The sequence below is a fragment of the Silurus meridionalis genome, chromosome 14 (assembly GCF_014805685.1).
Source record: "Silurus meridionalis isolate SWU-2019-XX chromosome 14, ASM1480568v1, whole genome shotgun sequence".
NCBI classification, from domain to species: Eukaryota; Metazoa; Chordata; class Actinopteri; order Siluriformes; family Siluridae; genus Silurus; species Silurus meridionalis.
The window spans coordinates 18,009,774-18,285,247 of NC_060897.1; the positions used below are offsets into that span (position 1 = coordinate 18,009,774).

Below are 275,474 nucleotides of genomic sequence, written 5' to 3' on the forward strand. Positions count from 1 at the left end.
TTCTCGCCACTTCATTAAGCCGAGACTGTGTTTCTTCTTACCTGAGATCAGATACTGGGATTGCAGAAGAAGATTCTTCCTTAGGTGACAGATCAGGGCAGTGTAGAACTTAATATTGGGTGCACATAATTTGGTACCCGATACCTGCAATGTCATAAACTACCTGAGAAATCATTTGTGCTTTATTGCTAATCTGTTACCTGCAAATTTGGAGGCACACAATTGCACAAGACTTATTGGGGTGGCATGGAAGTGGCTTGGAGGTTTTGTGTTTCTTATAGTTTTTAGGCAGAATTTACACTGACCGGTAATTTTAATAGACATATTTTGGGCCATGTACAGATCGTTTTGTTCGAAAATTCTGTTCACTATTTGAATCCTCCCGCGTGCCCAGAATCTCAGTGACATATACACACCCAATTGAGCTGTGCAGAGGCAAATATGGCAAAAATTTATATAATTTTTTTTTAACATGGCATTCGTCTGTTTGTAAGAAAGGGATTTTATATAACTAGTCCTTATCTAATTTTTTACCTGAATCCCCATGTACTGTAATGTCAGTGTCATGCTGTAACTATGCTAAGAATATTTCAACAGCCTTCAATCTTAGCATAGAGTGTATTTCTGTGAGAAAGGTCTTCAATGAGTTATGTTAAGATGTACCGTATTTTCCAGACTATAAGCCGCTACTTTTTTTCCACACTTTGAACCGGCTTATACAACGAAGCGGCTAATTTATGGATTTTTCCTTGTTTTTTTCCTGGTTTCACAAGCTTCAAGCCAAAAAACTGAGCCCCATAACATTAAACCAATAAAATTGCAGAACGGGTTCAGGTGAACCAATGAAACTCTTTATATTAAATCAGATGCGCTCCCACTGAATCGGGCCGCACCACATCATAAATATGGATGATGTTCCCCTGACATTTGACCGGCCGCTCACTCAGAAATGCAGGAAATGCGAATCATTCGTCACGCTGAAAACAACCGGTCATGAAAAAACACTTCACCTGTGTTCTGAGCTGCACGGCATCGGGAGAAAAGCTTCACCGGTGGTGATTTTTAAACACACAACGATGCCAAAAGAAAAACTCTCGAGAGAAATAGTTGTGAAAGGAAGGAGGAAGATGGTGAACAATTACTTTCTTGGTAGGCTACTGTTTAGATACAAGCCGATACAAGATACAAGATTTCAGTGTGGACTTATAGACAGGTGCGGCTTATTTATGTTCAAAATAAAAATCTTTGTCAAATTCAGTGGGTGTGGCTTATATATGGGTGCGCTTAATAGTCCGGAAATTATGGTATGTATCTGAAAGTAGTTTCTGACCAGTTTTTCCAAATAAAACAAGCGCAAGGGTCAAAGATTCCAAAGATTCATTTTCTCACAAGACAAACGGATAAACAGCATTATGTTTCACCACAATAAATATTTCAGAAACGTCCTCTTAGGCCATTATACATCAAATTATTTGACCATACAGGACATGTCCACAGGTCTCAATCAGGAACTGTTCACATTACCAAATGTTCTGTTGTGTACTGCTCTCTTCTCCTTCACCTGCTACCCTCCCCCATCTATTCTTCTCCCTCAATCACCAGTGCCTTCAAGGACTCCTGGTGCAGTCTTTCGTTTCTCTCGGTCTCCTGTACCGTAGGCGGGGCTGTGGCCAGCAGGACAGGCGGAAGATACTTGAACTCCTCCTCATTTATATCATAGTTCTCCATTTTTTTTTTCAACACCCACCAACGGCCTGCAAAGCCTACGTCCAGCACCCGCTCTCGCAACTGTGCCCAGGGTACGTAAAGCGCAGAGCACCTTGCCTCGTACAGGCTGGACTCAGGGTCGTAGTCGGCCTCGTATGCCAATGAGATGATACCCAGGCTGATGTGTCGCAAACGGCCCTCGTTGCGCAGCTTGGCCAAGCTCTGCACGTGCCCGTCAGACGTGCCGCTACGGATCCACGGAGAGAGGAGGGCGAGCTGGTTGGAGGTCTCTAGTATCCGTGCCTGGAAGGAAGTTTCATCCGGGTTGGTGTAGCAACAGGCGTAGGTGCCTCCGAGCAAAGCCGCGTAAAGGCTGGCTTTCAAAGGGCGCTCATATGCTCCAACAAATATTTCACGGCACGCCTCCTTGTAATCATTCAGAAGACTGCGGCACCACACACCTGCCAAACAGACAAGAATTTAGCTTACACCTTCGTCTGGCATATTGAGTTTTGGAAAAGGCCACCAGATTCTCACTTTATAGATTGGTTTACACAATAGTGTTTAACATGTCACACCCCCAGCCACCACTGATCGGCCCAAAACAATTAAATAAAAAAAGCCCTCCTAACCACCACACATCACCCTCATCCACACAAATTAAAACCAACTATTTATTTTCAACCAGGAAAAAGCTGGAAAAACAAAGTTGTGGAAAAGTCACGTGTGCTGCAACTGAGCTGTTACTGTAGAGTAAAAGCTGACCTGGGGGCGGGGCTTATTGTTTCTAGAGGGTATCCGATTGGCTGAAAACTAGTTAAACTGTCAAATTGTATAAGCTATAAAATATAGATTTTTATTACTTTTTTTCTTCCAAGTTTTTATCGTATTATTGCCCCAAACAATACGGGACGGGAAAACGCCTTGCACATGACAGAGACAGACAGGACGACAGGAGGAAAAACCGATGTGAATATCGATCAAATAAATAAATCAATATATTTTAAAATAAATCTTGTTATAACCCTAGATATAAAGTCACCTGCACGGCTGTCCCACAGTCTCTCCCATCTCGTCCCCTTGCTCTTGACAGCAGCAGCAGCTACACTGGAGCAGCACCTCCTCAAGGCCGCCATGTTAGCGTCTCAGTCACAGCGTGCGTCCGGGACGGAAGCCAAATCGCCATCTAGTGGACATACTGGGCGCTACGTAGGGTGCAGGTCCCATTCATCTTTTTGAATATCTAGTGCACATAGGAAGTTAATATACAGGCGTTTGAGATTCAACCATTAGTCGGGTCATCGATCCGGAAGAACACGTAAAACGCACGTTATAATATTTTGGTTTTAATTTTTAACGTTGTAGTTTGCACTTTAAAATGTAATTATTTTAATACAAAACTTGTGTTTTTTACTATACTATTTAAATAAAGATTAGTGTTAACTAAAAACCTGGACGTGGAGTGGATACCATTTGGTTCTACGGTGTTTAAATAATGATATGTAAATGAAACAGAAGAAAGTGCGTATAAAATAATATTGTAGTTTTACATTATGTGCTGGTGTCCTAAACAGAAATAAATAAATAAGCAAAAAACAAAAAAAACATGCTGGGATCGGTCACGTGTTCACGTCACGTCGTCACCCCGGAAGTGTACGTGCTGGTAGATGACGTGGAGCAGATCAGATGTGAAGCCCATGTTATTAGACTGATGGCGTTGTTTGCTTCACCTTCTAAAGTGATGAGTGTTTGGATCTAGCTGAGAGTTTTGAGAGACACCCAGCTGAAGGTCGGGTGAGAAGACCGGCTTTACTGCTGCTCAGGTGAGGGACTGATCATGTAGAAGTGAGGTGTATAGATCTGATGGATCAAAGCAGATCCTTTGCTGAAAAACCTCATCATGATGTTTCATTATTTGTATTGATATTGATATTTCCGGGTGTCAACTTATCTATTTACTTGATTCCATCACTGACTTGACCATGTTCTGCTCACAGTCACTGCTGATCACCCTGTCCTGATCTCACACCATGGCTGATGAGTTGAAGTTTCAAGGTGGGTTTTGGATTAGTCATAGTGGCCAGAGGCCTGCTCTTGGCCATACACACAACAGGATGCATTGAACGTTTGTGGACACCTGACAATCACACCCATATGTCAGCCTGATTCCTGATGGCGAGATGTTCCTGTGCACAAAGCGAGGATGCCACATGGTAGAACTCGTCCTCAAACGAGATCTGACCTCAACCCCATTGGGATGAACTTGATTCGTAGCAGATTTGAGTGGTGTCCAGAAGAAAGGGTGAATATTGTAGTGGGAAATAGGAAGTAAATCAGGAAAAGTGCACGTATGAGTAATATAGTCAGGTGTCCATGAGCGTATATTGGGTACGGTCGGCATTAATGAGTGAATAGCAAGGAATCTGTCCATCCGGTCACGTTTTCAATTCATAGAACGCGCCATAGACTCAGTGTCTCTATTCTTCTAAAAGAGAACTAGTATAAAATGGGGAAAAAGCAAGAAAAAGCCCTGTATGTGTGATCATGTAGCTTTAAATGTCTGCTTTCCTCTACTGACTGTACCAGAGTTCGAGGAGGCTGCAGATCTTCTGTTTGCCGACCCGGGAGCCTCCACAATCAGCCTGTCCACTCCCGGCACCGCTGCAGCAGCTGCATCTGCCTCAGATGTCCGTCTGAACCTGTCTGACGAAGAGGAGAACCAGCAGGAGAGCTCTGGGGTGACGAACCTAATACACACACTCCATAGTCATGAAGAGTTTCTAAAAGAGTCGTCATTTTGAACGAGTCTTTAATGTGACTCTGATGAACGAGTCGACTCGAAGAGTGATTCGTTCATTTTCCACTTGGCACATCGCAAAATCTCTGTAGGTTATGCACAGGAAACAGAATTGAGTAGTTCTTGAGTAGTCCAAAGTCAAGTTATCACTTGAATCCCATAGACACTATGCAGTGCATTACTCAATTGAGTTGTTCATCTCATGAGTCCTCTGGTCCGAGTTGTTGGATAATTTTTCACGTGACTCGGATATGCGCTATGCAGGTATATACACACATCAATTTTTGGAACTGTAGTCAAAGGTCTTGCATGTAGACGTGTTGGTGGTTCTGCTTATTGAAAATGTAACATTTTATTTGATTTCCAATCAAAGGAACGAAATGAACTAAACGATTCAAAGAAAGATTCGTTCGTTTTGATGAACAAAATTCTAAGAACCAAGTCACTAAAACAATCTGATCTTCACATCACTAACACCCAGTGCGAAGGACCGGATGGTGATCACTTATCCTGTGGTTTATTTGCAGTTACTCAAAGGCGAGAAGCAAACTGGTGGCTTCTGGACATTTGAATATTATCAGTCTTTTTTCAATGTGGACACCTTCCAGGTATGGAACGCTGGGACACTCTGAAGTGTTTTCAGTCTGAAGTTAATGCATAAATCCACCAGATTCCTTATTTTCCCCTCTTTGGTTTAGGTCTTGAACAGGATCAAAGGGTCATTACTACCTTTCCCGGGACGGAATTTTGTCAAACATCACATTCGGAGTAACCCGGATTTGTACGGTAAAAAACAACAAAGGGGGAAAAAAAAGTGTCGGCTTTTTCTTTTCAAGCATTTCAAATGATTCGCAGCCAAAAATAAATCAGCTGAAATATCCACCTGAATTATTAATGAATCTGCAACACTTTCTTTACTCACAGGGCCATTTTGGATATGCGTGTCCCTTGTCTTCTCGGTGGCCATTAGTGGGAACTTGTCGAACTTTCTGTGGAACCATGGAGACCCTCAATATCACTACAGACCACAGTTTCACAAAGGTATGACGGATATTCGCTAAAAAAAAAAAAAGATTCCGGTATAAAATAATGCCATCAGGGGTTTGTTCACATCACACCTTCAAAAAATTTCTTCTAATACATTTAAACATTTATCATTTTGTTTCACGTTCAACAGCCTCTCACTATGTGGGCACAAGATGTATGCGTTTTTTTTAACACCTCATTCCATATTTAGTTCCCATTTGCAGTTCTAATAACCTCCACTCTTCTGTGAAGATGTTCCACTAGATTTTCCAGCCACAAGGGTGTTAGTAAAGTCATTTACTGATGGAGGTGAGGAGAACGTCAGCATTCCAGTTTATTTCTCAGGTGTTCAATAGGGTTTAGAGTTCTTTCGAAGGGGATCTTCCACTCCAATGCATGTGAAGCATATCTTCATTGGGTTGGCTTTGTGAACAGGGGGATCGTCATGCTGGAACAGGTTTGGGTTTCCTAGTTCAAATCAAGAAAAGATTTCAGGCTTCAGACGTTTGTATACACTTTGCCGATATAGTGAAACAGGGGTCACCAACATGTCGCCTGCGAGGACCACATGAGACGCCCGTGGGCCTTTTTTTTAAAAATAGCTCACTATAGTGCCACTTACCAGTGAGCTGCATCTAATGTTTTTTGTTGGTGTGAATTTGAAAATGACACTATTAAATTATAGATGAATATCATTAATTATTAATAACATATTGAAGGTAAATTGAGCAAATTTGTTATTTCAGAACGTGTGTGTTATTTTGACTTCTGTGTATCAAACTGGTAGCCCTTCACATTAATTGGTACCCAAGAAGCAAGAAGTAGCTTTCAGTTTTAAAAGGTTGGTGACCCCCTTGTGTGAAAAAGTAATAAAACCATAAAACCTAAATCTACTGTTAGTGACTAAATACTGACACTGGAGACTCCTTTCTACAAATATTAAATAATTGAAACAATTAAATGGACATGTACATACTCAATCTCATCATTTTTTTTTTTTTTTTAAAAGTACGTAACACTGTTTATGATGAGTCCTGGACTAAGAGCATACGACTTAGATTAGATCGTGCACATGCATATCATTTCTATAGTAATTCATTTAAAGCTGTGATTCACCTCACATTTAGAAGTTTAAGTTTATTTAGCAGATAATCCTTGGCTATAATAAACATTTTCTCTGGTGGCTGAAATCTGATAAGGAACAGCAGAAGGGTACTGGAGGAACTCCTATAGACCCGCCCACTCCAGAGTCAATGTCCCTTTGCCTGACATTAATTACTAAGATTGAAATTGTTACGTTGTACTGTACTGTACTCGCCTTATTTCTGTATAACAGTGACGATCGCTGCACTTGCGGTGTTCCTGTATGCGTGGCTCGTACCTCTGCTGGTGTGGGGCTTCATGACTTGGCGCCAGAACACTTCCCGCCAGACGAGCGCTTACTCTTTTCTGGAGACGGTGTGTGTGTACGGCTACTCTCTCTTCGTTTACATTCCTACTTCGGTAAGTTCGACCGTTTTGGCCTTTTTTTTTGTTTGGGAAAGACCCTTGGACAGTGTCCATCATGTAAAATGAATGTATAGAGTTTCCCAAACTGGATTTCAGTTCCACAGGAGGCTCGTTTCATTGTAAACCCGATGAAATGACCCTCATTTTTTTTTCTATTTTAAGATATTATGGATCATTCCATACGAATCGCTGCGGTGGTTCTTTATTCTGATTGCCATGGTGGTCTCCGGCTCGGTGCTGGTCATCACCTTTTGGCCAGCGGTCCGAGACGACACCAGAACGACGGCTCTTTCAGTTATGGTGGCCATCATGTTGCTCCACGCTCTGCTGGCGATTGGCTGCAAGGTGATTATGCTCATATATAATAAACTAACTCCTGCTTCATGAGTTTCTAACCCTAACCCTTGCATAGAGTTTAGTGTTAAAACCAAACCCAGCTCGGTTAGATTACACATTAAGAGTCTGGAAGATTTTTGACTTGTACTTGACTTCTAGGGAACCCAAAAACTGCATTCTGGCTCAAATTTCAGCATCTAAAATCTGTTTTTGTCTTGTTGCATGAACCCTCACAGACACCCATCATCACTGTAACTTTTTTGATCTTTGTTGCAGTTGTACTTCTTCAATAGTGTGATGCCACCTCCATCGAGCTCTCCAACGAATTCCCCTAGCGTCAATCAAACCAGCCAAATGAGCAAGTCTTAGGGGGAAAACACGCTGACCCTCTCCCCTTTATTTTTATAAATGCACTACTGAAACAATATGGAGATGGCTACAACTCCTAGACTTGAGTTTTTCTTTGGACAAAATGGAAGGATTAATTTACTCAGAGTATCATGTATTCCACATAAACAGGTGAGACTTGTGTACAGCTCTATGCTTAGGTGATACTCATACTCACCTCAGTATGTCCTGTTAATATACAATGTAAATTCATGTGAATTTTCAGTTCTTTATAAAGGATATGGACATTTTCTGCTCAGTTATAAAAGCTTGGTGAATGAACTGTGGAAGAAATGATATCTTGGTCGCCCTTCACCTTAACCTGACCCTGATTTGGTCCTCTATAATCTGCTGGTGAACAGAGGTGAACTACTTACAGGCATTCGTGATTTATATTGGTGTTTGTTCATTTTTGTGAAAGGAAATTCGGGAAGGGGAAAAAATGGTTTGAACACTGTTCAGCAAAAATATTCTGTTCATACGTGAAAAGGCATCAGGGAGGCTGCATTATTGCAGAAAATACGTTATTTTTTTTTAGTTTGGCTTAGTCTTAAATAAAGTCTCTAACATGTGATTCCGTGTGGCCTGTCAGTGCTGTACACCAGAGCAGTCAGATCGATATCTTACTACTATGCTAATACACTAATTACTAATTCTGGAACAGGCTTACTGAAGAAAAAAAATGCAGACGACTATTTTTCCACATACAGTAAAACATACCAATTCTAACGCAACTTTCATTGATAATCCTATCCAAATGTCTTGAACTTTCTGTGGTTAGTAGGAGAGAAGTGGTGGATGGGGAATGATTGTTAACGCACTCTGGTTACAGAAATATAAAAACCCCAAATGTGGAGTGTTGGGCCTCTTTTACACAAGAAGCTACACTTTATAGGGAAGTCTCCAACATTTAATTTTCTTTTTTTTTTTCTTTTTTTTGTGTCGGTTGCTTTTCTTGTGAAATGAGAAAAAGAAAAAAAAAAAAAAAAAAAAGGATCAAACCAAAAAGGGGTTCATTCTACAAACTAACAGGACATCAACAAAAGTTTCTAAATCAAATCGAAGGCGAAAGAAAAAGGGAAAATCTATATATAAATGGGTCACTGGAAGCAATGCATACCTTCTCAAAAGTCTTTCTCTAGGCAATGCCCAGCATGGGGAGGTAGGAGATGTAGAGACAGGAAAAGGGGGCAGAGAAGTTTGATGGGTGACCTTTGAATACATTAAAGGGGGAAATAAAAATCATGACACAGGTCAAACAGAAAGGTTTGGGGGATGTAAACTAGGATCCTGCCGATCCAAACAATTGTCCTGCTCCAGTAACCGATGGATGGGTATGTGTGAAGAGCCTGATGTCCGGTTCCATTCCCCTACTATGACTGATGCCTCGTGGGATCCGATCCTAGAATTCTAGCATCGTGCCTGGAAGGCTGGAGAGTGTATGAATGCAGATTTCTGGTACAGTAGAGTCCTCAAATGGTTATTAGCTCAATACATCGTTCGGTTTCAATAGCCTTGCTGTGCCGATCTTGCGGGGAAGCAGCTAGCTGCGCACATCTGGGGCTGCACTGTTTAAACGGGGGCTGGGGGGGTTCTGGTATGGAATGAGCTAAAAATAATATATCCATCTACACTACCTTTTCTACAGGCAGTGATCATTCCTGAATGTTCCTGGACACCAGAGAGGAAATCCAGCTGCACTGCAAATGTTTGGAAAGGTCAAGGTGGCCCAAGACTATATTTATGCCAATACTTGATATTGTTCGACAATTTGACAGGAAGCAGAAAAGCAGGGGAAAACAAACCCCACAAACAAAAAACAAAAAAACGGAAACTAGACAAATCAAACAGCATAACAGCCCTGCGATAAATCTCAAGATTCTTACAAACGGTCCATCATTGACATTTCATTGAGTGTCTCTTGTATGAATGAACATCTGATATGTATTTGCTTTTTTTGTTTTTCTTTTTTTAAAAACTGTTCTGCAAAGAACATTCTGTCAATTCCCCAAAGCTCAAGACAGTCCACTGCCTCCTTGTGGCTAATCCTGGAACTGCACTACTGAGAAGGAGCTGTCCGAGGCAGAGTGAAGGCTGGCGTTGTAGGACGGGGTGGACCAGGGGAACGGAGAAAGAGAGAGAGGTTTATATATTTATATACGAATATACAGCGAGACGAGAGAGGGGGGGGGGTGGGGGTTGACAGTCAGATGCTGCAGCACTGGATTTGGTAATCAGGTTTAGGCTGTGGTCAGTTTGGGAGGCTGGACATGCAAAAGGGAGGGGTAGCAGGCAGGGGCCTTAGCTCCCATAATGCATCGTGTTGCTTGGGATGGCAATGGGCGATGCCATAGAGATGGCAGGACCGCCCATGGTGAATTGGTTAGTGACGGGATAATGTGTGCTGCTGCTGGTAGGACCCTGTTGGGTTGTAGCTCCTAAGAGAAAAAAATAAAAGAGAAAAGAATGTCAATTGAGCAGAAAGTCCTGCTTGCTGGAAACTCTACAGTTTAAAAAAATAAAAAAATAAAACAAAAAAAACAAAGAACAGCTGCCTCATTTAAGGATACTTTATGTAGCAGATGCATTGAGAAAAAGGACATGCATACCCTGGACAATTCCTGTGCTCATGATCGAGCCCATTCTGGAGTGAGTGTGATTCACAATCCCTGTATTCACTGTGAAAAGAGATGAAACATTTAGGACCTTCTGTAAGTTTCTACAAAGGTTTTGAATAAATAATGGCCTATTCTAAGCCATATTCGCAAATATCAATAAATAATAATTGCATAAATCACTGCACATTATAAAACTTAGTAGTAAAATTATAATTGCTTCCCAGAGGCACCCCACAAATAAAAATTATTTCTGCATGTTGCTTGGATGAGATTTTAAATACCACTAGTTTAGCATTTCTTCCATTTATTTCATTAGATATTTATTGATTTTTTTAAAAAGCAAAAAGACCCTATTCCTGCCCCCTCGTTTTTTTTTGGCTTATGAGAGGTTTTCCCTGTAACCAAACACAGTTGCCATCCTATGGCATAGATGTTAGAATGTCATAGATGGTATAGAATGTCTGTGTGATTTGATGGTGTGTGAGATGTGTGCATATCCGTACGTGCATGCGTGTCTGTACCAAGGGGGATGAGGTTGTTGTGGGAAATTGTAGAGCCACTGCCACCTATGACAGTGCTGAGGTCATAAGCTGTTGGCATTCCTGAGGGGGGAGGGGAGGGGGGTGGAGATATGAATAAGATCATAAGATCTGGGGTATAAAAATACTACACAATTTTTTTTTAATTCTTTCACACAGTCCAGTATTCACTATTAAAAGGTGTGTGTGTGTGTCTGTTACCTGACACAGCCATGCCTTGACTTATGCTATAGGCCCCCCCAGTGTTCCACATGTTCTCAGAAGGGGAGGTGTAGTGTGAGCCTGGGGGAGGGTTAGGGGTGCTGCCTGTGTATCTATACAAAACCACATGGAACACAAATATGAGACCGTGTATCCTGTTTTGAGGTCTGTTTAAACTGGCTTTTAAACAAACGAGTGAATTTTCCTCAAACTAATGCACATCCAAGAGAAATGCACCATCTCACCTGAAAAAGGGGTTCTTCAGATCCAGGAGGTTGCTGGACTTTGAGCCGGTCTGATCAACTTGAGCAACAATACTGATGTCATAGCTTTGCCTAGACCAAGGAAATAATGTTCATGAATCTCTAAAATAAAACTATGTCCTGAGAAACAGGGAACTAGAAATAACCGTAAATAGCGTTGCAACCTCTTGTTGGCGATGAGCACGGCCGTGCCCGACATGGTGTCTCCAGCTTTGGCGAAGAGCGGCGACTGCAGCAGGCAGCGCACCTGATACCAGTGAGTCAGTGGCTCGGTGGGCGCTGTGGAGAGCCACACAGTCATCCTGTATGGAGATAGAATTTTATTTGTTGTTTTCCTGAGGCTCATTCCAATTTTAAAACCATGATTTTTCTTCCTGTACTGAAATTGTCACGCAATAATGAGAAATATCACGGAACTTACACAGATCCAATAAATGCAACGTCGAACCAGAAAGCCAGGCCGTGCACCAACCCTGAGTGCATCATGTGAAACTTGAAGGGGATCTCTATCCTGAATGGAGAAAAGCAAAATACCATTCAAGTACCAGGTCATGAAACTAAATAATGGCTGAATGATAGAACGAATACAAACCAACAATTATGAAACAGCATACTTATAAAGGTCTTCCTCTTTTGCATCTAAAAAGTTAACTGTGTATTTCACTGATTTGGCCATCAAGATTCGGATGTCGAACGTATCCTAAAAAGAAAAAAAAAGGAGAAAAAAAAAAGCATTATTTAGAACATATGGACCAAGGAGAAATGCAAAGTGCACGTTACAGCTCACATTCTCATTTTTATCTCCAACAAGAGAAATGTTTGCTTCAGTTCCATGGTATTTAGTGTGCTTACAAAAATATTTTAAGTTTTTCTTTTAACAACTGACACCACCACAAAGCAAATTTAAAGAAATTCAAAAATACTGATTATATAGACAACAACCTGACTATGTGGTTCTTCTCCAAACCTTTATTACAAAGTTAAAAGGCTCACAATTATATAGAATGCAATTGGAAACAGTAGCATTACATTTTCCCTCAACATGAACTAGGAGGCCCAAACCTGTTCCAGCATGACCATGCCCCTGTGCACGTCAACCCCAGGCCTCCTCACCTACATTAGTACCTGATTTGTGCCCCTTCAGCCTAAATCATGGTCTAAATGAGCTCAAATCTTCACAAAATCTACCAGAACTTCATCTTAGAAGAGGTTGTTATAGCAAATGGGGACTAAATGTGGAATGGTATGTTCATGTTTAAAAAGCAAAGACCAATTCTATGTTCACGTGTCCACAAACTTTTGACCAATGTTTTAACTCAATGAGCAACCCAAAGTCAAAAAATAATAATCCACACAACTCCAAAATAGCATGGAGAATTATCTGCTCTAAGTATGAAAGTCTCATAATTGGAGACTAAATTCTAAACATGTTTGCCATTTAATGTTACTCCACTCACATTTATACATGAAAATAATACAAAATTATGAAATGCGAATCTGGGCAAAATAAAAAATGCTTGTTATAACCTACACCCCACACCCTAATTCCCACCCTGTTCACAAATCTTCATCTAAAAACTATGGTGGCCCAGTGTGTGTCTGTTAAATAGCGAGGATCCATCCAAACACAAACAAGCATTTCTGACAGGAAGTCCGTTTTCCAAATGGGTTTTTTTTTTATAGCCGCATAATAGTTCTGTTCTGCAGTCATAAACAAACCATTATTAATACAATAAGCTTCACATTTCACAGGTTATTATAGCTAAATTCATCTAAACTTATGTTCTTATACAAGTCTTATGTCTTATGCTTTTTGTCTAATGCGTGCTTTTCTGTCTAAAGTCGTTTTTATATACACGAGTTAAATTATATTGGGTTAAACTCATTTTTCAATAAGCCCTCTTAAATTCTTAGAGTCAAAATATCAGGCTCCCAAATACGTCGCCCCATTAATTGTGACAACTCAGCAGCTGCCCCTCCAGCAACACTGCTGAGAACGAGCATATGCCTGCACCCACACATACCCAAGCATACACTCCCTGTTCCCACTCTGCCTCCACCTACCATTTGTATAATGCACACGCTCACACAGCCTCCATGATTTATAATACTCTGTTTACCACAATCGGCTGTCTGAAGTACTCGTCTACAGCAGCTCCCCTCAGTGCAGACAGATCCACCCCATGGAAAGATGGCTGGTACCTAAAACACAGAGGGTGAATTTTTAGGACATGAAACTGTATCCATTAAATGCATCCTCTCCTCTTGCACCACAACCAACTTTGCCTTTGCTGCGCTTTTCTGCCCAGAGCACGTTGTGCCCTTTGTAGCCTATAATCTGCTGCCTCGTTGATCCTGCATGCACTCTTCTGCAAATGTGCCAGTTTACTTCATACATTGCTTGTATTGTGCAACCTTGCACTTTATGCGGTCAGAATTTCTGACGCTATTAATATATATAAAGCAACAGAACATATGGCATTTCTGCAGCACTGCAGCTCTGACATTTAACTATTTGTGCCTCACAGCTCAGTTTAGCAGTTCACACCTACAAAAAATGTGACCCGCAAACCATGCACAGCATGTTTGGATCACATCTGGCAGTTGGGTCAATTCAGAGTCAGATCGGTTCCTTTTAGAGCAGGCATGACACTACCTCACTGGCTGTTTTGTTCCATTATTAAATTGGATTTAACAAAGGAAGGACACACCAGGGACTTTTTGACTTTTTTTTTTTTTTTTTAATCAATTAGTGGTAGCTCAGGCAGCAAGCACAAACCATAATGAAGAAATGAGTGCCAATCTCAGACTCATTAATGAGCATGAAAATACAGTATTATACTGTATAAATACAGAAAGTTGCAATGTACAGTGAATAATGTTACACTGATAACTTTAGGACATTCACTGGTATCCAAGGTCAGTCACAGTTTATGAGTGAGTGTGGAAGTGGTAGCTCAGTGGTCAAGATGTTGGAAGAGAAACAACAGATTTCCACTGAAGGTGCTCACCAGAAGTTAGCTTTGGTGAACTGCTCCATGTACAGCTGCTCATCTGTGAAAGGGGCAAGATGGACATCGCCGATGGTGGGGAACATTTTACCTGAAATCCAAAGCAAAAACAAGTCAGCAATTTACAGGAAACTATACAACACCCTACACACACAAACTCTCTCTACTAACCATTTGGTTTAAGAAATTTCTTGGCATGTAAGTAGCTCTCGAGCATCCGCTCATTAAACAGCATATAGCCCATGGGCTCTGAGATGATGATGTCCACCTGCTCAGGCAGTGTGACCTCCTCCACCTTTCCTGGGATTACAATCACACGCTCCGTCAGCCTGTTACTGTTCACCAGAACCTGCAGGACGCACACAAAACAAACACGTCCAAACCATTTGTTACTTTGCTCGGATGATTATGCAGAGATATTTGGTTACAATAACATGGACTGAACAGAAGTGCGTGTAAAGAGGTGCACCTCTGCGTGCTGAGCCATGGTGCTGGCCTCCACAGCATACACCTTACGTGCACCAGCCTGAGCTGCAAAAAATGACAGGATCCCTGAGCCACATCCCACATCCAACACAACCTACAAGCAGAGGATCAGAGAAGAGGAAAAAAAACAGGAGTGTAAAATAACTGCATCCAAACCACGAGATTGATCCAGTATTAATCTTTAATTCCTCGTGCAGAAATAAGCACTGATTTCAGAACACAAGGACTTTTGTGGACATCTTTAAAACTGAAAAAGATAACGTGTTTTTGATAGATCAAAGTCTGCAAGTCTACTGCTATTTTTGAGCATGGGCAGCAGATCTGCGGCAATGCAGAACAAATGCACTACACAGACACGAATTTACAGAAGTAAAATCAGAGTCAAATAGATTTGTACAAGAAAATATCAGCTGGGCGATGTAAGAAAGAAGCACTGTGGCTACCGCAGCTATACAGTACATCTCAAGTGTTCATCTACACGTCAGAGAGAGGAAGCAAAGATTTATTTGCTCAGCAGAAAAAAAACATTTTGTTGATATACTAAACTGGGTCTCTCCATATAATAATACTTTTTTTGTGGGTCAGACTGAAGACTCTTGAAAGAGTCTTATGACTTGGTTGAGATTGGATCAGATATTTGTTTTATTTTGACCTGCACTAACGCCACCTGATTGGCTAGTCCGTAGAAGTGCACAGTGGACAGTGACTATACTTAATATAAACTGAAAAAATACCTTGTCCTTGAAGTCAGTATGGTTTTGGAGAATAGCCCGTTGATAAGTTCCAGTTCGAACATAGTCCTGCATCATGTTCTGCTGCTGAGAGAGGTAGCCATAGAACTGACAGCAAACAGAAAAAGCAGAAAAGGTGACTTTAGTACATTTCCACACACTGACCCACATGGACACAAACAGCATGTGTTATAGAACATCCGTCTACTTAATAAAAATGTAGAAACCACAATCAATCAGGTCCAAATCAATGCTCTGACACTTCAAGCAAAGGTTGAACAAAATATCACACACACTTCACATCTTCTCTGGGGGACCCTTAAAAGAATAGGCATCATAGAGTAAAGCTGTGTTCCTGCACCGAAGTCACAATTGGGTCAGGGTTAAAACTCGAAGAAAGACCGTAATAAGTACAGAAACATTTTACAGTAAGGAGTGATCTCAGGCTCTGTTATGTACAGAGAAAACTTGGTGATGGTTGTCAGCGAAAGCAGGCTGCAGTAAATAGTAAATGCCAATCAAGGTTTAGCTCAAAATATCTTTTAGAGAAGGCGTTTTTTAATAAACTCCTTTAAATTTATGGGTAGTGTTTCAGTGTAAATAACAAAGGCATTTTTCCAGCCCATCCTCCAGTCAAGCACACTGTAAAGCACAATCGCAAACCCACAGTCTCCTCATTACCAGGCGTGAACACACCTGAAAGTACTGAACAGCAGATGACTCTTCCGTCCTCTCGCTGAACACCGAGTGCTCGTTCACATGGCCACGACAGTTCTTCAACAGATTGTAGAATGACGAGAAATCTGAAAAGCAGAAATAGGTCAAGAGTTGATGCAGACTATGGCATTACGTAGCTGAATAAACGCTTTTTGGTCATATGATGTGTAATTTTTAGTCAATAAACTTTAGTTAGAACCAAGTTACAGAGCTTCATGTTAAAGCTACTCAGCTCAAATATGCAGAAGTGTAATAACTCCAACAATAGCTGACTGCATTGCTCTTCTAACTCTAATTACACTGTTCTAGCAGGTTTCTCTTTTCCAAAGAAAGATCCAGGAACGCATTTTATTTTCACTGTGTGTAGGCCAGCAGATGGAGAGAGGTTACCTGTGGGGGAGGCAAATTGAAGAAGCACACTGTTACAGCCCAGTGTGATGATGAAGGACTGCTTCCCCACACGGCTGCACTCTGTCTCCCGTGACACCGAACACTTAAACATGCTCGCCTCGTCATCTGCAGAAAGATCACACGTTAGAGGGTTTGCCATTATATTAAACCAGGGGCCAAACTTCCCCTGCCAACCACCAATCCATCACACACTTTAAAGAAACACTCGGTTTCACACCCTTTACAATTGGAAAGGAAATAAAGGTAAAGCATTTCGAGCATTTAAGACAGTTGATCCGAGATAAAACCTGATGCCATACGAGATTACTTAACGCTATTGATAGCTCACATCAACATACTGAACCAGGTCCTGTGCTTTAAAAAGCATGGGTGAAAACTCTACACTGAGAGGTTTATTAAAATAAATAAATAAATAAAACCCACACACACACACAATACCAAACTTTACTTCTGCCACAGAGATTTCCACTTCTGCATTCACCAGGGTTAAAGCTCACCATGCGGATCCATTTCTCCATTTTAACCTCAATCTCCTAACACCTGCAGCCCTCAGCAAAACAAAATCAAATAAAAGCCCTGAGAGTTGTTTTATTTGGTGCCAGTTCTTACCTACAAAGCACACATGGATACAGATGAATCACAAGCTCACCTTCAGGTCTGGCTCTCATACATAATGCTCTTGTACTGTAAGTCACTAACCAGACAGAATATCATCTTTTATGATCTTGCATTTGCACGTAACACCACAGGCACAACATTAGCTAACATTTCTTTATGTGTATCAATCTTACACTAAATGGACAAAAGTTTGTGGACAACTGAGCAAAAGTTTGGCATGTGATTTTTGAACCTCCCGTTCCACATTTGGTCCTAATTTGCTGTTGTTATAAACTCCACTCTTCTGGGAAGATGTTCCACTAGATTTTCCAGAGATTCACTCAGCCACAAGGGTGTTAATAAAGTCAGGTACTGTAAAGGTGAGGAAGCTTGAGGTGCAGCCAGCATTCTAAGTAATCCCAAAAGTGTTCAGGAGATCTTCCACTCCAACCCATGTATGAAATATCTTCATGGAGCTGGCTTTGTACACAGGGGCAGTGTCACGCTGAAACAGGTTTAGGTATCCTATTTCAAGTGAGGGGAAAATATGAGTGCCTTCAACTTTCTAACAGCTTGATGAAAAGACCACATATGGTTGGAAATGTCCAGTATCTCAATACCTTTGTATATATAGTGTATGTGATGTGGTACAACTTTGCTATCAACAAAGAGTAAAATAAATAACGCATTAAAACTGTTCTTAAAAAAAAAAAAAAGAAAATTAAGTTGAAAACTGGCTGCAACTTTATTCACACAGAACTGTGTGTTACTGAACTGTTACAACCTGAACTCAACACAATCAATATTAATTTCATTTTACATTGTACACATCCATGTCCTCAGCACCACCTATATTATATTAATCATATTATACTGTTTACATGCTGTTTTGCACCTCCTGATTGCTGCTATTGTTTTTGCACAACATTACATTTATGTTTACAAGTACACTCATTTTTACCTTGTACTGTATCTTATACAATAGGTTTACTGGTCGCTGCTATTTTGTGTTGTGTATTTGTCCCACACTGTCTTGTGTTGTTTGTTTGCACTGTATTTGTCTTGCACTGTTTGCACTCGGATGCTTTTATGTGACTAGGACAACTTACTTTAATCCTTAGAGCTACATAACCAAACACAGAGCTATGTTGTGTGATGTCGCTCTGTTGACGTATGTAGCGCCGGGTTTCTGGAGGAACGTTGTCTCATTTCACTGTGTACTGCGTCAGATATATAGGGTTGAAATGACTTGACACACACAATACATCATGAACTTAATGTTTAAAAACCTACTCAGCAACAATTTGAAAATAGTATGAAGAAATATCCAAAGTACAAAGAAGTGTGGATGTTTTTTTTTCCACCCATGACCTGGAAGTGTTCACTGATACAAGCACTACAAGGAGCGTGATCACGTGTGCATGAAAACGATCTGAAAACCAACGCCGAAAAACAAAGTGACCTGGCCTCCTGAAATTTTCCCAGGGGTTCACAAAGAAACGTGGCATTATGACCAATTAAAGGGTAGAATTGAAAATCAGATAGGAGCTCTGAAACAGAAACTGGCGTTAAAATTTCCTCCATGTTTAGACAGGAAACCCATTGTTTAGTAAAGCTAAGAATCAGAGAGTTAAATATGAGCAATGTCTAAAAAATATTATTACAGATGTAAATCATTTACTAGGGTTCAATAGGACCACTGATGCTCCTGAGAAATTAAATTAATTTGGGGGGCGGGGAGGTTTTGGGAAGATTTTGTGGTGTAGATGTAGAGGTTCGAGTTTACAGCTTGGTTACGGCACCATTTTCTCAGGAGCATCAGTTGGTGTGAACAAAAGCGGCCGGAGGGGAGGCGGGGGAGAGATGCTATTGTTCCGGAAGGAACAAAGCTGAATGCCTGAGCGCTGCAGGCACCTCCGACCTCAACACCGAGCTTACGGGGGATCCCTCGGCCGCTTTCTTCTCGGAGTTTTCTTCCAACCTCCACCCCCGCCGCCCGTCGCGCACGCGGGTGCGCTCCGATCCTCGACCAGTCGACCAAGAGCTCCAGGAAAACACAAGGCGCGTGCAGCGACCTTCCGCGCCGCGCGCGCAAGATCAACCTGTTCGCTCAGTGTGAACGATCACAGATCTATCACGTTAAAAAAAAGGAAAGAAAAATATAGGATTACTTTCTACCCAGGATCTAATCGATACCAAACATCAAGCTATTTATACATATATCTTATTTTATCAGCTCTACCCGTATCCAGATCACCCCCATTGCGGGCTCATCTGATCCTGTGCGCTGATTGGCTCGGACAATAAACTCCGCAGATTTTTTGACCAATCCCAGAGCGAAAGGCGTGATTTGTCGGAAAGCAGGTAGAAAGAAAATAGCCACGGCTAGCTAGCAGCTTCAAGAGTGCTGGAATCCAAAAAAAAGTGACCACTGAGAGGCGGTTCGGGTCAGCATTAGTGTAAATACATGGCGTAAGACGTGATTTAGTAGATAAAGTCAACTTTTAGGACTTTGAGAGCAGACATGAGCTAGCTAACTCCTGAGAGCGAGTCCTGCTAGCGCTGTGCAATACCAAATGAGCCGAAGAAGCGCTGGAGCCGAGTTTAGAGCGGTGTTGAGGGGCTTCATAATCACAATGTGAGCTCGGTGTTGAAGTGTGGATTCGTTAGAGGAAGCACGGAGAGACGGAGTAATGTTACCCGGCGTAAGAGCAGAAGGACAGCGGCTGGGAGCGCGGTTCTCATTTGCCCTAGCACGTTAGGCTAACGTGGCTAGCTCAGGCCGGCCCCCGGACACAAAGGCTAAACGAGAAACCGCAGCAGCAACCGCATATTATTTACTCACTGTTCGAAAGGTTTAGAAGCGCCGCGTCCGGCGTGGTCTTCACCTCGAGCCGCAGGGGCTGCTGCTCCGAGTGCCGCTGGATGTCTCCGTTGGCGTCCCCGATAGAGAGGAGCCGCACGCCGGGGAACACGGACACCGCCATCTTCGAGCTCGCGCAGAGAGACAGCCGCTGGCGGCAGCACGCCACATCCGAGCGCGCGCACAACACAAAAAGAGCGCGACTCACCACTGCCCCCTATCAGTTATGCCTCGCATCGCCATTTACACCCCCAAACACACACACACACACACACACACGAGCTGGTGCGTCGCATACAACTACACAATAACTTGTATATCATATCATTATCACACATATTCTTTGATTTCATTATTAATTAATTCAAATTTAACTCAAATCACCGTAATGCAAAATCGGTGTACTCGATGGGAAAAAAAAACTGCGACTGTAACAAGTGGCCTAGACGGAGGTCATTTTCACAGTCATTAAAACACCTTGCAGATAGTCATTGAAATGTAAATAAAATGTAAATTAGACTTATAATTTTTCAATAATTATTTATTTTCTGGGTACCGTGGGTTGGGGACCCCCTCGTGTAGCAGACATGACATGATGTTGTTGGGAATGAATCCAGTTCGCCACTTTTCCACACTACCTTCATATTTATTCTGTATGGGATACATTTCTACAAGCCAACATAAGCCCCAAATTTACATCCGTAAAATGCACACGTTGGCATAAGTAACTGAAAAGTAATATAATATTCTCTGCTGGAAAGCCGGTCAAATCAAGTCAAGTGGCCGTATTGTCATTTCAGCTTATACAGTAGGCCACACCATGTTATTTACACCCAAACACACAGGGGCAACGTGTACTGGACATGGTGTATCCTCCATGTTTTTTTTATTGGGATTGAATCCACTTTTTCATTCTCTACTGTTCATACTGTTCATTCTCTACTCATACTCATTCTTTATGGGACTTCCAACAAGCCAACATCAGAGCCCCAATCCGCCTAAATCTTTCACACATTTTGGTCAAACAATCCCCTAATGGATGTTACTTTTGCCAGCGGGCTTGATAACTGCAGGTTTAAGGACTACTGGAGCATTTGAACACTTTAATACATCAGTAAAAAGAGCATGTGTTGACGTGAATGACTAAAATACTTCATAATAATCTCTTTTGAAGAGCCAGTCAAATCAACACACACACACACACACACACACACGAAAAAGCTTCATGTAGTGGACATGGTGTAATATTTTTATTGGGATTAAATCCAGTCATTCAGTATGGGATAAATTTCTACAAGCAGACATCAGAGCCATAAATCCGCCATTTTGGGCAAACGATATGGACAACTGGGGCATTTTAACACTTTATTATATTAGTAAAATGCACACATGGTGTAAGTGACTGAAAAGCAATATAATATTCTATCCTGACAAGCCAGTCAAATTAAGTCAAGTGGCTGTATTGTCATTTCATCTTATCCACAACGTTCCTCCAGGATTACTGTGCTACGACAAACAATGCAGAACAACATGAGACTACACGGAACTAACCAGTCCAGCCGGACGTGTTGTGTTGTTATATGAAAATACTCTTCACAGTTGGGGGAAATATACTGTATCTTCCCCAATCTACCTACAGGATGTTTTTTAGGAAGTAACAACCTAAAACAAACCCATGTGTATGCAGGGAAAACATGCAAATGATCAGACATATTGTAACATCAGACTGGTTGGACTGGTGATTTAATGTATGAGCCCTCGAAGCTGCATGATAGACCTGGTCTGTAGGCTTTATGAATTGTCATAGATTCTATAGTGTACCTGGTTTATATGTATATTACATGGCCAAAAGTATTGGAACATCGTTCTTTTTAGCAATATGTACTTCTTTTCCAAAGTTTTACCACAAAGTTGGAAGCACACACGTGTATAGGGTGCATTTGGATGCGGCAGATTGAAATTTTTACTTCAGAGACCCAAACCTGGTCAAGCATGACAATCCCACTGTGTGAATGCCCAGCTCCATGTACATATGCTTTACATGGTTTAAAGTGGACGATCTCCTGCTTTAGAGCTCTCACTCTCAAACTTATAGAACATGCTGAATTAGAAAGCTGAATGCATCCCAGGCTTCCTCACCTCACCTACATCGGTACCGGACTTTACTTGTTATGTTAATGAATTGTATTACAGATGAGAAAGTAGCTTGGATTAATGGTATATTTGATTTATTGTGTGGTCTGGGTACATAAAATGTTTTGAGGCCTTGAGATGTACAAAAATTAATGTAATCTAAACAAAAGAGGTGTTTTCATTATTTCAACATATTCACGCAATGTATACAGACATTTACTCTCTATTGGATTTCAGTGTGTTTTTATTCATTACACAGTTACACCAATGAAAGATTTTTACCAACAACATTTTGCTCAATGTTCAGTATAAACAACCGGTTTCACAGGTCTGTTCAATATACCGATTCGATCTCATAAAATACACCACAGTGTCTGTTGCCATTTTAAAACAATCACTGTAAGCACACTCATTAGTCTCCTGATATCAAATACAAATGTTTCTTAAACAACATACACTTCAAAATCAAAATACTTTATATATGCTTCTTTATATGATCTGGAAGACTCGTTATATTTCATGCTGGACTTTTACCTGACTCTGTATATATCACAACCAAACTGCAATAAACTAAATTAAAGCATTTTTTACTTGTTAAAAGTAAATGTAATACAAAAACGTAAAAAAAAGAACAAAAAGAGATGATATTTAGTGTTGTAAATACATGCGCCTGAGAATGGTTTGATCCTCTGCGTGTTATTTTTTTTTACCGTAATGAAATAATACATAAAGTCCTCTCTTTTAGGGTTAAATTACAGGACGCATGAAAGCAAGAGGATTTAAAACTATGGGTTCTTGCAATAAAAATGAACGAGGTTAGGTTTAGGGTTAAAAAGCAGTGCTGATCCGGCTGCAGAGTTCACTTAGGAAGTGAATGAAGATCGACTGGTAAGACATGTTTTTCAAGCCTCGTCCTTTGCATCTATTGTGCAGAGAGAGAAAAGATGAAAAGATGATTAAGATACAAATCATTAAGCAGGAACAGATCGCGATTTAATATGCATGTGCTGTATGGCCAAAAGTGTTGGGACCCCTGCCTTTTCCAGTCGTATGTGCTTCTTTCTCAGCACAAAATTGGCTGCACAAAACTGTATAGGATTTCTTTAGATGTAGTAGACAGAAATTTAGGAGACCCAAACATGTTCCAACACAACAACGCGCCTGAGCATCACGAAGCCAGATATGCATCTTATATGCATTTACATAGGTTAGAGTGGAAGATCTTGAGTGTCCTGCTATAAAACTCTGACCCTCAACCCCACTCAACACATTTGGGATGAATTGGAATTTTGACAGCACTCAAGGCCTCCACATTATTTTCATCAGTTCCTGACTTTACTAACACCCTTGTTGCTAAATGAGCAAAAATCTCCATAACTACACTCTAAACTCTAGTGGAACATCATCCCAGAAGAGTGGAGGTTATTATAATAAGTCTTATTCTTCAACCTTCATAATGTTTGGTCATAATGTGTGTCAATAATTTATAACTTGAATAATATGAAAACAAAGGGTTGGATGTACCTTAGAAGAGTGCACAGGATTTGGGCGGCCGGAATGGATTGTCACTGGATGGAACCCCCACAAGTAAAGGGTCCCTATGAGCATTTTGCAAGCAGAACGTCTTCAGTTCAAGAGCAGCTTGGGAGACCTGATGTAATCAGAGAGGAACAGGAAAAACACTGTTACACTCTTTTGGTTTCGGATTAAAAAATACACAAAATGCACTCAATTTCACAATCTATCTAAAAAAAAGGATGCATTTAATTGAGGTGCATCCTGCATGAACCTTATGTGCCTGAGCATGTTTTCCAAGATTACACATTTTTATTATTATGTAATGAATGATTTTTTTTTATACTGAACTTTAATAAGGATCATCTATATGACAAGTCAGTTCCTGATTAAAACAGCAATAAAACAGCTCCAAAACTGTTATAAAACCATCATTCCCACACCAGCTTCTCTTTTTCCCCTTTATCATGGAGTTCACAAGCTGATCACCGTGTTAAAGAACTAACTGTCCATTACAAACCTGTACACCTAGAAAAAAATAACATTATATAAGCATGTTTCCTTTCCTATAACAAATAACACATATGGACAAAAGTTTGTGGACACTTGACCATAAGAGTATGCGCTTTGAACATTCCGTTCCCTATTTTGTCCCTGTTTGCTGTTACCTCCACTCTTCTGGGAAGATGTTCCAATAGATTTTGACTCACTGTCACTTGTGTTGATGTTGTCCGTCATATCCCATGGTGCCATTCAAATCTTCATGAAACTGGATTTTGGTCCACATTACAATTGTGTGCCTCCAAATGTGTGGTCACAGTTTGGAGAAGAACCACATATGACTGCAAAAGTTAGGTGTCCCAACACTTTTGTCCATATATCCTGTAGATTATTATTATTTTTGCTTTTCCCTTCACAGGGTTGTTGAGGAATGTTCTCCTGAATCGTCTATGTTGTTCTCCAGACACAGGTATCACGCTTTATGGAGACATGTGGTTGTGCTGCTGAAGCCCCCAGAGATCATCTCATGATCACAAACTCACAATCAACAAAGAGCGTCTCTGTTCCCAGGCAGGAAATACCCGGATGTTCGCTTTCCCCGCTTTCTATACTAACATAAATAAAAAATTACAACCTCGTTCATTTGACAATCTATATGAAATAAGACTTGCTATATATTTTATATTATTTGTTAGGATTTTAATGCTAGTTAGTAACTTATCGGTGTGTAGAAAAAGGCCAGTTGAGTAGTTGATATGAAGTTAGATAGAATGCGGTTATGGGAATGGAGCTGGACAGGTGGATGTGACTGTAATCAGAATCAGATCATATAACAGCATGTGAAGTCCAATCAAACAGACACGAAGACTAAATGAATCGCTCATTTATCGATCCCAGATGCTATTTTGAAGGCATAGAGAGCTGAAAGTGAAGTTTGATCAGCGTTGAAACTAGTTAATTCAGTCCCACTGTGAGCCTCAGCCTCACCCACACGTCTTCCCGGGCAGGATTATGGACCTACCTTGATTCTCCGGACGCTTGCTTCAAGCCGCAGCTGTTTCACAGCTTTCTGGGCAAGAACCAGGTTACTGCTGCTGGCGCTGTTGTTGGACATTTCATTCAGAAGACTGCTCCGAATCAAACAGGGATTGGGAACAGAGACGGACTTCGGGACTCTGAGCGACTCCACAGCGCCCCCTCGCCTTCCGTACAACAGCACACCTCTCATCACCCTGTTCACTCTGAGGGATAAACAATCTTCGATATGATACCGGTATTCCGGTATCGTCAATATCGTTCAAAATGCTCATGTGAAACCAGTGACCAGCGATCCTGTCTATTTCTTTTCTTTGTATCCGCCTGGTCCATTCTGACACCCTACTTCAGACCACTCTGTGCACATAAACAGCCCAAAGAGCCATGTGTGTGTGTGTGTGTGTGTGTGTGTGTGTCAGTCCAGACCCTACAGTTTTGCAGTGTTATTGTGTTGCACTCAATGTTTGTACTTTATGTATTGTCCTGTGTACAGGTGTGTTTGTTCTGGTTAGTTTCTGAGGAATGTTGTATTAGGTTGTATAGGTGTGTTAAATTGTATTGTATATTGCTGTAAGGTGTAAATAAAGCCACTTGACTTGATGTACTGGACTTCTGATTGGATTCATTGATCTGATCGTGACATCGTGTTTCTATATTCCTTCCAACTAGGTGAAGAAATAAGAGCATTGTGACGCTTACTGATGTACTGATGTTGGTGAGGAGGCCTGAGGTGCAGAGGTTGTTCCAAATCCATCCCAAAGGTTTGCTCAGTGGGGTGGAGGGGTTGAGGTTGAGGTAATCCAGGGGTCTGTGCAGGCCATTTGAGTTCCTTCACTTCCACTTGTTGACCATGTTTTGTGCATTGTTGATGTTGAAACAAGTTTTCCACCTAAAGGAAATTCTTCAAGCCACAATATAGTTATTGTAGACAATTGTTTGCGTTTGATTTTTGGCAAAAAGTTTGAGGAAGGATCACAAAAGGTGAAAGAATCACAAAAGATGGTCAGCCGTCCACATCTTTTTTTAGCCATAGTGTGCACATTATAACAGCTATAGGTATAATCAGAATCATGAAGAGCTTTACTGCCAAGTATGTTTGCACTTACAACAAACTTATTTTGGTCACAGAAGCTTTCAGTAGACAGAGACAACATCAACAACACAGAGTTGTCCTGGTGTTTGGTGCTCTGAAGGGAAGCAAAAGTAAAAAAAAGAGATCACTTTAGGGATCTAAAGTGATTTTCATAGCCCATTTTTACACTCTGGGTGTATAAAGTTCTCAAAGGGTGGGCAGGGGAGCACCAACAATCCTTTTAGCAGTCCAAACCCTCCTCCAATATCTGAATTTGTGGCTTTTGAAGTAAATTTTTACATATTCCAGCTTGTCAGGAAGCAGGGTATGGTCTGCCATGGTATGGTGTCCCTGGAACAGATAGAATTAAGTACTTCACTAAAGGGCCCATCAGTGGCAGCTCGGTAGGGGCTGGGGCGTGAACCCACCACCTTACGATCAATAACCCAAAGCCTCAACCACTGAACCACCCTCCACTTCCATCAAGCTATTCCATCACCAGTGTTCTTTTTTTACTTTCCTAAAGTGTGTTAGTTGTTAAAGTTTCCATGATAGTGTATTAGACACTGCACATCCATCATATAATAATCCTGTCATCAATCAATCAACACCTGATCACTGAATAGCACCATGATATATGACAGACCACATGAACACAAGTGACAGCACTCAAAAGTGCATCAGGAATATTAATTATTGAGTCAGTTTATTGATGGACACCGTGTCCTCACCCTTGTGTCCTTTATTGTATTTTACGTTGGGAAGCAGCAGGGTACGAGGGGGGTGGTGGCTGTTATGCGCATGCGCAAACCGACACACTTTCATCTAGCGGCCATAGTGAGCGTGTGTTGTCACGTGACCAGCCCAACAGCATTACATCCGGGGCAGGAAGTGTGGGTCAAACGAACAGCGTTTAAGCACTGTACAAGCGTCATGTTATTACGAGTAAGTAAAATGTAGAAGCATTTACACACGTAATAATAGTTATCTATGGAAGCGTGATGCCTGTTATGCGTTATGATCATGCGAACATCCGAAACGAAATCTAACTATTGCAGGTCCCATAAAACAACAAAAAACACGTGTTTTGAATGTCCCTGTGTGTTTTATGTGTTCTTTCAGAGGGTGTTACAGTGCGGTGCATCTTCACTGAGGAGCAGGCGGTCATTTCACCGCAGTGCTTCATGGAGGAACCCTCTCATCCCCATCGTTGTAGAACAGACAGTAAGCTGCTTTATTCTCACCACTCACATGGGCTGTGCTTCACATGTCTGCTCAGATATTCTCCACTGCTACTGTAGGATTTAGTATGTCTAGATATATTAAAGGCGTATCCAGTTGAATTTTTAGCTCAGTGTGAAATTGGACCCCCATTATTTCTCTCACCCCACAATGCACCGAGACAACATCAACAACACAGAGTTGTCCTGGTGTATGGTGCTCCATCTGAGCTTCTACAACTGCTCCCATCCTCTTGTCAGAGAACTAGGAAGACACACATCAACAGACAGTGTTCTGACACAGAGGCGGTTAAAGACATTCCACTTAAACAGCTGAGTCTCTATTAGTCTTCACACAACATCTAAACGCCATTGTCTCCTTAAAAACCCTTGTTTAATTGATCTCTGAATTCCTCTAATTCTGCTTTTTGTAACATATCCACTGATCTGAAACTTTAGATCATTCATTTAAAATTTTCCATCTCTTATCTATTGCCAGGGCCGAGGAGAACGTGCCTACGATATCTACTCACGCCTCCTGAGGGAGAGAATAATCTGTTTAATGGGTCCAGTAAGTATCTCCAAAAATTCTTCTCCTTTTTTTTTTTTTTTTTTTTTTTTTTTAACTTTTAAATTACTCTTTTGATCAGATTTGTTTACCGTCCTCTTCGTCTCTGCCTTTTAGATTGATGACTCTGTGGCAAGTCTGGTGATCGCACAACTGCTTTTCCTTCAATCCGAGAGCAACAACAAGCCGATTCACATGTACATCAACAGCCCTGGTGAGAGACAGCCCGTGTACAGGAGCATGCAAAAGTCTGAATAACCTACTCATAATGTGAAGATCGATTCATTTATACAGTCACTAATGAATAATTCAAATAGTGGGGAGGAAAAAAAAATTCGAATTGTGGAAAAGTTCCCACTGATAGACACCAGCACACTTTTTTTTCCCAAATTTAATTGCTTTCATGTATCATTTCATGTAACATTAGCCCTGTAACCCAAAATCCATATGTAATATATGGGACTATTTACTTTACCAAAAATACACACTATATGGACAAAAGTTTGAGGACATCTGACCAAAAGATGGGTATCTGAATATTTTTGAATGTCCCTTTTCACATTTAGTCCCCATTTGCTCTTATAATAACCGCCAATCTTCTGGAAAGATGGTCCACTAGATTTTGTGGAGATTTGACTATAAAGCTTGGTTGTCCCAATACTTTTGGCACATCATGTAAGCTTGTAGAAACAAGTTAAATCGTTTTGAGCATCAGAATCATCCACATCAGTCTATTTAGTCCCAAGGTTTTTTCCTTCAAAAAAAAAAAAAAGAAACCCTTGGGGATGCCAACGATAGATTTCTGGAATTGAGTGAAACAGAGTGGCAGCCACAAAAAGTTCACATTAGTAATCCTATATCTCTGATGTACATCCAGGTGGCGTGGTCACTGCAGGGCTGGCCATCTACGACACTATGCAGTACATCCTTAACCCAATCTCGACGTGGTGTGTAGGCCAGGCTGCTAGCATGGGCAGCTTACTGCTGGCTGCAGGCACTGCAGGAATGAGGCACTCGCTGCCCAACGCTCGCATAATGGTGCACCAACCTTCTGGAGGTGCCAGGGTAAGAACAATAGAATCGCTTGTGCTGTGTTTTTCCAGTTTGTTTTTGGGCAGCATAATAAACATCTCTGATTATTGATTGCAAGGGTCAAGCGACAGACATCGCCATCCAGGCTGAGGAGATTCTCAAGCTGAAGAGACAGATCAACAACATCTACTGCAAACATACAGGACAACCTCTGGAACTGATAGGTACTGTTTTTTTTTTTTTATTTATATTTGTAATACTTGATGCTAAAATATTTTTATTGCAACACAAAAGTAGAATGAACCCAAATCCCCAATGATGCTTTTCTACTCCCCACTCCTCCACAGTCTATATATTATAGGCATCAATATTTATTTAGTTAATAGCTGGAACTTTTGGCAAAAATCCATACCGATAGTTTTTCCGGGTTGCGTCTGCTCTGGAGCAACTGAGCAGCTCCGCTATCATTAAACAGTACGCGAGCAGCCTCTAGAGACGAATCACCGATGCCATATGCTGTATGTTTTGACGTGAGATGGCACCTTATTCGTGTTAGTGCATTAAGAAAAATTAACAGATCAAATAAAAATTTACTTTGTAACTTTGCTTAATTTTACAAATGAAATCTTACTTTATAAATTCAGTCACCCTTAAAATGGCCATCTTTAAATCACATTACATTTATTTGTATATTTTAATAAAGTTCACGGCTATTTTACATGGAGTGTTAGGTTTTTTGTTTTTAATCTAGATTCCATTTTAAAAACCATCAGTTGATTAATCGTTTATCGACAATTACGATCCAACCTAGCTATCGGCCTCTATCTATCTATCTATCTATCTATCTATCTATCTATCTATCTATCTATCTATCTATCTATCTATCTAATATATATATATATATAGATATACAAACAATACCTTATTTACAAAGAGATAAGTTCCAGGTTGTAAAGTGGGAAAAAAAAATCCAAGGGGGTAAATACTATTGCAATGCTCTACAATGTTGTTTATTCAGTTGTAAGCTGAACAGTGTCCTAACCTGAGGCACATTCTTCAAAATCCATTAAGTTTAATCAGTTCTGTGAAAGAAGTCTTGTTTCCATCATGTACTCATACTAGTCATTTAATAACATCCTGAAGGTTTGTGAACTTTGACACATTTACCTGATAGCTTTGCCTTGATTGTTCTACAGAAAGCGTGATGGAGAGAGACAGATACATGAGTCCCATGGAGGCACAAGACTTTGGGATTATTGACAAGGTCCTGGTTCACCCTCCCCAGGCTGGGCAGGATGAGCCAGAGCTGGTCCAGAAGGAACCCACCACTTCAGCCACCCCCTCCACCCCCCCAGCCTCAGATCTGGCTCAGTCTGGGGCCAGTCCACCTTCTTTGTTCAAACCTGAACCGTAATGTGATTGGGCTCAGCCACTGGGCTCTTACAAGAAGATGGGATATGAGACTGTGGGAGCCTGTGTTGTGTGTATTACACTGTACTGAGGATGCCTCATTGTGGAACAGTAAAGACTGACAGCATTGTGTCCAAAAAACAAATGTATAAGAATATGGGACTTTATATTACATGTGTCGTAAAAAAAAAAAACTTGTGATTTTTAACCTGATTACTAATAAACACACAATCAGTTTATCGTTTATAAATAGTGTTTTTTCAATTGAACAGTATAATAAACCCGGCACAAACTCTCAATTTTTTATTTAATTACCCACCGCTTTATCTTTCCCAATTAAAGAACAGTTATACAGATAACGGGATACAAATACACTGTGGTTCATTAGATATAAAACAGCAATGCGATGTACCTAACGAATTTTATCTTGCAGAAAGTAGTGTTTAAGAAAAGAAATGAAAATTTTAAGGGTGCAGCTACATTTGTAAACACTTCATACGTGTGCTTGGTTTTTATCTCCATTATCCAAGCAAGTACAAGAATTTCTGGTAAAATCCATGTCTCCAGCAAACAGGACGAAAGTCATATGATACTGCACACCCCCCAGTTTTTCTTCTTGGCTCGCGCGGCCCAGCGCAACCAGCCCAGGTTTGACTCCTGATACGGTGGATAACGCAAGACGCTGAGTCGTTCCAGTCCCCAACCTCGCAGCATACACGCCCGTCTGTGGCTGAACGTCTCGAAACCCCAGCGGCCGTGATAACTCCCCATCCCACTTGCACCTGAAAAACCCACATGGAATCCATTTTAGAAGAAAGATCTTCACTATGTTCTGCATGCATATGGAACCTGTCTGACCTGACCTACAGTGCTGTGAAAAAAGTATTTCCCAAGTCCTCATATATATCAAGCATTTTTTTTTATATTACACAAATCCAGAGTAAATACAAAATGCAGTTTTTAAATGATGATTTCATTTAATAAATAAAAAGGCTCTTCTAACCTGCTTAGCTCTATGTGGAAAAAGAAACTAGGACAACGTAAGAAGGACAATGATCTGAAACAAGCCAGAAGGTCCACCACTAAATGGCTCAGATTTCCCTTAATGAATGAACTCACCATATTAAAATGAGCTTGACTTGAATCAAGTGTGTGGAAAAAAAACTAATACTTTATCAAAGCACTGCAGTTTCACTTTTTAAAAGTGAACAAATGCACAAAACAACAACAAGAGAAACAGATATGCTAAATACACAAAAAAGACAAAAGCTTGTGGACACCTGACCAGTCGTTTTAGTTGTGCTTTTTTTTTTTAAACATCCAATTCCACATTTAAACCCCATTTGTAACTGGGGTACTGATGTAGGTATGGTGAGGACACCTGGGGTGCAGTCAGATCTTCCACTCCAACCCATGTAAAGCATATCTTCATGGAGCGGTATTTGTGCGCAGGGGCAGTGTCATGCTGGAGCAGGTTCGAGTCTCCTACTTGAAGTGAAGGTAAAAAAAATTCACGCTTCCGCATCCAAAGACATTCTATGTCTTAGCAGTGTGTCCATCTTTGTGGTAACAATTTGGGAAAGAACCATAAATGGCTGGAAAAGTCAGGTGTCCCAATACTTTTGCATAGTGTATTTTAATACCAATCTAAAGAAATGGTTTGAATGTGATAAAAATCCGAAACAAGATATAGGAACAGAAAATAACAATACAGTGTTCGATGACACATGTACACACTCACCCACTCCTCCGAAAGGCAATTCGGGAAGTGTCATGTGAACTATTCCGTCATTTGAACAAAACCCTCCACTGCTGGTTTGCTCTAATACTGTATTCACAACCTGGGAAATAATAGAGAAATAATGTTCAATCCGAGTATTTACAAGTAACATCACGCTTCATGCTTTTCTGCAGGGAAAAATACTAAACTTCTTTTTATAACACAATAATTTGGAGTTACAGTTAAGGTTGGTTCTGTTTCTGAGAAACTGCTGACACTGGAGACTCCTTCCATGTATATTAAATAAATGTTTAAATCTCTAAGAACATTTTACAAGATCAACAATTTTACACTTTTTCTTGTCTCAGTAGCCTCAATTGCCTTGCCAAAAGAAATCTAATAAATATGGAGAAACTCAGACTGTATTTGCTCAGGGCATGTCAACCTTTCACCGCAAATCTATACAGCTTCACGTTTATTCATGTGGCTTTTACCGTCTGGGTGAATATCTGTGTAAAAATTTGCTCTTGTATTCAACTAAAAAGTCGTCATGTTTACAGGCTTTTTACCGGAGCCTGATCAGAAAACACATAGAGCGCCAATGGCTTCTCTCTCTCGTTGATGAAACGGATGCCTTCCTCTAGAGACTCCACAGTGAGGATGGGAAGGATGGGGCCAAAAATTTCCTCTTGCATCAAAGCGTCCGATTCGGTCACGTCCACAATCACTGTGGGAGCTGGAGACAGGAAGACGGGAGGAAGCAGGAATAAAATCGTAAAAATAAAAATAAATAAATAAAAAATTGCATGATTCCATTCCATTTCCTGAGATTCATATAAACAAAAATAAATAAGAGAAATTGCTGTTTCTTCATATTTTCTCACCAATGTATTTGTCCTCCTTCACACCTTCTCCTCCTATAACCACCTTTCCTTGAGACTTTCCTAGGAGCTCCATGAGCCTGTTCCAGTGTCTGTCTGTGACAATTCGGCCGTAGTCGGCGCTTTCGTTAATCCGAGGCCCGTAGAATGCCTCCAAAGCTTCTACGATCAAGGGAATTAGTTTGTCTCGCATTTCGGCTGTGCACAGGACATAGTCCGGCGCCACACAGCTCTGCCCCACGTTGAAAAACTTAGCCCATACAAGCCTGTTTGCAGCAGCCTTGAGGTCCAAGTGGCCATAAACGAGGCATGGGCATTTTCCACCCAGCTCCAGAGTGACCGGGGTGAGGTGTACTGCGGCTGCCTGCAGGATGCTCCGTGCCACCGCCTGAGAGCCTGATGAAATGTAGAGGGGATTACAAAAAAAAGAGTCTGACAATGATACAGTCTAACAGGTATATATTAAAAAAAAAAAACAGCGATTCACACTCACCTGTGTAGAAAATGTGATCAAATCGGTTTTGCAACAGTGATTTGGTTTCCTCGGCTCCTCCACATATAACAGCGTAGCACTCCTGACCACGTCCCAAACAGAAAAAGTGCGGTCAGAAAGTTCAAGCGTGTAAAACGTAAATAAAAAAAAAAGAATGCAATGATTTCACCGTTGTGAGAGACTCATATTTTTGCCTATCATCTTACTGACCTGATGTTAATTAACCTAATTAGTTGCAAAATGGTTTTTACCAACTGCTCAATTTGAAGACCTTTTTTTGTCCCTGTTCCTTAATTGGTACATATTTTCAGTTTAAACAATTAAGATGTTATCACAAAGTTTTTTTAATTGGAATTTAGTACTAAGGTTGTACTAAATTGTGCCTTTTTATGGCGATTTCATCAATCTTATAAGATCATAAGTCAAACTGTGAGCCATGGATCTAATCATTTAAGGTATGACATGAGACCAACTTGGGATGCCATTTTCCCAATGGAGCTGGACGTTGCATACACAAACGTGCATAAAACGTTTTAGTTTTAGATCAATGCGGCATTTGTGTTGCATTTTTATTGGCTAGTCAGTAGACGTAGGTCGAAGCCTACCCCTAATCCCAACGCAGCCTGCAATTTCGCAGTCCATCTTTGGTTGCAAGGCTGCGACATGAAACCACGAGCAAAAAGGAAACGATTGGTTCAACATTACTCATCTTTTCTCTGGGACGACCCAAAATTATGCAACGTATACCAGGCATTAAGTGTCAGCGAAAGCAAAGTCTTGAGTTACTGCAAATCTTGCAGTATAAATAAATCTTTTTGAATGAGAAATAATTAAAAAGAATCACTCAACCTCTGGTAGTGAAGTGCATATATGTCAATATCTTAGTAAAATTGTATTAGTATACAAAAAAAAAAATGAGTCCAGCATTACCTGAGACAGGTACTTTGGTATTAGCTCTGAAAGGAGTTGCTCAGTTGCTTGACTGATTTCCGAGGGCTTCAGTACAGCACAGTTGCCTACACGATAAAATATGGGTATAAAATGCATTAGAAATGGTGGAGGTCACTCTCTATACAAGAATCTGCTATTAAGAAATGTAAATGTAATTGAGTGCAAAGATTTTCCCATAAAATTATATACAATTATTATTATTATAATATTTTTATTGGTTTTTATACGTCATGAGAACCAAGGTCATGAGAGTGTTTCAGTGTATTACCGGCAGCAATAGCACCGACCAGTGGTGCTAAAATGAGCTGTAGAGGGTAGTTCCACGCGCCAATGATCAAAACAACCCCTAACGGTTCTCTGCGTACGAAGCAGTCGTCTAGTTTGGTTGGCTAAAACACGAGGTAAATAAAAATGAGAGAGAGAAACACAAAGGTGTCACTAAAGCACTTCATGGCGTGTTACAGCACCTGGAATATATCCAGCTGGGTCATGAGAGGAAACGTTTTTCAATTTTGCTTGGATCGGTAGTTTTAGCTGATGTTGAAATCAAACGAAAAAAAACAAAAAAAGAGAAAAGCAGAAGCAAAATCTGTTACCAAAAATAGTTACGGCTTTGCACATCACTTACCAAGTTTTTGTTCACATAGGTTGGCTTCAACCAGGCTTCCAAGTTACAGATGGTATATCGAAGCTCGTTGGCCACCAGTTCGATATCTGACACCACTGCCTCAAATTTGGGCTGCAGAGACATCAGCAGTGATTATGGTGGACCAGGGAAACCATTAGAAGGTGTCTATTTGTGGTGTTCAAATACCTTGTTGAGGTCTTTATGCAGTGCCTCCAAGATCTGTGCCTCATTATCCTCTAGTAAAGACAGCAAAGCCTCCAGCTGAGTGAGACGGAAATGAAGAGGAACGGTCATGTTGGACCGGAACGCAATCCTCAGTCTCTCGATCACCTTCTTCTGACTTTCCATTTTGACGCACTCTTTGGAAAGAGAAGACCAGTCAAGATCAAACATGTTGAACTTTCTGAATAATCTTGCATTATAGGAAGATCTATTTTTTTCTACATAACACCAAGGACTTCCTGCCACACCATGGCTTTCATTTGATTAACGTGATGTTAGCTTGCACTGCCTAAACAATATGGCCAAAAGATTGCAGACACATGACCACCACACCCATAAAGCACCCAATTCTACAAGATGTCTTTGAATGCTGTTGCGTTACACTTTCTCCTTAGTGGATCCAAGAGGCCCAAACCTGTTCCAGCATGACAATGCACTATGAAGACAAGGCTGTCACGGTTGGAGCGGAAGAACTTGAGTGACCTGAACAGAACCCTGAACTATAACCCAACTATAAGCCAAACCACAATGTGCTGTTCCTTCAGCCTTCTGCCTACTGCTAGAGCCAGGCAACACTGCTGGCATTCACTTAAAAATGTCAAAGAACAAGATCTCTTTTTTGCGAGGTTCTAGAGCTCTATCATTTCAAGCCAAAATTTGAAAAGAACTCCAGAGGCTTGATGAAGAGAAAGAGCTGTGCAAGACAAAAGAAAGTAAACGGTGTCTATATTGCCACGATTGGTTGAAGACAATTTACGACAAAATAGACCCAAACTCCATCTTGCTGTCTTTCAGCTCTAATGATATTTGGCCTAGTTGAACACCGATCTGATGTTTCCGGTCCAACCTGTTCACATTATATCACTGCCATAATACGCCAAATTAAAAGTTGTTCTTCAGCGTCATCGGGTTGCCAATGGAGCAAAGTCTATCTGTACTCTTGCCTGCGAAACCCCAAGTAATAATAATGACCACATCGGCAATCGTCCAACCCAAACCAGCCATAACCCAAAAGAGACTGACTACACAATTTATTGACACTCCTTTATTTCTGTGAAGACTTTTTTTCTTGAATTGTCAAACAAGATGAAGTAATTTGAGTAGAATGATCAGATACACAGTGGTGAACAGCAACAAAGTAAATGTACATCATGACTGTACTTAAGAATCTTTTTCACGTCTGTACTTTACTGAAGTACTTTCATGTGTGGAGATTTAAACTTCACTACAAGTCAAATGTCTTACTTTTCACTCATTTAATCAACTACATTTCGCAAAATCAGTCGTTGCTTTTTATTTATGAGTGGATGAAGACAAGTCGAGCACACAGCAAGCCACCAATCAGTGAAGCGCACGCGCTCTGTTTGGAACTTGTTTTGATTAGCACTTGGTGGTATCTAATTAGCACAAACATACAATTTGGCATCGGTTCAACAGCAAGCAAAACATTTTGACAGGAATTAAGGATTCTGACTAATCCTGATTAACTTGTCACAACAACCGTGGCCTCATTCGTACGATTATTTTGTAGCAGTTGAAAAGGTTTTGGGCTGATAATAATTTAAATAGATAATCAGTGTGTGACTCATTAATAATGTTTTATCAATAGATTGTTGTGCTAAGAGCAACAAAGTCTTTTCACATTAAATGAGTGACAAAAATGACAATAGGAACATTATAGCCAGTATAAATCATATTACTTTTGATACTAAAGTGCATTTGAAGGCAAATTATTTTGATCTTTTACACAAGTGAAAGTGTAAAGGGAACACTTTTACTTTAACTGGAGTAATATTTCATCTATTGTATCTATTTAACTCAAGTACATGGTTTGTGTACTTCGTCCACCACTGCAGATACCAGATAGGTCCAGGTACTCGGTCAGGAAAACAGCCACAAAACTTTAAATCCACATCAATATTTTACCTACGCATGAAGTACTTTTCAATATGGCTACCTCTTTGTATGCCCCAAATCCCTTGCCAAAAATTTCACCAAAGAACCCAATCTTATTCAAAATTCTAGTATCTTCTACAGTAAACAGAGATGTTTTGGATAAGTGTAGAAGCTTTTTTTTTATATTGAAACCCTTTCAAACATCTTGCGGTGACGTAGGTAAAGTCAGATTGTAGTTTTGGACACTTCCTGACCCCAAGACACAACTAGCTTCTGCAGTTCCTCCAGTAGTGTCTTGAGATTCTCTTCCAGTTTGAGTTACAGCATTTCCAGTTGACTGGCACATCCTAATTAGTGGTCTGATGGTGGACATGGACATTCATAATGTCACTTCCCATTTTGTGAAGTCTTCCATTGTCTTAAACAGTGCAATGAATGTTTAAGAGAATTCGGCTTATATGTTATGTTTATGTTTATACCCCTTGTGAAACAGGAAGTCATGATTAAACAATTTCCTGTTTCTAATCAACCAGGTGTACTAAAAATAGAAAGTTTCAATAGAAATATATGCCAAATAAATATTAAATTATACATTTATATAAATTATAACTGTGTTGTGCAGTTGTTTGACATCCATGTGGGTATTTTATAAGATTTTGTTGATCTAACAATCAGTACATTTTTACCCTAAATGGTCCAGCAGATTTTAGACAAGACACATTTGCCTTCACAAACTTTTGCCTTCTCCAGTGCCACCACCATGTTACACAACCTGCAGCACTGAAACTGGTTTTAAATCCTGAACCATGCTTTTAAAAACCACCCTTAAAGGAAATAAATCGTATTCGTACTCACACTCGGTGTTATTTTCGGTCTAAAATCTTACCAGGGCCTCGTTTAGGGACTCGTTTCTTTAAATCAGTGCGCTGCTGCTCCTGCTCCTGTGCCTCCTGCTGCTGCTGCCACACTGCCGCGACGCGGTTCTCACCGGCTTCCAGCTGTCCCACAGAACACGTTCATCAGGTTTTTCATCCGAGCACAAGAATGCAGGCTTCTGTCTCCAGAAACACAACCATACAACCAGAAACACGCCACAACAGCCAACATGTCCCATGTACTTTCAAACATTCGCTCCAACAAACCGGAAATCACAATTCCGTGTCTCTGTGGCGTCTATAGTCGAGTCCACGGTGTGTCTTCTTCCTGAATGTTGATTCTACACTAAATTGTACAGTAATACTGAAGACACCCAAACTCTGAAAGGAGTTATGCAGTTATGAAGTCAGCAAAAGCTGTCAAACAATTTAGTTTTATATTGAAAACTCTTATTTTTGATTCAATAAGGTAGCCCCCTTTTGCTTTGATAGACATTTGCACATTTGACCAGTCGGCCTCACAAGGTCATTACCTGGAATGGTTTTCTAACAATCTTGATGGTTTTGAGTGCTTGTTGGTTGATTTTCCTTCACTCTCTTGGTTCTGAGGATCGCAGAGGCCGTTTATCTAATGCAGCAATCCATCACGTTACTTCTTTAACAAATCGTTCTTACATAACCTTCGAGTGTGTTTAGGGTCACCGTCCCATGTCTCTGTAAAATGCTGTGGTAGCCATGTGCTCAATTTTGACTAAATCCCAACAGCGTCACCTGCAAAGCACCTGCATGTTTAGGAACCACATGTTCATCCTCTGTATGTCTAACAGACCTGATGGTTAGAACCAAAATTCGCAAATATTTTTTAAAAAGTTTAACATAACTGATTTCTTACACAACAATAACCTCCAATCTTCTGGGAAAGTTTGAGATCATTCAGCTAAAAGGGCATTAGTAAAATCAGGCACTGATGTAGGTGAGGTGAGGAGGCCTGGGGTGCAGTCAGCATTACATTCTTCCCAAAGGTGTTCAGCAGGGTTAAGGTCAGAGCTCCAGAGCAGGACACACAAATCCCATCTTCATGAAAGAGGTTAGGGCTGCTTAGAACCAGTAAAAAGAAAATGTAGGGTTACATACTATATATGTATGCTATATTTGATACAGTTGTGTGCAACAAACTTTGTGGTATCAGTTTGAGGAAGGTCTAAATGTGGGTGTCCACAAACACAAGATCTAAGAAATCAAGTAATTACATAAGGAACATTTTATTTTGCCTATACAACAATGATTCCTACAGCATTCTTGGGCAAAAACAAAATATTTTTTATTTACAATCTTTTTTAAGTTTCCTGATGTAGCATAATCACATATATATATATATATATATATATATATACAGTGAAGAAAATAAGTATTTGAACACCCTGCTATTTTGCAAGTTCTCCCACTTAGAAATCATGGAGAGGTCTGAAATTGTCATCGTAGGTGCATGTCCACTGTGAAAGACATAATAATAAAAAATAAAAAAAAAACCACAATATATGATTTTTAAACAATTTATTTGTATGATACAGCTGCAAATAAGTATTTGAACACCTGTCTATCAGCTAGAATTCTAACCCTCAAAGACCTGTTAGTCTGCCTTTAAAATGTCCACCTCCACTACATTTATTATCCTAAATTAGATGCACCTGTTAGAGGTCGTTAGCTGCATAAAGACACCTGTCCACCCCATACAATCAGTAAGAATCAAACTACTAACATGGCCAAGACCAAAGAGCTGTCCAAAGACACTAGAGACAAAATTGTACACCTCCACAAGGCTGGAAAGGGTTACAGGGAAATTGCCAAGCAGCTTGGTGAAAAAAGGTCCAATGTTGGAGCAATCATTAGAAAATGGAAAAAGCTAAACATGACTGTCAATCTCCCTCAGACTGGGGCTCCATGCAAGATCTCACCTCGTGGAGTCTCAATGATCCTAAGGAAGGTGAGAAATTAGCCCAGAACTACACGGGAGGAGCTGGTCAATGACCTGAAAAGAGCTGGGACCACCGTTTCCAAGGTTACTGTTGGTAATACACTAAGACGTCATGGTTTGGAATCATGCATGGCACGGAAGGCTCCCCTGCTTAAACCAGCACATGTCCAGGCACATCTTAAGTTTGACAATGACCATTTGGATGATCCAGAGGAGTCATGGGAGAAAGTCATGTGGTCAGATGAGACCAAAATAGAACTTTTGGGTCATAATTTGGAGGAAGAAGAATGATGAGTACCATCCCAAGAACACCATCCCTACTGTGAAGCATGGGGGTGGTAGCATCATGCTTTGGGGGTGTTTTTCTGCACATGGGACATGGCAACTGCACTGTATTAAGGAGAGGATGACTCCTTCCCTCAGTTAGAGCATTGAAGATGGGTCAAGGCTGGGTCTTCCAACATGACAATCACCCTCCCCAAGCAATCACCCTCACTAACAACTGACCATAATTATATTCCCTGCTCACATCTATGAGTACTGCACAGAACTGTCAGTCATCACATTATCTGTATATGTTGCACACACTATTGCTTCTATATACTATTGCTTCTATATACTGTATAAAGTTTTATAGTAAACTCTCTCATCATACCTGGCACACAATACTGTCATTTGCACTACCATGCACTCCTACACTTTATGTACATTACTGGTCTGTATCCCTATTTATTACCCACACTGTCTATACTGTCTCATATTGTCTGTATTGTCTTGTATAGTCCGTTTTTCTCTTGTCGTGTCTGTTTTGTCTTGTATAGGTTTTTATTTATGTCTGTAATTTTGAGAGTAACAAACAGCTGGAACCAAATTCCTTGTGTGTGTCAACACACTTGGCCAATAAACCTGATTCTGATGACAATGACCCAAAGCACACAGCCAGGATAAACAAGGAGTGGCTCTGTAAGAAGCATATCAAGGTTCTGGCATGGCCTAGCCAGTCTCCAGACCTAAACCCAATAGAGAATCTTTGGAGGGAGCTCAAACTCCGTGTTTCTCAGCGACAGGCCAGAAACCTGACTGATCTAGAGAAGATCTGTGTGGAGGAGTGGGCCAAAATCCCTCCTGCAGTGTGTGCAAACCTGGTGAAAAACTACAGGAAACGTTTGACCTCTGTAATTGCAAACAAAGGCTACTGTACCAAATATTAACATTGACTTTCTCAGGTGTTCAAATACATGATTTCTAAGTGGGAGAACTTGCAAAATAGCAGGGTGTTCAAATACTTATTTTCCTCACTGTATATTATATATATATATATATATATATATATATATATATATATATATATATATATATATATATATATATAAAAAATTTAGCCATTTCACACCGACATGGTATCAAGGGAGGGTTTAGCTCTTTCTGCAATGGTGTAATTAACAGTGACTGCTAGTTAGAATGATCAATAAAAATTACTGTAACAAAAAAAACAAAGAAAATATATGTATATTTAAAAAAAAAAAATTATATATATATATATTTTGTTACAGTAATTTTTATTGATCATTCTAACTAGCAGTCACCGTTCATTACACCATTGCAGAAAAGCTAAACCCTCCCTTGACACCATGTCGGTGTGAAAATGCCTTAATTATAAACATCATAAACGCGATAATCCTTAGACCAGTTAGGAGCATTTAAACCAAACAAGAATTAGTATCAAATGGCATTAACGTGATCTAAAAGCAGAAGCAATTCCTCTCTAACTCAGAAACAAAATGAAAGCATGAGACCACATAACTCATGTTGGGATGTAGTTTATTGACATACTGAAAAAGAGTGAGGAAGCAGATATTATTAAACTGTACATGGAGCGCAGGTTCACCGCTCTGTAGGTCAGAACGTGTTTAGTAGGATTACAGAAACAAGAGTCGAAAATTATAACGTTTAAAACATCTACATACAAAATTACAAAAAAAAAGGCACTAAATTAGATTTAGTCTTTTGTGCAGGTTGCAGAATTCTACATAAACATCCGGGATTCTTCTGGGATTAGTCCTTTCTTCTTTTTTTTCACCCCTCTACAAAAACAAAAGCCCCTTTTGTTGGGAAGATCTTTGCACACTGCAGCACGTTTGCATAATAACCGTGATGTTAAGACCTCAGTGAAAACAGTTAAACACCTAAACACACACACACACACACACACACACACTCAGGCACAGAAGTTTACAGTAGGGTGTGTGCGTTGGATACAGCATTAGCCTCCAGACCCAGTGTCATGACACTCGGTATAACACACACATCGCCACTAGGTTTGTGTATGCACGGAACTAATTTGGACGGGGACGTCATCGGTGATGAAACCAAAGAAGGCGCTTCGCAGATAACGAACACATCGGAGGCATCTTCAGTTTAGCAGCAAACTCACTTTCCTTACGAAAAACAAACAAAAACAAAACTGCGCGAGTTTAACCCGAGGCTCTGTGCTAGACATTTACCTGTAAGGACATCTGTTTTTTGTTTGCTTTTAAGGAACTAATAATAAAAACTCATACTAAAGGCTTTATTTGGAGTTCTCAAACAGTCTTTACACCAAACAAAACCTGACGATGCACACACTATGGAAAAGATTGGCACGTGCTCGCTTTAAAAAAACAAACAAAAGCAATGTTTTGCGCTTTAGACTGGGAGAAGCGTTCCTTTGCGTTATTGCGGTGGCGTGGAAGACTCGTCTGCGTCTTACATGTCAGGATGTTCACCGCGACGACGAATGAGGAGGTTATTGCGACGTGTGCCACAAGGTCGCTCGTATAGTTAATTGGTTTGCCAGTGTCACTGACTATGGTCTGATCTCGCACCTCGAGAGATGTTTCACTAGAAACAATAAGCTTGTCCTACTTTAACTCTGAGCAAGAATGCAGCATTGCTGCTTCATCTCCTGTATTCTGCATCTTACATGACACTTCTAAAGCTCAAATTGAGTGGGTTTGTTCAGTCAAAAGTTCGAACACTTCAAAACATTTGTCTACAGTCGAAAGAACTGATCGTTTTTCTCTCTTTCTCTTTCACTGGACGGGCCAAGGAGAGGGTTGAAAAACATGACTTGCAGAAGCTTCTGTGCCACCTGGGATGATCACCAGAGATAAATCGATCATGACCTCATCCATCCTAATGCAAACTGGAATTCAGATGGCACTAGGGGACAAATGTAGCTTTGATATGCCCTCGCAATCTGTAATTTGATTCCTGTATTTTCCCCCCCTGCGTTTGGGAGGAGGGCGCATGTGTACGCAAGCAGTGAAAGGCTGCTTTCATTCATTCCTCATTACCAAATACTCTGCAATCATGCTTTTATGGGAATATAACACTGCCATAAGTCTGAGCCGAGACGTGATGATGCACTCGTCTCTTAAATCTTTACGCTGTTGTGTGTGTGCGCGCGCGGTGCGGAGATGAACAAAAGCAATCAAGTAATTTTTAAATGAGAACTTCAAAAGAAGAACAGTAATTAATGAACAACCGAGCAAACACATTAATGAGAGATCAGATATCAGGTGATGTAGAGAAGCGTCCCGGACAAAAGGAAATCTGAACCAGTGATTCGATCGCATGCGGTAACTGGTTTTGCTTAAAAAGCGTTCAGCAGGAGGTTCGACAGGGTCTTGACATCAGGATGAGGCGGTTATTGTGAGCAGGATGAATGATGATGATATGAAGTGTAATACTGGCACGTGCCTAAGCTAAGCAGAGTTTCAAAAGGGAACGTCTTGATCGCCCGGGACTCTTTTGGCATTTCTTGAAAAACAATAACATTAATAGGTGGTACCTTTTTTGATCATGGCACTTCAGGAATCAAGAGTTTGATTGTTAAAAAATATTACATTAATTTCATTTAAAAAAAAAAAAAAAAAAAAAAACCATACTGGAAATCACACGTGAGCCGAAGAGCTGGGCAATTTATATCGACCTGATCATTACGAGACACGTTGGATATCAGCAGTACTGCTCATAACACTGGACATCTCCAGCATGAACACAATGAGAGGATTAGATATCACTGTCTACCAGATGTACATTTTATCCTAGCGCCCAGCCATAGTGTCAAAAAAATAAAAATAATAATAAGCTTTACATCCACTCAGATTATTGAAGGTTTCTCTCTCACACACACACACACTCATTCGGTCCCCATGCACACAAGTGGTTAACATTATTCAGCCCTGAGTTTTTCTCGCACACAGCGTCACCTTCTACAGTTTGAGTGGTCTAAACACACATTTGGTGAGATCCCGAGCTTCTCTCTCTGATCACGGTTAACCGTATCTCTCTCTCTCTCTCTCTCTCTCTCTCTCTCCCTCTCACTCACACACCGCAAATCAGTTACGATCATATTTAGTATGTGCATCAGTATTGTTACGGGTTTTACCTACAGGCTAGATATTATTTTGTGTTATTAGAACAGGTCAGCTAAGTTAAGGTTAAAGCAAACTAAAAAGAACTCAAAGTTCAACGTGGTGGAGGTTGTTCGTAAATCAAAGATTTAAACGAAATTTTTAAAAAATTAAACGTTGTGGATCGTTTCTTCTATAAGTATAGTTTTAAAACCGGCGTGATGATAACAGTAATAACAGCACATTCTGATGACGTGGAATCCGTCGGCAGAGGTGACGAGTGTAAACCTTTGAAATAAAACTTACAGCTAAATTGAACACACGATATCCACTTATAAAACAACAGAATTAAAAAGAAAAAAAGAAAAGAAAAAAAAACCCGCATCACTGAGTATTAACGACAGAATAAAAAAAGGCAGAGGCTCAGAAACACGGCTTCCTATTTTAACGTTAGTACAATCGAATGGGTTTAGTAAGGCAAAGCTGGGAAACGGAGAAGGTTCTACAACCACCCCCCTCCCTCCACACACACACTTTACCAGTCTCTTACATACACACAATATGCTGCTCTGATTTGTAACAGCATTATATGACAGCCAGACACTCTACAGACAAGCGGCACTTGCTCGAGTGGCTGAAGGCATATAAGGGCACGTCTCTCACACACTCACACGACAGTGAGGCCATTTTCCTTGAGGCTTCGCACACACCAGGTAAAAATAAGAGATCAGAGCACTGACAGACACACACACACACACACACACACTTACACTTACACTCCGGAGACTTGCGTTAAGAATGAAGCTCAAAAAGCTTCTCATGGTGGGTGAAAATCAGGCAGTGTATGACCAACCACCCACCTACACGCGCACACCCACACCCTGATTTTTTTGACAAGCGTCAGGCATCCCTGGGTTCATCTCCATCTGCCAATCAAAAAGCATTACATAACCCCTAGCAAACCTGGATGCTACTTCACAGACGCCGCTAATATTAGCTCAGTGCTACAGAGATGCATAGCATAAGGTTAGCTTAGCAAAAAAAAAAAAAAAAAAAAGGATTATACTGAATACTGAGGGGAAAAAAAGCAGGCTGTGATGCTAAGTGGCGTAGACTTGCACTCCGGCTGTGCTTACTCAAAATCAGGACCTGCTTAAGAGTCATATTTCAGACATACTGCTTATAATAAAAGTTAGAAAAGGTGCGTACACACACATACAGAGCTGCTGTTCAGTTGAAGGCAGTTAGAGGCACAGGCTTGAGGTTTAACCTGTGTGAATGCTCTCTCTCTCTCACACACACACACACACACACACACACACACTCGAACATGAATTAAGACTTGCTCTGTGACCCCCCCCCTCCCCGAAGTCAGGTTTAGTGGTCCTGGACGCGAGCGTTTGGAAGCTGAGGGACAAGTTCGGATCACTGCAGCATGAGCTGTTTGAGATTGTCGTGTAAGATGGTGTCCTTGACGTCCCGGAAGACGAGGCGAATGTTTTCAGTGTTGATGGCTGTGGTGAAGTGGTGGTAGAGCGGCTTGTTCTGCTGCTCGCGGCGCTGGTTGCGGAAGCACGTCACGAGGAACTTCTGCACGTCCTCCAAGCTGTGTGGGTCACCCTCGTACTCGGGAAAGAAGTCCTTGATGGCCACGGTCTTGACTTTCTCCTCCAGCAGGTCAGTCTTGTTCAGGAACAGGATGATGGAGACGTTGCTGAACACGCGGTTGTTGACGATGGTGCCGAAGATGTTGAGCGACTCTGTGAGCCGGTTGGTCTGGCGGTCCTCCATGAGCACCTGGTCGAACTCGCTGGATGAAACCAGGAACAGGATGGAGGTGACGCTGTCAAAGCACTCAAACCAGCGGCGCCGCTCTGAGCGCTGGCCTCCTACGTCCACCATCTTGAACGGGACGTTCTTGATCTCAAAGTCATACTCGTGGATGCCTTTGGTGGGTCTGCGCGCCAGTAGGATATCCTGCTGACTCGGCAGATAGTCCTGTGGAGATAAAAGTGAGAAAGATATTGTTAACGCAGTTTTTTTCCCCCCTGAAGTCACATAATGACACATTCAACTCCACTTAATGCAGCAGCCATTTTTACTATTCACAATCCTAACATTGAGTGTTATCCAGGGTTTTTTTATATCCTGTTTTAAAATCTTTAATGGCATTTAGAGCTTTTAGATAATAGCAATTTCAGCTTCATCATAACTTATTTTTATAGTTCTATTCTATTCACATTTCATCAGTTGTCCCACTAGATGGCGTATAACCACAACCCCAACATGACTCTGCATTCCATCAATCACCTTTACAACCATAGATAATGCAAATCAAACATTATGATCAGGTACTCCTTTCATCCAGACACACACTGTTTAACCTCCTTCCATCCAGATGATGACAAAGTAACATTCGCACCAGAACCAGCAAGTTCAAGACCAAGATTTTTTTCCTACATCCACCACCATCACTCTACTGAACTGCTGCTGTACATTCAGTAATATAACTGTACATTTATAAAAGCATGTAATTATTTCTCTCTCCCTCATTCATATACATATATATTATATCTATCTATATATACACATATACAAACACACTGTTTGTAATAGAGTTTATGCACATTTCCACTGCCCACAGCCTGTGTATTTATCAACCCAGGAGTGTAAACCCCCAAAATAATGAGAGGTCAGGCATTAGATAAGTGTTTGTTTTGTGCACGTCTACAGTGCGTAGGAGAACATAGAGCGCTGCGTCGGTACTGTATGAGGTAATGCACCACTAGTCTCTATTCGAGAAATATATCCACATTGGACAGGAAATCCTGAACACACACACGCACGCTTTCAGTTTCTGAATGCAATGGGTAGGAATGAGTTTTGATAAACAATTCCTGTTACACTGTTTGTGGTTAACAGGTAAGCTATTTGTTGTAAAGAAGTCTGTTCCAGCTAGTGAAGAAACGAGTGCAGATGTGAGTCACCTCGCCAACTCAGCTGAAGAGCAGCGCAGAAAAAGCCTCGATTTATATGTAGCTCAATAAAAAAAATGATGAATAATGATCGTATAGGAGGGAAACGGTGTATCCAGAGTCATTATTCTCGCTTACTTTCTCAAACACGCACACAGGACAAATAACTAGAACAGGTGCAGTAACTAGAGATAATATCCCTTATGCAGAGGCTCAAATAAAAACGATGTGCTTGCACACACATGCGATCAAACAAACAATGTGATGTACTGTGTGTGTTTCCATTGTGCCCATCTGAAACACACATCACTGCCTAATGAGCAGAAAGAGTGATTTACTCCGAGTAGGCTTTAAGGAAAAAGTGTGTGTGTGAGAGGGGGAGAGAAAGAGAGATAGACTCTTGGAAATTTTGTGCATGCAGTGTGCTCACAATGGAAACACACATACAGACTGCACACAGTCATCTGATGAACATTTCCACTAGAGATGGGCTCATTACACAGACATACGCCGACACAGGCACATACACACACAGACAGGAAGGCAGACACGCACACGCCAGGGCCGCACGATTTGGGAAAATGTCATGTTGCGATTATTGTGGTCTATATTGCGATATGCGATTGCGATATAATAAATGTTATCATGAGTCCACTTGATTGGTTATCAAGGAAATTGCACACAGATAAGTGATATGATGAAATGTGCATTTGTCAAACTATAAAGTTAAAAACGAAAAATAAATAAAATAAATAATAAACAGGAGGTAGTGATTTTTTGGCTACCAGTTTAGTGTCTGCTACATCCACCATCACCCGGTCTCCATTAGGGGTGGGAGAAAAAAAACGATTCACCAAACTATCGCGATTCTTTTTAAAACGATTTTGAGATCGATTTGTCTACCTCAGAATCGATATATATTTAATTATTTAACTTTTCCAGAGAGGTGGCGGGAAGATGTTACCGCTTTTATTCCAACAGAGGGCGAAACCCGCCCTGTAGTAGATGACGTCGTATCCGTTTTAAGCTGGTGCGAGAAAGCAAAACTATTGCAAAGTCAGTGAAGCAAACCTCTTTGAGAATTGTTTAACGGATAAAGATCCTGCTTTAGTCACAGACAATGTGTCTAATATGGTTATCGCTGCCCAATTAACCGGCTTTCTCCATATTAAGTGCTACGCCCACACTCATAATCTGGCCTCACCGCGCCCACTGAAGCTGCCCGCTGTCGCGAAGTTACTCGGATGATTACGACGCATCACTGGATATTTCCATAGAAGTGCTGCAGGACCTCATGTGTTGCAGGAAAAACAAAAGTTACTCGAGCTCCCTGTGCACAAACTTATAACAGACGTTTCAACGAGATGCTATAATAGCTCTCACCTGAGGTGAGGAAGAGAGAGAAGTATATTAGCACCTTGACTGAGTTGGACATTGGAACAGTTTAACGGCACTTTTATTTTATTTTAGAGAGTATTGTTTTTAGTTATTTGTTGCACATTTAAATATTATATTAAAGTTTTTGGTACTTGAAAAGTTTTATGCTTCAAGGTTCTTTATGCACTATGTATGTGTGTGCTCCTGAAATAAAAATTCAGAAAGATGTGATGCATTATTTTTGTTAATATAATTCATATACAGTCTTTTTAACAGTATGATCAAGTATTTGCCATTGTCTAATCTTTATTAAGCAAACAAAAATCACAATTTAAACAATGAATCGCAATAGCTACAGAATCGCAATATGTATTGAATCGGCACAAAAGTATCGGGATAGTATTGAATCGCCAGATTAGTGAATCGTCCCAGCCCTAGTCTCCATGCTGCATACCGGGAAAGTCATGTGACCACGCACTGCCTAAACTGAGACTATCTGCTCTTTTTTCTCCGTTTTGTTAGCGGTGTGGAAAATCGGCAAACTGTTCTTAAAAAATTCTTGTCCCTACATGAACTTATTTATTTAATTAAATCGTAACATTTGCCGTCATAAAGCTGACATTGCAATACAATTAATCGTGCAGCACACACGCAGGCAGGCAGACAGAGAAATTATGTCTTCATACCCATGTGTCTGCACAGACAGACAGACATACACAGACAGACATAAGGAAGATAGACTGACACACACTAACTTGTCCGAGGGGCAATTTTTAAAATGTTATTTATTTATTTTATTTTTTAAATAAACAGGGGCTTCACCAGTGTGGTGTGGAAGACACCGAAAATCTCGATACACAGGGAAAACCCTGACAAACTACACAAGAAACCAAATAAACGCAGTTCACCTTTTTCCATTACTGTTTCCCCTCACACATTACAAAGGGACACCCCGTACAATCTACAGCTAATTATGGGCTAAACAACAAATCAATTAAATAAAAAGTGATAGAAACACTCGCACACACAAACATCAACTCAAGGTCTGATCCTAATCATGTGAACCTGTGATACTTTCAGTACAGTACAGCATCGACACTGATGTGGTGATCAATAGCAGTACAGATCCACTGAGAAGTAGCACAGCTAGACATTACACAACTCCCGACTGTGTGTGCGCATCACTATGACGCTCATCTTCGGCTCAACGGCTGTTTCAGCTCAAACTCAGGAACCGCACACTTCCTCTCAGAGCGAGATCGCACACGGTGATATGACGACAAAGCGACCGATATGGAGCCCCGTGTCGACGCTAATGACGACAGAGCAGGCACAAGGGGAAGTCTCCTGAACTGGAGCGCTAATAACCGAGTGGATGCTCTGACCATTGAACAGAGACCATTTTCCATTCATGCCGAGTTGTGCAGATCCTCTGAACGGTACACGAGGAAACTATTTTTTGTACCACATGCAGATCAGATAATTGCAAAGAGAACAACGCTCATAACCTTAGGGCAGATATTTGATCACATAGCCATTGTTTCAAGGGCACACACACAAAACGCAGTGCATTTGAAAACCTGACGTGAAGAATAAGCACATGAGTGTAAAACTAAAAGCTCTATTGGAATAAAAAAAGACTGAGGCTCTTGGACACATTCATTAACACACTGTGACATTAAAGTGTAGACAGAATCACATCACCAAGAAGAGGATGGGGTCCCTCCTGGGTCTAACTTCCTCTTCAGGTTTTATTCCTCATGTAGTCTCAGGCTTGCAAATGAGGAATCTAGAAGCGGTAGTTGAGTTTCTGTACCAATGTACCATGGATACATATATGGATAGATCAACCCAACTGATGAATACATTTAATGGAAGGATAGATAGAGAAGCCTTTTTGTCCCCTGTAGAAGAATTCCAACAAACCTGTGTGTGTGTGTGTTTGGTGGGGACATTTAATAAACAGCATTTTCACTTCCCTCCGTGTGTCTGTCTGTGTGTGTGACTTGACTCAGACTGTTAAGTGTGTATGACCTGTGCCTCTCAGTGCTATAGGAAACATGCTTCTTACCGGCATTCCAAGCTTTTCCAAATTATCCAGGAAATATTTCACCGATTCCCCCTGCGAAAGAAAAGGAAAGAGACACACATCAGTTACAGGAAGTTGATCTTATCTAGGTGTCTTCGAAATGCAAACAGTACAATAAACCATACTTTTAATTTATTTTCAAACAACACGTTTCTGAGTAGGCGCTACACTGATCATATACAGTCTACATACGCCATCGTGTATAAGTTGAACTGAACTAATCTGAGAAGACAGACAAGAGCAAAGTTATCATCAGAGAAACCACAGGCCAAGGCAGCAAGTTTGCACTGTGTAGTTTGTCGAGCAACAGGTCATTAATGGTGAGCTGGGCTGCAGAAATAATAATTAAGAGATTTGAAGACAATCAGTGGACTGAGAAAAACAAAATAAGTCAACAAAGAAATAAACACAACGAATCACAGGTACAGGAAAATACTACAGATATAGCCGGGTCCAAACACGAATTCACACATGCGTTTGCTGTAATACGTCTAAGGTTATAACGGCTACAAACTAATGAACTTAAAAATAATGTTTGGAATGAAAAAAAAAATGCATTTAAATTGCATTATAATAGTGACCCTGAATGTGGAGTAAGCACTAGGTGAACCAGACTTGAACATTTAGGAACCTGCTGATCTCCTAGGATTTTCATTCACAACAGGAGATGGAGAATAGCAAGTAAGACAAAAAAACACCCAATCAGTGTGAGGAGTGTGTTTTTGGCACCACTTCATGTATAGCTCCTGTCCACTTATACTGGAAACAACCTGCACTATAATGTTCCACACGGAGTTGAACAGATCTGCAATAAACAGAGCAACTATTGTACAGTTTTCAGCAATTCTGAAATGCAATCATGCCGGCATGGTCCAGAATGGTGTCAGCACCTGGTGAAACATGCCGTTGAGTGCATTTAAAATAGTTGAAATCACAACCAGTACAAACGTACTCAGGGCTGTGGCCTCTGCACTAGAAAGCTGCTGTTACCGCAGATAGCAAAAACAAGCTAGAGCTCACGTGCCTTGTGCATTTCCTTCTAAGCGTGCTTAAAGACACAGTGTTATAAACAGGTCACTGTAGTGTGGCTGCACTCTCAGTCGGCACTTCCTCTGAGCTGTAATCTCACGGTGCTCGTGCTTACTGTGCACACATGCTCGTCGTTAAGCTTGTAGTAGCTATGAATTGTAGCTTTAAAAACAACATTCAAGTGTTTCACAGTCTTGGTACAAGCTGTACTGTACCAAACGCACTGTAAATAAAAATAACACTACATAATAAAGAACTGCACACAGGCCTTTTCAGACTGGTGTAAGAAGAGGTAAACGTCTCAGAGGATGGGCGTACATAAACAAGATCCGAATGCGCCGCAGTGTTTTTTTTTGGCCGGCAGCGGAAAGAGATTTTTCTGATGAGAGATGAGTGCAGTGCTAATGTGGTCTGCACTTCCGCTTAGATATAAACATCTCTGAAAGCTCTTTCTGACATGACTCAAGGGAGAAAGGAAAGAGAACGAGAGAGGATGAGAAGAGAGAGAGGGGAAGTAACTGTGCTTGCTTTGCTAGAACTAAATACGGGTGTTTATTATAAAAAATAAAAAAACTATCAATTAAAATACTATTATACCCATTATATAATATACAATACACAATAATAGTATATCTATTAAAATGGCAGCTGAGAAATGACAAAGCCTTAAAATCTAATTGCTGTGTGTGTGTGTGTGTGTGTGTGTGTGTGTGCATGTGTGTGTGCGAGTCTCACCAACTGGAACTCGCGGCGGCGGTCGTAAGCATGCTGGATGCCACTGTCGGCCCAGAGCGAACGCACGGCTGGCAGGTACTGCAGGAACACTTTGGATTCGACAATGCCCTGAGTCGAGCGAGTGTCGAAGTTCATCATTGCTTCACCGTGTGTCTGGTTTGAGGCGTCGCCCCATGGGATGTGCAGCTTTTCCCGGGCGTCCACCAAAACACGAATACCTGAGGATGAACAAACACTCATTTATTATTATTTAAAAATATATATACACATTTTAACTCGTTATAAAAATTCATTCACATGCGTGTCATTAAATAATTATATCCATAACATACTATTGTGTTTCGGGACACCTGACCTTCCCAGCAATATGTGCTTCTACACAAAAGTTGGAGGCACACAGTTACAGGATCTTGGAAGGTGGTAGCATGAAAATCTTCCCTTAACTTATACTATGATAACCAAACCTGTTCCAGCATGATAATGCCCGTATACAAAGCCAGATCCATAAAGATAAGCTGTAAATGGATTAGAGTGGAAAATCTCTAGCAAGAGCTCTGACCCTGCAATCCTTAAAAACACGTTTGGGATGAATTGGAACGCTGACTGCACCCCAGGCCTTCTCACCTCACCTACATCAGTGCTGGACTTTCCTAATGAGCACAAATCTCCAGAAACACACTCCAGAATTTAGTGGAATATCACATCGAACACACACACACACACACACACACACACACACACACACACACACACACACACAAAGCACTTCTCATACAGACAGTAATGCTGATTATGATCTTTTGAATTCCTTGCGGCACACAAGTGCATCTAAAAGCACAGGTTACCGTTATATATTTATTTGAATCTGCTGCTTCCATAAAGAAACAATATTAAATGTTTAAAAAAAAATAATATCGCAGTACGTAAACAAACTTAAACTATGATGTTATTCATCATGATATTATATTGTTCTCACTAGGGGTTGAAACAATTCACAGTTCGGTTCAATTTCGGTACAGTTGGGTGGGTGCAAATCAACTTTTTTTATTAACGCAGTTTATTATTATTATTATTATTATTATTATTACGATTGGCGATCAACATTTAAACTCTATTCATTTCTTAAACAATTTAAAATAAAATGCCTGCTTGGTTGAATAATATCTAATATTTTTTAATTCAATGTAATAAATCAAATTAAAGCAACACACTATTATATTGAATAAATTGAGTAATTAAATTGGCGCAAACAAATTTGATTAAATAAAAGGAAAATTTAAATTAAATAAAACCCATTTGGGTAATACAGATGTGTGTGTGTGTGTGTGTGTGTGTGTGTGTACACATTTCATTTTCTAAAAGATCTTTTCTACTTACTTCAGCATACTTCAACAAATGTTTTCATTCTTACCATCCTTCAAATCATTCACTACCACCAAATGCTGTATTTTCTGCTTTTAAGAGAAATTCTTGACGCTGGACATAAAACGCTAAAGAATCCATAGTGCTAGCGTTAGCCACTAGCCACTTTCTAGTTAGCAAACACACACACACCAAAGTCCTGCATGTGCAGGCCTACATGCCCTCAGGAACATTCCCAAATGCCCAGAAATCTCAAACACACACTTTATTCAAGTGCAAAATCGTCAGTGTGAGGACGAGTCTGTGCATGTTTACCCTGTGTGCAAACAAACACTTCAACATCCTGTTTAAGAGCAAAATGACCGCTTTGTCAAAACTCTGGAGCGAAACAGAAGGCACTCAAATATGCGAGGAAAAAAAAAAAAACTTTATTGGAATGCATAGAAAAACACCACAATGGATAATTAAACCACGCTATTGTGATGACCTGCGGACTTTACGCCAGAGAAGTGTTACCTGAACGCACAAACACTATCCCATTGTACCAAACTGAAACTGCGTTTCTGTGGGGTGGTAGCTTTCAGTGTCAGCATGAGCATAAAATCATGATATAATGGGGATGTTCCATTTCTATTTCTGGTATTTAGCAGATGCTCTTGTCCAGAGCGACATACAAAAGGATTTTTTTTTTTGGTAAAAGAGACAAAAAAACCCTGGGAAACTGCTAGTTTAAGTGTTTCAGAAAGAGGTAGGTCTTCAGGTTCCTTCAACATAATGACCATATGTACCCCATTTTCTGCAAATTCAGTCAAATTTCCAGGCTTCTCCCAGTGACATCCAACCAACGACACCCTTTCAAACAGCTTCTCATGCTACCTCACGCTGCACACTGAACACACAGAGGAAAGCTCTTTCTTGCTACACGTGATTAGGTGTCAACTGACAGGACAGAGGGTAAACAATTCTGGTGCGCATCCTTAGAAAAGCACAAGGTGCATTGTTAAAGTTTTCTGGTCTATTTGAGTTGGTACTCAGGGCCAGAATTGTACATAAGTGTGCCGTATGGGACAAGTTGTAATAAAACACTGCATATTCGCTGTTACATTTTGCGTTAGATCTGTTTCGTCAGGATTTTCTAGATTAGTAAATATTTTTAAATATATAAGTAGGGATTTTTCCACGTCCACAGCAGCAGTAATGGAGAAACGGAGCTAATAAGTGTGTTTAACACTGCTGTGCACGAAACCATTGAACACTACAGGTCAAGTGCGAAACTCGACAGACAAGTGTTTTGGTTGTGATGTGCTCGGCAGATGCCGCTTTTAATCCCCTAGATGTAGGTAAGATACACAGGCGAGTATGCAAACAATGCGCCTCGGGTAGCTGCTCCTGTGTGTGTTTAAAGTGTTCAAAGAAAGTAAACTATATTGCACCTTTATTTGTATTTGCTTGTTGTACGTGTTGAACATTCAGCTAAAATTCAAAATGTTCACAGAACAATCTCACAGTAGATGTTTTCCACATCTGATGACTAATAGGAAGCCATATCCTTAACCTTGGGTTAGAGGGCTCCAACCAGGAAACGTTGGAGCAGGAAGCGTTGGCATTTCAATAAACAAACACATACTGACATGCATGCGCTGTGGAGAGACAGTACAAATACAGCTGAAGGATATGCTGAAAAGACTTCACTTCTTTCCAAAAGTGCATCCTGGTGCCATCTCTTCTCCAGTTCACCCAGACGGGAAAAAATATAAATGATCTGTAGCTATGCAGCTCCATACACGACAAGCTGTGATGCACTGTGTGCTCGACACCTTTGTGCTACATTAACGAGCTTTGGATGCCCTGATCCCCATGGTGCAAGTTCATCTCTTGTCATCCTTTGGACCACTTTTGGTAGATAATGACTAGTAACACACCCTAGGCCTGCCGATTTAGAGACACTCTGTCCTAGTTGTCTAGCTACTCTAATTTGGAGCTTGTCAAAGTCATTTAGATCCTTACATTTGCCCATTTCTCACACACATTCAAGAACTGACTGTTCACCTGCGGAATAAATGCCCCATACGATGACAGGTGTCACTGTAAGGAGCGTTGTTCCTTTACCCTGTCAGTTACAGCTGTTCGGTGTAGATGGGACCAGGGCCTTTTTGCATGAGGTTCAGATTTGAATAATGCTTGTCATTATCACTGTAATCATTGCTCTGGGTAACAAACGTACACCAAAGAACAGTTACCAATAACTTTGCAGCTATAAGTAAGCAAGCTCAAGAAGGAGAAAGGTTGCCAGACTATCACTGAAAAAGCCATGGTGCACGCCTGAGAAGTTTCAGGCACATGGACATCTGTGAGAACTGCAATGCAGAGTCTTGGACCAGAATAACAGCATCATTGCTTCATACAGCACATGCAAAGCTTGTTCTGAATTCATGTCAACTTGAAAAAGCTGACGTCTCTGTATTGGATTTGATAGGAAGCTTGTCAGAACGTTCCACATGGCACCTGGTTAGGAAGCTGATTAAAGTGACGGATATTTAAGCACTAAACCGATCCGGATGCAGACAATGTCTGAGCACCCTCAGGTTTGACACCAACAGACATCAGCATAGAGGTGTGATCTGGGGCGTAGCAGAGTGGTTTGGGTTTTCAAAGGGCTGGTTAATGTGTGTGCACAGATCAAAACTCAAAGAATCTTTTATGCTCCATTACTTTTTTGTGCCCTGTTTTATGACTTTTCATCGAGGGTGCACACCATACATCATTTACACGTTCTTTTTCTTTAGTCTGTGTTACGTTAGCCACTACTTTAAAGCCAATGGACTTGGAACTGTGTTTCAACAACCCTCTGGACACATGCTGGCTCAAGACACAGAGATTGTTGGGTAAAAAAAATAAAAAGGTACATTTATCATCAGTGCGGCGGTAGCTCAGACTTTGGATCGGAAGATCACAGGTTCAAATCCCACCAACAACTGAGCTGCCACTGCTGGGTCCTTGAGCAAGGCCCTTAACCCTCCTCAATCTCAGCAAGAAAAATCATTACAGTAAAAAGATTGGGAATCCCCTTGACGAGTGGCAGCCACAACTACTCATACGCTTTGTGCAATTTAATAATCACCACCACTGACTCTTCATCACATCCGTTTTGCAAAGAAACTAATGAGTAAACATGCATGAATGTAAATCACACACACACCCTGCTAGTTAACACCAGCTGTACTTTGAAAAGAAAATCTCTCAGCTCAGCAAATAAACCGCCCTCCGACAGCAACATTCTCGCTCTTTCCACCAAGCGAGCCGTGCCGATCCGTGCCACATTGTCCCAGAGTACCCGTGCTCAACTTAATTACCCTTCCTTCCCAGGGATCACGTGATCCGATTTGAAAGATAAACTTGCCAGTGCTCGACCATGGCAATCACAGAACACTAGCCAACACTGGGCTTCTATGTGCTCATGCATGCAGAAAAAGATAGAAAGCACTTTCCTCTATGATTTTTTGCGTTTATCACTACAGCCATCAGTTACACAGAACTTGTTCTACTTTCACAGGAAACCAGTATTCAATAAAAGCGCTACAGGTCACCAGCCCTCTCTAGATACTTGCTGTGCTACCAATACCCGTTTCTACACATCATGCACAGTTGTGAAAATGTAAGCAACACAAAGAATAGCACAGACAATAACTGATGTTTTGCAGCTCAAACATACAGGAATAGGAATCAAACTATAATACAAATTCATTTTTAGAGACAACGGCAGCTTTGGTGTCGGTAGGGTTCAGCTCCGTTCACTGAGATTTCTCTAATAATTTTAAGATGAAGTATTTATTCTTTCGCAGCCATTTTTTGAGCCAACGTATCCTTGGACTTCATTCATGATGTCAATGAAGTGCCCTTTTGCCGCCCGTAGACCTTCATCACTTAACACGCTGACAGGACTAATGTTTGATTGCAGTCTTGTCTGTGTATATTGTTATAATAACAATATTATTAATAATAATATAAATAATAATAAATACATATATATATATAACATATATATATATATATATATATATATATATACATATATATATATATATATATATATATATATATATATATATATATATATATATATATATATATATATATATATATACATATACACACACACACACACACACACACACATACACACATATATATATACACATACATATACACACACACACACACACACACACACACACACACACACACACACACACACACAAGAGCACGATCAGGCCAGGTTCCCTGGTGGTTAGGATGCGGCGCTCTCACTGCTGCGGCCTGGGTTCGATCCCTGGTCAGGGAACCAACTATTAGGCACTCCCAGAGCCAGCCATTAGGGTACCAACCCCAGTCATTAGGGTTTGCACAAGCCTTAGTGCCGGTCCCAAGCCCGGATAAATGGGGAGGGTTGCGTTAGGAAGGGCATCCAGCGTAAAAACGTGCCAAACCGCTGTGGCGACCCCTAACGGGAGAAGCCGAAAGAAAGTTTATATATAGCAATCAGGCAAAACAATATGACCACATGCCTGATATTGTGTTGGTGCCCTTTTGCTGCCAAAACAGTCCTGACCAGTCAAGGCATTAAAAGGATTAACTTCTTCAGCAATTTGAGCTACAGCAGCTCACCTGTTGGATCGGATCACACAGATCAGCCTTCACGTCCTTCATTGGACCACTTATGATAGATACTGACCACTGGGAACAACCCACAAAAACTGCAGTTTTGGAGAAGCTCTGACCCAGTCATCTAGACATCACAATTTGACCCTTGTCGAACTCACTCAAATCCTTACGCTTGCCCATTTTTCCTGCTTCGAACAAATCGACTTTGAGGACAAAATGTTCACTTGTTGCCTAATATATCCCACTCACTAACAGGGGACACGATGAAGAGATAATCGAATTTTATACCAGGTCAAAGTATAGATATATAGATGTGGTTTTCAGAGCATGCCAAAACTTATTAATACAAATAATTTAAAACAGGGTATTGTTTGTACAGACCTGGATCTAGCTGTTTATATTCCCTATGAATGCAGCAACTGCAAGGCATATCAACTGAACAATATATGCAACATATGAGGGAATTAAATTATTTCCACACTGGGTATTGCACTATAGGTCCAACGGGGAATTATTTGAGATCCGTATCCCTGCTCCATCAGCATCATAACAGAACAGAACAGATTTTACAGTCTATGCAGTCAACGATATGGCTATTAGGAAGTCATTCGTAATGAACAGCTTCAGTAGCCTACAGAGTGCACAATGTTTAAGGGAACTGTCTGGACTGTAAATACTCCTTATGATCAGTCACAGCCTCTGTGGTACACAATACGTCCAACAGAAAGCCATTTGTTGTGACTAAGATCCACACTCTATACACATACATCATCTTTAATGTACACCATAATGGCTTTAGCAACATATACAGCACGGAATAAGTCTAAATATCAAAATGCAAAAGAACCTGTGTCTAAAAATTTTTTCCATGTAACCTTACTGAATATAACTGAAAACCTGTGGTGTGTTTCCATTACTAATACGTAAACCGGGTAAAGAAACATCAGACTCACGGCGTCTTTATTAACGAGCTGACGCTAAAAGAATATTTAAATAAGAGTATTACAGTCGATTCTGACTGGCTGTCGTTCACGAGCCTGATCAGTGTGATATCGCTCAGCATTAGAAAACGAAACAGGTCCAGAGATTGGATCAAAAAATATAACAAATAGATCGTTGACTAAAGTCTAACAGTAAAGTAAAGCTTTTCAAAAGAAAACCAAAGCACACAAAGTATCACATGACCATGATGATGATGAGTCGCTGGGAAAAATAACATGTATGACCCAATACGTACATTTTTTTTCCGTTTATATTAATGCACCCGGTCAAATCTGTTACATTTTACATGGCCTGGACAATCTGAAGGGTAGAGGAACAATGATTTCCAGGAGTTATAGCATAAGCAGTAAGAGGAACTAACTTCTTACAAAGACGTTCCAAATGTAACTATACTGTACGACTTTTTATTTATTTATTGGAGGGGAAAGTGCAGGGGTTTGGAAACAGTCAAATTACAGGAAGATTAAATCACACCACATGGTCGCTATTTTCCTACAGCAGTACAAAAACAACCGCTTGTGTGCTGAACGCCCTGTATAATCTAACCCCAATAATAAACCAATTATTGTGCTACTGAACAAACAAATGGTGTGTAAACAGGCACATTGCTGTAGTATACAGCGTCTATAAAAAGTGTGGAAGCCTCTAGTTTAGTTTAGTTGTTAAGACACGCATGTTCCTGGAAGTTCTCAGGAGTCCAAAATGACATTTTCACATCCAACAGAAGAACTTCTGAAAACAGGAGAGATGAGGTTAGCAGACTGCCTCACCCCCAGAGTCAAACATGTAGGTGGAGGCTTAATGGTTTTGGGTTGTGTTGGAGCAGGGAAGGTTATTCCGAGTGAAAAGCACCAAAACGAATCCCATTCCGTATTTCGACACCATGCATTTCCGCCTGGACTGCTGATAACCGGAACAGACTTCACCAAACAACAAGGCGATAAGCTGAAAAACCAATCCAAGCTCTGTGAGCATTATTTAGAGAGCAAACATTGGGCTGGAGTGTTATCTATCGCAGAATGGTCTGTCCAGTCACCGCACCTACATCCCATTAAACTGCTCGGTGATGAACTGGATCACAAGGTGAGAAATCTTTCACCTTTGCCAAGTTTACAAGTTTTTCAGGTGAATGTTTGAAGAAACAAACTCAATGAAATAAAGCTTTTACATGTCTATATTTGTTTGGTCAAAGGAAATATTCATGCAGTTACATGCCCTAGTTTGTTGCATAGAAACCAAGAGACTATTAGATATGATATGAAATATAATTAGGGATATGTTTTGATATATAATTCTAAGCCTGATTCTCTACAATCAATATTTCTTTCCAAATTAACTCTTCAGGTGATAACTAACACTTCACATGCACACTCACAGCCATGCAGGAATACATTACAGAAGTGAAACTGCGCTAAAAAAAAGCGAATTAACTGTCCAATACATACAATAATTGCTTTCTGGCTGTAAATAAAACTTAATTCTGTATGTTAGCATTTCACAGACCCAGGATGCTAACGCTAGCATAACCGCCCCTCAGACTCCACTCGGATTTCTGCTACTTCTCCAAAAAAAGTACCGTTTTCTTTTCAGTGCTTCTTTCGACTTAAGTATGTATACCTGATAATGTAAAAGAATAATCATTTTTTATCTCTTCTTTGTTGTTTTTTTTAGTCTCGACGGCTTCAAATAAACATGGGCGTTTCTTCCCACTTTTGGTTTTCGAGACCCAGCAGAATTTAGCCAGTTAGCTGAGCGCGAGCGCCATCTCCAAACCAGCACGCTCAGACAGCGAGAGCGCTACGTAGGGCGCGCGCGAGTCGCTCTGTCACGGCGCACGAAAGAACACCTAGGTAGGAAGCAGGGCGGCGGATTGGAATACGGCCCTCAGCGCCGCTTCCACGCCGCTAAGGCACTTAGTCGAGGAGGTTAAAGCGCAACAAAAGGCGGATTGGGACGGCGAGACCTCCCCTCCCCGCGCTCCCACCTTTGATAACGTTACTGTAGATGGTCGGTCGGAACTCCTCGCGGGCCAGCTGGTCGAAGTCCTGGCCGTGGATGATGCGCATCTGCTTGAGGAAAGTGGACTTGCCGCTCTCGCCGGCGCCGAGCAAAAGAATCTTCACCAGCCGCTTCACGTAGGTTTTGTCGCGCGAAATACATCGGTCGATCTCTTTGGATATCCTCAGCTGCTCGGCCTCAGTGGTGTTGAGCAGACATTTGGGGAAACAGACGGATAGAAAGGACCGGGACGGCAGGAAATCCGCCATCTTTGTAACACAAACTTTCATCGAGACAAGTAGGGAGGGGTTAAAGCCGAGCCGCGCTGAGCCAGGCTCCCGCGGGGACGCGCACGCAGCACGCAGTGTTCCCCCTGGCGCGTGGGTGGGGCCTCTGAGCGCGCCGTGATATGCGCGTGCACGTCAAGGCGCTGTGCTGCTCACTTTCTCTCAGTGCTTTTCTACGGGAAAAAATTGCAATGACTTACGTTTTAATATTATTTGTCAATAAATATGTCCTAAATTATCCCAGATCCTCTATTCTCTCCATTTTATAGTGGGTGTGTTGCAGGAGTGTATTTTTACGTCTAACCAATCAGATTTCAGCCGTCATATCACGTGTTGCAGGGGTCAACGAAATCTGCCATGAGGCCTTCATAGTCATGAGTGCAGGTGCCTGTATTTCAGAGTAAATGTTGTCAGATTGCGAGTTTGTGATATCGGGGCCGTCTAGCAGGCATACAATAACATCATCATTTTTATGCCCTTCAATTGGATGATCAGAGATCTCATTAGTCAGAGCCTGGAAACTGCATCTGTAGCATAATGCAGTACATTTATATTACATTGTTACATTCTGATATCTATATAATATTGATGATTTCTATACCTGTGGCATCATAATTATGGCATTAAAAGGTGGATTGATTCATGCAGGACACCACTGAAGCCCCAGGTGTGAAATGCATGAGAGGCCACTTTATAGTGCTAGCGGAAAAGTTTGGACACAACTTCTCCTTCAGTGGTCTTTCTTTCTTTCTTTCTTTCTTTCTTTCTTTCTTTCTTTCTTTCTTTCTTTCTTTTCCTCTACATTGTACATCAATATGGGTGACATCCAAACTATAAAATAACGTCTGAAATTATGTAGTCAAGTAAAAAAAGCGATGGCGTGCCTGCTGAAAATAATGCAGAAAATGAAGTCGAAGATGGAAAAAACATTGCCTGATCTGATCACTATTTAGCATGCGAGGGTTAGAATTTGGCTTCAAAAGTATCAATTCATGGATCGAGCCTGTCTAATGTGAACAGTTGAAAGGTGGTAGTATAATGATGGTGGTATAATGATTGGGGGGGTACAAATTAGCATCCTGTAAATGCCACAGACTTTATCAGTATTGCTGACCACATTGATTCCCTTTTTTCTAATTCATATACACAAATCTGAAACTGTCTACTTTCAGCATGAAAGTCAAAAATCACAAGATGCCTCAATCTAGTTTCACAAACATGACAATATCACTCAGCAGGAAGCATGACTACAGACTCAATAGATAGTTTTCTTCTACTACCTACTGAGAGAACATGATCAGCTATTGAAGAACAAGGCTTGAAAATGTTGACACCTCTTTCTCATTCACAAAAACCCATAAGAAGGATGTTAGGTAGTTTTTTGGAACAATTATGTTATATATATAATTAATCATTGGACATGTAACAAAAATGTGACGTTCTTTTTGTCTATTTAATATTAATAATGATTTAATGAATTTAAAAAATACAGGTACGGATATTGATGTCAATGATACTGCTCTTGAAAGTACTTGGTATCTAAAAGAAAAGAAAACAAGTAGTCTTTAAGTTCTACACCTTGAAGAACCTGTGCTAGTATAATGTTCCTGATAAAGTGGTATATCACATAAGGTTCAGCTCTAGGATCTAGAGTCCTCTAGTGGACGGTGGAAGCATTGACATTAGGCATATTTATTTCTTTTTTTTAAGAGGGGAAAACAGTTTATTAAAACGATAGACTAAAACATCTGAACAAGATACTGGATACCGACAGGATACTGGACAGCCTCATTTTTGCGAATCACTTACAAGTGTGTTATATTTCCATTTATTTTTCATTATTTACCACATTAAGTGGACTCCCGCCATTAACAGGTATAAACCTGAAATCTGTTCAGCAGTATTCTATTACTTTTTGGATTTTTTGTTCCATGAATAAAGTACTGTAATCTGATTTTTCTTTTTCTTAAATTTTTTTAATTTTTAATTTTTTTATTTTTTTTAGTTACATGCCACACGAGCAAGAGTTTTACATAATCATGTCAAATTAACACTTCTTCTTTTGGCTTCTCCCATTAGGGAGATGATTAGGGAATCATTAGGGATGATTCCCACAGCGAATCATCCGTCTCCATACACCCCTGTTCTCTACATCTGCCTCTTTCAAATTAACTACCTGCATGTCTTCCTTCACCACATCCATAAAACTCCTCCTTGACCTTCCTCTTTTCCTTCATCCTGGCGGCTCCATCCTCAGCATTCTCCTACCGATATACCCCATGTCCCTCCTCTGCACATGTCCAAACCATCTTAATCTCGCCTCCCTCACCTTGTCTCCAAAATGTCGTACATGCGCTGTGCCTCTAATAAACTTGTTTCTAATCCTGTTCATCCTCGTCACTCCCAATGAAAACCTTAACATCTTCATCTCTGCTACCTCCAGCTCCGCCTCCTGTCTTTTACTCAATGCCACTGTCTCTAATCCATACAACATCACAGGCTCACCACAGTCCTATAAACTTTCCCTTTCATTGTTGCATACACTCTTCTATAACAAATCACTCCTGCCACTCTTCTCCAATCACTCCCCCCTGCCTGCATTTTTTTTTTCACTTCTCTAACACACTCTACATTACTTTGCACTGTTGACCCCAGGTACCTAAACTCCACCACCTTCTCCACCTCTTCCCCCTGCAACCGCACCTCTCCACTGCCCTCCCTCTCATTTACGCACATGTACTCTGTCTTACTCCTACTGACTTTCATTCCCCTTCTCTCCAGCACATACCTTCACCTCTACAGGCTCTTCTCAACCTGCTTCCTACTCTCACCACAAATCACAATATCACCTGCAAACATCATGGTCCATGGAGACTCCTGTCTGACCTCATCTGTCAACCTGTCCATCACCACTGCAAACAGGAAAGGGCTCAGAGCTGATCCTTGATGCAGTCCAACCTCCACCCTGAACCAGTCTGTCATTCCTACTGCACACTTTACTGCTGTCACACTGTCCTCATACATGTCCTGCACCACCCTCACATACTTCTCTGACACAGCTGACTTCCTCATACAATACCACAACTCCTCTCTCGGCACTCTGTCGTACGCTTTCTCCAAATCCACAAACACACAATGACCTGCTCTATACTTCTCCATCAACATTCTCAGAGCAAATAATGTGTCTGTGACACTCTTCCTCGGCATGAAACCATACTGTTGCTCACAGATGGTCACCTCTTCTGTCAGCCTGGCTTCTACTACTCTTTCTCACACTTCATGTGTGTGACTGATCAACTTTATTCCCCTGAAGTAACTTGCAGCACATCCTTCCCAGCTCGGTCCCTCTGCCTGGCCAATCGGTACAAATCCAACTTCTCATACAGCTCCTAATATGCCTTTTCCTTGGCTTTCACCACATCCCTCTTTACCTGCTGCCGCATCTCCTTGTACTCCTGTCTACTTTTCTCATCACTCTGTCTATCTCACTTCTGTTTTGCCAACCTCTTTCTCCTTATGCTTTCCTGCACTTCCTCATTCCACCACCACGTCTCTCTTCGTCTTTCTTTCTATTTTCAGATGACACACAAAGTGTCTTTCTACCTGTCTCCCTCATTACTTCTGCAGTAGTTGTCAGAAAGTTAGGGTTATAGGATCCAAGGCAGATGCAAAAGGAGCAGGGGAGAAAGGCTGTGCAGAGCTGAATCGGGAAGCCGATTCAGGGAGTCGATTCAGGGAGTCGATTCCGGGAGCCGATTCCGGGAGCCGATTCAGAGAGCCGATTCAGAGAGCCGATTCAGAGAGCCGATGTGCGCGAAGGGTGAGGATTCCGAGCCGAAACCAGAGCGCGTTCAGCGCGAGCCGAACCGAAACGCTGCTCAGCGCGAGCAGAGCAGAGCCGAGCCGAACCGGAAACCGGAGCGCGTTCAGCGCGAGCAGAGCAGAGCAGAGCCGAGCCGAACCGGAAACCGGAGCGCGTTCAGCGCGAGCAGAGCAGAGCAGAGCCGAGCCGAACCGGAAACCGGAGCGCGTTCAGCGAGCCGGAAACCAAGGACAGAATGTTCAGGTCAGAGACAACGAAACAAACAAAAGAACAAACAAACAAAACAGAATACGCTGGAGAGTGCTCAGGGCAAGCCTAAAGACAATCTGGCACTGACTGGAGGATTCAGGCGCCCTTATAAGTGCCAGAAAATCATACACCAAATCCGTGCAGCTGGTTGGGAGTGGGCGTTTCCTCTGTGGTTGAGGCGGTAATACCTGAAGTGCTCAAGCGGGCTGACAGTACCCCCCCGCCCAGGGCGGCCCCGGACGCCCCAACAGGCTGCCCCGGGTGGGCCCGATGAAAGCCAGCAATCAGGTCAGGGTCCAGGATAAAGCGGGAGGGGACCCAGGAGCGCTCCTCAGGACCATAGCCCTCCCAATCCACAAGGTACTGAAGGCCCCGCCACGACGACGGGAGTGGAGCAGGCGGCGACGGTGTAGGCAGGACCCCCAGCAATGACCCGGGCGGGCGGAGGGGGCCTGGCGGAGGGCACCAGGGAGCAGGCCTGAACGGGTCGAACCCTAGACACATGAAACGTAGGGTGGACCCGGAGCGCCCTGGGCGAGCTTCCGACAGGTGGCCTTAAGGGGAAGGTCCCGAGTAGAGAGCCACACACGTTGCCCGGCACGGTAGCGGGGGGCTAGGCACCGCCTACGGTTGGCCCCCTGGCAAAGCCTTATGCCATTCTTGAGCAGGGCTGCTCGGGCCGTCCTCCAGCCTCGACGGCAGCGACGAAAGAAAAGGGCGGCAGAAGGAATGGCGGACCGGGGTTCCTGGTTGGAGAAACCGCGGCAGAAAACCGTGGACCACCTGGAAGGGCGCAAGTCCTGTGGCAGCAGTGGGAAGAGTGTTATGGGCATACTCAATCCATAAAAGTTTGTCCGACCAGGAGGAGGGTTCCCGACTGCAAAGGAGACGGAGACCGGTCTCAAGATCCTGGTTGAGCCTCTCGGTCTGTCCGTTCGTCTGGGGGTGAAACCCAGATGAGAGGCTGGTCGAGATGCCCAGGAGGCGGCAGAACTCCCTCCAAAACTGCGCCGAGAATTGGGGTCCGCGGTCCGAGACGATATCTCTGGGGAAACCATGGAGGCGGAATATGTGCTGGAGGGCCAGCTTGGCGGTTTCCTTGGCAGACGGCAGCTTGGGCAGAGCGATGAAGTGGCCCATCTTAGAAAATCGATCAATGACCGTCATGACAACCGTGTTGCCACTGGAAATGGGCAGCCCGGTAGCGAAGTCCATGGCGATGTGCGACCACGGGCGTTTCGGGATAGGAAGGGCGAAGAAGACCATGGGGCGGCCACGAGGTTCTTGTGTTGGGCACAGTCGGGCAGGCCGCGACAAAGTCCCGGTGTCCTTTACTACAGAAGGCCACCAGAAGCGTGCCTTGACCAGAGACAAGGTGCGAGGCTGACCGGGTGACAGAAGAACAGGGAGTTGTGACACCACTGAAGAACTCCAGGGCGGAGACCCTCGGGACGAACAGGAGACCAGTAGGGCAACCCTCAGGGACAGGGCCCCTGTCTTGGGCATTCTTGACCCGCTCCTCCAAAGCGAGACTAAGGGTGTGGACCGACACAGACTTGGCAAGGATGGTCTCTGGGCATGGCTCCTCCTCCTCCAGGGCATGAACCCTAGAGAGCGCATCAGGCTTGACATTCCGGCTCCCAGGCCGGTACGAAGAGAGAACCGAAGCGGCCAAAGAAAAGGCCCCATCTAGCCTGTCGGGGTTGAGTCGTTTAGCCGATTGGAGGTACTCAAGGTTGCGATGATCCGTCCAGACCAGAAAGGGGACCTCCGCACCTCCAACCAATGGCGCCATTCCTCCAAGGCCAGTTTGACAGCCAGGAGCTCCCTCTCACCCACCGGTAGTTACGCTCAGAGGAGCTAAGGCGCCTGGAAAAAAGCGCAAGGATGCAGGCGGTTATCCTCAGGGCAGACCTGGGAGAGCACTGCCCCACCCCACACGGGCGTCAACTTCAACCACGAACTGCCGAGCCGGGTCAGGAAAGATGAGGATGGGCGCCTCCGTGAATCGCCGCTAAGCTCCAGAAAAGCCTCCTCAGCCTCAGGGCCCCAGAAGAACGAGCGGAGGGAAGACGTCAGGAGGTGGAGGCGCCGCCACGAACTATAGCCCTTACGAAGCGGCGATAAAAATTGGCGAAGCCCAAGAACCTTTGTAAATGGCGGCGGAGGTGGGGTCGGCCAGTCCCGGATAGCCTCGACCCTGGCAGGGTCCATCCGGATATTACCGGCGGAAAGCAGGTATCCCAGGAACGAGGTTTGTGAGGTGTGGAACTCACATTTCTCAGGTTTAACATAAAGCCCGTTCTTGAGAAGTCTCTCCAAGACCTGACGCACCTGCCGGATGTGTTCGTCCATGGAACGGGAGAAGATCAGGATATCGTCCAGGTAGACAAACACAAACGTATTAAGCATGTCACGGAGGTACTCGTAATGACCAGCTGGGGTATTGAAGGCGGTCTTCCATTCATCCCCTCCTGATACGCACCAGGTGGTATGCGTTGCGTAGATCCAGCTTAGTGAAGATCGTGGCACCATGCAGGAGTTTGAACGCAGAGGCCATAAGCGGCAAGGGGTAACGGTTCCGGATAGTGATCGCATTAAGACCCCGGTAGTCAATACATGGGCGTAGGGACTTATCCTTCTTTTCGACAAAGAAGAAACCCGCACCAGCCGGGGAGGAGGATGGTCGGATGATCCCTGCTGCCAGAGACTCCTGGATATACTGGTTCATGCTAGTCCTCTCCGGGGCCGATAACTGATACAGGCGCCTAGGGGACTGGCCCGGATGCAGGTCGATGGCACAGTCGGTGCCGGTGGGGAGGCAGGGAGGTAGCCAAGGCCTTACTGAACACGCGCGCAAGGCCATGATAGACCTCAGGAACCGACGCCATATCGGAGTGCTCGGGAGTGACAGCCGGCAGTGGCTTGGGTGGAGGAAGAGCAAGACAGTGGCCGAAGCAATGCACACCCCAATCAAGAATACGCCTGTCATCCAATCAACACGTGGGTTGTGTTTCCGGCCAAGGGAACCCGAGCATAATGGGGGCTTGGGGAGAGGAGATGACCAGGAAGGAAAGCCACTCCCGATGTTGTTCCCCCACTGACATGAGCAGAGGCCTAGTGCGGTCGTGGCCCGGCCCAAAAGGCTGCCGTCCAGGGCTCTGATCAGCAGAGCTTCAGGCAGGGGCTCCATGGGAACCAGCAGCTGCTGGGCAAGCTTGAGGTCGATGAACTCGGCATCAGCCCCAGAGTCGACGAAGGCAGCCAACTCCGTGCCATCGGGGCCAACCTGGAGGTGGACCAAGATAGTGGGTTTGAGGAGCGGGAAGCGCGGCTCGTGGGTGCTCCTCCATTACCGACGAGCCTTGCCTTTTACTGGGCAGGATGCGGCCATGTGCCCTTTACCTCCGCAGTAGAGGCAAAGACCCAGAGACCGACGCTTTTCCTTCTCAGCGGGGTCAGGTGGTGGCGCCCTATCTCCATGGCCTGTGGCGGAGAGAAAGAACGGTGCCAGAACCCAAACACGAGGAGGGAACCGCCGCAGTTAAAGGACTGTGAGGACCTAGGCTCTGAGTTGGGTAACCACGCTCCCGGCGGCATTCCCTTATGCGCCGATCGATGCGTGTAGCCAGGGAGATCAGCGAATCCAGATCCCGGGGTGGATCACGGCGGCAAGTTCGTCCTTAATAGCAGAGGAGAGGCCCTGGAGGAAAGTGTCATAAAGCGCGATGCGATCCCATCCGCTGTCAGTGGCCTGGGTCCGGAACTCAGCCGCGTACTCCGCAACAGAGCGTTGCCCCTGTGCGGCATCTTGGCGTGGCGTAGACGTGCCGAAGACCTTCCGGAGTTCCGCAGAAAAGCCGGCGAACGATCCGCAGTTGGGTGATCGGCTTTCCCACTCCGCAGTGGCCCACCTTAGGGCTCGGCCTGACAGGAGGGAAATGACGTAGGCCACCTTGGAGCGCTCTGTACCGAATTGAGAGGGTTGCATGCTAAAAATCAGGTCGCACTGCATAATAAATGAACGGCAGGAGTCAGGGTCGCCCGAAAACCGGGCTGGCTGCGCGAGCTGAGGCTCACGCATGGCTGAAGGGGCGATAGGAGGAGCAGGGGCCTGCCGGGCCGGAGCAGCAGATGATGATGGCGGCAAAGCACCTGTGGTGAGCCGGTCGCCAAAACGTGTGCGCAAAATCCCATGATTTCCTGCACGCCAGTAGAGAGGTTCTGGATTTGTTGCTCCTGCGCCGCTTGTTGGCGAGCCAAGGCCGTTAAAGCGGCGCTAGAGGCAGGTACATCCACGGGATCCATGTTGGCCAGATTGTTCTGTCAGAAAGTTAGGGTTATAGGATCCAAGGCAGATGCAAAAGGAGCAGGGAGAAAGGCTGTGCAGAGCTGAATCGGAAGCCGATTCAGGAGTCGATTCCGGGAGCCGATTCGGGAGCCGATTCGGGAGCCGATTCAGAGAGCCGATTCAGAGAGCCGATTCAGAGAGCCGATTCAGAGCCGATTCAGAGAGCCGATGTGCGCGAAGGGTGAGGATTCGAGCGGAAACCAGAGCGCGTTCAGCGAGCAGAGCAGAGCCGAGCCGAACCGGAAACCGGAGCGCGTTCAGCGAGCAGAGCAGAGCCGAGCCGGAAACCGGAACACGCCCAGCGCGAGCAGAGCAGAGCAGAGCAGAGCAGAGCAGAGCCGAGCCGAACCGGAAACCGGAGCGCGTTCAGCGCGAGCAGAGCAGAGCAGAGCCGAGCCGAACCGGAAACCGGAGCGCGTTCAGCGCGAGCCGGAAACCGAAGGACAGAATGTTCAGGTCAGAGACAACGAAACAAACAAAAGAACAAACAAACAAAACAGAATACGCTGGAGAGTGCTCAGGGCAAGCCTAAAGACAATCTGGCACTGACTGGAGGATTCAGGCGTCCTTATAAGTGCCAGAAAATCATACACCAAATCCGTGCAGCTGGTTGGGAGTGGGCGTTTCCTCTGTGGTTGAGGCGGTAATACCTGAAGTGCTCAAGCGGGCTGACAGTAGTTGCCCAATCATCCAGCACCTCTTCACCACCACCTAGCCCCTGTCTGACCTCTTCCCTGAATCTCTTACTACAGTCTTCCTCCTTTCAGTTTACACCATTTTATTCTTTTTTCAGTCCTTACTCTCCTCTTCCTCTTCACCTCCAAAACCATCCTACAGACCACCATTCAATGCTGTCTAGCTACACTGTCCCCTGCCAACACCTTACAGTCTCCAATCTCCTTCAGGTGGCATCTCCTGCATAGAACATAGTCCACCTGTGTGCACCTTCCTCCACTCTTATACATCACCCTATGATCCTCCTTTTTCTTAAAATAAGTCTTCACCACTGCCATTTCCATCCTTTTAGCAAAATCTACCACTATCTGCCCTTCCACATTCCTCTACTTAAGGCCATTCTACCTATCACCTCCTCATCACCTCCTCATCACCTCTGTTCCCTTCACCTACATACCCCAATTACGAATCGTGCATTCCCAGGTACACCTTCTACCACTCCATCTAACTCACTCCAGAATTTTTCCTTCTCCTCCATCTCACAAACCACTTGTGGAGCATAAGCACTCCTACAACTTCCAGCTTTATGTTCATCACCTTATCAGAAACTCTCTTCACCTCCACTACACTGTTACTGTACTCTTCCTTCAGAATCACCCCTACACCATTTCTCTTTCCATCGACACCATAATAAAACAGTTTAAACCCACCTCCAATGTTCCTGGTCTTACTCCCTTTCCACTTGGTCTCCTGAACACACAACATGTCTACTTTCCTCCTCTCCATCATATCAGCTACCTCTCTCCCTTTACCAGTCATAGTACCAACATTTAAAGTACCAACACTAACCTCCACTCTGCTACACTTCTCCTTTTCCTGCTGTCTCTGTAGACGTCTTCCTCCGCTCCTTCTCCTCCTTTGGCCAACAGTAGCCCAATTTTCACTGGTACCCTGTTGGCCAACGATACCTGTGGGGTCTTTGGTACCCCGGGCCTCGACCGATCCGGTATGAAATTCTCTTTCGTGATCTGCATATTCGATTTGGCACGTTTTTACACTGGATGCCCACAACCCTCCTCATATTATTTTTGCACTGGCTTGTGCAACCCTAATGGCTGGAAAAATGACTACTACATTGAGCCCACTTTTTCCTATGAATATGGAATTTTCCTAATAAAATAAACAAATGTATAATATGTTGTTGTTTACAATTAAAATGTTCATGTTCTGTATAAAAAAGCACATCAAATATACATACTTCTATTACACATTTCATTTTTCTATTAATATAGAATTCCATATTCTTCCAAAATGATCTTGAGAAAATACAATGAAAAAAAAGATGCTTGACCACAAAATTCACTGATATATGAAATATTCAGCTTAGCAGAATAACTTCTATGGACAATTGTAAGACACTTCCCTAATATTGTTATTGATATAAAATATTTATTTGGCTGTTTCCATACTTTAACCCAAAAAATATTACTAAATAAAAAAAGACCAAAAGATTTTTGCTGCATTTAAAGATACTGATGAAAAGCATTCCTTGTTATCTTATTACTACACTGTTGTTTTAAAACATTAACATCAGAATCAGAATCTGGTTTATTGGTCAAGTGTGTTGACACACACAAGGAATTTGGTTCCAGCTGTTAGTGACTCTCGATGTACAGACATAAATATAACTATACTTTCAGTGTGAAATATACAAGAAATACAGACAATGTGAGACAATATAGACAATATGAGTATTAAATAAGGATACAGATTATATGACAGGTCAGTAATGTACATAAAGTGTGAGAGTGCATGGTAGTGCAAATGACAGTATTGTGCATCAGGTTTGATAAAGAGTTACTTTAGAACTTTGTACAATATACAGCTGCCATAGTGTGTGTAATATATGGATAACGTGATGACTGACAGTTCTGATAGATATGATATGAAGCAGGAAATATATTTATGGTCAGTTGTTAATTAAGCTGATTGCCTGGGGAAAGAAACTGTTCCTGTGTCTGGCAGGTTTCAATTTTCAATGAAAATGTTTTTACAAGGATTAACCATGTTGATTCCTTCTGAATCTTAAAAGTATCATCACACTCTTTGGAATTGCATCAATAACAACAGCAAACTCTCTTGGTTTAATTGGTAATAAAATTTTCACACTAGTGGTGGAAACGTTTTAACACGTCTCAACACGATTAAAAGAAAAAGTATTATTATCAATAGCATTTCAATAAATCATGCATTAATTACATGCATATATATATATATATATATATATATATATATATATATATATATATATATATATATATATATATATATATGCATGTAATTAATTCATGATTTATTGATATATATATATATATATATATATATATATATATATATATATATATATATATATATATACATAATTTTTTAATTTTTAAAACAAATAAATAACAAAAAAAAAACCCAGAACACTGATTAAATTAAATGCCAGGTTTTACAGGTTATCTGTGGAGATTAAAATGCAGTGCTGTGATTGGCAGACAAATCTGTCCTCGCTCTCTGCTTTTCATGGGCAGCAGCTCAGCTTCTCTGCAGCACGTTGTCTGAGAGCCTCAGTTCTGCTTATACAAGTTTATTCTGCAAATAAAAAATGACCTTTAAATTAATCCGTGACCATGGACAGCATTATAGACCTCGAATGGCCTGTCTCACCAAGGTAGGTGTGCATTCTCTCATACACAGTTTCCCTTGGTTTTATTTATATTATTTATTAAAATGTAGATTTATTTAAGCATCATGCATTAGGATTAGATCTGTCTCTATGCATGTCCAATGCTGTGGACATCAGGTACATCAGATCCTCTCATCAAATGTAGCTTTAAAACATGGTTTCTCCACAATAATGGACATTATAGTTATTCTCCCTCTGCATCCAACATATTAGCAGCTCTTCCTAACTTTTCAGAAATAATCTTGATGTGTTTATAGATGACTTGATACCGTGTGCTGTCATGTTAACCCTCTTTCAGCTTGAGGCTTTGGTGCTGGCAATGCAGGACGCAAAATCTGGGGTAAAGAAATCAGAGCAGAAACTGAACACCACTTCCATTCCACATGTGATAGCAGGTGAGCTGGTTAAAAAGATATACACATCCCTTCACTACTGTACATTGGAATCTTTCATTATCTCAGCTCAGAGTTAGTTGGATTCCTGGAACTGACAGTACTACTTAAACGTATAATTTCCACTTTATTTGCATCATTAAATCTAATTTATGTTCACATTCTGTTTACCAGGGTTGCTTTTCTTTGCCTTTCCTCATACACCACATACACAAAATGAATAAATACATTTTTAATTTAAACTACTTTTAGGTTCACGTGAAAAGCAGTGAATAATTTGAAGCTCCCATGTGGTGCAAAAGAAAAGCCATATAATTGCAAACTTACAGCAGTTTTGCAGATGCTGTTGTTGCTAACAATTATTCCATTATACAAGTGAGCATTTAAGGGTTAAGCACCTTGTTCAAGGGCCCAACAGGGGCAGCTGGGGTGTGAACTAAGGACCAATCGATTAAAAGCCCAATAATGTTATCGCTTTCAATACACCTAGAGTGCAGGTTGTACCTCTTAAATTTGTAGCCCAACAAAGCCACATGCATCCATATATGGGAGCATTAGGAGCATTGGGAGCAACACTGTCCATGCTCTGTAAATCTATCAGCTGCATGGAAAATAAAGTTTATAATAGGCACAGGTAATCAGGGTTGGCTAAATAAAGCAGCTCTTAGTCGGATGCAGTTTGTCTTCTGATTTGTGGCCTAAATTTGTGCTTTAATCCACGTTCAGAGTACAAATAATCGCCATGGTTGAACCTTCAGCACATGCCTTGCAGCCATATTACTAATTTATATTCTACAGTTTAATTTAGCTTTGAGGCAAGTTGTATATGTCTATTGTATATTATTCAGGCTATAACTAATAATTATTATTGAATTTTTATACAACAAATAAAAATGAATTGAATTGTTTGCATTGAATTCATTAAGACTAGTGACTACTGCTGTTTTTTTACTGAAGTTATTTTGTAATATCCTCTGTATCCCAGTTTACAATATTGGATTTATACAATTGCGAATAATATTTCTTATAACCAGGACGTTTCATATACACACATATATGTCTGTGTCACAGGACAGGACATTCTTGCATGGATTGCCGGTTATATAAAGGTGGATAATCAAGGTAACTGATTTTCCATTGCGTATTGATATATTGTAGTTGCATCAGTATGTTCATCACATGGTGCATTCTAATATTGTTTGTTAGAGGCTCGGGCAATCTGCACAATGTTAGTTGCTTTCGGTTTCATCTACCCACTGCAAGATCACAAGCGACTCATCCTCAAGCCAGATGGCAGCCTTTATCGCTTTCAGGTAAAAAGAAATTTGACTCTAATATGAGTTCTTTCAATTCTGCTAGTTTACAGATAAAGCTGTGCAGATTAATGTAGCTGATATTTGTAGTTTCCTGAAATGTTCTGAATGTTGGTACTGGCATTGCAGTGCATTTTACATTCCTACCTGAATCAATACCCCTATTAATACCGTCATTATGAGGCCATGGAAATAAAAGCCATCAATTGATTGAATAGCTTTTATTTGTCACATATACATTACAGCACAGTGAAATTATTTCTTCACATATCCCAGCTTACTTGGAAGCTAGGGTCAGACATGATGCAGTGCCCCTGGAGCACAGAGGGTTAAGGGCCTTGCTCAAGGGCCCAAGAGTGGCAGATTGGCAATACCAGGGCTTGAACCCCCAACCTTCCAATCGGTAACCTAGCACCTTAACCACTGAGCCCCCACTGATTTACCACCCCAATATTATTGAGAAAGGCAGTATAACAGAGTGCTGCATCACAGACAAGTATCTCATGCAGTGAAAAATAATTGCATTACTAAAGCAAGAAACTAGTGTTTATTTATTTATTTATTTGTTCATTTGTTTATTTATTTATTTATAGCATTTAATTAATAGTGAATAGTGCACCTACCCAGACTGGTTTGATACATGTGGTAGTTTAGCGTACAGACATATGATATGTTCTGATTTCATGTTCTGTAGTTGAAATGTCAGCTAGATTGTCTTGTTCTGGTCCTGAACTGTTGTATAAACCTATTAATTATCTTAATAGACTCCATACTTCTGGCCGGTGCAAAAACTCAAGGCAGAAGACACTGATTATGGTACTTTTATTTGTATGATATTACTGATCCAGCTCCCTATGTGGACCTAAACATTCTTTATTTATTAAAGAATGGCACATTTTTCCTTGTTAAAAGAAACATTAAATGTTATGGAATGTCTGCAAAACAAGTTCCTGTTACCTTTAAAAATGTATCTCTCACCAGCCCCTCTATTTGTACACTTTTTTGAGGTTTCTTAAGAATTAGTAAAGAAGAATTTCAAAGACTTCCCTCTCGGACACATTCCAGTGTCAAGGAAATCTCCTTGAATACCATTACTGTCTGATCTATTGTAAAAAATAAAATTCACCAGTGCTTTTTCACCAAGTGGATACGACATTTCAACAGCACTGTGGCGTACGTGACACTAAAGGCTGCTTTCTATAGAAATAAAAAATGTAAAGAATGTAAATCACCATTCACTGGTGGTAGCGAAGGTGTAATAGAGCTGAGGGTTGTAAGCTGGTTATCTTAACACAAATCTTTCAAGCTAAACATGCCCTGAGTTATGGATAACACTCAAGTAGAACACTGTATTCATGTCATTTTTAACTAAACTTTACCTACATAGATAATTGAAAAAAACCCAAAAGTGTATGTTCTCACTATATGTTCCTATGCTTTGGTGCTGTTTGCAGTGTGTGTAGTTGTATGCCATATTTTGTATATGTGTAGAAGGAATGATAGAAACCAACTCGATATACGATCTATGGACAAAAGTATATGGACACCTGACTTTTCCAGCCATATGTAGTTTACATACATTGGACATAAAAGATCCTTATTGAACACCATTGGAATGATGTACCTAACTTCAGTAATGTCCTTGTGGCTGAATGAACATGAATCTCTATAAAGCACACTCCAAAATCTAGTGTCAATAGCTTTCCAGAAGAATGAAGGTTATTATAACAGCAAAACGAGGAATAAATGTGGAGCACATAGCAATCTAATGCTCAGCTATCCACAAACTTTTGCCCATATAGTGTAGGAGTTTGCACACCATGTAACCCCTCTGTGTTTGTTTTACCTAAAAGCGATTTATCTGGCAAAGAGAAACATTCGAAAGAAGGGGACACTTGATGACTATGAGCAGGTTCGGTTTTCTCAATACAAAGCACCAACAGTGTCACATAATATCCTTTTTTAATAGAAAACAATGACATTAGTATGTTAATGGACTACAACAGGAGAACTACAACCGCCTTCATAACTGGCTGAACCACAAATGGGATTTTATTGTGATGCAAGCCAGTGAGCAGTACAGGTCAGTCTTTACTGATTGTTAGCATTGTTCTTACTAAATTTCATTTGCTAGGATGCTCAGATTCAAATAATAGATCATATTTTTGTGGTCAGATGGCCGGCAGTCAAACATTTGTCAATTTGTCAGAATTAATGTTGATATTTACAAATAATGTAAACACTGTACTTCATTTACTCGTCACAAACCCAACCTAAATACCTAAAAGCAGACATGTATTTAGCTTGCCAGTAAAGGTTTGTTACAGGTCTGTTTACTGTGTGCAGAGCGGGAAAGGAGAGGAACAAATCCGACCGGGTTGTGTATGATTGTCAGGAAAGGGCCTACTGGATAGTACACAGGCCTCCAGTGAGTACATTTGTGTGCGTGTGTGTATGTTTGTGTGTGTGTGTGTGTGTGTGTGTGTGTGTGTGTGTGTGTGTGGGGTGGGGGATATATATTTTTGGCTGCTTTTGGTTATCTACTGTATATAATTTTAGTCACCCTTCAAAATACTAGGCACAAATAATTATATAGTATATGTAGCATATATAACTTTATGAGACTGTTTGTTTGGGTGTGTTCTCTACCAAATTATTAGGCCTTCCAGGAACTGGTGTATTTATATTGTGATCATGTGACACTTGAACAAAACCCAACCCGAATCTGGTCAATGAATAATGTGATGATAGTTGCAGTAGAACCAACATGTGCAGAGGAGGGACATGGGGTATATCGGTAGAAGAATGCTGAGGATGGAGCCACCAGTAAGAAGGAAAAGAGGAAGACTAAGAAGGAGTTTTATGGATGTGGTGAGGGAAGACATGTAGGTAGTTGGTTTGAAAGAGGCAGATGTGGAGGACAGGGGGGTGTGGAGACGAATGATCCGCTGTGGCAACCCCTAACGGGAGAAGCTGAAAGAAGAAGAAAAAAATGCATTGAAATAATTTAGGCATTTTACACCAATGGGAGGAATTACTTATGCCCTTACATCTTTGTTAATGTTTAATTTGCTAATTACATTGATTTATTTGTCTCTAGTTCAAAAATCTGTGCAATTTTATGTAGCAGTGTGTAGGCAGTGTATGATTTGATAAAAACAGTGTTCTGTAAAGGCTAAAAATGAATTGCATATATACATAAATACATACTATATAAAGTTCGTGGACACCTGAGCATTAGATTGGCATGTGCTTTTTGAACATTTGCTGTTATAATAACCTCAACCTGTCTGGAAAGAGGATTCACTAGATTTTGAAATGTGTAGGATGTTAGTAAAGTCATGTAGTGATGGAGGTGAGGTGAGGAGGTCTGGGGTGCAGTTAGTGTTCCACTTCATCCAAAAAAATATGTTCAATATGGTTGAGTGAGCCAAGGAAACTAGCTATAGGAGGAGACCTTTCACTCCAACCTATATACAGCATATCTTTATTGTGCTTGCTTTGAGCATAAGTGCATTGTCATGCTGGAACAGGTTTGGGTATTTAAGTGAAGGGAAAATTTTATGCTACCGCATCCAAAGGCATCCTATACAATTGTGTGCCTCCAACAGGAGAAGAATCACATATGGCTGGGAAAGTCAGGTGCCCCAATATATTTGTCCTTTAAGTGTATATTGATGTTTTATGTAGGGTTAATATTATATGTCTCTGTCTGACTTCACAGCCTCAAACTCACAGTGCCATGGACTACGGATTGGATCGGCTCATAGATCCTAACAGAGAAGAGGTGAAAGGTAAGGATGCACAAGCAGATTAATTCACTCCTACCTGCTTCTGTATTTAATGCACCCTCATCCACTCCATGTCTCTGTTTTCTTCATTAACACAGTGTCACCTTTAGAAAGAACTGTTCAAAAACACTATTAGCCAGAATTTAGCTCAGTCAGATGCCTCATCTGGACAGAAGAGCTGATCGAACCTTGTTAATGTATATGGTCAAGTTAGTGTAGCTACAAGATAGCACTTCTTATAGTGGCATCCCAATGTAGACCATAATGCTAAGAAGGTTAAGAACATTAGAATGGCTTAGCAGTGTTTCTTTGGCTTTAGCACCGCAACGGACAAGTGGTCCATCTGGCCTCTTGATCCCCTCATTCATTCTCTATATCAAACGTCATATACTGTATGCCAGGCGATTGTGTCATACACTCTTATGCATAGAAAAATGAAGAATCCCCTTTTAACTCCAACTGCCTGTCTGATGACTGAAAAAGCATCAAAGGTTTATGTTTTAGTTTATCCAGCAGCAAAAGCAAGCTCCACTAACCAACACAACTTTCCTGCCCTTAATACTAGTTGCCCCAAATAACCTTAGCCAGTGCCCCATTTACAATAATCAGTCTCTGGACAGATTAAATAGATTATTGAACTCTGCTAGAAGCTTAAAAGAAAAAAGAAAAAAACCTAAGGTCCAGTTTGTGTTTGTAATATTTGAATGTTTTCTATGTTTGTGGGTTTGACCTGGTTCCATGAAACTCTTTGTGTTCTCTCTGTTCTTTCCAGGCATTTTATGTTTCTCTCCATGGGTTTGCAAGAACAAGTCTGGCTACTGATCCAGGAATAGAAACTAAGCATTTCTGTTCTTCCAATATTCATGAATATTTCATACACTGCCTATATACTGTACATAACCCCCTGCTATTACATAGATGTTCACTCGTACTATCTGTAATTCTGTTTCTTCCAAATACACATAAGATATTTGCGTTTGAGTTCAACAGATGGATAATTAGTAAGAATTTCAGTTAAGTATAGGAGCAAAGCTCAAATAGCTTAGGGTCAGTTTAAAATGAGTTAACTTTTTTCAATGATTTAGTCCTTTGTAGTGGTGACAGTTTTTGGGCGTTGTCTTGCTACATAATTAGGTTCCTCCTAAATAGACTGGATGTATTTATCTGCACACTGCCTGAGAGAACATTTCTGTGAACTGACTTTATTTTCCTCCTATAATCACGAGTTACATCATCAAAATAGATTATTTATGTACATGTATTCTTTGGATCGTAAGCTGATCCTTTCATTATGCACACTTTGGTCTTCAAATCACTTGAACAAAGGTAACTCTATGGTTTCAAAAATGTTGTGGACGATCGTTGTACTTCTTTGTAAATTTGTAAAGCTTTCTCATTCTAATGGCTGATGTGTAGCTTGCGTCTTGGGACTGGCATCTGCTTTTCTGTTCTTAGTGTTTTCTTCTTCTTTGCGTTTTGAGTCATTAATAGCTCTCTGGTTGTCATGTTGGTTTCGCCTAAACATTTAGAGCTACACGGCAGCAATAATCACTAGTCAGTCACATGCTGTAAGTTGTGTAACATGTCTAGGACATAATAACCTAAATGGAAATTAAACATCAGGAGCTAAAACTATGATCTATCATCTAACATTTATCTATTGGTCTCTAATTCCTTTTGGATATAGCAAAAAACACTAAATTGGCCTTATTATTCCTATATTTTCAGAAAACTGTTTAGAAAACTAGTTAGAAAATGTCTAAAATTTTTACATATAGGAAAATATAAGTCTCCTGTATTAAATGGTGACTGTAACTGTGTTAAGTTTATCTGATGTCTGTTAGTAATATGTATGTTGGTTGTGTTTGCACAAAAAACCCTGTTGCAATACATAATACTAATACTGGAATCTGTTTTCCTTTCATAGAAAAAAACCATTGACTACTATAGAAGAATTGTAAGTGGAATTTGTATGAGTGTGCTTTGTGTTTTAAGCAGGTTTGGCTTGTTTTCTTCTTCTCTAACCGCTCTTACCTTTTAGATCATCTACATGCAGCAGGTAATCATGAGGCCAAGGGTCAAATCCTCAGTGTCCCTGGGAGCGTAAGTACAACAGAGATATATAATTACACAATGTTTATTAAGTCCAAATTAAGTCCATATACAATTGTAAGAGGTTGTTCTGGAACACATGGTATGGTATACAGTTTTTTGAACACATTTTGATGGATACAGTCTTATTTTAGTAACTACATACTTCCTGTCAGCTCAAACTACTAGTCTGGCCATTTTTCTCTCAGGAAAATCATGCTGTTCTAATGCGTTAAGCACTTTTTAAAGGCTACATGAGCTCTTTTATTCCAAACTTGGAACTGCATGGGTGCTTAGTGCAGTAGTCAGGGTACTGATCAGGAAGTCGGCCATTGCCTTCTAGTGCACTCTGAAATATCCCACAGTCCACCATAAAAAAACAAGACACATCGGTGCTGCCTATGTTCCTTAATTGTTTTTTTTTTTTTTTTTTTTTAAGGCCTCTCAAACATGTAATAAGTTTTGGAACTGGTCTTGTAGCTGGCAAATTAGCGATTTTTTTATGGACTTTGAAATGTTGAATGATTTTTTTTATTAAAAATCCATTCGAGTCTTTGATCCTGCTTTAATTACCATGACAGAAATGCATGTCATTAAGGTAACAGGTTATATGATTTAAAAAAAAAACATATTTTGTATGTTTGGGTTTTTACAGTGACCGATAATGAAACGAGAAGGTTCCTCCTGCCTGCTCTTGATAAATGCCAGTGGTAGCATTTTACAATGTGAGAACATTAGTCATATCCCAATGTGTAATGAGCAAGAGTCCTTACCAGTGCCTGATTAATGAGCTAGGAAGCCTAGTGTTTGTGGGCTAGCTTTGTGTGCAGGAGCGTATTAATGCTCTAACATGTCTAGGTGAAGAAAAATCTTAATGCTACAGCATACATAGACAGCTTCCAGAACAGTGTGGGGAAGGCCCACATATGGGCGTGGAGGTCAGGTGTCCATACTGTTAGCGGTTAATTGTTAGCGGGTTCTATTTTGGTTGTTACATGTTATAATCCCTAGTGCATTTATTGTATAAGAACACACAGTACTTGGCTTTAAAAGGGAAGAGTTATTGACATCACTGAAGACTGGTGTAGTAGTAGAAATATTGTTTAAGGGAAATATTTTTAATAAACTGGTGGATATTTAGGACCTGACTTTAAATCTGTCTGTTGGGTTTTGTTTTACAAAAATGTATGTTCTTGTACTTATGTCTTTCCATTTAGCCTTGTGAAACACATGACAACTTATCAGGACCATGACCCGTTTCTCAAGCCATGTGTTCCCAGCAACCCCTGGCAGACTGATGATGTTACATACTGGGATCTGAACATGAGGAAGTGAGTTTTTGACCCCTCCTCCTCTCTCTTCTTCTCCTCCTCCTCCTCCTACTAATTATTATGTGAATCCATTATTATGCTAACTGACATGACATGATCTTGGAAATGAACACGCCATGAATGGTGTTACTTGGCGCCAATATCTTGCAAGAAACCGACTTTATTACTTTGAGCATAGATCTGGTTTGGGTATTGAAACATATTCAAAGCTTTGATATTGCCATTCTGTGTCGAAAATGTGAGAAAGGAGAGAAAGCTGTATTTAGATTTTATATTTTTTTAACAGCACATTATAGAGCTTAGCAGCTGGAAAATATAAACATCACTGTCACCATATGGACAAAACAATCAGGAAACCTGACCTTTCCAGACATATTTTCCACAAAAGGAATGAGGCTTTGACCTCAATCCTACTGAACACCTTTGAGATGAATTGGAACCCTGACTGCACCCAAAGTCAAGTTAAAAGATTGTTGAAAGATTTATGTTCAAACTCTTGATGTCACCCAAATGAGGATGGGTTTCCCTTTTGAGTCTGGTTCCTCTCAAGGTTTCTTCCTCATAACATCTAAGGGAGTTTTTCCTTGCCACAGTCCTTGCCACAGCTGTTTATCAGGGATAAATGCACACCATTCACCTTAACTGTTGATTTCTGTAAAGCTGCTTTGAGACAATGTCTGTTGTGAAAAGCGCTATAGAAATAAACTTGACTTGACTTGACTTGACTTGACTAAAAGTCCTCGTCACATAAAGTGCATCGTGTGCAACCTGGTGCAAACAGTGCAAGACAGGCCCAAAGCCTCCTTACCTACATCAGAACATGACTTTACTAACACCCTTGTGGATAAATGAGCACAAACCTCCACAAAATCTACTGGAACAACTTTCCAGAAGAGTCGAGGTAATTATATCAGCAAAGAGGGACTAAATGTGGAATGGGATGCTCATAAAGCACATACCAATCTTATGCTCGGGTGTCCACAAACGTTTGTCCATACAGTGTATGTTTGTCCGCTTGTGAAATCACTTGTTTTAAATCCTTCCCTTTAAAAATCACATTATTATCACATTAAATCTGGTCCATATCATGCTTTAGATACAATCTCATTACAAAGGTGTAGTTTTAAAAGGCTAATTAAGGATGACCGTTATTTCTAAAACGTTGTTGTTGTTTTTTTTACGTGATTTTTGTTGCAGTGTTGAAATCCCTACAAGGATGAGAGTCGAACGCTGGTCCTTCAGCTTTTACGAGTTGCTCAACGATCCACGCGGCCGTGCCGACTTCAAACTCTTCCTGAAGAAGGAATTCAGTGGTATTTAGAGACTCTTATAAGTGCTCCTAAACTATAGACCTGTGTTTTTCGATGAGAGCTTATTGATTGTATGATGCTTCACAGGTGAGAATTTGGCTTTTTGGGAGGCTGCTGAGGAGATGAAGTGGGGAGCTGCAGCATCCATGTCTGAGAAAGCTGAGACTATTTTCAAGTGATTACTTTTATTAGTAAAATCTGATGGAATTTCCTCATTTTGACCAGAAATGAGCATTTACTTTTGGAAAAAGTGTACATTTATTCTTTTAACAACTCATCAGACAATTCATATACTAGATCAGTAAACAGTTAAGCAGTGCTTAGAGACATTTTAGCTTTATATAGACTGATCCCTGCCAAAACAGTCCTGACCTGTTGAGCATTAACAGCATTAACTTCTTCAGCAATTTGAGCTACAGAAGCTCATCTGTTGGATCGGATCACACAGGCCAGAAATCGCTCACCATGTGCATCAGTGAGCCTTGACCCATGACCCTGTCGCCGATATACCACTGTTCCTACCTTGGACCTTTTTTTAAGGAGACAGAGCACTGCAGACTGGGAAGACAGCAGCCTATAAGACCTGCAGTTTTGGAGATGCTCTGACCCAGTCGTCTAGCCATCACAATTTGGCCCTTGTCAAACTAGCTTAAATCCTTACGCTCACCCATTATTTCTGCTTCTAACACATCGACTTTGAAGACATAATGTTAATATATCCCACACACTAACAGGTGCAATGATGAAGAGATAATCAGTGTTATTCACGCATTCATAATATTCCCATTATTTGTTATACTATGCAGAGGAATATATGAAATGATAGAAATTAACTCGGAATATGAATATGGCTAAAAGTATATGGACCACCGACTTTTCCAGCCATATATGTTTCTTCTGTTAGCTGTTAGCACAAAATTGGAGGTACACAATTGGATAGAATGTCTTTGGATCCGGTAGAATGAGATTTTCCCTTCACTTGAAATAGGAGAGCCAAATCTGTTCCAGCATGACAATTCAGCTGTGCACACAGCCAGCTCCATTAAGATTTACACAAATCTCTACAAGTGCACATCTTCTGGGAAGTAATACATCTTCCCAGTAAAGTGGAGGATCTTGAAAGAGCAAATGGAGATTAATTGTGGAATGGGATGTTCAAAATGCACATACTAGTCTTATGGCCAATTTAGGAAAGAACTCCATACATGGAAAAGTCAAGTGTCCCAGTACTGTAGTTCATATAGTGTATGTATGACTTTTACATAGGCTGAAACAAAACAAAACAAACAGAAAAAAACAAAGAAGAAACATGAGGGGTGTACCTGATGGAAATTAAGAAAATATGTCATGTGTGTGTGTGTGTACAGAACATTTTTAGCTCCAGGAGCTCCACGATGGATTAACATCGATGGTCGGACGATGGGACTTACAGTGAAGGGTTTACAACATCCACACCGCTACGTCCTGGATGCAGCCCAAACACACATTTTCATGCTGATGAAAAAGGTTTGGAATGTCACTCACCATTGCAAACTGTACATTTCTCAATTAAATATATTAAATTAGGTTTGGGAAAGAAACCTTATGGCTATTGTTTAATTAAGATTTGGGAAAGAATGATTATTGCTATAATGATATAGCATATGAATATAATTGCTCCTGTCTTTCTGCAGGACACATTTTACCGCTATCTAAAGTCACCTGTTTACAAGGACATTCAGAAAAAGGCGATCTCGCCCGTGCCACACAACTTCACGTAAGTGTCAAGGCATGTGGATGACATTGTGTTATGAAGTCATGTAGGAGATTGAAATCTGGAGGTGTCAACATCAAATGTTTTGTTGTAGCATTTATGAGAAATTTGTGTCCAGTCGTCAGGACAAAAATGAGTGAATACATTGAGCAGCCGTAACATTAAGACCACTGATTTTCAGTGTACTGTCAGTAATTATATGGGTAACCCATCAGAGCATGGAATGCATTAGGCAACAAGTGAACATTGTTTTTTGTGGTGTTGGAAGCAAGAAAAATGGGCAAGTGGAAGGATCTGAACAGCCAGATCGTGATGACTAGATTCCGGTATGCAGTCTGTACCTACCGAATGTGATCCAGTGAAGGATAACTGAGTCATGGACATTCAAAGTTCATTTTTGTGAAGCAAAGGATAGTCTGTCTGGTGGAATCCCACAGAAGAGCTACCGTACTTATAACAGAGAAGCAACCGCTGCAGACTTTAGCCTTCTTCCATTGTTCTGGGAAACATGTTCCACTAAATTTTGGAGTTTGCTTGTATTGATTTGTGCTCATTCAACCACAAGGGTGTTAGTAAAGTATGAGGAGACCTGGGGTGTGGTTCAAATTCATCCCAAAGGTGTTCAATAGGGTTTAGAGCTCTACAGCAGGCCACTCGATATCTTTCTCCAGCTGGCTTTGTGCACAGCTGCATTGTCATGCTGGAACAGGTTTGGGTCTCTTAGTTCAAGTGAAGAGAAAATTCCATCCAAAGACATCCCATAGAATTGTATGCTTCCGAATTTGTGCTAACAGTTTGGGGAAGAACCACATATGGCTGTAAAAGTCAGTTGTCCCGATACCTTTAACCAGATAGTGTACATGCTAGGATTTTTGTGGTAACTTTTTTCTTGTAAGATTTCCTTGTAATGAACATCTGCACCTAAAATAAGTAAAGCTTATTATCCATGTGGTTCTGATTGGTCACATGATGTACTGTGGTATTAACCATGGATAATGTTGATGCTAGTTATTCACACTTCTCACCTCTCCAACTGCAGTGACGCTCAACTGGAGCAAAACGCCCGAAACCGTAAGCCTGCTATCAACCCAATCATCCTGTGGCAGCAGGAACAGGAGAAAAAAGCCAAAGCGGCTGCTGCAGCCGGACCAATCGATATCAAAAAACTAATGGCCAGCAAACTGGACCGCAAGTGATGGAGTTAAACAGAGCTGAGTTTGCCATTAAATAAGAATCCCATTGTACATATGGTGTGTATTTATTTTATTATTACAATGAAACCAGTAAAACTTCGATGTTTAGAGAGAATACAGAATGATTTATCCTGACTGCAGTTCATTTTCTTTATATAATTGACCTGGTAGGCATGTGCTCCTATTTGGTTTTATAATATTCAGATTGCAACCTGAGCAACATTTTCTTCATCCATGGTTCATCCTTTTTATTTATTTTATTTTTTTAGAAGCTTGTGACCCTTGTATCCTTGAATACAAACTTTCTACATTGCATTAATAATGACACTTGAGAGAGAAGAGAAATGTTATTTTGATTACTCTGTATGTATGCATATATGGTGGCATTGACAAATTAAAAACCTTGAAATTCAAATGTATATTTAAATCTCTTTATTTCTGTAAAGCTGCTTTTGTTTTAAAAGCACTATACAAATAAAATTGAAGAGATAGAATTACATCCAGAGAAGAGGTAAATGATTTATGAATTGAGTGAGTTAACCAAGAAATAGGATTAAAGAAGAATACACCCTGATCTAAGGGTCCCCTAATTGACCCTGGTAGTTAATTGAGCACAGGTGATTATATGCAATCCGTTTTACACATACAAAAAATTGTGCAGGTCAATAATCATCTGTTTCTATCTTTCTATTTCATCTGTTTATTATCCACAATGAAGGATGGATTCCTGCTGAAAAAACAAAACTAAATATGTAATGGTTCTGACAGTTATAATGTGAATTGTACTGGGTTTACTGAAAGCTCTAATGTTGTGTTCTAATTGGTGGCATGTTATGTCTAGTGAATGTCTATAGGAGCCAACAAATCAACTTGTAGATCACATGGTTTTTACTGGACACCAATAGGAACCATTAGGACATCATTAAGCTTCCAGTTTCTACAGTGGCCTGTTTTGTTTGATGTTAATGTTTGAATCACACACACACACACACCCACCCACACACACACCATTTAAAAGAAACCATTTGGGACCCAATGGAACCCAAATGTACTTAATAGTAGTCTTAGACATTGACCTAGGAAATTAGCATTGGATTGTGTTTTTGATGGAGACGCCAAAGCACTTTATATGTTGCTCTGGATAAATCGTCTGCTGTACATGTAATAAAAATAAATAAATAAAATTCATAATCCAGATAGAAAAGTGTGTTCAAATGGAGGTTAAATTAAATATTGGTTAGTCTCATTAAATGTACATTTATAGGGTCTTCTTCTTCTTTCGGCTGCTCCCATTAGGGGGCGCCACAGCGGATCATCCGCTCCATACCACCTTGTCCTCTACATCTGCCTCTTTCAAACCAACTACCTGCATGTCTTTCCTCACCACATCCATAAACCTCCTCCTTGGTCTTCCTCTTTTCCTTCTTCCTGGTGGCTCCATCCTCAGCATTCTCCTACCGATATACCCCATGTCCCTCCTCTGCACATGTCCAAACCATCTCACTTGGGCCTCTCTCACTTTGTCCCCAAAACATCCTACATTGCGTGGGCCGTCTAATATACTGGTATACTAATCCTGTCCATCGTCGTCACTCCCAATGAAAATCTCAACATCTTCAGCTCTGCTACCTCCAGCTCCACCTCCTGTCTTTTACTCACTGCCACTGTCTCTAAACCATACAACATAATTATAGCCACTAGGATACCAACGTTTTTCTTTTTAATGATGGGATTTTCATTAATACACAAATATTGGTTGTACAAACAGTATCATGGTATAAAACTGTTCTCGTTCAGCTTGATGAAATAAAACCCCACCCACACGCTTATTTCTAGTTTAAGAAATGCAAGCACACCATTTTATCTCAAACCACATTTTTATAATGCATATATTAATTTATACAGGCTACGAAGGAAGATTATTTAAAAAACCCTTTACATTTCACCCGAAAATAAATTATTTCGCCATGCCAGAAAGCCAGCCTAATTTAAAGAGGGAGGGGCCAGCAGGTTCCTCTTCCTGACTGGCCAACTGCCTGAAGAGGTTCCCTGGCCGGAAGCTGTCTTCTGGAATGTGACTGGATGAAGGAGCACTCTGGAGGAAAAAAATAAAAGAAAGAAAGAACAAGAACGAGGTGAATAAAAACTCCTGAATTCACAGATATGGTACAGGCAAACTGATTATACACTTCAAACATGCGATTTCAATTTTTCTGCTCAAACTGGGCCATGGGGACTCGACCGATTTGATTTCAAGTGGCCCAGGGTTGCAACCAGACACTTTTACATTTATGACGGTCCTGAAAAAGGAAATGAACATTCAAAAGGCACCCATTAAACATTTTTAAGCCCACCCCATTACTAACTGAGGGGAGGTGGTAGCTCAGTGGCTAAGATGCTGGACTTCTGATCAGAAGTCCAGAAATACTTCTAAACTAGCATTTCACACAGGTTTCCTCACTGTTGTGTTTCATACATGTGAGTCAGTCATGAATCGAGTATGTCGAGTGTCTTATCACCAGCAGGCTGACGATCATGCAGCAACAGTTTCCTTAAATTCTAACTAAAAACCAGATCTCAGCATCTTGCAAACACACTGCAGGCAAACACTGCACCATCACACGTTATTACTTCACCGAGTGCCTCGAGATCTGGAAATCCATCTTTCTAGAACAATGTAGGATAAGACTGAAAGTGTAAAGCAAACAAAATTGCTCATTAATAATAATTTTAAAAAACAACAACAACAACAACAACAACCACCAAACAGACAAAATAAATCTTCAATGCTGAACTTTACACGGTGAAAAAAAAAAACACCAGTTAGGGTACACTCACGAGGGGTCTGGTGATGTCTGGCGCCCGAGTAGATGACTTGGCTTTCCGGGAATTTGTCATGCTCAGCGGCAGCAAACCAAACCTGATGAAAAAATAAAATTCACAATCACATCAAGTTTACCCTGCTTCTATTAGAACAGCAACAAGAAAATAAGTATTTGCAGTGAACCATACCGGATCTGACTGCTGGCCAGCGGAAGGATGTTGTACGGCTCCTGTGAGCTCACATTGCTGCTTCTGGGTGTGTACTGCTTCTCTGCACCAGTTAAGAGACCTAAGAGCACCTGGGAATGATAAAAATGGTCATTACGGCAAAACGGAAGACCAGGCGTGAAGATTATAACCAGGCTTCGAGTTATTAACCCAGTTCTGTCTAATATTAGACTTAATACAGACTTTTTTTTTTTAAACCAATGAGACACTATATCGCCAAAAGTATTAGGAAACATGGCTTTGTAGTATGAGAGTCATGTAGTATGTGCTTCTTCTCTCAATTGTTTAACCCAGTGTGTGGCGCCCCTCTAGTGGAAAATAAAGACATGACAGGCAATGTACTATTTGTGTTCTTCATTAATCTTCATTTATGATTTTCTTTATTAAAAAACAAGTTCATACAATCAAAGCAACCACAAACAAAAAATGCAAGTAAATTAAAACATCAGTATTTTAACATCTCTATTTTTTAACCTTAATGCTATTTAATGTTATTGATGTAGAACTTAATATTTTGTATATTTCTTGATGGGGGCTTAAAAATTCTCCCCACTCTAAAGTGTGGAATAGCAGAAAAAGTTTAGTTTGGCATGCTGTGCTTACCGACGTCCTCTGTGTCAGCCGGTTCAGGTTGCTGTTCAGATGAGGAGTGAAAACATCCAGGTCGAACGGATCGATGTGGCTCTCCAGAGCGTCACAGATTTGCTGGATCCTGTGACAAGTGTTAAATCCTGTAAGGCATCTGTTGTGCGCCGCAAATTAACGCCTATAAGCCTTCATGTACGATCCGTTACCTGGGCTGCACTTGCGAGCGCGAGCTTCTGGTGTCCTCTAGCCGAGCTGTTAAAGCGGCACTGAGGTAGCGCACGTCAAACAGCAGCTGCAGGGCTCGGTTCTGAGTGACGGGGAGCGCTGCACCCTACACAGCAGACAGAACGAGAGAGAGAGTGAGAGAGAGAGAAGACATCCCGGAAATCGTAGATTGAATAAAAAAGGGACACTGGGAGAAAGGAGAGAAGACCACACCTTGTTCTGCGTGAGCTTATCGTATTCTGCGAGCACCTGATCCAGGCAGGTGCGCAGCAACTCGGTCAGCGTGATCCTCGGCATGGCGTGACCTCCGACCTTATTCACCTCCAGGCACAGGTGAAATAGCAGAGACTGAACGTACCACGAGGGCTGTCGAGACAAACGCACACTGCATGTTTACTCACATAAAAAAATATTCCCAGGAGGATAAACTTTAAAGCAAGATCCCTGAAGCCTCATCGCTCTGACCTGAAGGCCATGTGACTACAGATTCATCACTCAAATGAGTGTCCCAGAAAAACGAACACTGGATTAATGCGGCTTAAGTTTTCACCTGGACTGGAAGATAGATTTTGGAAACAACTGTGTTTCCTGACTCTGCCTCTTCCTGGATTTCCAGCTCCTCCCAGGTTGTGGCAGTGCTTAGGACCGAGCCGGCTGTTGCAGCGTGCAAAGAACTGGCGAAGTGCTTCACTAAAGTCTAACACACACACACACGCACGATACACAAAACAATATTTTTGCTTTTATTTTGGTTTCATTAGTTGTTTGCTTTGTGCTAAGTAATAATTAAATGTAATTCTAACCCTTAAGTGTGTGTGTGTGCGCGCGCGTGAATGCGTGTTTTACCTGGGAAACGGCAGAACTCCAGATGCCATAAGCCTCCATGCAGCAGGCAAGCAGTTCTTCCTTCATTCGGGCCCACGTGACCCGAGCTGGACTGAGGTCCACACCTTTACTCACAACCGCCTTCCCCAACTTCCTGATTTGTACACGAGGACTTCCTGTGTTCCTGCTCTCCCCCTGCTGGCCCAGAATGCACTGCTTTAAACTGGGGCAGAGCTCGCTCATAGACTGGCACAGCCGGGCTAGGAAAAGGACTGAGCTCATTCGACCTGATGAAGCTGCAAGTTCGGTGTGGATGCTGCTCACGATGTCCATAACACAGGCGGTGCAGCGCTCGCTCAGCGCCTGCTCCACGGCCGGCCCGTCTTTGTAGCGATTCGGACATGAAGCAGGAGGGTCCGAAGGCAGGAAGTGCCCCAGATCCTCCAGCTGAGCTTTAAGTTTGGAGTCAAGCGCGGCGCAAAAGGTTTGGACACGTGGTGTGAGGGCATGAGTTTTCATGGAAAGGCCGCTCTCGGGCCGTGAGCTGCGTTGGGAAACGCTCACCCATGCGGCGTCGTTCGGCAGGTCCGCCGGCGACTCGCACCATAGAAACGATGACACGTCGCTTTCGAATCGAGAACTGCGGCTCAGCGCCTCGCCTTCTAGTTCCTGCAGCGTGCAGGACAAAAGCTGTTTGCAGCTGCTGGAGATCGATTCCATGCCCTCCTGAGTGATCACCTGCACACGCACACGGATATTATGGATGATTTGATTCGCTCGTTAAGATGAGGAGATAACTGGCTGATTATATACGACATTAGGAAAACTGACCTGCAGTCTATGGAGAAATAGTGGCTGCAGCAGGTCATGCCACAGGTCGAGCGGTTTATCCAACAGGCGCTCACACACTCCGCTCCAGTGCTGGCTGATGGACTCGCTGCTCAGCAGGTCACACACTGCATCCCTGATAGAGGCCAAACCCTTCACGCTCTTCACGTATATGAGCAGGCTGCTCACGCTGCTGCGAATGTCCTCTTTACACCTGACACACAGGAAAGTATCCGATGAATTTCGAGTTGGATTTAAGCACATTTCTGTTGATAGTTCTGGCGTTGATGCATCTCAACTAGCCCACATTAGACGTTCTTTATACACAACATTCACAAACAGCACCTTAGGAGCACCTTTATATCCGTTGTCTGTTTCTATACAGCTATTTAATACAATATATAAGTATAAAGTTCAGTAGTGTGTGAAAAAAAACTCACGTGTCGTTCCAGCGCTGCAGCGTATCCCGGAGCTGTTCGGTCTGTATGGGTTGCGCCAGGGTTCGCAGCACGGGCTGGAAATCAGTAACCGACGACGGCAGATGCTTAAACCAGGTTCCTTCGCTCACCTCGCCGTGCAGCACCTTCTTGCCTTTACCTACAACAACAAGATAAAATGAAAGTGCAACACTAGCTGTAGCCAGACGATATGTGGGATTCACTTGGATAAAGAGGAAACGATAGGAGTGAAGAAAAGGATGTTCTTTATTCTATTATTTATCAACTATTACTCAAAATGATCATCTACATTGAAAAATGGCAGTAAGGCAGCTACCGGATGTGACGTTCTCCAGCGTAGTGAAGAGTAAACCGTAGCCGAGTCCCAGTTCCGCCGCATGGCCTTCAGGTGGCAGGTAGAACACAGCGTGGGCCTGATAAAGCGTGGTGACTAAAAGCTCCACCAGAGAGCAGACCTGAGCTTTAATCCCGGCTCCTGAAGCAACACGACCGAGTTTCAACACAAAGTGACAGAAAGACGTGTTACAAAAAAAAACATGACCCTGTAAAACCCTTTAAATCAGTAGAGCGCGTACCGTGTTGAGGCTGCTTGAGAAGCTGCTGTATGGACGCCGTTCTGGCGAGCAGGAAGTCGGCAAGGGCCTGACGAGGTGAACTGTCTTCCAGCAGCATGGTGGACACCAGGGCTTCAGCGATAGCCTGATCTGAGACGGCTCGTCCACGCAACACGGACTTACTGTCCAACAGAATAGTCGACCTGAGAAGAAGGGACGAAGACTTAAAAAAAGCAAAAAACAAACATGGCGTGAATTTGGTTTTTTTTACGTGTCATTGATGCTGAGCAGTAAAAGAGAGAGAGAGAGAGAGAGAGAATGAGGCTTGGCCGTACCTGAAGTGTCCCGCTGCGGCCACTTGCTGTATGAGGATGGGGAAGCGACTCAGAACAGGGCTGTAGGAAGTGGTGGACGCATCCAGGTGGAGCAACCGGTGCAGCTGAGCACACAGGAGGTGGAGCTGCGTAGCCTGCAGGTACTGAGCTCCCTCTAACGCACTCCACATCCTCTCAGGCATCTCCAGCAGCAGTTTGATCTGAGCCGCCATGGTGTAGAACTTTTCCTGTGAATGCTTCTCTACCTTACACACACAAAACACACACACACACACCAGTTTGCACTCTCGTTCACACAGGCCCATTACTGAAAGTAGTAGATATCTGACATCATAAGGTGATGACCTCATTCCGCATGTCAGATTTTCCATCCAATCTAGTGCTCTCCTGACAGGTATAGCTCAGTCCAGGCTGGGAGGTAAACCCAACTATATTGGCTATTAAAAATTAGAAGGATCTACTCTATAAATCCTGCCTTGTTTACCTTCTTTTTCAAGGCACTTGACAGTCAAACGGCTTACTTGGAGATGTAGAAAAGAGTTCACCAAAGAAAAAATTAAAGTTTTTTATGTAAGCTATTCAGGGTGGAGTTTATCTCAGTTGCTTATTGTGGATGAACCCCTCTGACATCTCCACTAGTCTTTTTCCCCCTCCTGTCATAAGAGCAGCATGAGTGCTACCACCACCAGGTATCACACCAGCTTCTACTCCATATCTTGGGCTAATAAAACCGATCCAACAGCTTTAAATATGATTTTGTTTTTACTAGTATGGTTCTTTATTAGTCAGTAGTTTGGAGACAGTACAATGTTGGGAGAGAGAGAGAGAGAGAGAGAGAGAGAGAGAGAGAGAGAGAGAGTGATAAGAACATTGTGGTGACTCCTACGTACCTCTTTTCTGCTGTTTGGAGGAGTGTGTTTGTTGTGTTTCAGTGTGTGACAATAGTTCTGCATGTCCTGGATGGACTGTACCACTTTCTCTGCGCACTCCCTCATCTCTCCGATGGTGTCTGCAGCCTCGATCAGGTCCCTGTACCGCTCCCCGACCATCTGCCGCAGCTCCTCTTTCTTCTGCTCGATCTCCCCTCGTACTTTCCGCTCCACCGCGCGGATTTCATCCGTGCTGTATCGCTCGAACAATATCGTCGGCTCCTTAATATCCGACACCCGAAGCGCCTGAACCGGAACCGCGGCCATCGTTGCTTCCCGGAGCTGCCAGCTGGAGAAACCGGAAGTACGAACATCATCCCACTGTGTTCTATTTCCTCCTCCGCCCTTTCGGCGAAAAGCCCCGCCCCCTTGTCTGCTCCTAGCTTCAGCTCATTCATACATACTATATGTACAGTATATAATTTTTCATTCTTTTAAACACTTTAATTCATCTAATTAATAAGGCAATTTTTATCTTCAAGAAATATGAGTGTTACTTTCTTATTAACCAGAAACATATAAATGCGCCATTTCAGCCTAAATTAATTTATTTCTTTGCAAACTTATTACAGACTTTCGACTTTCACTGAAGTATATCCTAAATTTCTAAAAGAATCGATTCGAATCGACTCCCACTCCAGCTAGTACAAACAGAAGAATCGAAACTATCGATTCTGTTATATTTGACTCAAGCTCACGGGCTGACGATGTAAATAAAATATTTAATGCATTTAATATTATTTTAATTTAATTTCAGAAAAAAAGTAAAGACATTGTGTCTGTTGTATTTAGTAAACGTTATGATGTTTTATCCCGGAGTCGACTTCACCGTTTCGAAACACTTTCAACAGACTCCTCTATGTGTTGCTTAGCGGTATCGTGAACGACATGTGGGCTATCCAATCAGCAGCTTTTTCATCAATGTGAACACGAGCCAATCATATTGCAGAGGGCGGGATATTTAACTAATACGTGTAACTAGGAATTTCCGAAGTTTTTACAATTTTGTACTATGTAACTGTCGTTTCTTTTTTATATTTTTTATACACTTGGAATTGATGTGTATGTTTTCTAGATAAATTTAAAATAATAATAATACTACTACTAATAATAGTAATAATAATAATAAAACAAAAAACCCACAAAAAGTAAGGGTCAGAGGTAAGGTCTGGAAGAAAAGGCGACTCGTAATCGGAGACAGCGTCACCTGGTGTTCAAGGTAAGTAGCTACACATTAAACACTTGTTTGATATGTATCTGTTAAATGTATCAAGATTTGAGTGATTTATGTCTGTAATGACTCATTTAGACACATATAAATAAAATAGTCTGTGTTTGGTTGAGTTTATGTTGTATCAAGTACTAATCCTCTAGTTAAACATTACCTCTCTAAAAAAGATCCTTTTACCTTTCTACTCGGGTAACAGCACAAAAGTACACATTCCTTTTAATGTATTTAAGGGGTGAAGTTAACATTTTAATACTTGATGTAATTCAGAGTTGTTTATTGCTACACAGTGAGAGTCCCGTCATTCCTCACAAACTCTCATATGAATAGCAGAAAACTGATGCTTCACTGCTCATTTTCTAACATTTACAGATTTCAATTTACTACATTATTAATGGTTAATGTGTGTTTGTGACTGTTGGAAAATACATAATCATCACAATAATGATTATGATGGTGATGATTATTATTATGATATAATGATGGTGAAAGATACATTATGCAGATGCAGATTATGTGTGTTTCGAGTCTTTTAACATCAGACACCATCGTCCAGGCGACCAGACCCCGGCTTGTGTCCCAGCAGCAACTGCCCATGCTTTACATTTACTATAGACTTACAACTGAGCAGTTGAGGGTTAAGGGCCTTGCTCAAGGGCCCAAAAGTGTCAACTTTGTGGTGCTGGGATCTGAACTTGTGACTTTCCAATCCAATGCCTTAACCACTGAGTTCCCACCCCTCGGTTCTGTCCTATTTGTCTGTGGTTTTCTCCATAATAATGATTATGACAATGATGATGATGAATTAAGTAATAATAATGATGATGAATAAAATAAGTATTATATGAGGATTTTTTGTCCAATAATACTTTTTATTTATTGATTTATTTATTTTAAATGTGCAATACCACTTTTTATAGTATCTTTTTTCTTTTTCTTTTATTTGTCGTTTATAAAAATGTGCAAGTGGAAGCTTCCGTCACCAAAACAAATTCCTTGTAAGTGGAAATATACTTTAAAAAGTTATTTCTGATTCTGATGATGATTATGATATTCAAATAAACATTTTATCTGTCACATACAGTCATACAGAGAATGACATGTAGTGTAATGCTTTTTACGACTGTCCAACATCTAAACATGAAAATAGACAAAAATTAAAATATATGTATACACACACACACACACACACACACACACACACACACACACACACACATATATATATATATATATATCAACACACTTTAATCTCCATCCTTTATTGCTCTAACTTGCAGCATACTTTAGTGTCCAACTTCTCATACAGCTCTTCATAGGCCTTTTCCTTGGCTTTTGCCACATCCCTATTCACCTGCTGCAGCATCTTCTTGTACTCCTGCCTTTTCTCATCACTCTGTCGATCACAATTCTGTTTCTCCAACCTCTTTCTCTTAGTACCTTTCTAGGTGTCCCGCTGATCACTTCTGCAGTAGTTGCCCAATCATCCAGCACCTCTTCACCATCACCGAGCCCCTGTCTGACCTCTTCCCTGAATCTGACTGATGTTGAATTATGATTCTTTATGTGGTGATTTAGAGCCCCCTAGCGGCCAAGTGTTTACATTTCTCCAGCATAGACTCTGTACCAACACCTTTAATCGGCGGCTCTGACTCTAAGAAAATGTGGTGTTTTAACACACGAGACTGCTTCCGGTTTGAAAAGAGCGCGAGGACTCGCTATCTCCTGTCCGTGTGGTTAATGTGAGAGATAATCACTACAGTAAAATACGCCATCAAAGTATTGCGCGCATGCGCAGTGTGCTCAAAACTCCAGGCAGGCAGGTGATCAAACAGGTGTATCCCGGAAACTATACAAAGAAATCAACAAAATCCCAGGTGAGTTCGAAGCTTTTTAAGTGTTTCTCCAGGAACTGTTTTAAGTCTAATCATGTAAAAGAAGACTGAAACACGCAGTATTAAGGTGTTAGTGAGAGTTTATATAGTGTATTTTCTGTATCATTAATTTGGGTTGAACTGAGATGACGCTGAATGATGATAATAACAGGCCTGAACAGTAAACCAAGGCAGGGGATTTTATTATTATATTATTCAAACTTTTATAACATCATTTATCTTTATTTATAAACATATGAACTGTGGTCAAAGTGTTAGAATGGTCATGTGACATGACTTAAATATGTTTTTATTAATAAAACTCTTTATAACCTAAAACATAACCTGGTTCTGTATTCTGTTGAAACTCAGTTTTGGGCTTCACATTTAAACAATAAAAGAAAATAAATCACTTTTTAATGGGAAATGAGAGTTAGGAGACATGAGGCAGGTCTTACGCCTGTTTGAACCAATACATTTGACTTCTTCCTTGTTCCTTGTTAATGTTTTCCCTAAAGACAGAGTTCTGAAATAGTCCAGATCCCAAGGATTACACTGTGTAGAACATGCAGAATGTGTAGAAAAGTAAGAGGAAATTTGTTTATTTTAAACCATCCCACTCCACTTTTAGTCCTCATTTACTGTTATAGAAACCTCCACTCTTCTGAGAAGATGTTACAGTAGATTTTGTGGAGATTTGTGCTCATTTATCCATTATTGCATTAGTAAAGTCAGGTCCTAAAGTCCTGTAAAGGTCCTAGTAAAGTCAGGTCTTGATGTGGGTGAGGTGAGGAAGCCTGGAGTGCAATCAGCATTCATATTCATCCCAAAGGGGTTCAATAAGGTTTCTAGCTATAGCGGGAGATCCTCCACTCGAACCTGGCTTTGTGCAAAGACGTATTATCGTAGTGGAACAAGTTTGAGTCTCTTAGTTTGAGTGAAAGGAAAATATCATGCTACTGCCTACAAGATGTGATAGTCAGGTGTCCACAAACTTTATTATCTCTGACCCAGTTGTCTTTTTTTTTCTGAACACAGCTACGATGTCTCAGGACAACCTGCAGCAGGAGTTTCAGAACCAGGTCAATGATGTTTTTAGCCGGCTGCAGAACAAGGAGATGTTTCAGTCGGACTGGGACATCGCCTCCTTCGCCATTTTCTTCATCTTCATCGGTGAGTCAGTGTGACTGCGAGCAGCTTCAGGTATCGGCTTAGCAGGGACAACTATAGACCTCTTTGAAACAGGTCTATAGAAGAACATCTAAGTCCAATGTAGAACAAACACTAGTCTATGTGAAGAATAAGTCAGTTGTATACTGACAGCTAATGGAGGGTCTAATACATCAGTTATTCAGTGTACAGTGTCCTCAAGATGACTTGTATATAAATGTCATATATATATATCCCACAAAAGTGAGTGCACCCCTCACATTTCAGCAACCATTGCAGTAGATCTTCTCAAGGGACAATACTATAGAAATGAAACGTGGATATATTTTAAAGTAGTCAAAGTGCAGCTTGTGTAACAGTATAAATTTACTGGCCTCTGAAAATAATTCAACATACAGCCATTATTGTCAAAATAACTGGCAACAAAAGTGAGTACACCCTAAGTGATAACAGCTGTACATCATTTAACCATGCAAAGCCACATGTCCTATTTGAGAATTAGAATTGTTGCTCTCTCTAAAGATGGCCGAGGCTGTAAGATCATCGGTAACACCCTGAAACTGAGTTACAGTACAGTGGCCAGGGTCATACAGAGGTTTTCCAAAACGGGTTCCACTCAGACCCTCGGGAGGGTCCATCAAAGAAGTCGAGTCCTCGTGCTGTGCGTCAGGTGCAGAAGCTGCTTAAAAAAACAGACGTATGAGTGCTGCAGCATTGCTTTAGAGGTTCGCTTGGCCGTCATTCCAGAAGGAAGCCTCTTCTGAAGCTGCCTCACAAGTCTGCACACAGTTTGCTGAAGACAACCTGTCATCATGGTCTGGGACTGCATGAGTGCTGCTGGTACTGGGGAGCTGTGGTTCATGTGACATTTGTCTAACATCCAGCAGCTCTGTGATTTATTATGGAGGAGTGGAAGAGGATCCCAGCAACAACCTGTGCAGCTCTGGTAAATTTCATGCCCATTAGGATTGAAGCAGTGCTAGATAACAATGATGCTCTTACAAAATATAGACACTTTGGACACAGTTTGGACAGTTTGGTTGTGTGGTGGTGTTATTTAGACAATAATGGCTGTAGGTTTAGTTATTTTTTAGAGGACAGTAAATCTGTACTGCTATACAAACTGCACATTGACACTCTAAAGTATATCCAAGTTATATTTCTATAGTATTGAGAAGATGTGAGGGTTGTAGATGATGTATATGAAATCTGCCGAATACTCAATTCTGATTGGTGTAAAGTAGTTTGTAGTAATAGATAATTCACATGGACTTGTACATTATTTAGGGCAATAACAAATCATTTAACAAAGAAAAACAAAATACATATCACTGAGGGGTTTCTACAAAAAGTTGTTTGCTGTGGGTCTTTTGGGAAACATGACACAGCTGTGCATTGGGAGTTACGCTTTTTAACTCTAAAAGATATAAAAATGGAGGCTGGTGAAGGACTCATTTGCTAACAACTGCTATAAAGTCTGTATAAATTGTTACCCAAAAAGACAAACTAGGCGAAAGAGGAATAAAGTATTTCCAGGGGTATGATTAAAGTAAACAGTGACACATGTTGAACTGATGTTGAACTGTAGCACTGTGTGTAATAAAGGCTGATTCATTGGTAAACATGTGCTTTTGTTTCCTCAGGCATGGTTGTGCTGCTCATCATCCTGGTTCTGATCCGCTGCTGTTGCTGTTGCTGCTTCTGCGACGAAAAGGTACCGCAGCACTTAGTTTTTTTCTTGTACTGGAAATCAAAATGTCAGTGTTTTTTTGGCTAACAGGAATGATCTGTTTTGTTTTTACTTATTTACAGCCCAAAAGACATAAAATAGGCATCGACAACATGGCACTGGAGCCCTAAAGCTCAAGATGAGAGTCCGGCCTGTTAGCACTTCTTTTCAAAACACTTTCTAATGTTTTTACTGCTGTATTTGCCACATTAATGCTAACGAGTATATTGTGTAAGAGAATGTAGAAGATGAGGAACTTATCGGGGGTTTTAAAAAGTTGACAGTGACGCTGTAATAATTACTGTAGCTGAATTTAACTTATTGTTTTGAGGCTTTGTTAAAAAAAAAAAAGAAGTAATTCTTCACTTTCGAATGTAATTGCACTCTGCTTCCTGCTGCTGTTACGACATGCTTATGATTCTCTGTAAAAGAATAAAAGTACAATATAGTTTACTGTACATTGTGGTACATTTGATTTATTTGAGAACAGCATTGTGATGTTTTAACCCCATTATGTACACGATGTGACCTTAACAACCTCCACTCTTCTGGGAAGATGTTCCACTAGAGTTTGCAGTTGTGCTTGTGGAGATTGTTTGGGTGTTAATAAGGTCAGGTACTGATGTAGGTGAGGTGAGGAGGCCTGGGGTGCAGTCAGCATGAAAAATTCATCCTAAAGGTCTTTAATCAGGTTGAGGTCAGAGCGCTAAAGCAGGAGATCTTCCACTCCATCTCATGTAAAGCATATATTTATAGAGCTGGATTTGTGCACATGGGTATTATCATGCTGGAACAGGATTGGATATCGTAGTTCAAGTGAAGGGAAAATTTTAGTCCACTCTGAGTCCACCTGAAGAACATGGATCTCACCTGTAATTTCAGCATCCAATCCGTAGAATCTGACGCATCCACCATTCAAGTTTCTGGACTTCCATAAACAGGTTTCAGACCAGGAAGCATCATTTTGAGGGATTACAGTGGTAAAGTGGTGAATAAGCTCCTCTTCCTGTGAAAGTCAGTGGTTCATGGTCAAGTCACCAGGCGACACTGGCTAATGAGGCTACCATGTACATAAAATCATTATTTCAATAAGAGCACACGGACATGATCGACTTCAATATGTTTATTGCACAGTTATTAGAGTGGACGGAAAACAAATGTAGAGGGGGAAAATATATCCTTTAACACAAAGATACATGTTCTGAGTTGGAAAAGTCAAACAATTATAATACCACGTTGAATAAATAAAACATAGGAATAATTTAACACAGACAGCACGGCTTGTATCATAGTAGGAAGAGAAACAGAGTCAATACAGGAATAGAAGGAATGTATAAGTGTACAATATACACAATGTAGGCAAAAGTATTGGGACGATTGGGATTGATTTCCCCAGTCATGTGGTTCTTCCCCAAACTGTGAGCAAAATGCTGTAGGTATACAATTTTATAGAATGTTTTTAGATGCAGTAGAGTGAAATTTTCTCCTCACGTCAACTAGGAGAACACCTTTGGGATGAATTGGAATGCTGACTGCACCCCAGGTCTCCTCACCTCACCTACATCAGTGCCTGGAACATCTTCCCAGAAGAGTGGAGGTTATTATAACAGCAAACCAGCACTAAACGTGGAATAGGATGCTCAAAAAGCACTGTCATATGGTCAAGTGTCCTCAAACTTTTGGCCATATAGTGTAGCTAATATGGTCATGTAGTGCGCGATTACACCACCATGGCCAAATGTTTGTGGACGCCTAATGAATCACACCAATATGTTCTAAATCAAACTATGCTGTTATAATAACCTTTACTCGGATGTTTGGTGAGCTGATGTTTGGTCAGTTAATATTCCTGTTCAGTAAAAAACCCACAGTGTCATGGAGCACCGAAGCATCGTCATGCTGGAACAGATTTTGGCCTCCTATTACCACTGAAGGGAATTTGTAACGTTTGACATTCTATACCATTATTGCAGCAACAGCTTGAACATGAACCACATACGGGTGTGACGGACACTTTTGGCCATACGAGTGTACATTAATGCAAAAATATAATCAGCAAAAGTTGCCCAAGGTAAAATGTGTATAATTTCACCTTAATGCAAAATTATCACTTTCGGACAAACTGAAGAAAAAAAAAGTGCCTATGATTCACTGAAATGTGTCATGGACCATAAAACAAGCATAAGGAATGATAACGTTATAATAGTGTCATTAGAAAAACACTGCTAACCACGTTTTGATCATAGCTCGGATACTTTTAACATTTCACAGTTTTTCAAAAAAAAAAAAAGAACGGAATAACAGGATTTTACTTCCATATTGAATATTAAATCCAAGTTAATTATCATCCTCGTTTCATTTCCATGAACTCATTCTATCCAGTTCTAATGCTTGAAGATAAATGAACAGTTGGTCCAAAAGCGGATATGTGGATTCAATACGTGGTGTGTTTTCTTTTGCGCATTTAAAGTTTGGTTTTATATTGAATTTTGCACTTTTTGCACAAATTGACATTTTTGACATAACAGGTCATTAAAAGGGCCTGTAGTTCCAGAAGCTGGAGAACACAGAAATCTGCAAAAAAAACAACAACAACTTAAAATAATAATACAAAATGTTACTACGATTTGTAAGTTGTGATTAAATGCTACCCATTATCTCAAAACTCGGTTAGACTGCCACCATCCTAACTGCCAAGGGTGATGAGAATCATGTGGAAATTTTCGAGATCGTCCACAAGGCCGTGCTGGTCTATGACAAATACCCCTGGTGATCTTTTCCTTTCTGCTTTGTGCCTCCTGCAGATGGTGGACCTCATTTACATAATATATAACACATGCCTTTCAACGGAACCGTCATATAGTGCCACGAATAGCAGCATGTCTACAGCTGCAACCAGGGGATTTTTCCAGCAGTTAATGCTGCCATGTTCGTCTACAGACATCTGGATAAGTCTGAGTTAGTCCCTGCTGGCTCCCAGATTCCTCTGACATGGCCATGATTTCTGTGGAAGCCCCTCTTGAAATGATCCTGACAGACATTTTATTGAGAGGTTGAAAGGAAGATATGGACACTTGAGCAATTATGGTCATGAGCAGGCACCACCTGATGAAGCGTGAATGAATGTAGATGCACCCTGTCATGTTTTTAGCTGTCAGCTATCTGACAGAAGTTGTTTCATGTAAAGGAAGTTAAATAAATAAAAATAAGTTTAGTAGAATACCTAGAACAGGATACAGCTCTACAGGTATGTGCTTTGCTGCACATATACTGTTTTGGACTCACCATGTACGCACTGTTGTCCAGGTAACTCTGTGGTAAACTTGTAGAACATTAGAACATTCTAGAAGTGCTATCTCAGTGGTTGAGGCATTGGACTTTGGATCCGAAGGTCAAGAATGCAAATCACAGCTACACCAAGCTGCCATTTCTGGGCCTCTAAACAGGGCCCTTAATCCCATAACTGCTTTGTTGTATGAATGAGATAAATGTAGGTCACTCTGAATGAGGGCGTCTGCCAAATGCCATTAATGCAAAATGTCAATTATATGAACACGATCCTATTTAGCCCCATACTATTTAGGTTCCACCTTAGCTTAGCTTAGGTAGTTAACCGTCACAGGGATAAAAAACAACACGAGGGCTGTCCTCGTTTAAGCCGAGGGTCAGCTGGTTGACATTATCACCATGACCAATAGAAGCCCAGCGCTTTCTGCGGCATGTTATTCTTTAAAGACTCTTTCTTCTATAGGGATTCTATAGGGATTTTTTACAGTATATCTATTTTTGGTTAAAGTAAACCTAATCCCAACGGTCACACCTCAAACATGAAGAGTCAAATATAGACTCACTCACCTTATCTTTCAGCTGCTGGCAGAGCTGCAGTGAGATGGTGAAAAACACCAGCGTGTCGTTCAACCACGGCACCACACACTCCACTTTGTGCACGTGGCTCACCTCGAACTTAGTGTTGTTTAGTTCACTGTGGGGGGAAAAAACTGTTTTTAATCATTCATAAAGACACCTTTCATTTATGTTTTATATATATTTTTTTATTATTTTACACAGTTTTGGTTTGAATTGTTCGTCCTGACTACAAAAACGATTCGTTTTTTTTAATTATTATTATTATAATCAAATAAATGATGATTTCATTATTATTACTATTCTAAAGGCTATGACTATTGTTTCTATCATTACTATTATTTAAATCAATCTCTTGAACAAAGTTCAAAGTAAAAAAAAGAAAATAAGAAAAAAAAAGAAAAAAAAAAAGGATGACTTACAACATCGATCCAGGATTATGTGTAACTGAACTTCCTGCTGGTTTGAAGTTCTACGGAAAAAAAAACCATGTGTAAATAAAATGTCAAATACACACAAGTACTGGAACACCTGACTTTTCCAGCCCTATGTGATTCTTCCCCAAACTTTATGAACATCCCATTCCACATGTAGTCTCCTTTTGCTGTTATAGTAACCTCCATTCTTCTGGGAAGATGTTCCACCAGATTCTGTGGAGATTTGTGCTCATTCAGCCACAAGGATGTTAGTAAAGTCAGGTACTGATGTTGGAGAGGTGAAAAGGCCTGAGGTGCAGTCAGTGTTCAAATTCATCCCAAAGGTGTTTAATAGGGTCAGAGTACTATAGCACTGTACCAGCCCATGTAAAGTATCTCTTTAGGGATGTTTGTCATGCTGGAACAGGTTTGGGTGTCATAGTTCAAGTGAAGGAAAAATTTCATACTACAGCATCCAGAGACATCCTGTACAATTGCCTTTAACTTTGTCAAGAAGTCAAGAAGCTTTTATTGTCATTTTAACCTTATATAGCTGCCACAGTACACAGTGAAATGAAACAATGTTCCTCCAGAACCCTGGTGCTACATTTAACAATATAGAGCTACATTACAGAAAACACAGGACTAAGGACTAGAAAGTATCCTCACCACATAAAGTGCATCGTGTGCAAACAGTGCATGACAACACAAGACAGTGTTGGACAAATACACAAAACCCAAACTTTGTGGTAACAGTTTGGGGAAGAACCACATATGGCTGGAAAAGTCAGGTGTCCCAATACTTTTGTCCAAAAAATACTGCAACCCTTCATACCTTAGTAGTGTTGGGCTGAAGCACGTGCAGTTGATAGACGGTCAGGCAGAGCTTACTGAGGTTTATGTACAAATTCACCATCAAGTCGCCGGGCATTGGGGGCGTAAACATCCTCTGAGGAGAGAAAAGTACGTCACGGAGGAAGCGACGCAGTGGCAAAAACAAATCCGATGACGTTTGTTTTGCAAATGATGTTTATGCAAGGGACGATAGCGCATTAGCAGAAACACGCTTATCTTACTGCACACACATGCACAAAGTGAGTCAAAACTACTCTGACTGTGGGCAAAGGTCAACATTCCTGGCTAAACAATCTGAAAAAAAAAAAAAAAATTATTTAAAAAACAGAGCAGAGTAGAAAATTTCAAATCACACTAAAGAATATGTGACTCCTGTCGTTCTATTAACGGTATAATATGACATTTCATATTCAGCATATAAAATCAGTCAAATTGGGTATCTTGTGTGAGAAAACAATGAGAAGAATTATCTAGAACTCTGAATTGAACAAATCTGAATTGTTGGGATCATCCATCAGTCTGGGTTTATATGGTTTTACATGTAATAATTAACCTAGCATGTAATGATTAGCCTACTTTTTGTGTTTTCACTGCGCAGTCACGTAAACCTGAAGAAGCAAACTACATTTGTTTAGACAGCTGTCATAAAATGGTGGAGTGTCTATTTTTTTTGTACATTATATAACCAAAAGTTTGTGGACACCCGACCATTGTGTGCCTCCAATTGTTTTGGGACGCATTTGGCTAAAAAAAAAATAAAAATAAAAATCAGGTGTCCCAATACTTTTGTCCATAAAGCGTATATATTTACCATTAATCCGGTGGAGGCGAGTTCAGGCAGAGTCATGGTAGCCGGTGTGGTAAGACGATTGCGTGCTCGGGTCAACTGCATCATTACGGCATCCATCAGCTATAAGAGAACGTCAGATTCGATTACACTTTAATCTTCACTCATTCATTGATTTGGGTACTACTGTGTTTAAATGACTTTAATAGGATTTTATAAAAGACCTTTAAACACTTTAAAACTGCACCAAGACAAGCTTGTGGACTTCCCCTTTGCTAAATGTTTTAAATCACTGTTACCTCCATGAAGTGAAATAGAGAAATCTTCCTGATGGTATACAGGAAAAACCTGTACAATAACACTCCGGGCAAAACATGATACAGCAGTTGGTTGAGCTGAAAGATTTTTGTTGACAGGACGTCAACACCGTGACTGACTGCTTCAGTGAAGCATGTTAGATGAGGATTCAACATTTTTGTAAATGTTAATAGTGTGAATCACGATCAACTCACTCAGCTATTGCTCAACGTACGCTCAACATACACTCATCCCACGCTCAACTTATTCAACTAGTGCTCAATGTACGCTCAACATACACTCATCCCACGCTTAACTCACTCAACTACTGCTCAACGTACGCTCAACATACACTCATCCCACTCTTAACTCACTCAACTACTGCTCAACGTACGCTCAACATACACTCATCCCACGCTCAACTTATTCAACTAGTGCTCAACGTACGCTCAACATACACTCATCCCATGCTCAACTTATTCAACTAGTGCTCAACGTACGCTCAACATACACTCATCCCACGCTCAACTTACTCAACTAGTGCTCAACGTAAGCTCAACGTACACTCATACCACGCTTAACTTATTCAACTAGTGATCAACGTACGCTCAACATACACTCATCCCACGCTCAACTTACTCAACTAGTGCTCAATGTACGCTCAACATACACTCATCCCACGCTCAACTTATTCAACTAGTGCTCAACGTACGCTCAACATACACTCATCTCACTTTTAACTTACTTTCAACTAGTGCTCAACATTACAGCTATTGATTATTTTACCAATTGAGTATTCTACCGATCAGTCCATCGATTAATCGAGTAATAGGATAAGAAGTATTGTTTCTTTTTTAAAGAGCAAAAATAATTATACAAAAGAAAAGAAAACGTGTCTTTTAAAATGAGAAATTGCAATCTGTGCAAAAAAACATTTAGTGCATTTGATTGCCATATCGCATCAAAATGCAAATACAAATATATAAATACAAATCATAAGTAAGAATATAAAAATTAATTTGTTAATTGATGCTAAGAAAGGGTAAACGCACTGTACAGAGTTTTCTTTGTCTTTTAATTTGAACTGATCCCAAACTTTAGAAACTTTCTGTTGTGTTCTTTGGCCTGAATCTTCTCCTCGTCCTCGCTGTTTTCTCACTGTTTCTCCATTTTTCATTCTGCAGTGTCTTCAGTGTTACCTGATTAGGGGTCTCATTTATAAACGTGGCATAGGCACAAGACCAGGCTGAAAACATACGTACGCCACCTTCAAAGCAAAGGTTGTGGTTTATAAATAGAACAAACTTGTTGGGAGAAAGTGCGCACCTGTAAGTAAACCCTAAACCCTGCGTGTGCACAACGTGGAAACATAGAAGGCGAAAAGGAGATTCGACGACATAGACGGCGCACATATCCTTTGTGTGGATTCAACACTTTCCACGCAAAGGATATGCATGCTGTCTGTCGGTAAATCCCCTTCATCCGTTTATAAATGAGACCCCAGAGCGGTCAGGTGTTCTTGGCGGGTGGTGCATCAGTAATAATGGTCTGTGGGGAAACACAGTGCTCCGTCTGTAGTTAAATGGACTGAATGAAATGGACAAAATGATTTGCCTTGATGCTTTTTTGTAATCTAATTACTCAAGGAATAATTTCAATAATACTCAACACTCATCTTATCAACTTACTTTCAAATAATGCTCAACGCGCACTTATCATACACTCATCTCATGCTCAACTTCTTCAAATAATGCTTAATGTACACTCAACATACAGTACACTCATCCCATGCTCAACTCACTTTCAACTAGTGCTCAACATATGCTAATGTCGTGTTAAAGTCACTCAATTTTGGTTGTGCTTTTGAGAATGATATTTGTTTAACTTACTTTTATGCTGATTCAATAGTGTGACTCTACGGTCTGGGCGAGGAAGAAATCAGACCCAGCCTCATAAGGCCTTATGTATTTTTCCTAAAGAAAAGCGCTTAAACCTGCTTTTCCTTTGTATACCAGCCATCCCAAAATCACATCTATGAAGTCATTGTTCAAAGTGTGCTGCAGTGGACGAACCTTATTGACCTCGGCGCCAGTTTTAAAGTGATAGCTCTCGTCACGGCTGCTGAGCAGCTGAAGTGCCTGGTTCACATGATTCCTCGCATCCTGGATCTGCGAGCAAACACACAGGAGAAGGTTTAACCATGAAGACATGAGAATTAAACCATGATTACATGGTGCTGGTGGATGGAGTTATGAGGAGACATTAAGCTTTTAAGTAAAAAAGATAGATGTACACATGTATATTGTATTTAATGTACAGTGGAACCCGCTTATCTCGACCTCGGTGATCTCGACAACCCTATTAAGTCGACGTTTTTGAAGTGGAACCGCCAAATTCTCGCTTTGTCTTAGCATTTTTTATCGGTTATGTCGATTCTTTTATGTCGCCGAACCCTGATATCTCGAGCACAAGGGGGGAAAAATTTGCCATTTAACGTTGGTTATCTCGGTGCAGTCGCAGAAGAACTTGCGAAAGTGGCGTAAAAATCAAGTCTTACAGCTGCTACAGGTGTTGTATTGTATACTGGTGAATCTCTGCTGTTAGTTAGTGCACATATGCCTTTTGTTGTTAAATGTTATGCGACGGGAGGCGAAAAAGCGGAACGTGGGATGAGCAGCGAAAGCATAGAATGAACACCGGCAGGATCGGGGGGAATCCGTGGTGCGCTTTGGGAAGAAAAGAGCAGCCGTTGAGAGAGTGCCGGTGGGAAGGCACATACCGGGATACACATGAGCGATAACAACGACCGCCGTGAACCAACATATACCAACAATAACGGGCAGTGAGAGTGTGGAAGTTTAAATAGGAGCTGGTGATGATGATAAACGAGCACCATATGTGCGCGATTGAAGCAGAGAGCTTCAGAGAAAGCGGGCGAGAAAGCACCTGACACGCTGAAGGGGGCCGAAGGGGGCGTGGCAGGTGGATTCCTGACAGATAAACATGTACTGTATGTATTTTTATAGCATGCCTTCATCAAACAAATCGCGGCAACGCTGTTGTGTAAAAACCCTTCAAAACACGCATGCACATTCTCATTTATTAACGCACATCATGTACATAAAGAAATTTCAAGCACGTTAATATATTGCCGCCATTTTGATTTGCGTTTATCTCGATCATCGGTTACCTCGATGCTTTTTGGCGACCCCCTAGGACATCGACATAACCGGGTTCCACTGTATTGTATATTGTATACGTTGCTTATTTGAGAAATTGCTGTCCCCAATTTCTTTATCTATCTGGGGAGAGTTTACATTTTAAGTATTTTATATATCGATTTTAAAAATATTTTATATTCCTAAAAATATTTCTTGACATATCTGCCAATGTCAGTAACTATAGAAACCATACTGATCTAGGAAATAGTATTTTTACATAGCAGACACTTGTATTTATTATATTAAATGTAATAAATGCGAGCGATCTTACAATTTGCTCGAAAATTAGTAAACAGCAACTGCCTGTTGTATAATAAAGCATTTCATGTGTTTGTGTTCAGGTTTATTTATATGTATTTTTAATTGGGCCGTGGTATACGTGACTGTTGCATGATATGAGCCCACCTGTTGTAATTTCCACTGTTTATCTTCCCGGAATGTGAAGTGCATCACCTGAGTGCTTTTAGCCATCTTAATATTGATGTCCTGCAAAACAACATGACGATACAGCCAATGACCTCGAATCACGCTTAAAACAAAAGTCATACAGTATATAGACAAAAGTATTGGGACCCATGACTTTTTCAGCCATATGTGTACTTGAACTGTGTGACCCAAACCCGTTCCAGCATGACAATGCTCCTGTGTACAAAGTCAGCTCCATGAACATATGCTTTACATGAGTTGGAATGGAAGATTTCCTGCTGTAGAGCTCTGATCCTCAACCCTATTGAACACCTTTGGGATGAATTGGAACGCTGACTGAACCCCAGGCATCTTCACCTCACCTACATCAGAACCTGACTTTACTAACATTGTGGCTGAATGATTTCCACAGATCTGCAAAGTTTTTTTTACTGGAACATCTTTCCCGAAAGGTGGAGGTTATTAATAAATCTTATGCTTATCTTATGCTTAGGTGTCCACAAAGTTTTGTTCATATAATGTATAATCAAGAATGAGACAAATACAGGTGTTTAAAAAAACAAAAGGCATCCCATGCGTTTACTATAAACAGCAAATTTCTTAAAACACCTTTACTTGCTGAGCAGAATATTTAACTACTTACAAACGCAAACGCTTTCCACTCTCACACACACACACACACACACACACACACACACACACACACACACACACACACGTTAAATCAATTCGCCTAAATAATAATAAAAAAACCTCCAAACATGTAAAATAATATGACCTTGCCTGATTGCTTTAATATTTTCCTTTTAGCTTGTTCACTATTAAAGCTACTTCCTTCTGCTAGCCTGATTATGCTATAATGCTTATAATGTTATAATGCTAATGCTAATTGGTGTAATAGAATATCAAATATTAAGTTAGTTTGTAAACTAGCCTTAAAAATGTAATTATATATGTATATATAATTTTATATATATATATATATATATATATATATATATATATATATATATATATATATATATATATAATATATTATATATATATATATATATATATATCACACACACACACACGTTTTCTTTTTAAAAATGTAATTATTTATATATAGAAGAAATAAATATATATATATACATACATACACATAGGCGATCAAAATTAGAGAACAATTTATAAACAATTGAACAATTCTGAAATAATGTCATCTTCACTGCTCAACAGTTGAAGGAGTTTTTGTCCTGTCTATACCATGCTACCAGAACACCTTTTCCACAAAATAACTAAGGCATTAAAAAAAACAACAATGACTGTAGCATGGAAAAAATTACAAGAAAATTTTCTGAAGGTTACAACAGTCAGCAATTAGTAGGAAGTGTACAGGCCTCTGCTCTGAATGACTTCAGCACATCTGCGGCCACAGGACAGCACTAGTCTCTCACACTGCTCTGGTGTGATTTTGGTCCACTATTCTTCCAGTCTCCTCCACAGTTTGGTGACTGTAGTGGGTCTCTTGGCTATAACTTTGTCGCCAAGGATTTTCCAGAGGTTCTCTATCGGGTTGAGATCAGGACTCTGGGCAGGCCATGTCATTATTTCAATGTTTTCAGTTTCAAGGAACTGCTTTACCTGTTTTGCTGTGTGACATGAGCGTTGTCCTGCATGAACACTGCTGGCTGATTGGGTGATGAACGCAGGGAAGAAACCATATGTTGTTGAAGAAGTTGTTCTGATAAACATTTGCATTCACTCTGCCATGTAGCTCTATAAGAGGCCCAACTCCTGCTGCAGAAAACATGCTCCAAACCATCACACTTCCTCCTCCACTTTTCACTGACTTCTTTACACACTTTGGGTTCAGTCTTTCTCCAGTTTGTGGCGAACATAATGTTTCCCATCGGACCCAAATAAATTAAACTTGCTTTTATCACTGAAGTGAACTTTGGACCAGTTCTCCTCTGTCCACACAACATGCTCCTCAGCAAAGCTTAGTCAAGCCTTTTGATTCTTTCTGCTAATGAGAGGTTTGGTCACTGCAGAGTGGGCTTTCAGTCCAAATGCTCTTAAACGTCGAGACACTGTATGACGAGATCTTTACCCTGTTCAGCGCTGAACTGGTGAGCAATTCTAGCTGCAGTGTGGAAACGATTGCCCATTGAGATCCTCCGCAGTATCCTGTCCTCTCTTGTATTTGTCTTCCGTGGACGACCAGCCTTCTTGGCGGACTTGAATGAGTTTGTGATGTTGTAAAGTCAGTGAAACTGGAAGTTAGGCTGCCAGTTAAATAGGGGTTGACAGATAATCAAGGAAATTAGCACCAGGTACCAGATTAACAACAATAACTGGGAGGTACTCGAAAGTGTTCTCTAATTTTGATCAGTGTGTTTTCTGCAAAATAATTTTTTTTTTATTTTGTGGAAAAGGTGTTCTGGTAGCATGGTATAGACAGGACAAAAACTCCTTCAACTGTTGAGCAGTGAAGATGACATTATTTCAGAATTGTTCAATTGTTTATAAATTGTTCTCTAATTTTGATCGCCAGTGCGTGTGTGTGTGTGTGTGTGTGTGTGTGTGTGTGTGTGTGTGTGTGTGTGTGTGTGTATATATATATATAAAATCCTACTCTGCACATTATCCTGTTTACTGTGACCCAGCTACCAGTAGTTCATAACCCAGTTTTTGTGGTTTTAATGCTAGCTTGTGGGTTAAACCATGAACTATAATCCTATATGTTTGCTTGTCAGTTTAGTTCTAATGCTACTCTGTTTTACTTCCTGTATGATGAGAGATGATGTTAATGTATGAGCTATTGAATGCTGGTCTGAATTATGACACTATTTGTAGTTTTGTTTTTATACTATGCTGCTATTACAGTGTTTCCCCGAAAATAAGACACACCCTAAAAATAAGCCCTAGTTAAGATTGTCAGCCAGCATTTAAGGTAGTATCAAAGGTCTGCTGCAACACACGATGATGTACTGAATTATAAAATATTAATATAATAATTATAGTAATATAATATTAAGATTATACTGGTAATATGAATTATAATTTGAGTCAACACCTATATATCACCCACTTTGTACTGCTCCCATTATCATCATCTTAGTCATCAGCTCCCACTGGGGTTTGTACCATACATAAATAAATGTACATTAGGTAAATTGTTGTACATGAAAATATAAGAAATCCTCCGAAAATAAGCCTTAAGGCATCTTTTGGAGCAAAAATGTATATAAGATTCAGTGTTATTTTCTGGGAAACGCTCTGTGGGCTAATGTGTTAAATATTACACGAGTCTGTGAGCTAGTCATTTTTACTGTTGTGGTTTCTGAGAAGACCTTTTACATTTTTTGCATATATGATATTCTTATAATGAGACTTGTATCATCATGATCAGTGTAAAGTATTGCATACTAGCAGGTTAGGATAATTTGTTGAGTAGTTAGTTGAGGTTTGGGAATTGGTCTTTACTGAATCATCCTCTATGACTGGAAACCACTGCTGGACCTGGACGCCTAATTACCCAAAGGGACAGGAGTGGACGTGATACAGCAACACTTACAGCTTGAGTCAGAGCATCACCCTGCAGAGTCAGGACTCCTTTCACCTGGTCCATGCTAAACACAAAAACACAAAATAGAATAATGTGTTTGTTATGTGGAGGGAACAGGATTGTGCTGCACTGTGCTGTTTACTGGGAATGTCCTGATATTCCTCACTACCTTTATATTAAAAGAGGTAGAATTTACAAATTATTAGTTAAAAACAAAAAAAATGTTGGGATATATTTGTTAAGTTGCAAATTTGATTTCTATTCCTGCTTTATTTTATTTGCTTTCAATTCTACTTAATTATATTAAGAGGGATTTTCACATATACGGTGTATCACAGTGGAATTCTTTCTTCGCATATCCCAGCGATGTTAGGAAACTGGAGTCCGAGTGCAAGTGTTTTTATTCTTCCACTTAACATTTTCATTCTATTTGTATATATCGGAGCAGTTGTAAATACACATTGGTTTTTGTTTTTGTTCCCAGTAGGGTCCAAAATGTAAAAATTAAGTTGTTTTTCCTTTAATTTCATTTTAAATTTTACATACGAAATAATCAGAAGGTTTTTGAACTTAAAAATATTTAAAACAAATATAAATGATTAAATAGCTAGAAAAATTAAAATATAATTAAAAATTTTCAAGATTCTGCACACACATTATATATACACACACACGCACACACACACACACACGCACAGTACCAGGTTCTTTGTTTGTTTTTTACATATATTTTAGACACTGTACATTATATTCAATACATCCAAACTACAATAGAACACATAGGGAATTATATAGTAAACTTGTAAAATAATAAAAATGTGTTATTGTCAAATGTTGTTGTTTTTCTGTAAATCAATCTTATTAAGTTGTTTTTGTTTTACAGTTGTGTAGCCATAACTAAAGACACAAAAGATAACATACAGCAGATTAATGAAATCCCACAGTATACTGGAACAGGTGAGTGAATAAACTGTACTTGTGAGAGTACAGAATATCTAAACTTTACATGGATGTCTATAGTTAATAAGAAGCAGAGCATGATTGATCTGGATCACTCCTCAAACTAAACTTTTCTTTCACCCCTCCTTCCTTTCTTTCTTCCCTTGCAGAAATGCAGAACTTTATTTGGGAAGTGCACATCTCGGTTGCCACAGTCACTATAATCCTGCACTAATGCATTTATTAAACCTGCTTACAACCCAGTGATGCTACAGGATTTGAAACGAGTGCAAATCACCAGATCAGATCAGATCACATTTATTTTATCCAATCAGCTGAGGTTGACACGTCGGTCATGAACGAGGGACACAAACTGTTTTAAAGCCTATACAATAAAGAGCTTAACATGCCATCCAATTTCAAACCTCATACAGCAGACACATGTAAAAAGACCCCTTACGTGGAGCTGCCAAGAATGAAGTTCTCTTGTTTTAACTGACCCTCCATCCCTGGAGTAGGCACTGAAAAGCGTCTGGAAGCTTCCTGTGTGATGGAAATAAGAGATTATTTAAAAGGAGAGAGATCCAACTAGACCAGAGCTGATCATAATGTATCTAAAATACCTTCAAAATGTCCTGCAGCTGTTTCAACACGGCGTGTACCTCCTCCTTGAGGAGCCAGCTGAACTCTTCCTCCTGTGTGAGAAAGCTCAAGATGTAAGACTTTGATAGCAAGGGATTGGGAATTATGATAAATGCACTGACATAAGAATTCGGATTTTTGGAGAGGAAAATCGATATACAAATGCATGCCATGTCTGCTGTGGTGGCTGATCTCTTTTTCATAGGTATCTCCCTGTTCTTCATCAGTGCTGATTGAGTAGATATCTATAGAGCTGAGCTGATGAAGCAAACAGAGCAGCTAGCAAAACAAACAAAACAAATATCCTCACCAACACAGCTCTCTCTGCTTGACTCGCAGCCGACATGATTGAGAGTTCAGACACGGCACTCCGATCTGCACCGATCACCACCATTTAACCAGGATTCAGATCAGTAAAGACACCGCAATGACAAACGGGCTTGTTTAGGAGAGCGCTTAGACACGCCCACTTCAACCTTCACTTCCGGTGAACCATGGCCGTGCCCTCTGTATGAAACGCGCTCTGTTTGGAAAGAAGGAAAATGGTTATAGGGGGGACTTTCTTTTCTTTCTTCTTATAAACAAAAGGAAAAATTCATTTGAAAAAATACAAATATTATATATATATATATTACATTGTACATTGATGCTGAAAACGTCCAAACAATGAAAGAACACATGGAATTATGTAGTAAAAATACGTGTTAAACAACCCAGAATATATTTTATATTTTCGATCCTTCACGACCTTCACTTTAATGACAGCTCTGCATAAACTTGTCATTCTCGGTCATGAGGTAGTCATCTGGAATGGTTTTCCAACAATATTCAGGAGTTCCCAGAGGTGTTAATTGCTTGTTGGCTGCTTTTTACTTCACTCTTGTGCCAAATTTATACCGAACCATCTCAAATGGATTTAGATTGGGTGATTGTGGAGACCAGGCTCTCTGATGCACCACTCCATCACTCTCCTTCTTGAACAAATAGCTAAAGTGTGTTTGGGGTCATCGTCCTGCTGGAAGACAAATGTTACCACTAAGTGCAAACCAAGTTTAACACGTTTTTGTTTACTACATAATTTCATACGTGTTCTTTCATAGCTCGGATGTCTTCAGTAGGAATGTACAATATTGAAAATAATGAAAAATAAAACGACTAAAGAGCCGACTCTTTCGCAAACGACACATTATTAATGTAAACTGAATTGGCTCTTGGGTATCTGTTGGAGCTGGGAATGTTAGTTAGGTAAAACTAATAAAATCTAATATTATGAGTCTAGCAAAGCTGGCTAGTGGATCTTGATGGAATATGTAGTTGTTCGTTGTACAAGCAGAGAAAATCTGACATTACTGATAACCTTAGATATATACCATGTAAAATGTTATCTTGTAAAAATCAACATGATGCAAAATTCACTTATAAATAATTATATAACTATTTATATAATTATCTTTAAAACGGTTTATCATTAGCCCTGTTGTTAAACTCAGAAAACCACTTCCGGGATCCGAGTGACGTAGGCACATCTGTACAAGGTTCAGCCAATCAGCGTTAACCCGGAAGCTCCGGTTGACGTTTTTGAAGGCAGAATTGTAATTGAGTTTTTTTCTTTTCCTGCAGAGCTGCGATAAGTTTGATTTAATTATGGAGGGAAATTCGAGTGTGGTGAAGGACAATAATGATAACCGGAGAAGAAAGAGAGAGGACACTGAGGATGTAGAGAGAAAGACTGCTCGGAAGGAAACCGGGTGGGTATTTCTAAATAGATTCCAGCTGTTTTATCTGCTGTGTAATAAGTGCAAACCAGAGTTTGTGAAGTTTCTAATGTGTATGTCCTAAACTTTTAGCAAAAACAAGACAACCAGTACTGTTAACATGCAGTTTGTGCTCTTTTGCCTTGTCTCACTAATAAAAGTCCTACATTCTTAGTATAACAGTTCCTCGTTTCTCTCATTGATAACTTTCCTTTAATCATCTGATTTACAGTGCTGTTTTACTTTCATGCACCATTAACTCGTGCTCTTATCCAATATCAGGTCCAGATTTCTGTAATTGTTTATGTCAACCCTATTTACCAGATCGGAGTCTTGTCTTGATGGGTCAGAGGATCACAGAAGTGTCCACGAACTCATCACCTTCAAGACGTCTCTTCTATCAGGTACTCAGCATGTCAGGAAATAGTTTATTTCTTTGTTTGTTTGTTTTTTTTCCAGTGCGTATGTGTAATGTGTAAAATAATCAACAACAGGGTGTTGGTTTCTATAACCGCATGTTCAAAACCTTTATTTTTTATTTACAGGAATTGTACACTTCCAGTTATGATTTAATTTATGACACATTCATTCTCTCATCAGTCTCCTTTTTTCTATCTTAACATCAGTGAGGCAAAAAAAATGAATCTAGGAATAGTCAACACTTTCTAGGCTTTTTTTTTTTTTTTACAGATCGATATTATGAGCTGAAACTGGAGACTCTTTCAATTGATGTAAAGCATGTAATTATACAAAAGTTTTTCAGTTTTTCTTCATTAATTAACAACATATTTTGAGGCCAAATTATGAGCCTGTGTGAATTTATAATAGGGCCGTTTAAACTGATAAAGTAATAATTTTCATTGCATCATAAACATTGCACGGACTACTTTTATTACTACTAGTACTAGCAATAAGAATTATTTCCTAAATAATGCCTTTCTCATGCTCAGGGCAACTTTACAATTGCAACCACAAACAGGCAAACACAAAAAAAACCCCAAAAGACCAGAGTCCACTAGCATGGATGTAGTATGTGGAAGTCACATTGCTCAGGAAAAGCTTGTCATTGATCCACAATGCAAGCAAAGACATGACACTGCAAAGAACTCTGAGCGTGCCTGAAGCCATTTTGAATGATCATCCAAAGCTCTCTGTTATATTACAGGATTTAGCAATGTCACTAGTCGTCAAATGCATTTTGATTCATGTAGAATTTACATTTACAATCAGACCCCGACCTACGACCCCACGACTTACGAGATTTCGGAGATACAAAGGTCACCTCCGATAAAAAAAACAAACAAACAAAAAACATATATATACAGTGTGTATATATATATATATATATATATATATATATATATATATATATATAGAGAGAGAGAGAGAGAGAGAGAGAGAGAGAGAGAGAGAGAGAAGAGTGACTTATCTTATTTGTTTTTCTGTTTGTTTTTTTTGTTTGTTTTGCCCATGGAGCAGAGCAAGATTACGACCAGGACACAACCGAGCCGATCAGCTCTGCCTTGAAGTCTTTAGATGAACTGCTTTCCTGGGAACGTGACACTGCAAATTCGTTCAACATGGCCACTGTCCCGTTGGAGAAAAGATGGCCTTCGCTGAAGGACACTCCAATGAGGACACTCGTGTGTCATGACATGATGGGAGGATACCTGGAGGACAGGTACGGTTCCCAATTGACTTTATGACTTTACTAACCCTATTATCAGTAGTAGGTGCTCCGAACGCTTTTCATTAATGGTTGGTGATGGAGTCAGATGTTTAGGGTTGATCGTTTAAAGATTGGCTTTTAGGGTTTTCTTGTTGTTGCCTGAGTGGTAATGAGTCCTTTTGGGGACTTTTCCTTCAGCAGCTTTGACCTCTTAAAGATTGGACTCCATTAAAAAACTCATAACGTGTGACATTAGAAACATGTTCGATTGGATTGAGATGCGGAAAATTTCAAAGCCAAGCCAGCTTTTTGCCATATTGCCTTTGACATGGACCACATTCCTAAACATTAACAGTCATATTCGATCAGTGTATTCGGTATTCACGTCCATTGGACTTTTCCACATTCTGTACTGTTACAGCTTGATACTTGAATAGACTTAAACTTGAATAGAATCAAACCTAAATCAGAAGATTCAGTGCCATTAGAGCTCACTATGGATTTGACAAATGGCTGATGGACAAAGCAAGAATACTATAAAAAGAGAGCATCAAATTAACACGAAATAAAGGCATATATTTTGTTTTATAAAACATTTAATTAATTTAATATCATGAGGTCCACACTGATCTTGTGGTTCCATTTAGTTACAAAAGGTTGAGATTATATCACTGTACAAACAATAAAGAAGTGCATAATGTACTTTACAGATAATGTAGTTAGAGATTTACTAACTCAAAGTTGAAGTATGGCTCAAATCACTGTAGTGATTTTATAATGTGCTTTTTCTTTCTAAGGTTTATTCAGGGTACAGAGGTCGACACGCCGTACGTCTTTTATCACTGGAAATATATAGACATCTTCAACTACTTCAGCCACCACATGGTGACCATCCCCCCTGCCATGTGGACAAACGCTGCTCATAAACACGGCGTGCTTTCCCTAGGTCAGTCACAGGTTTTACCAAGTGTTTTCCCCATTCTTTATTTTCACCAGAAACTTTTCCTTTTATCATGAATAGAAATACAGTTCAAATTATTTGCTCTTTCATTCAGCAAATGCACACTATATGATAAACTGTCTGGTAAGTTTGTGGACACCTGAGCATAAAATTGGTGTGGTTTCTGAACATCCTGTTCCGCATAACCTTCTGGGAAGATGTTCCACTAGATATTGTGCTTATTCAGCCAGAAGTGTGTGGAGGAGGTGAGATGAGGAGGCCAGGGGTGCAGTCAGGGTACTCATTCATCGAAAAGGTGCTCACTAGGGTTGAGGTCAGAGGTCTATAGCAGGAGATCTTCCATTCCAACCCAGGTTTGGGTCTCCTAGTTCAAATGAATGGAAAATTTCATGCTACAGAACCCAAAGACATTAATAAAAATTGTGTACCTCAAACTTTGTGCTAACAGTTTACAGAAGAACCACATATGGCTGAAAAAATCAGGTGTCCCAATGCTTTTGTCCACATGATAATTTTCACGGATAATCTTTAAAGTCTAAAACAATGTCTCGGGGTTAACAAACATAGAAATATGCACTCATTTGAAATTCTGCTGATTCCGAAGTATTTTATAATGGCATGACTTATATTTTTACAATTAGTTAAAACCCTCTGTGTGACAGGCACCTTCATCACGGAGTGGGCGGATGGAGGGAAGATGTGTGAGGTGTTCCTGGCCGGAGAGGAGCAGTATCGCTCAGTTGCTGATAAACTGGTGCAGATTGCACGCTGTTACGGCTTTGACGGCTGGCTGGTGAACATCGAGAACGTGCTGAGTGTGGGCGAACTCGAAGTTATTTTACATATTGCAGTATTTTTGAAGTGCAGAAAAATGCATTATGAAAACGAGAATAAGAAAAACATGAAGAGCTGCAGATCTTATAACATTTCCTGTGGTTAATGTTTGGGGTCAGATATAGGATTGGTTGCATTATATCTGTGCATGAAAGATAATGTGTGTGTGTGTGTTTAGGAAGTTTCTGTAAAACACATGGCTCCTTTCCTGCGCTACCTGACTAATCAGATACACCGGAAAGTTCCCGGAGGTTTGGTGATCTGGTACGACAGCGTTCTGGAGGATGGGTCTTTGAAATGGCAAAACCAACTCAACAACAGTAACAGGTGAGACTCAGACATGAGTTTATACACTGTAGTATATAAGCATTAAAGTAGCATTAAAATGTCAACACAAAATCAGGAATTTTAGGCAGGTTATAGCATGAAATAGTGGAATTCTATTTATTGTTAATCTGAATATTGTGACTTTAAATACGTCTGTTACAGCTGCTCTTTCCACGGAGGATGGTATCTAAATGCCATTATGCCATTCAGTGCTGGAGAAAAAAAAAAACACTACTATACAACCAAAATGACTATATTCCGTATACAATGTATTTTGAGTATCTACTGAATTTAAGGTGGAATTGCTGAAAATTACTGTACACACTCGTTTCCAGGCTCATTTACACTTCACCCAACTGGTATGAGTTTTGGAATGCAAAAGGAAACTGGTGAACATAATGAAAGAGCTCAGATGTGGACACCTTTTGCACCAACAGCTATTTCAGATACAGTGCCTTCCGTTAGCATTGGCACTCCTGTTAAATGTAAGAAAAGAAGGTTGAATTCAATTCAACTTTTAATCTTTCTGTTTTAAAACAATCAACATTTTAGCCAGACATTATCTTCAATAATGCCTGATGAGGTCTTCTTTGCTCATATTTACCATGGGTGCCAATACTAGCAAAGACCACTGCATGTCATCAGTATTTTGTCATATTACATGCTTTGTTATAGAAAAATAGAATTCTTGTGGCACATAATCCATAAACCATAATCTGTGATTATGTAAAGTTTGTCATATCTTTCTGCTCTGGACAGGGTGTTTTTTGACGCATGCGACGGCATTTTCACTAACTACAACTGGACAGAAAGCAGTCTGGAGGACATGGCGTCCGATTCAGCAGCACAGGGGCGCCTGGCCGATATCTATGTTGGCATCGATGTGTTTGCGAGAGGAGACGTGATGGGAGGAAAGTTCGAAACGAATAAGGTGATATTTGCTACCTTCTGGAAGATTCTAAATGCTATGTACAAGTCCAAGACAGAGTGCTTTGCTTGCCTGTAGGGATGTAGGAAACTTTACTTATGAAGGAGTGAATGAATGAATAAAGTAAATCGGTCTCAACATGCTTCTTTTAGGCTCTTGAGCTGGTACGTAAACACGGACTTTCTACAGCCATTTTTGCCCCAGGTTGGGTTTACGAGTGCCATGACAAGGAGGACTTCCGCAAGAACCAGGACAAGTGAGTCCAACGATGACTAATAACTGTTTCCTCAGTGTACACTTGCATATGAAACAATAAACACATAGTGGATGTTTGTAGGAACCAAAATAATGCAAAAAAAATACTCCAGATGATTTTGTATAGTGATTTTAGTAATAGAAATTGTCACAAACAGCTTTGCATAACGCCCTGTATTCAGTAATCTGGCTGGCAAGTTGACTCCTGACGAGAATAAGCACTAGCTCCGTTGCTCTGAAATTAATTGATAGCTAACATAAAGTACACTATATGGACAAAAGTTTGTGGACACCTGACCGTAAAAATTCTGTAAGCCATGTAAACATCATTTTCATATAGCTGGCTTTGTGCACTTTTTGAGTACTGTTTATGTAACATTTGAAAAAATAAATGATTTATAACTAAATAGGAAAATTTTAAAAGTAGCGATTTTGCACGTGTGTTGTGTGTCACTTATTCATGAAATATTCGGGGAAACATATTATGGAAAACATGCTGCATCAATTATTACTACAATTTCTCTTTTAGTTACTGATTGTAGCCCTATCACTATGTGTACGTCTAGATTTTGGGGCTTGTTATCGAACTTCCTCTACATTCACCGTCCTGAGTGTCCTCTTCCCTTCATCTCATCTTTCTGTCAAGGTTATGGAAAGAATTTCTACTGGAGAGGAAAGGTATGCTTTTCACTGACACTACAGGGCAATGCAGCTAACAAGGAAACCCTATAGCCTCAATCACCACACCTACAAAACATTGAGCCTTGAGGTTGATATGTTACAACAGTGAAAGTCTGTGCTCTTAGATTCATTTTCTTGATTAACAGAAATAGAACATAATGTGGTCTGTACTTATTGTAGCCCTTACATTACAACAGGGGTGTCAAACTCAGGTGTAATTATATTTGGCCCGCAAGATCATATCAAATGTGTATTAGAGCTAATACTACAAATCCCAGAATGCTTTGTTAGTACATTGGCGCGTCAGTCGAGACCGCTAATAAACTCTGCGTACTCAGCGCTGAATTAATCCGACTTTAAAGCCCAGAAATGCAGATTTGGTTTGCTCAGAAATATGTTTGTGATTGACTTGGAAAGCACACCAACCAACCACCAAATGTAGCTGATTGAACTCCAGTGTAGAGACACGCTCAAGTCAAAGTATGACTCTGTGTGTGCTGCACAGTTTCCATGTTTCCTCCCGGACACACTGCTCCAACTCCGTGCCCAAGCTGCTCAAACGCTCTTTATGATCAGCAGCACATATCTATGTGAAAAACTGTTCTCTTTAATGAAGATGAACAAAACACCACTCAGGAGTCTCACTGATGAATCCTGAGGATTTCCTCAGCTTAGAGCCTAAACCCCAGACATGATGCAGGAATCTGGCTTGAACCAATGTTCAATGCTTGAATGAATGTTGGCATGGACTGTTACTGGTTGAAAGATTGTTTTTTTTTTTTTATTGAAGGAAATTATTATTATTTTTGGTGGTGGTGTTGTTGGCCTGTGAAAGAAGATTTACATTATAAAGGAATTTGAAATGCTACAGAGAGAGAGAGACATAATAAGAAACGAATACCACTGATGTGTGGTTTTTTTTTTTTTCAAATTTAATTTCTAATGTGTTTATAATATAAAACTTTGGTTGTTCCAGATTCAATGTTTATGCAAAACTAAAGTTTGTTTACATATGAAAAGGTTGCAGTCAATTTTTCAATAAATATTGAGTTTGGCCCCCGACTTTATCCCAGTTTTTAATTTTGGCCCACTGTAATTTGAGTTTGACACCCCTGCATTACAAGGTTCAATGTTTCGTAAATGCTGGGATGCTTTTCCGCTCACCCAAGTTGTAAAGAGTGACTATTTGAGTTACAATAGTCTTCTAGGCCCCTCAAACCAGACTGGGCATTGTTCTATGATGTCTCTCATCAACAGAGTGCTTCAGCCCCTCCTCACATAGAGGATGTGTTTTGTTTTTCCACACTCTGTGTAAACTGTAGAGACTAATTTGTGTTAAAAATGTGTTCAGTGTTTCCCTCTATGTTTTTGTTTGGTCGTGTAGATAGAGCAGAACAGATCCTGGATGAATCTGAGTGCTCAGGAGCTCCAGCCTCTTTATGTGATGGAGAATTTGGAGGAAGGAGGCTGGTTTCAGACTCGAGGCTGCTCAGAGGAAGTGTGGACTGGAGGAAGTTCACTATTGTTGGAGGGGACATTGCCCAAATCCCTATCCAAAATCTGTTCAAGGTAAAAATCCCAGTAATAATAAAAGAAAATAATATGTATATGGTCTTTCTAAAGTAACATACATGCACAGGTCACTTTATTAGGAGCACTGGTATACTTGCTCATTCGTATAGTTGAACCTTAAATAATGTTTACATCAAACATCAGAACAGGCAAAAAGTCAGTGACTTTGACTCTGTTATGGCTGATGGTGTCAAACATTGTTGGTTTGGGTAACTCAGGCATTTTTACCCACAATGTCTCTAGAGTGGCACAGAAAACAAAAAAAAAACCCTAATGACTTGACTGGCTTGAAGGTAATGCTAACTCAAATAACAATTTTTTACAACCATGCTGAACAGAACGTGCAACGTGTTCGACTTATGAGATGGATCTGATACAAAAGATCACCTACTGTTCTACTCCAGTTAGCCAAGAATGTGAATTTATGGCTACAGTGGGTAAATGTGTCTAAGCATATCAGGGTGGGGGTGTTATAATGGTGTGGGGAATGCTTTTTTGGCTCATATTGGGCTCCATAATACTAATAGAGCAAAGTTCAAATGCCACACCCTATAATTTAACAATATACTCCTATAAATGTTACTGGCATGTACATCTTTCTATGGCCATCATTTCCCAATTTTAAAACTAGTTTCCAATGAGTTTATTTTACTGTGATGGCTTCCTCAGTCACTATGGTAACCAGAATCTAAAAAAAACTGTTTCTAACACCTTGTGGAATCCATGCCATAAAGAACTATGGCTGTTCTGAGAACAATTGTGGTAGCGATGAGCATTGTTCGATTGTTTGACTGATTTAATGCTCTTATTAACATCTCCTTACATTGCTTCTCTCCTAGGTTATTTTCACTGCACGTGCCATTGGCTTCAAGGACGTTCATTTCCTGTGTTTATCAGCCGTCAGATGGCGTGAATATCTCTTTAGAGTTCAAAACCGCCGACGCCGCTCTGTCCACACACGCTGGGAGTGAGGACGTGCCGAGTGAGCGTTCATTTATTACTGATTTCTTACAATGTTATTTTCTTGTCATTATAACAGTTAAAGCCACGCAATGTGAATCCAGGTGCACATTTCTATTCTAGTTAGTAATATTATTCCGGTGGGGTTGGATGAAGACCATGAGCTGGTGAAGCAGTTCACTCAGAGCTATGGAGAGCAGAAAGCAGATGGATGGATTACTAGGTCAGAATCTCAATTTACCAACGCCTCAATAAAAACTAGAGAGACTTTGTGGTAACACTCCGGTCTCAATACTTTTTTCCATATACTGTAAAAACACACATAAGTAAAGCAAATATGAGGCCTTTTTTTATTATCTTTCCTGAAGTGATATTTGTTCTTTTATAATGATGTGTTTTGTGTGTATGTGTAGGTGTTTCCTGCTGGAGGTGAGCGGTTGTGCTCTGAGAGACTTGTGCGTCAATGTGTCTCGAAAACAAGCCGAATCACACGATCTTCCGTTTAACTGTAGGATCGGCGAGATCATGGTAATGTCTTCATTTTTTATGATTTTATTTCCTCTTCTGTCATAGCAATTTAGTAAAACTCATAACGTCTTATGACACATCATAGATTTATTGTTCTGCAATGTGAGTGAAAATATCTGTCACTTACATGATAATACATAAATGAATTGTGTAATTATCCCCGATGAGCAAGCCTGGGGCAACTGTGGTAGGGGAAAACTCCCAGAGATTGTAAAACCTGAAGAGGAACCAGACTTAAAAGGGGAACCCATCCTTGTAGCATCCGTTGGCATTGATATATGAACAGAGTCTCCATACTCGTGTAAATTTATTCCGGCACGTCTTTGGTTTAGGAGCCGTCAGCTTCAACATAAACTATTATCACCGTGAAACTTCAAATTAGAAAAAGAAAATACACACGTGTAAACAAAATGTAAACAAATAAAATATACTTATTGTTAAGATGTGTTGGACTTAACAGAGTGATGCTACATAAGATTAACAATCGATTGCATTTCACAATTAAAAAAATGTACAATCATACCTTTAACAATGGTGCAAAACTTAATAAACTTCGCTGTCTTGAACAATCCAGTGTTGCCATTAAACAAAGGGTTACAAAATGAGATCCATGCTAATGTTTATAATAACGTGCAGACATGAGGCACACGATTACAACAGCTACCAAAAAAAGCACATGCCATGGATATGCGCATCATCACTTCCCAACTTCCCTCGGCTAAATCTCACCAACAATATAGCTTCCCCAACACACATGCAGCCCTGTAACATAAATAACTTCTACTTCTTCTTTCGGCTGCTCCCATTAGGGGTCACCACAGCGGATCATCCGTCTCCATACCACTCTGTCCTATACATCTGCTTCTTTTAAACCAACTACTGCATGTCTTCCCTCACCACATCCATGAACCTCCTCCTTTGGGTTCCTCTTTTCTTTCTTCCTTTCTTCACTTCTCTAACACACTCTCCATTACTTTGCACTGTTGACCCCAGGTACCTAAACTTCTCCACCTTCTCCACCTCTTCTACCTACACCCACACCACTCCACTGCCCTCCCTCTCATTCACACACATGTACTCTGTCTTACTCCTAGTGACTTGCATGCCCCTTCTCTCCAGCACGTACCTCCACCTCTCCAGGCTCTTCTTCACCTGCTCCCTACTCTCACCACAAATCACAATATCATCAGCAAACATCATAGTCCACAGAGACTCCTGTCTGACCTTGTCTGTCAAACTGTCCATCACAACTGCAAACAGGAAAGGTCTCAGAGCCGATCCTTGATGCAGCCCAACCTCCACCTTAAACCAGTCCTTCCTTCCTACTGCACACTTTACTGCTGTAACACTTTCCTACACAAAATGGTCACCTCTTTTCTCAGCCTGGCTTCCACTACTCTTTCCCATATCTTTATGGTGTGACTTATCAACTTTATTCCCCTGTAGTTACTGCAGGTCTGCACATTTCCCTTATTCTTAAAGATCGGTACCTGAACACTCATTCTCCATTCCTCAGGCATCCTCTAACCTTCTAAAACCTATTAAACAATATTGTTAAAAACTCCACTGCCATCTCTCCTATACATCTCCACGCTTCTACCGGTATGTCATCTGGTCCTACCGACTTTACACTTTTCATCCTCTCAATCGCTGCTCTCACTTCCTCCTTACCTATCCTTTTCTCTTCCTGCTTTACCATCTCCACACTATCCAATCTTCTCTCTCTCATTTTCCTCATTCGTCAGCTGGTCAAAATACTCCCTCCATCTTCTCAACACACTCTCCTCACCAGTCAACACACTTAGATCTCCATCCTTTATTGCTCTAACTTGCAGCACATCCTTCACAGCTCGGTCCCTCTGCCTGGCCAATTTGTACAAATCCTTTTCTCCTTCTTTAGTGTCCAACTTCTCATACAGCTCCTACCTTTTTCTTGGCTTTCGCCACATCCCTTTTTACCTGCTGCCGCATCTCCTCGTACTCCTGCCTACTTTTCACATCACTCTGTTGATCCCAATTCTTATTTGCCAACCTCTTTCTTGTTATGCTGTCCTGCACTTCCTCATTCCACCACCACGTCTCTTTGCATTCCTTTCTATTACCTAGCTGTCTCCCTTATTACTTCTGCAGTAGTTGCCCAATCATCCAGCACCTCTTCACCACCACGAGCCCCTGTCTGACCTCCTCCCTGAACCTCTTACTACAGTCTTCCTCCTTTAGTTTCCACCATCTTATTCTTCTTTCAGTCTTCACTCTCCTCCTCTTCTTCTTTAACTCCAAAACCATCCTACAGACCACCATCCAATGCTGTCTAGCTACACTGTCCCCTGCCACCACCTTACAGTCTCCAATCTCGTTCAGGTTGCATTTTCTACATAGAACATAGTACACCTGTGTGCACCTTCCTCCACTAATATGTCACCCAAATGCTCCTCCTTCTTTTTAAAATAAGTGTTTACCACTGCCATTTCCATCCTTTAAGCAAAATCTAACACCATCTGCCCTTCCACATTCCTGTCCCTAAAGCCATACCTACATCACCTCCTCATCACCTCTGTTCCCTACACCTACATGGCCATTGAAGTCTGCCCCTATCACCAATCTTTTATTCCTAGGTACACCCTCTACCACTTCATCTAACTCACTCCAGAATTTTTCCTTTTCTTTCCCTCTCCTGATGACATTTATCATAACCCTTTTAACTTCCAGCTTCACGTTCATCACCCTATCAGAAACTCTCTTAACCGCCACTACACTCTTATTGAACTCTTCCCTCAGGATCACCCCCATACCATTTCTCTTTCCATCCACACCATGATATAGTAGTTGACACCCCCCTCCAATGTTTTTGGCCTTACTCCCCTTCCATTTGGTCTCCTGAACACACAACATATCTACCTTTCTCCTCTCTATCATATCAGCTACCTCTCACCCTTTACCTGTCATTGTACCAACATTTAAAGTGCCCACCCTAACCTCCACTTTCCTACATTTCCTTTCCCTGCTGTGTCTGTGTTTTCGGCCAACAGTAGCCCAATTTCCGCTGGTACCCTGTTGGCTAACAGTACCTGTGCCGGTCGTTGGTAACCTGGGCCTCGACCAATTCGGTATGAAAGTCTGATTCGTGATCCGCATATTTGATTTGGCACATGTTTTACGCTGGATGCCCTTCCTAACGCAACCCTCCCCATTTATCCAGGCTTTATGCACTGGCTTGCGCAACCCTAATGGCTGGGTTCCCCGTAACATAAATAACAAAGGCTTTAAATGAATGACAGTCTTGTGGTCACTTACAATCCTTATTTGAGTGACACCAAGAGTGTAATTTATAAATAATAAAAACAATACAAACACTGACGAGTGAGAAATATCATGGATGGTATAAGCAATGTCATTTCTACAGTCTTCTACAGTCAGTTGGAGTTGTGGAACCAGGTGCTCCTGAGCAATAAATTACCTCAACATCCATCATCAGCAAATCCGTATAGAAACATTAATCTGTTTCACATTTCCCTTGCAGATGAATGACAGTGATAATGTAATAGAAAATATACTTATTGCTTTCTGAACGATCAGAACTAAGAATTTAGGAGGGCTGAGGTATAATCACTATTAAGCATTAATAGAAAAAAAACTGTGGCCTCAACATCACTGCATGGATTGAAGAAATCACTGAAATGGAAATTGTTTTTGCAGGCATTAGATGCAGAGAGTCTGTTCACTCCCCCGTTGTCCATCCAGAACATGTCTATATATGATGTGGTGTGGCAGAAAGGAGATATTGATATAAATGGGAAAGCTGCAAAATTATTCCTGAATGCCACGCTACGCTGGCACTACGCAGCACAACCTGTACGGTATTTCCGAGTGTTTTGCCGTCACATTCGCGGCCCGGATCCTCGAGTCCGTCCTGGAGCGCCGGTGCTTATCGGCCGTTCATATTCATCACAGTACCGTGTAGTTGGACTTAAGGTGGAACATTCGGCCGGAGTGATGGAGCTGATGGTGGAGCCGGTGACCAGAGAGGGCTTCAGCCTTGTACAGTCACAGTGGGGGAGACAAACACTGAGCTATTCACACTCCTCTAATATATGAGCATACACATACTGTATACTCACAAAAAGATTTGTGCAAATGTGTTTTTTTAATTTAAATATTTACTCAAAAGTCCAAAGCTTTAAGGCTTTAAAAAAAAATAAAAAATACTCTGCCTCTTCAGATTTGTGCCTGTTTATGTTTATCAATATTGACTGGTTTTTGGAAAGGAGTCAGCAAGTAATTTGCTTAAAAGATGAAATCCCAAGACATTCACACTGGTCTGTGTAATCAATGCTGTCCTGAGAGAAATATACAGTTCTATCTGTACACATTGTCATATTTACCTGCTATCATGCTATTTTTATCACCAATCAACCCACTATAATCTAGACCAATGCTGAAATTATGTTGGTTCTGAGGAATGTTTTGTGATGTTTATGAGAATCCTGTAGTTACAACACGAATTATGCATAGAAAGAAAAAGAAAAAAATTAACTGTACAATACATTTTCACAATGACACCCATTCCACCTGTATTCCTCTTGAACTGTGTTATAATAAGCTCCAAAGTCTTGAAAACATGGCTTTGTGCCCATACAGCCCAGAGAGCATTAGATATGTCAGGAGTGCAGCTGACATTTCAGTTCATCGTAAAGGATCTGCGGAATGAGGTTTAAACTTTGCGAAGGACACTTAAACTTTAAAACACAAAAGTTATATAGAGCTGGTTTTGCAATGGAGTATCGCCATGCTGGAACTGTATTTGGCCCTCTTTAGTTTTGATGATGGGAAATTGTAAACCTTCAGAAGACAACAACATCCTAGACAGCCAGGAAGAACCACATAAGGGTGTGATGGGCCAGTGTGGACAACCTGTGTAATAAAGGACTTCCACTTTATGTCTAAACAGATGAATCTCTAGCAGTCTTCAAATGATGTCTAAACCCTTTAGAAGTGTTAAAATTAATACTTGCTTGTCTAACTATATTAATTTCCTAACAATGTTTTTAGACTCCCAAGGCATTTTTGTAATTCGTTCTGGATAAGGGCATCGACCAACTCTCATATATGTCTGTAGATCTGAGATAGGTGTACAGGGAGTGCAGAATTATTAGGCAAGTTGTATTTTTGAGGATTAATTTTATTTGAGGATTTAATTTGAACAACAACCATGTTCTCAATGAACACAAAAAACTCATTAATATCAAAGCTGAATATTTTTGGAAGTAGTTTTTAGTTTTAGCTATTTTAGGGGGATATCTGTGTGTGCAGGTGACTATTACTGTGCATAATTATTAGGCAACTTAACAAAAAACAAATTCATACCCATTTCAATTATTTATTTTTACCAGTGAAACCAATATAACATCTCAACATTCACAAATATACATGTCTGACATTCAAAAACCAAACAAAAACAAATCAGTGACCAATATAGCCACCTTTCTTTGCAAGGACACTCAAAAGCCTGCCATCCATGGATTCTGTCAGTGTTTTGATCTGTTCACCATCAACATTGCGTGCAGCAGCAACCACAGCCTCCCAGACACTGTTCAGAGAGGTGTACTGTTTTCCTCCTTGTAAATCGCACATTTGATGATGGACCACAGGTTCTCAATGGGGTTCAGATCAGGTGAACAAGGAGGCCATATCATTAGATTTTCTTCTTTTATACCCTTTCTTGCCAGCCACGCTGTGGAGTACTTGGACGTGTGTGATGGAGCATTGTCCTGCATGAAAATCATGTTTTTCTTGAAGGATGCAGACTTCTTCCTGTACCACTGCTTGAAGAAGGTGTCTTCCAGAAACTGGCAGTAGGACTGGGAGTTCAGCTTGACTCCATCCTCAACCCGAAAAGGCCCCACAAGCTCATCTTTGATGATACCAGCCCAAACCAGTACTCCACCTCCACCTTGCTGGCGCCTGAGTCGGACTGGAGCTCTCTGCCCTTTACCAATCCAGCCACGGGCCCATCCATCTGGCCCATCAAGACTCACTCTCATTTCATCAGTCCATAAAACCTTAGAAAAATCAGTCTTGAGATATTTCTTGGCCCAGTCTTGACGTTTCAGCTTGTGTGTCTTGTTCAGTGGTGGTCGACTTTCTGCCTTTCTTACCTTGGCCATGTCTCTGAGTATTGCACACCTTGTGCTTTTGGGCACTCCAGTGATGTTGCAGCTCTGAAATATGGCCAAACTGGTGGCAAGTGGCATCTTGGCAGCTGCACGCTTGACTTTTCTCAGTTCACGGGCAGTTATTTTGCGCCTTGGTTTTCCACACGCTTCTTGCGACCCTGTCGACTATTTTGAATGAAACGCTTGATTGTTCGATGATCACGCTCAGAAGCTTGGCTATTTTAAGACTGCTGCATCCTCTGCAATATATCTCACTATTTTTGACTTTTCTGAGCCTGTCAAGTCCTTCTTTTGACCCATTTTGCCAAAGGAAAGGAAGTTGCCTAATAATTATGCACACCTGATATAGGGTGTTGATGTCATTGGACCACACCCCTTCTCATTACAGAGATGCACATCACCTAATATGCTTAATTGGTAGTAGGCTTTCCAGCCTATACAGCTTGGAGTAAGACAACATGCATAACGAGGATGATGTGGTCAAAATACTCATTTGCCTAATAATTCTGCACTCCCTGTATATACATCCCCCACCCCACCCAAACAACTTGCTATGGCCAAATTACCCCATTGTTGTCCTACCGTAATGCAGTATGTTCAGTATTCTAGATGTTGATAAAAACAGATCAGCAGATGAATGCTCGGCCGACTTCCAACAAGTGAACGTTTGCATATTATAAATGAAGGAACAAACAGGGTTTCCTGGTTTTCTTCTTTTTCGTGCTTTCAGTAAATTATTTATTAAAATCAGAGTTTTTATCCTAAGGTGTAGTTTTTAACAGTGTGAATGACATCATTTATTATTAAACTATTATTTACAACCATTTTCCTTTCTATTCTATTTCACTTTGTACTGTATTCTGTTCAGTTTGTACAGTATGTCATTTGTCAGAAGTCAAGTGCATGAGCTGAAAATTCATTAACAAGACTATTAGGTAAAAAAAAGATCCTTTATTTAAGATATTTTCCAGTTAAAACAAAATAAAAGTCAGTTTGATCAAACAAGAGCTTCCTCAGAAACTGAATTTTTGGTGTGAAGCCGGGGTTGGGTAGAAGCCCTGATTTTGGTGGTGTGTGTTGATTGTCTACAATGAATAAGCAGCCTTTTTTCACTCCTGCAGTGTCACCATCTTTAGCATCCTCAGTGCCATCGGGCCCTGATCAGATGGGATCTATAGGTAAGAAAAGAATGAAAGAGAAAAAGGTTTTAATGGTTTTGCTACGGCACAACTCATGTTTATATATTTATACGGACAAAGGTTTGTGGACACCTGCATAAGCTTCGTATATGCTTTTTGAACATCTCATTCGGACAGGTACCAATGTAGGTAAGGTAAGAAGTTCTGGGGTGCAGTCAGTGTTCTAATTCATTCCAAAGGTGTTTAATAGGGTTTATAACTGTACAGCAGGAGATCTTCCACTCTAATAAATGCAGCACATATCTTCATGGAGTTGGCTTTGTACACAGGGGCATTGTCATGCTGGAACTGGTTTGGGCCTTCTAGTTCAAATAAATCCTATCCAGTTGTGTGCCCTTAACTTTGCGAAGAACACATATAGCTGGAAAATGTCAGGTGCCCCAATACCTTTGTCCATATAGTATGTCTATGTACATATGTATAAGAGGAAGTGGAAGAAAACTTACTTCCTCTTTAGGTCATAAGACAATCGCTCACAATCATAAGACATGAATACAGTGACAGTGAATATACACATGTATATACAGTATAACAAGCAAACACTTCCTCCAAGTGCTTCAGCCACACTTTGCTGTTATTGAACTCTACATTCTCTATAAACTATTTCATTACCATGTGTCCAGCTTTGAGGATCCAGTAAAAAGCAAAGTTCTTGTAGGTTTTATAAAAAGCTCCGGTTTGGCCTGCTGATTGCGGGTCTTCCAGTGCCGTCCACTTCATCTGGTTAAACTTGTTGAGTCCGTCCCATTTCAGCTTTTTCACCCAAAGTTCCTGACCTGCAAAAACCACACACACACATTGTTACTCTTTGATACTCTTTATGATTTAAAAATTACATTTAACAATGAAATATATATAATCTGACAAATGTTACACAACGTTAAAACATTAATTGTGCTTAGAATGTGAAATGCAATGTTTGCAATGTTCAGGCTTTAATATTATTCATTTAGTCTTTATGTTTTTAGGTTTTGGGTATTTGCAATGAATACGCTTTGTAATATGAAAAATAAAACATGGCAAAATTGTCTTTACAGCCAAACAATGATTTACAAATGATGTCATATGCCAATGGCCAAAAGTTTGTGGACACCTGAGCACAAGATTGGTGTTTGCCTTTTAAACATCTCATTCCACATTTAGTCCCATTTTGCTGTTAAAGTAACCTCCACTCTTCTGGGAGGATGTTCCACTAGATCTTTTGGAGATTTTGTGCTCATTCAGCCACAAGAGCGTTAGTAAAGTCAGATGCTGATGTAAGTGAAGTGAGGAGCGTTCCAATTCATCATGTCTAATAGGGCAATTCATAGCAGGCCATTCAAGATCTTCTACTTCAACCTATGATAACCATATACTTAAGGATACATGCTCTTTTTTATTTTATTTTCTAATATTGTTTCTGTCTAATATATAAAAAAGATTACAATTTAACTAAGAACTTCTTTTTTAGCTAGATGGAGCTATTGAGCATCTGTTATTCACGGATTTGCTCTGTTTAGCATTTAAAGGTTGTGGGATTACTTACTATTACCGAAAATTCGTTTGGAATCTACATTAATATAGTGACTTTGCAATTTACCCATGGTGTCTACGATCAAGTCCAGCTGGCCGTTGTAGACGGTCACATTCACTCCTGCAGCCAAAAGCTCATCAACAATGTCGATTACAGGCTTCATAAAATCTCCAGACATGCTGGAAAACACCTCTCCAGACTGGCCTAGACTCCCACACACACACACACACACACACACACACACACACATATATAAATACACTGACGGCTGAAAGGGACATGAATTTGCACTTTCAGAGCTTAGTAGAAATCAAACCACACATTTCTATGAATACAGGAGTTTTTCTGCGGTAAAAAAAAAAAACACACGCTTGTGTATCGTGAAAATTTCAGCCGATGTTTACCTCCCCAGGTCACATTATTGGGAATGATGCCAAGCTTCTTCCTGATTGGTCCGTTCATCAGCGCGTCGAGTGACTGGCCCTGCAGAGGTCGAACATGTCGGCGTTTTAAAGCAGCTGTGACAAAGACAAGATAGGAATTAAAACATGTTCCCTTTGTGCCTACATTTCATTATAAGCTGTGTGGCCAAAAGTATTGGGACACCTAACTTTTCCAACTATTTTAGGTTCTTCCCCAAATGGAACAAACTTGGAGACACACAAATGTAGAGTCTTTTGAAGCAGTAGCATTAAATTTTCCCTTCATTTGAACTGTTAGACCAAAGCTGTTCCAGCGTAAAAATGTCCCTGTGCACAAAGCTAGCTCTAAAAAGATTAAATTGACATGGGTTGGAGTAGAAGATTGAAAAACTATTGGGATGAACTGGAACACTGACTCCTCTCCTCGCCTACATCAGTGAGCACATATCTCCACAAAATCTAGTGGAACATCTTCTAGAAGAGTGGAGAATATTATAATAAATATATGAAAACTAAATGTGGAATGGGAAATTAAAAAAAAAGCACATAGCAATCTTATGCTCAGGTGTCCACAAACTTTTAGCCACACAGTGTAAAAAAGCATGTTTTATTATTGACTTAGTCTTACACATATAGCCTTCGTTTTCTGTGGTGAATTTGAGCATGTCACTGCTCTGAGTGAGGATGTTGTAGAAATTCACTCCGTTGGTATTCTGAAACAAACACACAAAAAAAGGAAAATGCTTAATGAATCCGAAACGTAATCTAATCATGATTTAGAATGCTACAAATTCAGTGATCAGATCAGGGAATGGAAAAAAGTAAGCGTGTCCTTATAAAGGGTCATGTCCCCCTCAAAGTTCTCACAGAACCACTGTGAAAAAAAGGCCTTATTTTTCTTCACACATTCTGTTGCGATGACTGCTCTGTCCAGTCATACTGAGATCAACACACACAGCACAGTTTGGAGAAATCTGGTGTAAGTCTCCGACCTGTTCTACGACGTTCTCAGCGACGTTCCATAGCTCGGTGGCGGTGTCATACTGCCCCTCCTCAATAGCCTTTTGTACCTCTTTAGCTGCTCGCATCACCTCACCAAGTCCAAAATCATCTAACAGGGACTGCGCACACACACACACACAAATACCATAATTCCATTTTTTAAAACAATACACATTTATATACTTTATAAATGTTCGCTGTAAATGAAGGTATACAAGGTGAAGGTTACAGGAAATAATTGGAACCTATCAAATGTAAAGAAAAGTACTGTTACCATTGATTTTATAATTGATTTTTATTTTTTTAGGAATACATCCGTGTTATGTTCCTTGTCATTAACAGAAATGCTATGTTTTTACATTCGATTAGATTCATTGTGCAGAGTTCAGTGTGTATGTATAGTGAAAGTGACAGTGTACAAATATAAAAGGTGCTTTATGCAGAGAAAGGAGTTAAAAATGGTTAATGACCATCAGGGGACTAATATTTTCCCCATTAATATTCCCACGCTGCTGCTGCTGATTCTTCACGTAACAGAGCAGTTCCTGTTATCACTTACATTATAGCAATCATTCATACACCAGCCTCTTTTATTAGTTTCTGTCAAAATAAAACAGCTCTTCATGTTACAAAGAAACTGCAAAGCTGATACTGGATAAATATGTAATAACTGCATTCTGACAAAACCTCACCACGTCAACAGATATTCCTCAGATTTCTGAGGTAATTTTAATAAAACGCTAGCTAACATTTAGCTGGCAATGTATGTGGTAACATTTGTAATTATAATTCTACTTACAGTGCTGTACAAATAGGGTCCCCATGTCAGAACGGAGTCTGTAGAAAAAAGGAAAAAAGAAAAAAAAAACATGAGATGTGAAAAGTAAATTTAATAAATCCTATTTATTCTTTTTAAAATCTGAAATCCTAATTACAATAGTTTCTGATTGTATCTGACACTGGGGAAATACTTTGACGATACTTTTTTCATCGTATAACATTTTATAATGTACAATCATCCAGTTAGAATTGCAATGGTTGCTCTTCAAATGGTATTCATTTGTGCACACAATCAACAGTCATGGCTTTTAGGTTTAATACACTTCACTTTTGTGGATAATTTCATCTGTCTGCATTGTCAGCATCTTTTATTCTGGACTTATAGGTTGAAATGATCAAGGCTGGATATTTATTTATGAAAAAAATAGGAATTTTGTTTTCATATTTATATTCCTTTCATATTTATTCAGTTACTCAAATTCCACGACTCATTATATGGTGGAACAGAATTTCACATCCAGTGAGCGTCAAATTGCATATTCTGCGACCTTTACACTCTAAGGACTTTGATCGGTATGCAATGACTCCTTGTCTGCCTCCGATGGTTAACCACATCTACAAATAAACAACATTCTCACCAACAAATGTGGCCACGTGACGTTTCCTAGGTCCCCTCCCACCACCTCACTGCTACGCTCCCTCTACTGTAGCTGCTGCATCCTCTACCAATGTTCGACTGGACTCTTCATCTCATAAGATACTAGGAAGACATGCTATAAGACTTTTCTCTGTTCTGGCACCGAGGTGGTGGAACGAACTTCCACTTGACTGAACCTCTAGCAGTTTTCAGATGATGAAAAAGTGTACTTAAGTAAGTCTTGCTTTTTTGACTATATTCCTTCCAATAGAGTTTTACACTGACAATGTTTTTACTATGTGTAATAGTAAAATAGTAAATAAGACTATGACATAAATGGATATACAATTTCTGGCATTTCTGCAGGATTTTAAAAGAGTAATAACATAAAATATCAGTGACAGAAGGCTTTCTGTTAAAGTTTTGAAACTCTGTAGGAAAAAACACTACACATAGATATAGAAAAGTGTATAACACCCACCAATAGGAGAAATCCATGAGTCTCCAAGTGCCACACCTGCAAAGTTACACTTGATCAAGCCTTTCTTTATGGCCTATAGAGAGACAGAAGGAAACAAAGATGTACTAACACCCCTGAGCACACATTAACACACAGATACAAACCATTACACACATATACACTATATAGACAAAAATTTTAGGACATCTGACTTTTCTGGCTATATGTGGTTCTTACCCCGGACAAAAAAAGTCTATTGTAACAACTTCCCAAAAGAGTGGAGGTTATTATAAGAGCGAATAGGGATTATATGTGGAATGGGATGTTCAAAAAGAAGCATATGCCAATATTATTCTCAGGTGTCCACAAACTTTTGGCTACACAGTGTAGCTTTGAGGAAGCAGTTCTGCAGGCAAAAACTGTCTTATAGATTAGACAAGTTGGAGAAGAATTGGGGCAAAATGTTTCGAGCTGAAAGGATATGAAAACAACCACTCTGCCAGGAAGCAAAACATGTTTCTGTACCTTGTTGAGCTCCAGTGAAATCGCAGCCGCCATCTTTCCTCCATAAGATTCGGAAAATATGTAGAAAGGGATGCTCTGTACAAGAGAGGAGAAACGTAGTGGAGATCAGAACATGCTCGCCCTGTGTTCAGGCTGAGACTTATCAGTAGTACTAGAGGCAGTTCATGCTGACGTTGCACCTTTGTGTGTTTTACCTGAAATTCGGGGGTTTTCGAGAAGAAATGCTTCAGGAGGACCATCATGTCCGACGCCACCATTGCCACGTCTTTAGTGAGAGCGTCATACGAGTCTGTGTAGCTGTAACCAGTACCGACTGGATTATCCACGAATAAAACACTCGCTGCATTCACCTACACACACATATCATTTCAACTATATTGCATATAGCATCTTAAAGCAGTCAATATAAACTCAAAATCATATGCACAATTTGCCCTTCGACTTTAGGCCACATCTTTTGACTAATGTTTAGTGAGTTCAAAAAAGAGGAACTTGTTCTCTTGAAGCAGAATGCCTGCTTTATTTATTTATTTATTTTAGATCTGACACACTTTTTTTTTTATTTATTTAAAAGAACTGTGACAGAAACCACAAAAACCTATTCGTCACTGATCCTAAAGTGCTTTTGTGCGACTGCGGGACGATTTTATACCTGCGGTTTGTACAATGCTAAACTGGTGGTGAAAAACTTTGAAGATTTGCTAGCTACCTTGACATTTTAGCTATAATGTGCAAGGTTCAAGAAGTAATATAGATATGATGGGATAACAACATATGTTGATTATTAAGTTCAATGCTTAGAGTAACTAGTGTTTTATTCCCTCAGTATATAGAAATGACTGAATTTAATAAACAGACCGCAATTCTAAGATCAATAAAATGATCATGTCTCTTGGCTTGGCTGCTGTGGGAAGGGAAAGGGAGTGGGCTTATTATTATAACCCTGAGTTTCTACTTTCATACAAAACATTAACCATTATGGTGGAGAATGACATCACATTCTATGCAAAACACAGGCGCTTACACACATGGTGAGTCTGCGTACAAGCTTTTGTGTTGACAAATCAGAAATCTGTATATTTAGTAGAAGAAAGTCATTTTTGATTAATGATGATAAACACACGCACCCAGGATGTTTCTCTCGGCTGAAGGTCGACGTCAAGAGGGCCGATCTCCGCAAAGTTTCCGAAACCGCAGCTCGATCCTCCGGGACCCCCCTGATAGGAAACAATATGACTGCATGATTAATATAGTCACAAATACTCAAGAGCATATACTTTCCTCAGTCTTAGATGGCTTTCATTATAAAAAAAGATTTTCAGGTGAGTCACACCTGCAGCCACATGACCAGCGGCAGATCTTGAAAGCTTGCTGATGAGCTGTTGGCGTAGTAAAGCCACCAAAACATGTGAGCTCCATCACGCACGTCCACGTAATCCCATGCCTCTTTAGCTGAGACTAGAAGAAAAAAGAGCAGTTCATGTAAAAAAAAAAATAGTATAATCTACACAACACACACCAGATAATTTTTTTAAATTACAGGTTGAAAACATCTAATGACTAATGAATACCAGGTGGGTATTTGCTGGCATTTGTGTAGTAGGAACAGTTTTAAAAGGTAATAAAACTAATATGCATTACAGCAAGCCTTATTTGCTTTCGAACAGTTGCTATCTGACTTTGCTTGCTATAAATCCTGCCAATATTAACTACACTTTTGTTTGTGATGTTGTATGATCAGCTTTGGGAGTCTGTGTGCCTTACGCCCTGTTTGGCTGCGCTGATGTCAGATTTGTTAGGAAACTACATTCTTTTGATAAATTTTGTCTGAGTCGATCCAGGGATGATGTAGATCAGATTTGGTGTTGATTGAACATCATTTGTAGTGAGAGTGCAAAAACAAAACATAGCCCCAAATAAAAAAGTGCATGATAAATATTTGAAGGTGAACAAGGTCAATGTGATTCAGGATGGAATTTCCCCTTTAGGATACTTCCAGGATCTTATTACACCACATCCAGATCCACAGCAGCAGCATTAGAAACTCATCTGCTCTTCTTTCACTTTCACTTTTAATCAAATGAACCAAATACAAAAACGAACCCACCTTAAAGGTGTAGATGCACATTTTAAAGCAATCAGGTTATTACAGTTAAGTGGAAACTGCTCATGCAAATGAAAGAAACTTTCCTGGAACAGAGGAGAAGCTTGTAGTGAATCTCACCTCTGTGGAACCCCGATGTGAAGAGCAGCGTGGCCACAAAAGCACCAATGCAGCACTGCGCCATCTTTCCTGCAGTTTCGGGTCGGGAACGGTTCTGATCGACTCCCGGGACAGACTCTGAATAGCTTCAGCAAAACTGCTGAGAAGCTCAATACAACATCATATGACTCCTGAGTCAGCTGACATGGGTGAAAAAACGAAGTAGTTGGGGGCGGGGTTTCCATTAAAGCATAGACAGATTTATTTAACATTTAGTGGTTGTGTTTTCCATTCCATATTATATATATATGTGTGTGTGTGTGTGTGTGTACATATATATATATATATATATATATATATATATATATATATATATATATATATATATATATAAATACACACACAAACACACACACATTCACTAATACACATGGCATGGATTTGGGCATATATAGAAATCTGAAGAACCCACAGAAAGCCCTGGAACGGCGAATACGATGAGGGCAAACATGCTAAACAGACATATCGACACACCGATTCCTTAATCAATGTAATGGCAAGTTTTTAGGAATAGGGTGAAAACTAGAGAACCCAGAGGAAACCCCTGGAACTCAGGATATGATGAGGATGATGAGGCCATCCTAGATGGGATGCCAGTCCATTGCAGGAAACCATGCACACACACTTCTATGCACTTATTTACCAATCCATGTAATGGCTTGGTTTTAGGAATAGGGAGGAAACTGGAGAACCCAGAGAAAGCCCTGGAATACCGGATTTGATGAGGGAAGACACCCTGCTTGGGATGCCATTCCACTGCAAATCTACACACTTATTCACTAATCCACGTAATGGCATCTTTTTTAGAGATAGAGTAAAAACTAGAGAATCAAGAGGATGAACATGAACTCAGGATATGATGAGGATGATGAGAACATCCTGAATGGGTTGCCAGTCCATTGCAGGAAACCACGCACACACATCTTTTTCTTCTTCTTTCGGCTTCTCCTATTAGGGGTCGCCACAGCACATAATCCATCTTCATTCCCCCCCGTCCTCTACATCTGCCTTTTTCAACCCAACAACCTGCATGTCTTCCCTCACCACATCCATAAACCTCCTCCTTGGCCTTCCACTTTTTCTCCTTCTTAGTGGCTCCATCCTCATTATTCTTCTAACGATATACCCCATGTCCCTCCTCTGCACATGTCCAAACCCTCTCAATCGTGCCTCCCTCACCTTGTCACCAAAATGTCCTACATGGTTTTAGAAAAAGTAAGGAAACTGGAGAACCCAGAGGACATTTTATTTGTTTGTTGATACACTTAAACTTTGTAATGAATAAAAGCCATAAAATTTGTATTATATAACATTATATGCAATATATAATTTCAACAAACAAACAGCAAAAAAATAAACAAATAAATACATACATAAACTGAACACTGAATTGAATAAGAGGGGAGAATTCACTTCCGCGGCCTCGCTGACGTAATCAGCATTGTAAGTTCCCCGGATGTCCCAGCTCTTCCTGCGGCTCACAAGCAACATGGCGGCGTCCAGTGTCAACGCGGTTCGAGTCCGGCTGTATTTTGATTACCCTCCTCCCTGCATGCCCGACTGCCGCATGAGCTGGCTGTTGGTGGATCTGAATAAATGTCGCGTAGTTGCAGATTTGTGCAGCGTGATTCGAGAGAAGTTTGATTACAGCCGTAAAACAGCGTTAGACCTGTTCATTGAGAACTGTTTTCTCCCTCCTGCAGAGAGCATCTATGTGGTCCGGGATAATGACAGTATAAGGTAACGTCGTCGCTAGACAATTACTGACCAAATATTTAAGGTTCTTAGGTAAATTATTTATTTCTATTTGGAAAATTAGATTAATGTCTAATTAGGGTTGTTTCACCATCACCTGTCTCACCTCCTGCTTCACATTTTCTCATTTTCACACAATAATCTTCTTCTTCAGCATCCACCATATGGTTCTTAATCAACCCTTTACTAATTTCCTCTTCTTTATCTCCAAAGTCATCTTACAAACCACCACTGACTCACACCAGTGTTGTCTATCTGATTGCACCTGTGTAATTATTTGATCAGTAGCGACCTTTGCGTAATAATAATAATAAAAACCTACACCCACATGAGCTTTATTTCACGAGTATGTTTGGAAACCAAAAGTCCACACCTCCCAATGCAACCACTTACTTCATATCCTGCAAAAGAACATCGTCCACATTCCTCTACTTTTCTACAAGAAGAATGAGATGATCTTCCATGAGATTTTGTGAAGATTTGTGTTCATTCATCCACAAGCATGCTAATAAATTAGGTACTAATGTAGGTGAGGAGGCCTGGGGTGCAGTCAGTGTTCAAATGTTGCAGGAATATGTAGCAGGAAGATCTTCCACTCTAACCCATGTCTTCATGGAGCTGGCTTTGTGTGCCAAGGCAGCAATACCAATCAAAAGCAATACCAAATCGCGAAATGCCATTGTAATGAAATGTTTTTGCTTTTCATGGTGTTGTACTACAATTTTATTTCATAAGCAGTGTCCAAAACAGTGTTGCTTATCTGCAATGTCTCTCATCAACAGGGTGAAGGTGTCCAGTGTTCCTTGTGAGTATGCAGGGAAAAAAAGACGCAGAGAGGAAGAGGGTTCTTTGCAAGCACCAACGAAGAAGACCAGGGAAGAAGCGGGTGAGGCGAACGGCGTCACCCCACCAGCAGGTGTGAAAAAGAAAAAGCAAAAAGAGAAGAAAAAGAAACCAGACGAGTCTGTAGAAGCCTATAAATCAGAGCTTCCATCTGCAAAATCCCAGACAGACAAGAACAACAAGAAAGCTTCAGCGACTTCTGTGCTCACTAATGGGAATGCGATTTCATCAGACAGCAGCGAGGAGGTTACTCAGAAACCTTCTCAATCCAAATTCAAACACGCGGCATCCAAGCGGCCTGCGTCGAGAAAATCCTCTTCCTCCAAGTCATCCTCCTCGGAAGAAGAAAACGTTCGTGGTCAAAAATCTCCCAAACCAAGTACAAGCTTAAAAACCCGTCCAGGCACTAAGACAACCAAAGAGCAGACGTCTTCTATAACACCAAAATCCACAGCGAATAAAACGCAACCTTCTTCAGATTCGTCCTCGTCAGAAGAAGAAGCTTCGGGAGCAGCGGTGAAGAAAGCAAACGCCCCTCCAAAATCATCATCATCTGGCAAACAAAAATCCTGTACTGTCACCTCGAAAGCGCAACCTCAAACTGTGACCACTTCATCGTCTTCAGAAGATGATGATGATGATGATTCCAGGAAAACGAGCCTCTCAGGGAAAACGTCTTCAGTTCAAAACGGCGGTAAAACGGTGGCTTTACCGCAAACACGACCATCTCCATCCGTTCGCCACAGAAACGAGGGCACAATTCCTACGTCTGAAAAACCTTCCGGGAAGTCGAAAATTTCCAAAACGCAAACGTCTTCGGACTCCTCGTCATCGTCGTCTGAAGACGAGGCCAACAAATCGAACCCTCTTGCCACACCCAAACCTGTAGTAAAGAACGGAGCAACTCAGCCACCATCCACTCCGGTAGGAACCACGCTTCCGGACAACAAGGACAAAGCGGAGAACTCGGACAGCAGCAGTGACACAGAGCTGGTGATAAAGAAACCGAACCCTCAGCTCATGATTGGGTTGACTCCTCGAGGGAGGGGCCGGGGATTTCCAGACAGGCTCAAAGGTCGAGGAGGGGTCCGGGGTGGGTTTGGCCGGGCGAGAGGGACACCTTGGAAGCAGAACTTTCATTATAACTATGACAACGGAGATCAGAGGAAGCAGAAAGAGTTTCAGACTAATAGAAGCTTGGTCCTGCAGGTGAGTGAGAGATGAGAACCGTCTTCCTTCTGCTGAACATCTGAGAACATGGACAAAGACTTATTTTAGTGTGATAATGTTGCAGGTAGTAAATCAGCAGTAGGAAGTCAGAATGTGAATGTAGTCTTTTTATTTGTTTAGTGATTATTAGGATTATAACTTTACACATCTAAACACACCATGCAAACAATTTCTACCACTGCAAGACTTCACTGTAGACTTCAAAGTCCACAATCCAACATTTTAACCTCTTTCTTTATTTACCAAAACCTTATTATGGCTGCCTTTCTTTCTGTCCATCTGTCTTCTTTCTGACTGTCTGTCTCTGTCTTTCTGTTTTTTTCTGTCTGTCTACATTTCTTTTTGTCTGCCTTTCTGTTCAACTGTTTGCTTTTATTTCTGACTGTCTGTCCTTCTTTTTGCCTGTCTTTCTGCCTTTTTTTACTGTCTCTCCTTTATTATGCTTGTCTATCTTTCTTTCTGTCTGTCTCTGTCTCTCATTTTGTGTCTGTATTTAATTATTTATTTGTCTGTTTTTGTTTAGTCTGTCTTCCTGTCTGTCTGTTTTTCTGTTCATCTGTCTGCTTTTATTTCTGACTGTCTGCCTTTATTACTGTCTCCTTTAATTTGCTGTCTGTCTGTCTCTCTGTCTTTTGTTTGTTTATCTTTAGTTTTTTGTCTTACTTTTTGTCTCTGTCCTTCCTTCTGTCTGTCTTTCTTTCACTCTCTTTCTTTCTTTCTGTCTATCTCTCTCTTGTTTAGTCTGTTTGTCTGTTTTTGTTTTGTCTGTCTGCTATTCTTTCTGTCTATCTGTCTGTCTCATTTGGTCTGTATGTCTGTCTATTTGTCTGTCTGTCTGCCTTTCATCTTGTATGTCTATTTTTTTCTGTTTTGTTTTATTTTATTTTTTAATCTGTCTGTATTTGGCAGAATCCTCCAGAGCCGGCTCCCCAGCGAGATTACAGTGCTCTTCCTCTCCTCGCTGCTCCTCCTGCAGTGGGACAGAAGATTGTTTTTAAGGTAAGTGTGTCGTGTTACTGCTGGATGTTTGCATTGTTAATGTAGATGGTGGGCACTTTTTCATTAAATGAATTTTAACGATGTGACATTTTATTCTAAAATTATAGTCATACTGATATATTAATATTATTATAGCTATATTCATACTGATATTATTCCATTGTCAGTCAATGTGTGTGTCTGAGACTTCAGTATGTAAAGCTATTTTTAGAGAAGTATGTATTATTTATTACACTGTTACAGTATGTTGAGCTGCTCCATTTTTTTCCCTCTACAGCTTTTAGAGCTCAACGAGAACTACTCACCTGAAGTGTCTGATTATAAAGTAGGTTTTAGTCACATCCAAGATGGTGTTTTATTTTAAACCACACAAAAATTTCTATTAGAAATACATACAACAACTGTACACCTGAAAATACCTCCTGTTAAATCCCATCGTATTCAGCTCTTGTATCTTTCTTTACAGGAAGCAAAGATCATTGGATTTAATCACAGCACCAATATGGTGGAACTGGAGCTTCTGACACGTAGTCACGGTAAATCATTACAGCTACAATGAAATTCATTGATCTACGTTCACACTTTTCCTTCTTCTTCTTTCGGCTGCTCCCATCAGGGATCGCCACAGCGGATCATCATCTCCATCATCTGCCTCTTTAACCACACCTACCTGCATGTCTTCCCTCCCCACATCTGTAAACCCTCCTCCTTGGCCACCTGTCTATCTATCTGTCTGTCTGTCTGTCTGTCTATACACACTGTAAACAGTATAGAAACCTAGTGCTTTTCTATTTTATTTATTTATTTGTTTATTTTTGTTTGTTTCGCATGTTCCTTTAGTTTCAATGTAACAACCTAGGTCATGTAATGTTATGAAGGTTTACTTTTACTAACTAGTGTCCAGATGTTTAATCCTCTTAATTCTCAATGAAAAATCCTCCCTTAGCATTAATAACAGCTTTACAGACTCTTAGCAGCCAAACAGTTAGCTGAAATATTCACCATGCTTCTTGTAAATCTGGCTGAAGGTGTTCTTCACTAGTTGGAGGTTTCTTTCTGACAATGTGATCCAGTTCATCTCAGAGCAGTTCAAAAGGATTTAGGTGCAGGTGCTGGGCAGGCCATTCCATGATGGGGAACACTCCAGCTGACTATATGCTCTCTCTATAATGATTACAGAGCTTGGATGTAATTCTTTAGCTCATTGCCTTGTTGAACAGTGAAGTCTGTTTCAATTAGCTGCAGTCCAGATGGAATGGTAGCCATGTTGGTTCAGTTTTCCCAAGCTATTAAACTTCCATCTTCCATGTTTGACTGTAGGTGTGAGGCAGTCTGATCACATCTTCTCTCCTGATCCCTGATCCTTCTCTTTCTCACGCTCTTCTGTTGTCACATTTAAACTCGTCTTCACCGTTTGTGTGCTGTCGCTATTTATCGCAACTATTTAACCCTGTAATGTAATGTGCATTGTGTCTAACATGATTTTTCTCGTAGTTCGAACTGAACCCGGGAAGTTTGATCTGGTGTATGAAAATCCAGACGGATCTGAAAGAGTGGAGTACGCCATCACTATGGGTTCTCAGGTAACACACACTCATGTCCTCTCCAAACCACAGACTTCCTATATATTTTTTTTCCTAAGAATTGAGAAGGTATCCTTTAGAACAAAAGTAATCGGACACCTGATATTTACAGCCTTGAATTTTCCCCCTGTTACCACCAAGTTGGAGGCACATAGTTGTATAGGATGTCTTTGGAAAAACCTGTTCCATCTTGACAATACCTCTGTGCATGAAGCCGGCTCCATGAGCATATGCTTTACATGGTCGGAGAGTGGAAGATCTCCTGCTTTAGAGTTCTGACCTCAACCCTATTGATCACGTTAATGAATTGCTGGGGTGGACGAATGAGCACAAATCTCCACAAGCACACTTTTTAAAATCGCATGGAAGATCTTCCTCAGAAGAGTGGAGGTTATTATAACAGAAAATGGGAAGTAAATGTGGAATGGGATGTTTAAAGCCAAATACAAATTGTATGGTCAGGTGTCCATCAATTTTTGCCTATATATTTCTTAGATTTTTTTTTTAAAGTAGGTGAAGTCATATGATGCGGATTAGAACCCCAGGACTTAACAATCTACAGAAATAGAAATATCCTGATTCTGTAATGTTTATGAGGCAGCCATACTGAATTTGCTTAAGCTGCGTTTTCTTGTAAAGATCTCCCAAACATAAGTACTTCTGGTATAATCAGGACGTTATGTACTGTACACATAACGCTCTGACAAACTTTTCAAATTCTCACCAGCATGACTAGCAGGAAGCGCAATCGAAGGTGTAGCAGGCGCCTTTTTTTTGCGGATCAACCTGCTGTGTGAATGTGTGATAACGGTTCTATCTTTGATGTGTGTGTTTAATTATTTTTATATTATTTTTTTTGTAGCTGACAGAGCGTTGGGAGTCGCTGCTGGAGCCCAGGCTTATTGTGCAGAACACAGAGTAAAGATTAAATGAACATAATTTCATCCAGATTTTGGTCATCAAGCATCACTTTTGTATTGCAATGTCTTTTTAAGAGAATGTGAATCTTAATGGAATAAATGTTTTGTTTTTTATATATATATATATATATATATATTCAATGTTTATGTAATTTGTTTTTTTTATAAGTGTGATGTTTTTTATTTTTGCAAAAATGTATGTACAGACAGAAGGTTAAATACTAAGTACTGTACAGTTCTGGTTTGCACTAAAATATAAGTATATAGGGTATAATTCGTCTGGCATTCATCCATTTAAATATATATAATTTTTATTATTTTTTTAACAGAAAATGTATATATAGTGTATGCTGTAGATGACATCCAAACACAAGAAAGCTCCTGTGAAACCCTTAAAAAAAGTGATAACTGGACTCATTGTCTGTAGGCAGCAGTGCCTAAATTAATGTAGATACAGGTAAAATAAATTTGTTTAATGTATACATATGAATAGGAAAATGTGATCTTGGTGAATTTGATTGGATTGAGTATTTCTGTACTTGCTTACGCCCTGGAAATTTATTTAGAGTGGTGTGATAAACAAAAAACATTCAGGGAGTAGCAGTATTAAAGATGGAAACACCATGAGAGTTCATTGAAGCGAATGGGAATTTCCAGACTGGTTTGTACTGGCAGGAAAGGAATTTCAGAATGAACTGAGGAACAGTTATCTGAGGCTTTAAAGGGCACAATCAAACCAAAAATGCATTTTTGGCAAATAAAGACCAAGTAACCCTTTTTTGGGTGGTGTTTTACCAAAACCGATGACTGATAGATACGGTCTCTAGTGTGAAATAAATTCAGGATGAAAAACCTTAAAAAAAATTAAAAAGAAAATAATGTTTACAATACATCATTGTACTACTTAATAATGTCCTTATGGTATCTGTTGGTGTCCAGTAGATACCATCATGTAATCCACAAGTTAGCAAAGGTTTTTTTTTATTAGTCTTTGGTGTCTTAGACCTTACAAGCAACCAATCGAAGGCAGAAGATTACCAGTAGAGACCAAAAGGGACCATTAAAACCAATAAGATTCTCAGTACAACCATTAACAAACCACTTCTCTCAGTTCTATTGTACATTTTTACATAACCACAGATTTCTTCTCACAAAACATTTTTATACTTAAATGAAGAGTTTTATTAACTACTGCAGTATATTTTGATATAGTTTGTAGTATATATTAAAATATTTTGGAGTGTTTGAACGTTCTTTCACTTTAGGTGCAAAGCGGAAACACGTTTCAGTCAGGAAATGTATAGATTTATTACAGAACATTGAAAAAAAATAAAACAGTTTTTATGAATGTAACCCACTCACTGTTTCACCCCAAAAGCAAGTACCTACAAATTTAACTCAGAAAGTGGTTCTGGAAGTGGGCGGGGTTTCGGATTGTCGTCAGCATTATGTTCCTCCCACCGATCATATGGTGCTGATGATGCTGTTGCTGATGACGAAGGTGCTGCTGGTGATGGTAGTGATGATGATGATGAAACTAACAGTAAAGCACAGAGAGAGCAGATGATAGCAGTCACACTGCACTTCTCTCTGGTGTTCGTGTAATAGTGCTTTTTCTGGAGGGGGGATGATACATGATACATGACTGATAAACGATGGAGGGCATTTCCGCTCCCCAGCCTGAGCATCTCATGATGTTAGTGAGGAAGCTGAAGGAAATCTTCGACATGTGTGATGAAGATGAAGACGGATTTATCCGAGTTGAACACTTCGTGCATCTCGGAAGGCAATTCGGCCAAACGGATGAGGAGGTAAAGCTGCGTTTTTCCCCCTGTCCTCTGACCTGTAGATTATATTCTTAATGAGATCTAGACCGTGATATGTTCTGTTACTCTCTGACATCTGGCTGGTTTCATATCATATGTCATATACTCATTGCTGCCATTATTCCAGATGTGTATAATCGGATAGCTCTGTTAAGCTCTGTGCGCGCGCGCGCGCGCGCGTGTGTGTTGTGTGTGTTGTCTCAGTCAAACAGGTTGCCATTACTCATATTTGACATATCAGACTCATAGATTAGACCTCATTAATGCATGTGTGATACAAACAACTGAATAATGTCCTTTTGTTTTGCATCTCTTTCTGTTATGCTGATTATATGCATGAGTCTGATCAGAAGCATATGATGACTAATGTGTGATTGTATGAACGTGTAGTCCTTGTCTTATAAATATATGTATAAGAGAACTTAGCCTATGTGTTACCTAGATTTATACCCCTCTGAAACAGGTAGTACCAGTTCAACATGTTTCATGTTCTTAGTCACCTATGTGCACTAAAATAGTCTAAATACAAACAATTAAATATATCTTACTCATATGAATTAATAAGGGTGCCAATAATTGTGCCACACGCATTTATTTATTTGTTTGTTTATTTATTTTGGCTTCATATCACTCTTCTACATTTGCTTCTTTCAAACCAACCACCTTCATGTGTAACCTCACCACATCCATAAACCTTTGCGGCCTCCCTCTTTTCCTGCCTGGTGCCTCCATCTTCAGAATTCTTCTACCCATGTACCCCTTGTCCCTCCTCTGCACATGTCCAAACCATCTCAATTCTGCCTCTCTTGTCTCCAAAACGTCCTACCTGCATGGTCCCTCTCTCGTCACTCTCACCACTCCGAATGAAAATCGCAACATCTTCAACTGTGGCACCTCCATTTCCGCCTCCTGTCAATGTCATTGTTTAATATCCATGAGAGTGAAGTGAATTTCTTCTTGGAACAAATGATCCAAATGTTAATCAGTAAAGAACATGATTCACAGCCTTCTTTGCTCATATTTGCTAATGGTACCAATAATTGTGTAGAGAACTGTATCTTGTGATTATTATAACACAAACTGCGCTATCTGGAGCACAATATTTGAACAGAGTTGAGGATTTTTGACCAGTAGAGTTCATTACAAGCATTTCCTCTCCAATTAGCATGAGGTGGTCATTATCATGAATTACTCGCTCTCTGGGTTAAAACACTGCAGCTTTCTATGCTGCACGAATCATGGCATCTTTAGTGACACCCTTGACATGAAAGCATGGTTTGTTTTTCTTGTGTGTGTGTGTGCATTATAAACCTGGCTGGTAATTTTTTAGGACAATTAAAATCCTAGCACTGTAACGATCATATCTTATTTGAGTTAGCTCTTTGAGTAATAGTTTTATTATTTATAATAGCTTAATGTTTAATGCATGTAGAGAGACAGATGGGTCTTTAATGATGCTTAAGGGGAAACAGTGCAATGTTCGCACTGCATAACAACACAAAAAAGAAAGAGAGGGTCTGGAAATAAGTGCACTTCTGTATACTAGTGTACAGTCTCACTGTATGTTATGTGAGCCATCTTGGAGTTGTGCTGCGTTTAAGATGTTTGGCTATGAAAGTTTTAATGTGTTTCCTTTATGATGCACCATATGCCCTATAGAAATGCCTCAGCTGATAGAAGATTTCACACAGTACGTTTCACCCTGGTGCCCTGTTTTAATGCTATGCATCACTTTATTAGAAGCAGCACTAAATGTTAAGTGACTGTTCTGGTGTGTCTCAAGCTGTGAAACACCATATGCTCCCTACTGCTCCAGCATATGGCTTCCTAAGAGACATATATATTTTTATGACACATAATGCTTTTTCCAGAGGGTGCATTAGTGAGTGAGAGACGTCTGGTAGGCAGTTTCCCTGAGTGATGTGCTAAGTGTCTTCGATCAAGTTTTTTTCTCCTGTTTTTTATGTCATTTTTTACCTCAATTTAAGATGTTTCTGTAATCCAGCTCTGGATTTTGGTCTTCTCGGTTTGATAACTGATATTTTTTATTGTCAAAGAAGTGATCTTCCTCTTGCTTATTCGTTTAACCGTCCTTTTCTTTTTCATTTCAGATAAAGAAGTTTGCGGAGTGCCTGGACCCGAACGCAAACGGCAAGATCAGCTTTAAAGATTTTTGCCATGGCGTGTTCGCCATTAAAGGTAACACCTTTTATTGTTTGATGTGATTTTTATGACCATGGTCATGATCGTGATTGTGATCACTGCACAGTGTTTTATATCAAATCCTGAAGCCTTGATGGTGCAACATGGAAATGTGGAGTTGTGTAGTTTAATGCGCTTTACTCCCAGGATATTAAATACCAGCAGCTTTGAGCCAGACAAATACCAGACAAATTTCCACTTTTTTTTTCGTGTCACTGAGGACGACTTTCTGTGTAATGCATTCCAATAGTAAGTATATTTGGTGCCTCTGCCAAAGTTTTTTTTACTGCAACTGGATACTGTATTGTTTTTGTTCTTTTTTGTAATTGATTTTTAAATCTTCAAGCACAATTACACCACATTCGAACAGGAGATTTAATCCTTATTTTTATTGCTTTATATTCGGAAAGCTACAGGCTATTATAAACCATCATCAGTGATTCCTTCCAGAAAGGAATTCCATATTTTCCCGGTTAATAAAGGAGACTGCGTTAATTAAAAACACGCCTTATATTTCCTGCCATATTCTCTGATAAAAATGTGGGAAAAGGCTAACTTTGGCATTTCTGTCAGCATTACCCATGATCCTCTACCCATGATTCAGTCGTGGTGAGTGACACGAAAAAAAAATAGGGAAATTTGTGTCCATAAATACGAATCAATATCAATAGATTAAAGTTTGTGACTATATCAAAAAATGGTGTTAAATTGTGTTGGACATTCAGACATGGCCATCGTAGGTTTCACTTCACACACTCTACAACACTCTCAGTCACCCTTGTTTTACTGAGCACATGTTTTCCCAGTTACACACTCAAGCATAGTATAAAAGGACAACCGTGTAAAGTATACTCCCAGTACTCAGTTTGTAATAGTTTTTGACTTGTTCTTGATATATGGTTTAAAATGTTTACCTGTTCTAGTTTGTCCTGTTTGCCAAACACCTGACCAAAAGGCCTAAAAGGCCGAAGAACACTAAAGTGGTTGAATGCAAAATTCAGTTCATGTCTTTAATTCAGTCAAAAGACATCAAGAGAATAAAATACAGAGGGTTTACATCAAGATACAAACCACTGGGAACACTCAAGAAAAGAAATATCTAAAATGTTTTTAAACAAATAAAACCAGGATTAATTAACTAACATAGAATTATAGGAAGAAATGAGCATGGAGAAGGAAAGGAAGGGCTTGTGGTCCAACGAATACCACATGCTATATCAAAACTATTTTAACAAAAGACACACAATTTAACAAAATGAAATAACATTTCTAAGATATTTCTTTTTTTTTTTAAGGTATTTTATTAACATTAAGTTTATTTTTGCTGTTGTAAATGAAACCTCTACAAATGCTGTAGCTCCCCACTGACATGGCTGAGCAACACACTTGAGGAGCTGCTCCAGAGGAGAAACGGTGTGTGTTCGGTTGTGTGGTTTGTCTCCTGGGGCACTAAGCTGCTAATAAGGACCCAGGACACACACACACACACACACACACACACACACACACACACACACACACACACACACATGTTTACATACATGTTATGGGTTTATATAAACTAAAAGCACCCAGGCTCTTACTAATTAATGCTGGAGCGCTTAAGCATGCGGTTTCTTCTCTATAAGTAGGTTTGAATATTTTTGTAGAATTAGACAACTTTCTGTATTGCAAGATACATTATATGGCCAGAAGTTTATGGACACCTGAGCATAAGATTGTTACATTTATTCCCTGATTAGCCCCTATTTGCTATCATAGTAACCTTCACTCTTCTGGGAAGATGACTTTCAACTTGTCATTTTGTTACTTCCCAAAATCTAGTCTTTTTCAAAGGCGCCCAACCAAGAATAGCCTTTATAAATGTAAATACAGAGGGTTTACCTCAAGATGCAAAACATCGGCAACGCTAAAGAACAGAAATTCCAGATTAGACCGCTAAAAAACTGCTCAAAAAAAGTAAAAGCCTGCTTAGTTCTGGAACAAGATTTGGACAGATGACAACCTTTTACCAGAATTGTAGAATGAGAAGAATATGGAAATGGAAATAAAAGCCTCATGATGCAAAAACATATTTTTTGCTTTATTTCAAATCCATTTTAGTGGTATACAGAGGCAAATCTGTGTCACTGTTCAAATATTTATGGACCTGACTATATCTAAAATAGCATATGTACGATACAAATGGTAGGTACAAACTTCCTTCCAGGACTGACCTGACATTGGTACACAATGCTAAACTTTCATTTTTAGAATCAAAAATCATATTTGTGTGTTATATTTTTGATTACAGAAAAAGGTCAGTGTTATACTATCATCAAGTGATTCATATGGTGCACACAGTGGACATTCAGATATGCAGATTTTGCCAGATACTTATCATAAATATACAATAGAATTTTGTATACTTTAAATACTTTTGCAATATTGTCTCATTCTGACATATTTTTTGCCTATATTGTCGATGATTCAGGTTGTGATGAGATCCTGAAAAATATTCTGGATTCACATGGACACATTCTGGACACACATGCATATCAGACAGACAACAGTTTTTATTATCAGGTAGGAGTTTTTTATGAGTCTATGATATGTTTTTGATATGAATTATTGCCCTATTTGTGTACAGAGTCAATAGCTACAAATCCGTATTATTGGTCTTCTTGGTCTTTCCTTTCCTGGGACGACTAAGAGCTACCCTTAGATTATCAGGTGGGCATGGTAAAAGATAAGGTAACAAAAATAAGTAAATATAGTATACATTAACGTACACACACAAAGCAGTGTAACTGTGTACATTACCACTAGGTGTCAGTTTTTAACATAAAAAGTTTATTCAAAATGTATTTTTTTTTTTTTTTACTGAACACTGCCATCTAGGGGTGACAGGCTGCACTTGAAAGACGTTTGCGGAAAAAATAAAAGAAAAATTGCAAAATAATCCTTTGATAATTAATATGTACGTTGTATTGAAAGTGTAAATGTTTACAAAACAAAAATGGTAAGAACAAAACCAAAAAAGATGCAGGATGTAGATTGTTGGATTACAATCAGTAAGTGGAATTTCATTTTCCCAGCTTGTAAGATTTATGTACACTCATAAACATTTATTGGACACCTTCACATATGCAGGTATCTGAAATTGAACTCTACCACTTTATTTCAGTGGTACATCATTTCCAGTACAACAGTGATAATATAATGGTTGTGCCTGTAGTGCTTCTACACTGCTTCCTGTGGTCTTAAACCGACAATGATAAACAGGCCGAGGATGGAAAAAGATAAGCTCTAGCCTTACCCTATTCGCTTACAAAGTGGACTGCCAATAGACGTATGCTTGATAATATGGTCAGTAAATCCATGCTGTTTAAAAACACCACCACTGCTGCACTGTGGAAACATTTACATACCAGTCAAAAGTTTGGACTCAACATTTTTTTCTTTTTTCTTAATGTTTAACATTGTTTGTTAATACTGAATACATCCAAACTATTAAAGAACATGTATGAAATTGTGTAGTAAACAAAAAATGTGTTGAATACCTTTTGTAAATGTGTGGCATCTTGGCAAACTGATGGCATTCTATCATCAGATTCACAAGGTAGTCACATGAAATGTTTTTTTAGTTCACATGTGTGCCTTGTAAAGACTTCATTTGTGACACTTCTTGTATTCTTAATGTTCTTCAGACCATCAGTTGTTTTGTGCAGATGGAAAGGTGATTACAGTGTCAATAGTCCCTTTGGTGCTACTACAACTACTGTACAAATCCATATTACAGCAAGGAAAACTCAGTTAAGTAAAGAAAAAAACACAGTCCAAGAAATGAAGGTCAGTCAATCCTCAAGAATGTATCCCCAGTGTAGTCTCCAAAACCATTAAATGCTATAATGAAACATACTCTCATGAGGACTGTCCCAGGAAAAATGACCAAGAGCTACCTCTGCTGCAGAGGATACATTTATTACAATTACCAGCCTCAGAAAATGAAAATTACCTCTCTGAGTTCTAATAGCAGATGTATTTCAACACTCACTGTTCAGAGGAGACTGTGTGAATCAGGCCTTCATGTTCAAATTGCAGAAAATAATATATTACTTCAAAGGAACATCAAGCAGAAGAAACCTGGGCCATCTTCTTGGGCCAAGAAACAGGAATGGAATGGACATAAGATCAGTGGAAATGTGTCCATTTGTCTGATCTCTCTAAATTTCAGATTTTTGATTCTAACTACCCTGTCTTTGTTAGATGTACAGAAGGTGAATGGGTGGTTACTGAATATATGGTTCCCACTGTGAAATATGGAGGAGGAGGTCTAATGGTATGGGGCTGCATTTGATAATGATTGGTGGTTAATGATTTAGAGAAAATTGAGTGTAACCTTAACCAGCATGGATACCACAGCATTTTACAGCTACATGGCATTCCAGCTGGTTTGCACATAGTGGGATCATCATTGGTTTTCCAACAGGACAATGACCTCAAACACACCTCTAGGTTATGTAAGAGCTATTTGTCCAAGAAGGAGAGTGATGGAGTGCATCAGATAATCTGGCCTCCACAATCATCCAATCTAAATCCAGTTGAGTTGGTTTGAGATAAGTTGGACCAGAGAGTGAAGGAAAAGCATCCAACAAGCACTCAACACCTCTGGGAACTCTAAAGATAACCATTCCAGGTGACAACCTCGTGAGGCTGACTAAGAGACTGGCAAGAGTGTGCAAAGCTGTAATCAAAGTAAAAGGTGGCTACTTTAAATTTTCAAATATATAACATATATTCTGGGTTATTTTACACATTTTTGTTGACTACACAATTCCCTATTTGTTCTGTAATCATATCACTGTCTTCAGTATTAATATACAAAATTTTAAATAATAAAATAATTGGTAGTGTATATCATGTCATGTAATCATAGTAACTAAACAGCATCTTAATCTCATGTTTATTGTGACCATCTTTTTCTTTTTCATATAATATTTGAAAGCAGGAATATTACGTTATTTTCTATCCCAGATTCTTTCGGGATTTTCAAATGCAAGTGCTACAGAGAAACTACTGTAAATCACTCTCTAAGACGCCTCCATCGGAGAACAATCTGGCAACCTTGCAGGCTTTAACCAAGTGCAGGCAATTTGCATAGAAAATCGATAGGAAATCTATTTAAGCAGCTGTGTAATGTGCATCTGAATACACGTAACTTTCCCCTGCATAAATATTGGCCTGTAGTCACCATCTCCCAGTCTGAGGCTTCAATCTTCGGTTGAAATACAGTATTAATGTATCTTGTCTTTAGTGTGTGTGAATCAGCTGTAGAGACTCCAAGATAGCTGAGAAGATACAGATGAATGGATTGTGACCTTCACCAACATACAGCATACTGCAGAGCTCTCTGTGTGTGTGTGTGTGTGTGTGTGTGTGTGTGTGTGTGTGTGTGTGTGTGTGTGTGTGTGTGTGTATGTGTGTCTGTTTATAGAGACATTAAAGCCCTGAGGATCAGCCACCCTACAAGCATCAATCCACACAATACACTAACACACTTATAGTCAAAAATGGCAACGCAGATAAACTGACTGTAGAATTGATACTGTACTTGGTGTGTGTTTATGGGTGTGAAGGTCATACCTTGTGTGTGTGTTTGTGTGCGTGCGTGCGTGCGTGTGTGTGTGTGAGTATGTGTGAGTATGTTTGTGTGTGGTGCATGAAGTTATTTTTGATGTGGACAGTAAGTGTTATCTGTGAACCACACCTGTAATAACACACACCCCTGTGTACAGATGTTTCCTACAATACTCCCGTTTTTCATTTGCCCATCTGTCTGTCTGTCTGTCTGTCTGTCTGTCTGTCTGTCTGTCTGTCTGTCTGTCTGTTTATAAATCTATATATCTGTTTGAATTTCCATCTTTTAAAGAAATCAACTTCTCTTTCAGTCAGTGCTCTAACAGCCCTCTACAGTATGTACAGTGTGTGTGTGTGCATGTGTGTGTGTGTGTGTGTGTGTGTGTGTGTTTGCCTGGGAATTATGGGAAATTGGAAACTGGGGCAGAACTGAGGCAATGTGGGAAGGAAAATGAAAAATGGTTTTCCCTCACTGCTGTTTCAACTGATAACAGCCACAAAGTGTTATGTGTGTTTCCAGGAGTAAGACTCTTCTCTTAAAATATTCACCACCTGAAAGTTTAATTCATTTATTTCTTCATTCTTTGTTTATTTATGTATTTACAAAAAAGTTGAGTTTTGAGTTTCATCATATACTGATATCTAAGTGATGGTATCTATGTGTATTTTTATTACACAATCTGTTACCCATAATTGTTCAACTTATTTCAATTAGATTTGTGTTCTCCTGATTTGCGGCTTAAAGTTGAAGTCAGAATTGTCTTTTTTATGTACCTGGATTGTATAATGTGTTTGAATTTGAGATAAAAGACTTACTGTTTTTATATAGACACAAGTATTGGGACACCTGTCTATTTCAGCCATATGTGGTTCTTCCTCAGACTGTTAACACAAAGTTGGAGCCACACAATTGTTAAGAATGAGACAGTAGCATGCAATATGCTAGCAGGGAACTTGGTGATCCAAACTTGTTCCAGCATGACATTGCCCCTGTGCACAAAGCCAAACACCATGAAGAAATGCTTTGCATGGGTTGGAGTGGAGGGACTCCTGCTATAGAGATTTAACCTCACACTATTGAACACCTTTGGGATGAATTGGAATGCTGACTGCACCCCAGTCCTCCTCACCTATATCAGTATCAGACTTACTAATGTCCTTGTAGGTAAATTAGATAAATTTTCCACAAAATCTAGTGAAAAATAGGAAAGTGGAGGTTATTATAACAGTAAATGTGGGCTAAATGTAGGATGGGATTTTCAAAAGGCACTAACAAATAATATGCTCAGGTGTCCACAAACTATTATCCATATGGTGTGAATTGTACCGTGACTTGTTTCAGGCGTGCCAGATTGGGTTTGGGATTGGACTTTTCCTCTGGCAGACAAAGCAATTATACTTTTTTCCTAATTTTTCTTTCCCAAAATGTTGCGCATTGCAGCTTTGATTGATTGTGTTTTTTTTTTTTTACCTAAAAGGGATTAAGAGTTTAAGCTTTTCTGAATGCCAGGCCAATGCATACTCCTCCCTGTGCGTATAAAGAGGAAGATCACGTGAAGTTTATGTGAATACTCGATATAATGTCAGAAATGGCCAATAATAAAAAAATAATAATAACAGTTAGTAATTTGCATCAAAATAAGTCTATATAATGGGTACTGTGTAAACAGAGAATTAGTTTGGCTCAAAATAAGGCAGATCTTATTGTGGAGAGGGTAAAACAGGAATTATAATGAGTTGGTTTGAATCACATGGCTGGAAAAGTCAGGTGTCCCAATACTTTTGTCCATATCGTGTAGGTCTGCAGAAATCATTTGAAGACTGATAGAGTCTCAGCTGTTCAGACATTAAGTGGAGGTTCGTTCCACCAGTTTGGTGCCAGAACAGAGAAGAGTCTTGGAGCATGTCTTCCTTTAGAGATGGAGAGAACAGTTGAGCAGTGGAAGAGGATGGAGGGAGTGTGGTGCAGTGCTGGGTGGGATAGGTTCTGTGAGGTAGAGGGGTGCTGGTTGTTTTTGGCTTTGTAGGAGCGCATCAGAGGTTTAAATTTGATGCAGCAACTACAGGAAGCCAGTGAAGGGAACATAGCAGTGGGGTGTTGTGGGCGAACAAGTTATTACACATTACTGCATTTTTTTTCTTTCTGGAGCCGAGCCTCTAGTTTCCTCTAGTTTGAGATTAGATTTTTTTTATTCTTTCAATATAAGCTGACAGCAAAACCTAACCATTATTCATTGGGATACAAACCTTTGAAACTTTTATTCCATTATAATTATCTCTTTTTGCACATAGGAATATAAACACAGCATCAATTAACACATCACTAAACACCTTATGAACATTTAAACAGAAATATACTTGTTTCATGGTGATGGTTTCATTTTAAATGGTGTGTTTAAAAGGTTGAAATGCCTGTGTTTGTAAACGAATTAAATGGCAGGATATGTAGAACTAAATACACAACTGAACAAATGCAGTTATTTATACCTTACAGATGTGTGAGGCTCAGCGTGATCACGTCTCACCTCTGTCTAAGTTTAAACGAAGAACCTTGTGTGTGTAAGTGTGTGCAACGGAACGCTCACACGCTCCAGCTGATGTCAGGGGATGGCCCAGCTGAATAGTTGCCTAGCAACAGCAGAGTGTGTGAGATCGAAAGAGAGTGTGTGTGTATGTGTGTGTGTGTGTCTGAGAGAGAGACAGAGAGAGACAGAGAGAGAGAGGAAGGAGTGGCCAGAACTCAACAACTGTTGGCAGATCATTGGCATCCTGTGTGTGTGTGTGTGTGTGTGTGTGTGTGTGTGTAAGTGTGTGCACGCATGTTTGGACGTGCCTGGTAACGGTGTGTGAGCTCAGGAGCAGCGTGTGTGTGGGTGTGTAAGCTGTGAGATGCTTGGAGCCTGTGCATATAGGAGCTAGGCTGCAGAGTGTACACGTGTGCGTGTGTGTGTATGTGTTTGAGAGAGAGTGTGTGTGTTTGTGTGCGCTGCGGATTTTGATCTTTTGCTCTCACCTGTTGGAGTAAGACAAGGACGAGCACTGGATGTCCACGGATGATGGAGTGATGAGAGAGGGAGGGGATGACCAGTCCATCCTGACACCTAGGGTAAGAGAGAGCAAGGGAGAGAGAGTGGGAGAGATAACAGAACGGGTGCGGCATACAAGCAAGCTCTGTTGTTTTAGTACTGTGTGTGTGTGTGTGTGTGTGTGTGTAGAGCAATCTCTTTCATTTGGTTCTTCCATTCAGTATCTAAGCTCTAAATAGCAAATGATATGTCAGTAATAGCCGACCCTTTATATTATAACAGTCTTGGCAGCAGGCCACTCCCACACAGCAGATCAGGGGGGTAAGAGTGCCCGTGAGCTTTTTATTCATGCCCGTGCTGCATGGCACGGTACACCCTTAGTAACTTTTCAGCTCGCTCTTCATTGATTTTTATCATAAAGCCCAGCTTTGGCTTTGCTTTGCATATATATGTTCAGCCCACTGTTTGAAGAGTAAAGTAGCGAGAAATTGTATAAATAAACGCCAGACAATATTGTCTGTCAAACCCCAGACCCATGCTAAGCCACCCACCACCCCATCCTATTACATACCATGTCAATGCCAACTGCCATGCCCTCAGTCTGGCAGTGTTTTCCACAACCCGCATGCTAAATCAGTGGAGTGTTATATTAAAAAGAGGGTGAACTAGCCTCATCTGGTTTGAGAAGAAACATCATCCATCTATAATTCTGGAATCATCACTCTTTGCCACCAACATCACCAGAATACCAGGAACTGCCTATTTCCATTGTAGTCTTCACAGCTTTTCTGACCCCATTGGGTAGCCTCAAATGACCCTGAGCAGCAGGGGAAACTGTGGGAAGTGGTTAAGATGTTGGACTTTTGATCAGAAGGTTCAAATACCAGCACCACCACTGCTGGGCCCTTGAGCAAGGCCCTTAACCCTCAATTGCTCAGCTGTATAACTGAGATAACTGTTAGTTGAAAAGGGCATCTGCCACATGTTGTAAATGTAAAGCTTATACCCAAATTGTGGCAGTTACAAGGAGCTTACGATAGAGCTGCTGCTGCTTTTGCAGGATATAATCCTTGCTCTCCTGTACAGCAAATAATAGTTCACAATGATATTGTGAACATTTTGTTTGGTCCAGAGTACTTCAATTCTTAGCAGTTTGCATCATACAAGGCTCAGGGTATCTTCCAGGAGCCACAAGCACGACCTCATTGGCTGTGTTTCGAGATACTGTGTCGCTCTGTCCATGAAAATGAATACAGAACCATACCTTAGCGCTAAACTGTTAAATGACCTTTTTTTTCCATAGGACATTTCATTGGTAAAAAGAAAAGATAATTTTTATTTTCTATTATGTGTCATAAGAAAACTTTCAGTACAAAACATTGTAATGAAAGGATATAATAGCATAGTTTTATTTTTATGTATTTGGGGCGTACGATGTGACTGAAATGAAGATATAAGACATAATGTACTCCTCTGTCCAAAAGTTTTGGGACACCTGCCTTTTCCAAACACATTCCAGCATGACACTGCCTTTGCATGGGCTGGACTGGAAGATCTCCTGCTGTACAGCTCAACCCTACTGAACACCTTTGAGATGAATGTAAACACTGACTTCACCCCAGACCTCCTAACCTCACCTACATCAGTACCTGACTTTACTAATACCCTTATGGGTGAATGAGCACAGATCTCCACAAATTTTAGTGAAACATCTACCCAGAAGAGCCGAGTTTATTATAACAGTAAATGTGGAATGAGACTCTTAAAGACCACATACCAATGTTATGGTTAGCAATGTAACTCGCCACTTAGGGGTAGTTCTCGGTGTTAATCTACGCACAATGCACTGTATATTAGTCCATTGTTAGTATGTTAACACAGAGAGCTGCCCCTGAGTGGCCAGTGGTAAGAAAAACTCTCCCCCACACACTGGGTATCTTCATCTCTAGTAATTTTTTGGAATATGTTTAAACCACTATGTGTGTGTGGGTGTGTGTGTGTTTGTGTGGGTATGGCACTCCAGTGGAATTTAAGATAAACCCAGTCAGCTCAACTACAATGGATGAACGAGTGTGAGTCTGAACCCTGTGGTAATCTGTGATGGGAACGAGGTCAAACTATTGGCATGCTAATGAGCTTGTGAGTGTGTGTGCGTATGTATGTTAGTCTTTGTGCGTTTGTGTGTGTGTGAGAGAGAGAGCTTATTGTCTAACCTCCATTCTTCAGCTGCTGTTGGTGACCTTATTGTTGGACTTTCTAATTACAGTCATTATTTTGCCAACAAGAAAATTCTGTTTTAGACAAGAAACTTTTTATTACTCTAATAGTTTATCTTTGTCTCTTGATGTTTTGTTTTGAATGTCAGCAAAACTTTTCTTATTTACTCATATATATATACAGTGCATCTGAAAAGTATTCACAGCGCTTAAATTTTTCCACATTTTTGATCCAGCCTTATTTCAAAATGGATTAATTTCATTATTTTCCTTAAAATTCTACAAACAATACCCCATAATGACAACATGACAGAAGTTTGTTTGAAAAATTTGCAAATGTATGAAAAAATAAATAAATTAATAAAAATTTACATAAGTATTCAATACTTTTTATCACTACTTTGTTGAAGCACCTTTGGCACCAATTACAGCCTCAAATCTTTTTGAGTATAAAGCTACAAGCTTGACAAACCAATTTTTTAGGCAGTTTCCGCCATTCTTCTTTGCTAAACCTCTCAAGCTCCATCAGGTTGGATGGGGAACATCGGTGCACAGCCATTTTTAGATCTTTCCAAAGATGTTCAATCAGGTTCAAGTCTGTGCTCTGGCTGGGCCACTCAAGGACAGCCTACAGTACATACCGGATGAGGTGGTATCAGAAAAGTTTCAAAATTTGCACACTACAGATCCAGTCATTTTTGCAAAATTGGTCGTAGTATTTTTTGTATTTTATATCAAAATAAAAAAAGAACGTTGTGAACAAATGTTTGTTGTGTTTAAAGTTTTAATTTTGCTTTTTTATTTGTATTATTTAATATTTTGATAAAAAATGGTCAAACAGAAATGCGTGCTGCGTTAATCACCTGTTGAAAATAATTAGGGAGTTAAAATTTATTTGGGTAAGCACGTTAATTCTGACACGCCAATATATATATATATATATATATATATATATATATATATATATATATATATATATATATATATATATATATTAATTTGGTTTAAGATTTAAATATTGATCATATAAATCAGTTATTAATTGATATTTTGGATTAATAATTGGATACTATCAATCAGTATACTTGCTGTGTATGTGTGAGTGAATACATATGCTAAATGAGTAAAGACTTGGAAGACCTCCTGCTAAGTCTATGAGTGTATGTGTGTGTGTGTGTGTGTGTGTGTGTGTGTGTGTGTGTGTGTGTGTGTGCTTGTCTGTAAAGGTCAGGAAACAATAGCAGGACTTCCATTAAAATTCCTCCTTGTCGCTCCTGCTGAGATTTTTGTGTTCATCTGATAATGAGGGCTATTCGTTGAGCTTTGCTTTTGAGGAGAACAAAAAGTCACACTGCACCCGGATTATAGCACATGCTGTTTCCAGAAAATACGGAAATCCCAATCGGGGAGTAAAAAAACAAAAACAAACCAAGAAACAATTAACAAAAAAAGTCAAACAAAAAAAAATACAACGGAGAGTATTGCATTGCAAATTGCTAAATGTTTATTCTAATAAACTATAAATGAATAAATACTGCGACAAAAAAAGAAATCATCTGCGTGTAGATTATTTTCCTGTCCCGAAATGTTTTATTGTATTCTAATAGCTTTGTAAATACAATAAAACGCTCCAGGACAGGAAAATAATCTACATGCAGCTGAACTTTTTTTGTTGTTGCAGTATTTATCCATTTATAGTTACCTACATAACAGAATGTATAGAGTTTAATGGGTTTAGCTGTGATACATCTATAAGATCCTGCAGCCAGTGGGTTGTGAGATAATGGCTTGTGTTATGGGAAAATCCACATTGTCATCTTCGTTATACTCAGCCAGCAAAGTAACACAGCAGCAGCAGCAGAACCTGTAATTCACTATTACGGCCTCAATAGGAGGTTAATTGCTCTCTGACACAGTCTAAAAAAACATGGTTAACCATCAGCACTTTCCTTTACAATACTTTATGATTAAGACAGTTTTTGCTTCACCTGCTCATGTTGCGTTACTGCTGCTATCAGTATCAGAAGTGGTTTAACTGAGCACTAAATTAAGGATTAAGTTTACTCAGTGGGCACTGCGGCAGGATGATGCACGTTTCTGTTCGAAAAGAAAACCAAGAGGTTTAGAAGTTAAAACGAGATGTTCAGAACATGGGCTTTGTTGTGTGTATGTGTGTGTGTGTGTGTGTGTTTGTGTGTGTGTTTGTGTGTACGGGGGTGTGTGTGTTAATATGTGAGGAGATTTAGCGCCAATATGTGGAAATTATTGTGCGTGCGTGCGTGCGTGCGTGTGTGTGTGTGTGTGTGTGTGTGTGTGTGTGTGTGTGAAATTCAACATTGTAAGATGTGTGTGCAGTGAATTCTGGGAGGACAGTATACAGTGGTCCATAGGAACACTCAGAAGTAGGATCAGGCCTGTGTTCATTCAGTGTTCTATACAGTACAAGGAAGTGCACATATTTGAGCAAGTGCACTTAGTAGTGATGAACTTTTGGAAACAGAGCCATTTTCTCTGCTCCATCACTTCGCATTTTCATTCTCAAGATGAATGAATAATGAATGGCAGAGCTCATTTTCTTTCTCTTTCTCTCTCTTTCTCTCTCTCTCTTTCTCTCTCTCTCTCTCTCTCTCTCTTTCTCTCTTTCACACCCTCTCTCTCTTTGTTCTGCACTTTCCTGCCTTTCATCTGGACTGCACAGTCAAAACATGTCAATAATTGATTTGTCTATTTTGTTGATGTTTCATCTCTCCATCTCTCTCTTTAATGCACACACACACATTCACACACCTACACCCCCCACACACACACACACACTTTCTCTCTTTCTCTCTTTCTTTCTTTCTTTCTTTCTTTCTTTCTTTTCTCTCCAATTGATATATTTATGTAATATCTATCTATCCATTAATGTATTTATGTATTTATCTTTATTTTTTTATTAATCTATTCATTTACATGCGTAACTACTCAACAAGGTTTTCAAGGTTTAGGTTCTACTGCGGTATGTTAAATAGTGTAATATTAATAAAGGTGTGTGAAAGTCAAAGTCTCCTTTTTCAGCCATGTTCTTCCATTTTCCCTCTTTCTTTATCTTTCGTGCTATCTCTATTGAGTATTTAATCTCTTATTCTATCTCTGTGTGTACGGTGCTTAGTTGTGTGTGTCTTCAAATTGAGACGATCTGTCACAGTTTTCAGTGCCTTTTATTAGATTTCAGATTGCCTTCATCTCATGAACCTGGTGACTGCTGGAGTGGGTGTGAGTAGGTGGTTGTGTGTGTGTCTGTGTGTGTGTGTGTGTGTGTGTGTGTGTGTGTGTGTGTGTGTGTGTGTGTGTGTGTGTGTGTGACTGTGTGTGTGACTGTGTGGTGTGTGTAAGTAGGTGGCGATGTGTGTTATGTGTGTGTGTGTGGGTGTGAGTAGGTGGCTGTATGTGTGTGTGTGTGTGTGTGTGTGTGTGTGTGTGTGTGTGTGTGTGTGTGTGTGTGTGTGTGTGACTGTGTGTGTTGTGTTTGTGAGTAGGTGGCACTGTGTGTGTATGTGGTGTGTGTGTGCGTAGGTGTCTGTAGTGGTGCATGATGGCTCAATACCTGAGCCGTACCAAGAAATCCGATATGAAAATTTCCTCGAGGGAAAAAAAGGATTAGTATTATTTTATATTATTCCTTAGATAAATGAACACACTGTATAGCCGAAAGTTTGTGGACACCTGAACATAGAATTGGTACGTGCTTTATAAACATCTCATTCAGATTTGTGCTCATTCAGCCACAAGGGCAATTAGTAAAGTCAGGTACTGGTGTAGGGTGATATGAGGAGGCCTGGGGTGCAGTCAGTGTTCCAATTCATCATGTTCAATAGGGTTGAGGTCAGAGCTCTCTAACAGATCTTCCACTCCACTGGCTTTGTTGCACAGGGGCATCATCATGCTGGGTCTCCTAGTTGAATTAAAAAGAATATTTCATGTGACCGCATCCAAAGTCATCCTATACCAATCCAAATCCAGGAAATGCTTTTTTTTTTTTAAATAACCTTTCTTTCTATTTAGCCATGTGCTGGCTTTGTCCTCCGCCCAGTGAAAGTCTGCATGATTTATTTGTGTGTGTGTGTGTGTGTGTGTGTGTGTGTGTGTGTGTGTGTGTGCGCGTGTGCGTGTGTGTGCGTGTGTGTGTGCTTGTTCAGTAGTGGCCTACTTGGGTGTGAACATTAACAGCCAGCCGTAACTCACAGATCTAATGAAGTCTGCTATAAATATCTCAGTTAGAGGGGTACCCAGAGAGAGAGAAAGAGATAGAGATAGAGAGAGAGAGAGAGAGAGAGAGAGAGAGAGAGAGAGAGAGAGAGAGAGAGAGAGAGAGAGAGAGAGAGAGAAAGTTAGATGGATAATGGTGTATCTAGAAAGACTGAAATGAGATAAAAATATACAGAAGGAGCTGCTGCATATATAATGCAATACCTGCTCATGAATAACACACAAACACATACACACACACACACGCACACACACACACACACGCATACTCGGAGCAGTTTCCTTAGTATAAAGAATTGTTCTAGCCCCCATCTGTGTGATATGAATATTTATGAATATTTATGAATAATCAAATGAGCAGAACAATGTGTGTATGTCCTCTAAGGGTCGCAACACTAACTCACACCTCCACCGGAATGTGCACACACTATTTCATCTGTTATTATACAACTAATGCAGTCAGTCAATTTATAATTACAGACCGAGAGAAAGATTCTGAAACAGAGATCATTAATCTTTAATTCTATTAAACCAGTACAGTGTGTTCTGATTGGCTGACAGCAGGAGAGAAAATTAAACGTGTGTGGTGGGCTGTCAGGGACAGAAACAGAATCTGACTTACATTAAAAATATTTTTGTCTATGAATATGTATTTAATTACTCTCAATAATCTATTCTCTTCATTTCATAGCATTTTTCTCAGATCTGCTGCTGAAGTCAAAGATTATGTTGGAGTTTCTATCCAATCAGTTTTCAGCAGTCACATCACGTGTTGCCGGGGTCAAATGTATCTGCTGTGAGGTCTTCAGAATCAGCACTGCGGGCGCCTGTATCTTAATGTACTGGTTGCTTAAAGCTGTTGCTTTAACCAATCAGATTTTAAGTTGGGCACTTTAGGGCCATCTAGCAGGCATGCAATAATGTCAGGATTTTCACATCCTTTGATTAAATGGTCAGAGTGCACACTAGTCAGAGCTCGCAAACCGCATCCATAGCATACTGCACAATCTCATATAAATTTGTGTGGATTTAATAGCCCTTTTTTCATTCCACAATAACTGGCAGTGGAGAAGGAATAGATTTGTTCTCAGATAGACTTACAATTTACAAGACGGATTTTTTCAAGAAAAGTTGAACATCGTGAGGAAAGGTCAGCCAAAACAATTAAGAAAATGTAAATGTACCATTTTTTTTTTTTTTTTTTTTATTTCCTGTAAAATTTGCATAAAAACACAGAATTTGCCTTCATTTCCAATCCCCAGGAAAACCTTAATGCAGGATCCCAGGATCATTTTATAATAATATGCTAATATAATATTGATGCTTTTGCTAAAGATGATTTATGCGGGTGCTGTGGCTTCAGTAAACGGAGACTGAAAAGAACGTTTCTTGCTTGAGTAACGGAATTCATTTTCACTGTATGAGATACCTGTCTGTGAATGCATGTGAATAACACTGACTATCTCTTCATCATGGCCCCTGTTAGTGTAGGATATACAGTATTAGGCAGCAAGTGAACATTTTTTCCACAAAGTTTATGTGTTTCTTCCTTATGCCATCTCTGGGAGTTTTTCCTTGCCATATTCGCCAGCAGCTTGCTCATCAGGGACAAACTTACAGTTATAAAGAACATCTTATTCATTCTTTATCACCACATTATCTGTGTAAAGCTGCTTTAAGACATGTTCATTGGTATACAAATATAAATTATTGAATTGAAATTGAAAAGGGGACCAACACAAAATATTAGGCAGGTGGTCATAATGTTGTGCATGATCGGTGACTATACAGTTATTCCTGGTTAGTGTATACTTTACATGGTTTGGAGTGGAAGATCTCCTACGATAAAGGTCTGGCCATAACCCTATCAAACACTTTTGGGATTAATTGGAACACTGACTGCAAAGTCGGTATCTGACTTTACTAACACACTCCAAAAATCTACTGGAAGTCGGACTAATGATGAAGCTATTATTGTTAATTCCTTGTACTGTTATTCGTTATAATTTTACATTTTCACATCGTCCTCTCCGGTTCATCAAATTCGTCTTGTGCCTTTATTAAAATGGCTTTATTCTCTATAAAAGCTCTATTTCATTTAGTAAGGTCATTAGGCAAATGTTTACAACAGCCATCTCATTCTGTAGACATTTGTATCAGTGTGAAAATTTGGTTACAACTGTTTATAAGGTAGAGCATTCGTTTAGAACGACTATTTTACTTAACTACGCCTTTCAGCCAATCATAATCGAGTATTTAAACTGACAATGTTAAGTGTCTATCAGTCAATGCTGATAATAATATTCTGTAGATGATTCATGTACTGTGTGTGCAGAGTGGTGATGAGAGTGGTGTTACACAGCCCTGCCTACTGTACCCTCTCGAGTCCGAAATGGACGGCAGCACGGGGTCCGAGTCATCTGACGCTCGCCACGACGACAAAGAGGAAGCCCTTAGTGCACTGTTTCTACCTGGGAATAGGTGAATATCTCAAAAGAAGACAAGATGACAAAGGTGATAGCTAACTAAGGTTCTGCAAATTGTTTTTTTTCCCTGCAGTTCGAATCAGCTAGTCTCGTCAACAGCGGCGTCTGTCATTTCAGCAGAAGAGCAGTTTGAAGATTACGGAGAAGGAGAAGATGTAGATTTTATTCCTAGTAGCCCGTGTGCTGATGATGATACGAGGACAAACGGGTTTTCGGATCTGGGCTCCTCACTGCCTTCCAGGTTAGTGAAACATATCACTCGCACACAAAATTACTTGTCAAGACTGTATATATTGAGGGTAGGGTACCTGATTGATGCAATGCGAGAGGTCAATGTGAGTTAAAAAAAAAACCCAGACTCATTTGTAAGGTGTGTGAGTAAGTTAGTACAACAGTTTCTCTCTGGTAGCTTGCTTGTAACATAAGCCATCAATTTCTCAATCTGGTTTCATGAACATGTCATACCACACTTTAGTTAACAGCCATTTATAGGATGCTTAGTCATCATATTGTTCAGAATCTGAGTCTATCATGGGGTCCAAGCCACACATGATTCTCTGTCCACACCCTCTCTTAGTTTTTCTCCTACTTTATCATTAGATGAGTGTGAGATGTGCATTATAGTCTTTAGGGTTGTAAAATTATTTAAAATAACCTTTGTACATTATATACCAATGTGACATCCGACCAATTTTCTTTTCTTTTGTGTATCTAGTGCTGGACATACGCCTCAGAAAATCAGACACTTTTACAACAGCGAGCTGCTGGATGTTTATTGCTCTCAATGCTGCAAGAAAGTGAACTTGCTCAACGACCTGGAAGCTCGACTCAAGAACCTCAAAGCCAACAGGTGAGTATTTAATCTTTGACAGATCAAACACTAATCTGGTGCATCTGTCTGACTGCAACACCAAATCGTTATATCCACATGGTAATGTTTATAGGCTACAATCCCTAACTGCTCTTATTGGTTTTCAGTCCAAACAGAAAGATCTCCAGCACAGCTTTTGGAAGGTAAGAATGCAATATTTCTTTTTTATTTTGGAAGCCTGTTGCAACAATTAAACTTAATTTTGATTGTAACTTTGTACTCCTTGGTTCAAGTTTATGAATTAAACTTGGGGACTTTCGTACCTTTTAGACTATTAACATTGTCCATGTTAGAGTGAAAACTGACACTTTTTGTTTGTTTGCTGTGTGGTTTCATTCTACAGTAAATGAAAAAAGCAACGTTTAGGCTCAAAATACACACCATGTTCAGTTTGCTTCCTGTATTTGGGTCGACTCAGTGTCTCCCTTGGAGCACAAAACCTTCAGAATCACTTGATGTTAGCTAAAATATAATATCTGTTTAAAGAAAAACGAGCTGCTCCGTTATGATGGACTAAACAGGGCTTTCTGAATGTCTTCTGGATCTCTGGAACTTCAGCTAGATACCTACAATGTAGTGTAGAGAACAAAGCTGTAAGACATGCCTGGTTCCAGTTTCAATATATTTGCCTTGATCATGAGGTAATTTTTCTGTGTTATCCTTCTGGAGGTGGCGAAAGCATCATGGACGAACAAATTGATTCTTTACTTTGATCAAGGACTCAAGCTGAAACAGGCTTCATGTCCGGGTCAGTGACTGACAACTTCTGCATTAGTGTCTGACCAGCTGTCGTTATGGAATCTAACAATTAACAAATTCCAATAACTAACCTTAATGTTATGTTCCACATTTAAAATATGTCTATATTGCTTGAGTGGTCTTTTTGGCTTTGTACAGATAAAGAGTCCCTTTCTGTTGGACATTTGAGACCCCTGGCTGTGGAGTATAGTACTGTATGAATTAGCATTTATTTATTATATGGAGTTAAAGTTCATCTATTTAGTGAGGTAATTATGATGGTGATGGTGAAAAGGATGGTTAAGATGCCAATGTGCATGCAACACCAGTCCCATTCACAAGGTGTGAGATTTTGACCTGGTAAAATAAAATAATATTTTTGTTATGTCAGAATCACATGAAAATGAATTCTTCTTATTTTTAGGCCACATAAACCATAGGCCCTTGCATGCCCTTGTCCAATGTCACTGATCACTCATGCCTGTTTCCTTGTTATGATTAGACGTTTGATTTCCTGTGTGTGTGATTGTCAAGCTTTCATTGATGTTTCACTGTTTGTTATGTAATGGGTGGACAGGGGATGCAGGAGCTCCAAATACTCAAGTAGTGACATTAATACTGACATTTGACCACATGACAACTCGTGCACATTACTAGGTAAAATTTAGACACTTTTACTTAAGAGCAGTCTGCTGACAGAAGCACAACTGCATTTCTAAAGAAGGCTGAAGTAAATTATTGTGAATTTACACAAATGCTCTAATTGCTCTCTCTCTCTCTCTCTCTCTCTCTCTCTCTCTCTCTCTCGCTCACAGACAGCTTTTCCATCACAGTAATTTCAGCAGTAGCCATGGCAGCACTGAGGATTTATTCCGCGACAGCATTGACTCCTGCGACATTGACATCACCGAGAAGGTACAGAGAACTCTGTCTCTGCACACACAGACAGTCAGTCGGTGCATCCTGAATGTCTAGACTGCATCTGTCTGCCAGTTTGTCATTGAACATTGGCTTTTTCATTTTGAATCCAGAGGAGATTTGCAGTCTGTATTACAAAGTGGTTTCAAGGATGCAACCAGGGTGTCCTTTTCCACCACTCACTTCCAGTACCACTCACACGATCAAAAAAATGAAAAAAAAGGAACATAATTAGTTTAAGGCAGTCACTTGAAATCAGTATGCACTACATTTAAAGATATATGTTTGCACTGTTACAGGGACATTGCAAAGTATGTGTTGATTTCGCCTTTGTGGCTGAATGAACACAAATCTCCACAAGCATGCTCTAAAATTTAGTGGAACATCTTCCCAGAAAAGTAAAGGGTATTCTAAAAGCAAATGGGGACTAAATGTGGAAAGGGATGATCAAAAAGCACATATGAATCTGATTGTCAGGTATCCAGACTTTTGACTATAATATCGAACTGCATTTTCTAGACTATAAAGTGCTGAATGTTAACTTTTTTGTAGCAGATGGTGTGCAGTATATTCTTTTTCTTCTTCTTCTATTTCTTCTTCTTCTTCTTCTTCTTCTTCTTTTTCTTCTTCTTCTTCTTCTTCTTCTTCTTCTTCTATTTGCATTGGCAAAAAAGTAATTATTAGTTTACTTTAGGAACCTAATTTTGAAATATATTCCTGTTAAGAATACAGAAATGTATATTATATTATATTATATTATATTATATTATATTATATTATATTATATTATATTATATTATATTATATTATATTATATTATATTATATTAAATAGAGGCTTTTAGACCATAAGCAGGTATGTAGGAGCAAAGAGAGGAATATCTTAGCATTTTGATCTAAGGGACCATTTGGCTGGTGCCTCTGAGGAAAACTGTTTAAAAAAGAATTTAGTTTTCATGAAAAAATTAAATAAATAAACTAAAAGAGCAAAAGGTTCCTTTTGGTCAAGGTCAATGGGTGGAATTGGGTATATTATGACATTATTTAAGAGCAGTCCCCTGGTGGTCTAGTGGTTAGGATGCGGTGCTCTCACCTAAGCGGCCCGGGTTCGATCCCCGGTCAGGGAACCAACCCCAGCCACTCTTAGTGCCGGTCCCAAGCCCGGATAAATGGGGGGGGTTGCGTTAGGAAGGGCATCCAGCGTAAAAACATGTGCCAAATCAAACATGCAGTTGATCCGCTCCCTAATGGGAGAAGCTGAAAGAATGAAGATGACATTATTTAAGAGCATTAACCATAATGTGAATACAAGCTCCTGAGAAAGATAGTAAGATAAATGTATGTGTGTGAACAGGGAGCAGTCAGTTACTAAAATGTATATGTTGGAAGCAGGAAAAATGGGTGAGCATGACGATCAAAACAATGTTGACAAGGGCCAAACTGTGAAGCCTAAACCAGTCCAAGCGGCCATGATGAACCGTGTGTGTGTGTGTGTTACTTCAGGTAAGTTACCTGGAGAAGAAGGTGACAGAGCTGGAGAATGACAGCTTGGCAAACGGAGACCTGAAATCCAAACTGAAACAGGATAACACACATCTGGTTCACAGGTAGGCACATCGCCACATATTATAAAAGTTTTCACTTTAGAACGAATTATAATGCTGCATTCACATACAGTTGCATGCTTATTAATTTAGCAAGAATCCACTTCGAAGGATCCTTCTTATGACAAATTCTGACACATCTGGCGAGTTGAATACTGGTACTTCTAAATATGGCAGAAATCATGGCAGTTTTGTTAGAGACCCTGGCTAGTGTAATTACATCCAATAACTCTAGTCATCCAGAAAATATTCGGCTGTCAATCTCTTTTACATAATCCATTGTCTAAATAAAAAAAACATAATTATTCACTAGTTAGCCATTACATTGTTAGCTATAGATAATGGGTAATTGATGCTCACTAGCTGGATTCCCTAGTTGCCTAGCAACAGTGGAATCTAATTTAGTCAAGATAAAATTGTTATTTGGTTCATAAACACAAACTCATCCAAGAGGAAATCACAGAAAACACACAAACACAAGTACCACATACATCTGGTACCTCACAGTGCAATACAGTGTGTGTGTGTGTGTGTGTGTGTGTGTGTGTGTGTGTGTGTGTGTGCACAGAGTACATGAGCTGGAGGAGCAGATTAAGGACCAAGAGACAAGAGCAGAGCAAAATTTAGAGGAGGAGCTGAAAAGACACAGGGAGATTTACAGCAAGATGGAGAAAGACAAGAGCAACCAAATAGAGCTTCTTTCAAACAGGTAATACACACAAACACATACAATTTCACAAGCATGCTCAAAGCTTTAGTATCTTTCAGGTGATATATAATTATCTATAATGTACAAGTATCGTATCGTATTGTATTATATTTATATATTGTGTTGTACCTGTATTTCACCAGGGTACAGCAGCTAGAGGAGGAAAACTCTGAGATGAAGGTGAATGTTTGCCGATTAAAGTCTCAGACTGAGAAACTGGACCAAGTGAGTGATGTCATCACCGTCATCATTATTATTTGTCAACATAATAGCCAGCAATTGGTCACTAGCTTTTCCATTTGCCTTTGTTGCAGGAGAAGCAGCGCATGACTGATAAACTGGAAGACACGAGCCTGCGCCTGAAGGACGAGATGGATCTGTATAGGAAGATGATGGACAAGCTGTGGCAGAACAGACACGAATTTCAGAAAGAGCGAGAGGCCATGCAGGAAGTGAGCCACCACTGTTTAATTACCCTGTTTGTAAATTCTAATCTCTATCATCCAGTTGTTCGTGCTTGAAAACAGATACAAATATATAAGCAAATATACACTGTATAGACAGTGTGGTGCATGAGATTGGTATGGGCTTTCTGAACATCTCGTTCCACATTTAGTTCCCATTTGTCCTTCACTCTTTTGGGAAAAGATTCCACTAGATTTTGTTGTGTTCTGGTGCTCATTCAGCCACAGGGCTGATAGTAAGGGTGAGGAGACCTGGGGTGCAGTTAGAATTCCAATTTTCCCAAAGATGTTCAACAGGCTGGAGGTCAGAACTCTATAGATGAAGATTTTCCACTCCAAACCAGATTAAACATATAATCGTGAAGCAGGTTTTGTGCCCAGGGGCAGTGTCATGCTGGAACAGGTTTGGAAACTTTCTTGCTACTGCATTCAAAGACATCCTGTAAAACAGTTTGAACAAGAACCACATATGGCTGGAAAAGTCAGCCATATGTTTAATACGCTTAAAAACATGAATGCTGTCATGAACATGCATTTCATGTCCTCTTCAACAACAGCCCTTGTGATTATATATTGTAGATATATTGGTATCAGATAGTCCTCTGGTTTTTGTGGAGCATTATTTTTCCTTCTCTATGTATGTATAGTTGATAGAGGACCTGCGGCGCGAGCTGGAGCACTTGCAGCTGTTTAAGTTGGAAACGGAGAGACCTGGGCGTGGGAGAGCCGCCCTGTCAGAATTCAGCGCTAGAACGCGTGAGATCGAGATGGAACATGAAGTCAAGCGCCTCCGTCAGGTCTGCTATTGTGTTACCTTATCATACCTCATCTTATCTTGTCTGCACACTGCTATTTTAGCATCAGAGCAATCTGGAGAAAAGCATACTTTATCTTGTAGATACCCTCACCATTTTTTTCCCTCTAATAACAGGAGAACCATAAACTGCGGGACCAGAACGACGATCTGAATGGACAGATTCTCAGTCTCAGCCTGTACGAAGCTAAAAACCTGTTTGCGTGCCACACTAAAGCTCAGAGTCTCGCTACCGAGATTGACAACGCGTCCCGAGACGAGGTCAGATAAAATACTGAGATACAATGCATCCAGAAAGTATTCACTGTGCTTCACTTTTACCACATTTTGTTACATTACAGCTTTATTCCTAAATGGAATTAATTAATTATTTTCCTCAAAATTCTACAGACAATACCCAATAATGACAACATAAAAGAAGTTTATTTGAAACCTTTGCAAATTAAAAGAAAAAAAAAAAGACAAAAAAAATTATCACACGTACATAAGTATTCACAGCCTTTGCCAAGACACTCAAAATTGAGCTCAGGTTCATCATGTTTTCATTGATCATCCATCAGATGTTTATACAACTCGATTGCAGTCCATCTATGTTAAATTCAGTTGATGGGCATGATTCATAAAGGCACACACACCTGTCTATATGAGGTCCCATAGTTAACAGTGTATGTCAGAGCACAAACCAAGCCATGAAGTACAAGAAATTGTTTGTAGGCCTCAGAGACAGGATTGTATCGAGGCACAGATTTGGGGAAGGATAAAGAAAAAGATTGCGGGCCACCCGGCCAAACTGAGCGATCGGGAAAGAAGTGCCTTAGTCAGGGAGCTGACTGAGAACCCGATGGTCACTCTGAAAGAGCTCCAGCGTTTCTCTGTGGAGATAGGAGAACCTTCCTGAAGAACAACCCTATTTTTTCAGCCCTCCACCAATCAGGCCTGTATGGTAGAATGGAAACGCAAAAGTGACACCTCAGTAAAAGGCACATGGCAGTCTGCCATGAAAATGCACTCCAATGGCTGTGCCCCGATGCTCCCCATCCAACCCGATGGAGCTTGAGAAATTCTGCCCAAAAATAGGTGTGCCAAGCTTGTAGCATCATATTCAAAAAGATTTGTAATTGGTGCCAAGGGTGCTTCAACAAAGTATTGAGCAAAGGCTCTGAATACTTATGTGCATGTGATATTTTTCGTCTTTAATTTTTAATACATTTTCAAGATTTCAAACACACTTCATTCACGTTGTCATTATGGGGTATTGTTTGTGTAATTATGAGGAAAATTATGAATTTAATTAATTTTAGAATTAGGCTGTAACATAACACTGTGAATACTTTCCAGATGCAGTGCATCTGGTTCTCATGGTCATATTTATTGTTGTTTTAAAGAAATACATCCACAGGTCATTCACATTACTTGTTCCTGGTGAGAACATTTGTGATAAAGCAATGTGACTATGACCATCTTGTGCCACACACTGATAGAAAAGCTGTTGATGTTGAAGCAATCAATCCAATTTAGAGAAGTTGATCAATGTGTGAGGGAGAGAGCAACACTGATGCATTTAAAAAGATTAAAACACTATTAGGAAAGAACGGATATCACTTAATGCTTGTCATTAATTTATTCTATAAATCCTTATATGGCTGTTGTTCAAGTAAGAACATTAATGAAACCATTATTAAACCATAACATTGGAGGCCAATCTTATAAGAACACACGATTCAGTTCAACAAGACGGTATTTATGATTACAGCAGCAGCAATTCGTAGGTACAGTGCATTCAGAAAGCATTTAGACACCATATTTTCCCCTGCATTTTATTAAAGACATTTGACCTCTGCAGCTGATCCAGAATGCAGTATGACCTGTTTCCAACCTTCCTAGGTTCCTGTAGCTTATGCATCAGATTTAAAACACAAATGCTTGCCTACAAAGCCAAAAACTGACCTATGCCTCTCTCCCTCTCAACACTTATCTCACCCTGCACTGCACCACACTCCCTCCATCCTTTATCACCATTTAAATGATCCCACCATCTCTCAGGGTACAAGAAAGATACCCTTAAAAATTCCTCTTTTTTTCTCACACCAAGGTAGTGGAATGAACACCCATTTGATGGCTGAACAGCTCTCAGAGTCTCTGTCAGTCTCCAAATAATGTCTAAAATCCTACCTTTTCCAGCAGTACCTTAATTAGTTCTTATATTCTTATAGTAATTATAGTACTTAATATATAAAGAGCTATTTTCTCTCGGAAACAGTTGTAGACAAATTGCGCTCTTAGTATGTGTCCTAGTGGACCAGGATTAGGACATATTTTTGAGAGACTCCAAAGCATTTCTGGATAAAGGGTGTCTGCCAAAAATGTAAAATTAAACATTGCAGCTTTATGCTAAAATGCTGAAAAATCATTTTTTGCAAACAATAGCATCAACAATTTCTTAAGTAAAAAGTGAACGATTTCATGGTATGTCCCCCAATAATGAACTTGTAGTAAAATTTTTAGTGCTTTAGTACTCAGACTTTTACCCCTTTACCAACATTTTCCCATCTCCATCTCGCCCTTTCTTGACCACTGACCAAGTGATCAATGCTTTTTGTAGCCCAAGTGGTTTTATTCCTAGACTCATGTTTGTTTGCTCATATTTTTCTCCTTTCATGCAGCTGGTCGAGGCTCTGAAAGAACAGGAGGAGATCAACTTCCGCCTCCGACAGTACATGGACAAGATCATCCTGGCTATACTGGACCACAATCCCTCCATCCTGGAAATCAAGCACTAGGAGTAAAGTTTGGCATCTTGTGCCACCTGGTGGCTGATGAAATGAAGCACGCTGACAATTCCACTTTACATCTATATCAGGAGATGTACACTATATGGACAAAAGTTTGTGGACACCTGACCATAAGATTGGTATGTGCTTTTTGAACACTCCATACCACTATTTGTAGGTATAATAACCTCAACTCTTCTAGGAAGATTTTTTAGTGTGCTTGTGGAGATTTGTGCTCATTTATCCACAAGGGTGTCAGCACTCCAATTTATCTGAAAGGTATTCAGTATTATGAGGTCAGAGCTCTATACCAGGAGATCCTCCACTTCAGACAATGTAAAACATATCTTCATGGAGGTGGCTTTGTGCACAGGGGGCATTGTCAGAGCAGGATTGGGTCTCCTAGTTCAAGTGTGCCTCCAACTTTGTGCTAACAGTTAGGGGAACAACCACATATGAATGCGTCTGGAAAAGTCAGGTGTCCAAATAATTTTGGCCATATAGTTAATCACACTGATGAGCTGAAAAAAGAAACCAAAACAAATACTACATCAGGAATATAATGTAAAATGTGTCCTGCATTTATGTATACAATATCGTATAGATGCAATCCACTGTTTTCAATTATTCTCACACAAAGTAGCTCTCCAGTGAAATCAGTCCAGGATGCGTAGATGTGGTAAAAAAAATAAAAAAAGTAAAAAATACAGCGTAAAAACAAATAGCACTTTGATAACCTTATAGCACCTTTACCAATGTAGACTTTTTTTTTTTTTTAATAACCGCATTTTCTTGTGTGTGGTTAAACAGATTTGATCAATTAACACAAAAAAAACCACAAGATTATAAACTTCGAAAACAACATTGTTCTAATAACTGTCCCCTGAAATGTGATAATCACCTACAGGGGTGTGTGTGGTCGCAATCGAATCCCTGTACATAAACTCCATAGTGTGGCTGTAAAGTATTTAGCCTCTAGAGCAAATGTTTTCACGTTCCATCTAATGCTGTTTTGAGGTTTATTAAGAGTTTTAGATTGTGATGTAAGATGTATAGAAATGTATAGAATCTGCTAGTATTGAAAAAAATAAAACCAAAACAACAAGGTTCACTGAAGCAGCACCAGCTTCATGTCAGCGTACTAGGGCCATAATCAGTTATGATACTTTAATATTATTATTATTATTATTATTATTATTATTATTATTATTATTATTATTATTAAGTAGGGTTCTTTTGCACACAATAACAAAGGTTTGGAGCCCTGATATAACCGTTTGTGGTTTGCTGGGGGTGGGTGTAGAATGGACATTTGAGAGAATGTGCTTTTCCTTGGCAGTAAAGAAAAACTAAAGGTTTACCTTAGACAGAGCAATTTCATGTAAAAAAAAATAAAAAAAATTATAATAGTTAGTATTAATAAATCATTTATTAATCAAATAAGTAAATACACAAAAAAAAATTTCATTGAATACTTAAGACTTAAGCAAAGAAAAGAAAGGAAATAAAACTGAAGCACAAGCTAAGTGCAAAGAGTTTAATCGCAGAGCAATAGACTGATATGCTGATATGCTGATATGTTTTTTTTTTTTTTTTCAGCATTGTTTGCAGTATCTTCAGAGCATTTCTGTACGTTCAGCTTCTTCTGTGTGACACTGAGTAGCATTTGGGTTCGCTCTTGTACTGAAGCACGAACAGCCTTGCACCTCATGTCACATATACAATGCTTGGCTAGTCATATTTGTTAGCTACTTGTTAGCTACGTGAACTCTGTCAGCTGAACAACACCAAGACAGGGCAGAAATCACAAGTAATACGACTTCACTTGTAGTCGCCTCAGTCAGTGTTTCCTGAGGTGACATTTGATGCTCGACACAATAGCAACTAGCATACGTTTACATGGGGCTAATGAAAGTAGCTAAGAATGATTTCTGTGTGTATTGTTCTTCAGTCAGAGCGACACTTTGGTCACATTGTCTTTTAGTATCCCACTGAATTTTTACAGCTTCCTCCTCCTGAAATGAACCTAGAAAGAATTATGATATTGTGACGCTTTAAGGATTTTATTGTTGTGCTTGTCGTATCGTCTAACTGATGATCGGCTGCACATTTGCACATATTGTTTATAGGTTACATTCACCATATACTTTGAGAAATAAATACAGGATAGAGGATGTGTTCACAAAAAGACAACAAAAGACATTGAATTGAACCCCATGACAAGACTCGCCTTTCTCTCTTCCTACAAAGTTCCCAAAATTTTTTTTATATAATTATCTAATCCTTAATTTTTTTTTTTTTTTACTAACCCTGAAATGGTTTACTAAACCATTGGGAAGAATATAAATTCTACATGAAATCACTATTATAGCTAATAAGAAACATCTGAAAATCAGAGGAAGTCTTTTAGGTAATTTTGAAGTTAATAGATTATACACACACACACACACACACACACACACACACACACATATATGCACACGGCGAGAAAGACATTTGCATCCTTATTTAAAAAAAAAAAAAAAAAAGTGGAAAAAACATTCTTTTTATACAAACTTCGCCCTTTTTTTCTGTTAGTGGTGTGAGGAAAAGCCATCGAGGCCGTGTTTATGAAATACAGGGTAGTTTTAAGTGGACTTTCTTCAGCATGGATAGATACAGTATATCTGTTCTGTGTGTGGGGAGGACAGATATACCTCCGATTACGTCATTTCAACTTACGCCATTTTTGAATATAGTTTTTTTTTGTAAATAATAATGGGGAGAAATATTAAAAACCCATGGTAGGAGCCATTTTAGGATTGTATTTAAATGTACTTCTACACAGCTAGGGGGCGCATGGTGTATTTATATTAAGCGGTGGCACTGACTTGAAGGTCAAACTAACTTTTTTACGTTGATGGCGTGATGGGTTTTTATTTGTTGTTTTATTTAATTTTTTACATCAGCATCGAATAAAATGTTTTGATTATCGAAAATATAGTCAAAATGTTGAACTATCGAATGACTCATTGTATTGGAGATGTTTATGGGGTTGCTTATTGGAAGGAAGTGATTTTCACCAAAGCCCCCCAGTCCTATTGCAGAGTGGCAGAACCTCAACATAATGCTGCCACCACCGTGCTTCTTATTTTTACACTTTTAACAATGAGCATTGTCGTAAAGGAGCTTTACAGAATTCTGGATATAAGATCCAAATTGATCACTGAAGAGCAAGCCAGAGATGATCCTGAACAGAAACCCAGTCACAGCAGAAGAAAAGCAGAATAATAACACTGCCACCAATGTGCTTCATCTTTTTTTTCATAAGCTCGATCAGCAGTCCCCTACCATTTTTGCACCACAGACCAGTCTCACATAAGATGATATTTCGACAGGCGGAATACACACAATAACGTATATTACTATTATACATATGATTTGAACTATTTATTCGATATGTATGCAATAAAAAAATTCTTTAACTCACTATAATGGAAAATCAGTGCGCGCTTTATTCATTGATGCATAGAAAAAACTGCGAAAGTCAATAAAATGAAAAAAAAAAAAAATACAAATTAAAAGTTTTTATTCTTTCTGTGCAGCCCAGTACCAGTCTGCAAACCGGTGGTTTGGGACCGCTGAGCTACCTCATATTTGTCTAGAACTAAAAGTACATTGGATGCACACACCACATTCAACTTCTGACAATTTCTAAGTCTTTTCTTGAAGAATAATTTCCTTCTTGACACAGACGCTTTAAAACAGATATACAGATTTATACAGATTCACTCAGCACAGTGACTAGCTCGAAAGAGAAACAAGGTGGTTTCACCCAAATTGAAATTCTTAGTTGCTTTTCGTTTCGTATGTGTTGTAAATATGACATTGTGAACATTTAGGGGGAAAAAATAGCATTTTTTCATTAATATGCTAACACCGTAATCAACAGGCTGAAACACAATTGCACTTGTTTTTTTTACCAAACTCTAGCATATAACATATAAAAACACTCCCCTTACATAATGAGACAACCAATTCTAGCCTGTTTGACGTATTTTTGCCAAACCGAACAACCCTGTACGATTAAAAAGTGCACTCAGTGTAAATGCCATGAATGTATCACTTCTGTTTTTTGTTTTTTTATCACTGTGTAACATAATTTTATTTATAGACATATATACAGTATATATATATATATATATATATATATATATATATATATATATATATATATATATATAAAACACCTTATGTTAAGACAGTATTGCTGATGACTGTGTAGTTCAGATTCCTGCTGTATGCAGAAATGCACACTATCGCACAAATCGCATGCGGTTAGTCCATGCCTATTTTTTCCTTTGATTTTGAGTACAATTTTCTTTGTAAAGAAATACAGTACTATGCAAAAGTCCTTCGCCTCCACCAGCTGTGTTATTGAGTGGCATTGCTGATGCAAATATCATTTTATATCTGTGAAATTCTGTGATCTTTAGCATTTTTAATGATAAGATGTGATTGAAAATTTTATTAGCAAGCTTTTAATGAACTGGTCATACAGCATATGTATGTAAGGCTCAAGCATGTCTTGCACAACTCTGGTGGAATAGACCTTTTTCACAGATGTCATTTAGACACAATATAGTAGGTCAAATATAGGCGTTAACAATGACATTAATTAGTAGGTTTATGAGAGCCAGGTTCCTGCTATTGTTCAGGTGTAGGGGGAAATCACAATACAGCATAATACAGCATACAATTTTGCTTTATTTTCTGGTTGTATTCTATTAAAAAGGCTAAGAAATAATTCTGTATGGTTATCTAATACACTTAATAGTGGCCTAAGACCTTTGCACAGTACTCTATATACTGTACTTTCTTCACTTAGTTGTATTGTAGCGTTGTTGTACATTGTACATACACTTTGTATTTTTACACACACCACACACACACACACACACACACACACACTCAAATCCTAGATATTGATGAGTTCAATGGTTGTTTTTGTTTTTTAGTTTTCTGACTGAAGCATGTACATGGCATTTTCACTACCGTTATTGCAATTTTGCTGTTGTAAAGATAAAACTAGATAAAACGCCTCTCATGCATGTGTGTGTGTGTGTGTGTGTGTTATATAGCGAATTTTTGTAATTCTAGCTGAAATATGAAATCATTCATTGAACAAATTTAGGCACTTTTGTAGGAATGTTCCATCTGCACATTAGACCTTTATGTAATAGCGGTCCCGTGTTTGCACTAATAACCCAGCACATAGATGAATAAAGAAATTTCTTTCATAAATGTCAAACAAAACACACTTTCACAATGTTATTTATTTTTTCTTGGTACTGATTTGATACTTGGTTGCTCACCTGTCCCCACACACAGGCTAAACTTTTTTTTTTTTGTTATAAAAAAGAAAAGAAAAGAAATCAATGTTCATGATCTAGTGATCTAGTGACAAACTGCAAATGGAAAATTAGTGTATAATAAAGCATTTGCATTGGCATGACCTCACATTTGTTTGGTTGTTTTTATTTATGTTGTTTTTATTTGATGTGGCAGCGGGCATGTGGCTGAGCGCTGGTTAGTGAATGGATGGGGAACCAGAGGAATTAAAGAGTAAGAATCATGCACCTGTGCATAATTTTTATTAATGAGTGTGTGCTCACTTGCAGTAAAGGGGCACAAGGCCACCCGCCCACTGCCACAGATGATTTCTATAATTCTGCTTCTTGCATTACATTACATTCCCTGAAGAACACCAGAGGTGATCTTGAATGAATCCCCAGTCCATGCAGAAGAAAAACAGAATCATAGTCTAATGCCACCACCACAATGTTTCATCACTCTTTGGGTAATAAGCTAGCTTGCTTTTAAGCCAAACATATCATATGGAATGGTGGGCAAAGTGTTGGTTTCTCTCTCCAGAAGTCGAATGAATCTAAAAACAATGTTGAGAAGATCCTACAGAAACAGCTGATCTCATGTCACAGAAGACAATAGTTTGATCAAAACTAGCAACATGAGTTTGGATATTATTGTTTTTTTTAAGCCCAGTTACACACCCCATTATCTGGTTATTTATAACATTTGACAGTCTGTTTAAAACACATTATAGGAATAAATGTTTGTGGACAACTGATCATAACTTTAGTATGTGTTTTTTGAACTTTTCATTCCCCATTAAGTCTCCATTTGCTGTTATAATAATCTACATTCTTCTGGGAGTGTGCTTCTGAAGATTTATATGAGTGTTAGTAAAGTCAGGTACTGATGTAGGATGAGGAAGTTTGGGGCACAGTCAGCGTTCCAATGCATCCCAAAGTTGTTCAATAATGTTGAGGTCAGAGCTCTATAGCAGGAGATCTTCCACTCCAACCCATGTAAAACATATCTTCATGTATAAGGACAATGAAGGGAAAATATCATGCTACAGCCACCAACATCAGACTTCCTATACAATTGTGAGCCTCCAACTTTGTGGAATAAGTTTGGAGAAGAACCACATATGGCAGATAAATTCAGGTGTCCCAGTATTTTTGTCCATACAGTGTATGTAAAATGTGAACATAAAATAATGATCTAATTATGTTGAACATCAAGTGACTATCTGTCTTGTACTGTTTAAAAATTACCCTAGGTTGGGCTGCTGAAAAGTGATTTCTCTCAAATTTATAAAATAAAATAATAATAAAATAAATTAAATTCTTGATCTATTTTGGTAAAGCAGCTTTGTGACAATGTGAAAATTGTTAAAAACGCTATACAATTGAGCTAAATTGAAAAGTTCCCCGTAACTAAAAAATTTTTAATAGGTCCATATTAATTTGCCAGCTTTATTCCAGTGTCCTATAAAAATGCTCAAGATATATCCAATTACACAGGGATTCCCTTTTTTCAAGCCCTTTAAAAATAAATTAGGTATTTGGAGCTATTTCACTCAAATCAATTTCATTGTTTTATTTGAATGACACTTAATGTAGTGTTAAACCAGCTTTACAGAATTCCAGTTATAACATCTTAATTTAAATTTATCCCTATAAACAAGAGGTGATTTTTTAAGGCAAAGATATCTTTTAGAATGATGGCCAAAAGGTTCTGCATTCGTCTTTCAGAAATCAAATTAATCGCAAAAGGAATCCTACAGATATATGGAATTACATTTCTGCCCAAAATGTTGAAATTTTCAATCTTCTTTATTCTTTTAAAAACTTTTCGAAAAACAAGCAAAAATATGAGAAAAAACAATAATTGAAGATTTTGTTTGTGTTTTATAAGTTTCCGTTTATTGTTTTGGCACAATCCTCTTATGGGACAGGTCTCAACTACACTTTCCTCTTATTGGATAAAAAGGTTTGGATTTGTTCAGTATTTTTTCCACAAACATAATCCCATTAAATAACTAAATCAATAAAAGGTATATTGTAATTGATTCATTCTGAGCACAGTCACATGACTCATTATAAAAGTGTGTTCACTTATAAAATCTTTTTTTTCCTTTTTAAATTATTTTTTCCTTCTCTTTCATTGCTTGCATTTTCAGTTAACAGGTAGGAAAAGATCAAACTTTATTGATTGCAAAAAATGGTTGATGATGGTATGTCTGCGAGGAGGTCTTTATTCAACATTTATGACAAAAGTCTCCAGGAGATTTTAAATAAACTTTAATGCTTCAAGAGTTCCTCGGCTTCAGGATATCTGAATAACTAAACCTTTGCACTGTTGGAATTAACAGGTAGCAGAAAAGTCACTGGAAACCCAGCAGGATCTTGGTGAAAATTTCCACCATTATCACCACCATCCACCAACACCAAACTCCTCCACCAAAACCAACCCCCTCCACCAACACCACCTTTTCTTCCAGCACCAACCTCCATCACCAACAAAACCAACTTCTATCCCTTCCAACACTAACACCACCGCTCCACACTAAGTGTTTTCGGCAAGGATTTTAATAATCTTTTAGCGCAAGAATGCAAATGCCACGATCTGTTTCTGTTTTCACGTTTGGCTTGAAAAGCAGATCACCACCAAATGTCATTCCACTCCATCCTACCCGGAGAAGCAAAACACCCCCCTCCTGGCATACACTTCATAGCCAAAATGTCCAAAACATATAACAGCTTAGCAGTGTTTTATGCTTAAAAATCATATTTAATAGATTTGAAGGAAAAAAGACAACTGTGTAGAAACATAAGAGCTAGAGAACTATTAACACATGCTTCACATTATTCATAAAGACCCCTTTGGTGGGTTTAATGAGAACATTTATTCCTCACTAGATAACTGATTATATTAAAACATTACTTCTGTCATATTAATTACAGCACAAATGCTGCTAATTAGCTTGTTGGAAAGTTTGAACTATTGTTTCACTGATAAAAAAGGAGTTGTTGGGGGTGGAAATCAGCCTGGTTTAATGTTTTCACATGGACTAAAATTCCCCAACACGTTTCTATGAGTCATCATATGGGAAAAGAGAGAGTGCTGGAGCCATGCCTGGTCAAAATGGAGTTCCCCTTTACACACTCACTCACACACACACACACACACACACACACACACACACACACACACACACACATACACACTGACACTGACAAAGGCACTACAGACGATGCAGAAGAAAATCATCGGCGTACAGGAGAACCTTACTAGCCATGATCCCGAATCGGATGACGTTTGGCTTTTTCCCATGTAAACCCCAGAGGCTCAGTAACAGAATCAAGCTGACATTTGAGGTGTCACCACTTCGCCACAGGCTTAAACAAGCACACTACTTTCAGAGGGCCTGCTCCCACGTGTGTGAAGTCATGCTGCCTCATTGGGGCTGCCGCTCGAGCCAGACTACCTCAAGACAAATAAAGGAACGTGTTATTATAGCTTGCGAGCTGAGAGCCATATCGTCCTCCGATTACAAACTACCCGCGTGAACGATCCTGTCGACTCTACTCAACTCCTGGAGTGTCAAATAAATCACAAAAAGCTGTTTTTAAACATTTTGGAAGTATCTCTTGGACAGAATGTGAAACAAATTGCCCTTATTTTAGCTGTCATTCTTGTGCCAGATTAAAATCAAATAAATATAAAATAAAAAAATACTTTAACATCATTAATGCACTGTACAGTATGCCCTAACTTAGCTAGCCTGTGCTAGCTTGATAACTATTGTTGCAACCTACTGTATACTGTTGTTAGCTAAATATAGATAGCTGATAGAAATAAGGTGGTAAACAGAGCAGGCCGGTTAGCGTTACACAGAAAGGTTTTCGTTTCGCTAGTTAAACACAGACAGTGAAATTAGCTAGCTAGCTTAAGAGAGGCTCTGACTGCTGCAGATAAACATTACGTAACGTTAAGTTCAATAATTCCTTAAAAATATTACAAGACATATAGCTGGGTCATCATAGCAGGGAACTGTCACAGAAGCATTTAAACATAAATAGCTAAAGAGGTACAGTATCTAGCTCAGTGATTCATTTAACAATCTATGTGCTATCTAGTCAATTCAAAGATTATTGATTAAATAATTAAATTAAATATTAAATGATTAAATTTAATATGTTATACATTTTGAGCTTATCATTATTATTAATGTGGTGGTTGTTATTATTGCAGTAGCTAAACACTAGCTCACTGCAGCGTGGATTGGATCTGTGGAGAATCCTGTTTGGTCTTAGCCATTGTAGAAATAAGTTCCTCATTTCATTTACCAAAAGTATACATACAGTATATCAAAAACTCTTCCTTCAAGGCTTGTTCAAATGGGACACTAATTACAGTAGTTATAATATTGCGATTAAAAGAGCATCCTTATAGAAAACTTATAACTTGGCTGTTGTAAAACTTAACTAGCTATCTAGCTAAACATGAGCTTTGTGTAAAAATGTGCCGACTTAATCATGACTGAGAAGAAAGTGTAAGCTGATTTACTAAGAGGCTTCACAGAGGTTCGCATCTGTTATGTCTATATTTAAAATGTGCAACATGTGGTAAGGTGTGGAACACAGCGTTGGGTCAATGTAAACTGGTTCATTTTTTTGCAAATCACTTTGGGAGCAGCCATTTTATGAGTATAGCATATTCTGGTCACATATACCTCATCCATTCATATTCATTCAGTCATCCCTCCATTTTCTATGCTAATTATTCTGATATTCTCCATACCAGTGGGCTTAAGGCAAGGGACAGCCTGGATGAGGGCATGCACTGTATACACACTTACACAATGATGTCTGTCTATTTGGATTGGGGAGAAAACCTGGAGGAAATCTCCAAAGCACAAAAAGACTTGCAAGCTCCACACATACACAAACACAGAGCACATGTGGGCATCAAACTTTGAACCCCAGAGGTGCAGGGCAAGACAATATATATATATATATATATATATATATATATATATATATATATATATATATATATATATATTAAAGAATGTGTAGGTTTATTGCCCATTGTTAGTTAGTTCTTTATAATTGTTTATCCCTAATGAAAAAGCCAGTGGCAAGTGTGGTGTGGAAAAACTCCCTGAGATGCATGGGGAAGAAACCTTGAGAAGAACTAGACTCAAAAGGAAAACCATCCTCATCTGGGTGGCACATTTCAGTCAGGTTGTTGAGGTGTGTAGTAATAAGTGCATAAATGCAGAACAATTCATGCAACCTGTGGTTCTAAGCCACTGAAGTAGATTGTTGATATTAATTACACACCAAATCAGTCCTCAAAGTTTTTGAATTGCTCAGTGGCTTCATGGATCTTTAGGCTGTAGCTCTGAAACCATCCCCAGCTGCACAGTGTGGTCTCAATTAAGAAGGACTCCATCCAGAGCTAGGTTGTCAGGATAAACCAGGCAGATCTGAAGAGAAGAAAGGACAGGAACACTGGTCACTGTAACCACAGGCATGTGTGCCTGTTCATCCTTGCTAATCTTTTTTTCCATTTAAAAGCGTTGTTTTATAAAAGAATAAATTGTTCACAGTCACCGTCGTGTTTCCTGCACAACTGCATGAGCTTGCAAAAAAACACAGACTAAAATGGCAGCAATAAATCAGAGTCCCAAGGATCCTTTTTCGCCTTGGGCACTTATGAAGGAAACCCAACGCTGCTTTTGCTGAGGATGGTTTCCTCATTCAGAAAATATTTGCGCATATAACGTTTACATGATGGAAAAAAAATCCAAGAATCAGCAAGGGGGTAGGTTTACTTTCAGATGACAGAACACTTGTAGAGGAAGGAAATGAATGTAGAAGCACTGAGATTATGTCATCTGAACAAGCAACTTACTAAACCACATGCTACTGTTTCAACAGGAAACGTCCCAAAAGCATTTTTTGTTTTCAGTTTTAACCAAGGTGTCCTGCAAAAAATAAAAAAAAATAAATGACTCAAAGACAAGGTTTGTCACAGCAATTCAAGTTCTTCACAAAGTGGAAAGGGGCTAATGGAGGTTGATTTCCCACTTGTCAGACAACCAAAAGGCCTTAAAAGAACAGTTATTCACTCCGACCTGTGTAGGAGGACAGCCTTTAGTTCAGCAGCAAACCATCACATCCTATTAGCAAGAGGCGCAGGAAGAGGGTCCGTTGCACCACTACAGAGCCAGTATAGATTTCCTTAAGCAGTCAGGAGCTGCGAAAGAAAATCTACAACAGATGGCGACCTTTCACATGGCCTTGGAGGGGCGTTTTATTGCGTGCTTATATTGAAAAAAAGTTGCAGGTACAATTCAGAGTTTGACGTGAACACGGTGAATCATATATTCTTATATACAGTTGATACAGCACATGAAGAAGTGTGTGTTTTAAACAGCTGTTATTTTCATGAGAATAAAAATGTATGAGTAGTAGCCAAAAATATTGGTACAGCTGTGTTTCATCACAGTCAGTAGTCAGTGTTTTTGAGTAGAACAGCATGATTGTTAGTGTGCTGTTGCTTTTTATACAACAGCACCCAGTAATTCATGGGAATCAACCCTGCATCCATCCTGACTCTTACCAGGGTAAAATGAGTAATGAGGATGAGATGAAGTCTGATTTTATTTTTTTTTACCACCCCCGAAACTCTCTTTAAACCTTTAGTGAAAAATGTGCAATCCTTTTAATTTAGTTTACAAAATGTGCAAAATGTGGCATTTATCCTAAAGGTGTGGAATACAGGGTGGGGTCAGTGCAAACTGGTTGATTGTGTGCAACAAAGTCACTTAGGGAACAGGTAATTCATAAGTAATTCTTTGTAGCAGACAGCTGTTTAAACCGAAAATGTTAACATCAATCGATTCATCCAGTGGTCCATCCCAACACACTGTCATGGGATAATTCAGGGCACAATGCAAAGGACAGACTTTGATGGGTCAGGGGGCAGTACAATTATGCAACCACACACTATGAGTTATGAAATGCCAATCATCCTACAACACATTTCTTTGAAATGGGGAACAAAACTCTAGAGAAACGGTGGAGATGGGATTTAATGAAAGTGAATAAATAAATTAACTTGTATTCTCATTTTACCTGCCCCTTACCTCTTTTACAACGTCTGCCCTATTAGTTGCTATATTCAATCAATATATCATAAACTTTAAAGATTATGCTTGCTAGCATCATATCACATAACACTGTAGGATCTCTTATTCTGCTTGGTCCAAAGATAGTGAGTCATATTCTAACTGCAACTCTGACTGTAGTGCTGGCATTTATTTCAGTTCACAGGTTTATATTAATGCGCTTACTGCAGTCTGTTATGTTTCTATAGCAACTATTTACACAGGGACCCTGTATTATCTAAAGCTAATAGTAAATGCAGTAGTTCTTTAATGAAAACCATGCAATCATTGCTATGGTGAAAAACCTTTAGTGCCTCCCTATTTTTTGTTGACATGACGTACTGAATTGTTTTGTTTGATTTACTTCAATACAGAAACAAAGACATAATGGTGATGTGGCACCTATTTGAATTAAATTAAATTAATTTAATTCATTTTTATTACTAGCGCAATTTTAACAATGGACATTGTCTCAAAGCAGCTTTACAGAGATAAAGCGTTTATGATGTTGTAAAAGAAAAGTTTAGTGCCTATAAGTTTATTTCTTATAATTTGAAGTTGATTCTTAATGCACAACTGAAGTAAAGCTCTCTAAGATGGCATGAAGAAGAAACCTTGAGAGGAACTAGACTCAAAAGGGAACCCATCCTCATCTTAGTGGCACAGAATGGCCATTTATTATAGTGCTATCATTGTTGAGGCGTGCAGTTCAGTGCTATGGCAGAAGTAATAGCTGGAAGCAGCCTGTTTTGAGGATAATCTACAACAATGACATTATATTATGCTTATTAACAATGAAATAAATTGTTTGTACCAAAGAATAAATGTTTTAATGTGGCATAGAATAAAAACAGTTCAAAATGCAGTACTTGACCCTGTCGTTGATTGTTTTCATATTCCCTGTCATGCTTTATCCCTACTTATAAAACACAGGCTAAGACATTATTTAGCAATTTCCTGATGTCTATTGCATAAGGCCCTTCAGTTTGCATTGACCAAACTAAAGGTAGAAGAAAATCTAAAATTTCATAGAGTCAAACTTGACGTGGCCCACATACAGAAACAAAAAGTAGGAATAAATTAACACTCTCTCTCTCTCTCTCTCTCTCTCTCTCTCTGTGCTATGTCGATGTCTACCAGCCTGTCTACGTCTCTGCTTTTTGTTTTCAATTGTATATTACTGAAAGATGATGGAAACGTGTCAAAGAAAAGTAATTGAGTATTAGTTCTGGATAAGAGTTGATATAAAAAGGGGAAAAAAAAGAGTGAATGACTTCCTCTTGGGATCCTGAAAACAACAAATCGACAAACCACACAATCATTAGGTTTTATGGAGAGTCCTTGTTCATATTCCAAGTTTTCCTCAAGTCTGGAAACACTCTGTTTTCTGGCACTCAGCCTGTTCACTCACAAGCACACGTATACACAGACACACACAAATGCACACACATACAATCAACAGAATTGTAGAATAAGCTTCCATCTAAATACTTCAGTATTGAGAAAAGGAATACAATGAGGACATCATTAAAGTCACAGTCTCAGAACTCACGTTATATTATATAAATTTAAGATGCGAGGACTTTAAACAAAAACAAAACAAAACAAATAGTTGCATGACATGATGCCAGGACAATTGATATTCTAACATGCATGAATGATTACGGAAATAAATAAAAAATTAAGGAAAGAAAAACGACAAAAGTAAATAAAACATTTGTGATGTACACAGGTTTTTGGGGGCACCTAAAAATCATTATCAAATTGATTTCATTGCCCAGATCGATATTAAACCTGAATAGCGTTAAGTATCTGGTTGACCAGGTTTTTATCCGTCAGAGTTTTGTGTTAATGAGATGTCAAAAGAATTTTATTGCTAATCAACTGCTAAACAAAACTGTAGCATACACTCATACCCACCAGGATTATGTGTATGCACGATACACTCACTGCCACGCCCTCAAACATTCGACGTGCTTAACCTATTTTCCGAAAGCGTACACAGCAGAAGTTTTTGCCAGCATCTAAAAATAGCATTTTTAGTGCACAGGGGGTCAGGTGGTTTTGAAATCCATGACAAATGTCTCGGGTGTTTACAGTTTCAAGCAGCATGGGGGGGAGCGAATACAAGAGCGATTTCATACAATTAGATCATGAAAGATGGAAAGAGGGAGCGAAGGAGAATAAGAACCATGTGCTGAAGTGCTGGAAAACACCTGCACACTTCTGATGAGGAGACACCAGAAGTGCTCTTATGGTCTGTGAGCTCTTACTGAGAGGATTGAAAGAGGGGAAGACAGAGAGAGCGAGAGAGAGAGAGAGAGAGAGAGAGAGAGAGAGAGATTTGGTGGAGTGATAAAACTTTGTCACTGTATAATATATATATATATATATATATATATATATATATATATATATATATATATATATATATATATATATATATATTTATATATATTCCCCAAATAACATATACGTGCATTGTGTATACAACAGTATTTTTATACCTAGATACACTAGTTGGACAAAAGTATTGGGGCACATGACATTTCCAGCCATATGTTGTTCTTCCCACATCTTCTGGAATTCTGTTGGTAATTACATTTTCTAAACTGAGAAAAAAAAATGTTTGAGGTATGAGGTGTGTTTGAACTGTGTTGAACTCCTACATGTGATTTCACTGGTCTTTAAGAGATTCTGCTGTAATCTCAGCATGCCATGTCAGCATTTTTCTTATCCACTGATATCCTACTACATTGAATCAACAGTCCTCCATTGCCGAGTACCACATTATCATGTCTGCTTTGGATATAAATAATGGGAGTTGAAATAAATTCTCGAACAATAACACACAACCACTGAGTTTTCATGAATAATGTGTCCTCTGTGGTATTAAGCAGATACATTGCACTTTGTGATTGTTAATGAATGTAAGTTTTTATATAGAGTTTGTGAGAGAAGGTGACTTCAAAAATTAATCATGTAAAGAGAGAGTCCTTGCTAGCCATGTTATTAGACTATGGGATGTAAAGTTTAACACCCAATCTGAGGAAGACAGAACATCCAACATTAAATAGATACCATGTTTTCTTTTGTGTCAAAGTATAACCAGATGAGGATGGGTTTCCTTTTGTGCCTGGTTCCTCTGACGGTTTCCTCCTGAAATCATCTGAGTTTGGTTTATTTTTTTCACCCCTGTTGCATTTGGTTTGCTTATTAGGGATGCTATTTGTTTTACTTGTTAAACATGGTGAACTGTACAAATGAAATATTGAATATAAGCAGCGGAAAAAAAGAAAAAACAATAATTGGTCAAAACCTTACTCAAAATTTTTGGCTGGATGTGGATTTGCACAAATTGAGATTTCAATGGGTTTAACCGGTCCATCCAGTGTATAAAGCTTGAATAGCATTTCACACCCCATTTAACATAAACTAGTTCATCTTCAGATTGCATTTACACTGTATATTATCTTTACAACCTTTAAATCAATCCCAGGCAGTTGTGTGTGTATAGGTGGATTAGAATTTTTTTTTTAATGACCTTTACACAAGTCAGACATGTTTGGTAGCATGAAATTGGTTAACTAAGTTAGCTTTGGAGCACCAGGGCGAAATCTAATGCTTAATTTGTCCAATAAATAGATCAAATTAAAGGTTTATGAGACAAGTACAATTTACGGTATTTGGACAGCTATGGGATTAAGGGCCTTGCTCAGGGGCCCCAAGAGTGGCAGTTTGTTGTGGCTAAGATTTGACTTCACAACCTTCTGATCAAAAGTCCAAAGCCTTAACCACTAAGCTACCCTTTCCCCCTGGTCCAACATTTGATTGTATGACTCTATGTAAATGTACAAGGTTCATTAACATTATACAGAATGTGCTTGGCGGACAGGGGCATTGTCATGCTGGAACAGGTTTAAATCTCCTACTTCAGGTGAAGGAAAAATGTTTTGCTAACGTATCCAAATACATCCTTTACAATTGTGTGCCTCCAACTTTGTGCTAACAGTATGGCAAAGAACCACATATGCCTGGAAAAATCAGGTGTCCCAATACAATTATCTATATGGTGTTAAGAACTCGAATAACAACTCTTTCCAAAAGTGGTAAGCAGAAAAGCATTTCTGATGTTTTTCTTTTTTTTTTCTTCCTGCCATAGCCTCAGGTTCCTGTTCGTGGCTGTCATGAATAGACCCTTATGTGACTGTAGCCTGTCCACTTCAAGGTCTGACCTGTTTTGCATTCTTAAATGGGTTTTTTATTATGCTCACTATGATTGTAAAGAGTTATTATTTGAGTTCCCATGGGCATCCTGAATCAATTTAGTTGTTGTCTTCTATACCTCTCTCATCAACCATGTGTTTCAGTATGCAGACCTGTTGTGCAGGAGGTCATAGAGGTAATGAAGACCAAGTGAACATCATCTGTATCAGACTGTCTGCAGCCTGCATGTGTTCATAATAGAGTGGCAAATGCGGCGTTTAGGACTGAACCGTGTTACCAGCTTATTATGGCCATTATACAAATAAATTGAGTACGTTTTTAAATATATTCAATATACTTTATACTTACTTTTTTTTAAGTAGATACATTGTTTTTTTTCCATGCATTGCATTTTCATTTTGAAATCAATCATTCACACTTTAATGATAGATCAAACTTTAATTAAAACATGCTCAAAATAGCTAAATTCCCTCATAAACTTCTCTGAAAATGTTTATTTACAGTCTTTGAGTATTTAAAGCAATTGCACAAAATATGCCATAAAATCACTAATGCTGATGTGTATTCTTAGAATGACTTGAGATGTGTGTGAAATGCAAGTGCAGGAAGGCCGTGATGTTCCTGTGTGGGTGTTGCAGAGCTCAAACACATGCCAGCAATTGTTCTCGCAGCTGCACCTTTATTGTTAATGTCAACCAAAGAACAATGACAGATGTAACACTGAGCAAGCCTCAGCTGCACCCCACACCTGCTAGTGCTTTTAAGGCACAGTAAATTCATACAGCATCCATTAGGGGCCATCTATATACAACTGTCGACAACAATGAATTCTAACCTTAAATGAACTGAATGTGGAGTAGGATGTTAAAAAATGCACGTGCTATGGCTTTGTGGTTTGTGGCCTAATGTCCACAAACTTTTGTCCATACAATGTAGCTAGCAAAGCTAATACAAAAAACAGACATTTACTTTTAAAATGAAAAATAAAATGACCAAAGGACCTTTCAAGTTTTGCAAACATTTGTCTGTCCGCACTAACAACATGGTGCTATCTGGAGTTGCAATAAATGGAGGTTTTCTCATCACAGTGCAAACCAAAAATAATTTTGCACACCTAATATCTAACCTGGCACTCGATACCTCCACAGTGCATGAAAAGTAACACTGTAAGATGCCTTTCTGGGCACTGAGAAAGCTGATATTTGTGCGTTCATAAAATGGTAGCAGCTGTGAAAGTGGAATACTTCAAATGTGCAATATAAATCACATAGCATCAAAACATAAACATCTGAACTATAAAAAAAAGAAAAACTACACAGAATTAACTTAGATGTGTGTTTTTCCATTTTAACATTCGTAATCAATTATAACAGTCATCGAATTATTATTAGAACATGCTTCAGTTCAGTGAAGCGTTAGCTCCTCTCTAATTTCCACCTGACTGTTGGCTCAGGGATCTTTAGACCAAGATTTATTGACGTCACAGTTTAATAAAAACATAAGGGATGTACTGTACGTGACATAATTGGAAAACATAAAAATGTATGAATTAATAGCTTGTTCTCCTTGTATTCTTGTTGCCTTCCAACATGCTAGTCGGTGGATTTGCTATACTTTAAAGAGCCCATTCTATGACATTGCTCCTGTTCACAAATCCACTTTGGCAAGTATAGGGTAGAAGAAATTGACCTTAATGCAAAACCTTCTCCCCTGACATTAGTACTTGGTTTCACTAAGCTTTTGTGGGACAATAGACAAAAATCTCTAAAGCCGTGTTCCAAAAACAGGTGGAAAAACCTTCCTTGAAGTTGTCTACGTATACTATTGTCCACACATTTTTTGGCCAAACAGTCAATGAATAAGATGGAAATATGTGTGTACAGTGGACAGACTTTTCCAACAGCATTATATTATTCTTAGTAATCCTGAGCTAAGCTCCACCTTCACTTCAACCCAAACCAGGACAAAAACATGGCTACATTTTTATTAGTTTTTTATTCATTCATTCATTCATTTTCAGCAATGTGTCACAGTTGGTTCTTTTGCCAATGCACAGCCCCAGGGTCCACAGGTTCAATCCTGAGTCACATTCCAAGAACGTTCCAGTTGTGTGTGAATGTGTATGAATGAATGCATGTGGTGCCTTGTGATGAGCTGGCATCCCAACTGGGTGTATTCCCAGAGAGCGTTTCAGGGCTCCGGATTTGGCATGGCCTTTACTGCAATAATGTGGTTACTGAAGACAAGAACAAAAATGTTTAGAATAAGCCATTAGACACAGAATAGAGTTAGCTTGCAATGAAATGTAAAGTCATCATGCTAGTTTGCTAATGTTTGCTAACTTTATGCTACAAGAATGTGAAAATCTCTTATGCAGTAATTTACAAAATACAATAAAATAATATAATTATATTGTAATGTTAAAATTGCCTAACCGTTTTAATTGTTTAGAGTACCTATAGACCATGAAAAAAAGATTAGACAATTGAAATATAAAACTTTCATATCAGCTTGTGCCTCTGGCTGTGAACTTGTGCTAACATTTCTGGCTGCCAATAGTTGATCCGCTTCTCAGTGTGGATTTCAGCTTACAGTGGGGTTTTGTGAGGCTTGTACAGTTACGGGTGCATGAAAATAGCATGGGAATCTAACCACTACACTTACCTTAGCAATCTGGAAACGAGTGTGGGGGCTGGCATGAGAGAGACAGAGAGAGAGAGAGAGAGAGAGAGAGAGAGAGAGAGAAAGTTTAGACCACTCTTTCACTTTGTCATTAATTGCCACTGGTTCACTTTAATTATGAATACATTTATAAGATTAGGTATATTAGGCAAATTTATGTAATACACACTTGCATATACATGCCATATGGTAACATGATGTATTTGCTTTTAATACCATTGACATCTAGCTCATTTTTTACCAGGAGCCTTTCTGCCAATCGTTTTGTTCGTCTGGATTCTGAATGATCCATTCAAAAAAGATTCACAGATCCACAAATACATTTACACATACTTGGGGAGGCAGTAGCTCAGTAGCGAAGGCTCTGGGTTACAGAAGGTCGGAGGTTTAAGCTCTAGTATCACCAAGCCGCCACTCTTGGGGCCCCCTAAGCAAGGCCCCTAACCCTCTGTGCTCCAGGGGTGCTGTAACATAGCTGACTCTGTGCTCTGACCCCAGCTTCCTAACATTGCTGGGATATGTAAAGAAAGGATTTAACTTTGCTGTGAAAGATCATGTGACAAGTATAAACCCTCTTTCTTTTCTATTTCACTCCTATTCACCAGAAAACATGCCACAGAAGTCATGAAGAGCCAACTCACCTTACACCTGAAAATATGACTGGAGGTAAAAAATAAAAAAACTCTGGAAGGCAACCACTTGTTGCATGGGTTAGTGCCACCACACTTCATGGGCATACTCTGAAAGGCACAACAGTTGTGAGTAGGTGCTGATTTGAGCTAGCCCACCGAGGTGAATGAAGGTGCTTATGCATCTGCAAGGAGCCTGAGAGTATGATACACTGTGTTTATAAGATATAATGAGATAATTAGATCTTATTGGACGTTGTAAAATAGGACGAGGCTGAGGTAGTTTCAGATTGGCTGGTCTTGCATGTCTGAATGTGCTGCAGACTTAGAGCAAATTGCTTCAATATTATCCGTCCAGTCCAGTTTGCTGTTCAGATGAATGCCCAGGTATTTATAAGAGTCCACTCTCACAATGTCCTTTCCCTGAATGTTCACTGGTGATAGTGAAGTTCTTTTGTGCCTACGGAAATCCACCACCAGTTCTTTTGTTTTCCCTGCATTTATCTGGAGGCAGCTCTGTTGGCACCAGTCCACAAAGTTCTGGATCAGTCCTCTGTACTCCCTGTCGTCATAATCATCCGTGATCAGGCCGACGATGACAAAGTCATTAGAGAACCATGCAAATACTATGAGAATTCCATGCAAAGCAGCGAACAATGTGGAATTACCACCTTTTCTTGTTTAGAGTGGACACCCAATGCCCTAACACACATTTAATGTTTTCATTAGACTCAGCTATGTTTTATCCAGCTGTACTCTGTATTTGTTCTTCAACAAAAAGCTCATAGAAGTCAGCACATGGCTATCCAAAACTAAATCAAATGCAGATTTAGGCCTTGATAAAACTCCGTAACAATTTGTTTCTTTCATCGGCTCAGTGACTGTTCATAACACTGAAGGCCTCCTTCATATATGCATTGTTTACAGATATTGCAAAAGCTTGTTCAGCAAATTTGAGGAGGTTTTGTGTGTTTCATTGAAGTAAAACCCATTTATTTTCCTTCACTTGGCACAAGGCAGGGGAGTTCCTGTTTCAAGTTGCTGTAATCACTAAAGAAGCTGTTTCCCATCAGCAGTCCACTTTGAATCCATCTTGAATGTCTGATAATATGCTAAAGAAAGATCCTGGGACTGAACACTGAAATGTTTAAGTGGTAGTCTGATTCGTAATCAACAATCTGTCCACAACAAAGATGCAATCACTCCATTCTTAAGAGAACATAATGCTGAAAGAAATGTATTAAAGTTATTTGCTGAAGAAAGTAATGGCACCAGGAAACTTTTCCTTACATTCTTTTTTTAAGCATTTAGAAGAAATTAAAAATACACAATCTGTCCAAAGGTTTGTGGATTCTTGACCATTACACCCATATGTGCTTGTCAACAATCCCATTCCATATTTTAGTCCCTCTTTGTTTGAATAATAAGCTACACTCTTCTGGTATAGCTTTCTTCTAGATTTCTGAATGTGACTGTGAGTATTCTGTTTATTTAGCCACAAGAACATTTGTGAGATCAGGCACTGCTGTTGAATAAGAAGGTCTGGGGATTTGTGGGCACTCTAGTTCATCCCAATGCTGTTCAGTATGGTTCAGGGCTCTACGTAGGACACTTTAGTTCTTCCATTCAGCTTTGGCAAACCAAGTCTTCACTGAGTGTGCTTTGTGCTCAGGGGCAGTCATGCTGTAACATGTTTGGACCTCTTTGTTCCAATGATAGAAAATTGTAATGTTACTGCATACAAAGACACTTCTTTACAAATTTTCTGGGAACATTTTGGAGAAGAACCATATGAGTATGATAGTTGGGCGTCCACAAAAAATTTGGCCGCATACTGTAGCTTAAGCGACTGACTAATGCGACTGACTAATGTAACTGACTATAGTGATGTTACTGTTCATCAATACACAAGTCACAATTGTTTAAAAATATTTGTGTAATGAAAAAAAAAAAAAAAAAACGCAACTTCTAGCTCAGATTCAAGCATATGGTAAAATAAAGAGTAGAGCTTTATTTTAATACAAGGCAATATGAACATAGTTTTGATACAATTTTGATAAAGACAGTACATAAATACTCCCTCCGACAGTTTCATATTGCAGCAGGTATCCATTTAATTCTCTGCATTTATGATTCAGTGAACTATAAATCAGACAAGCAGCCTACTGATTAACAGTCATACCTCAGATACATTGCTGGCATGGTGTTTAATATCATGATCCATGGTGTTAATTCAGCAGCTATAATGCAGTCTGCTTCAGCAGTGTTTTTGCTTAAGTATGCATTTAAAAGTGGTCCTTTCCACATTTGCAAATTTCTTTAGGAAACACTGTGAACACACACTGTGTTCTTTACCTACAACTCGCACTGCTGTCACAATTGGCGCCATAGTTTTTCAGGCACTGGTTAGAAAGGTGACCCAACCGAGCTGAGGATTTCATGGCCCATGTTTGCTTAACCAAATGCTTCCATGTTCCTAATTTTTTTCATTTTCTTTACTTCCATATAGGCCACAGGCAAAGTGAGGTAGAACTGTGTCTGAGAAGGGCACTCCCTCCCAAACAGAAGTGGATTGCATACTCAGGCTTTTCATGCTTTGGTGGCGCTACCTAATACATTAGTAACATACAGAGTCATGGTATATTTTCGGCCTTGGTGGGCCCTTATTTACCAAAATGTGATTTAAGCTAAGTCGTTGAAAAAGAGCTAGAGTTTGGAGACTATGTAAATCGGTCCATGCACATTCCAAAAAGTTCATATTTCACAGTGTGGGCATGTCAGACACTTTTGCATAAACTGCTTGCATGGTGCAGAAGTATGCAGAATGATCATCCATGTTCATTTATCACACATTCTCTTTAGTCTTCAGCCATACACTACCAGTCAAATAGAAAGGAAACAGATTACACAGCTTACAAGTGCTCAGCATATGTAGGAACTCTGTCAAGACTGTTAGGAATGCATCCAAGTTGGTGGAAAGAGTTTAAAAAGTTTGCAAAGTCAAAAAGTAATTATTTTGAAGAATCTAAAACATAAGATTGATCATTCCACATACACTACATCAATGAATAGTGATGTCTGAGTGCATAGCTCTTTAATGAACTGGCACCCCACCCATGGTATAGGCCGGTAACACACTGGGTCCAGTAGGTTTCACATCCATTCATTCATATCCAAATAATTATTTTAGGAGATAAAAAATACTAAAAAAGAACAAAAAAGAAACAATCTATATTAATACGCATGTCCAATTTTTGAAGTGACATGAAGTCAGTGACTAAGAGCTGATTGAGCTTGGGTTTCCATTTTGCAGCTATGACTGATATGCTTTGCTAATCAGCTAAAAGCCCTATCTCTATCCATCATTAATTTTCCAGCATCATCTCTTTGGATTATGGGGTGTCTCATGACTTCTAAAACCTTGGTTCTAATCTCCTTTAAATTCAGGCTGAGAGGGTTTGTCACATTTATTTATCATTTGCTCAGTGTTTTAAGATTTAACGTAAAGCTCAATCAAAATAGACAAATGTTCTTTACATGATTTTAAATACAGTACTCTCTATCTTATCTATCTTATCTATCTATCTATCTATCTATCTATCTATCTATCTATCTATCTATCTATCTATCTATCAAAAGAGAGAGAGAGAGAGAGAGAGAGAGAGAGAGTCCTCCCTGAAGATAAATCATAATTTTAGCCAGAAATATGGTCACTTCATGGCACTATATATTTGGTTACTTACTGTAATTTCAATTATAGCTACAAAGCTGAAATTATGAACTGTTAGATGCTAATACCACAAGCTAACTAGCTAGCTAATTACTTAACGTGAAAAACTCAGTTTGTGCCACATTTATTAAATTGACAATCAAAACTAAATAACAAGCATTTAAGCATATATGGGTCCATATATGGTAACTTTAACTAGTGTAACCAATTAAGGCTACTATCTATTTAACTAGCTAGCTAGATGCTTCATGCAAAAATAGCTAGCTGGTCATCAATTAGTGCCACATTCATGTACAATATATGAAAGTGGTCAAAGAGAGAGAATGGGGAAGGGAAAAATGTCTGTAAACAAGACAAATACATTGCCACTTCAGCTGAGGAACACACACACACACACACACACACACACACACACACACACACACACAGTTCACTAGCAACTTCACATGAATGGATGGCTAATCAGCAAGTGTTTAGGTTTAGCCACATCTTGGCTAGTTTCTGACTACTGTTCACTCTCACTGTAAAATCAGATTAACTGCATTCACACACAGATGAGAACTGGAGAATTTTACTTGTGTGTGTGCATGCATTCATAAACACCGGCATGTCAATCCCATGGTACACATAACTAAGGCTTAAGGGACTGTGAGAGATATTAAAAATATTTGTCTATATTTAGCAGCCTGATTCATGACTACATCCTTCACTCTTTCTTCTCCTCACACTCTTCATCTCCCCCTTACTCATTCTTCCCATCTCTACCACGTTTCTTCTCTCTATCATGGCCCCTGTATAAAAAAATAAGATAAAAGAAAGTGTCAAAAAATTGCAATGTATAGAGTACATATAAAACTGTTCAAAAACGAATCTGGCTGAAACTACATCCTTAAATAAATAAATATATATATATATATATATATATATATATATATATATATATATATATATATATATATATATATATATAAATATATAAATATAAATATATATATCTGTTGCAACCGCTTAGAACTCCCAGAAGTGCAAAATTACAAATACATTTATAAGCGGGGACTCACTGACTGCTTTTATTTCAACCCGACCCAGATCCACCCAAGGCCAGCCGCAAAAATTATTTGCAAGAAGTGTATGTATTAGATAAGCCACACAACATTTATCATGAAAAACACAAACAGGAAAGGTATGCACATAAAGTCTCTTTAATGTAGGTTTTTCGGGCTAGTGACTGACAGACAGTCCACCACAGAAAGGTGTCTACCTGCTCACCGTCCACCAAACAATGCCTTAATCATGATGCTCGCAGACCGTTGGCGAAGATAATACGATGAGTTGCCAGACAAAAGATGAGCAAGCCTCCTCCTCCAACAAGAGTTCCACTCAAGTCATATGTTGTGAGCCCATTCTTTGCAGCACACAAACCACCTTTCACCACACGAACTTAGCTGTACAAGCTTCGGAGGAGGGCTCAGCTGAGAAGGTAATTAAATGATCAATATCATGGAAGGGGAGAAGGAGGAGTTAATTTTTTGGTTGAGCTTGAAACAAAAGTTTTCCAACCTGGACTCTAAACCTAAATCTAGCATAAGCGGCAGCCATGATTCTTTCAAACAAACATGCTTTCAACCCTCTTGCTCTGTTTTCCCTTGACCTTTATCCCTGAGGAGAAATTTCCCAGAGGGGAGGTACTAACTAAAAAACTCTAGTAACTGCACTATGGGGTTGTTCAAGTTTGTCAATTCTTGCAATGCTTCCATACATCACCTCGAATACTGGACCAGTATACAGTCTCTAAAAGCCTCAGGAGGTTTTTTAACTCTTCCTGGTGTCTGCTAAGAGGGTTAAACAATTGAAATAAAACAATTATAACTTGAGTTATTAAATAGTTGAGTTATTAAATACAGAAATAATTGATTATTTTGAATAATAACGAAACAATAGGTAGGTCTCATGTTTTGATTTATTGTTTCAGTTAAAACTTATGCATACCAAACCAACAGTGACTTCCTAATTTCTCATCCATGCACTAGAGTTGGGTTTGGTATTAAATTGACCAGTGTCTATATTTGGCACTCATCTCTTTCTCACACACATATAAACACACACATACACACATTTCGAGGATGTGCTAAATTTCAGTGAGCAAAGCTTCAGTGACCCATATACAGTAGAGCAAAGGAACTTTTTGTAATATTTTAACTGACATCATTCATTCTTTTTTGAACAGACATGATGAAATTCATGTTTAGTGGCAGGCTATATGATCTCACCTTGCAACTTCTATAGGAAACAGTACACTAGGGCCTACTCCATGAAACATTTTAATAAGTCCACATCTCATCTAGTCTCATTAGCATCAAAGACCCACTTCTGTCTGGAGTTGTTTCCTCCACCACCTGTATTCCTTTGTTCCCTTTTTCACCCCATTTCTTTTCTTTTGTCTTTGTATTGTGTGCGTGCGTGTGTGTCTTTTCTTTTCTTTTCTTTTCTTCTCTTCTATTCTTTTTTGAGCTTTCTTTTTACCTTTCACATTTTTTTTTTCAACCCCCCTTCAGGATTCATGTCACAGTGACCCAGTTCTAGCAGAAAAAAGTGACTATGGTAATGCAAGGTCATTATTATGTAATTTAGGCAGTGTGAAGTTTAAACCTTTAAAAGTAGGTATTTGCCATGAAAATTCAGTTACAGCTTTATAGATAATTATTAAACTGGATGTAAACCCTCTCCACTACACTATTCCCTTACATACATTGTTTTCGGGGTGGTGGGGGTGCTACGGCGATTTTCTGTGGCAAAAAATAGCATCAAATTTAATACATTCTATACATGATTTAAAAAAAAGTGTTATCTATCTATCTATCTATCTATCTATCTATCTATCTATCTATCTATCTATCTATGCACAATTCACTAATCTGAGAGAGCATAAGGAGAACAAGTATGTCAGGTACATCATAATTTTAGCTAGAAAAATCCTTCAACCTTACATATATTGTTTACTTACACTAGTTATAGTTACTGTTAGAATGTTCAAATGATTGGAAGCTAAAAGCACTAACTAATTATCTAATTTCTTAATGCTACAAAAGAATAAGATAGTTCTCAGTCTTTGCTGCATTCATAATCCACCATAGGTAATAGCTCCTTTTTATAAAAACGGCTTGCTTTGATTCAGTATTAAACCACTATCAGTGGCTCAGTCATTGTGTTTGTTTAACTACATGCTAAGTAGCTAGCTGAGGTTAGTTAAAATATTGAAAAAATAAAACCTTTTAAAGCTATTGAAAAGTTTTTATAACACTTGATATCACTTTATATACATAATGCGGGATTGCTCACATACAGCAGAGGCGAGTTAGCATGTTTTTCCAGCTGCCCTTTCTGTCTCATTTGGCCTCACACATTTTACATTAAACCTCCCGGGAATAGCGTTCAGATCTGCATTTTTCTCTGGCAGCAAAGAGATTCTATGGTTTTACTTTACAGAAAAGTTCCAAATGACTTATTAGCTAGAAATGTAATTTTAACTTGACACATCATATATTTAGTTACTTATAATATTTATAATGGAAAAATAATATTTTTTACATAATTAATCATGGTGTTAATAAAAACAAAAAGTTTAGAAAGGAAAGATATGGTGAACAGTCAGCTTTTTTTATTATTATTAAATCTTTATTTAATCTTAATTCAGGCTAGTTAGTTGGTTGATACTAGCTAGAACTGGAAGGAGTGTTGCAATGGTAACAGAGTGCTGGTTGTATTAGGAAAAAAAATATATAAATACCTGTTACCCAAGCGAGGATACACAGAGCTAGCAGTTAGTGTTCTCTAAATTTCAGACTAATGACTGCTTTCATTTTAGTACATATAGTGTGCATATCTCTATAGTACACACTGTGCATATCTCTGGTTTCACATACTCTGTGAATTATAGCATATCACCTAGGTAATAATAGTGCACTAATATGTGAAGAACACAGTTTGATACAAAGATATACACTACATTGACAAAAGTATTGGGTCACCTAGTCATAAGTATGTTATTTTTAAGCATTGCATTCCACATTTAGTCCCATTTTGCTCTTATATTTCCCTCCACTCTTCTGGGAAGCTGTGTTGGAGTGTGCTTATGGATATATGTGTTCTTCATCCACAAGGGTGTTTTAAAAGGCAGGTACTAATGTAGGTGAGGAGACCTGGAGTGCAGTCAGCGTTCCAATTCATCCCAAAGGTGTTCAGTAGGGATGAGATCAAAGCTCTATAGCAGGCCACTCAAGATCTTCCTCTCCAAATCACTTTGTACACAGGGGCAGTGCCATGCTGGAACAGGTTTGGGTTTCCAAGTTCAAGTGAATGCAAAATTGTATTATAGTGCATCTAAAGTCGTCCTATACAATTGAGAGCCTCCAGATTTGTATTAACAGTTTGAATATTACAAATAGTGTAGTTCCTTATGCTGTTCAGTGTGTAAAGAAAGGTCTAAATGTTTTAGTGCAATTTGTTAATGTGGCTCCTCTATCATTTTTCTTAGCTTCCTCCTTCCTGTCTTCATTTAAACTCTCAGTGATTGTGCACTGGAAAAGCAGGTGTTGACCAAGAATCCCATGGATAGTCATGTAAACCTCTGATGCTCTGACCTAAATCTAAATTTATTATAATGCAATTGTAGAGTCCTATTATACTTCATCCTTTAAAATCTTAGTTCATAAATATCAACACAAACGGTAGTATTTCGATAGTATGCAATGTCAATGCAAACACAGCCTAAATAAAAATCCAGCTGCCCTCAGAAGTGAACTTGGACTTTTCTCTAACACTGTTTCCATCTCTATTAGTCTTGTCTGGCCCAGAACTAATTTTAGCTGAATTAGCCCTTGTTATGTGAAACAAAGAGAGCAGTTCACACTGGACAAAGTATATGTGGGCTGAGGTTAAGGGTAATATACTAAATTACTTTGAGTATGTGAGGCCGAGTGATGATTGTATTTTCTAAAAATGATTTAAGACTTGATTAACATAGGATCTTGTGGGTTTTTAAAATCTAGGTTTAATTAATGCTGTTTTCAAGTTAAAACAATAACAAACTAGGCAGCATGTTGATGCAGCAAGTAGTATTGATACGTCATAGGTAGCAACATGTCTCCAGTTCGATCCATAGCTCAGGTTACTGTCTGTATGGCGATGTAGACTGATTGGACATCAAAACCTCTAAAACACTGATTATCTAATTAAAATGTAATCTGAAATGTCTGGAAGCAAGTGAGCAGTCAGTTCGAAACGAAACGATTTCTACAAGGACCATCTTCGCATGACTAGATTTAATAAACGACTGGGTCAGAGTAAAATGGTAGGTATTGTGTGGTTTATACCAATATGCAGTAGCTAGTATCCACCAAATGTAGTCGAAGGAAGGGCAACTAGAGACATAATTATGGGCATTTTATGGGATAATTATAAACATAGGTTCATGGGGCTTGCCTGTCTTGTGTCATCTCACAGAAGAGCTCCTGTAACTGCTGAATGTCATAATACTGACTCTGATAGAAAGGCGTCAGAACACATATTGCACAACACTTTGTGTATAGGGCTACATAACTGCAAAGCAGCCAGAGTGCCGATGCACTCGGACTCCTGCATACCATCAGAAGCACCCGCAATGGGCCCTTGAGCATCAGGTCTGAATTACGAAACCATGGAAGAAGGTGGTCTGCTGAATCAGGTTTCTTTTGCATGTGCATTGCTTAACGGGAGTAGAGATAGCATCAGCATGAACTATGGGGAAAAGGCAAGCAAGCAGAGGCAGTGGAATACTCTGTGCAATGTCCAGCTGGAAAACCTTGAGTCCTGGCATTCTGGTGGTATTACTTTAACATGTACCACCAACCTAAACACTGCTGCAGACGAAGTTACACACATTTAAGGCAAAGGCCAGTGGCCTCTTTCATGTTCCTCAAACAGTTATCCAACTGACCAAGAGTTTATCCCAGTCAGAATGTATTCCTTTTTTTGCATGCCCAGGGTTCCCATTGTCGACTTCAGATCCAGTTCAGCCCTCAGCAGGATAAAGCTGCCGTTACTGAAAATAAATGAATTAATGAGTTAAACAACACATTGTTTTTGTACTTAATCAACCAGTTAATAAGATTCTGTAAAGTGCAGTGTTTTGTATATTGCATTCTATGTTTTACTGGTTAGACTGGTTTGGAATTATTCCTAAAATATTATCACACAAAATCATGTGCGTGGTTCACACTTTGGAAATTCGAAAGCTGAATAGCATGGTTTAATAACCTTTGCTTTTCCTTTTTTTGCTCCTGTAAAAAAACAATACCTCTTTCTTGTCAGCACAGTTCTCACACACACACACACACACACACACACACACACACACACACACACACACACACACACACTGACAGCTCTTCTTGGTTACACACTAGCCCTAAATTCAAACAAGAATTCGTCCAAGTAAAATGTAAATCGAATTTATAACACTCAGTTTACATGCAGCCTAATAATCCCATGATAATCTGAGGAGGCGTTCAATCTGAATAAAATCCCGTCACATGACTGCCATTTATCTTGTATAACAAAAAGAAAAAAAGGATGGGAACTATTTATAGTAATATGGTTTAATAATGTTTATTCATTTATCTTCTGTAAATGCTTTATAGTGGTCAGGCTAGCTGTGAATACGGAGCCTATCCCAGTAATGCTGCCCTTAGCTCAAGGTTCATCACTGGGTACCACACACAAACACACACACACACTCTTTCATATTGACATATAGGGCCAATTTAATCTTACCACTTTAAACTTTCTTTGTCCATCATCAACTTGGCATTGACACATGTAGCTGCGGGCAAACTGTTGTATTGCTGTAAGATCTTCAGATTCCTGAGCAGTGTGTGTGTGTGTGTGTGTGTGTGTGTGTGTGTGTAACTGAGTCAGAGTCAGGGTGTGGTTCTGCTCTGAGTCATCTCAACCCCAAACTCTCACCATCACAAACGTACCAGATCAGTTCAAATAGATAAAAGAATTGTGTATGTGCATAGTTTGGTTTTCTCCTACGACGAGTCACTCCGACGTTAATGTGTCATATTAAAAAAAATGTCATGTGTAACTGCTTGAATGGGGTTTAAAGTGGATTGGTCAAGAAGAAGACGACCCTCTCTCAGCCAGGGCATGGGCAGGAGGGTGCGAGTGGAAATGTACTAAACAGCATTATATTGAGAAATGTGGCACATTGATGCGGTTCGGCCGGACGCCAGACAGTAGGAATGGTGCAACCAGTAGCAGCTGTTACACTGCCATTAAACAAACAAAGAAAATGAAATTGAATGAATGAAGGAAGTATGTGTTTACCCTTTATGAACATCAGTTTATAATCAGTTATAACTGCCTACGAATAACTGACAAAGTATCCAACCCAATCATCCGGCTACGCCTCTACTCTCGACCATCATTATATTATCAGACGGCCTGATTTCACTCTTTTGTACCTGTTTGTACTATAAAAGGAGGATTAGGCTACTGATTTGTAAGAGTTGTCTTTTTCACCTGTCAATCAATGCGACATGAGCAAACGTATAATTTCGTACAACCGATAAAACTAAAAGCTAGCTGATGGAAACCTGGCCATGACTTAGCCATATAGGAAACTAGAACATTATATATCTTATACTACATAAGATATATAATGTTATATAACATTATATATCTTGTACTACATAGGAAGAATAAAAAAAAACATTTTGCCATCCTGTTTCACTTTCTCTCTTTCTGTCTTAAAGCTCACAAGACACAAATATTTTTAGCTCGCCACTGAGATGACACTGTGAAACTCTGTCGGAAAATGTATGGAAATGACTTTACATCTACATACTGACACCCAAGACTCCTTTTACTGTTAAAAGAAAAAAAAAGAAAGAAAGAAATAGCCTGGAAATTGCCCCATTGCTGACAACTTTCTTTGTACCCCAAACTACTGTCAGAGCTGCTGTTATAGAAACTCAATTAGATTCGAGAATTCAGCAGTGCTATAATAATGGCATAACAATTGCTCTGATATAACTCCATGCAGGCCTAATTCGGGCTTCTGGTTAGCACACTGGTGTGGTTTGTTCTAATGTGCCATGCAAATACCGTAAAGGTTTTTTTTGGCTTAGGATGGCTCTCAGCACCGGGAAGTGATCTGTGTCTGTGTATGTGTGTGTTAATTAGAGGTCATGCAGGGAAAGAGGCTCGAGATTCCACACACTCAAGGCCTCCAAAGCAGAATATATAGAGCTTTTTTGTTTGGTATCAATCCCGCGCCAATGAAGCAAAACACTCAGGGCTTTCTAAGGTCTTTATTATGAGCTGTAGTTACATGCTGAGTCACCATTTTATTCCATCCGTGTACCATGTAGGTGTCTTTGTAGGAATTACTGACTGTAGTTTGTCTATGTGCAGTGGGCCAGAGATTCAGCAGTGAACAGGTATGTAAGTAGAACATTCAACCAACTTGGAAACATCAGTCAAACATAGGAAAAAAAAATTCTATAGGAATAAACGTTAAAAAACAGTATTTTAATTATATCGTTATATTAACATTTATAATATTTTTTAATAACATTTTCTAAACCGGGATTACACGTGCCGATATTTCTTATAAGGTCCTTCGATAAATGGATTAGGATTTGCAATTATCACTATATAAAACAAATTTTCTAATTTAGTTTTATGTAAATTATAAATTACTTTTAGTATACTTCTGACTCTTTGCGCTGCAGTAATATATAATTTTCCCTCTAGAAAAAAAATGGAGGGAAAACTCCATCCATCCACACATAGCATTGTGCAAAATGTTTCAGGTAGGTATGGAAAAATGCTGTAAAGTAAGAATGCTTCCAAAAATAAGTGTTAACATTAAAATTTTTTATCACGGAACAAAATGGAAAGTAAATGGAAAGTAAACAGAAGAGAAATTCAGATCAAATCAATATTTGGGGTGACCACCCTTTGCAAAAACCCATTAATTTTTTCAGGCACACAGCTTTTTGAAAGAACTCATCAGGTGCGTCATTCATAACATCTTGGAGAACTAACCACAGATCTTCTGTGGACATAGGCTGCCTCAAATCCTTCTCTCTCATTTAATTCCAGACAGACTCGATAATGTAGGGATCAGGACATTTGGAGGACAAACTATTACTTCCAGGACCTTCTTGTTGTTCTTTATGCTGAAGTGTTTTTAATGACATTGGCGCTATGTTTATCACCATTGGAATTTTATCCAGCCCTTTGGAGAACAAACTGCCTCCTGCTACAGCCAAAGATTTCAAGATTTTGACTCATCAGTCCAGAGCACCTGCTGCCAATTTTCTGCACCTTAGTTCCTATGTTTTCGTGCATAGTTGAGCTGGATGCATACTGTGCGATTTTTAAAGACTGTACAAATATGATCCCTATGTCACACACTGTAGGATCTCAGTTGTCTCAATGTCAGACTGTACGACTGACACACAAGAAAATGAGTCATCTGAAATTTTATGTCATCAATCCGTGACCTGTTCAGATCCACGTTCTCTGGCTAAAGGTAGCCAGCAGCAAAAAAACCAAAACAACAAACAGAGCTGATTTTAGTCAGGACAATCCTTGATTAAAAAAATGTCCTAGAAACACTCCTTTTTCCCCTCTATAGTTCAATAAGTTTCTGCTGTACTGTTCACCTGACTCGTATTGACATTCTCTGAGGTGGTTTGAAGTTGTCGTGGTAATTGCGTCATTAGGTTTGACGCTCCTGTTGGTTCTTGGTTTGATGGCCCTCATAGAAGTCACACTGCAGGAAAGAGTCTGAAATGTTCTAACACTGCCAGAATTTCATCCAGCGATCAAGACGATCAAAGATCAGCTATCAATTACAAATTTTAGCCCAGGTTTATAGGAATTTTTTAGGATTTTCAAAAATTGTCGCAGACACCCAAATTGGCTTCAATTCTTCCATGAATATCACTTCTGACCAGACAGTAAATGTGAGTACCTGGGTCCCACTGGTTTTCACCATTTCTTCGCTGATGGCACCACAGGGCATCTTCCGATGTCGAAGGGAAGGAAGCATGATGTGTTTTACATCTGCTGCATTAAGTTTCCTTGGCCAACCACTGCATCTACAGTCCTCGACATTGCTCGTAGCTTTGTTTTTCTTTAAAATAGCTTGAAAGCACATCTTGAAACCCCAGTCTGCTTTAAAATCTTTGTCTCCTTTGGGGAGACCGTGCCGATGCAGTAGAACTACCATGTGAACTGTCACTGTGACCTGTCTTGCCATAGTGTACGATATGTGAATAGAAACTGTCTTCCACAACCTCACCTTAGTAGCAGAGTTTGGTTGCTAATCACCCAGCTTGAAGCCTCCTACACAGCTGTTTCTGTCTCACTTATTGACTGTGTTTTAACTTTGGGCTGTGCAATATGGACAAAATAATCATATTGCGATTTTCTGAATGAATATTGCGATTGCGATTTTCTTCGCGATTTTGACAATTGTTTTTGCTTTTTCAAACTTTTTTAAACATGCTTTTTCTAAATGTATTCAGTGCACAAGAAGTGCATAACAAAACATTTCACAATAAAATAACATAGTATTAATAGTTTAATAAACAAATCTGTAGTAAAATTGTCTTTAAAACAGACAACATAAAATAAATTAAGATTAACTAAACTAAATTCCAGTCATAATAAATAAACTTCAAAACTGTTTTTCAGTGCACACATTTCACAATGAAATAACTGTACAGTAGTACTAACTGCTTGATAAACAAAACTGTAATAAATTGTCTTAAAAACAGACATGAAATAAATTAAGATGAACTAACCTCAACTCCAGTCATAACAATAAATAAAAACTAACAGAAATCAAAACCAAAAAACAGATTGCTCTCTTAAAGGTTTTTTGCAAGAAAAACCAGCATGTCCACCATATCTGTGGTCGTGGCGTAGTATTTCACCTGCTTGAGCTCGTATTCAACGCCCGCCTTACATTTCTCATACATTTCGGGAATAGCAAATCGTGTGAAATGAGTGCGAGATGGCAGCTGGTATCTTTTGTCGAGTGTTTGTATTAGTCTTCGGAAGCTGTCTTTACTGAAGGTGTGCGCAGGCATCATATCTTTGCATATATAATAGGTGACCGCGTCGGTAATTTCTTTGTTCCGTTCTCATAAGACATGGCCCTTGCAAATGCTTGAACAATGGATACTTGTTCAATCTGTTCGGGCTGGCTTTGATGTGTGCTTTTGTTTGTTTCGATGGACTTTGTCGACATGCATTGATCATGCAGTTTTTTATGGCGCTGTTTTAAGTGTTGGAACAGATTTGTAGTATTGCTCCGTTTCGTTGGAATAATCATTCCACAAGTCTTGCAAATTACCTTGCTCTGTGACACATCCTCTCTCCTGAATCCAAAATACTCCCAAACGACTGACGTTGAATTTCTCTTTGGCACCAAATCATTTTTATTTTGACCTGCATCCATATTTTATGTTCTTTCCTCCCGCTCGCGATTCGTTTTTTCCGTTTAGCTTCCTCGTGCGCTGCGTGAGCTCTGATTGGTTAACGTCTTAAAAACATGCGCACAAGAACGTATTTTGAATAAAAATATAAATAAATTAATAGATAAAATCGCAGCTTTATGCGGTTTAGAAATCGCATGTGCTTAAATCGCGATTTTTTTGCGATTGCGATTAATTGCACAGCCCTAATATATATATATATATATATATATATATATATATATATATATATATATATATATATATATATATATATATATATATATATATATATATATATATGCCTGTTAGCACCTGCTGAGTAAAATTAGTTCATATCATGACTCTGATACTGCAAAATCCCTCACTTTGTGCAAGTGTACGACGTGCGTAAGAATTAAAAGCCAAAGGTTGGTCACACCAAATATTTATTTGATTTAGATTAGATATGTAAGATAGATATATAGATATTTGATATTTACTTTACAGCTTCACTTCACACCTGCCTAAAACCTTTGCACAGTACTATATATATATATATATATATATATATATATATATATATATATATATATATATATATATATAATGTGTGTGTGTTTGTATTTAGTATCTAATGAAAGTGAGTGCACCCCTCACATTTCAGCAACTATTTTAGTAGATCTTCTCAAGAGACAATACAATAGAAATAAAACTTGGATATATTTTAGTCAATGTGCAGTTTGTATAGCTGTACAGATTTACTATCCTCTAAAAATAACTCAACATACAACCATTATAAAAAATAACTTGCTACAAAAGTGAGTACACCCTAAGTGATAACAGCTGTAAGTCATGTAACCATGCAAAGCCACATGTCCTATTCATCATGTTTATGTTTCTGTCTGCTTGATATGACCATATATATTTGTGTATCTTGTATTAGAGCAGTTAACATTTGGTGCTTTGAGTACAATTCTCTCATGCTGCCCATTGGATGTTCAATATGGCTCCTCATTGCAAAGAGTCTCTGAGGATGTAAAAATTTAAATTGTTTCTCTCCACAAAGATGGCCGAGGCTATACGAAGATCGGTAACACTCTGAAACTGAGTTACAGTACAATTATCAGGGTCATACAGAGGTTTTCCAAAACGGGTTCCACTCAGAACAGACCTCGTAAGAGTCAATCAGAGAAGTTGAGTCCTTGTGCTGTGCATCAGTTGCAGAAGCGAAAGGTCCGCTTGTCAGTGCTCAGACCATATGCCGCACACGGCAACAAGTAGGTTTGCATGGCCGTCGATCCAGACAGAAGCCTCTTCTGAAACTGGCTCACAAGAAAGCCTGCAAAAGGTTTGCTGAAAACAACCTGTCCAAGAGCATGAATGACTGGAACCATGTCCTGTGTTCTGATGAGAATAATATAAACTTGTTTAAATAACATTGTGTTTCCACCAGGTGTGGCAATGCCCTGGTGAGGAGTAACAAGAAAATTGTGTCTTACCTACAGTCAAGCATGGTGGTGGTGGCATCATGGTCTGGGGCTGCAGGAGTCCTGCTGGTACTGGGGAGCTGTGGTTCATTGAGGGAAACATGGATTCCAACATGTACTGTGATATTCTAAAGTAGAACATTATGCCCTCCCTTCAAAAACTCGGCCGATCCATAGTTTTTCAACATAATAACGACCCCAAGTCAACTGCCTTGCTGAGGAAGCTAAAGGTAATGGAGTGGCCTGTGAGGAATCCTCAAGCCAATGTCTCCAGACTTAAATCCTATTGAGCACCTGTGAGGAATCCTCAAGCCAATGGTGGAGAAGCACCATGTGTCTAACATCCAGCAGCGCCGTGATGTCATTATGAAGGAGTCGAAGATCATCTCAACAACTACTAGAGCTGCAACAACTAATCGTAAAAATAATAATCAATAACAAAATGGGTCAACGAATTCTGTTATCGATTAGTTGTGCTGCTCAAATTACCAGTTAGCATGATGGTAAGATAACAAAACTGCATGGGTAAATAGCAGAAAGTACAGGGTCAACCAGCAGCAGGAATAAGTGTGCGTCCCAAGTCATCCAAGGCATGGGAGCATTTTATATTAAATCCAACAAACAAAAATGTACCTGGAAGTTATGCAAAGCGGAGCTTGTGTGGCATAGAAGTACCACAGTGATGCACAAGTGCGCAAAAAGAAAACACACTGGTGTCATGGATGAAGACAAAACATTAGCACGGTAGGCAGAAACTGTATAATCCTTATCATTTGAAAATATAGTTTAATGAAGTGCTATTTTCTAAACTGTTTGTTTGGTAACCTAGACACAGGTTCAAGCATCAGGTTGCTTTGCTCTCAACATAGTGATGGATTCAATTTAAACAGTGCAGACAAACACAATCTAAAAGCAGCAAATAACAGCAGCAGTAAATGAGTACATTTTTTTTCCGTTCCAGTCCCTTTTCAAAGCATTTGTTAACTTCTGTTTCCAAACGTGATTTACTGCAGCTTTACTACATTCAAATGCTTGTTTTTAATGTTTGTATATTTAATTTATGCATTTATCATTTAATTATTGTACAAAATAAAATGTATTATATATTCTAGATGCCTATATCTTCACAAAGGAAACAAAACATGGGTGAATTTTTAAACAGAAATTGTCAAAACAATGTATTTTATTGTAATTTATATAGATTTTTCTAAGCATGGTTGTCAAATTTCCATCTGCAAAATACAATACAAATGTTGATTTACACAAATTGCTTCACATTTCATACTCGAAAGGTGGGGTTTTTTTGTTTAGTTTAATTTTTACAGAAAGAAACAACCCAGCATGAGTGAATTTGTCAAAAGGAGAAATGACCCCTTCAACAAGCAGCCACTATAAGCCTTAAATTATAAATGTCTAAATTAAAGACAGTTAAACTCGATATGTGGGTTTAGCCTTTTTTTAAGTACACTCATACATAAATACACTGAATTGGGGTTTTATATAGTTATAACAAGCAAAATCTACAACATATATATTTTTCTTATCCGATTAATGTGGTGGTGGTGGTTGTGGCGGGGTGTCATTGTCTGATTAAACGATTATCAAAATAATCATTAGTTGCAGCCCTAGCAACAAGCCAGGAGTATAAAGGCAGTGCTAGATATCAATGGTGCAGTTTTGACACGTTTACTTGGGGTGTACTCACATTTTCTGCCAGTTATTTAAACAATAATGGCTGTATGCTGAGTATTTTCAGAGGACAGTAAATCTGTACTGCTCTACAAGCTGCACATTGAAAAAAGCTTCATTTCTATAGTATTGTCCCTTGAGAAGATCTACTAAAATGGTTGCTGAAATTTGAGAGATTGTGTGTGTGTGTGTGTGTGTGTGTGTGTGTGTGTGTGTGTGTGTGTGTGTGTATAATCACTGCACATTGCAAAAAGAGTTCCTCTGTGGTCTTAAACTCAATAACCTCTGTCTATATGTCTATAGAAATGTCTACAGACAAATAATTAACAATTTATTGAAAAATAAACGTAATTAATAATCATCGCTTGTTGTAAGCCTAATGATTATATGAAACCCATAGCAATGTTTATTTTCAGTGTTTATTTTGTTTATTACGATTTATGAGAGTGGCCCATTTTAAGAGCTTAGTGTGTGTGTGTGTGTGTGTGTGTGTGTGTGTGTGTGTGTGTGTGTGTGTGTGTGTGTGTGAATTTCAAATTCTATAAACATGGCATTTTTTAATTTTATACCTCACGTAGTGAGTTTGAGATCCTGCATTAGCGTGTGATGAGAATAGGTTTTTTTATGTGGGTCTCGGTTCACCTGAAAAAATAAAGCAAAACATTTCTATAAATCATAAAACACATATAGTGGTGATAGGACAGTATACAACTGTGACTTGTTAGATTTTTTTTATGGTTTATATGATGCTGACGTCATGTGATATCTCTGGCAGTAAAGCATCAAATAATTTTTAATCCATGTAAAGGCAATGCTGTTTAAAAGGACCAGCGTACTAGCTGAAATAAAATGCCGGAATGAGGTGCTTACTCGATTAAGGGCGCACGCCCGCATTCCTGTTTGTGTGTGTCGCAGTGGCAGCACTGTCACAGTTTGTGCATCACAGATCAAACTTTATTTCGAGCATTAGATCATCAGTGCTGAGGATTTACGATCGTGTCTCTGCAGAAGACATGTTAAGACGGGACCGAAGAAAGAAGCGTGCTCGCTGAACATTGCAAGAGCAATAAGGATTTTTAGGGGCATTATGACTGGGTTAATAAAACACAGCTGCCCCTAAAAGTCCCTCATTTTTCTTGCTGCCTCTCATTCATCCTCTCTCTCTTTCTCCCACTCTTTTTTTTCGATCTCTCTCTCGCTTGCTGTGGCCGTAACGCCGCTGTCAGCCGTCCAACAGGAGAAACTTTAGAAAAAGAATTTTCTTCTTACTCTCTCTCTCTCTCTCTCTCTCTCTCTCTCTCTCTCTCACACACATACACACACACACACACACACACACACACACACACACACACACACACACACACGCACAGACACAGCTTCCAATCACACACATATGCCAGAGGCTTTATAAGTTGCTCTTATAAAGTGGGGGTTGCTCAGGGATTTGAGCGCTGAGCTGGGAGAGGTTATTGAGTTCAACACACACTTTTTTCTTTCCAGCAAAACTTTTTTTGTGTGTTTGGACACCGCTCACCATCCTGCGTGCTAGAAATAGGCAACAGTTGGATTTCTGGGCAACATAAAGAAAGAGAACAAGATGCCGATGCCGATGCCGGTCGTAGCACCCCGTCAGTAAAGGTTAGCAAGGTTATGAGTTCAAATCCCATCACTTGGCAAGGAAACGCAGCTAAACCCATTAGCGAGACCATTGAATTATTAAAACCTTCAATGTTATATTATTACTGCTAAACTCTGCTCTTGCCCGTCCTGGATAGGAATGAACGAAAGAAATAAACGCAGACGGATTGATCCGCTACGTCTTACATCTTATAACACTGCAACACACTTCCTTTCTTTTTCTTTCAGGCAAAATTCATTTCTGACCTTGATGTGCACTTCCTCAAGGAAATACTGTGCATTGCAAAGGAATTTAAAATGATGGGGGAATGAAAGAAAGATTTATGTTGTTTTTTTTTAAGCTTTCAAAGTTTGAAAGTGTTAACAAGGGAGGAAAGGGAAGAGAGAGAGAGAGAGAGAGAGAGAGAGAGAGAGAGAGAGAGAGAGAGAGAGAGAGAGAGAGAAAGAAAAAGGGTGGGAAAGAGTAGAAAAAAATTGAAAAGGCACTGGAAGAATTAGCAAAGCGATGAAAGAAAAGATGAAAAAAAGAGAAAATAATAGAAAAATTGTATTTAAAAAAAATAAAATAAATAAGTAAATAAAAAAGGAACCAGACAGAAAAGTGATAGGCGAGTATCTGTTTGTTTTCATTTGAATGGATGTCAGCTTATGATGTCAACATTAATCATAGTTTCATAAGCCACCAGTTGGAATTCAACTTGATTTCAGTGTAGAGAATTATTAATATTATTATTATTATTATAAAAAAATTGGACAAAGTAGACAATTCCTGTACTTGTGTAACAGTACAAAGCCCCTGGCTTTTGCATGGTATCAAAAGTAAAATCACAGTTTTCTATGAGAACTACACAATATGGACAAAAGTATTGAAACACCTGACTTTCCCAAACTTTAGCACAATTCTGTTACCACAATTGTATAGGATGTCCTTAGATGCAATAGGGATGAACTTACAATTTACAATTGTAAAACATACAGTATGCACATTTGTCCACAAACTTTTATCTATATAGTGTTTCTCTGTAATGGCTACTGACTGGAATATCGTAAGGTGCAATGCCTTGTTTGGAGAAGTAATTTTCTATATTACTTTCTATATGACTACATCTTTTAAACACAAACTGAAAATTTTGTTATGTCACTGTGTACAATACTAATATTTTGTATTTTAGCTTAAGCAAATTGGTTTTTCTTCATGCCATTCAGGTGTTCTGTTATTTATTGTTCACACAGGTAGAACCAGGAAACTCTTTGCGATCTGGTGTGTGTGTGTGTGTGTGTGTGTGTGTGTGTTGTCAGGAGCCAAAGGCCGTAAATTATTTACACCATGTATTCAACAGATTTCAACCGTCAGTTTGTTTATCTCTGTTTTGGGATTTGTAGGTTTCTCCTAAATCAAGATTGACACTGTAGTTTGCTGTATTTTGTTTGTTTGCAAATGGTACCTATGATCATTTAAAGCTATAGCTAATGCTACACTATATGGCCAAAAGTATTGCGTTTTTTCCCCAAACTGTTAGCATAAAAGTTGGAGACACATAGTTTCTGTACAGGACGTCTCTGGATGTGGTAGCATAAAATTTTCTCTTCACTTTTACTACGTAAACTAAACCTGCTCAAAGAAGACATGCTTTATATAGGTTGGAGTAAAACATATTGAGTGACCATCTATAGAGCTCTGACCTGGATGAAGTGGAGCAATAACTGCACCTCAGGCCTTTTGACTGAATCAGCAAAAAACTTCCACAAATCTCCACAAAATTCAAAAATCTCCACAAACACAATTTGAAATCAAGTGGAACATCTTCCTAGAAGTGTGTACTTTTGCCATCTCTGTCAATCAATCTTACGCTGAGGTGTCCATAAACGTTGTGGTAACTGCATACAGCTGAAAAAGTCAGGTGTCCAAATATATTTGTCATATAGATCATATAGTTACCTCAGAATTCACTTTTTCAAGAGGAAAAAGGATAAATAAACTAGTAGGGTAAATGAAAGAACCAGAGAAACGTGTGATAAAAGAGTCTGTTTGATTTTTATTCATGTCTTTTTGATAGCACATTTCTTTTTCTATTTATCATTTATTCCATTTACAAAAACTGTCCAAACTTCCCACTTGCACATATGTTTATATCAAATCTGTGAATTCTACACATTGTCCTGAGTATAACTTGTGTATAAATCTTTATTACTATTTCTTGTATCTAGAACCTTTTGTCACCAAGACAAATTTATGGTGTGTGAGCACTCTGGGGAGTAAAACCCTGTTCTGGTTCAGATATTTGCATATTATATGCATATTTTTGTAAATGAGCAAACAAAGAAGCAGAAATATACATGTTTCATGTTCAGTGTAAAAAAAGGTTTTGCCTGATTTGTGTTTATAACAGTTGTATTGTGCATTGCTGAAAATGTATGTTCTCTTTTTATGCATCATGGCACCTGAAAACTGAAAGCTTAACGGAAGTACTGGTGCCTTGATGTGGATAACTGGGTGATAATGGCTAATGACTGTTGTCAAAGGTCAAATCATGATTCAGGTATTTAATGAACAAACGCAAAAATAATGTGTAAATAAAATAATGTAAAATTCTTCGAAGTTTACGATCACACCTGATGCAGCTCATCATGGGGCCTGATGACAAGCTCATAAAGGGAATTGATATCTACCGAATTGTAGGTTTTTTCATTCTCAAGACTAATGATTGAATGATCTATTTGTTTGTTTAATCATTTATTAATTCCTTCACATGTTCAATCACTCGATCATCTATTTATTTTTTGTTCATCCATTCATTCATTTTTCCTGATTACATTCCTTCCCCAGTGTTCTAAGCACTTCTGTGTCTGGCTACGGCTCCCGAAATGTTTCCCAACCCTTTCCTTTTCGACGCTCCTCAAATCAAACTAGAGCAACCTCTGAACTCCCCTTTGGCATTCGGATCCACTTCTTTCTGTAAACATGTTACGCTGCTGTTTATTCACCGCCACTCCGTACATGTTCCTCCCCTTTATTTTACGCGACAGATATCAAATGCACAGAACAACTTGGTGCATACAACTGAATACTGCATACAACTAAACAAAATCTATTTTTGGCTACGCGGTTCTGCGCACCGCTGTGCTAGTTACGAGGTATTTCTTACAGGCCCCCGTTCCTAACAGCTTCTTTCTCCCTGTCTCTATTTTAGCTTTATAACGATGACATGATAAGTCTGATTTAGAAATCCTTCTCAAAAATATCTCACTTTGAGATAAACGAGGATTACGGTTATAAGAATTATGACTCTGAACTGTTTTTCCTTCCTTTTGACATTAGAAACAATATTATTTTTGTACAAAAAAAGACAATTATAATACTGTTTTTACCAGGTGTTTGTGTGTTGCCAAATATTTCATATCGTAATACAGTAACACAGAAAAGTGGTCTTTGCATTTCTTGTATTTATTTATCATCTATCTATCTATCTATCTATCTATCTATCTATCTATCTATCTATCTATCTATCTATCTATCTATCTATCTATCTACCTACATTTACATTTTTTTGGTATTATATGCTATCTACATTTACATTTTTTTGGTATTATATGCTACCTGCAGGGACCATATATGTAGCTGCTCTAATTTGCAATAAATCTTCTTGATGATAATATTATTTATATGTATAACTGTAATAAAACTGTATCACTTCTCTGTATTAATCGCCATCATTCTGAGCCGAGAGACTAGTTATACTGTTTGGCTCCAGCTTCCGGCACGAGGGCAAACTTGGCGCATCGACTTTTTTCATGATTCAAGTGAAAAACAAGCCAGAACTGACGCAGAGACGCCGAACACCAGGCATGGGTCTGTGCAAGATCTTATAGTGTTGGATTTTTTAATTATTGTGCCTTTTTTTTTGCTGCACTGTGTTTATTCTGTAATAACTGTGTACACAGAATGTAAAATTAAGCATTCTCATTACAGAGATGAGATGAAGGGGGGCTTTGTGGTTCAAGACAAAGAAGACTAAGAACAGTACAGTACTCGCATGTAGTAATTATAAAAACAGGCCATGTAATACTCTCGAGGTCAAGGTGAAGCCGGAGAGCTGCTGCTGCCATGCCTATTCACTCACACACCGGTGTTCAGTGTGTGTTAAATGCCCAGGGCAGGCACAGGCACAGCTAAGCCCTGTTCAGCATCAGAATTCTTGAAAAAGCCCTACATTTTTCTTGGACTTTTGCACTTTTGTGTGCTTGTCCACACTGGGCTGAGAAACACTTCGAGACTTGGTACGCTCTAGTACAACCAGGCGTGTGCCCAACAATCTGTCAGAGAGGATAATGTAAAATTTAACATAATCCTGTATATTATAAGACATGGAGAGTGTATTTCTGTCTGTGGATTTTAAAACACTTATTACTTATTGCATTTACTTCTTAATATCTCTAATTACTTAAAGCTTTTTACTTTGCTTCAATATATTTTGATTCCTTCCAATAGTTTATTAAAAGTATATTTTTTGGTGGCTAATATGAATTATTTCCTGAGACAATGCTATTAAACCATGAGTTTAGTTTATACCCCAATCTCCTGTCTCATATATGATATAATAATATAATAATATCATAATTTAAAAAACATTTTTAAGCACATCCCCAACTGTAATCATTATAATAAGCATTATTGGTTCATATTAAAATTGTTTCTTTGCAATTGATCAATTAAAAGTGAATATTTTTTTTGTTTCATGTCACCAAATGAATCTAAATAATACACATGGTTTACATTTAGTGAGATGTTTCAAATGCAGAAAAATACATAAATGGCATAAATATATATTATAGTGCAGCATCATATTCTATCTATCTATCTATCTATCTATCTATCTATCTATCTATCTATCTATCTATCTATCTATCTCAGGGCTGTCAGTTTTAATCGCAACTTAATCACACGTTTTTATCTGTTGTAAATGTACCATAAATTAATACTTTTCAATACGCTAAAAATACTTTTAAATACTCTAATCAACATGGGCATGGACACATATTCATGCTTTATGCAAATGTAGTGTATAATTATTGAAACCAAACTCAACATAGAGCATGATGTGTCAAAATGTTCTTGTAAATATTTTAATATAGTTTTAAATTACGAAAATCATCAAAACACCAACTGAACTTTTGGCATGTTTCCACGCGCGCGGTTTTAAAATTAATTTTAATGATTTGAGACTTGGCGCAAAACAAATGTTTAGTGATTAAAAAATATTTTTTTCGGGTGGAGTATTTTATTTTTTATATCTGTGAAAAGAAAGGACGTCGCGAATAAATGTGCGCTGTGTTGAAGGTTTAATTTCACCTCTTTTATATATTAATTTCGGTATACTTTTAATAAAAATGGTGAAACAGAAATTCGTTAGTAAAATTAATGCAGTTAAAATGAATTTGCGTTATTTTGACAGCCCTTATTAAATAAACAAATATAGATAGATAGATAGATAGATAGATAGATAGATAGATAGATAGATAGATAGATAGATAGATAGATAGATAGATCTTTTATTTCTCTAAATTATTCAAACATTATATATATTTCGCCATATTATTTAAATTTGTCACACTTCTATGTTCGACCCATTGGAAAACTGCCTACGTCAGCGTTTGGTAAGTCTCACTGAGAGTCCTCCTTTGAAAATTGCAACTCCATAAGTCTGTCCAGAACCATGAAGTTTGAATAATATCCCCATCTCTCTGTCATCTATAGGAAAGGCTACTAAAACAGTTACCATGATGTGAAAATTCCACACACGCCTTCAAAAAGGAACTGAAACCTTATTTGGTCTGCTGTGAATTTCTTTATGTAAGAATCTTAAATTAATAGTATGCTGGGGGGGTTTTTTCTCCAAAAGTTAAAGGACAATAGGTTTCCTGATTTCTTTGTGTACGAAGAAAATGTTTCGGTGATGGAAGGTTTATAGATAAACATGCAGAAGAGCACATGAGCCAGAAACTGGGACTTTGTAGGCCAGTTGAGGGAGCATGGTAAAGCACTCACCTTGCCTACAAAGACCCAACCTCTAACACACCTCAACACAGCCACACACACACACACACACACAAATTGTCAAGATTTAATATGAACTGTTTTTTTACCCTTTCAATAAATGGAGAAAATGCTAACGTCTTGTTTTAGTATCATTTGCAATGCTTGTGTTGTAAGGAATAAGAAGTATATAAAACTCCGAAAACTATTTAAATCAAATAAAAAAATTCAAACCGAAGAAACAGCAACACTTGAAATAATTATTTTTCGCCTTGCGAGATCTTCAACATCATGAAGTACTTTCCATAATGTACTTCAAATGTCATTTCAAGCTTGTCGAATACTTTTAGAATACTTATTTATTCATTATTTCTGGTACGTCTCATTGAACATAGATTTATTTTTTCAACTCCAAAAGTCAAATCATTCTGAGCAATACATTTGCAATAATTCACATACTTTTTACTTTCATCTGATTTTTGACCTGTTTGCTCATATTTATTTTACATATATTGATTGATTGATTGATTGAATAAACATGAGTTTCTTCTGTTCATGTCATGATTGCACACACTCGTGTTTGCACAGGGTGTTTGCATTATGCCTGTAATGATTATTTTAGTGTACCTTATATGATAATTATCTCAATATGACTTTTTTCCCTTATGGCTTATCCTGTTTTATTCCCACAGAGGCTACTGTCCACTCAAAACCCCCCAAAAAGTTCATGCATATGAGTGTTTATGCTGGTGTGAGAGGGTTAATAATAGTTATTCGCATTATATAGAGAGGGAAGTATGACAGAAAAGAGCATAAAGTAGTGCATTTGTATCTCGCATGGAGAAACATGGTGCACGTTGCGTGATCTGGTCCTACCTGTGCTGTTTTTCCACACCTCTTATCCCACAGTGTTCTGATTGGGAAAAAATGCAGTGTATATCTCCGGATTTTTTGGGGGGTCCAGTTGGTCCTCACTTCTGAAATCCTTTCGGGATGAAGAGAAATGTGTGCTTTAAGGCTCTGACTCCTATGTGCGTGCTCGAGTATGTGCGCGCGCGCCCCAGCGCTTCCCCTCTAATTGCTCGGTGACGCTGCGTGGACCGTGCGCGCGCTGTCATAGGCGCTACTTTAAAGGGAAACTGTAGCACAAGAGCGCGAGGCATGAATCGAGTGACTGATAAAGTGTTCATTGCGCGTGCGCGCAGAAGTACACACACACACACACACACACACACACACACGTCCCACTCAGGAACAGTGTATTACCCTGCATGGTTTGAATACTGGAAGGAAACTGGAGATGCATGAGGAACCCTGCACGGACGTGTGAAAATCTTGGAGCTGAGATGTGAGATACCTGCTGCATCGATGTGCAACCTCAAAAAATCCAACCTACACCGATGGCCTAAAGTTTGTGCACCCCTGATCATCCCATCTGTATGTGAGCCCTCGATGTGAATATGATGCACAAACTAAACTCCATGAAGATATGGTTAACCAAAGTTGGTGTGAAAGAATGGACTGCAGGCGTCCGGCTCAGACCATTGACCTCAACTGTTCTGAAGACCTTCGGGATGAATTTGCTTCATCGCTTTGGGAGCTTTGAGGATGGATGGACTGTAGTTCATGACAACAGTCTGCTACACTGACTCAGGACTACAGTTCACTTCTAAACATAATCACTGTACCCTGCAACATCGTATATCTGCTATAAATGGACATTCGGTGCAACACAGATGAGGATGGGTTTCCTCTTGAGTCTGGTTCCTCTCAAGGTTTCTTCCTTATGCCATTTTGGGGGAGTTTTTCCTTCACACAGTCACCACCGGCTTGCTCATCAGGGACAAACTTACTTATAGAGAACATATTCACTTTTAATAACCACATTATCTGTGTAAAGCTGCTTTGAGACAATGTTCATTGTTAAAAGCGCAATACAAATAAAAATGAAATGAATTGAATTGAATTGGAAAGCTGACTGCACCCAAGACCTTCTAGCTTGACATAACTGTCTGATTTCGCTTGTGGCTGAATGATCGCATCCCCATAACCATGTTCCAAAATCTAGAGGAACATCTTGACGGAAGAGTGGAAATGATTAAAAACAGCAGATTCTATAATGTGATATTCATTATGGTCATGTGTCCATGTACTTTTGCCTATAAAGTGTATGAGAGGCTAGTTATCCATGTAATTCATTATCTACAGAAACAAGATCATGACTTTTATCCTCTAATAAAGTTTCTACGTTCTGGTGTTTGCGTCCTCGACCGAAAGTAAACAAAAACGATAGCTAATTTCGCTTATGATAGGTGGAAGTGTACTCGAACCGTTGTTTTTGTTCAGTATGTTGATGAGAGGTGCGAGGCGGTTGCGAGAGTTATATAACGGCTTTACCCTGTATTTTACTGCGATTAGATTCATCCGTCTTTTAACAAAACTGTGTTACCAATCAACACGCTGGGAAGCATCACACATGGAGATACTAAAAAGAGTGAAGCAGGGTGAGAGAGTTTATTCTCAAAGTCAAACCCTTACTTCTCACCTGGATCCCAGAGACATGTACACTATATGGACAAAGGTTTGTGAACACCTGAGCATAAGATTGGATTTTTGAATCTCCCATTCAGTCCCCATTTGCTGATATAATAATCTTCACTCTTTCAGGGGGTGAGGAGGCCTGGGGTTTAGTTAGCGCTCCACTTAAGTAGGGTTGATGTCAGAGCTCTATAGCAGGAGATTTTCCAAGTATCTTATATGGAAAAAAGTTTTGGGACTTTTTCAGGTGTGCACTAGGGTCCAGAGCTTTATAGCAGGAGATCTTCCACTTCATTTAAAGCATATCTTCATGGAGCTGGCTTTGTCCTTTTAACACACTAATATTCACTGTGATACAGAGGAGGCTGGGTTCACGTTTGAGTCTGGTTCCTCTCAATATTTCCTCCTCTTTCTTTGAAGCTGCTTTCTGACCGCAAAACATTTAATTGAAATGAATATCTGAGCTCTCTTGGCTAAAAAGGTGCCAATATGGCAACTATATATATATATATATTGTGTATCAACGTTATACTGTCAATGCTTGTAGCACTTTCTCAGCGTTAAACCTACCTGATGCATTTTATAATCAAACAACTCAATATAATTCACTTCATTGTTATTTGTATAGCACATTTGACAATGCCCATTGTCCCAAAGCAGCTTTACAGAGATAAATAGGTTATAAAATATGAGAATGTATATGTTAGTGCTTATAAGTTTAGCCTTTTAATTTATCCCTAAAATAACCACTATCAGGGAGAAGAGCTGGCACATTGCCTCAGTGGCCGTGCCACCACACGTTCCCTGTTTCGAGCTCCGATTACTGTCTATATGGGTTTTCTCCAGTTTCTTCCTGCCTCACAGAAAACATACCGGCTGGTGCACTGTATGGTGTGTATTTCACACTGCATGAGAATAAAATCCGGATCAACTATTTTGATGGATCTCTAATAGATTATAGGCTTCAAAAGTTTCTGTAAAGCTGATGTTGAATAGTATGCCATTCTCATGGGGTGTGAAGCTAAAAGTATCTTAAATCTATTTCAGTATGTCAAGTTTTAGGGGGAAAAAATGAATCAGTGATTGAACAGGCATTTGAACTACACTCTGCTTAACGCCTGCTCACATTACTGTTAAATAATTTTAACACAGTCCTGATAGGAACGAGTTTATTAAAGTAACGATAATAAAACATTTCACACAACCCCGATGGTATTGTAAGTGTGGGAGCTGTTTTCATTTAGGACTGAGCTGTAAAAGCCTTGGACTGTCACTGTTCTAATATTTCACATCCAGGTGTCATCTTGGGCTTTATTACTGTAGTGTACTTCCTACTTTTAGTTTTAAAGCGCCACTTAGTGGCAATGATATGATATAGCAATTGATGTATTATTATTGTCATTATTATTAATAATAATAATGACAATAATAATAATATTATTATTTGCTACAAGATGTTTATAAACTTTTCACATGAACTGCATGACTCACAGGGATGTATACTAATGACTCCATGATAAATAAATAAAAACTAGTGTAATAATCAATGTTCACGCGTTTATATGGAGGTTATAGAAATAGCTGCATTGTTACTTGAAGGGTTTTCATGTGACTGGTCACAGATTTTTTTATCTGTTTAATGCTAAAAGGTAGAAATTCCTTTTTTACGGAGTTTATCTAAAGGCACGGACGGGGTTCGAACCCGCGATCTTCGGTTTACGAGACCGACGCCTTACCACTTGGCCACCGCGCCTCACGAGCAGCCAGGCAAAAATCACCCCATTTCAATAAACCCGAATAACAATGACAATTATTTTATATGTATTTTTTTTAGATATATTACGTTATATTTATTATACTGTTAATTACAGATACAAATGTAACAAGACATGTAAGTATATATTTGTAAACAAATGCAAAGCTCTGTATTTCAATACAGAGCTAGTGTAGGTCGAATTGACGTCTATTCTATTATTCAGAATAGTACTTTCAATACATACATTAAGTCCATACATATATGTGTGACTTAATCAGACAGCATGCATTCTTCTTTCTATAATATTTACATTTATGGTTTTGGAGGTTAAAGTACATAGTGGTACTATAATGGAAAGTTAATTTCCACTTTTGCAGAAGTATGTGAACCTCTGGAGATTAGCCCAGCCACGAGTGTTCAGCAATGGCAAAGAGAAAGAGACTGCTCCAGGGCCTCTGGATCTCAGAGAGAGAGAAAAAATATTTAAGAACTAAACCTCTGGAGTTTAGTACAGCCACAAGTGTTCAGTCTTGTTCAGAGAGAGGGAGACTGCTCCTGGGGTCCTGGTTTTCTGGGTGAAAGGAAATGTTTAAGGACTCTGGAGCTTTGCCCAGCCACAAGGGTTCAATCTTGGTCAAAGAGAGAGAGAGAGAGAGAGAGAGAGAGAGAGAGAGAGAGAAAGAGTAAGAGATATGACTCCAATTCAAGTTCCAAGAGACCCTAAAAGTCACCAGATGACGCTGTGGACTAAATTGCATGTTCGTAAATGTGTCATACCGATTTTTTGCATCAAAATGCAAAAGTAATATAGAGTAGAATAGAGAGAGGCAGAGCTTTATTTTTTAAGTCGGCTTCATAAGTGAAGATTATGTGTGAAGATTTTAAGCATAATAAGTTCAAACATTATTTGTACCATTTAGCAAAACAGTGAAATTAACAGATATGGTAGTGGATGCAATAAGAAATTTGCAGGATGGTGTTGAGTGAACTTTTGGAAACAGTGGTAATGAGAGACTGGTTGTTTGAAACAATGGTGATTAGTGACTGTTTTTTTGTGGGAGAATAATGATGATGAGTGCTTGATTGTCTTTGCATTGTTTGCACCAGGTTGCACACATGCACTTTATGTGGTGAGGACACTTACTAGTCCTTAGCCCTGTGTTTTCTGTTTCTGTGATAGTTGTTGTATGTAGCATCAAGGTTCTGAAGGAAGTTGTTTCATTTCAGTGTGTACTGCGTCAGCAGTATATGGTTGAAATGACAATAAAAGCTTCTTGACTTGACATGACTTGATTGAAGCAGTGGTGATGAGTGACTGGTTGTTTGGAACTGTGGTGATGATAAATGTTTTTGGGGGGAAATAATGATTGGAACATTGGTGATTAGTGATTTATTGGAGCAATGATAATGAATGACAGGTTTTAATTTGTGTGAATTATTAATGACAATTAAATATGAATCCTTTTATAGTTTCCCAATGAATCCATCCACTCAGTACATACACTACTGCATTGTCACTTTCTGGGGTTTTTTCTATTTTGCACTTATTCATTATGAATCTTTGCACCATTCATAAGTTGTTTATCACCACACTACTGTATATTTCACCCATATTTATTCTTTATCATACAACACTCATACTTGTACATAACTTTATCATGTCATTTGAGCAATCATTGCACAGAATATTGTATATTACTACATATACATATATTATTAGTTACATATACAGTTATGGAACAGCCTTCCAATCAGTGTTCGGGACTCAAGTCGAGGTTGAAAACGTATTTATTTAGTCAAGCCTTTTATCAGTAGATTTTTTTTTCTTAGGTAAAGGCGCAGATCTGGAGGGAATATAGATATGGAGTGTTTGATGAACTGGGATATTTGTATGCTGTCGTACCCTCACATTCACACGTTCACTCAGGTTTGTTGACGGTGGTGTGGTGGGTCGTCTCTTATCCCAAAAATCCCTCATGTCTGTGTTACCTTCTGGTTCTCCCTTTTTGTTATGCTGCCATAGCGAGTGTTGCCGGAGTCCAAACTGCACAGTGACATTAACTTTCATACAACAATAAATACACATAATAATCCATATCCTTCTCTTCCTGTCACTCTCTCTCTCTCTCTCTCTCTCTCTCTCTCTCTCTCGGTCGAGTTAAACATGCTCCTGAGGCTCCAGTGATCACTGTTCCTGCCCCTCTCCCCTGCGTGGATCTTCCCACTTCGTCCAGGCCTGCCTCTGGATAGTGTTCTCTTCGACTGGAGGCCACTCTGTGCAGCTTGGGACGGTTTCTCATCAACGCCTTGGGTGGTTCCATGAAATTCTGGAGTAAGAACGGGCGCTTTGAGGATGGATTGGACTGTAGTTAATGTCAACAGTCTGCTACATATCACACTGCTATTTATTTAGTATAAATAGGCCCCTTATGCATTTCTGGTTAGATGCTAACTGCATTTCATTGGCTCTGTAAATGTACCTTGCACAATGAAAATAAAGTTTAATCTAATCTAATCTAATCTAATACGATGTTTTTCATCTAACAAATGCACACATCTCAAAACTCAAGTGCACACTCAAATTCTCTATACATTTTTCGACTTTGAACTATACAGACTTTTTTGGTCAAGTTTGCTTCGACAAAGAAATATTAATAATAATAAAAAATTAAATTGCCATAAAACGCTTTAGACAAATCAAGAAAAGTGAGATTAATTCAAGACGTATTTCAACATGGCAACAGCAGCTGTCCGTTTGCTCTACGACCAGCGCATGCGCGACGTTAAAATACTCCTCGCGCCTCGTATAGCTCGCGCGCAGTGTATGAGCCTGAGAATGAGACAGGGCCAGCGCGGGGTGCGTGAGAGTGTCACCGCGCATGCGCGATGTAAAAATAGAAGAACCCGCTGATGTGATCTGTATGAGATCTGGTGCGGTGAGTTGACAGAGTTGATTTTTTTTTGTTTTGGACATGTTATACTCTGTCACGGTGTCATGCTGAGGAAGAGACGAATTTGATTTTAGAATGTTGATGGAGAAGTATAGAGAAGGTCAGAAGGAGTTGCATTGTGTATTTGTGGATTTAGAGAAAGCGTACGACAGAGTGCCGAGAGAGGAGTTGTGGTATTGTATGAGGAAGTCAGGTGTGTCAGGGAAGTATGTGAGGGTGGTGCAGGACATGTATGAGGACAGTGTGACAGCAGTAAAGTGTGCAGTAGAAACGACAGACTGGTTTAAGGTGGAGGTTGGACTGCATCAAAGATCGGCTCTGAGCCCTTTCCTGTTTACAGTGGTGATGGACAGGTTGACAGACGAGGTCAGACAGAAGTCTCCCTGGACTATGATGTTTGCAGATGATATTATTATTTGTGGTGAGAGTAGGGAGCAGGTTTAGAAGAGCCTGGAGAGGTGAAGGTATGTGCTGTAGAGAAGGGGAATGAAAGTCAGTAGGATTAAGACAGAGTACATGTGTGTTAATGAGTGGAAGGGCAGTGGAGTGGTGCGGTTGCAGGGGGAAGGTGGTGGAGTTCAGGTACCTGGGTTCAAGAGTGCAGAGTAATGTAGAGTGTGTTAGAGAAGTGAAGAAAAGAGTGCAAGCAGGGGGGAGTGGGGGGAGAAGAGTGGCAGAAGTGATTTGTGATAGAAGTGTCTGCAAGATTAATAGAGAAAGTTTATAGGACTGTGGTGAGACCTGCAATGTTGTATGGTTTAGAGACAGTGGCATTGAGTAAAAGACAGGAGGTGGAGCTGGAGGTAGCAGAGCTGAAGATGTTGAGGTTTTCGTTGGGAGTGATGACGATGGACAGGATTAGAAATGAGTTTATTAGAGGGACAGTGCATGTAGGACATTTTGGAGACAAGGTGAGGTAGGTGAGATTGAGATGGTTTGGACATGTGCAGAGGAGGGACATGGGGTATATCGGTAGGGGAATGCTGAGGATGGAGCCACCAGGAAGGAGCAAGGAAGACTTGAGGTAGTTGGTGTGAATAAGGCAGATGTAGAGGACAGAGGGGGTTTGGAGACGGATGATCCGCTGTGGCGTGTTAGACGATGTTAGAGCCTGTGCTTGTGTGTGTGCAAATGCATTGTGTTCAAAGTGTGTTATGTCACTATATATATATATATATATATATATATATATATATATATATATATATATATATATATAGAGCTGATTTTTTTTTTTTCCCTTCATATGAGATTGCTGATCTGAAATTCTCCTGTAACAGATGCAGCGTAGATCAAGTGGAGCTTCAGTGATTCTTTGCAACCTAGTGTGTGTGTATGCATGTATGTGGAGAGAAGGTCAAAAGCCTGAACCATGAAGATGATAGTGGATGTCGTGTGGATGGTGTGGGGCATCGGGGCGTCTGTGTACGATTACTTCCACACCAGCGCCATGGAGGAGAGGATCCACACCCTAGAGAATATCCTTAACATCCACCAGTTCGTCATCGTGTTCCTCACGGCGAGCCTCGTCCTTCTCATCTCGTACATCGTCTTTAAGAAGAAATGACACACCAGAGCCCGGGCTGTGAGTTTCGGAGAACCATGAGATCGACACAGCAGTCCTCAGTGTGTGAGAACGACTGATGCATTGAAAGACGATTAACTTTTTTTTTTTTTTGGTCAGATTATCTGACAGGTTTTGAAAGTTTACAATATTAACTGTTTTTTTATATATATATCTAAACAAATGTGTCATTTCTAACACACGTTTCTACACAGACAGTTTCTCTTGTCATGTCCTGTGGAATTATGAATTATGAAACATAACTGTGAGCTCATGTCTGCACTTTACACCCGATCACCAGAATTGTGATTGTAAATTTTTGTGATTGTCATTATTGACAGAGTAAAATGTAACCTACTGACGACAACTAATCAATAATATTAAACAGTATGTTTAACAGACACTAAGCCTCTGGAGATCTCAAGGATTCCTCAGTGCTCAGTGCTCGCTGAAGTGAAGTGCTCTCACATCACTAGCACTGCTCTATTATGAATCAGGAAATACAGATTGTTGACATGTGTCAGTACACTAGGCTTATGTCATACATGTGACATCCCATGATGCTTTGTATGGATAGAAGTCAGTGAGCACTGTACCAGCATTTGGTATTGATGCAACACTAATGATTATGTGAATTTTGCATCGAATATAAACTCTTATATTTGATCTTTCATTTGAATAAATACACAAACTCAATAGACTTCACCCAGTTATTATGATTTATTATAATCCGCTCAGTTTTGTGTGTATTTCATGTGTATGGTATAAATATTTCCAAGTTTTTACTACACTTGAATAATTGTCATGAAGAGTTTTCTACATGCAAAGGAAACTTCGTTTAGGCCTTTTCTCCAGCCTTCCTGCTTATAAATGATAAGAGAAATACTTACCCAATGTTCGAATATTTACAGTTTAATGCAGCACTATAAGAGCAATCGCACTATGTGAGGAGTCGGAGTTCGGCTTTAAAGAGGAAATAGTGCTTGGAGAGATGTGAAACAGGAACACAAGGAAACTGGTGATTGTAGCAAACATTTTATATCATTTACAGTCCAAATACATCTTCATGGTTCTTGAGTTGAATCCTCCACAGTAACATCATGGACTCTGTGGAAAAAAGTGGAACCAGCCTTCATGGCACCGAGTGGATTCCTTTTTCTTCACTTCTCTAACACACTCTCCATTACTTTGCACTCTTGACCTTCAGGTATTTAAACACACACTCTTGCCTTAACATTTATTTAATTTTTATTATAATATTATTACATTGTTGTGGAAGATATTGAATGTAACCAATAAATCTGAATTTTTTTTATTAATCCATAAAACATTTCGATTGGTGACAAGTGTCCAGCACAGGAACTCTGACTGTGAGGCTTCAGACTGGAATACAAGATCAATTTTGATCAGACCAGATTAGATCAATTTGTTAAACATATAACGCTTAACTCCATTTTGCATGAAGGAAATACTCATTATAACACATTTGTCTATATGACATGCATTATCACATTTCAGAAGAGCAGAAATGTGCAGAAATGTATTTAAATATTAATACAAGAAACACCAAGCGCCCTTTTCTCATAACCCACAACAGACTGCTGAATCAATCAATCAATCTCCCTTAACATGGCGTCCAAGGGAACTTCACAATGAGGCAACAACAGAATTGGAACGCTTTTTTTTTAACGTCACATCAAACCGGAAGCACGGACTTCTCTACCAAACGTGCCCAGGTTCTCTGTGATAGGCTGTCCAGATGGGCTCAATGCCAAACATTTACATTACTCTCTGTAGGCGCACTTGATACATAGTGTATGAAATAGGGGCTTCTGTGCCCTACGTAGTGCCTTTTTGTGTAAATTGGATCACGGATCCATAAGGTTTCTATTTGTGAATTAATTTTTTGTTATTTATTTATTCAATCATATTTATATATATATATATTTTTTAAATAACCTTCTCTTTATATTTTATCATTTTATAATAGTAAAGGCGGACATGTTTTAAACTTCGTGCTTCCGGAAACATGTTTGCGGAAATGTTAAAAGAAAAAAAAAAAGTCCCCATTGGAGGAGATCAAAGAATTTAATATTTAATGTTGCATTAACATTAAACTCGGGGTCTGTGCAGTGAGCGCGCGCGGTGCCTCCTTCTTTTTCTTCTTCTTTTTTTTTTTTTTTTTTAAATCGCTGCCATGGAGACGAGCGCGCGCCGTTTCATCTGCTGGCGGAAGTCCTGTTACCACTGAGAGCGCTGCCTTTTGTTCGGTGGAGCTGTGCGGGGAGATTCGGTCTCGGTGTGTGTTTGTGTTTGTGTTTTTCCCTGTCGGAGGGGAAGGTCGGAGTAGAAGGTCGGAGTTGGCTCATGGCACCGCACAAGCCCGGCTCGGATCCGTATAGATCCGCCAAAACATACGCGCCCCCAGCCCACGCCAGCAGCCTGTCTATGAACGCTGCCAAGAGACCCAAAATGGAGCAGCTCCAAGCCGACCACGAGCTCTTCCTACAGGCCTTCGAAAGTGAGTCTGACCCGCGCGCTCTTGTTTCCAATACACTACTGCTCTGGAATACCTTTCTGTGCTCTTCTAACCCCTAAAACCCTCTCTCTTTATCTCATTACTTCTGTACCATGTGCGTGGTGGGTATGGTTTAATCATGCTTGAGTGGAAAATATTTAAAAATATGCGTAATATATTTAATTATAAAGTAAAATCTATGCGATTTGGTTTTGAAGCGTGGACTGGGTAGGAAAAAAAAAATGCATGCATTTCCTGCAAATGTCTTGAACCAGAATGGAAAAAAATACACCACCGGCACCATTGTCTACTTTTTACTTAGTAAAAAAAAAAAGCAACAGGCAGATCAGGGGGGCGCCTGCGGCACGTGCGCTCGGGGTATCCCTCTTTATGATCTTCATTTCTCATAGATCATTCACCAAACTCCGTCTTATATTTATAAACTCAAAAAGACCCGAGGAGAGGAAGGAGTAGGGCAACACACACACACACACACACACACACACACACACACACACACACACACACACACACACATTCCTTTGTTCCTATAAAACTTGCCTCAACCATTAACAGGTTCTAAAGCATGGATAATACACTAATGAAATGGTACACTAATGAAATGTACACCATAAGGGTACCCTTCGGGTCACTCCAGTGCTGAGAAGGTAACGTTTAGTACCACTTTTTCCTGGAAGTAAAACCTGAAGGCATGCCAGATATGTCTTCGTGCATTGTTGGTCGTCTTCTGAACCAAATCCGAAGCGTCCCAGCTGAGATGATCCTAAATCGCAGCTTGGGGTGATCTCGGATGTTGTTTGGGTTTGGGCAAATCGTTGATTTAGCTGATGAACAGGTAGAAATAATGACCATGAAAGAACAGAAAACCTAATTGAACTGTACTCTACCATAGTAAATGCATAGACATATTTACCATGATGGAACTGGAAATCTAATTTACCCATACTATACCATAGTTAAAGCGTAATGTTTGCTATGAAGGAACAGGAAACCCAATCTATCCATTCTATACTGTAGTTAAAGTGTAGTTATGTTTTCAATGAAGCACCATTTTTGGTAAATGAGAAAAACCCTGTACTTGAGTAAAAGAACAAATATACTTTTTAAATATATTTATTTACTTTTTATATATACTATATTAAATGTGCTCTTTATACATTTCCATGCCATTATAAAACCAAGAAATACTCTAGTCCATTCCATAGTTAAGTCTAGTGTACGATTGTAAGGCCATTGTAGTGCTCTGAAGTTCTGAGGTGAAACATGTTCAGAATTGTGTACTATAGTTAAATCATATTGGTGCTTGAATTACCATGAAGTACAACAATAAATCCAAATGGGAACAATACCGTTTTACAAGTAAACCGTACTAGTACTCAGGTTAACAAGAAGTTCCACACTTTTTCTATAGTGTTATGGTTGTAGAATAGTGCATTCAAATCAGAGCATGCTTTGAAATTGTGAATTACTTGTTATAAATGTTTTAAATGAATACTACAATAATAGTTTTTTAAACATGTTTCTAAAATTTATTCGTACAAACTCTGTTTTGAAATGTTACTCCGAACTTTCGAGCCACTCGCGGCTTCTCACGATCTGATTGAGATTTCACGAGTTACTCTTAGTCCGGTTCCAAATGAAAAGTCGCGAACTATCGAGGTCACACACACACACACACACACACACACAGTCAGCCCTGACTTACGATTTTTCGGAGATACGAACACCCACCCAAAAAAAACGCAAGAAAAATAAAAAACAAAGTAAATCAAAATATATTCAAGGAAACTGTCCAAATCCGCACGCGCTATTTAGATTTGACAACGGCATAAACAGAGGAAGAAGAAAAAGAAGAACGCCTGGCATGCATGCTTTGTGAGACCGAGACACGCAAGTCTCACTCTTCTCGACTTACGGGACATTTTTCCGGTCCCTCTCTATTTCGTAAGTCGGGTGCTACCTGTATCTATATATTTCACGTTAGTCAAGCACTGGATAGCAAGATGGATCAGATTTCACTTCTGTTATCAACCCTGACACTTCATATGAAGTCATGCATCTCTAGTTTGCATAAAAGATTCTGTGTTCCTGGACATAACTGGGATGTTGTGGTTGTTAGATTTTCAGTTTCACAGCAATTAATAGGCAAAGTGCTGTTGAAGAAACATGAAGCAAGACACTGTTTAATAACATGGCTGGTTTTAACTTGTAAATCATGAGCTGAAGCTATTTAACATGGCCAACCTGTTGTCTAAATGTAGATGTTGGTTGAGAACCAACGTTAGTTCGGTTTAGATGTTCTGTTTAGATGTTCCCCCTCAGAACAGGCTGTCTGAAGGTTTATATGTACAACTATTACCACAACTCTACTATGACTAGGATTACATTTATTTAAAAAACACCATTTATTTTCTTCTAGTTTGTAGGAAATCTAACGCTGTCTTTTTTCTACTGTTTGCAGAACCGACTCAGATATACCGATTCCTTCGCACGAGGAACCTCATGGCTGTAAGCACATGCAATTGGGCTGCTTCTGAATTATTAAAGCTGAGCATAGAAATCCCTGACATGTGACCGGGTTGTAATGTTTCTACCTTTCCCTTTTTGTTCCAGCCCATTTTTCTGCACAGGACCCTCACGTACATGTCCCACCGCAACTCAAGAGCCAGTGGCAAAAGGTAACTCTCAGATATTAGGTTAAAGTAGATAATAATGAGGAAACATGTCGAAACGCATATTATAGAATGGAACTGAACTCTGGTTATGTTTCAGAGCATGTTCTCTCTGTGAGGGTGGATAAATATGGAGAATCTTGACGAATGTTTATCCACTGTAATGAACAGAACATGTATAATACATTTCTGGGTATCTTTTTTTTTATATAAATATAAGTATTTATTTCTTTAAACATCTAAATTAATCAAATACACATTTTATGCAGTTTTGTTTCTCACCATACACATTATTTCTGTGATCTATTAGATACCTTAAAAAAAAAATTTATTAATATATTTTTATTCATGTTTTACCAAAACATGAGCAAGTACATTCCCCATTAATGGTAGGGATGTGTTTCTATGACTTCATCATAAGTTGAATATCTTAAGTTGTGACCTAGCCTAGCCATCATTATGATCAGTATGATTACAGTATATAATTTAGAAAAACAGCAATCAACAGTACCGCATTGTATAAGCTGTACAGTATAAATGTTTGTGGCAGCGGGCGCCGGTTGGCGAGTGGCTGCTGCGTTTGCCCACCACGCAAAACTTCATATATTTTTGCGATTTTGTCATATCGCGATCGAATAATCGTAAGTCGAACCATTGTAACCTGGGGACCATCTACGCTCAATAATTCGTCTCAGATTTTATTCCCACTGTAGAGTTTTGAGTCTTTTTTTATTATTATTTTAGGCAATATAATTAATATATAATTACGAGCAATGAATCGCTTATGCATTACAAAAAGTGTTATATAATTTATCTAACAGCATATTTGCGCATGACAATTTGTTGTAAATGCAGATTGAATTGGAGTAATATAGTAAGCCGCAGCGCTTTAGCAGTGCCTGTACCATCAGCAGTTTCATTGCCATATAGAGGTGAAACCACTAACTGTCAAAAAGCCTGTAGTTTGAGATGAGTGATACGGAGTTCCTTATTACACACGTGCGATGAATACAAGGTTCTGTGCGATGGCGACACAGTCATTGAGAAATGATCACGACCACATGGTAATAACCTCCTTTAAATTCTCAACGCGAAAAAAGCTGACTAAATGAACATGACTGTTCACCATCATCATCATAATAATAGTAATCAAAACCTGCTCTAATAAATTTTGGTTTATAATGTCCTTGCACGTTGCTTTACATTCTTCAGTGTCACGTTTGATCATAAAGACATATTTTATTATGAACATATGCCGGGATAAGGTTTCCTTCCCAAACGCCATGTCCTGAAAAGTTTTATTTCTCCTATCGTAGTGTTTTTCCAACCATTACAGCATTTCCTTTTTATCAACACATGACACATTTTGCTTTTAAGCTTTTAGAGTTACACTGGATGGTATTGTTACTGTAAATGTTCCTCAAAGAGGACAAGGAAAACTAACACTGGAGACTCCTTCCATAAATGTTAAATATACCTTTTCTTTTAGAGAACACACTATGTAAAATATCTCTCTCTCACACACACACACACACACACACACACACACACACACACACACACACACACACACACACACACCTGTATAAGTGTTTGTTTTTTAATAATATTTGAACTTGGTATGTTAAGTGTTTGTGACAAAGTTTGAGTACATTTGGTTTCTTCCTTCTGTCTCTCTCTCTTTCTCTCTTTCTCTATCTCTCTCTGTCTGTCTGTCTGTTAGAAAAGATTTCTGCATGGACAATCTGCTCCTCCAAGTGGAGAGGATGAAAACAGAGCAGGAGGCGCACAAGTAAGCTGATCTCTGCTAATCCAGTAGGGCTGCGCTATATACCAAAATCACGGCAGTATCAGGATATGCATACAAGTCCTCATTCTAATACTTTACATGTTGACTAAAAGTCAAAGTTTTAGGATGGCAAATCCATAGCAGAAACGTAATGAAGTATTGTGTGTCTAATGCATGTCCTTTGAATTCCACAGTTTGGCATCACACCTGCAGCTCACCTTCACCGGCTTCTTCCATAAAGTCGGTAAGAGCAGCTGCTACACTGATATTACATTCTCACATCGCGGTCTCGCCTTTGATCAGATGAAGTAGATGTCACGCTCTGTAGACATAGTGTGTTTAATTACATGTCTTTCTGACTGTATATCTGTCTGAGTGATAGGATAAATATATCCTACCAGGATTTTTATATCTGCTGTATAAAGGGGATTTATATGTCCCTCAAAGTAATTGCATGCCGACCAAACTAGTGTAAACTCCGCTCGGTTTTCCCCTCTGTCTTTCATTCTGCGCTCATTTATTTGCCTGGCTAACAACTTTGTACTCGAACGTTTCAGACAAGACGCAGAACTGCGAGAACGAGGAAAGCTCCGTGTTGCTAGAGGTGTTGCTCATCAAAGTGTGTCATAAGAAGAGAAAGGTAAATGCCTCCACACTCTTTCCCACACACCCCATACGCCGTAGAGCGTAGGAGGTCACTTTTAAAGCGGCCTTGCAATCAAAATGGGGTGTGTGTGTGTGTGTGTGTGTGTGTGTGTGTGTGTGTGTGTGTGTGTGTATATGTATGTATATGTGTGTGTGTATGTGTGTGTGTGTGTGTGTGTGTGTGTGTGTGTATATGTGTGTGTGTGTATATATATATATATATATATATATATATATATATATATATATATATATATATATATATATATATATAAATTTCATATTTACTATATTGCCAAAAGTATTGGGTCACATGGTTATAAGTGTGTGCTTTTTGAGCATGGCATTCCACATTTAGTCCCAATTTGCTCTTATAATTCCCACCACTCTTCTGGGAAGCTGTTCCACTAGATGTTCAAGTGTGCATATAGATATTTGTGTTTATCACAAGGGTGTTATGAAAGGCAGGTACTGGTGTAGGTGAGGAGACAGTGTTCACATTCAGCCCAAAGGTGTTCAGTAGGGATGAGATTAAAGCTCTATTGCAGCCCACTTAAGCTCTTCCTCTCTAAAGCATGTAAACAGGGGCAGTGCCATGCTGAAACAGGTTTGGGTTTTCAAGTTCAAGTGAATGCAAAGTTTTATTAGAGCGCATCTAAAGACGTCCTATACTATTGAGAGCCTCCAGATTTGTGGTAACAGTTTGGGGAAAAAAAAGCACATACTGTATAGCAGAAAAGGTCAGGTGACCCAATACTTTGTGTATATATGCATATATACTTTGTGTGTATCTTATAGAAGTGAGTACACTCCTCACAGTTCACAACCATTTTATATTCTCAAGGGACAATACTATAGAAATGAAACTTGGTTATATACAGTTTGTATAGCAGTATCGATTAACTGTCCTCTGAAAATAATTCAACATGCAGCCATTATTTTCTAAATAACTGGCAACAAAATTGAGTACACCCCAAGTAAACATGTCAAAACTGTGTTAATATTTTGTGTGAGCACCACTGATGTCTAGCACTGCCTTAATCATCCTGAACATGGAATTCACCAGAGCTGCACAACGACAAAGTTGAATCTAATCTAATATCTTATATTTGGTCTCTACTCATTTTTGTCCTTACTCTACCCCTCTGTCCTTTACTTGTCTTCAGGACGTGAGTTGCCCCATCAAACAGGTGCCTACAGCGAAGAAGCAGGTTCCTCTGAACCCGCGGGGGAAGACGGGCGCAGGGCCGACCATCACGGTGCCCAGTCAGGAGTTTGAACCCAGCAACAGCCACATGGTCAAGTCTTACTCTCTACTCTTCAGGGTCACATGTTCTGCAGGGAGGGAGATCAGCACCCGGGACAACAGTACGTCATACCACCATCTACACAAACCCTTAATGTACAATGTATGGAATACTTTGTAACAGTGGACTATTCCTTGAATTTTTTGTGTTGTGAACCGATAAACAGAGGTCTGAGGATGAAAGCACACCGCTTAAGAATGCATCAGGATGTGTCATAACTGTGTGTGTGTGTGTGTGTGTGTGTGTGTGTGTGTGTGTGTGTGTGTGTGTATATATATATATATATATATATATATATAGCAGTTTGCCTACCCTGAGTGACCATTAGTTACATCATAGTATTACTCATACACTGTGTGTGTGTGTGTGTGTGTGTGTGTGTGTGTGTGCGCAGACGTTGCTGACGAGATCCCCGGCAGAAAGAAGCGTTACACCTCCCACCGAGATGATGGCGAAACAACTTTTGTAGCACAGATGACTGTGTTTGATAAGAACAGGTGTGTGTGTGAGTGTGTGAGAACATATGAAATGGCATGTCAGTGCTTCATTTGTGCGATCATATTTGTGTTTCTGTACAGGCGACTGCAGCTGCTGGACGGGGAATATGAAGTGTCGATGCAGGAAATGGAGGAGTGTCCCGTCGGCAAAAAACGAGCCACTTGGGAAACCATTGTGGATGGAAAGGTGTGACGAAAAAAGATTGGGTCAATGAGAAACAATGCATCAAGCGCAATAGTTTTCTGTTTATTTGTAAGAAAACATGACCCTGGATTTAAACCTGTTGTGTGTGTGTGCGCACGAATACGTGTATGCTTCAGTGGGTCCCTCCATTCGACACGTTCTCTCACGGCCCGAATCTGCAGTTCACGCTTCGCTGGACAGGCGAGGAAAGTGACATCACCACGCCGCCATTGACCCGACCTCTTGCGACACGCAACACACACACAAGCGGCAGCGACAACCTGAAGACTAGCGCACCGAAACCGTCCCAAACAGTAGGTATGGCGACATTAAACTTTCCTATTGTAAAAATCATTGCAGACATTTAAAAACAAATTGTATGTCATACTTATGTATTAAACCTGATTTTCCACATTACTTGCAATTAGTTTTAGTGCAAGCATTGCGCTCTAGTCACCGGTCGATTCGCCGCACTGATATTTCCGCTGTGTTTCATTATCCAGCTGTTAAAGATCCCGTAACCTCGGATGCACACTTGCGGAGAGAGCAGCTGCACGTCGAGCCTCGGCAGAAACTCCGCGTTTATTATCAGGTAACACTTTTTCCTCTGTGAATCTCAAATCCAAGTATGAAACGCAGTGTGCCTTTGAGTCTTAATGAGCCGATGCAGCAAAATTCACTTCAGTGTTATTTGTATAGTGCTTTTATCAATAGACATTCCCCAAAGCAGCCCTACAGAAAAAAAATAGATTGCAAATATACATTTGAGCATCGTTAATTTACCCCTATTTGAAGCCTTAAGAGGAATCGGACTGAAAAGGCAACCCATCCTCACTCACTCATTATAGTTCCATCATTGTCGAGGTTATCAACTACCCACTGATGGAGTCTGCAGCTAAGCCACTGCAGCAGACTTGCATTAAATTACTTGTATGACATGCTAATAACAGGTTAATAGTATCCCATTTACAAAAAATAAGAAGTAGAGGCAATTTAATGCCTGCGTTTCTAATAGAGGAAGTGATGCTATTTGCTAAAAGCTGTGTTTTTTGGTCTTTTTTTTTCTTTTCTTTTCTTTTTTGTTTTCGTTCTTTTCTGTAGTTTTTGTATAACAATAACACACGGCAGCAGACGGAGGCTCGAGACGACCTGCACTGTCCCTGGTGTACGCTCAACTGCCGCAAACTTTACAGCCTCCTCAAACACCTCAAGCTCTCTCACAGCCGCTTCATCTTCAACTATGTGGTGAGAAAAAAAAAAAAGCTCTTATCTTTTGTGCCAGTGTGTGGACTAAAGCTATGGCAGGAGGTGAAACTGGAACAATACAGAGAAGATTAGCATGGCTCCCTTTTAACAAACGTGTGATTTATATATCAGTATAACTCTTTAGCCGGGCTCCAATTAAATGGAGAATCCTGTGAATGATCACAATCCTGAAATGCTATTTTAAAAAATGTATTAGTTTTGAAAATAAAATAATTGTCCTGTGTTCTGTGTTGAGCAGCCTCACCCTAAAGGAGCGAGGATAGACGTGTCTGTGAACGAGTGTTACGATGGATCCTATGTCGGAAATCCTCACGACCTGCACTGCCAGCCTGGCTTCGCCTTCAGTCGCAACGGTCCTGTTAAACGCACCTGCGTCACACACACCCTTGTCTGCAGGTCAGTTTTTCTGTTTGTGTTTGTGTGTGATTAAGATTCCGAACTGCTTTTTTCATGCTCTCACACACTGGTTGCTGAGATTTTTAAATCTCTCTTCAAATAGGCCTCATATTTAGAAGGAAACAACGCAACCAGTTCCCAGTCCTGGACCTGTAGAACCCTGTTCCCCCAAGTTTTACTGTCCTTTCCTTTCCCCTTGTCTTGCTGTGAAGCATATACACCTGTAGTGTGTTGTTGATCGGGGTGGTGTGTTTACAGGCCCAGACGCACCAATCCGAGTCTCTCCGAGTTTCTGGAGTGTGACGAGGTCCCGCTGGAGCAGAGGAGGCCATTAGTGAGCGGCCACAACCGTCTGTACTTCCACAGTGACAGCTGCATGCCTCTGCGTCCCCACGAGATGGAAGTAGACAGCGAGGACGAGAAAGACCCCGAATGGCTGAGGGAGAAAACGGTCATGGTGAGGAAACAACAATGTTTTGCGCAGCTTTTCTTGTTAGCAGAAGCATCAAGCACATAACTCAGAGCTGCGATTTCGGTAGCAGCAACACCTAATGAGAGCGTTTAATTTATTTTTTTACTTTCTCAGCTGTATGGAGATTATACACTACTATGATGACCTACTGATGATCCTAAGTCTCTGCATCTTTTTATTTTTTTCTATCTTGACTGACCAACATTTCCACATCAGTAATGAGTGCACGTGCACTTTTCACAACAGACTTGTTGCTTGATGGTGTGAAAGCAGCTTAAGCAGCTTTTTTTTATTATGAAATTTTTTTTTTATGATGGTCTGTGAAGAGGGTTTTCCTTCGTGTGACGTAAAGGAGGAGCAGAGGAACCATTCGGACCCTAACCTTCAAATCCATTGTTCTTGTCTTGTAGCAAATCGACGAGTTTACTGACGTCAACGAAGGAGAGAAGGAGGTGATGAAACTGTGGAACCTTCATGTAATGAAGCATGGGTATGTATCCTTATTTCTTCAGCCTGTGATCGTGTCAAAGTTCAGTAAAAATAAAACGAACCTCAAGCAGCACTTCGACCTACATTTGGGAATGCTTCACAATGTTCTGTAAGGCATCTTGCTGATGGTAATCCAATTTGGGTCCCACACCTCCAACTTTCTGAGAGGAGTGCAGGCATCTAATGTCATTAAAAGCTTTTAGAAATCCAATTTTGTAATGCGTTTTAGACGGAGCATTAGGTAACACCATTTCCTAATGCCTGACTGCCTGTGTTCCCAATCAACTCAAGCAGCTGGCTGTGCTGCAAATCAAATCAACTGCTGCCTTGATGATGATGATTAAGATGATGTGGCTTTTTCTAAAAGTCTGACTGGCCGTGTGTCAAGTCAAGTCAAGGTGACGAGGCCTTGCTGGAAAAACGCCTGATAAATCGAATTATCTCCTTTTTCTTCCCCTGATCAGATTTATAGCTGATAATCAGATGACTCAGTCCTGCATGCAGTTTGTGGAGAACTACGGCAATGTCGTCGTTGAGAAAGACCTGTGCCGGAACTTCCTGCTTCATTTGGTCAGCATGCACGACTTCGGCCTGGTGAGCACACTGACCATCGACAGGGCCATGGCTCGTCTGCGCCAGCTCAAACCGGCCCAGGAAAATGGCATCAAGTCAGCAGAACGCACCTGAAACTCAAAAACGTTACAGTCTTAACCAGACGACAGGAGCTGCGAGACCTCTGGATGCCAGATAATTTGTTTTTAACCATAAATCAAGAAAGCCATTGGAGCTTATGAACTACGTTTTTCTTCGAAATAAACGTGGGTGCTATTTTTGTACCTCCTTTTGTTTTTGTTTTTGGGGCCGATTTTTTTCGAATGGAAATATTTTTAATATATTTTAAAAACTGTGACAAACAGGGTTGAGACTTGGCCTTTGTGAATTTTATGAAAAATAATTTCCTTTCCTTTTTTGTCTGATGTTTTTGAAACTGCGTATACAATTAGGCTGATCAGGCGACATGGCAGCTAGAGAATTTCTCCCAATATCACACGCTGGGGTCAACAAGGGATGGGCTTTGGCTTCTATATGATTATGGGTCATCATGTTGATTTCAATTTTTCAAGCTCAATTTCCTGATCGAATCCCAGTAGGTTTTCTAATCATGCCAGCTACACAAACACCATACCTACCTAGTGAGTTTGCAAAGTAGCTAGCAATAGACAAAATCACTAGCATGCCTGCTAGTGGGGAACTCTCTTTCGCCTAGTTGGAGGTCAAGCCAAAGATAAGAACCGAACGGTAGTGATGTCCTCATACGATCAAGCTTTGTGATGGCTAATTTAATTTAAAAGTTGTCTTCGATATCCGGATCATTACAATACATGACGCGAGATATAGATTTCTGGGGAATCGGGACACATACCTGTGGGGTGAGAGGTGATTGGGGACGAGGTTTACTTTCTAACTGTTGAATAAATGAATAAATACAATGTGAATGGGGGAAATAATTTTCTCTTGTCCAATTGGCTACTTGTTTGAAAGCATTATATCTTTTTCTTTTGAAAGGGGGATGCCACTGTTCTTCTTGTCCTTTTTCTGATTGCTTTATAAGGTAGCTGAAATGTGAGGAAAAACTAATCATGTTGAAGTAACTGACCTCAACAACGGCAAAGCTTAGCTTAAAACCGATCCACTGACACCCCCCCCCCCAATTGGACTGATTCAAAAGTATTATTAATCATACCTTTGGTATTGAATAAAATTATTAAAATGTAAAAGTATTTGTGTCCTAAGTAAACATCAGAAAAATTAAGGGGGGGGGGGGGCTTGAAAAGCATCACGACATCTCAGGAAATTTCATACGCAGTTTCCTGTGACTTGAATTCAGGTAGTTTGCACATCCAGGGCCCGAGTTAAAGAAGTGACATGTAAGGCGAGCGCTTTGAAAATATCTTCCCTTGTTGATGTCTGTTACTCTGTAAAAATCCAAGTTTGCTGTTTGGTTGTAAATATCTGACTGAACTCATTAGCTTGTGATTAGCACCCCATTAATTAATGGTATTACACACGCACACACACCCACATACATACATACATACATATATACACACAAGGCTGTGGTTAAAGGTGCTAAAACTAGTATGAACTATCTGTAACTGTTGCACTGAAACCAGGTGGTACACACTGGGTCTGTGCCGCTAATCCGTTACACGATCTGATCCCCGTCGTTGTGAACGTGACTGCGTTATCTCTTGCTTTCCTTCTCGAGGGGATTTTCTACATCGACTCGTTTGCAATATCCTCACAGTGTGTAGTACATTGGACCTAATTTTTTATGAGGAGCAAGCTATTTAACATATCAAGCTAATAAATGCTAATCACTTGGATACACTTTCTGCTAGCTTTTTAAAAGAAATTCGTTCAGCTGACAGAAATATTGAGAATATTTCTCTGTAATTATTTGTAGATTGTCAGAGAATGCAGTCAAGCTAGCACTTCTGAGGTAAATGAAATTCAAAATTAACGCTGCCCAGTGATGGCAAGAGCGACGTGGCAGTTCAAAATAATTTGCTTAAAACACAATCGCATACAGTTCGTGGGAAAAAGTGTGGTAACATCTAGTGTTTTATGGATTTTGAAGAGACACTTGCATTTTTCATTTGTTTCTATGCAGAAAACTAGGTCATGTAATGGCATGAAGATTTCCCTCTTAGCATAAATAATAGCTTTACACACTCTTTGCAATAGACAGTTTTCATTCTTCGAACATTGAGCTGAAATACTTTGGCATTCTTCTTTGTAAATCTTGTCAAAGGTGACGTTCACTAGTTTTCTTTATATTTCTTTCTGACGTTGCAAACCAGTTCAACCCAAAGCAGTTCTATAGGATTTAGCTGAGGTGACTGAGCAGGCCATTGCATGAAAGAGAACATTCCAGCCTAATGTTTGCTCTGTAAATAACACAGAGCTTGACGTACATTTCGGCTTGTTGGGTGATGAAATCGGTTCCAATCAGCTGCAGTCCGATTGCATGGTGTTGAATTATGGAACGGTAGCTATGTTGGTTAAGCTTCCACCTCCATGTTTGTGTGGGTGAGGCAGTCTGATCACATCATCTTTCCTGTTCACCGTCTTCTTATGTTAGAGACAAAAATGTCACATTTGAACTCCTCTGTCCACAGAACCTTTTTTTTTTTTTTTGTCATTCAATGTCCAATTCTTGTATGTATTCGCCTTTTACGAGTATTTCTTTGTTGCATAGAAACAAAAGGAACATGGATGTGTCTCAAAAACCACAAGACTCTTGAGTAACAGCCTTGTGAGCAGGGAGACAGAAGAGTTTACTTACTTCATGCAGAATGACGGCTTGTAGTGTGTGAAATGTTGGTCATATTGATGTTTTGAGTATTAATTTGGTAGGCATGCACTGATCTCGCTCTCTCTCTTGTTTTTGATTCTGCACTTTTAAAAAGGACCTGTTTAAGTGTAAGGATCAGATGATACTGCCATTAATGCTCTGTTGTACGGCAGGTACATTCCTTCATGCACCTGCGCTGTACGTGGAACCTAGATTTATATTTAACCATTTACAGCAAATTGAAAAAAACAACAACAGTGGATCAGATCAGGAAGTATCCAATCCGGGTGTGATTTACATGATATTCTGTAATTGGATCGGTGCACCCCTTGTGAGAAATGAAAGGGTTTTGTGTTTTTATTTATTTCATTTTTTTTCTTTAGCAATGCTTGTTTGCTTTCCTGCTGATGATGTTTTTAAATAATTTTCTGTCTTTTTAGCTGTTTGACTTTGCTTTTAACCAAAATGCAGTGATGCACACATGCTGCTAATCAGGTATATGATACCATAATGCTTTTCCAAACATCACCAATTAAAAAAGATTTTTTGATTAGTTTAATATCCTGATGTTCCAGGAACAGATGTGATTATTTCACAATCTAAAATTTGGAAATCATTTTTATATGATTATAAAAGCTGCAACATTTTCCGAATCGATCTATTTACAAATGCTTTTGCTCGTCTTAATTACTGTATTTTTTTTTTGTTGTTGTTGTTTTTCCTAATTTGTGTGCAAAAAAGAAATTCTCCCTTCTACACCATAGTGTACGTAATAGCGGAAATGCAGATGCTGTTTCAGAGCAAGTAGCAGTACTGTGTAATGGTTATACAAATAGATGCAAAAAAAAAAAAAAAAAGTAGGTTATATTCAGGAATCATCCATGATGAGGGTTTTAGAATTTTTCTTTTTTTTTTTTTTTTTTTTTTTTAAACTGAGTTCACATACCAAAGGGAGTCCATTTCTGAGGCTTCACATTGTTTCAGTTGGAGCTTTTTTTTTTGCTAGACTTTTTATTAAATCTTTTTTTTTTTTCTTTTTCTTTTTTTTTTTTTTTAAAAACACCTCAAACAGAGACCGGCATCGTTTGCACAAAATACAGCTGGCCATGGGGGAAGTAAATGATATATAAACTGATATAAGCCAGCTTGTTGGTGCTTTTGATCAAAAAAAGAGTTGTTTTGTTTCATAAAAAAATAAATAAAGGATTTTTCATTGCCACTGTTGCTTTTTTGTTAATTATTTTAATAATTGTGCTCACAGCGTAAACTGCAAGGCTTTGGCTTTAGCTCTCTGAATGGATAAGAAACGCCACTCATATCTGCTACCGTCGTTCCTAGTTAGAATAGTAACATTCACATCAGCTAGAACACTTAAACCACCTGGTAAATATGGTGTAGGTTTTATTTGGGTCATCATAACAGCTCTCCACAAATCATCTGCAGGCATGCTGTGGTATCTGGCACCAAGACGTTAGCAGCAGATCCTTTAAGTCCTGTAAGGCCTTATTATCATCTTCAGTTTTCCATGGTTAAAAGGATTGCATTGATACACACGCAACTGCCAGATCCTCTATAAATACCCAACAATATTCAAATCGGTAGAATGCAAGATTATTTATTTGTTTTGTTGAAACGTCTGTCTTCATAACACAATAATTTCTAATATGGCATAGTACATGACTCCATTTATGCTTCCTTCAGTCATGTGTATTGCTTCAGTCCCATTTTGCATATAAAGCAAATAATGTGTATTACAATACTCCCACTTCACTGTGTGATTGGTGTATATGGGATCATACTTAAAGCCTGTTAACATGATCCTAAATTACTGCAAAAAATTCAAATTCATAGTATATCATATTTTGTCTGGCTTGAAGATCTCTGAGATGCAGGAACAAAGATTATTGAGGTGCAGTTTATGTTCTTATTGTATTTGTTCCTATTGTTCCTGCTGCTTTCAGGTTGTCCTGCAACTTTTTCATATATAGATATTTCTTATTATTAAAGCTCAGTTCATCTTTAAGGGAAAGTTAGTTGTAGTTCCATGTTTGTGGTTTAAGGTTAAATCGTCACTAGGTTTCCGACACTGCAAATGTGAAATGGTCGTATTCACTGGATGTATATTAAATAGCAAAAAGTGTCCACACATTTCCCCTCACTCTAGATCCTGGTGTACAGCAGCATAGGATTTGGTGGAGTGGTAAGAGAACTTTAATCAAGGTAAATCGAATATAATCGCTATAATATAATTACTAGTGGGTTTTATTTTATTTGAGTAACCCAGCAATAAAGAGCACCTGGTTTGTTTGGGTTTTGGAAGCACCTATTTGTTCATCTGTGTTTGATTCAGCAGGTGTTTCCTGTTGTCACAGTGCGCAAGACCGACTGTTAACCAGGGCTGCCCGGTTTCACCAGGCGCTAGCAAAGTAAGATATATTTTCCTTCTTTCTCTCTGTGTTTATCTGGGAAACAAGGTCACTCTGGTGCTTTTCTTGTGTTCAGGAATCATCCATTTGATGACCCCTTTTAACCTCTTTTCATAGCAATAAATCTTATAACCATTAGTGGGTTCTTATGCAATCAATCTTATAACCAAAAGTGGGTTCCTGTGCATCATAGACATGCTTGTGTGCACTATCCTGGCGGTATCTGAGAAGTTGATTGTAAGGGTCTTAAGCGCCTGACAGTAGCAGCTTGGTGGTGCTGGGATCTGAACTCATGACATTTTGATCAGTCTTTACCACTGAGCCATCACTTTCCTGAGCTCCCCCGTCCAGTCCCATCAGTATACTGTCAATTTGAACCACAGAAGAACTGTTAATGTCCTCATAAACACGAGCCCGATGCTCACAATGAACATCCTTTCAACACTCTTGGTGTAAAGTGTTAGTTCTTTTGACAATCACACAGGGGTTCCTCTCCAGGGTTCTTTCTCACTCGGGTTGTTTTGCTATGTCACAGCTGTGTGGCTTTATACCGTTCTACGAAGCACAATACAAATACAGTAGAATTGAATCGTTTTTATTAATGATTGGCGAAAATCTCAGGTGTATTCAGAAGGCACACACACACGCAAATGAGGTACAAAGCTACAAATTCACTAAACCGTCACAGTTTGATCAACCCTGCTACGTGTCTGAATACCTGTTCAACAGCATTATAACATCTAAGTACCTTTCAGATAGCTGGCGTTCATTTATTGCTCCGATACTGACTAGTGTCGGTCTGTGTTCAAATTGGGATTGATTCTTGACTCTGGACTCGTCAACCGTTGGAATTGCACTATTTTTCTTTAGCTAGCAGGTTAGCAAGCTTGTCATTTAGCAAATGTGGCCATTTTATTTTTGAACAGTAGATCATCGTAAGTAGTCAGCAAAACGTTTTGTTGTATTTACCGTAGCTACGGCCACTACCCCTGAATACCACTATGTCGAAGACAACTTCTTTTGTTTGTTTTTTTGCTTAGAAAACTTAACATAAAGGCTGCTCAGATGTACAGCTTTCCCAGCCCAGCGTCTTGTTCCAAATGGAACGCGTGTCGAAACGGTGTACAAATTTGACTTACGGTTTTGAGATTCACATTTGTTATGCAGTTTCATTTTAGTCCAGATCCCCAGATTAGCTTTCGCAGAAACAGAAAATTATTATTACTTCAAAAGATATATCCCCTACCCCTGGAAAAAAGAGAGAGAGAAGAAAACAACCTCGAAGATCTGCATCTGAGCTTTTGTGGTAAACCAGCATGCTCTGCAACTCAAGACTGCACAGACTATTTATCTATTATCTATTAAAAAAAAAAAAGAAACCTTAACACACCTGTTACTGAGAGAAGTACGTAAGCCAAAAAATGCTGGAAAAAGAATTCATTTTCACCTTTTAATCCTATTAGGATAATCGTGTACTTGTTTGTCGTAGTTCTCTTTAGCACTGTTTCCTAATAAGATTCGCATTTTTGTCTCCGTTCTTATTGAATGTAAATTGTTTTTAACATTAAATGAGTGTTGCTGTTTAAAACTAGCAAGCTGGGTATACGGTATCTTTGGATAAGCACAAGGCGTTTTATCTTAAGCGTGAGTTATGTGTTATTCTAGCCCTTTTGTTTCTGTGTTGTTGAAAGCTTCCCTGGAAACTAAGCAACCCGTTCATGATCGAGCATGAAATCATGGGTTGGTCGTGTAAACAGTGTAGGCAACCATTAGGGGTCAATCGGTATGATGTGATGGCACTGCTGACCAGCATGGCTTTCAAAAACAGATTTCAGAAGTAGGAGGCTCTGGTAAGATAGGACGGCTGGCTAGCATACGCAGTTTTCGGAAAAAGTGAGCTGGTGATGCTGGTCGTCGTTGGAAATAAGGGAATAACCACTTATAAGAAATAACTAGGGAAAAAACTAGGGAATAACTAGGGAAGTAGGAAATACTTTCCTATTGGAAATAATTTACCCATTGGAAATAACCCCTTATTTACAATGATGACCAGCATCATCACAAGCTCCCTTTTTGCTGGGCGGGGCTTAACATTTTCGCGTGGTGGCTCGGACAGCAAGTTAAAAATGAACACTAGTTTGCGATTAATTGTACGTGTGAGTAAACACTGTAAACAGCTTTGACGTCAAGATACAAACAAAATGAAGCACATCAGCCAAAAATAATAATAATAATAAACTGAGTATCAGAAAACCAGCACTTTCCACCCTGGGTTTGTGAAGGAACAGCCGAAGAAGAGGCAGTCCACAACTTGGTCGAGCAGCCAATCAAAAACCACCTCCCGGTTCCCCGAACCGATTGTAACCCGCAGTTTGAAGCTGATGGCGTCGCTCGGGTTGTTGTTGTTCGCTGGGATAATGCTGACCACTTCCATATCGTAGGTGATGACTGAGCCGACGGTGACTGCGGGAAGCTGGTTGGTCATTTCTTTCCCGTTAACAAACACGGCACCTGCGTAAATACACGTCATGATAATTAGGATCGTGCAGAAACAACGAGATGGAGGCTTTATGGTGTAACAGTCCGTTTTTATTTTTAGTTCTTACATGAAAAAAAATAAGTGTGGAACATGCTTAAAGAAGTGAGGTTGCTTAAGTGGGACTCCCCGGCTAACTAGCAGAAGTGACGGTCAGCTAAAAAGCTCATGAGAACTCATTTAAAAGACGAGGCAGGGCAGTGAAGTCGCTCCTGAACTCTCCCGCAAGTCAGCATTAACTACTGCTTCCTTAATTCTTCAATCCCCTTAATATCCCTGTTCGCTAGTTAGCACTTTTCACTCAATAAGATTTAACACTTTGAAGTGACGGGTGTTACATAACTTTACATTATTCATGTATACAGGTACACACTTAGCTAGCTAACTAACAGATATACACCAAGAGTATAGCGAAAACCCAAATATTGATTTATTAACTTCATGGCCGAAATCACGACGACGTGCCAGTGTTTGCTTTGATGTGATATTAGAGAGTAGCTCTGTGTTGTTGTTCATCACTGAGGGTGAGGATCAGACCTACCGTTAGTGGAGATACACACAGCCTGGTCCCTCTGCAGAGATTCTGAATTACTGGGTTTATCCACACACACCCCCAGACTGTCACGCTTATCCATCTGCCCTGCTGCTGTAATCCTACACACACACACACACACACACACACACACACACACACACACACACACAGTGTCATTCAGGAGTGATTTAAGCAGAAATATAACCACTCATCTCTAGCCTTGTAAAACAGAAGGCTACTTGTATACATACAATATGTATTTGAACACAATAGGAGAAAGCCAGCCTGAACTCTATAGGGGCTGATGCAGCAGCGCTTTAGTCTTTTTGTCTGTTCAACTTTCTCAGTACATTCTTCTCAAATATAAAAATGTAATAACCAATCATATCTGTCTAGCCAAATTATTTTGGTTCCACCTTTTTCCGTGACACGCACCCACATACGCACCCAACCGTCCTAAAAAGTGATACACCAGATCAGACCACTTTCTGGTCCAGGTCTGGTTCTCACATGTCCATTGTAGGAGCTTTTGGTGGTGTACAGTGATCAGCATGGGCACTCTTGACTAATCTGCAGTTCCACAGACAGCTGCTATAACAGCTCTGCTGTGTGATTGGACCAGACAGGCTGTCTTTTACTCGCCATTTCACCGCTAGTCAAGTCAAGTTTATTTCTGTAGCGCTTTTCACAACAGACATTGTCTCAAAGCAACTTTACAGAAATCAACAGTCAAGGTGAATGGTGTGTATTTATCCCTGATGAGCAGCCATGGCGACTGTGGCAAGGAAAAACTCCCTTAGATGTTATGAGGAAGAAACCTTGAGAGGAACCTCAAAAGGGGAATCCATCCTCATTTGGGTGACATCAAGAGTGTGATTATAGTCATTAAACAATACAGAACACTGGAGAGTGAGAACTAACATGAGCACTGGACTAGACGTCACAATTTGGACCTTGTTAAACACATCACTTCAAACACATCAAGAACTTTCAGACTATTTACATGGTACCTAATATTTCCCACGAATTGAGAGGTGAAAAAGTGTGGAACATAACTAAAAAAAAGTAAGGTTGTTTAAGAAGAAGAAAGTCTCTTGGCTGAATCCTTCAAATAAAGCTAGCTAACTCACCTGGTAACTAGCAGAAGTGACGGTCAGCTGCAATGCTCGTAAGAACTCATTACAAACAAAAGGCAAAGCAGTGAAATCGGTCTTGACCTCTTCCACAGCAGCAAGTCGGCATTCAATACCACTTCACTGATTCTCCAACCCTCATCATCACTGATCAGTAGTTAGCTTTGTTCGCATGACCAGTAGTTAGCATCGTTCAATTCTAAATGACTAACGAATGGAGGTTTATTAAAAACAAGAAAGTCTCTTAGATGAAACTCCCTCACACAAAGCTAGCTAACATTAGCGGAATAAAGAAGCTTAGCGGTAGCAGATTTTTAAATAGAATTTTGCTACCGCTATGTTCCGTATTCAGCATATTCATGTGTTTCTGTATTTAAATGTATACTTTCCGACAATATGTGCAGAGTTTGGTACAAAAACGATTAAATTGTATAATTTACATTTGCCATTTCCAACAGTAGTTTTAATATGTAAATTACGTACAATTTTAACGCTTACTAAGTTGCAAAATTGCATAGAAATTAATTCCAACTACTGTTGGAAATGGCAAATGTAAATGATATCATTTTATTTAGATTTGGCTTTTGCACCAAACTTTGCGCACATGGAAATAGAAAATGTAACCTGAAATACAGAAAAACACTGCCATTTTTATCTCATTGTCATTTTGCATATTACATATTAAACTAAATGTTGCTACCTTAATACTTCCATAGCTAAAAAGCTCATTAAAACTCCTTATAAAGAGCTCTTACAGGGTCAGCATTCGAGAACTGTATGCAATCAAGAGTGCCAGAGGTCGTACTTGAAGGTGAGGGTTTGTCCACAGAAGTAGGATGGTGCGTTGGAGTAAAGCACAGATGCGCTTCCTGAGGATGACGAGTCGCTGCGAAGAGCCATGTTCTTCCTGCTGCTCAGAATGTACCCATCCACACCGGCACTCCACTCTACACACACAACACCAATGGTTCAAATTCATTTATATAAAATGGTATAAAATTTTATTCATTTGAGGTCCTCACAGGGAATCGCAATCTGTCCGGAGAGATGTTTGGAAACCCCTCGTGTACAACAGACGTTCTATATGGTGGCGATTTTTTGGTTTTATCTCAGTAAGGGGTGAAGAGGCATGTTTTGGGTAGGTGGTCGCATAGGGGTTAATGCATTGGACTTTGGAACCGAATGCCATGAGTTCAAATCCCAGCCACACCAAGCTGCCCATTTCGGGGCCCCTGAGCAAGGCCCTTAACCCCATAGCTGCTCAAGTGTATGAATGAGATAAATGTAAATTGTGGAAAAAGATGTCTGGCAAATGTTATAAATGTTTTAATATCCACTGTACGTGTTTACTTCGTGTGTGTGCTGTGTACCGTGCGCTGTTAGGGTTGTGTATCCGGTCTGCGGGACACTCCACGGGCTCCACTCGGTGCGCCCCTCGCCTCGTGCGCACACTCGGAACAGGTAATCCGTGTGAGGGTCCAGGTGCAGCAGCAGGAACTCGCACTCGCTCCCGACGTACGCGTCCTCGTAATGGGTGGAGCTGCTGCGTCTGTATTGCAGTCTGTACTCCTGAGGGTAAAAGTCCTCGTCTACCTACCACACAGACACACATGAACACACAAGATAATACACCTGTACGTACTGCCTGAACACGCGCACACGTGTGTGTGTATGCGTGTGTTACCTTGCTCCAGCGCACCAACACCCCACCGGCTCTCTCAACCAGCTCCTCGATTTGTACGGGCGGGTGGGACGACACACTTCCGTGGCGCGTCACTCGCTCCTGCATCGAACACAGCAACGAGTCGTCCAGCTGCGCCGATACACACGGCACGTCCACCAGCGCCGGCACCTCGGGGAGGCTGCGCATGCATCGACTTCGTTAGTGAGTATTGTTTAACGAGACGAAAGCCCCTGTCTGTTTATTCGCAGAAGAAAGTTAACCAGCGTTCGGTTCCCACCTGTCTAGTTGGATGTGAAGGGCTTTTTTCGCAAAGCTGCACAGTTTGTCCTCTCGGTCACTGATCCCGCAGCGTATCGCCGCTTCACCTGGATGCACAGGAGGCATTAAAACCCTGTACTTCTATAATCAGGAGATTTTATTTAGGAGTCTCCAATGTCAGCTGTCTGTCTGTCATGTGACATCAAGATGGAGTATTTTTTTTTTAATTTTCCCCATTATTTAAGAGACTGTACAAAATAATAATAATAATCCATCTTTACATAAAAATATTGCAAGAAAAAAAATATTCATGTGAAGAAAAGTATAATTGGAGCTGCTATAATGTGATTAGTAACAGAAATAAGATTAAATGTAATGATAGATCGATAAAAAAGGACAAAGGTTGTTTTTATATAGACAGGATTCTCAAAATTGCTATAGTATATATAAAAACAAAACATTTTATATAGGGGATGTGCTGTTCTTGGGACATATTGATGACTCAGCGTCTCTGTATCATGATTGACCCACTGTCTCCTGCTGAGCCCAACTTCCTAACAAGCTGTAGTGTGTCTGTGACAAACGATGGCTTCTTCTTTTAAACATACTTCATATTTCTTCTCTAAATTACGACCCTCTGAACATGAGACGCCGGATGTCCAAGACAAGGCACCTGTTTCATGTCAGTGTTACAAAAGTACAAACCAGGTGTACTCATTTCTCGGCATCCACAAACATCTGTCGGGGGACAGGGAATAAAGTGGATACCGGAGCCGCTGATGATAACTAATGAGAATCTTGTGTATTTATAATAGATAAATAGAATTTGTGTAATCGCTAGCCGTGTTCTACCGCGAGTATCTGCCACTGTGTGGTGTAGCGTGAGTGCTGACCAGACTAGATTTTCGGGCCTCACCTTCACGCAGGAGGTCGTCGGCCATTTTGACGCCATGTTCGATGAGTTTCTGGCAGTCGTCTAGCGGATTGATGCTGTCCTGCTCGATGGCATCCACTTCCTGCAGGAGCGTGTTCAGTCGCTCGTTTAGCAAACGGCTCAGAGTCGCCTGGAGATCCTGAAAATGCCGCTTCAAGACCTCGCGGGTGTGAGTGGAGCTTCCTCGCACCTTTGACACAAAAGACGCCGAGGCATTAGAATAGTATTGATAACTGCAGCATAGCAACAGTTCTTATATATACACAGTACAGACCAAAAGTTTGGACACACCTGCTCATTCAAAGAGTTTTCTTTATTTTCATGACTATGAAAATTGTAGAGTCACACTGAAGGCATCAAAACTATGAATTAACACATGTGGAATTATATACATAACAAAAAAGTGAACTGAAAATATGTCATATTGTAGCTTCTTCAAAGTAGACATCAAGAGAATGCCAAGAGTGTGCAAAGCAGTAATCTAAGCAAAAGGTGGCTACTTTGAAGAACCTACAATATGACATATTTTCAGTTGTTTCACACTTTTTTGTTATGTATATAATTCCACGTGTTAATTCATAGTTTTGATGCCTTCAGTGTGAATCTACAATTTTCATAGTCATGAAAATAAAGAAAACTCTTTGAATGAGAAGGTGTGTCCAAACTTTTGGTCTGTACTGTGTATATATATATATATATATAAATTTATTTTTTTTGTTGTTGTTGGTTGTTTGTTTTTTTCTCTTCACATTTGAACCCTTTATAAGACTGAAGGAACCAATGGAGCTCATGGAACTATGAGTAGTAAAACAGGAAATATGTAGAAGGAGGAGGGGAAAAAAGAAAGACTTGCGTAAAAGACGAGTATCATGACACATCACTTAATGGGGTTACTATATTATCAAAATATGGACTCCAGATGCTATGACAAGCCTTTCGTTGACAAATTTGTTGGGAATTCAGCAGGGATCGTTTCTCTGGGGATCTTTCCAATTCAAAGTTCATTTTAATACAAACATTTTACTCAAAGCACTAATAATGTCTGACCAATACGTCCCATTTTAACCTTCCATTCAGGGCATGATGAGGAATTACAGGGGGTTAAACTTACTTCTGCTCAGTGACATTATATAGATAGATATACAATATGGCCAAATGTATTGGGAAACCAGTCATACGTGGTTCTTTCCCAAACAAAGTTAAAGACACACGATTGTATAGGTTGTCTTACAGGATTGTAGTAGCATGAAATTTGGCCGTCCCTTCACTTGAAATAGGAGAGTTTTAAAGCCATGAAGAAAAGCTTTACAAGGGTTGGAGTAAAAAATCTCCTGCTCCTCCATAAGTACCTGAGTTTACTAATGAGCACAAATATCCACAAAATCTAGTGTAAAAAAAAAATCACATACTGATCTTATGCACAGGTGTCCACAAACTTTTGGCCACATAGTGTAATTCTATGCCTGATAAGAATGCATATAGCCGAGTGTCTCACCTACATCAGGTACAAAAATGAATAAGTAATATTTGATGTGTATGACTTGTAGATATACGGCTTATGCATAAAGAGCTGCTTTAAGATGGTGTGTGGAAGAAAAAAAAGAGGAAATGGTATAAGACAAGGGCCTCTCTTTACGTTTCAAACTCCGATTCACCAAGATGAAACCGCACACTTCCTGTCTCTCGTGCTGTTCAAATTGAAAGAGAAAACACGCAAACGTGTTTCCTCTTGTACAAGATGGAGGGGGGAAAAACTCAATACAGGTGCTCATAGTGTATAATAATCCGGTTTGTCTTTATTTATTATCCGTGTTTCTGTTTCAATAACTTCTGTTTACATTCCAGCCAAAAGTGCATGCAAAAATCTTTTAGTTTCACATTACAGAGTGTGACAGTGTGCACTAGGTGTTTATCTGAGCACATATCTGACAGTGTGCACTAGGCGTTATCTGAGCGCTTATCTGACATTGTGCACTAGGTGTTTATCTGAGCACATATCTGACAGTGTGCACTAGGCGTTATCTGAGCGCTTATCTGACATTGTGCACTAGGTGTTTATCTGAGCGCAGATCTGTAGATGAGAGATGATCCTGCCAGCAGTCAGCAATTGTAAACCGGTATACTACTATTCATACTCTGCTATTAATACTAATATCAATTCAAAATAGATCTGTTTGTCACTAAGTCTGTTTTTGTATCTGCTTCCTTTGAAGGTCACAGACAGGGTCAGCATTTTTTTTTCCCCCCAACCCAAACAAACCTTGAGACAGATTATTTTGTTTCCCTTCACCAGAAAGAATGGTTTACTGTTTCAGTGCCTCTTTAACAGCTGAAGTGTTAATGGAGTGGCCACGAGTGAGGATTTGAATGTAATTTATGTTGTTCGGAAACGGCAATAACCGTTCATTAAGTATGGCAAAAGCAGATCTTTGGTATATTTTGTCGAATTACATCCACACTAGTGGTCACACACGTGTACACTAGTTGATGTATTAGTTCCTTTCTGTGCATTCAGAATTAGTGACGGGTCGTTCATCTTGACATCACTAATTCGGAATGGTCTTTGCTCACTAAGAGTCGTGGTCTTTCGATACGAAACCGATGACATGCTTCATGAGAGCCACCAAAAAAAAAAAACAGTCACTTGTGGGACTTAAGTGGGTCAGGACATGAGCGTGAATAAGAACGCTTCATTTGTGAAAAGGTTACTGTGGAAGAGGGGGTGTGGTCGAGCATTAATATGTAAATGAAGGGAGGAGCCAAAGGATCTGAGGTCACTGACTTGTGTGTCGATTGAAGTGGATTCCAATTTGCTGCAGTCCAGATGGTATTGCATGCTGTTGAAATATGGAATGGTAGCCATGTTGGTTCCTTTCCACCCGGAATAAGTCTCCAACCTTCCCTGCTCCAAAACAACCCCAAACGCTTACGCTTACAAATCCATGTTTGACTGTGGGGGGTGAAGCATTCTGCTAACATCTCTCCTGTTCTTCATCTTACATAAGATCTTCTGTTGGAGCCAAAAATTTCTCATTTGTACTCATCTGTCCACAGAACTTTCTTCCACTCCATAAAAGACTCTGTATGCTCTGTATGGCACACATGCTACTATTTTCTTGAGTAATTTAGAATACAGCGAGGAAAGAAAAGCTGAAGGTTTAGGTCAACGATGTAGATGAACACACAAAGTTATCTGTATGCTTTGTAATTGTTGTAATTTCATTTATGTTTCTGGAATGAAGAAGATCTAGTTCTTACTATTAACGCACACACACACACCAAGGAGCTACTGGTGGAGCATTTAGAAAACACCTTTCATCATTGCAAACGTGGCACATTCAGTCTGCATGTCTGTCTGTCTGTGCTTACGTGTGTGTGTGTGTGTGTGTGTGTGTGTGTGTGTGTGTGTGTGTGTGTGTGTGTGTGTGTGTGTGCGCGAAGAGAGATATCGCTGTCTGTGCTGAACAGGAAACGGAAACACGAAGCCTAAAATAACACTGATAGCATGGCTGCAGGACAAACTGATTATACACACACATCCTCAGTTACGTGCGTAGATCGAGTGATAACATTTTTCAAGATTAATAAATTCTTTGTCATGGTTTCTGATCACGTAAATGCAACCCCTTCTAACACACACTTTTTTTTTACTGTTATTCCTTATTCATATGAATATTTATAGCCATTATTGATTTGTATTGTTAAACGATCGGAAAATGGATTTGATCGGCATTTAATTCTCACTGGTGCTCTTTATCTGGTTTTGGTTCCCGTTAGCACTATTACTATGCTTTGTGCGGACAAAGTGAAGACCTCAGCGAACGATAGGGAAGGAAGCTGGTCACGTCTTGGTGCTTAGTGCTCGCTAAAGTGAGGGGATCATAGACACACTGCACACCCACGTCACTACTACACTCTCTGTGACTGCTCAGGTCAGTGGCCCACAAGCTCCCCATTAAAGGTACTGCCGTTTCATCAGGTTGCCAGATTGGTGCCGTTATGCTCGTCAGCACGAGGTTTGTGTCGCGTCGGTTATCGCGTGGTATCGTATGTTATTATAAAGAGCAGTATTAGTAAAGGAGTGTGGTTTTCGTTTTTATTTTATTTCATTTTATATTTTAAGTAGCTACAAAATGCTCTACTTAAGAAGGTCAATAAGGATGCTGAACTGAGAGAAAAAAAGAGAACTGGGGGGGGAAAAAAAGAGAAAGTTGGGATGCATCCAAACAGACGGACGTATGTACAGTACAGTGTGGGTTGTCTCTGCAGGAAATAACAGTGTTGTTTACGCTCGATAAGCACAGCATTTCTGAGAGGAAACTGCTGGAGAAAACACACACACACCCACACAAGCAGACATTGAGATTCTTCTGTGCATAGCCTGCCAAACCTTAACACACCATTTAGCCTCACATCACCGTTCTGGCTCATGTCTCTTTAAGGACACATAATGTGCATACACTGAAGACTCTTACACACTGTAACTTCATATACTAACTTACTGTGTGTACAATGTTCAGAGAACTATTTATAATAAGCGGCACTGGTTTAGGGGACATGGGCATATCATAACGTGTAAAAATAACACCCATGGACGGTTCGACACTATTAGAGGGTTGTACTTTTGGTTTTGAGTGCAGATTTTATTATCTAGAACTGAAAACAAAGGACAGAAACTCGCATTGCTATCGCCTGCTTGTCCTGTTTGTATCGCCATTGGCAATGTGGCTCCACTTAGGCTTGTTGTAAAGCGCCTTTGTGCTCCATGTGATCTTTGGTTTACTCTTTCTCTCTTTCTTTCTTTTTCTCTTAGGTTGCTCACATTAGTTAGTACTGGATACAGGTGGGTCTTACGGTCAGTCAAAAGACTCTTGATTTGCTGTGAAACACTTTGGTGGGTGTGTGTGTGTGTGTGTGTGTTTACCTGTTTGCGTGCCTGGCTCAGTCCTTGTAATCTTTGCTGCAGTTCACTTCTATAGTTCTGAGCTGCTTCTATACACTCCTTCACCTCCTGCAGCAACGACTCCGCCTCCACAGACATCTTACACCCGACAGACAAAACACACAGGGGGTCATTTGTTACTACTTATACAGAGATCGACATCGATTACAGTGTACACAAACAAGTACAGACTGGGGGCTGTATAGATTTGTTGACTCGCGCTAGTCGTCGCTGTGGGGTTATCCTATATATGAGCGTTCCTCTCTGTGCTCCCTTTTCTGGATTATCCACTGGTATCGTCTTGTTTTATTATACATTTGCTTGTATTTTTGACTTTGGTAATAATGATGCCTTCTTGTGTATGACCAGGAAATCTAGCAAAATTACCAGGTCTCTGTTTTAACTTTTTAATCTCCATTTAGTGTCACAAGGACAACTATTGGGTTCTGGCCACCAGCAATCGCATCAAATATCCTTTGCCGTTTTGGACCTGCATGGCCATGTCTCATTCAACCTGATGAATACGATGGTTCATCTATTCTCAAAAGAACTCCAGAAAGTTCTCCCAATTTTACAGGTGCGTCAATGAAAGCCTGACACAGGAAAACCCAAAATTATATGAGATACTCGAAGAAAAGTTCACAGGCACACATTTTCTATGCCATTGTGACGCTTCTCTTCCATTTGTGATCACCTCTGAAATCAGCATTGGTGTTCTATTGTCCCAATGTCATAAAAACTCACTCACCACTGACTCAAAGGATTTTTTTTTTCTAAAGAGGTTAACAAAAAGTTCTGGTGGCCATCGATGCTCTTTGTTGAAAGGAATTCTGTGGAAGACTGTACATGTCTGTGGTCCATATTATATACCATGGTTGCACAAAACACACCCAGAGCACTGACCTGCTCAAACAACAGGATAACACCACAGTTCTCACCAAGCACCATTCCCCAAAGTGGTGATGATGACCACCAAACTGTACCACCAAAAATATGTATTCAGGTACAGCTGTCTCCTAAGGAGACATGGTTTCAGGCTACAGCACCTAGATCATATCTAAAGCTCTGCAACCCTTTTGTTTCAAGGCTTTAACTCAATTTCTCTCCCAGGCCAAAAGCCAATGTTGATCAACAAAACTAAGATACTATCACTACCTACAATGCGTCAAGAACTCATTGACACACTCCTCGACAGAAGAGGGTGGACCAGATGGTCTTGCTATCCACCCAAGACTTGAGGCTAAATATGCTATTCAAAAAGTAAGACCCACCCACTTCCCACTTATCAAACAATTCCCACATTAATTCCATAAAACTTGAAGCTTAGCATCCTTCTTTCTACTTTGAAAATTGTAGGAGCACCCATTTATAGTGTCTGCACACTTGTTGACTTCAAGTGCTCAAACAGCATCTTGTTCTACCTGGTCTAGAAGGGTTTGGGACAGATCTTTGGGTCCCTGCAATGACTTGCATGATTACTAGTTCCCAAGGCCTATCATAGGAGCTGTATAGTTTTGAAAGCTAATCATTGGTCGGAAAGCTTCTGTCACATTTATTTGGAATATAACGTTCCACTACTACACCAAAGAGGACAACCTCATACTTTTAACTTCTCCTTGGTTGTGGACCCCATCAATTGTACTTGTGAAAATTCTGAGCTTTTTAATAAAGAATCAATCTAAAATTTGATTTTATTCATCTCTGGAAGAAGTCTTCGGTGTCGGCGCTTGCAGCAACAATGAAAAATAAAGCTATTCATGTACATTTACAGGAAAGTGTTCAGGAAGGAAAACTTCTGTGGTTTCTCTGTAACATGGCATGCTAACCTTTTCGTACATAAAGAATTATTTCTTTTTATTCATTTCTGCATCGTAAGATGTTTTATCCTTTATATACTCTAGTCTTTCCTCAGCTTTTATTATTAGCTTCATTTTTGTTTCTAAACTGGTTCCATACTATATTATTTTTATTATTCATTGAAATGAACACATTTAGAAACTCAACCTTTCACAACTGATGTTCCACTGTTTATTCTGTCAATAAACCACACAGGAGTGGAGCGGATTCTATAGAATTGTCTTCGAGGTCCGTCAGACCGGTTCTGATACAAACCCTCTGTGGTTCACGATAATAAAAAAAAACAAAAAAACCTTTTTGTACACATTTGCTTTTAATGCATTTTGAATGAATGAATCAGAGATCAAATGAAGATTTCTCCATTCTTAATGTATGTGGGTAACTCTGTAAGCCTCTTTTAATGCGTCTGAATTACATCGGAGTCTAAAGTGAAGATCAGATTTCTATAAAAACCTTTCGTAATGACCGCTGAGACAAACTGAGTTCTGAAATTTCTAATCGTCTTCTTTGTCTCCAATTTTTATTTGCAATGAAACAAAAAAATATGAAAAGACATTGGATGTTTCTGTGAAGGAGAGATTAAGATCTGTGAACTCAATCAAGCCCTGAAACATCTATCAAATATCCTGCACCAAAGTGTGTGTGTGTGTGTGTGTGTGTGTGTGTGTGTGTGTGTGTGTGTGTGTGTGTGTGTGTGTTTTTTTACTCATAGCATTGCTAAAACCCAGATCAGTTCTCCATCCATGCTAAGAAGATGATGCAATCAGCTGCTCTTATGACTAAAGGAAGTGACCCAAGATGCACTTTATGTTCATGCATATACATTTACAAATGTTGCTTCTTCACCCCCCCCCTCTCTCTCTCGCTCTCTCTCTCGCTCTGTCTTTCTTTTATCTCTTTAGTTTATTTTCTTGCGCTTTCTTTTAAACTAAAGATTAGGGAACAGAGACAATGTCATTACATAACAAACGCATTATATGAAGTTGTGAGAGCCGCAGAGCTGCAGTTATAAGAAATTATTCGACACCTCATGACCAATCAGAATCAAGCATTCAACAGCACCTGTAGTATTAATACAAACAATCTATTAAGTATATAGCAGATGGTAGACTATGGCATCTTTACTCTGGCAGATGGGACATATGGTATACCTGGGTACTACAGCCTAGAGACAATGTACACAGAGAACACATTTGGAGTCGTATTGAGACCAGTACTACTTAACGTATACACACACACATTTTCATATACAGACATTTTCTGGCCTGAATCTTAGTCACCAGGACATCAGTTTCATTTTGGTAGTTCTCTTGCCGTTTTTAACAAAAATCCAGCGTGACTAATTTCTCAACCTGCCATTTCGTGCAACAACCATATAAGGCTGCACAACAACCATATCGCGGACTGTTTTCTAGGTAGAGACTTTCACATGCTGATCATTGCAAGAACTATTTTTTTTTGTGTACATTTAGGAAAGTACCATTGGTACAGTAATGGAGCCTTGACGCACGGCTTTTTGTTGTACGCATCTTTTTACAAATTAGGTGCTTTTTTGAGCAGGAAAAATTCATTAAAACGTCGACGTGTGCGTTTCTTTTTCGAATCGAATATAATTTTACGTGCAGTGAATTTTTTTCGGTTAGACAACGAGACAAATTCATCACCAGTGTTTTGTGCCTGTTTCATGAATTTCACACATATGTGGTCATTGAATATGCAGTGTAGCAAGAGGAAATAAAGACACTCGTAAACTCGATGTGGTTTTAGTAAGAAGCTGCTGTATTGCTTTTTTTTCCTGACGATACAGAATGGATTTGCATTTTGTACATTTATGACACGTTTATGTAGTGTAAGGTTAGAAGTGTTCTGCTGAATGGCTTCTATATTACGAAAGAAAACCGCCCTGAGATTTCAGTCAAAGCCATGACTAAGACAATAAAGGTCTAGGGTAGTATATGGTGATATATAGTATATAACAAAAAGTATATATTTTGTCATTATGCTTGAAAACATGTATTTATCAAGTTCTGTATGCTATCCAAAAAAATGATCACTTATGTCAAAGTGAGTTGTTTGACAAGACAAAATAATATATAATTTTGATATATATAATTGTACATCTAAAACGCATTATGTTAATGATTAATAAGTTATTATTAATAATATCACAGCCATGTTCCCAGTTTTCCAGATTCCTGAATTATTACTTTACAGACCGTTTTAATTGTTTGCTAAAGAAACAGACAAGTTTTATAACTGTACTATAAACGTCTATAAACTGTAAAGATTAAAAAAAATATACCGAACAAACTAGAAAAGTTGTAAGCTCCGCCCACTTTTGTGACATCACAACACATGTTAGACGTTAATAATGGCACCCTGGGAACACAGGAGCAGAGGGGAAAAATGTACTGGTTTTTTCTTTTTGTTTGGAAAATAAATGCATGAAAGACTTCGCTCTCATGGACACAAAGCAACTGCAAGTTTATCAAATAATGACAAAATTAGTTCTTAATTGTTTGTGTGTAAATGTTTGGCACCAGTACTGTTTATCCTGTTCATTATCTGCTTATCACAGTGAAATTCCTTGCATGCTTTTTCAGCTATTATTAGAGTTTATAAAAGAACTATAACTGGTACACTGCATGTTGTTTACTTATTTATTACATTCATATCGCTTTTTGAAAGACATTGTGTTCAGATTAAAACATTTCATTGAAGGAAGCCTCATTTGCATAATGCAATGCAGAAGCTCCAATAACAAATAATATTCATGAGGAAGAATCTCAGCAATCCACTGGCATACAGGGCATCTGATGACTGATCGATTTCCCTTCATCTAATGCCAATTGATCAAAAGGATGTTGTTAAAGGTATAAAGAGTTTTGATAGCAGTTTATGGATATAAATAGGGAGTGAGAGTGAGCTTCTGAGCCCAGCCCTGAACATGTTCATACTCGCATACAGACACGCAAACACATCAACTTCCCCAAAAACAAGCCCAGGAGAGACACATGCTGCAAAACAGCACTCCGTTTCTAATCTCTCTATACCATGATCATAGTAATGTATAAATAGTAATAAATAATCACGAGGTTTTAACTTTTAACAAAAAACTGAAGCCTTGCTTAATTATTTGGGGAGGTTTTATGAGTTTACGGCGTCATCCAGCTGTAATTCACGACGATCATGATTGCTCTTTAAGCCAAAAAATACTATTTAAGATATTAAACGCATGACCTAAGTTTAGCAGAGAAGAGGAGATGACATTAGAGCGTTACCTTGGAGAAGTTTTACTTTAGCCCTCCAACGCTTCCATTGCCGTTCACTGCACAGCCTCGACACCTCCGGCCCACAAGATACTCTCTCTTTAACGCTCAAAGGAACAGCCAATCGCAAGCTCGAATTCCTTTCCTAAATCCCACCTCTTTTTTTCATTTCCGACCAATCGGATGTTCTTCTTTTTTTTTGTCCCGCCTCAATGGTACTACGAGTGCGGGCAACCAGGACTGCATTGCGCGTGCGCGAAGTTTCACGCACGCGTCGTTTGAAAGATTTCATTCACAGTTACTCAAAAAGTTTTAGGTTAACTGGAGCTGATATAAAAAAAATATAAACCAACTCTGTCAGATAACTAGTTCAGTTTTATTTCCTCCCACAATCAATTAAAATAGTATATAAACCAGGACCAAACACCACAAACAACTGTAAAGCTCCTTCCTGTCATTCTTATACTAAGTATATAACACTTGTGCTTCATCTTCTTCTTCTTTTGACTTCTCCCATTAGGGGGCGCCACAGCGGATCATCCGTCTCCATACCCCCCTGTCCTCTACATCTGACTTTTTCAACCCAACTACCTGCATGTCTTCCCTCACCACATCCATAAACCTCCTCACTGGTCTTCCTCTTTTCCTCCTTCCTGGTGGCTCCATCCTCAGCATTCTCCTACCGATATACCCCATGTCCCTCCTCTGCACATGTCCAAACCATCTCAATCTCGCCTCCCTCACCTTGTCTCCAAAACGTCCTACATGCGCTGTGCCTAATAGACAAATCAAATGACCAAAGGAATCAGATACATGTTTACTCTAATGAAGTCCTTTAAGGATCATGTTTTCAACTTTCTGTAATCAAGTCATACTTTTAGTCATATTGTACTTTTCACACCAATGCGTTCAGTTGTGTCCTGCCTGAATCAATCCACCTTAATAACATCATTATGATGCCATAGCTTTAGAAACAACTGATCTTATCAATTTTATAGCGAAACATATCACAGAGAGAGCTATCTCATACATCAAGAATGAATGTCATTACTAAAGCAAGAAACCCATACATTATCTTGAGCAGAAGCATCGATATTAACCTCATATAATGACCCCGGGTTTCCATGCATTTCTCTGCATTTTTCAGGGCGTTAGAGTTTCCATGGGATCTGAAATCAAGCCAAATTGTGTGGAAAAAAAACATATAAATACATATACATGTTTCATGAAAACATTTTTGTAACTGTTTTGGATGAAGATTCCTTATGAAGTCCAGCTTTATTTGAAAAGTCCATATTGTGAATGTCCTTGTAAGTATATCTATGACCCATTTAATTTCTTCTCAGAAAAAAAGACGTAGTTGGACGCCTACAAGAGGGCCCCAGTGACTCCAACTAGAAATCTGATTGGTTTCTTATGTATTTTATGCTACCAGGCACCAGCTGTGCTGATTCTGAAGGCCTTATGGCAGATACCATTGACCCCGGCAAAGTGCGATGTGACTGACAAAATAGATAAAATTTGATTTTCTACTGGATAGAAACTCCAACATATACAGACACTCCTTGCAGCATCACACTGGAGAGAAAAGCTATGAAGAGAATAGACTCCTCTTCTTCTTCTTCTTTCGGCTGCTCCCATTAGGGGTCGCCACAGCGGATCATCCGTCTCCATACCACCCTGTCCTCTACATCTGCCTCTTTCACACCAACTACCTGCATGTCTTCCCTCACCACATCCATAAACCTCCTCCTTGGCCTTCCTCTTTTCCTCCTACCTGGTGGCTCCATCTTCAGCATTCTTCTACCAATATAATTCATGTCCCTTCTCTGCACATGTCCAAACCATCTCAATCTCGCCTCCCTCACCTTGTCACCAAAACATCCTACATGTGCTGTCCCTCTAATAAACTCATTTCTAATCTTGTCTATCCTCGTCACTCCCAACGAAAACCTTAACATCTTCAGCTCTGCCACCTCCAGCTCTGCCTCCTGCCTTTTACTCAATGCCACTGTCTCTAATCCATACAACATCGCAGGTCTCACCACAGTCCTATAAACTTTCCCTTTCATTCTTGCAGATACCCTACTATCACAAATCACTCCTGTCACTCTTCTCCACCCACTCCACCCTGCCTGCACTCTTTTCTTTACTTCTCTAACACACTCTCCATTACTTTGCACTGTTGACCCCAGGTACCTGAACTCCTCCACCTTCTCCACCTCTTCTCCTGCAACCGCATCACCCACTGCCCTCCCTCTCATTCACACACATGTACTCTGTCTTACTCCTACTGACTTTCATTCCCCTTCTCTCCAGCGCATATCTCCACCTCTCCAGGCTCTTCTCAACCTGCTCTACTCTCACCACAAATCACAATATCATCTGCAAACATCATAGTCCAGGGAGACTCCTGTCTGACCTCGTCCGTCAACCTGTCCATCACCACTGCAAACAGGAAAGGGCTCAGGGCCGATCCTTGATACAGTCCAACATTCACTCTGAACCAGTCTGTCGTACCTACTGCACACTTCACTGCCGTCACACTGTCCTCATACATGTCCTGCACCACCCTTACATACTTCTCTGACACACCTGACTTCCTCATACAATACCACAACTCCTCTCTTGGCACTCTGTCGTACGCTTTCTATAAATCCACAAATACACAATGCAATTCCTTCTGTCCTTCTCTATACTTCTCCATCAACATCCTCAAAGCAAATAAGGCATCTGTGGTGCTCTTCCTCGGCATGAAACCATACTGTTGCTCACAGATGGTCACCTCTTCTCTCAGCCTGGCTTCCACTACTCTTTCCCATAACTTCATGGTGTGACTGATCAACTTAATTCCCCTGTAGTTACTGCAGGTCTGCACATCTCCCTTATGCTTAAAGAAGAGAGAATAGACTATTGGGCTTAATTTCATACATATTTATGGTCAAAAATATATTAAAATGTAAGTCAGTTATCCTGATAGAATCTAGAATCCAATGCTGTTAGCACGTTGAGAGCAGAAACACATATTAAAGGATATTTTAGACACTTCCATTTGCATGGAACATACAGCTGGGTATATAAACTGAATACTCTTGGTAATATAGTGTATATCCCATAATATATAAAAAGAGATTATCGGTTATAAAGGTTATAAATTTATTTGTGTTTGGGTGAAATAAGTATTTGATCCCGTACCAACCAGCAAAAATTCTGACTCCCACACTCCCAAATTAGTCCTGTCCCTTTAAGAAAGTAATCCTTAAATAAACTCTTTATGTGTCAAGACCATCAGCGAAAAGCTCAGTGAGAAAGAGACCACTGTTGGTGCGATAATTCAAAAATGGAAGAAATACAAGATTTCAATCACCATCGCTCTGGAGCTCCATGCAAAATCTCACCTCATTGGGCTGATTTTGATAAAAAGTGAGGGATCATTCCCAGGAAGCCCTTGTTACTGAACCCACGGGAGCTGTGATCATAGTCACCAAGAAAACCATTGGTAACTGTTCTTCTACTCAAGAATGCACATAAACAGGCCCGTCTGAAGTTTGCCAATGAACACGCAAATGATTCAGAGAAGGCTTGAAAGAATGTAATGTGGTCAGATGGGAACAAAATTAAGATCTCTGGCATCAACTCAACATGTCGTGTTTGGAGGCAGAGAAATGCTATATATGAGCCCAAGAACACCATCCTCACTGTCAAATCTGGAGGAGAAAACATTCTGCTTTAGGGCTGTTTCTCTGCTAAAAGTATAGGAAGACTTCACCACATGAACGAGGCCATGCACTGTAGAATTTTGGATGAGATCCTTCTGGCCTTAGCCAGAACACTGAAGAAGGGTCATGGATGAGTCTTCCAGCATGGCAATGACCCAAAACATATGGCCAAGGCAACAATCTGATTGTCTTGCAGCCCATTCCAGCCTTGTGCAGGTCTACAATCCAGACATCCCTTGACAGCTCTTTGGGCTCGCCCATGGTGGTGGAGAGGTTTGAATGGAAAAGGTTGATTCTGTGACTGGTGTCTTTTGGACACATAATGAGTTGGTATTAGGAGTTCTTTCATAAAGGGACGGGACTAATTTGGGTATGTGGGAAATCTTGCTGGTTGGTAGATGATCAAATACTTATTTCACTCTATCAAATACAAATTAATATATATATATATATATATATATATATATATATATATATATATATATATATATATATATATATATATGTAAAATGTTTTTATTTTTCTAGATTATTTTTTTCTTTCTCTCTCAGTTAAAATAAACTTTCTAGACTGTTAATTTTAGAAGAGTTTTGATGGATGCCTTCCTGTCCTTGAGTGATGGTGGTCGAAAGTCGAGCAGTGCTGGAGGATCTGAAGAAGCATGGTGTAGTTTGGAGTACGAAGGAAGTTGCTGGTCCATTTATGGCTCTGTAGGCGAGCATCGAGTGATGTGGGAGATCTTGAAAAGGTTGAATGGAGCTGCAATCTGGATTCAGTTGTGGAGCAGACTGGCCAGAATTATGTTTTAAAATAATAAGAGCACTGACTGAACAAGCTCCCGAGTGGCCTAGTGTGGATAGAAATGGACAAATCCTCCAGAGGTTGTAATGGAAAAACTGGCATGAGCATGTCAGCTAAAGGACATTTGATTGACCTTGTCCATGGTGAGAGACCTGAAAGCTGTCCAAAGAGAACACAAGATCCTGACGTCTAAGAACAGCAACTCAGTTTGGCTGGCATTAAGTTTCAGCTGACGAGGTGTCCTTCGATCATCAATGTCTAATGGAAGAAAGGAGAGGATAAGTTGAGAGTGATCCATGTAGCATTGTTACAAAAACCTATGAGAGGTTATGACCTCACTAAGACATTGAGTAAAGAGAGAGCAGAAAAAAAAATCTAATAAACTTCTGTCGATCTGTTGGGAGGGTATTAAACATTTTTGCTTTGAGAAAAGTACCCCCACACCCCAATCCCTAGTTAGATAACTATGTAGTGAAGCAAATTACAAGTCTGTGTTAATGCAAACTTGTGTGCCAGGAATAAAAAACAACCCAGTAAGCATTATATGGAAAGTTATAAAAGGATTTTTTTTTCCTTGTACCAGTGTTATAAACAGATTGGTGTAAATTAATTTTATTTTTATGAACGTTTGGTGACAAAGCACATGCAAAACTGCAATTAAATATTAATGATGTTGTGACTCTCTCTCTCTCTCTAAAAAAAACATTTTAATATCATTCAGGAATTACACTGGAGCAAAATCTGTTGCCAAATCTGCTATATCATCAAAATGATGTTCGAGAAGTGAAGAAAAGAGTGCAGGCAGGGTGGAGTGGGTGGAGAAGAGTGGCAGGAGTGATTTGTTATAGAAGAGTATCTGCAAGAGTGAAAGGGAAAGTTTATAGGACTGTGGTGAGACCTGCGATGTTGTATGGATTAGAGACAGTGGCAGTGAGTAGAAGACAGGAGGTGGAGCTGGAGGTAGCAGAGCTGAAGATGTTGAGGTTTTCGTTGGGAGTGACAACGATGGACAGGATTAGAAATGAGTTTATTAGAGGAACAGCGAATGTAGGACATTTTAGAGACAAGGTGAGGGAGGCGAGATGGAGATGGTTTGGACATGTGCAGAGGAAGAACATGGGGTATATCGGTAGGAGAATGCTGAGGATGGAACCATGGAAGGAGGAAACCTCCATCAGCACTGCACTACAAATTCACTGATGAATATATCAGCACTCTAAGGATCCCCTCTTTTACTGTGTCCTGTTGGGTCTGTGCATCATTTCAGCAAACAAGCATCTCTGCTTTTGGAAAGACATTTCCAAAAAAGAGTAATTTGATAATGAATGTGAATGAAATATGAATATAAATATAAATACAATGTATTGACATAGGCAGACAGGCAGATAGATAAATAAGTTTCTGTTGGAACAAAAACAGTGGAATAAATGGCTTGTGGCATGTCAATATAGACAAATTTTGTATATTTA

The 275,474-nt window shown here is 39.5% G+C and overlaps 17 protein-coding genes, 3 long non-coding RNA genes and 1 other non-coding gene across 31 annotated transcripts; 11 read left to right on the forward strand and 10 right to left on the reverse strand.

Annotated features, from left to right (window-relative positions):
- Positions 1–1,360: 1,360 nt before the first annotated feature.
- timm29 (translocase of inner mitochondrial membrane 29) lies at positions 1,361–2,937 on the reverse strand. Its single transcript, XM_046865945.1, has 2 exons — positions 2,750–2,937; positions 1,361–2,168 (listed from the first exon to the last, which is right to left on the reverse strand). Exons 1-2 carry the CDS (start codon positions 2,841–2,843, stop codon positions 1,579–1,581), a joined length of 684 nt encoding a protein of 227 aa, XP_046721901.1. The 5' UTR covers positions 2,844–2,937; the 3' UTR covers positions 1,361–1,578.
- Positions 2,938–3,355: 418 nt separating this feature from the next.
- yipf2 (Yip1 domain family, member 2) lies at positions 3,356–8,336 on the forward strand. The gene is made up of 9 exons (XM_046865944.1): positions 3,356–3,530; positions 3,705–3,762; positions 4,294–4,445; positions 5,032–5,112; positions 5,203–5,290; positions 5,429–5,545; positions 6,867–7,033; positions 7,202–7,384; positions 7,652–8,336. The coding sequence occupies exons 2-9, from the start codon at positions 3,738–3,740 to the stop codon at positions 7,742–7,744; spliced, it is 906 nt and encodes a 301-aa protein (XP_046721900.1). The 5' UTR covers positions 3,356–3,530; positions 3,705–3,737; the 3' UTR covers positions 7,745–8,336.
- A 1,135-nt stretch (positions 8,337–9,471) lies between these two features.
- Positions 9,472–20,404, reverse strand: carm1 (coactivator-associated arginine methyltransferase 1). 3 transcript variants are annotated; one of them, XM_046865942.1, is made up of 16 exons: positions 20,182–20,403; positions 16,719–16,844; positions 16,308–16,414; positions 15,615–15,719; positions 14,864–14,974; positions 14,566–14,743; positions 14,395–14,485; positions 13,504–13,585; positions 11,998–12,083; positions 11,805–11,894; positions 11,548–11,685; positions 11,366–11,455; positions 11,121–11,233; positions 10,902–10,982; positions 10,372–10,440; positions 9,472–10,200 (listed from the first exon to the last, which is right to left on the reverse strand). In XM_046865942.1, the coding sequence occupies exons 1-16, from the start codon at positions 20,321–20,323 to the stop codon at positions 10,064–10,066; spliced, it is 1,746 nt and encodes a 581-aa protein (XP_046721898.1). In that variant the 5' UTR covers positions 20,324–20,403; the 3' UTR covers positions 9,472–10,063. The 3 variants fall into 3 exon arrangements, with proteins under 3 accessions (XP_046721898.1, XP_046721897.1, XP_046721899.1); XM_046865941.1 differs by having other exon boundaries at positions 10,884–10,982; positions 20,182–20,402; XM_046865943.1 differs by lacking the exons at positions 10,902–10,982; positions 11,121–11,233 and having other exon boundaries at positions 20,182–20,404.
- Positions 20,405–22,558: 2,154 nt separating this feature from the next.
- si:dkey-204f11.64 (uncharacterized protein LOC100537752 homolog) lies at positions 22,559–25,552 on the reverse strand. The gene is made up of 3 exons (XM_046865396.1): positions 25,370–25,552; positions 23,857–23,983; positions 22,559–23,254 (listed from the first exon to the last, which is right to left on the reverse strand). The coding sequence occupies exons 1-2, from the start codon at positions 25,460–25,462 to the stop codon at positions 23,858–23,860; spliced, it is 219 nt and encodes a 72-aa protein (XP_046721352.1). The 5' UTR covers positions 25,463–25,552; the 3' UTR covers positions 22,559–23,254; position 23,857.
- Positions 25,553–27,264: 1,712 nt separating this feature from the next.
- Positions 27,265–30,935, forward strand: LOC124397113 (caseinolytic mitochondrial matrix peptidase proteolytic subunit). The gene is made up of 7 exons (XM_046866610.1): positions 27,265–27,400; positions 27,578–27,679; positions 28,175–28,246; positions 28,361–28,457; positions 29,121–29,308; positions 29,394–29,499; positions 30,472–30,935. The coding sequence occupies exons 1-7, from the start codon at positions 27,389–27,391 to the stop codon at positions 30,687–30,689; spliced, it is 795 nt and encodes a 264-aa protein (XP_046722566.1). The 5' UTR covers positions 27,265–27,388; the 3' UTR covers positions 30,690–30,935.
- Positions 30,936–30,975: 40 nt separating this feature from the next.
- aldh3b1 (aldehyde dehydrogenase 3 family, member B1) lies at positions 30,976–39,106 on the reverse strand. Of its 3 annotated transcripts, none has more exons than XM_046866607.1 (11): positions 38,885–39,106; positions 38,363–38,474; positions 35,545–35,717; positions 35,359–35,469; positions 34,999–35,119; positions 34,710–34,795; positions 33,780–33,861; positions 33,290–33,682; positions 32,975–33,141; positions 32,427–32,526; positions 30,976–31,467 (listed from the first exon to the last, which is right to left on the reverse strand). In XM_046866607.1, exons 3-11 carry the CDS (start codon positions 35,704–35,706, stop codon positions 31,268–31,270), a joined length of 1,422 nt encoding a protein of 473 aa, XP_046722563.1. In that variant the 5' UTR covers positions 35,707–35,717; positions 38,363–38,474; positions 38,885–39,106; the 3' UTR covers positions 30,976–31,267. The 3 variants fall into 3 exon arrangements, with proteins under 3 accessions (XP_046722563.1, XP_046722564.1, XP_046722565.1); XM_046866608.1 differs by having other exon boundaries at positions 38,363–38,530; XM_046866609.1 differs by lacking the exon at positions 38,885–39,106 and having other exon boundaries at positions 38,332–38,664.
- Positions 39,107–42,130: 3,024 nt separating this feature from the next.
- On the reverse strand, positions 42,131–62,818 carry gna13b (guanine nucleotide binding protein (G protein), alpha 13b). Its single transcript, XM_046865902.1, has 4 exons — positions 61,939–62,818; positions 52,929–53,146; positions 51,147–51,197; positions 42,131–46,721 (listed from the first exon to the last, which is right to left on the reverse strand). The coding sequence occupies exons 1-4, from the start codon at positions 62,240–62,242 to the stop codon at positions 46,149–46,151; spliced, it is 1,146 nt and encodes a 381-aa protein (XP_046721858.1). The 5' UTR covers positions 62,243–62,818; the 3' UTR covers positions 42,131–46,148.
- Positions 59,147–61,871, forward strand: LOC124396691. Its single transcript, XR_006927826.1, has 3 exons — positions 59,147–61,037; positions 61,446–61,526; positions 61,626–61,871. It is a non-coding gene; the product is annotated as an uncharacterized LOC124396691 (long non-coding RNA).
- An 11,074-nt stretch (positions 62,819–73,892) lies between the features above and the next one.
- On the forward strand, positions 73,893–87,657 carry rgs9a (regulator of G protein signaling 9a). Of its 2 annotated transcripts, XM_046866806.1 has the most exons (17): positions 73,893–74,053; positions 74,367–74,463; positions 75,532–75,582; positions 75,667–75,773; positions 76,538–76,589; positions 77,627–77,685; positions 77,780–77,856; positions 78,120–78,201; positions 79,498–79,560; positions 81,492–81,521; positions 81,606–81,667; positions 82,873–82,986; positions 84,184–84,299; positions 84,384–84,471; positions 85,664–85,802; positions 85,970–86,052; positions 87,089–87,657. In XM_046866806.1, exons 1-17 carry the CDS (start codon positions 73,988–73,990, stop codon positions 87,243–87,245), a joined length of 1,443 nt encoding a protein of 480 aa, XP_046722762.1. In that variant the 5' UTR covers positions 73,893–73,987; the 3' UTR covers positions 87,246–87,657. The 2 variants fall into 2 exon arrangements, with proteins under 2 accessions (XP_046722762.1, XP_046722763.1); XM_046866807.1 differs by lacking the exon at positions 73,893–74,053 and having other exon boundaries at positions 74,374–74,463; positions 75,669–75,773.
- Positions 87,658–88,940: 1,283 nt separating this feature from the next.
- Positions 88,941–95,351, reverse strand: cog1 (component of oligomeric golgi complex 1). Its single transcript, XM_046866352.1, has 14 exons — positions 94,997–95,351; positions 94,107–94,351; positions 93,793–93,974; positions 93,534–93,692; positions 93,200–93,356; positions 92,763–92,973; positions 91,953–92,669; positions 91,657–91,803; positions 91,320–91,472; positions 91,088–91,212; positions 90,897–91,005; positions 90,255–90,364; positions 90,081–90,162; positions 88,941–89,337 (listed from the first exon to the last, which is right to left on the reverse strand). Exons 1-14 carry the CDS (start codon positions 95,300–95,302, stop codon positions 89,200–89,202), a joined length of 2,841 nt encoding a protein of 946 aa, XP_046722308.1. The 5' UTR covers positions 95,303–95,351; the 3' UTR covers positions 88,941–89,199.
- A 2,534-nt stretch (positions 95,352–97,885) lies between these two features.
- smim22 (small integral membrane protein 22) lies at positions 97,886–101,494 on the forward strand. 2 transcript variants are annotated; one of them, XM_046866353.1, is made up of 4 exons: positions 97,886–98,140; positions 99,176–99,310; positions 100,951–101,021; positions 101,120–101,494. In XM_046866353.1, exons 2-4 carry the CDS (start codon positions 99,181–99,183, stop codon positions 101,165–101,167), a joined length of 249 nt encoding a protein of 82 aa, XP_046722309.1. In that variant the 5' UTR covers positions 97,886–98,140; positions 99,176–99,180; the 3' UTR covers positions 101,168–101,494. The 2 variants fall into 2 exon arrangements, with proteins under 2 accessions (XP_046722309.1, XP_046722310.1); XM_046866354.1 differs by lacking the exon at positions 97,886–98,140 and adding an exon at positions 98,210–98,328.
- Positions 101,495–102,144: 650 nt separating this feature from the next.
- On the reverse strand, positions 102,145–116,517 carry rogdi (rogdi atypical leucine zipper). Its single transcript, XM_046866499.1, has 11 exons — positions 116,347–116,517; positions 116,018–116,089; positions 115,855–115,937; positions 114,465–114,519; positions 110,882–110,962; positions 109,328–109,423; positions 106,983–107,081; positions 106,152–106,265; positions 105,323–105,372; positions 104,892–105,018; positions 102,145–103,610 (listed from the first exon to the last, which is right to left on the reverse strand). Exons 1-11 carry the CDS (start codon positions 116,428–116,430, stop codon positions 103,569–103,571), a joined length of 903 nt encoding a protein of 300 aa, XP_046722455.1. The 5' UTR covers positions 116,431–116,517; the 3' UTR covers positions 102,145–103,568.
- A 1,067-nt stretch (positions 116,518–117,584) lies between these two features.
- On the forward strand, positions 117,585–131,339 carry engase (endo-beta-N-acetylglucosaminidase). Its single transcript, XM_046865421.1, has 14 exons — positions 117,585–117,784; positions 118,115–118,194; positions 119,270–119,471; positions 120,257–120,405; positions 121,083–121,237; positions 121,433–121,581; positions 122,341–122,512; positions 122,662–122,765; positions 123,331–123,442; positions 124,830–125,014; positions 125,857–125,999; positions 126,101–126,200; positions 126,391–126,505; positions 130,202–131,339. Exons 1-14 carry the CDS (start codon positions 117,681–117,683, stop codon positions 130,598–130,600), a joined length of 2,169 nt encoding a protein of 722 aa, XP_046721377.1. The 5' UTR covers positions 117,585–117,680; the 3' UTR covers positions 130,601–131,339.
- Positions 131,340–133,614: 2,275 nt separating this feature from the next.
- On the reverse strand, positions 133,615–141,608 carry scpep1 (serine carboxypeptidase 1). Its single transcript, XM_046866478.1, has 13 exons — positions 141,441–141,608; positions 140,550–140,674; positions 140,344–140,433; positions 139,411–139,566; positions 139,217–139,291; positions 138,713–138,785; positions 137,614–137,651; positions 136,805–136,933; positions 136,441–136,525; positions 135,795–135,908; positions 135,457–135,594; positions 134,490–134,653; positions 133,615–133,850 (listed from the first exon to the last, which is right to left on the reverse strand). The coding sequence occupies exons 1-13, from the start codon at positions 141,502–141,504 to the stop codon at positions 133,788–133,790; spliced, it is 1,314 nt and encodes a 437-aa protein (XP_046722434.1). The 5' UTR covers positions 141,505–141,608; the 3' UTR covers positions 133,615–133,787.
- A 1,260-nt stretch (positions 141,609–142,868) lies between these two features.
- coil (coilin p80) lies at positions 142,869–148,929 on the forward strand. Its single transcript, XM_046866477.1, has 7 exons — positions 142,869–143,219; positions 144,017–145,286; positions 146,217–146,306; positions 146,584–146,631; positions 146,773–146,842; positions 147,801–147,889; positions 148,752–148,929. The coding sequence occupies exons 1-7, from the start codon at positions 142,936–142,938 to the stop codon at positions 148,809–148,811; spliced, it is 1,911 nt and encodes a 636-aa protein (XP_046722433.1). The 5' UTR covers positions 142,869–142,935; the 3' UTR covers positions 148,812–148,929.
- Positions 148,930–150,311: 1,382 nt separating this feature from the next.
- rab11fip4a (RAB11 family interacting protein 4 (class II) a) lies at positions 150,312–184,815 on the forward strand. Of its 4 annotated transcripts, none has more exons than XM_046866292.1 (15): positions 150,312–150,620; positions 152,747–152,834; positions 155,311–155,402; positions 170,258–170,427; positions 170,506–170,673; positions 171,148–171,282; positions 171,411–171,446; positions 172,857–172,956; positions 174,462–174,565; positions 175,131–175,271; positions 175,415–175,496; positions 175,586–175,723; positions 176,383–176,532; positions 176,667–176,810; positions 179,213–184,815. In XM_046866292.1, exons 1-15 carry the CDS (start codon positions 150,465–150,467, stop codon positions 179,327–179,329), a joined length of 1,821 nt encoding a protein of 606 aa, XP_046722248.1. In that variant the 5' UTR covers positions 150,312–150,464; the 3' UTR covers positions 179,330–184,815. The 4 variants fall into 4 exon arrangements, with proteins under 4 accessions (XP_046722248.1, XP_046722249.1, XP_046722250.1 ...); XM_046866293.1 differs by having other exon boundaries at positions 170,282–170,427; XM_046866294.1 differs by lacking the exons at positions 150,312–150,620; positions 152,747–152,834; positions 155,311–155,402 and adding an exon at positions 161,127–161,562.
- Positions 184,816–196,012: 11,197 nt separating this feature from the next.
- LOC124397020 lies at positions 196,013–198,762 on the forward strand. Of its 2 annotated transcripts, XR_006927871.1 has the most exons (3): positions 196,013–196,077; positions 196,220–196,386; positions 196,648–198,762. It is a non-coding gene; the product is annotated as an uncharacterized LOC124397020 (long non-coding RNA). The 2 variants fall into 2 exon arrangements; XR_006927870.1 differs by lacking the exon at positions 196,648–198,762 and having other exon boundaries at positions 196,220–196,403.
- Positions 198,763–229,706: 30,944 nt separating this feature from the next.
- On the reverse strand, positions 229,707–229,778 carry trnat-cgu. Its single transcript has one exon. It is a non-coding gene; the product is annotated as a tRNA-Thr (tRNA).
- Positions 229,779–232,593: 2,815 nt separating this feature from the next.
- Positions 232,594–235,001, forward strand: LOC124396935. The gene is made up of 2 exons (XR_006927856.1): positions 232,594–232,717; positions 234,013–235,001. It is a non-coding gene; the product is annotated as an uncharacterized LOC124396935 (long non-coding RNA).
- Positions 235,002–236,357: 1,356 nt separating this feature from the next.
- On the forward strand, positions 236,358–247,388 carry suz12a (SUZ12 polycomb repressive complex 2 subunit a). The gene is made up of 16 exons (XM_046865638.1): positions 236,358–236,817; positions 239,297–239,343; positions 239,449–239,513; positions 241,231–241,299; positions 241,491–241,540; positions 241,854–241,936; positions 243,108–243,309; positions 243,643–243,745; positions 243,827–243,932; positions 244,067–244,247; positions 244,433–244,521; positions 245,031–245,174; positions 245,434–245,591; positions 245,850–246,048; positions 246,474–246,553; positions 247,017–247,388. Exons 1-16 carry the CDS (start codon positions 236,664–236,666, stop codon positions 247,237–247,239), a joined length of 1,953 nt encoding a protein of 650 aa, XP_046721594.1. The 5' UTR covers positions 236,358–236,663; the 3' UTR covers positions 247,240–247,388.
- Positions 247,389–252,915: 5,527 nt separating this feature from the next.
- On the reverse strand, positions 252,916–269,603 carry crlf3 (cytokine receptor-like factor 3). Its single transcript, XM_046865639.1, has 9 exons — positions 269,497–269,603; positions 264,341–264,457; positions 259,399–259,606; positions 258,502–258,589; positions 258,225–258,402; positions 257,911–258,133; positions 257,346–257,487; positions 255,414–255,526; positions 252,916–254,847 (listed from the first exon to the last, which is right to left on the reverse strand). The coding sequence occupies exons 2-9, from the start codon at positions 264,455–264,457 to the stop codon at positions 254,582–254,584; spliced, it is 1,335 nt and encodes a 444-aa protein (XP_046721595.1). The 5' UTR covers positions 269,497–269,603; the 3' UTR covers positions 252,916–254,581.
- Positions 269,604–275,474: the final 5,871 nt, after the last annotated feature.

Excerpts from the sequence above, each read along its gene's own strand:
- cog1 (XM_046866352.1), bottom strand. The coding sequence starts at position 95,302 with ATGGCCGCGGTTCCGGTTCAGGCGCTTCGGGTGTCGGATATTAAGGAG. Across the intron at positions 93,975-94,106 it reads GCCGCAGCGGGACACTTCAG|GTCGACTATTCTGTTGGACA; the intron begins GTACGGCCAAGC and ends CCTTCTTCTCAG. Across the intron at positions 91,006-91,087 it reads CGCTCGCAAGTGCAGCCCAG|GATCCAGCAAATCTGTGACG; the intron begins GTAACGGATCGT and ends CACTTGTCACAG.
- gna13b (XM_046865902.1), bottom strand. The coding sequence starts at position 62,242 with ATGAAAGTTTGTGTTACAAAGATGGCGGATTTCCTGCCGTCCCGGTCC. Across the intron at positions 53,147-61,938 it reads CTACAGTAACGTTATCAAAG|GTATTCGTGTTTTGGTGGAC; the intron begins GTGGGAGCGCGG and ends GTTCATCCTCAG. Across the intron at positions 51,198-52,928 it reads GCCGCCGCGAGTTCCAGTTG|GGGGAATCGGTGAAATATTT; the intron begins GTGAGACTCGCA and ends TTTCTTTCGCAG.
- rgs9a (XM_046866806.1), top strand. The coding sequence starts at position 73,988 with ATGACCTTTAAATTAATCCGTGACCATGGACAGCATTATAGACCTCGA. Across the intron at positions 76,590-77,626 it reads GGCAGAAGACACTGATTATG|CGATTTATCTGGCAAAGAGA; the intron begins GTACTTTTATTT and ends TTTACCTAAAAG. Across the intron at positions 81,668-82,872 it reads TCCTCAGTGTCCCTGGGAGC|CCTTGTGAAACACATGACAA; the intron begins GTAAGTACAACA and ends CTTTCCATTTAG.
- scpep1 (XM_046866478.1), bottom strand. The coding sequence starts at position 141,504 with ATGGCGCAGTGCTGCATTGGTGCTTTTGTGGCCACGCTGCTCTTCACA. Across the intron at positions 140,675-141,440 it reads CACATCGGGGTTCCACAGAG|TCTCAGCTAAAGAGGCATGG; the intron begins GTGAGATTCACT and ends TTTTTCTTCTAG. Across the intron at positions 135,909-136,440 it reads AGAAAACGAAGGCTATATGT|CTGCTTTAAAACGCCGACAT; the intron begins GTAAGACTAAGT and ends TCTTTGTCACAG.
- LOC124397113 (XM_046866610.1), top strand. Across the intron at positions 27,680-28,174 it reads CCATCGTTGTAGAACAGACA|GGCCGAGGAGAACGTGCCTA; the intron begins GTAAGCTGCTTT and ends ATCTATTGCCAG. Across the intron at positions 28,247-28,360 it reads TAATCTGTTTAATGGGTCCA|ATTGATGACTCTGTGGCAAG; the intron begins GTAAGTATCTCC and ends TCTGCCTTTTAG.
- aldh3b1 (XM_046866607.1), bottom strand. The coding sequence starts at position 35,706 with ATGGAAAGTCAGAAGAAGGTGATCGAGAGACTGAGGATTGCGTTCCGG. Across the intron at positions 35,470-35,544 it reads TGCATAAAGACCTCAACAAG|CCCAAATTTGAGGCAGTGGT; the intron begins GTATTTGAACAC and ends ATGTCTCTGCAG. Across the intron at positions 33,142-33,289 it reads GAAGGAGGACAAATACATTG|CTCCCACAGTGATTGTGGAC; the intron begins GTGAGAAAATAT and ends TCCTGTCTCCAG.
- rogdi (XM_046866499.1), bottom strand. The coding sequence starts at position 116,430 with ATGGTGGTGATCGGTGCAGATCGGAGTGCCGTGTCTGAACTCTCAATC. Across the intron at positions 107,082-109,327 it reads CTGGCGCCGAGGTCAATAAG|CTGATGGATGCCGTAATGAT; the intron begins GTTCGTCCACTG and ends GTTCTCTTATAG. Across the intron at positions 105,019-105,322 it reads CATAATCCTGGATCGATGTT|TGAACTAAACAACACTAAGT; the intron begins GTAAGTCATCCT and ends TTCCCCCCACAG.
- coil (XM_046866477.1), top strand. The coding sequence starts at position 142,936 with ATGTCCCAGCTCTTCCTGCGGCTCACAAGCAACATGGCGGCGTCCAGT. Across the intron at positions 145,287-146,216 it reads ATAGAAGCTTGGTCCTGCAG|AATCCTCCAGAGCCGGCTCC; the intron begins GTGAGTGAGAGA and ends TGTATTTGGCAG. Across the intron at positions 146,843-147,800 it reads GCTTCTGACACGTAGTCACG|TTCGAACTGAACCCGGGAAG; the intron begins GTAAATCATTAC and ends TTTTTCTCGTAG.
- yipf2 (XM_046865944.1), top strand. The coding sequence starts at position 3,738 with ATGGCTGATGAGTTGAAGTTTCAAG. Across the intron at positions 5,113-5,202 it reads TCAATGTGGACACCTTCCAG|GTCTTGAACAGGATCAAAGG; the intron begins GTATGGAACGCT and ends TCTTTGGTTTAG. Across the intron at positions 7,385-7,651 it reads TGCTGGCGATTGGCTGCAAG|TTGTACTTCTTCAATAGTGT; the intron begins GTGATTATGCTC and ends TCTTTGTTGCAG.
- si:dkey-204f11.64 (XM_046865396.1), bottom strand. The coding sequence starts at position 25,462 with ATGTCCAACAACAGCGCCAGCAGCAGTAACCTGGTTCTTGCCCAGAAA. Across the intron at positions 23,984-25,369 it reads CAAGCGTCCGGAGAATCAAG|GTCTCCCAAGCTGCTCTTGA; the intron begins GTAGGTCCATAA and ends TGATTACATCAG.
- crlf3 (XM_046865639.1), bottom strand. The coding sequence starts at position 264,457 with ATGTCTGTGGAGGCGGAGTCGTTGCTGCAGGAGGTGAAGGAGTGTATA. Across the intron at positions 257,488-257,910 it reads CACAACCCTAACAGCGCACG|AGTGGAGTGCCGGTGTGGAT; the intron begins GTACACAGCACA and ends TTGTGTGTGTAG. Across the intron at positions 255,527-257,345 it reads GGACAAACCCTCACCTTCAA|GATTACAGCAGCAGGGCAGA; the intron begins GTACGACCTCTG and ends GTGTGTGTGTAG.
- carm1 (XM_046865941.1), bottom strand. The coding sequence starts at position 20,323 with ATGGCGGTGTCCGTGTTCCCCGGCGTGCGGCTCCTCTCTATCGGGGAC. Across the intron at positions 13,586-14,394 it reads TTCACCAAAGCTAACTTCTG|GTACCAGCCATCTTTCCATG; the intron begins GTGAGCACCTTC and ends TCTGTGTTTTAG. Across the intron at positions 11,895-11,997 it reads AAAGAGGAAGACCTTTATAA|GATAGAGATCCCCTTCAAGT; the intron begins GTATGCTGTTTC and ends TTCTCCATTCAG.
- engase (XM_046865421.1), top strand. The coding sequence starts at position 117,681 with ATGGAGGGAAATTCGAGTGTGGTGAAGGACAATAATGATAACCGGAGA. Across the intron at positions 119,472-120,256 it reads GGAGGATACCTGGAGGACAG|GTTTATTCAGGGTACAGAGG; the intron begins GTACGGTTCCCA and ends TTTCTTTCTAAG. Across the intron at positions 125,015-125,856 it reads CTATCCAAAATCTGTTCAAG|GTTATTTTCACTGCACGTGC; the intron begins GTAAAAATCCCA and ends CTTCTCTCCTAG.
- rab11fip4a (XM_046866292.1), top strand. The coding sequence starts at position 150,465 with ATGGAGGGCATTTCCGCTCCCCAGCCTGAGCATCTCATGATGTTAGTG. Across the intron at positions 152,835-155,310 it reads TGGCGTGTTCGCCATTAAAG|GTTGTGATGAGATCCTGAAA; the intron begins GTAACACCTTTT and ends TCGATGATTCAG. Across the intron at positions 170,674-171,147 it reads GGCTCCTCACTGCCTTCCAG|TGCTGGACATACGCCTCAGA; the intron begins GTTAGTGAAACA and ends TTGTGTATCTAG.
- smim22 (XM_046866353.1), top strand. The coding sequence starts at position 99,181 with ATGTCTCAGGACAACCTGCAGCAGGAGTTTCAGAACCAGGTCAATGAT. Across the intron at positions 99,311-100,950 it reads CATTTTCTTCATCTTCATCG|GCATGGTTGTGCTGCTCATC; the intron begins GTGAGTCAGTGT and ends TTGTTTCCTCAG. Across the intron at positions 101,022-101,119 it reads GCTGCTTCTGCGACGAAAAG|CCCAAAAGACATAAAATAGG; the intron begins GTACCGCAGCAC and ends ACTTATTTACAG.
- suz12a (XM_046865638.1), top strand. The coding sequence starts at position 236,664 with ATGGCACCGCACAAGCCCGGCTCGGATCCGTATAGATCCGCCAAAACA. Across the intron at positions 239,344-239,448 it reads GCACGAGGAACCTCATGGCT|CCCATTTTTCTGCACAGGAC; the intron begins GTAAGCACATGC and ends TTTTTGTTCCAG. Across the intron at positions 245,175-245,433 it reads GCTTCATCTTCAACTATGTG|CCTCACCCTAAAGGAGCGAG; the intron begins GTGAGAAAAAAA and ends TGTGTTGAGCAG.
- timm29 (XM_046865945.1), bottom strand. The coding sequence starts at position 2,843 with ATGGCGGCCTTGAGGAGGTGCTGCTCCAGTGTAGCTGCTGCTGCTGTC. Across the intron at positions 2,169-2,749 it reads ACTGTGGGACAGCCGTGCAG|GTGTGTGGTGCCGCAGTCTT; the intron begins GTGACTTTATAT and ends TCTGTTTGGCAG.